This window comes from Triturus cristatus, chromosome 7 (assembly GCF_964204655.1).
Source record: "Triturus cristatus chromosome 7, aTriCri1.1, whole genome shotgun sequence".
NCBI classification, from domain to species: domain Eukaryota; kingdom Metazoa; phylum Chordata; class Amphibia; order Caudata; family Salamandridae; genus Triturus; species Triturus cristatus.
The window spans coordinates 780,260,916-780,549,273 of NC_140590.1; the positions used below are offsets into that span (position 1 = coordinate 780,260,916).

General features: G+C 45.9%; 1 protein-coding gene across 1 annotated transcript; it reads right to left on the reverse strand.

The window, feature by feature from the left end:
* Positions 1-23,707: 23,707 nt before the first annotated feature.
* On the reverse strand, positions 23,708-151,598 carry LOC146810545 (alpha-1A adrenergic receptor-like). Its single transcript, XM_085617584.1, has 2 exons — positions 150,644-151,598; positions 23,708-25,523 (listed from the first exon to the last, which is right to left on the reverse strand). Exons 1-2 carry the CDS (start codon positions 151,596-151,598, stop codon positions 25,018-25,020), a joined length of 1,461 nt encoding a protein of 486 aa, XP_085473710.1. The 3' UTR covers positions 23,708-25,017.
* Positions 151,599-288,358: the final 136,760 nt, after the last annotated feature.

Below are 288,358 nucleotides of genomic sequence, written 5' to 3' on the forward strand. Positions count from 1 at the left end.
CTTAGTAGCATTATCAGGCTTGAATATGCACTGAAGGGATTTCCACACGAACACGGAACAGAAATCCTGTAAGAATTTTTTTTATTTCTGCGCTTTGTGATCTTGTGCCACCTACTGGTGGTGCCCCAGGCAATAGACTTTCCTCAAGATACAGAAATGTTGACACTGACTAAGGGCACTAAAATGGGTGAGGCACCTCTCACATCACAATGGACAGGCACAGCCGAAGCAGTACTCCTTGCAAGAGGGCAGCCGACGCCCAGCCGTGACGTGAAGGACCTGGTATTCTGTGGTCCTAACTTTGAGATTTACATACATTTCATTGTCAGTCACTTTCACTAGATTGGGGCACATACTGGACGTGGGCTTGCCAGGTGAAGATTAATGAACTAAAACACATGCATTTCGAGAAAAACACAAGGCTTTGTACGCAGTGTTTGGAAGGCAGTCTTCAACGGTATGTATGAGACCAGGGCCAGTCTAAGGACTGTTGGGGCCCCGGGTGAAAGGGAAAATGCGAGGCCCTTCTAATTTGTATGTGACATCACAAGAAGTGACATCACAGGAAGTGACATCACAGGACTATTAATCTTATTTGGCATCACTGAGGTGATCTAGTCCTTTCATTTGAATCTTGTATTCCTGCATTTATGATGGAAAAATGAAGAGGCAATTTCCAGAATGCAAAGAAATTACAACAGGATGAGCTACTTACACGTGGTATAAAGAAGCAACTTGAGATCTTCTCTGGTGGAAGTCTGTGCTAGTGAAAGTTAGTTTTCATATGAATGCCTTTTAATGTAACAGAATAGAAAGTTTAATGATGAGATAGTTTTGAAATCAGTTGTGAGAATAAGGCAGTAGACAGCTTTAGTTTGAGGGTGCTCACAGAAGTGTGTGTATTTTTTTGCAACAGTATGCTGGTATAGTTTATTCCTATTTAGGCCTTTGTTTCATGTGCGGTTCTTGATGAGGGGGTGGGCACTGCTTGGAATTTCCGGTAGAAACTGGACAGAGAAACAATATCAGCAATTAGATTTTACCTCAAGACTACTGGAGAACAGCTCATTTTCTGAGCTAGAAACTGGAAGCTGACCCCTTACTCATTTCCGGAGAATTGGTCTTATGCTCCTGGATTCATTAAGAAGTTCTTGCATTGCATTGCTGCGGGGATGTTACTAAAGAGCTCGTGCATTGCTGCGGGGATGTTACTAAAGAGCTCGTGCATTGCTGCGGGGATGTTACTAAAGAGCTCCTGCTTTGCTGCAGGGATGTTACTAAAGAGCTCGTGCATTGCTGCGGGGATGTTACTAAAGAGCTCGTGCATTGCTGCGGGGATGTTACTAAAGAGCTCCTGCTTTGCTGCAGGGATGTTACTAAAGAGCTCGTGCATTGCTGCGGGGATGTTACTAAAGAGCTTGCGCATTGCTGCGGGGATGTTACTAAAGAGCTCCTGCTTTGCTGCAGGGATGTTACTAAAGAGCTCGTGCATTGCTGCGGGGATGTTACTAAAGAGCTCGTGCATTGCTGCGGGGATGTTACTAAAGAGCTCGTGCATTGCTGCGGGGATGTTACTAAAGAGCTTGTGCATTGCTGCGGGGATGTTACTAAAGAGCTCCTGCTTTGCTGCAGGGATGTTACTAAAGAGCTCGTGCATTGCTGCGGGGATGTTACTAAAGAGCTCGTGCATTGCTGCGGGGATGTTACTAAAGAGCTCGTGCTTTGCTGCGGGGATGTTACTAAAGAGCTCGTGCATTGCTGCGGGGATGTTACTAAAGAGCTCTTGCTTCGGTGGTAAACTATGGGGGAGGGGGTTGCTGTGACAAAACCTCTATAGGGAATGCATTATGCATGTGTCAGCAAGAGGTACTTAAACTAGGGAGTCAGATGTTGTTTATAGGTGCTTTGCAGAGAGCTGCGATGGCTGACAGAACTCACAAAGGTGTATTTCCCTGCAGCTTCCTAAGAAAGGCACTGAGGAAAAACTATTACACAGTTTATTTTGGACACGTCGCCTATTTCTACAAACACAATTTATATCTCAAGCACAGCTCATGGCACTATGAGGCTCGCTCTAGAGACTTACACTTAAAACAAAACATGCTAAAATTTACAGTTACTAGTGTTGCATTCAAGTAGCAGTTGGGTGTCACTCAAAATGTCATACAAATGATGTAGAGATGTCACACATAAACACACAGCAAATACAGAGTTCGAGCCTAGGCAGTGCATGGCTGAACTGTGAAGCATGCTGGGTGCGGCATGTGGGCTTTAATTCCGCCCCTCGCTGGTGATTCCTTCAAATGTGTGTCATTCATAAAAGCTTGCTTTTGTTTGGTTTATTGTCTTTATTTGTCCCACATTTTCCTGTCTCACTCCTCCCCTGGAGTATTGGCCTATTATGTGTATCCTTTCTCTAAAGGCTTTTTATCTTTGTGTTTGCACACTATTTTATTTTTGTGCGGGCTGCAGCATTTTGTAAAGAATATTCCATTTTGGTCTCTTTAGTTACATAACAATGTATTGTTCGCAAATGCCAATGTTTTGACAAACATATAGTACTGTGTGCACCTTTTGTAGATAAAATCCTTTTCCCCATTTTATTTAAAACAACTTTCACGTGCTAATTCAAAGCCTATTAGCCAATGACACATTATTTGTTAACATGCACTTTTTGTAGATAAAATCCTTTTTTTGTTTCATTTAAAACAACTTTCATGTGCTAATTCAAAGCCTATTAGCTGATGAAAAACATTATTTGTTAACCCTTCACATTTTGTAAACGTGGCCATATTTTGCGTAATGCTTATTTTAGTTGCAGACTCCATTTTTGTTCTCATAATATTCCTTTAGCTTTGGGTTTGTTTAACGTGTATGCAATACCCTTTTTCCAGATGCAACATTTAACTTAGTCTAAGTAGGAGTGGGGTGATAATATATTTTTTGCTTTCTGTTTGGGCACTCTTATTCATGAGGAAGCTTGACAAATGTTGCACAGGACTCAGAATTAGCTCCATTCTATATCCCTTACGTACAATAATGTCACAAAAACCCTGGTATTTGCACCTATTGGGGTAGGTCCCCTACATGGATCCGGACATTTTAAGTCCTCTAAACAGTGTAGATAGCTGCTTCTCTGGTCCCATTGGCAATTCCTCATTCTTAGTCCTCTAGATAGTGCTGCTAACTGCTTCTCTGGTCCCAGTGATAAAACCTCATTCTAAGTCATCTAGGGAGTGCTGCTAGCTGCTGCTATGTTCCCGTTGGTAATTCCTCATTCTAAGTCCTCTAGGCAGTGCTGCAGCTGTTTCTGTGGTCCCATTGGTAATTCCTAATTCTAAGTCCTCTAGGCAGTGCTGCTAACTGCTTCTCTGGCTCAGTGGTAATTCCTTATTCTAAGTCCTGCAGACAGTGCTGCTAGCTGCTTCTCTGGTCCTGTCAGTAATTCCTTATTCTAAGTCCTCTAGGCAGTGTTGCAGCTGTGTCTCTAATCACAGTGGAAATTCCTCGTTCTTAGTCCTTTAGACAGTGCTGCAGCTGTTTCTGTAGACCCATTGGTAATTCCTCATTCTAAGTCCTCTAGGCAGTGCTGCCAACTGCTTCTCTGGCTCAGTGGTAATTCCTCATTCTAAGTCCTGTAGACAGTGCTGCTAGCTGCTTCTCTGGTCCTGTCAGTAATTTCTCATTCTAAGTCCTCTATGAAGGAACTGTCAGCTGCTTCTCTGGTCTCAGTGGCAATTCTTCATTCTAAGTCCTCTAGACATTGCTGGTAGCTGCTACTCTGGTCCCATCGGTAATTGCTCAGTCTAAGTCTTTCAGACAGTGCTGCCAGCTGCTACTCTGGTCCTGTCTGTAATTCCTCATTCTTAGTCCTCTAGGCAGTGCTGCTAGCAGCCTCTCTGGTCTCTGTTCCCAGTTTCAATTCCTCATTCATAGTCCTGTAGACAGTGCTGCTAGCCGGTTTTCTGGTCATAGTGGTAATTCCTAATTCTTAACCCTTTAGAAAGTGATGCAGCTGCTTTTCTAGTCTCGCCGGTAATTCCCATATTTTAAGTCCTCTAGGCAGTGCTACAGCTGTGTCTCTGTTCCCAGTGGTAATTCCTCAATCTTAGTCCTCTAGACAGTACTGCTAGCTGCTTCTCTGGACCTGTAAGTAACTTCCACATTCTAAATCCTCTAGGAAGTGCTGCAGCTGTGTCTCTGGTCACAGTGGTAATACCTCATTCTAAGTCCTGTAGACAGTGCTGCTAGCTGCTTCTCTGGTCCTGTCAGTAATTTCTCATTCTAAGTCCTCTAGGGAGGAACTGCCAGCTGCTTCTCTGGTCTCAGTGGTAATTCTTCATTCTAAGTCCTCTAGACAGTGCTGGTAGCTGCTACTCTGGTCCCATCGGTAATTACTCAGTCTAAGTCTTTCAGACAGTGCTGCCAGCTGCTACTCTGGTCCCGTCTGTAATTCCTCATTCTTAGTCCTCTAGGCAGTGCTGCTAGCTGCTTCTCTGGTTTCATTAGCAATTCCTCATTCAAAGTCCTCTAGACAGTGCTACAGCTACTTTTCTGGTCCCTTCGGCAATTCCCATATTTAAGACCTCTAGACAGTGCTGCAGCTGCTTCTCTGGTCCCAGTGGTAATTCCCACATTTAAGTCCTCTAGGCAGTACCGTCAGCTGCTAATCTGGTCCTGTCGGTAATTCCTCATTCTTAGTCCTCTAGGCAGTACCTCTGTTCCCAGTTGCAATTCCTCATTCATAGTCCTCTAGACAGCGCTGCTAGCTGGTTTTCTAGTCATACTGGTAATTCCTCATTCTTAGTCCTCTTGGCAGTGCTGCTATCTGCGCCTCTGGCCCCGTCGGTAATTCCTTATTCTAAGTCCTCTAGGCAGTGCTGCAGCTGTGTCTCTGTTCCCAGTGGTAATTCCTCATTCTTAGTCTCTAGACTCCTGTCGTAAAAAACATTATAATTTACAACGCCAGTAGCTCTAACTTTCACAAATGTGAGACTGATTGCATTGCAAATGCTTGCTTTATTATTAACCTTCTACCTACCCACATCCTCCTTTATCCACGCCCATTCCCTCAGCCCCCTTCCATTTGTCCCTCCTGCTGGGAGATAAAGTACAGGGTACGGACAGGAGCACTGGTAAAAGTGTGCTCCTGTCCGCGCCCTGCACTTCATCGTTCTTTTCCCGCTCTCTATTTAGGGTGACTGCAGCAATGAAAGTAAAGAGCTACCACAACCCTGGAGTATTTGCTCACCTCTCGTTTTCCAGTTTCTTTTGAACACATTTCCACTACCTTTTATTTTTGAAAGTTTTGATAACCTTTGTGTGTTTCTTTTTTTTTTTATATATCATTCGGATCCAAAGTTCGACTTAAGGCCTGTGATGTTCTTCCAACACAAATCGCCTTTCTAAATTTTGCTTTCACCAATTTGCTTCCCACTGGTTTCCAGCATCAGATGGTCGCACCCTCGTTGAGATGTGATGTGATGTGATAAAAGGGCACGCGCATCGCCTGGCTGGGAGTGCACCCAGTACTTGAATTATTATCAGCCTGAAAGACAAAGGCTGCAGTGCCATGACAGGACAGTACACACCTCCTGTATAGAATGATTCACACTGCCATGAGTCCCATCGCAATGTGCTGTTGTGGGATAAGGCACACACTTCCTAAAATGAGACTGTATTTGATAGATATAGTAGATTAAACTCGGTTACACACATTACTAGCATAGATAACAAAAAACACAACTCCCTGCAGTACCAATCGATGATCAATGGGAGCACACTGCACGATCGGGGACCGAAGGACACATTGTCAGGCTTGAGAAAGACGGAAACACATTACCTGATCTGGGAGAAGTAGACGCTCGTTGAGTGGGACAGACGGATGCACGTTGCCTGCCTTGGCTTTATAGCTCGCAAAAGGGGGCACATTTATAAAGAAGTGACGCAATGCAGACAGGGCTGGCTTTAGCGATGGTGGCGCCCGGTGCGGGAATAATTTTTGGTGCCCCCACACCCCATGACCAACGCCTCGATTCTCTCACTACCACCAGGCATAAGTGCCCCTCATCTCTCCAATCATAAGTTATTACTAAACAAGCGCCACCGGCCATGACGTCGGTGCCCCCTCCACAGGTCAGCGCCCAGTGCGGCCGCACCAGTCGCACTGCCCTAAAGCCAGCCCTGAATGTAGTGTTGCGTCAAAGAGAGAGAGAAGAGCAGCACCATATCTACCAAGACGTGGCACTGGCGGTGTTTTGTCTGCTTTATGCCACTCACACACCCTCACTCCACAGTGCTACGACGTGTGTGTGAAGTCCAAAATATTATGCTTGGACACAGTTAAATTGTTTTCCAAGTTTAAATGAGTGCAGTACGGTACAGCATACATGCAAAGTTGGAAAGGTTTGGTGAAAAGAAAACTTCTCTAACATTATGCCTGCCATGAGGAGGCAAATACCTGTCTACTTTTTTAGTAAATAAGGCTTTGTATTAAAAACAGTCGATGGTTGCATGATAACGCCCATGTAGCAACCATGAAACTCTGCAAGATGCAAAGTAGCTCATAGCTCTACTTTGCTTTACTTTAAGGTTACTTTCCAGTGCCAAAAGTGTTTGCTCTGGAAAATAAATCCCACTTTTTTCACTGGGTTTGTCACTTTTGTAATGCAAACCTGGCACTAGGTATTAGTAAATCTGGGCCAAGATTTGATACTAAGTATGGATATTGAGGACACACACACACGTTGCGTAGCATGGATGTGGTATTGTAGGTCACGCTCCATTTGCTCTGTGCTGTCCGGCTTGAAGAGGCCCTGCTGGAGTGATCAGAGGGTGCTGCATGCATGTCTCAGGCGTGCATTGCCCTAAGGAAATACTTGGAACAATTTAATATTCATGAGAAAGTTCCCATGATAGCTGAACATCAAACACTTAAAAAAAAAAAAATTCTATAATTAATATTGCAGATAATCAGAGTACCCACAACTTGATGGATACAGCAGGCACAGCAGTGTATTCGAGTTGGATTATACACTAAGAATTAAGGGAACGATGTACTATTTGCAACTAGAATGTTTGCGACCAATAAAGAATTTTAAAAACTGACCTATGTACTAATAAGTTGGTTCTTAACATTTCCAAAATGCCGTGACTTCACCTTTGAACGCCATTTGAATCCAGTCCAAACAAGGCTTCAAGCCTATAGTATTACTGGAGTCAGAAGAGAAGCTAGAGTCCATCAAGAGTTGGAGCCTTCACTTTAGTAATCTCATAACAAGATTGGAGCTGATGTCAGCTTCATATTAGAAATATGCATTGGAGTTGGATCCGGAGCAGGTGCCACTGGAGTTTAAGCCAGAGCTTTTGGAACCAAGGATGCCTCAGGTGCCTGATCCAGTGTGGGGCTGGGCAAGGGTCCAACAGGGTCAGTCGATGACGAGACCAGCCCTGCCAGTGTAAGTTCAACTGCAGTTGCTTTATGGCCTCCCTAAAGGCCTCTATCTGCTGCAGGGTTCACTGTGACTCCTGGAACTTGTGATGTATTGGGACCATTTGCAGAACAGGCCCGTAATTGGACGATGGGAGCAGAGTCAGCTCCTTTGAGAACTACATAGGCAACTTCTTCCCAGAGCTGGAATGATGGGATGAGCATGAGTTCCCCTTGGACTAGACACTGTAGGCAGATATTGTGCAATTTGTGACCGACATTTGCTTTCTGCAGTTGCAGCATGGTTTGAACCCTGTGAGCCTCAAGGCAGATGCTATGTTATACTGTTTTGTAAAGCGTGCAGCTACTCAGCAGAGTGTCCTAGCGCTAGGTAGTGGGAGGCAAACCAGGCAACTGGATTAGCTGTTAAAGAACCAGGTTTTTAATTTCCTCATGAAGATATTCAGGCTGTGTGCTAGGCGAAGGTCTAGTGGGAGTTTATTCCAATAGAGTGGTCCCAGGTAGGAAAAGGATCTCCCACCTATTCGAAGGCGATTGATGCGGGGAACTCTTGCAAGGTACTCTGAGGCAGAGCGAAGGGTGCGTGCTGGAATGTATGCGCTGGTCCTCTTACTGAGATATGACGTGCCCGTCTCATGCAAGGCCTTGTGCGTTAAGACCATTGCCTTAAAGACCGCCCTCTTTTTTACTGGGAGCCAGTGAAGGCCCTCATATGAGGGGTCATGTGGGACCTAGGTGGGAGTCTGAGTAGCAGTCTCGCTACCGGGTTCTGCACCACCTGCAGTCTGTTAAGAAGATAGACTGGGAGACCGAGAAACAGAGCTTTCCCATAGTCCAGTCTTGAAGTAATCAGGGCCTGCACAACCTTTCTACCAGCAGACTCAGATAGAAGAGGTAGAAATTTTTTCAATATGCAAAGCAGGACCCAACTAGGGCTTGAATCTAAGGTTGGAAGGAGAGGGAGCTGTCAATTTTGATACATAAGTTGTTCACGCAGTTTTGTGGGGAACCAGGGTGCGGCATATTGCTCTGCCAGCAGGTTTCTACAAAATTGAGTGGGACATCTCCGAAGGTCACGATCTCCTTTTTATTCAGGTTGCACCTTAGATGGTGCAAATCCAGCCAGTGAAACACCTTTGTGACACATCGTGAGATCAGCTTCCCATCTAAGGTGCAGATTTATGAGCCCCTTGCGCCTCATTTACGCCGCCGTTGCGTCACTTTTGTGATGCAGCGGCGGCGCAAATCCTGCTCCCTGCTGCGGGGTATTTACAACGTGACGCATCTTGCAGATGCGTCACGTTGTAAAGCCCTGCGCCACATGTAGGTGTTCTGGAGCGGGGGGGGGGGCGTTCCGGCGCAGGAACGCCTCCTAAAAGTGGCTGAGTGAAATCTACAAGATTTCACTCAGTCACTCTTAAGGCCATGCTGCGTCAAAACCCTGCGCCTGCTTGAAGCAGACGTAAGGATTGACGCAGCATGTAAGGGATAGGGCACCCCCGAGCCTTGCTGGAGCTGCGTCGCGCTTGCGACGCAACTCCAGCAATGCGCCGCCTTTCCGACAGGAGATGCGTCACGCATCTGCCTATCCGAGTGCCACGGTGCGCCGCATCGTAAATGCGGCGCATCAATGGTGGCGCACGGGTGGGCAGATGCGTCGCAACTCTTCTGGCGCATCTCTGCTGATTAGCAGAGATGCGCCAGACGTCATAAATCTGCCCCTATGTCTTTACCCTTCTCACAAGCAAAAAGAAGCTGCGTGTCATCTGCATAAGAGAGGAATTTTGCTCCTAAGGACTTCACGAGAGCTGGTTAGGGCATCAGATATACATTGAACAGGGTGGGACTGAGAGCCGAGCCCTGTGGAACGCCCACAGTCAGGGGTCTGGCTTGTGAGGTGTGGGGAGACAGCCATACTTCCTGAGTCTGTCTGTCCTGGAATGATGATAGCCACTTTAAGGCCAAATGTCTGATCCCGATCACAGAAGCTTAAGGTGGGGCACGGTGTCAAAAGCCACCGTAAGGTCCAGCAGTATAAGCATGGATTTGCCCCCAGTGTCTAGAGTACTCCGAACATGCTCCACCACTTCATGAAGTGTGGTCCCCATGCTAAAGTGGGGTAGAAACCAGATAGGCTGGGGTGTAGTATTTCTTTGTCTTCCAGGTAACTGGAAAGTTGGTAATTAACTCCCTTTTTCAGGATCTTGGAGAGAGCAGGAAGAAGGGAAATGGGCCTGTAGTCTACTGCTTGCTTGGGGTCAGCTGCTGTTTCTTTTAGCAGCAGGAGCACTTTAGCCGTTTTCCATGCTAGTCGGACCACACCTGTTGCCAGCGAGCTGCTAAATATGTCGTTCACAGTGGTGTTGATGGAAGGTGCCGCCATCTTTAACGCTGTGATTGAGCAGGGGTCAAGGGGGGAGCCAGATTTTAAGCTCTTTAGTGTAGAGAGACTTGGAAAGAGAGAGAGAGACGGGGACAATGTGTCTAAGGATGGATATGTGAGAGGAGATGCAGGTTCTCTATGCATCGGGCTCTGTTTGTAGGGAGTTTGTGCACTATTTTGGAAGCTATATTGTATGGTCTTATTTTTTTAATGGAAGAAAGTATCTAGTTTTTCACACCAGTCTGCCATAGGGGTGCAAACTCTTGATGTGACAACGGGCCGAAGGAAGGAATCAATGATTTTAAAGATTTCCTTTGCTTTATTGACAGTTTACTAAATCCTAGTATCATAGAAGCTCTTTTTAGAGAGATACAGCTTCCCCTGATACTTCTTCAGTATGCACTTGTATTCAGCTTTATCATCAGGGTGATACTTGCATTTCCATGCTCTCTCGAGCTGCTTGCAAAGTTTCTTGCATGCCCTGAACTTGGCATTGAACCAAAGAGCCAACGGGTATAATCTGGCCTGCGATTTCTTTTTAATGGGGACTAGTGAGTAAACAGTCTCACAAATCCAGCTGTCTAAGTGGCGGTATCCTCTTCCACACTGCCGGTCATGACTGGAATGTTCATAGGAAGAGCATGATTAATAGCGTCCGGCTGTAACTTATGGAAAGCCCGACAGGAGGATGAGGCATTGTCTTTTGAAAGTGGCTTGTAGCTAGTCTGGGGCCACGCAAAGGGGATAAGGTAGTGGCTGTCCATGAAAGGGGCGTAGGTTTCGATACTGCCAGGTCCACATTAGAAAAGATCTGGCCAGGAGTATGTTCAGCCTGGTGTGTAGGGCCGAAGACCTGTTGTTTTAATGTCAGAGGGTTCATGATTTCTAAGAGAGCGTTGGCTTCTTGCCCTAATGCGTTATCAAAATGGACATTAAAATCTCCAAGCACCAGGAAATGGCGTATCTCATTGCACACGGTACCAGCGCACTCCCCAACGAGCGCAGACATCTACTGGCTGGGCCAGGCGGGCAGTAAAGAAGAACCCCTGCCAAAGACTGGTTGGGGGTGAGTGACAGGCAGAAACCCATTGTTTCCACCTCCTGGAGACCTTCGAGATTGAAGGATGAGTATTCATACTCTTTTTTTATACACTATTGCTGTCCCGTCTCCTCTACCTAGTACGCGGTCTTTCTTAAAAATTCTATAATTTGGGGAGAACGGCCAACGCTAGTGTGGGGTTGGCTGAAGCCGAAAGTCAAGTTTCTGTGAGAAAGAGTACATCCAAGTCTTCATCAGTTAGTAAATCAAATACTGGCTGCTCATGTTTCTGTAGGGATCTGGTGTTCAGTAAGGCAAGCCCTAAACTGTTTCTGCGCTTTTCCAACATTATCTGGGCTACGAGGGGTCCTGCAGGAGGCTGGCAAACTAACGGTCCAGGCACAGCTAGGACAGATGCAATCTTCTCATAAAGCGCCAGGAGACCAGAGGGCATAACATTTCCGAGAAGACATTTTCCCTAGTGCCCTATATGTATAAATATTTTGTGGCGTGTGAAATACTGACCAAAGTTGGAAGGGTAGCCCTGATGCATGTCAAAAGATGCAGAAAGGAAGGAACTGATGTAAGGGTGCCGTATATCCATGGCACTTTGTCATCATTTCTGGAGATTGTGAGAGGATGGCACAGAGTCTGATGGCGGCACCTATCGGCATGTGGGGGAGATTGCTCTGAAAAGATTCAGATCCAGTCTGGCTCCTGGGAGAATTCAAAAGGTGAGGAATCTCCGGTTAGAAGCATCCATCTGCAATATTTCTGATTTTCAGCACCTGAACTCAGATTGCTATATCAGTGTCTAGTTATCCAAAATTGGCTGAAATCCCTCACTGCACATCCACAATTACTTAAGAGTCATTAAGGAATACACCCAAAAGACATTACTGAGATTATGTCCAGCTTACTGGGCCCTGTCAATATGGCCTGCCTTTTAATGGCGCAGTTTGAATTGTACGTTATTCAATGTTCAGTTCTGCCCAATGTCCGCAAGTTGTACCTCAGAAATGAACACATACTTCAGGTAAATCTTTACCACAACCTCCATTTTCTGCTGGTTGGGTATTTCTCTCTCTGACCCCAACATTACGTTTGTACTACTGTGACTTTTTCACAATGACGTCATCCACAATCAGACCACAGAAATGCTCAAGGATGAGAGTAGACGCTGAACGGCATGATGGCTCACAGCATCATTTCCTGAGCTCCGAACCTACAGTGCAAAAAATGGAGTTGGGGGCTCAGGTGGTCGATGAGCAACTGTGACAGAAACTAAAATGGAGGTTGGGCTCTCCCCTGTGGATCTCCTAGCAGTTAGAGGAACCGTGATGGCAGGCTGGAGAGAGTTGTACACCTTTTCTGCTTGTATACCTTCACAATATCGCATGTGTTATATCATTGCCTCCATTACCTCGACCTAACCAGGATATCACAAGGAACGTATGGGTAAATAGATGTGGACCTAAGAATTGGAAATATATACTTGCTGTGACTAAACAGTGGTAGGCGATTTACTGGATGCAATATTGATAAACTTGATGTTATGTTGTGAAACCTCACTCGTGAGTCTAAAGCAGGAGGCAGCCATGTCCTCTCCCTTCTCCACCCCCCACCCAAAGTGATCCTCCATCTATCCGCACCAGTCTCTTTTAGTCCACAGCTAGCAGTGATATTTAAGGCTAATCAGATGAGTTCCCTCCACCTCCAGCGGTGCCCAATTGAGCCTGAAATCAGATGTTAAGTCTCAGAGTTTCTCTACACAGATGATGCCCTGGCTTCCATCGTCTTTCCAGCTAAACACGCCCCTCTAGTTTATGCTTTCATCAGTCGTTATCATGGCCTATTGTGCTATCTGGGTGGTTCTGGAGAAAGCCGTAGATGGTCTGTTAGACTTGGCATCTTTTGGCGTGTTTCCCCTGAGTTTTTGCTTTCTGACCTCCCGGTTTTGACTCTGTGTTTGCTGGTGTAGTGTTTCTGGGCACCTTTCTCACTGCTGATCAGTGGTAAAGTGCAAGTGCTCCTGTGGTAAATTGTTATGGAATGGGGTTTCCATGACTGGATATATGATTTACTTGTTAGTCCATAGTAAAGTGCACTGAGTGTGCCAGGGGCTATGAATCAAATGCTACTAGTGGACCTGCAGCACTGATTGTGCCACCTATGTGAGTAGCCCTGAAAAGGTAACTCAGACCCACCATTGCAGAGTCTACGTGCAGTTTGTAACTGCCATGTCGACTTGGCCAGTGCACACACTTGCCAGTCCCTCACCTTCCCTTTTCTTACATGTCAGCCACCCCTAAGGTAGGCCCAAGGTACCCCTGTGGGTCGGGTGCAGTGTATGTGAAAGGTAAGACATGCCGTGGTGAGTATGGCATGTCCTGATAGCAAATGATGGCCAATTTCGTTTTTCGCGATTGCAAGGCTACCTTTTCCCCATAGGACAGAATGGGGAGTGTGTTTATAACATCTTATAAACATAACTGGCCCGGGGAATTAGGTAGGAAAATAAAGTTTAGTATGCCTGAATTCAGAATCTAAAGATGCATCTTTTAGTGAAGGTGATTTTTGCATTCTGTGTTTCAAAATACCACTCTTAGAAAGTAGTTATTTACTTTCTCAGACATCCTGTGTGCCTCTGCTGGAATGTGGATTGCCTGTCTGGGTTTTGGATGACAGAAAGCTGGGGAGCAGGAGTGGCTCCAGATAGTCTTGGTGGGTCAGGAAAGGGCTGAGTAGGCCTGGGCTGCAATTGGGGAAGGGGGAGGATGTTTCCTTGCACCTCAAAGGGCCTGGTCTGCATCTGACCATGCTGTCTCCACGTCCTGCCAGGAAGTCACACGAGAGATGGCAGAACTGGTTCTGGCTGGCCACAGAGATTCTCTGCCTAAGGGATCAAAGGATTTTGGGATATAAATATTAGGGCCCTGACCACTGAACATTAAAACTCTTCTGGATCAAGAAGACTACCAAGAAGAAGAGCGTGAGAAGCCGTGAGGAGGAACTACCACTTTGCTGTGCGCTTTGCTGTGTTGGCCTGCAGTGGCTGCTTCTATCTTGGGCAGTGAAAGGACTGGACTGAACTTTCTGCAATCTACTTTTGTGAGTTTCTCCAAGGGCTTGAGGTAGAGCTTGCCCCCTGTTCAAGAAGTCTCAGGAACAGCAAATACTTCAAGCTCTTCTGCCCTCAGCACTGGGGACTGTGTGTTTTGTGCTGCAACAGAGGAAAAAGCAACTCGACGCCGTCTACGACGCCGCTGCCGACTCCGTGTCCTGAAGACACCGCAGAGGGCACCGCCGCACCGCAACCCTGGGCTCACCGACGATGCCTGCTGATGCTGCCACTGAGCCGCTGCTCGCACCGCGAACTGTGGGCACCGCACTGCCTCGCTTCACGACGACGCCGTGGCCTCCCCGACGCCGCCGCTCCATGCTGAAATTGACAGTGCTGCTTCCACCGTGGTTTGAGAGCACCGCTCTTAAAGTTACATGACGCACTGCACTCATCCTGTACTGCAGCCTTGGCCTACCGACGCCAGCGCCATCGACTCCAGACGACAGCGCTCCAGCAACGACGACGCCTCTGCTTGCATCGCGACATGCCAGCACCACGACGAGCACCGCATTCACTTCGCACCGCAACCCTGGTCTTACCGACGATGCCATCTGACGCCACCACCGAGCCGCTGCTCACACCGTGAGCTAAGGGCATCGCATGCCGAACTGCTGCACTTCGCCCCGCAGCACCCGACACCTGCCGATGCCAGCGCTACTGACTTCAACAGAGAGGAGTTCGATCTGCAATGCCTGACTTCGAGGGCCCCGACGACTCCTGCACTGACCTCCCGAACCGACGCCTGCAGACTCCGTGCTTTCGGAAGCTCAACAAGAGTTCGCCGACGCCCGGCATTTCTAAAAGGTACTGTTTGCGGGTCTTCCCGACACCGTAGCTGGCCCACGATGCCGTGGTCAGCCAGAACTGTCTGGATTTGTTTGTTCACGACGCTGTGATAGCCCTGGACGGAGCTATCGACTTTAAGGAACTGTTTTTCAAGGGCATTTTGATAACTGGAGATTTCTAAGTACTGTATTGTGGATTTTTATCATTTTTGGTCGTCTTAAGTATATAAAAATATTGGATATTTTTCTAAACTGGTGTAGTGTCCTTTTGTAGTGCTAACACTGTATTACTGTTGGTTATGTGCAAATGCTTTACACACTGCCTCTAAGATAAGCCTGACTGCTCGTGCCAAGCTACTAAGGGGGTGAGCAGGGGTTATTTTAGGAGTGTAACTCCCTTATCCTGACTAGAGTGGTGGTTTTTGCCTGGCTTTGGCACATGCCCTAGCCTACCAAAAATTCAATTTCTAACATTGGTTGTCAGCGGTGAGGATAGGACTTGCGTTTATACGTGACTTACAGTGATTGGTGTGCACTACTACCATATTGCAGACCATTAAGTACCACTTACTGGTTCTTTTTCTCTTTGGCCTATTTTTGATCTTGCCAGTTTGAACTCTGTTCTTCATCATGCCTGTTGCATCCCTGGAAATTGCCTTTGAGGAGGATAGGTTGGAATCCTACAATGTTAGGGAATTGAAATCAATTTGCAAAAACCTAAAAGTCCAAGTCAGAGGCCTCACGAGGAAGGAGGAGCTTCAAAAGGCACTGAGGGCCTGGGTAGCAGCCAGACATGCCAGTGAGCAGTCTGGTGATCTCAGTGGAGAGACAGAGGAGCCTATTCCTAGGGTGGATGTGCTTTTGGGAGGGGGGAGAACCCTCCAGGCCAGGCAGCAGTGGCCTGTCCCCAAGAGAGCTGGAGGACAAGGAGAGTTGCAGGAGAACTGGAGCAGCATAAGTTAGCCATGGAGGAGAAAAGGATGATGTTAGAGCATGAGTTCAGGATAAAGGAGCTGGATTAGAGGAGTAGAGCCAGCTCAGATGGTGGCAGCAACCCGTCAAGATAGGCAGACAGGATTGTGAACATCCCTAAGAATGTAGATAAAGAATTCAAGAAGGGGGATGACATACAAAGGTGGTTTCAGGGTTACGAGGCAGCGATACACATGAATGGGGTCCCTGAGGAGAATTGGGGAGCAGGATTGTGGCTTCTCTTCCCAGAAGAAGCAAGGTATACTTTAATAGCTTTGGGTAAGGGGTATCACCTCACCTATCCAGACACGAAGGACGCCCTTCTTAGTAAGTATGGTCCCACTCCTGAAAAGTACAGGGATCACTTCAGGTCCAGTAAGAAGTCCGATGCCAACACTTGGTTGGAATGTGTAGATATGTTTTGCAGATCACTGGATGGCTGGGTGAAGGGCAGTAATGTGACAGATTTTCAGAGGCTCTACAATTTGATTGCATGGGAGCACTTGTCTAGTCTATGTTTTGCAGATCTGCACCAGCACCTAGTTGATAGTAAGCTGACTGACCCCAGGAAGCTTAATTGGAGGCGGACCGCTGGGTAAGTAACAGGGTCCACAGGAAAGCGTATGGAGGAAACTCAGCCAAAGGTGGGCAGGGTTCCCGGCAGAAAAGTGGGGGGACAAGGGTAAAACACAGGAGTTCTATAAAGGGCCCCAAACTAACACCCAGGGTAAACGTTCCCAACCCCCAGGAGATAAGAAACAAGGGATCTTGTCAGGAAAGCCAGCTGAGATGACCCCCACAAGTGTTTTGCATGTGACCAGGTGGGTCACATGAAGGGGGACCCCAAGTGCCCTAAGGGGGCACAGCCACCCACTGGTGGGCAGTCCAATGTGTTGGCTACTGTAGCGCTTGGGGAGGAGGAGTACCCACAGGAGGGTTGGGACCCCGCAGAAATGACCTTTGTCTCACTAGGGGACAGTGAGATGGTCCCAGGAAACCCGGTGCCCCCTAACACAAAGAAATACAGCACCTGGGTGACCATCAATTGAAAAAGGGTAGAGGCCCTCAGAGATACTGGAGCCAGTGTGACCTCAGTCCGGTGTCATCTGGTCTCTGAGAAGCAGGTAGTCTCAGGGGCATTCCACCAAGTAATTGCGGTGGACAATTCAGAGCGCCAGTGTCTGGTGGCGCAAGTTCCCTTTGAGTGGGGGGATCTCAGGTACCTTGAGGGTGGTTGTGAGCCCTTCCATGCCTGTCGATTGTCTGCTAGGTAATGACCTGGAACAGTCCTTATGGAAGGATGTTGAGCTCAGGTCTCAATTGGAGATGCTTGGGTTGCCAGAGTGGGCATGCGTGTCCACTCGGTCAATGGCGGCCAGAAAGGGTGTTCAAGAGGACTTGGAGCCTGAAGCAGTGGCCCAAGTCCCTGCCAAGAGAAAGGGCGCAGGAAACCGGCCCCTGATGTTCCCATGGACCGGGAGGAGGCAGAGCTTGAGGGGGACGCCTCGGTGCCTACAGGGGAGCAGGTAGCTGAACTAGGGCACATCTCTGAGCTGACTCATTGGCAGCAAGAAGGGGGTCCCACCAGGGAGGAATTTTGCAAGGAGCAGAAAGAGTGCCCTTCTCTAGAGGTTCTGCGGCGGCAGGCTGCAGACCAGGCAGCTGGTGATCAGTCCGGCTCACATTGGATCTACTGGGAGAATGATCTCCTGTACAGTGAGCCTAAGGTCGCTGAGCCTGGGTCAGCCCGTGTGCTGGTGGTGCCCCAGCGCTATAGGACCTTCCTACTGGGTCTGGCTCATGATGTGCCTTTGGCAGGACATTTGGGGCAGGACAAGACCTTTGACAGGCTTGTCACCCACTTCTTCTGGCCCCAAATGTGAAGGCAGTCAGATGGACTTTGCAGGTCTTGCCAAACTTGCCAGGCAAGTGGTAAGAGTGGGAGGATCGTCAAATCTCCTCTCCATCCTTTTCCAGTGGTTGGAACACCCTTTGAATGGGTAGGGATAGACATTGTGGGGCCACTGGATCCCAAGACAGCCATGGGCAACAAATACATCCTGGTCTTGGTTGACCATGCCACCCGGTACCCGGAAGCAATCCCTCTCAGGACAACGATGACGCCAGTGGTGGGCCGGACGTTAATTAGAATCTTTTTCCGAGTGGGGTTCCCCAGAGAGGTGGTTTCTGACAGGGGGACCAATTTCATATCCAAGTATATGACATCCCTGTGGAAGTAGTGTGGTGTAACCTACAAGTTCACCACCCCTTACCACCCACAAGGTAATGGGTCTGGTGGAGTGATTCAACCAGACCTTGAAGGGATTAAGGGTCTAACAGAACCCATGAGGCGTAAGTGTGACGTCCTCTTGCTGTGCCTTCTCTTTGCAAGTCTCTTGGGTTGAGTCCCTTTGAGCTTTTGTATGGTCACCCTGTGAGAGGACCTCTGAGTTTGCTGAAGGAAGGCTGGGAGGCACCTCCCAGGAAAACTCCCCAGGATGTGTTCAGCTACATGCTGGCCTTCACAAACCAAACTGCCTGCTTCAGGAAACTCGCTCAGGCGAACCTAGAAGCAAGCCAGGAAGAAATGAGGAAGTAGTATGACCGGAATGCCACTCTGGTCGAATTTCTACCTCGGCAAAAGGTGTAGGTCATGGCCCCAGTGGAACTTGTGCCTTGCAGGACAAGTGGACTGGGCCATTTGAGGTGGTGGAGCGCAAAAGTGATGTCACCTACCTGGTGGATTTGCGGGCTCCAAGGAACCCTCAAGCCCCACTTCGAGAGGTACGAAGTGAGCATGCTCTTGGCGACAGATGATGGGGTGGAAAGGGAGAGTGAACCTCTCCCTGATCTCCTTTATACCAAGGAGTGCGATGGGTCAGTGGAAAGTGTGATCCTCTCCCCTACACTGACCCCAGAGGAGCAGAGCGACTGTCACCAGTTGTTGGGACAGTTTGCCCCACTGTTCTCCCTGACCCCAGGGGTTACTCACTGGTGTTACTCACTGGTGTACCCATGACGTGGACACCGGTGACAGCCCTCCTGTGAGGCACAAGCTTTACAGGTTGACTGACCGGGTCAAGGCCAGCATTAAAGAGGAGGTCTCTAAGATATTGGCGTTAGGGGTGATCGAACCTTCCAACAGTCCTTGGGCCAGCCCAGTGGTCTTGGTCCAGAAGGCTGCTGCACCCGGTGCCACTCCAGAACTGTGTTTTTTTTAGGACTACCGTGGGCTCAATGCCGTCACCGGGACTGACGCACACCCCATTCCCAGAGCTGATGAGCTCATTGATCGGTTGGGAGCTGCCAAGTTCCTCAGCACGTTTGATTTAACGTCTGGGTACTGGAAGATTGCCTTAAGCGATGGGGCCAAGGAGAGGTCAGCATTTTGAACCCCAGAAGGACATTACCAGTTCTGGGTAATGCCCTTTGGGTTGAAGAATGCCCCTGCCACCTTTCAGAGGTTGGTCAACTAGGTGTTGGCTGGGCTGGAGGATTTCCGTGCTGCCTACCTGGATGACATCGCAGTGTTCAGTTCCAGCTAGGAAGAACACTTGCAGCACCTCGGTGAAGTGTTGAAGGCGCTGTAGAGGGTAGGCCTCACGATCAAGGCCAGTAAGTGCTAGATCGGGCAGGGTTCAGTGGTGTACTTGGGACACCAGGTAGGAAGCGGCCAGGTGAGCCCCTACAACCCAAGATAGACACCATTCTGGCTTGGGAGCCCCCCAAGACCCAGACAGAGGTGAGGGCCTTCTTAGGACTCACGGGTACTACAGGAGGTTTGTTAAGGGGTATTGCCCCCTTAACAGAGCTGACTTCCAGGAAGCAGCCCAAGAAGGTGATCTGGACTGAGTCCTGCCAGGCCACTTGTGATGCGCTGAAGGCCGCAATGTGCACGGCACCTGTGCTCAAGGCACCCGACTCCTCCAAGGAATTCGTCGGGCAGACTGATGCTTCAGAGCATGGAGTGGGAGCGGTGCTCTCACAACTGAACGAAGAAGGCCTAGACCAGCCAGTAGTCTTCCTTAGCCGGTGACTACTCCCCAGGCAACAGAGGTGGAGTGCCATAGAAAGGGAAGCTTTTGCTGTGGTCTGGGCACTGAAGAGGCTGAGACAATACCTGTTTGGGACTCACTTCTGGGTTCAGACAGACCACAGGCCCCTCGGATGGTTGATGCAAATGAGGGGTGAGAATCCAAAACTGCTGAGGTGGTCCATCTCCCTACAGTGAATGGACTTTATGGTGGAACGCCGTCCTGGCACAGAACACGCCAATGAAGACGGTCTGTCCAGGTTCTTCCGCCTTAGTGAAGAGAACTGCCAGGAGGGTGGGTAGTTCTCCCTACTTTCAGCTGGAGGGGACATGTGTTAGACTTGGCATCTTTTGGCGTGTTTCCCCTGACTTTTTGCTTTCTGACATCCCGGTTTTTGCTGGCGTAGTGTTTCTGCGCACTTTTCTCACTACTGATCAGTGTTAAATTGCAAGTGCTCCTGTGGTAAATTGTGTAATGGATCGGTGTTTCCATGATTGGATATTTGATTTACTTGTTAGTTCCTAGTAAAGTGCACTGAGTGTGCCAGGGCCTGTGAATCAAATGCTACTAGTGGGCCTGCAGCACTGATTGTGGCACCCACGCGAGTAGCCCTGAAAAGGTAACTCAGACCCGCCATTGCGGAGTCAGCACGCAGTTTGTAACTGCCATGTCGACTTGGCCAGTGCACACACTTGCCAGTACCTCACCTTCCCTTTTCTTACATGTCAGCCACCCCTAAGGTAGGCCCAAGGTACCGCTGTGGGCCGGGTGCAGTGTATGTGAAAGGTAGGACATGCCCTGGTATGTCCTGATGGCGAATTACGGCCAATTTTGTTTTTCACTATTGCAAGGCCATCTGTTCCCCATAGGACAGAATGGGGAGTTTGTTTATAACATCTTAGAAACAGAACTGGCCCGGGGAATTGGGTAGGAAAATAAAGTTTAGTATGCCTGAACTATGTTTGAAAATACCACTCTTAGAAAGTAAGTATTTTCTTGCTCAGTCATCCCGTGTGCCTCTGCTGGAATGTGGATTGCCTGTCTCGGTTTTGGATGACAGAAGGCTGGGGAGCAGGAGGGGCTCCAGATAGTCTAGGTGGGTCAGGAAAGGGCTGCAATTGGGGAAGGGGGAGGAGATTTCCTTGCACCTCAAACGGCTTGATCTATCTATGACCTTGCCGTCTCCACCTCCTGCCAGGAAGTCACACCAGAGAAGGCAGAACTGGTTCTGGCTGGGCACAGACACTCTCTGCCTAAGAGATCAATGGATTTTGGGATATAAATATTGGGGCCCTGACCCCTGAACTTTAAAACTCTTTTGGATCAAGAAGACGAGCTGGAGAAGCTGTGAGGAGGAACTACCACTTTGCTGTGTGCTTTGCTGTGATGGCCTGCAGTGGCTGTTTCTGTCTTGGGCAGTGAAAGGACTGGACTGAACTTTCTGCAATCTACTTTGTGAGTTTCACCAAGGGCTTGAGGTAGAGCTTGCCCCCTGTTCAAGAAGTCTCAGGAACAGCAAAGACTTCAAGCTCTTCTGCCCTCAGCACTGGGGACAGTGTGTTTTGTGCTGCAACAGAGGAAAAAGCAACCTGTCGCCGTCTACGATGCCGCTGCCGACTCCGTGTCCTGAAGGCACCGCAGAGGGCACCGCCGCAAAGCTGCACCGCGACCCTGGTCTCACCGACGCTGCCTGCTGATGCTGCCACCGAGCCGCTGCTCGCACCATGACCTGTGGGTACCACACACCGCACCGCCTCGCTTCCCGACGATGGCTTGGCCTCCTCGACGACGCAGCTCCACGCCAAAATCAACGCCGCTGCTTGCACCGTGGTGCGGGGGCACCGCTCGTAAAGTTATACGATGCACCGCCCTCATTCCGCACCACAGCCTTGCGTACCAACGCCAGCGCCATCGACTCCAGATGCCAGCACTCCAGCAACGACGACATCGCTGCTTGCACCACGACCTGCCAACACCGCGACGAGCACCGTATTAACTTCACACCGCAACCTTGGTCTCACCGACACCGCCATCTGACGCCGCCACCGAGCCGCTGCTCGCACCGCGACCTGAGGGCACCGCACGCTGCACCGCTGCACTTTGACCCGCAGCACCCGATGCCTGCCGACGCCAGCGCTCCTGACTTCAACAGAGAGGAGTTCGATCTGCAACGCCTGTGACTTCGAGGGCCCCGACAACTCCTGCACCGACCTCCAGAACCAACGCCTGCAGACGCCGTGCTTTCAGCAGCTCAACAAGAGGTTGCTGACGCCCTGCATTTCTAAAAGGTACTGTTTGAGAGTCTTCCTGATACCGTAGCTGGCCCGCGATGCCGCGTTCAGACAGAACTGTCTAGATTTTTTTGTTCACGAAGCCGTGATAGCCCCGGATGGGGCTATCGACTTCAATTAACTGTTTTCAAGGTTATTTTGATAACTGAAGATTTCTAAGTACTGTATTGTGGATCTTTATCGTTTTTGGTCTTGTCTTAAGAATATAAAAATATTGGATATTTTTCTAAACTGGTGTGGTGTCCTTTTGTAGTGCTTACACTGTATTACTGTTGGTTATGAGCAAATGCTTTACACAATGCCTCTAAGATAAGCCTGACTGCTCATGCCAAGCTACCAAGGGGGTGAGCAGGGGTTATTTTAGGAGTGTAACTCCCTTATCCTGACTAGAGTGGTGGTTACTGCCTGGCTTTGGCACATGCCCTAGCCTACCAAAAATCCCATTTCTAACAGGGTCAAATTCATGGCGTTCAGGCCTGGGTGTGGTTCACTTTGCGGTTAATAGTTGTAGGGGAAACTTCTCTAAGGTCTGAGGCTTCTTTCGTCTTGCCACTACTCCTCATAGATCTAGGTCTCACCATCCACTTTTCAGGTGGATGGGTGCCGCGCTGTGCAAAGTGTTGGACCAAGCTTGGCTGCAAGCTTCAGCATGGAATGTTCAAATGGCAAGGCCATGCTCCTATGCACCACACAGTGACCCACTGGCACCTACTAGAGACTGAAGCCTCTCTGGTTTATGAACAGAGGAGACTCTTCAGGATTTACAAAGCAAAAAGAAAAGAAATAAAAAAACGATTAAGAAACCCGGTTAAGGCCCAGAAAAACAATAAGCTTAAAGATGTAAAATCAGTGGCTTCCCCACAATTGCATTTACCTTTCATGAAACTTCTGGATTTTCAATATTTGACCCCACTGACGCCGATTGGTAATTTCTCCCCTTTACTTGATAGGGCTTGAGGCCTGTATTCTAGTCCTATTCCTAGAGTATACATAGGTGACGTTTTCTGTGGAACCCATTCTGAGTATGTTAAGCCCTTCCAAGGTTAGGCTATGCTCATCATTATCACTGGTTTGACACAGCCATCGTTTGTCACGTGATGCCACGTGCTCTCGCCTGCGCCCGGCTCTGGGTTCTGACAGGTGGTCATCCCTTGCCATCTCAGCACCTGTGCCAAACCGCATAGTCCAGTGCTTCTGTTCTCCCTAGTGCTGTGCGCTTCAATGAACTCTCATCCATAAACGTTCCCCTTGTGTACCATGACACATTTTTAGTGTATCCCAGTGCCCATGTAATTGCTATTATTTGGCCCTTGCTGATGTATTAGCAATGTGATATTTCTTCTGCTTTATATTAGAGCAATGACACCTGGAATAAAACCACGCCTACCACTCCTCAAGGATGGTATCTATGCTGCAAGTGTGCGTGCGTGCCCGCGTGAGCGCACCACTGCCGCTGCGAAATGTGTTGTGTGACTAGAAGCGTGGTAAACATCTTTTGACTTTAAAAAAAAATAACTTTTGTCGTGTTTTTCTCATTTCTGCTAAGACCAGTGGCAAAACGTAATAACATTAACAACCTTGAAACTTTGTGAGATGTCAGGTAACAGTTGTACACAACACACTGTAAAGGAAAATGCAAAATTATAGTTTTAATGTTAGCCATTATTTTTAGTTTCTAAAGTGCTGGTATTCAGAGTACATGAAAACTTATAGAAACACTGGACGCAACAGGTGAGATCCTTTTAGGGTAAGATTGGAAACCGTAAGAATTCCCTACTGTCTTTAACGAGAAGGCGGCTTGCTGCACGCTTGTTGGCTTTACCTGCCGTGGGAGCCACGGGGCAGTGAAACTCAACCGCACTTCCATTCCCCGGGCTCTGGCAGTTGTCCATTGGCCTCCAGGGCATCGCACCAGCCGCCCCCATGCCACGGCACACCAGAGTAATGGTATCTCCCAGGGGAGACTGAGGGCAGGCCCCAATGCACGCTGTGGGCTTCTACTAAAGCACCTGTACACTCAGCTCCGTGACAGCCCACTACATCCCCAGGGCAGCTCAGCCCCCCGTCGCCCAATCACGCCTACACATTAACCCCTAAAACTGGCGAACCCAAACACAAGAGCAAGGCCCTTCACTCCCAGAACGACCCACTGACTGGCGCCATATCAGGGGCCTGCACTCTATCCTCAAGGTGGGCTCCGCCCCCTCCTGGGGAATCTGGACCTCTCCAGGACACCCACCCTCTCCATAGGGAAGACCAACAAAACTACATGTCCCATTCAGGGCACGAGGCCTGCCCCCGGGGCAGCCCAATGCCTCGGAATCAAATCCATGAACAAGAAGCCTTCAACTGACCCTTAAGAGGGGCACCTACGCTCACATGCTTTACAACAGGGGCACTGCACCTCGAGAACTGAAGTAATGTGTGAGTAGCATGCATGCCCCCAGGCGAGGAACATGCGGCACGCTAGATTCAAGGACAGGGGACCTGGGGGTGTAGTTGTAGTCACAACCCTGGTGCATGCCAGGAGGAGTCCCTTGGTGTACAGTAGGTTCTCCATGTGCTCCTCACAAGCATTTAGCACACGCCCCTTCCTTCTTTAGTCTTTGTGATGACCAGAATGCACTAGCCATGGCGTGAGACCCCCTGCAGTGCTCTGGGTTGCACCTGCATTCAATCTATTCTTTCATCTCTCACAGTGTCCTCCAAGAGTAGTCCCTGTTCTTTAGCGGCAGACCCTCAGCAGTGCCGGTGTGATCACCGTGGACCCTTGCAGGTTAGCGGCAGCAGTAGGTGCACCACCATGTGCTGCACATGTACAACCGGAAGGAGCTTAGAAGACTCCGCTCAAGGCCAGGCCTGGCTAGCCAAAGTAGCCCCCCTGCGTGTCCCCTGGAGGGCTGGCGTTGTGCTGGCTCTGAAGGGCTGGGCTGGGCTGGTTAGCAGGTAACGCCCTGGACGGCGCCGGGCGTGTGCTCCTTTGTCCTGAGTCCATTGTGCTCTGGGATGGGCTGGAAGGTGAAGATGTTGCTTGTCTGCCCTGCCCTGGGGCCCGCCAGGTGTGGGCTGTGCATGGCGCTGGTGTTCCTCCAGGGGTTCTGGAGGGGCACCGTGTCTGCTCTGGGATGAGTGACTCTGCTCAGGTAGCTTGGACTAGGTCCAGGGGTCCCGCTCGCCCTTTGGCTCCCGTTCCTCGGGGTGCTGCAGTCCTCCAGCGAGTCTCTGTGGGAGCGCTCCCAGGAGCCCCGATGCCAGAGGTGGCCTGCCACGGATCCAGACCACCTCTGCCGCCGGCACTGGCACCTCAGGATGCGGATGAAGGCTCTCTTGAATTCCTTGCTGGAGCAGGGGTAGATGATGGGGTTCAGGCAGCTGTTGAAGTATCCCAGCCAGAAGATGACCTTGAATAACGTTTCTGGTGGCTTCAGCAACGAGGATATTGACCCTGTGGAGAAAACAAGAAGCATTAGACAGCATAAAGGAACCTTTATATCAATGTGGATAAAGCGGAACATCTGGTGTGCCATAAGTACAACAAACACAACCATACTTATTTTACCATCTTTGTCTACTCATTTCATGCTCATCTTCAAACTAGTAGCTTTCATGGAGTAATTCTTACCATTCTCATCTTTTTACCCCTCTCTCATGCATTCGTTTTCTACTTCCTGACCCATCTAAATTTCATTTTGAAAAAAAATGCTTACATGTATGTCTATGTGTGAACATTCGGCAAAAGGCAGGCTTCCTCAGGTACTATGGAGAGCAGTGTATTTGAGGGATAGCTCTGCTGTCATTATCGAAACCATAAAGACTTAAGTAACCTGCGGAATAGCTCTGCTGTTACAGCTACAGCCGGGGGTGATATCCAGTAGGAGAGGATCAGAACTAGGACCCTTATTAATCATTCTGTTGCACAACGCAGCAAGTCACCTTGTTGAGCTGCATGAAAGGGAAAAGACAGGAATGCGCCGTATTTAAATTATACGGCGCATTCCTGTCCTTTCCTAGCGCTGGTGCACTTTTGGTTGCCTAGCACCAACCCGGCACCCTTGCGTCATGCTGCAAGGGTGCCTGCATTGTAAGCAGGATTTTTTTTGTGCAGGAAGGCAGCACAGATAGAGAGAGGAAAAACCGAGGAGAAATACAGATAGTTTTCCTCATTACGCCTCACCAGGGGAGGTCTAGTATTTTGACACATTCTACATCTAATGGTAACTCTGGCAATGCGCCAAAATCCATTGACGGATTCATGGGAACACCCACGCTCTGCCCATGGAACGCCTTCCTGGGGCAGAGTAACGCAAGGCAGCGATTTGTGCTGCCTTGCATTACTACAGATTTATCAAGACATACAAGGTGGGCTTGTGTGGCTTGATAAATCTCAATTAGGTTTGGCGTCACCCTTGAGCCCCCTTGAGTGGCGCAAGAGCGACACAGAACCTTGATAAATCTGGCCCTAGATTTTCAGGACATCCCCATGAAATAAATCAAACTATTTTGCGCAGATAGTGGTTATCCAGAAAATCTTATATAATATTAGAGCTACAATGGTTGAGAAATATATATATTAAAAAGGATAATACGTTTACAATCAACAATTCATGTCAATTAATCACATGAAAACATCAGTACACTGTATATCATGTTATGAATGATGTCTTTTATGTTATTATGTGAGCACCATGTTTTTGAAATTGTCTTCTCCTATCTTGTTATTGCAGTAAAGAACATATTTTTGTAATATGTTTTTGTGTTGGGTACCCCTCTATGATTTCTTTGTTTCAATTTTTTGTTCTGATGTTTTAACCCCTTCCATGCTCATGACGGAACTATTCCGTCATGAGCATCGGTTGAGCTGTGCTCATGACGGAACCGTTCCGTCATGGCCCCGCCCGCGCTCGAACCCTTCAGCACCGCGGGGGAATCCGCGCAGCGCTGAAGGGGTTAATGTGATTAATTTGCATAAATTGTTGATTGTAAACATATTATCCTTTTCGATATATATCTGTCTCGAACCATTGTAGCTCTAATATTGTTTATTTACTCCAGGTTTGGGAAATAGGGTTATAGCCTGTTTGTTGTAATCTATCCAGAAAATCTGGCATGGACCTGGCACTCCTGGACTTGCACTGGGCACTCTTGCTTTGAGGTATGCATAAGCTGAGGCGTACCTCTGCTGTAGTGGTTTGAACCAGTTAAATCTGTGTAAGTTGAACTACTGCTGTACTTTCCACGGGTGTAGACTATAAGATCAATATAATTTGAGGGCTAGTTAAACACGGTACGGCATGAGTCTGAAAGGTCTGTGCTATTTTCCAGCTATCTCTATTTTGAGGGAATGAGCCATTATGATTAGGCTTGGGTGTTGAGCTGTGCTCCGTTTGCAGAGTTTCTACACTCTGCGCGGAGCGGAGCACGCAGAGTTCCGAAAAACTCTGCTCTATGGGGCAGAGGTTTTTCCTCGCTCGTGCTCACCAACATTAAGTTGGCGAGCGTGATGTCATGCATGATTGACCTTTCACTCACCCCGACCCCACTGATGGCACTACTGGGCTACATTAAGCTACTGCCGACAGGAGTCCGGAGCTATACCACTATTGCTTCATTGTTGTCCAAGTGCCAGGTATCACTAGACTCTGGCAGCGCCACCGCCCCTACGGTGGAGGCCTGGATCCACAATTTGATATACTGTGACACCACTAGTGACATATATGCAACATTGCAGCCGCCAGCCTCTAGACCTAAAAACAAATGGCAACCACTGCTAGATTACTTGCTACTTTTCCCTACTGATATCGATGGTCCCAAGAACGATTAATGCACATCCACTGGAATTACTATAAGACTCGGCACATATGTATATCTCTGTGATGTCCCTAATATGCACCTCACTATGGCCTGCATACTCACGCCTCTCTGCCAGTGACTTGTATGTCTGTCTGTTCTTCTTATCGCCCCTTCTAATGCTCTCTTAGTGCTCTCATTTTTCTAAACTGTACTGCACAGGTGCACTTTTCTCCATATAATAACGAGCAATGGTGTGAACTGTACTTTGTATTGCAATTGATAATTTTTTCTTTTTTTCTTGATTCCCTCGTGTCACTTTTATTTCAACTTTGTATTACTTTACTGTTTAAACTTCCATAAATTAAGATTTAAAAAAAAAAAAAACTGTTGTCGAGTGCAAGCAAGCAAAATCCACTGCTAGACCACCTCCCAGCGAGATTTCTTAATGCGGGCGGTCGCGGATGGTCATGACATGGAGAAACCATCTGTTCACATTAAGGAAGCTGCGGCTCGAGTAGAAAATATGCTTGAGCGGCAGAAAGAAGCAGCGCCCTCTTACGTTGCACATGGTGCTGTTCTTGCTGATTTTCCAGCGCGGGACAAACACCCAACAAGCATTTTTCTTGTCCCTCTTTGCTACACCCACAGGAAACAGTATTTGCTAGTATTTACCAAAGAGCCCCAGTGACATTTGGCCACTGAGTGGGGAAGGAGGATATGGCAGTGGTTCTTTACCTACTGGTCAATGTAAAAACTGTCATGGAAATTGTGCTTTATATATTGTGGCAGTGTGGAAACTGCCATTTCCATAGGAGAACATACAAGTGCAATGTGTAAACAGACTTGGTAATGTGTGTTTCACATACTTTTTCAACGTGGAACCTCCGTCGGCCTAGCAATGAGGCTTTACATACCAGGGCAATGATAAAACTGGCACTGCATGGCTAGTTTAGATACTAAGACATTTAGGCAATTAGTATAGCACAGGCAATGTTTTTACTGAGGATTATGATAATTGGTACTGAAAGGTTGTTAATTACATTGACAGTCTAGAAAGCTATATGGCCGTGGCATTGTAGTTGGAGGACAGTATGGAAATTGGCATGGCAGTTGTTTATCTACATTCATTGGACATTTTTCATTTTGGGACAACATGACAATTAGAATTGCCATTTATACATACTATAATGAGGCATTGTGGAAATAGGCAAGGCACAGTGTGCTTATGTTTAAGGGGAAATGTGCACACACATGGGCAAAGCCAAAAAGTCTTGCCTATGTGAACTATTGACTTTGCCAATGTTTTAGCCACGTGGCACATCACCGCAACTACTGTGTAGCATGGCTGAATTTTTTTTATTTTAAAAATCACTATGTCACGGAGGCCAAAGAGGGAATAAGCAGATAAGCCTGCAAACACATGCACTCTTATGGAGTCCTTCAACTAAAAGAAAAATGTAGCCTAGAAGCGTGAGCAGCGGAAGGACACAACTACTTGTGGCATGCTCTAGGGGATGAATAAACATATAACAAACAGAGGATGTGAAGCCAGCATGCGCTGACCAAAGAGAAGCAAGGAAATTAGAGTGACAGTAAATCCAAACACTGGTAAGCAATGGGTGGGCTCTAAACCCACTGTAAGGTAAATACTATCTTGCATGTGGTGTCTGAGACAAGAACTAAAAATGTCATAATTGTATTATGTAACTTGATGAACAGCTTTGCTGTTTCGGGGGAATGCCTTTATTATCAGTAATGGAATAATCAGCTAACACTAGCATCTGTGAGCAACCCAAGGCATATTTGAGTATGTGTCCAGCTGACTGGCCCATTGAGCATTATATTAATAGCAGTATTCAGCTCCACCATGTCAAAAACATGGGATTTGACCTCTGCACTGTAGTAATAAAGGCCTGAATCTGTGTTTATCAGTACACTTGCTCCACATAACATGTTTTATTGAGTCAAATTTATTGTCACTGACATGGCATGAAAATGCTAGTGTTGGTTATAATACTTCAACATATGTTTAAAAAACCAGAGAAATTAAACTAAAATACCATAGTCTAAGTGCAGTTATGGTTAAAAATTAAAACCAAAAAACACTAAAATTAGTAGGTTATGGTATTAACACAGTCCATAACACTACAGTGCATGGTATAAGATGTACAATAACCCGGGTCTCAAGCTGAGTCAAAAATAACTAACAGGCCAAAGTATTTCTAACCTTACTCCGACATCTCTTTGAGAGAACCCTTCTAGGACAGGACCCATCAATCACTTAAGGTGGTGAGTTTGTCATCATTTGGGTCTGTGCATCTCAGTATGACGAACCAGTTCATGGAATAGCGATCTGGTAACGTACAGAGAAAATGCTACCAAAGAGGGCCTGTGGAACTAGCACCAGCCATTATGATGGTGCCCTGACCTGGTTCAAAACTTGTCAAAGAAGCTGCACTGAATAAATGAGTTTTCAACATATTGAATTCTTTTTCACATTCCTAATTCCAGGAAAAACGTGCAAATTTGGGAATAAACTTGCTATAGTACTCTGACATTCCTAAAAGTTTTAACACCTCATCCTTGCTTACTGGTGGTAGCCATTTTATTGAGGGCTTCCACTAATTCCTTTCTGGGTTCAATTCTTGATGCTGTATGTACTAAGTAATCAATTTCTGTATAATTATTTTTTTTCTTTCAAAGTTAAGCCACTCTTTCTCAAATTTTCTAGAACTTGTCTAACTCGTAAATCATGCTCTTCGACAAGACCACCAAAAACTAGAATGTCATCTTGGTAAATTCTTACTCCACTCATACCCTTGAGTATTACCTTCATCATCCTCCGAAAGGCTGCTGCTGCGGAAATCAATCCGAACCACATCCTGAAGAACTTAAATGTTCCGAACGCAGTAATGAACACCGTTAAATCCTGTGAGTCAGGGTGAAATCTCACCTGATTATAGGCAGAGGTAAGGTCTATGGATGGAAAATGCTTCGGGAGGAAGTGGCCGTTGCACATTCCCATTTAGACAGTTTCTTACTTGATTTCATTGTCATAGAAGTCCCACGAAGATGAGATGTAGAGAAGGCACTGTTTTCTGGAGTTGAGGTGCTGGGAATCCCATCCTCGTCGCCAATATAAAGATGTACAATACACCATAGCTTGGTTTGTAAGAAGGTTTATTCAGGATACATTTTATCTATCAGCCACCTTCATTCAGCTCCCTTTCCTTCTTAACCACCTTCTCCTTTCGAACCATAACATTCTCTGTAGAGAACTAAATACTCAACATTCTAATTACATGCAGAACAAAGAATATATAAGAAGTAAGATTCCAATTGCTAAAGGAAGGATACCACAGGGGTTGGCCACAATGTCTTTCTCTGGCTAGGCTGTATGCCCAACACTTAATGGGCTGCCTTCAGGCCTTGCACCATACCCTCCACAGTGGGCCAACCACTGCTGCTGACAGCATTTGATTGTGTGCAGCAGGAGTGGCTGCAGGCAGTGACGGCCCGTGTAGGGCGTTTTACCGGGGCGGTGACGTGGCGCAGAGGAGGGGCAGGGTGGGGGGTTGTAAAATGCGGCAAACGGCCGATTTCAGGCAAGTTACGAAAAAAATTAATAAAACGAATTTCGTTGCGCGCGCTGCATCGCAAAAGATCAACGTTGTACTGCAGCAAAGAGGTATCTAACGCCCTGTCAAAATATCCATAATATTGAAGGATAATGTTCTCGTAATGTAAGACCGTGACTGCTGGTCGGAGTATATTACATTTATTGTCCAGTGCTAAAATAAATTATGGGACACAAGGATGTTTTACTTCGCTATAAAAAAATGCCTTGCTGTAGCTTAGAAAAGTGTGCTTCAGAACAGATTATCCAATGAAGCGTGATTTTAATTCACTGTCAAAGAAGTTTTGTACCGAAAGATAATTTAAGATGCTGCCAAATGCAGGCAAAACATTATTGACTGTGCTGCACATCAGGAAAAACTGCTGCTGAATCAGTGAGCAAACTGAACACCGTATATTACATGTAAATAAAAACTAAATTATCAACTACATAGTGTTGCCTCTACAGATATGAGGTTCATAAGCTGATTATGTGCAAACGTACTACAATACACCACCGTCAGTCACTGCAGAAAATAGCAACTAGCGGCTTTTAGCATCCCAACAACGGCATCAGCAAGCAAGGGGACAAAGTTTGCTTGAGATGTCATGAAGGAACAGAATGTCTGCACACTATTCAGCTCTGCTCCAAGGTTTCCTTTTAAGCTTGGAAAATTCTTGGTCACCACGTAAACAAGGGAAGAGAAGCTGCCCGGTGGCACGAAGTCAGGCAGAGTTGGAAGCTTCACCAGGGGAGTTGCCGGGGAGAGACAAATAAACAAGCATTGGCCGCGCGCCCATGAAAGTGACACGGCCGCGCGGCCGCGAAAGTGAAAGTGATCGCTGCGAGCGATGCAAGCATTGGCTGTGCGCGCGAGCAGCCGCTAGAAGCGATATGTGGTGGGGGAGAAGCAGGAGTTGTGTGACAGATGAAAAGACAGATGGCGGCTGCGCGCATGCACGCTCGCATGCACGCAAGCTTGAGGCCACCAAAAGCCTGTGGTGGCACTTTCAAAAGCCGCTTACTAAATGTCTTGCAGGACAGCGCATGTGCAGGCTCAGGCGAGACCTACTTTCAAAAGCCGCTTACTAAATGTCTTGCAGGGCAGCGCATGTGCTGGTTCAGGCGAGACCTAAAAACAGACCCTATCGGTGTCAGGTTCAGACTGGCCAATGCCCCGGGAATTTGAACTAGTGGAAGGTTGGTGATTGGAGGCTAAAGGCAGGAGCATCTGTTGCTCGGCCATCTTCCCGGGTTTATTGCAGCATGCACAGTGAGAGCATAAAGAGAGAGAAATAGAGAGAGGAGGAAAGCAAGAGAGAGAGTAGGAAAGAGAGAGAGAGCAGGGAAATGGAAGTAAAGATGAGGGAAAGTCAGTGGAAGGAAAGAGAAAGAGAGAAAGGGGGGGAGGAAACTGAGAGTGATCAAAGAGAGAGGGAGGAGAGACAGAGAAGAGATAAGCAGAGATGGAAAGCGCGAGAGAGGGGAAGAATGGAGTAGTGCTGGTGTCCAGGCCAACTCTGATCGTTGTGGGAGGAGCCGGCAAGAGAGTGTAGGAAAAAGGGAAACTCCACATTGTAGATTAACTGATTTAAGTTTATCTAACTACTATATTCTGGTCTCTCCAATTCCCAACTTTTGAGCATCATGACAAAGGAAAGGGATTAGGAGAAAGGCAGCATCAAGCAGGCCAAGTCACATCGCACATCTCTTTGTGATGAACCATCGTGAACATAGTGCTTAGAACCTGTGTGTGTGGTGGCCCACGTTGCTATCCTTCTTATCTCTCCCACATGAGCACACCTGGAGAATGCAGCTGAAACCACATTGGCTGTAACGGAATATGCCTAGACATTCACCAGAAGGGACATTATCTGCAATGAGTAGCAACGGGAGATGCAGCAGTTATCCCAATCAGTTGTGGTCTTGGGCACAGGTGTGCCTGTTTCTGTACCACCACGAGTGACACATATTTGGTTCCAAGAACGCAGGTCCAGATTTTGTCCGTTTACAAAGTGCACGCCTAACATCAATATTGCATAAAATCTCCCCAGCCCAGGACCTCTAAGAGTATAGGAGGAAAACTGGGAGACAAATCTTCTCATTGAGTTGAAATCAAGTTAACATTATGGAGGCATACAACAGGTGCATCCTAAGTAGATACTTGTCCACTGAAATGTAGGATATGGGTCAGGGAGGCATAAGGAATGGAGCTCACAAATGCACCTTGGCGATGTGATGGAGATCAAGAAAGCTACTTATTCAAATCAGGTAACAAAGGACCTTGTGCATTAGGTGGGGTGGCTGTCGCAGCAGGGTCCAATGAGAGATTAGAAGGACTTGCTATAGTTTGAGGAGGGTAAGCGACAGCATATGACTAGACGCTGGAAGGGCATGCAGTGTTGACTCTGGAAGGGCGCACTCTGTGGTCTCCAGCTCTGGAAGGGCAGGAACCTGGCTTGTCAGACCAGAACCAGTGCTGAAGGCAGAGGATCAGAAGAGAGCCCACACCTGATGGAGCTGGTGCCAAGGCCCTGGCCTTCAGTTTGATGCTTTGGGTGTCCGAAAAATGATCGAATACCAGGAGGGATGATGAGGTGTTAAAGCTAGTACTTGGATCTGTCAGAGCTCATACCTTTGGGTAAGCTTATTCTTTGGATGCTCTTTTTGGTCTGCGTTATCTGAGATGTCATCCAAGGGAGCAAACCTGCCAGACATCCAGAAGGTGCCCATGTACTGTTGGAGTCTGGGAAGGTGGACCACTGGCACCAAGTGATACCAGAGAGTTCATGTCCTGAAGTATGGGGAAGAGGACCCAGAGTGCTGTTTTTACTCTCCAGAATATAGAGAAAAAGTGGTGTGGGACCAAGAACACATGACTCTCTGGAAGCTGAGTAGGACAGGTGACAGAGCCCGGTGGGGACCATCTTTACAGGCAAGGAGATGTAAATTTGTCTCAGTGGATAACGGGACTCTACTGTGTCTGTGCTTCTCTCTGTTCCTTCGGTAGGTGGGTGAATTATCAGGCAGTGCTGGAGACTTTGATGAAGTTGGCTTCCTCTTCGTTTTGCACTATGGCCCGTCACTCACCCAACTGGCAGTCTCCCCTTGTCATGGGCTCCTGCACCAAGTGGGAGTGGGGCTGCACCACTGGAGAGGAAGAGTAGTCAGAAGCATGCCAGGCATTGTCTGGGAGAAACTAAGCATCTAGAAGCAACAAGCATTTACAGTGCAATAGGTCTCCCAAGAGATTTTGAGCTATTGGCATTGCAAATGCCAATGCCTTTTATAATATTAAAAGGCATTGTCATTTACAATAACAATAGGTCAAACTTTGGCAAAAGCAAAACCAATTGTATTGCAGAACGCAGTGTCCCTGAAGCATGCGCCGTCCCCACCTTTAAAGTTTTTTAAAAAAATGAAACAGAGAGCGGTGTCCCTGAAGTGGGCGCCGCGCTCCACATTATAGTTAAAAACAAAAACTAAGCGTGGTTCCCTAAAGAGGGAGCCGCACTCAGCATGCAAGTTTATTAAAAAAAAAAGGTGAAAGAACTAACAGTGTTCCTGAAGCGGACGCCGCGTTCTAAAAAGTAATTTTTTAGGTCGAGCCTGAAGCAGCGCACATGTGCTGCTCTGGCGAGACGTCTTGTAAGGGGCTTCAGAAAGCTCACCACACGCTCGTGCGTGTGTTTTTGGTTTTCATAGGCTATTGGGCTTTGCGTGCGTCTTTCTAAGAAAGACAGCATGCAATTCGGCAAAGGCGGGTACATGTCCCGCCTTTGCTCCGCCCACGGCCTATTGCTTGCGGTTACCTGCACGGGCCACATCTGTTTTCCATTATCGTGCACAGATGCGTGCGCGATAATGCAAAACAGATGTCTTGCTGTGGCGCGCGCGTGCACCACTCGCGTGCTTGTTTTTATTTTTTCCATTTCAAGCACTGTCTACATCCAGGCCGAATTCCATGTACCTCACACAGGCAGGTACTGTTTGCAGCCTCAGAAGGAGTCTCGTGCACATGCTGAGTGTGGGATTTTGTTGCATGAGATGGAAAGTGTAATATGATGCACATGCACTGTCTCCGCGAGCCGCTTAAATATAAAGTATCACCACATACAGGTACAAGCTGCTACTCCTTCAGTGTTTCAGTCCCGTGATGCAAACGTTGTTTATAATTTCAGCGCGGCTGCCAGGATGTAATTGACTGGCCTCATGGCACTATGTAAATATTGATAACAACAGTGTCGGCAGGTTTTGTTGGGCATATCAGCGTTTAAACCTTCAGTGTTGTAGTCCTGTGATGCAAACGTTACCAGTGAAATAAACTCCGTAAAATAATTTAATAGTATACATTTTCAGCACAATTTTGTACACAGTTTTAGCGAGGCTGCCAGGGTTTAGGGTTTGTAATAGGATCAGCTCCAAGCTGGAGCGTCTGGATTGTAATATTTAGTGGTAAAAGCTACAGTTCGTAATTGTTGCAGCTTTCCTTTTGAAGTCTTTGCTACCTTCCGTGACGCATTGCAAGCACACCAGGAAAGATAGCTCACAGGGTTAATTTGCCCACCGTAGTTTGTGTTATTTGAAAGTACTATGCCCCACTGTTTGTTTAGCATATTAATACGCTTTCCGTGGAGCCGGCGCTTAGGCGCCTGGCAGGGTGTAGGGTCGCTAACAGGAAGAGGATGGGCTGCAAATCAGGGCATCCCCAAATGTAATATTTACTGCTAGGAGCTACATTTTGGGGTTCTAGCGGGTTTTGTTATAAGGTGTTTGCTATATTTTGTGATGCATTGCAAGCGCATATAAAAAATTAACTCAACGGTTAACATGCCCACCGCAGTCTCTGTAATGTAAAAGTACCATTCCCCAGTGTACCCTAGCTAGTGACTGGCCTTGCGGCACTATGTACAAATTGATAACAACAGTCTCTGCAGGTTGAGAGGAAAACATGGCGGCCAGCGAGCAGCGGTCGCTGGAGAGCCCTTAGAACGTCCGTGGTTTTTGAATATGGAAATCGACTGAAATCGACTGAAAGAGCCTAATTTTCTTCTGAATCAACAGAAATATGCGGTTCGCATTCTAAAAACACTGCCGTAACTGTATTTGGCTGTTTCTTCCGTGGCGTGGTGAGTGATGTGGTGAGAGGCAGCTCGATGCGAGCTGAATCGGTCATCCGGCAATACCCCGATGGAGCGGGTGTGGGGCAGAGCGGCTCTGGAGCTGCGCAGGGGAAGAGGCGCTGCGGCAAAGATTCCCTTCCAGGGGGTAGGAGGTCGAGGAGGCTTCAGTACCGAGGCAGCCACCAAGAACTTCTCCCAAAGGGATCAGTCAGCCGAGAGCGGTTTTTTAGGTCTCGCCTGACCCAGCGCATGCGCTGGTCTGGCGAGACTTATTGAGAGGGCTCCAAAAAGTGCTACCAGGCCAGCCTAGAGCTACAGTGCATGTGCGCGGGCACGCGCGCCGCGCTTTACCGCGATTACTTTCACTTTCGCGGCCGCTTTGATTGTGATCGCGATCACTTTCACTTTCGCGGCCGGTTTGCATAGCCAATAGGTTTCGCTTTTGGGACCTTATAAGTGTTTAGTTATGCAACTATTGCATGGCTAAACACTTATAAGGTCCCAGAGGCGAGACCTATTGGCTATGCCAATGCTTGTCATTAGATTGCAGGCAGAGACAGGTCTTCTGTGAGAGGAGTGAGAAACGGGCGCCTGTTCAGGTGGATTACATCGGCACTGCTTCTAATAAAGGTAGGAGAAAGGTGGTGAGTGGGAGTGCGCCTGTGGAAGGGGCTTCTAGGTACGCGCTCCAGAGCCTCGAAAAGAGGGATAACTGGCAGGTGCATGAACAGTTATACCCCGGGGAGTTTTTTGTGAAAGAAGAGTAGGGGGAGAAGGGGAAGGAGGGGGAGAAGGTAGAGAAAGACTGGGAGAGGGGTGTAAGGGTTCTGAATCCTCATACGTTACAGTTAAGAAACCGATACCCTCTGAACCCAAGACAAAGTATAAAAAGACTTCATAAAGAAACGGACACAAGAGCTTAAAGTAAAAATTACCCCATCCCTTAAAACTTATTTCAAAGTCCTACCTAAAACATTAATTCTGAGTGGAAGCACGATGGCAGGCATAAATAGTTGCCAGGAGAAAGACATTGTGGGACAGTCAGCACACTCAGAAAGCCGCCCAGATGGACTAGGAGAAATGGACTGGGGGAAGAGATGACTCTGAATAAATATCACATTCTAAATGCAATAACCCTTGATTCTGACCCTGACACAGGCAAACAGCAAACTTTAAAAAATTTAAAAAGCCTAGGTCCTAATCCGGAAGACCCTGAACGAAGTTTTAAACATCCAGAGAAGGAAGATCCACCTGTCGGAGCTCTTTTAGCAGCGCTATCGGCAGAAATTTAAAATAGATTTGAAATATCAGAGTCAAATCAGTTGGAGATAAATAAGGCCTGTGAAGTGATGGAGAGGAAGATTAATGACCTCAGCAGTAGAAGAACAACGCTGGAGGGGGAGGTTAAAGAGCTCCGGGAAACGGTTCAGGCAAATTGCGCTGAAATAGACTAATTAAAAACCGCTGAAAGAGAGAACCTAGATAGAGTAGAGAGATTGGAGAATTTCCAAAGACGAAATCATTTTAAAATCCTGAAGGTGCCGGAAGGTAGAGAAGGTGATAATATTAAAGCATATGTAGTTAAACTGATAAAGAACAAGCTACAGATGGAGGAGTAAGAAGAGGAGATAGCAACAGATATACAGCGTGTCCATAGAGACCCCTTCAGGCTTAACACCAATAGGTCTAAGCCCAGAAAAATGTTATTACATTTTCTAACATACTCACTGAGAGAGAAAATACTGTCAAAAGCCCTGGGGATTAAATCAATTGAGGTGGATGGTGTCAGATATAAGATTAGATCAGACGTTTCAGCTACCACCTCTAACAGGCAATGGGAGATGGGGCAAAGGATAGACACACTGAAGAGCTTGGGTGCCTCAGTACAGTTGAGATTTCCAGCATTCTTGAAGGTAATGTTAAATAACAAGATGCACATCTTCCATTCTGTGGACAAGCTGGACGGTTTTATCAAAAGCCTACAATCCGGGGGCTAGGTCTCTCGTTACGGGGAGTGCGATAGCCACTGAAAGGAGTGCTAAATATCACCACTCTATTAATGATTGGGCAGGGAAAATCATTCCAAACCTAAGGAAATAAATCCAACAAAATGTTAACGGCATACTCACTCATGCACAACTCTACACTTATTTTTACACGTTCGTTCTGGGGGGGACACCCACATGGCTTTGGGCCATGAAGAGTTAGGGGAGGGTTTTCCAGGGGAGGGGGGTAATTGGGGGAGCACCGGGTGGGGAGCAGTGGGAGAAAAGACAAAAAAAGATCCTCTATAGCCTCTAAAGTTTTCTCAATGCTGATTTGGTGCTTGTTTTCAGCCTTTGGGAAAGATGGGTGAGAAGAGAGAGAATATAATAAAAATCCTCTCGTGGAATGTTAACGGCCTTAGGGTACGAGGAAGACGGGAACAAATATTACAATATCTGAAAGACTGTTGAGCCCAGATTATTATTGTGCAGGAGACTCACTTGTCAGAAAAGGAGGGTCTATAACTCTTCAAGGCCCAAAAATGGATCTCTCAAGTAGTCTGCACATTTCAATCGGCTGTTACAAAAGGGGTGGCGATTAAAGTGAAGAGAGGGGCACAAACCAGTTTGGGGGCCCAGGCCTCTCATAAAGCCGGAAGGTGGTTAGTTGTCAATGCGAAGATTTTGGTTCATGGTTTTACCCTAGTGGGATATTATGGCCCAAATCAAGATGATGTCTCTCCCTTAGGTGATTTGCTGGCGGAAATAGTAAATTTTTCCGATCCGATTATCATGGCGGGAGATTTCAACGCTGTCCTAGACCATACCTTAGATAGAACCTCACATAGCAGAGCTCAGGTAAATCCAAAAATGTCAATGTTTATTGAGCAAATAATGGCCCAGCTGGGGCTCTGTGACATATGGAGACAGAAAGCAGGGCCAAGAAAAGGCTTTACATTCTACAATAAAAAATATAGACATCAGTCGAGGATAGATTACTTCCTCATTGACAGTAATTTGGCAGATTGGATTCAGAAGGTTGACCATGTGGGAGTTCATATGTCGGATCACTTGGCAGTGATTTTGCACATGAAAATATATGAAGGGGCCACTCAATCTAGATGGACCCTCGATCGCACAATCCTGCAGGAAGAAGGAGTTATAGAAACACTGAGCAGAGGGACAGAAGAGTTTTTTCATTTTAATTGGGGCTCGGCAGCGTCTGGAATAACTTGGGATGCTTATAAAGCCTTTCTAAGGGGAAGATTAGGGGCAATGGCTGCAGAAAAAAGTCGAAGTTATTATAAAGAGGTGTCAACAGTCGACGAGCAGGTTCGCTCTTTAGAAAAAGATCTGATCGACCCTAGGATAGACGATGAAGCCCGGGCAAGACTGCTACAGGAAGTGCTGGATGCAAAATCTAACTTGGCAGTAATTCTAAAGGAAAGGGTTCGGAAAAAATGAGAGGTTAGTTGACTGGCCCATTTCGAATATAGTGAGGGTTGTAGCAAGCTGTTGGCCTGGAAGGTGAAAAGAGAGCAGGTGAGAAACAGGATAGACCAGGTCAAATGTGAACACACAGGAGTCTTAATGAGTGATAATAAGGATATCGAGCATGCTTTCCACAGCTATTATAGCAGAGTATATCAAGAAGATCTAAAACCTACCCAAGATGAGGTGGAAGCATGGCTGGGGCAAGGCTCTAATAACCCTCTTACAACAGACAGGAGCTGACAGCTGAATGGGGAGATTGGAGAGAAGGAAGTAGATCTCGCATTAAGACAGGGTAAGAGGGGTAAGGTTCCTGGTCCCAATGGCCTGCCCCATGAGGTCTACAAAGCATTGGCAAGTGTTCTAAATCCTCTTTTTGTAAAAAAAATGTAATGATCACTATATAGATGGGGTGAAATGCCGGCCTCATGGAACGATGCTAACATCTCCCTAATTTTAAAGCCAGACAAGTGCCCAAAAAATTGTGACTCATATCGGCCAATATCATTGCTAAATTGCGATTATAAGATCTTCGCAAAGACATTGGCCGATAGGCTAAATGGGCCTATGGCGGAGTTGGTTCATATAGATCAAAAAGGGTTTATACGCGGTAGGTCTCTAAAAGAGTTGTCTTATTCATTGATAGGCTCGATAGACCTGGTGTCCGCTTATGAGCTCCCACTTGCGGTTATAGCTTTAGATGCCACTAAAGCTTTTGGCCGGGTTAACTGAGTTTACTTGCAGGTAGTGGCAGAGTCTTTAAACCTGGGCCGAAATTTCTGCAGAGCACTAGCAGGCATCTATAAGGTACCAAAAGCTAGAGTCCTGATTAATGGCTCTATGACAGATCCTGTTTCTATCAGTAGGGGGACGAGACAGGAATGTCCCCAATCGCCGCTCCTATTCAATTTATATATAGAGCCCCTAGCCAGGAAAATCAGGGAGGATCCAGGGATTACATCTTTCCAATATGATGGCTGGAGTAAGAAATTAGGTCTCTTTGCAGACGATATCCTCATTTATACAGCCAACCTACAAAACACATTTAGTCGTATTACAACAATGACAGCAGATTTTGGAAAAATATCGGGATATGAAATAAATAGGAGTAAGACCGAGGTCATGTCCTGCAATCTGGAAGTAGGGGAAGTAGCTAGTGGGGATGTAATGGGAGTCATGATTCCACAGGATATTACTAAATTAACCAAAGTCAACTTTCAGAAGGTCAAAAAAGAGTTTAGTGGGCTCCTAAAAATTTGAACGCATCTTCAGCTCACCTTATTGGGTCGGGTAAACGTAGTAAAAATGATGATCCTCCCAAAGTTAACTTTCTTGTTTGATACGATTCCCCTTCCTTTTGAAAGAGATTGGCTTAAAAAACTGCAAGGCCAAATCAGCAGCTTCATTTGGTCAAGCAAAGGACCCAGAATAGCCTCGAAGAAACTGAGAAGGAGGGTGGAGAAGGGGGGTCTAGCATTACCAGACTTGCTATTTTATTAATGGGCTTTTTTATTAAAAAAAGGGAGAATGTTGTTGAATACACCTACACTATCTGACATTGGGAGAATACTGGGAGTAATGTCGAGGCAAGAGTCAGGAGGTAGTTCTGGCTTAATGTTCAAATATGCAGACCCTAAGTACTTCAAAAAAGTGAGGTTAAAGATCTTGAGGGGCCTGGCAGAGACATGGTATAGGGTCAAAAAAGTATTAAAAATACCATACTTCAGCCTAATGGCTCCTATTTGGGACTCACAAGGCTCACCGGAGTGGACAAAAGATTTATTGGCTCGACCATTGAAAGAGGCAGGTTTAACAAGATGGAACTATATTATGCAAGACGGTCACCTAATAACCTGGGAAACATGTATTCATATTTTGGATCACCAAGTGTCTAGGTTTAAATATCTGCAAATGCAGAGTTGGTTCCAAGACCCAGGTACGATTATAGAAAAACCAAACGAACTCAAAGAAAGACTTTTGCACGATGCAGTACTTAAGGAGCTTGCAACAATCTACTGGTTGATGGTGGAGTTGGAGGACGGTGCTTTCACATTGCCAACGGAACTGTGGGGAAGTCTTCGTTGGAAAACAAGTGGCAAGTATCTATGTTGTTTAAAATAGTTAAACCCGCACACTTAAGAAGAAACCATCTGTTCTCCATCCACAGAGCCTATTGGACTCCTCAGAGGTTGTCAAAGTTTGGAAGAGGAGGGGATGTAGCTTGCCCTAAGTGCGGCAGTTTGAAGGAGGGCGAAGTACACATGTTTGTGGAATGTCCAGAGATTCAGTCATTCTGGAATGATGTGAGTAGGGCCCTGTCTATTATGCTGAAGATTGACATTAAGGTAAGCGTTTTGCTTGTTATCTTTGGATGTGCGGATTCCCTTGCAAAAATTACAAATAATCAGGCAAGGCTCCTTTTTTAGGTCTCGCCTGACCCAGCGCATGGTCTGGCGAGACATTCAGTAGGTGGGTTTTGAAAGTGCTACCCACATTTTTGTGCTGGCTACAAGCTTCAGTGCACGATGGCGTGCACGCGCACAGCTGCTCCCCGCATTCCCCCGTCCCTTCTCGCCCAGCCATCTGCCTTTCCTGCGCCAGCCTTCAGCACCATGCCCCTCCCCCGCTGCTTTAGCGCGTGATCGCGATCACTTTCGCTTTCAGAGAGATCGCGATGACTTTCGCTTTTACGGCCGCGCAGCGTCACTTTCACTGCCGCGCGGCCCATGCTTGTTACCTCTACTCATGTGTTCTCTTTTTCAATTCGCCCTCTTATCCTCGTTTTTCTTCTATCTTCCACTTACTATTTTGCTCTTCTCCCTTTGTTCACTCTTCTCTCCGATCCCCTTTTTCTTTCTTCTTATGTTCCGTCTTATGCCTTCCTTCCCTTTCCCTCTTCTTCTTATCACACCTCCCCACTCTATATTGTTTCTATTCTCCCACCTTGAGCAATAATTTTCACCCCAAGGAGGGTGACTGTCACCCCTTGCAGTTCTCTTTTGTGATTGCTCTTAGAGCCTCCTCTGCCTCTCTCTCTGTCTCTCTTTCTCCTGTCACTTCTCTGCTGTCTCTGCATTTCCGTCACCCCATCTCTCCCCGTTGCTCCTACACCCCTTCCCTTCTTCTACATGTATTCTGGAGCATTTACCAAACCTTTCTGCAACCAAAGCTGGGACCTTTCTTGACTAATGAAAAACAATGATTCTGAAAGATTTCTCAAAGCAATATTCAATCCCCCGCAGCGTTGGCTTCCATCAGTACTGCAATTTGTCCAACATTCTTCTGGTATTCAGCCTCGCAAACAAACAGCGGGACATGCTTGGTGCACAATGCATGCACCTATTTTCTGTTATCAGACCGATTTACAGGTCTGCATTACCCAGGCCCTAGTCAGCAGCAGACTCGACTACGGAAACGCCCTCTACGCCGGAGCCTCATCCAAGCTCATCAACAGACTACAAAGAATCCAGAACGCCTCTGCACGCCTGATCCTCGACGTCCCGCGCCGCGACCACATCCCCCCCACCTGAGGAACCTGCACTGGCTCCCCGTCGACAGAAGAATCTCCTTCAAGCTCCTGATCCACGCACACAAGGCACTCCACAAAACCGGCCCAGCCTATCTCAACAGTCGACTCTCCTTCTACGTACCCAACAGGAAACTCTGCACCGCTGACCACACCCTGGCCACGGTCCCGCGCATCTGTAGAACCACTTCCGGAAGCAGGTCCTTCTCCCACCGCGCTGCCAAGACCTGGAACACCCTCCCGCTCTACCTACGACAAAACGAAGACCTGCTGACCTTCAGGAGACAGCTCAAGACCTGGCTTTTCGACCAGTAGCAGCAGCACCCCTCCCCCCACCCCAGCGCCTTGAAACCCTTACGGGTAAGTAGTGCGCTATGCAAATTAACTGATTGATTGATTGATACATTATAAAACTCAAGTAAGTGAGATGGTGGAAGAAATGCTGCATTTCCTCTGAATCACTACAATAAATTTTCCTATTTCCAGGTGGTAGCTGGCCTCACTGTATTGTGCAATGATTTAGTAATGTCCTATTGAAATGTATTGGATAAAAAGATTTTTGAGATGGGCAACAACATCAAATACATCTGGAAGACCATACTTCATAATTACGTTATTCTTTGTGAAAATAGATCCTTTCGCTCTGAAGTAGCGTTTGGTAGCATCCATGTACCCTAGTCAATAGTTCATTCACTCTAAGTTATTCACTGAGCGCAAGCCCTCTCTGCAGGTCCACTCTTCTTAACAAGCATTTGCAATGCAGTGGGTCTCGCATTTACGCGAGTTTAAGCTATTGGCATTGTAAATGACAATGCCTTTTATTTATGTTTTAAAACCGAAAACAAAAATAAAAGGCATTGTTATTTGCAATGTCAATAGCTCAAACTCGCGTAAATGCGAGACCTATTGGCTATGCCAATGCTTGTTATTCTATGCTGTTGGCGTGTAGAGAAATCTGAAAACAGTGGATAGCTGTGTCCCCTCCCAGATTCGATGATTGGCTACGCTCTGTTAAATATGTTGCCAGTTTGGATATGAATGTTTTTAAAAAGCATGATTTTTGGTCTTCCCTAGTGGATTGGTGTGAGCAACAAAATAATGAAGTTCAATGATTATGCCTTCTCTGCCTCGTCTGGCTATCTGGTCTCCTTTTTCCCCCACCTCTTGTTTGTCTAGGGAGGTAAGGAGTGGAGGGATAGCAAGGGATTTTTTGTAAGGAAGACTGAGCTTCAAATAAACGAGGGCAGTAAAGGTCGAAGCCATTGTCTCTCTTTCTTCTCTTTCCCTGCTTCCAGCACAAAAGGGCATGGTACTCCATTCACAGGTGCAAATGCAATGGTGTATTTAGAGGCAAATGAGGATAAAAAAAAAATATTAAAACAGTCTCTGCAGGTTTTGTTGGGCGTGTCAGCGTTTCATCTTTCAGTATTTAAGTCCTGTGATGCAAACATTGTTTATAATTTCAGTGCGGCTGCCAGGATGTAATTGACTGGCCTCGTGGCACTATGTACAAATTGATAACAACAGTGTCGGCAGATTTTGTTGGCTGTGTCAGCGTTTCATCCTTCAGTGTTTAAGCCCTGTGATGAAACTCCATTTAATAGTGTCAATTATCAGCACAATTTTGTTCACAATTTCACCGCTGCGCCAGAGTTTAGGGTGGGTAATAGGATCAGGATCAGCTCCAAGTTGGAGCGTCTGGATTGTAATATTTAGTGGTAAAAGCTATCACTCAGCACCACCACAGCATCACTTAACACCACCACAGCATCACTCAGCGCCACCACAGCATCACTCAGCACCACCACAGCATCACTCAGCACCACCACAGCATCACTCAGGTCCACCACAGCATCACTCAGCGCCACCACAGCATCACTCAGCGCCACCACAGCATCACTCAGCCCCACAACAGCATCACTCAGGGCCACGACAGCATCACTCAGCGCCACCACAGAATCACTCAGCACCACAACAGCATCTCTCAGCACCACCACAGCATCACTCAGGGCCACCATAGCATCACTCAGCACCACACAATATCACTCAGCGCCACCACAGCATCACTCAGGGTCACCACAGCATCACTCAGCACCACCACAGCATCACTCAGCGCCACCAGAGCATCTCTCAGGACCACCACAGCATCATTCGGCGCCACAACAATATCACTCAGCGCCACAACAGCATCACTCAGCGTCACCACAGCATCACTCAGCGCCACCACAGCATCATGCAGAGTCACCACAGCATCACTCAGCACCACAACAATATCACTCAGCGCCACAATAGCATCACTCGGCGCCACCACAGCATCACTCAGCGCCACCACAGCATCACTCAGGGCCACCACGGCATCCCTCAGCACCACAACAGCATCACTCAGCGCAACCACAGCATCACTCAGCACCACCACAGCATCACTCAGCGTCACCACAGCATCACTCAGCGCCACCACAGCATCACTCAGGGCCACCACAGCATCACTCAGCACCACCACAGCATCACTCAGCGCCACCACAGCATCACTCAGCGTCACCACAGCATCACTCAGGGCCACCACAGCATCACTCAGGGCCACCACAGAATCACTCAGCACCACAACAGCATCACTCAGCACCACCACAGCATCACTCAGGGCCACCATAGCATCACTCAGCACCACACAATATCACTCAGCGCCACCACAGCATCACTCAGGGTCACCACAGCATCACTCAGCACCACCACAGCATCACTCAGCGCCACCAGAGCATCTCTCAGGACCACCACAGCATCACTCGGCGCCACAACAATATCACTCAGCGCCACAACAGCATCACTCAGCGTCACCACAGCATCACTCAGCGCCACCACAGCATCACGCAGAGTCACCACAGCATCACTCAGCACCACAACAATATCACTCAGCGCCACAATAGCAGCACTCGGCGCCACCACAGCATCACTCAGTGCCACCACAGCATCACTCAGGGCCACCACGGCATCCCTCAGCACCACAACAGCATCACTCAGCGCAACCACAGCATCACTCAGCGCCACCACAGCATCACTCAGCGTCACCACAGCATCACTCAGCGCCACCACAGCATCACTCAGGGCCACCACAGCATCACTCAGCACCACCACAGCATCACTCAGCGCCACCACAGCATCACTCAGGGCTACCACAGCATCACTTAGGGCCACAACAATATCACTCAGCGCCACCACAGCATCACTCAGCGCCACCACAGCATCACTCAGCGCTACCACAGCATCACTCAGCACCACCACAGCATCACTCAACGCCACCACAGCATCACTCAGGGCCACCACAACATCACTCAGGGCCACCACAACATCACTCAAGGCCACCACAGCATCACTCAGCACCACCACAGCATCATTCAGGGCCACCACAGCATCACTCAGCACCACAACAATATCACTCAGCACCACCACAGCATCACTCTGCACCACCACAGCATCACTTAGCACCACCACAGCATCACTCAGTGCCACAACAATATCACTCGCACCACCAGAGCATCACTCAGCACCACCAAAGCATCACTCAGCACCACCACAGCATCACTCAGCGCCACCACAGCATCACTCAGCGCCACCACAGCATCACTCAGCGTCACCACAGCATCACTCAGCACCACCACAGCATCCCTCAGCGCCACCACAGCGTCACTCAACGCCACCACAGTATCACTCAGCGCCACCACAGCATCACTCAGTGCCACAACAATATAAAGGAGTTCCTAATGGGCGGAAAAGAGTCAGATGCAACATACTTGACAGGCAAAGTCAAAAAGAAGGTAGCGGTTTGACCTATCGAGCAGATTGAAGTCATTCCGATGCAGTACGGACTCCATGGCAACTTGGAGAAACGCTGAAAAAGAAGGAAGCCTCGCGTAAGTCTGGTGCACTTTGGAAGCACGGACTGTCCAGGTTTATCGCCAAGCAGACAAAGATATAAAGACCTAAGCCAACACAGCCTACAGAACGCCTACAAAAGTCCTTTTCCAGCCACATTGAGAGACTATATCTCCTCGCAGTATGCGAATGTAAATACGGCATTACAAGTCCTATTTGAAAAAGCCACACCCTGATGAAGACCTTTGTACGAAAACGTGCCCCATAGAAGGTCGAAACGCGTTGGTTCCAATTATTGAGAGGCTCTACTTAGAACCGATCACACGTTGGATCCTATAATATGGACACAATAGAGCCCAATTTGTAGGGTTCCTTAATCGAGTTCTAAAAATTGGTTTGACCCCTCTGAGGCAAATAGATTATTGTACATTGAGGACAAACGACACAAAAGTCCCTGTACTCTTATAATTTTGAAAAATCGTAGGACTACTCTGTTTGTGTAATTGTTGTAATTTGTCTGCTATATATACTTTTTTTGCACAATATGTTTCGTGTCTACAATTTATACATTTGTATGTCCTGTTAATGCTGTATACACCTGTGTTTATAATGTTCACTTGATTGATGCATAAAAGTAACACGAAAGAGCTCAGTTCTAGCTTGCTTCGTGATAGGAATCTCTGTTTTGATAACTTAGTGTATAATGCAATATGTATATGATTACAATCCAGGGCTAATTAAAAAAGCTAACTGAGGTACAACGAAAAGTTGATTCATGGTGTCAGAGGTAACTGTTGTTTGTGTATTTACTAGGATTCCCACCTCTGCAACTCCTTAATCGAATCATTCCCCTGTTTTTTACCCACAATATCACTCAGCACCACCACAGCATCACTCAGCACCACATCAGTATAACTCAGCATCGCCTTTGCACTAGTACAACACCACATCATCATCACTCAGCAAGACCTGAGTATCATTCAGCATCACCTCAGCATCGTCTGCGCACCAGTCACCACCACCACCACCACTACCACCTCATCATCACTCAGCACCACCTTAGCCTTCTCTCAGAATCTGGCATCTGTTGATTCTACCCTAGCGTCTGGCCGCTGCTAGTGTTATAATACTGGTACTAGTTCCCAACCTTCACCCTCCGATTGTTTATGCCCCCTCAAAAAAAAGCTTTAACAAACAACAATTGGAATAGGCAGAAACAAGGTGCCGGCATTGCAAGAACAAAAGAAAACTGAGGTAATGTTTTATTGTAAATACTTTTTTTAATATGGTAGTTCAGTTGTACATAATGCCTTCTTAGTCATATATAAGGTAACAAAGATGCTTCTGACACTTTTTTATTATGACTTTTCAGCATACTGCACAGCAGCCACAACTCCTCTACAGCACAGCTTGAAGACAAAGGCAAAGTCAATAGCTCTGGCTAAACACTTATAAGGCCCCAAAGGCGAGATTTATTGGCTATGCCAATGCTTGTTTTAAAAAGGATTGCCATTGTGCTGTGAGTGCTGTGGGGGCAGCAACTTTTAAAGTTAAAGTGGCATGGCGCTCCATACGAAAAGCGGCCACCATTGTCCTGTGTGGGCGTGCTGCAAATAAGCATTTGCAATGCAATAGGTCTCGCATTTGCGAGAGTTTGAGCAATTGGCATTGTAAATGACAATGCCTTTCATTTATGTGTTGTTTTTCAAAACTGATAAATGAGAGTCATTGTCATATACAATGCCAATTGCTTAAAGTCTTGCAAATGCGAAACCTATTGAATTGGAAAATGCTTGCTAATATATGGTAGCTTTTTTACAACCATCTACGCAGCCCTTTATAAATACATTTCTGAGGACGCTGTCAATCCTGCATAATGGGATTTAACTGCGCTACACCCGTGTTCTTCAAGTAGTGCACTGTAGAATCAGGGAACACAAGTACAAGCACACCCTGGGGTCCCACCTTTAGGCTTTGAAGTTTTACTCAATTCATCAAACACGCACTGTGGTTTACCACATACTTAATAAATGCCGACACCCTCCTCTTTCACCCCTGTGCATGCCTGCTCTCTTTAATGCAAGCCTTGTGTCTGTCTGTAATGCAATTGGTGTTGACGTAAAGAGATCTGATACCTTCGGGTAAAGTTTGCGCTATATAAAAGTGCAAACAAATAAATAAATTAAATAAAGCCTACTTGTAGAACGTCCGTTTTTATTCTGCAATGCCACTTGCCTTCGGGTCCCTGTACTGCATAACTGCACAAGGCTGTGGGTGACCTCCGTGGCAGGAACAATGGGTTGTGGGTCAGACGTGGGGAATGTAGCCATTGTCCTGTGGCTGCACCACAGGGTAACAGTGCGAGGGCAGTAAGGCAGGCAGTCAGTAGGGCTGTCCCATGGCAGTGTAGTCCTCCATGCAGGCTGGGAATGGGGGTTGCTGTTGGGCGACGGGAAGTGATGAGGAGGTGCTGGTTCGTTGTGCAAGCTTCCTGATACACTGACCTTAAGCAGGCCAAGGTAATTTAAAAAAACACACAAAAAGGGTGCCTAGCTAAAACATGCCTATTAAAGTAAAAAAAAAAAAAAATACGGCACTGTGCTAAAACATAAAATGCGGCGCTCTAAAACACTGATCTTGGGCAGGCGCGGTTTGGCAAAGCGCTGGGGCCCTGTGACCATATAGATGTAGGGCAGTACCGTCGGCAGGCAGAATGTGGCAGGGGGGAGTCCAGTGTCACGCTGCAAAAGGGTCTGGATTCGTGCACAAAGGGGAAGCCACTGCCATCGCTGAGGGAGCTGCTAGATGACAGGCTGGCAGCACTGGTGGCGGCAGGGAGATAGCAATGGCAGGCCACACAAATATAAATAAATACACACAAAAGGGCACCGGGCGAAAAGATGAGGCGCGACGCACATTCACAGTAAAGTTTATTTTTTTAAATCACATATTAGGGCACCGTGCTAAAACATGAAGCATGGTGCCCTTGCCGCTGGGGCCCTGTGGACCATATTGATGTAGGGCAGTACCGTTGGCAGGCAGAATGTGGCAGGGGGAGTCCAGTGTCACACTGCAAAAAGGTCTGGATTCGTACACGAAGATGAAGCCACTACCATCGCTGAGGGAGCTGCTAGATGACAGGCTGGCAGCACTGGCGGCGGCAGGGAGTTAGCAATGGCAGGCCACACAAATTAAAAAAAACACACACAAAAGGGCACGGGGCTAAAAGATGAGGCGCGGCGCACATTCACAGTAAAGTTTTTTTTTTAAATCACATATTAGGGCACCGTGCTAAAACATGAAGCGTGGCGCCCTTGCATATTAAAGTTAAACAAGCATTTGCAATGCAATAGGTCTCGCAGTTATACGAGTTTGAGCTATTGGCATTATAAATGACAGTGCCTTTTATTTATGTGTTAAAAAAACCAAACTTAAATAAAAAGCATTGTCATTTACAATGCCAATAGCTCAAACTCCTATAAATGCGAGCCCTATTGCATTGCAGATGCTTGTTGTTTTAGATTGACAAAAAGCCTGGCAGCATCCAAAACAATAAAGTTTTGCAAAAGTCATGGAAAAATAAGTATTGCCAAAAGGCTGGAGGACAACGCCCGACCTATTGGCTTTGCCGGTGCTTGTTTTCAGTGTATCTAGCTTTTATTTGCTCGAGTGTCGGTTTCTGGCACGGAGAAACAGTCAACATCGTCAACATCTGTGAGTGAGGGCAAAACAAAGGGAACGTAGCACGGGCCACATGTGATTCACCTCTGGAGGTTCCAGGGCGACTGACAGGTTTCCATCCTAGCAACTGACTGACACTTTCGCCGCAGTTACTTAACGCAAATTCCCTGTTAAATTAAATAAAGAAATGATAACGTGAAAGACTCAATATCTCCCGAATGTTCTTTTTGTTATAAGACTGAGTCTGCAGTATATCACGGCTGAACCTTAAAAGGGAATAATCGCTCTTCTCGCTCTACAGCTATAATGGAAATAAACGTATAATCCACACTTTAGGGAACTGGGGGACACGTGCAATCCTTATCCTTTATCGAGTATGTCGATACGCCTGCGAACTCCCCAACTCGCTTCAGAAACAGCAGCCGCTGAAAGGGGCGGAGAAAAAAAACGCGATCGCGATCACATCAAAGCGGCCGTCCTCCTTGAAAATAGGATGTTTTGTTGCTATGTTTTCCACAGAGTTGGTTATAAACGGTCATGTGTAATTGAAAGACAGGCCCTGGCAATGTTTCAAGGACTGTGAAAGGCCCATTGACGTCAGAGACTGGGTGAACCTCTGAGAAGTATGGGGAATCATTACTGCTTGACACAGGTTTTTTTTTAAAGCACATATCACTCAACTGGCCCTAAGACTTCTGACAGTGTCTGAAGTTACGGTTCAGAATGTCACCATGCCAACACCACTAGTGAAGCCTTGATCGACCCTGTATCTAAAATCACTGTGGGTGCACCTGGCAGGATGGCGTGCAGACCTTCATCGATGTTAAATAAGGATTATAGAATTTATAGCCATATTCTAGCAGAATTCTTTAGTTGCAGAAAGTGCTGCCGGAATTGTTCCAGTCAAACTAGAATGCGTTTGTTCCAGAGGGAAACGCATCACCCAAAATCAGACACCTCTTGCAGGTCAGGGATTTGACACCGAGAAAGGATTTGAACCCGACGGTTCTTTGTCAACCCGAAGAAGGCCTTTATTAGGGAAGTACTCGGAAAACTTAACTAGGGAGCGGATGTTGCTGTGGATTCGCCCGCTCCATGCCCACGCCACGGCAAGGATGAAAACTGAGAACAATATTCGATGTAATTTGAAGCGCAGAGAAATGCAACTCGCTCCACGGAAAGGAGATAAGTGGAAGTGGGATAAGGGAGGGGGTGGCAAATGGCGTGTACATTTCGCGGGCGCTTTGATGTTCGCAGTGGCCGCGCGGCTCACTGAGAACATCAAAGCGCCAGCGAAATGTACACGTAGGCTGCCAAATGGTGCGCGCGCTGTGTGAAACTGATCGCAATCGCGATCACCGTGCGGCCTGCGAAAGTGAAAGCAAACGAGTGCTTTCAGGCCTCCAAATGGTGCGCGCGCCCGGCGAACATGCACTGTATTTGGAGGCCTGAAAGCACTCGTTTGCACTTCCAAAACTCGCTTACTATAAGTCTCGCCAGAGCAGCGCTAAAGCGCTGTCTCAGGCGAGACCTAAAAAAACCTCACAAAATAGGGCGCCCTGCTAAAACATATAGCGCGGTACCCTAGAACACAAGAATTAGCCGCGGGGCCAAAGCGAAAGTGATCGCGGGGGAAGCACGCGAGTGGTGCGCGCGCAGCAGTAATCACGCCATATGGCGCCTCTGCTCAAGCTCGCGCCTGCGCACATGCACTGCAAGCTGTGGCCGGCGGTAGCATTTTTTGAAGCCCTTACTTAAAGTCTCGCCCGACCAGTGCAAGCGCTGGGTCAGGCGAGACCTAAAAAGCAGCTGCCATTGTCCCTATTAGTCAATAAACAAAATAGTGCTCACCCACTTATAATGCAGACCATGTAACAAGCCAAGTAAAAGGTCCAGTCTATATGGGAGGTAATAAATGCAGACAAGGTGATACCAAGGAGGGACTAACAAGACTATTTACGAATTAGAAGCCAGCATTTATGAAGGACAATCCCAAGCCAATGACCATTTTGGGCGGAGAGTGGGCGGGCTTTCAGTGCATACTCCAATATAGCATACCTCACCCTAAAAATAAAAGCCAATCCCTACTCAAGGTGCAACCCGCTCAGCATCTGGCTAGGGCTGAGACCATGTCCCCTAGAACATGCACAGGGAGGGAGGAGTTCTTGACTTCTCTATGCATTGTAGTAGTGCCACCATGCCCATAAAATGAGGGAAGCTTGACCTCAGGGTGAAATGTTTGAATGGGACTTCTGTCTGTAGATAGGGCATGAGCTTAGTCCAAACTGGCTGTGAGCTCCTGGGCTTTGACCGCCGTCCCTCTGCATTGTGAAACCAGGTTTTGCCAGATCAAATTTCCAGGCAATGGGGACAAGATAGTGCCACTGATGCTTTCTTCCTCCCAGGGATGACTCACACAAATTGCTTTTGGTGAGTGATGGTGACCTCCAGGTGGGAAAGGATGGGTGTTTCATTGCCTCCTGCCTCAAGAAGGGCTCAGTGTTGCACTCAGTTTTCGAGTCTGCCATGATGCCTCTGAAAATAAAACCAGACATCTCCAGTAGAAGGGGGTCTCCTTTTCTCTGCATGTATTCTCTTTAGAGGCCGTGTCTCAGTGGTGACACTAGGCCTGGACCACATGTGTTCTCCAGACAAGAAGCACACATGCAGCTCATTATCTTCCAAATGCTTTTGCCACTATTACCCTCATTTTGGACTCTGGGGCTTCCGCACATAGGACGCCACCGAAGTATGGAGAGAAAAGAGGCAAAAAAGATTTTTTAATATTATTTTATTTATGTATTTATCTGTAAAGTACATTTCTATTGCCTTTGGTGCTAGGACAGAGAGACAGGTAGGACGGGTCACGGCCGGGCACCATCACACAGCGAAAGAAACACGGATTCGAATTGGCTTTCAGAAAAGAAGAAACCCGTCCTGGCTGCGGGAGCGCATAATGAAGGCCGAGTACACATCCTCAGGCACCCAACTCTGATGTATAGATACTCTGAGGAGCAGCCTCTGATGTTGTCACTAGGTAACAGTGAGTCAGAAATGGGGAACAGGTAGGATACAGAACACAGAGTATCAGTTTGTCAGCCTCACTCAAAACTACTCCCGGACAAGCGAAAAATGCCGCTCTTAAGTTTACAAAAAGAAAAATTGTTTAAAAAAAAAAAAAAAAGTCGAAGACTGCATAGGGTCAGGTCGCTATTTTTGATCGCTCAGTGGAAGTGAGGGCCTGGGTTGAAACGTTTTCAGGGGCTGCTGTTAATGGCGTCCAGGTCAGCCCCTGCACAAGCTCTCGCCTTCACAATCAACGACGCGTGGAGCTCCCGCCATGTCACTCAGGCGCTTCCATCCGCCTCGTGTGAAAGAAAAGCTTTCTATGTGAGACTTAATTCTGCACAGTTGTCTTTTGTTTGCGAGGACTGTTAATAAGATGGTCCGTGGTTTCGGTAAGCTCTGACTCTCGTGATAATGAAGCCCTCCCGAAGCAATATTACTGGTTGCGGCCCTGTCTACCGGCAGCTTGGACTGCTCTACTGCCTCCCGCTCAGATTTTACACCCCCGCGCCCTACCCTGACTCAGCCTTGGATGACTCTGCTGCCGCCCTGTTCTACCCTCGTCTCTCGACTTATGACCGTGACCTTCCCCTGGCACACGCTGGGGCTCCTTTCCCCTGAAAATGTTTTATTTTGGACTAGGGGCTCGTGCTGCGGAATCCCAGAGGGCCCCAGATGCAGGTGTGGGCTCCAGAAAAGCATCTGACAGGCCCGCCCTGCCCTCCCTACCTTTCCCAGCCTGCTCTCCCTCCCAGTCCCCCAGGACTCTCTTGAATACTCTCAACTCGCTCTCGTGTTCAGAGATTCACCCTCCTCCTATGTACCACTCCAAACAAGCTAAATGCCTCCCACCAGAGGCGCAACTAGAGCCAAATTTCGGGGGGGGGGGTCTCATCCCGGGCTGCCACACACGACGGGGGGAGGGTGGGGTGAAGCCCTTTGAGTCCAATGGGTGTTGCGCGCCTGCCTCCCACAGACCTCAATGTCAAATGTTCTCATCGCCATTCATTCCACTGGGTTCACCCTGCAAACCCACCGCCTTCACCGCGCTAGAAGACTCCGGTTGTCTTTTCAGTGCATCTGCATGGCGTTTCTGCTTGTTCATTCTCTTCCTCTTTTTTGATCCTGGATCGCCATCTCTCCGGGCCCCTGCTCATCTCCCACTCTTCTATGCTCTGTTCTAGTATGACCAGGGCCACTGGAATTATGCGGCAGGGGAGGGCCAAATTATGCGGCAGGTTGAGTAAATTATGCAGCAAGAAAAAGCAAATTATGCGACGTAATGTGGCACATTTTCTGACAGTATTGCTTCATTATTTGGTACTTTTTGCACTGTCTGGGCATTGGTTGCACCTCCTTAGTACCAGTTTAACACTCAATTATAGCAATAAGCAACAGAAAGGTGACCAGTCAACCTTTGCAAAAGGCCTTCTACTGCGCTGCAATACATTTCACTGCATTTCTAGTAACATTTTACCAGTCCGAGCTAGAAACACACATTTTTGTTAAAATCTGGAGATTATACAGCAGGTGATGGATTATGTGGCATATCTATACTTATTGGAAAATCGCCATTCGAATAATTTCAGTGGCCCTGAGAAGTACAACATGACACAGACACTGTCTCCTGTTAGTCTGCCCTCTCATGTGTCACCTCCCAACAAAACAAATAAATAAACAGATAAAAGACTCACCGGACTGTAGTGTCCTGCTGGACACGTTCTAGTGTTTAACCCTGTGCCTCAACCACACTTTACACCCACCCATCACAGGCGTCACCAGTCAGGTGACCCTGTCAATAAAAGGGGCGAGCGCACGTGCTCAGGGCCAGTTCTACCACGTAACAGTCAGTGTCTGTGTGGTCATTAATCAGTTATGCGGGCCTAGTGCCCGCCAACATTACACGGACCACTTCTGGTTTTACATATATGCAGTAGCTATTTTTTACTTCACAAAGCCAAGTTATTGACAAGTTTAAAACATTTTACATCGGAAATGAAACATCAATGCTGCAGTGTGGCTTGTTATTGCTGCACAGGGATTCCATGCGACAGGCGCTAGAATGTATAGTGGTCCCGGTAGATGAAGGAAGGCGCCTGGATTGCCATACACCAGGGTTCCTAATAAAGGCTTTTCTTGACTCTGTAGTGTCTTTGTTACAAGGACATAGTCACATTCATTTCACATTTTGGCAGACTATTAAATTAACTTGAAACATTTCCCTGCAAAACGCTTATTTATGCCCGCATGCGCCTAAGCTTTTTACGCCTTATGATTGTGACAATGTCCATTTCTTTCATGCCGGATACAATTGCGATTGATTGATTATCTCCATGGATCTTCAGATGGAGACAGAAGGAGATCCAGTAATGACATGGAAGAATGGAGAGAGTTTTTGACAACTATGTTTCCACCTTTGAAGAAGATGAAATATTACCTTGGAGGAAAAAGATTTTACTTCATAGTCTAGGACCTGGAGGTGTGAAGGTTTACAATCGCATTGATGAAAACCTTGACAGGAAGGCCAGAGAGATGTGTTTACCCATGGCATGGAGGACATAAACAATTCCTGTTCTCCCACTGTCTGTATAGTGATTGCTTTAATTTCTTCCACAGGAAACAAGGATCGAAACAGACTATGTTGCATCATTTAAAAAAACAACCAGTTACATGTAGGTTTGGAAATCTACACGAGAAATTTATCAGGGATAAAGTCATTATGCATTTTAGTAATCCTTATGTACAAGATAGACTATGGGTGAATTCCCCATCAGGGGTAAAGTAGGTGGTAGCTATTGTTAGACAAGCTGAACTCAGTGGAAGGTTTACCCAAGCATTTCTAAGTGGTACTGAGAGTAAAGGTATAGTGGGTTAAAAATAACAGGAAATAATTGAGAAGGATCAACTGAATCGAGGAATACAGGAGCTAGTGAAATGTCCTGCCTTCAATCAAAGATGTTCTGCTTGGAGCCATTTGCGTTGGTCGTTTCTTTAAGAGTGCAAAAACAGGAAAGATACTCGAGTGCATTGCATTGTAGAGAATTCTCTGGAACTGGCTGAAGATCTTGATGGAGATAAAAATGATACCCTTCTAGAGGATGTTTTGAGGGTTGATGGGATTAGGAAAAACTAGTTGTGAAGTGACAATAAAGGGTATTAAACTGAACATTGTTGTAGATTCTGATACTCATATATCATTATCAGGGCCACTGTAATTGTGCGGCATAAGAGGGCCAAATTAAGTGGCATGGTTGAGTAAATTATGCATCAAGAAAAGACAAATTAGACGGCCTAATGCGGGACATTTTGTGATAGTATTACTTCATTATTTATAATTTTTACACGTGTTAACACTGTCTGGGCATTTTTGGCACCTCATTAGTACAGGTTTAACACCCAAATATAGCAATATGCAACAGAAAGGTGACAAGTCAACGTCTGCTAAGGGCCTTGCACGGTTTGACAACATTTGTAGCTGCGTCTTTAGTCACTTTTGAATTCTTTTGTTAAAATCTGCAGATTATGCAGCAGATGATAGATTATGTGGCAAATGCTGCAAAGTTATAATTATGTGCAAAAAAGCTGTGGCTTCACAATCGCATAATTCCAGTGGCCCTGGTCATAATAAACACAAATATATGGTGAGATTTGTTTGTTGATGAACTGGGTGGTGACTAGAAACAGCAGATGTTAAACCTGAAAGTTTTACAGGGGAAACTATAGACATGCTTGGATTTAGGAAATTTACATTTGAGTTTAGAGGAAGAAGAGCTGAATCCTATGTAGCTGAAAAGGCTGAAAAGGGGCCATCTATTCTGGGCTGGTGGTATCATGGTGAACTGAGAATGATACTTCTATCAGCCAGTTTTTGCAGCAGCAGCAGCGGCTTCCAATCTGAGGTGGGGGGGGGGTTGGGTGGGAGAGAAAATATATATGAACGTACCTTTCCTGCCGGCCGCCGCAATCTTCTGCTCTCAAGCCGCGCTGCTCCTCTGCTCCAGTCCCAGCACTACAATTCCCATGAGCACAGGCTCCCAGACCCCATTCAATCCCAGCGCTTATCTCATGCTATTACTCCCAGTATGATAGAAGCACTGGGATTGGACGAAGCTGTCCGGTTTTGCGCTCCAGCAGGGACTCGGAGCTAGGATATCTCCAAGGAACAGCCTGGAGATATTCAAGTGCACATGTCGGTTTGGCTGCCCTAAGATGGCAGGCCAAACCGACATGCGCACTTTCAGTGCCTACCACTCCTCCTCCCCCTGCTGTGTGACACTGCAGCATGGCCCGCCCCACCCTAGACTCGGCAGACTGGAAGTAGAATTAAAATGTACAGAAGAGTATTGGTGCTCTACAAAATAAAGGATTTGGTATCACTATTTTCTTGTGACTGTCTCATGTAATACAGTTACCTTTAGTTCTTCTCCATTTTATATAACTCTCCTTCCTCTCTTCCTAGCATCTTCCCTATGACAGCAATGACTCCTCTTCCACCTCATGGTGCTTCATTACTCTCTTCCCGAGCCATAAGTGCCCCTGGTTCTTAACTCCATTCCTTCCTGCTCGAACAATGACTCCTCTCCTGGTGTTCCTGCTCCTCCCCACACACAATGTCCTACCCATGGCTGTAGTCTGCTCCTGGCGCCCCTACCCTAACCCTCACACCCCCACACCATCCCTCTTCTGGCAGCCCTTTCTCCTGGCCTCTCTTTTCTAGCAATGACTCTGCTTCCCATCTTCTCGAGGTGATGTGTCAGAGGTCCCTCGTGGAGTGAGTGGTGGCTCCCCAGCTGCACATTCCACCAGCCCGCTTGGAATGTTTCAGTTCCTGGGTCAAGCTGACGCCGTAACCTCTCTGCTGCTGCAAATCTGACAAGACAGGAGGGAGGGTTGTGTAACTGAAACTAGGAAGCTGCATGTGATTAATGGGCTCTGTTGTCTTTTCAGGATCCAAGACGGAGACTACTGATTGACAATCTGAGACACACCAATGTGTCTTTCTAATTACTGTAACAGGGCACGAGTCAGGGGTACATGCAGATACACGACATCCACCACCTCTTTTAACAGGTTGGACGCCGTTCCCCCTGCTAAGAAGTCGGGCCTCACAGAAATACGTTGAACATATCCCAGTGTAATTTTGAAACACCGGGAAACATCCATCAGCTCCTGCGGATGTATGTCGTTACAACGCACACTTTTACAACGCATGCACTTACAACGCATTTTTTACAACGCAAAATCCATTACAACGCATTGCATTACAACGCATGACACTACAACGCATTTTTAAAAACTACCTTTACAACGTATTCCATTACAACGCATACTACCTTTACAACGCATACCATTACAACGCATAATATTCAATTGCATTTAAGGTAAGTATTAGATAGTATAGGGGTAAAAATTACTTAATAAGTGTTGGATAGTATAGGGGTAAAAATTACTATTCTAACTCCAGAGGGTGCAACAGTAGGGTAAGTGTTGGATAGTATAGGGGTAAAAATTACTATTCTAACTCCAGGGGGTGCAACAGTAGGGTAAGTGTTGGATAGTATAGGGGTAAAAATTACTATTCTAACTCCAGGGGGTGCAACAGTAGGGTAAGTGTTGGATAGTATAGGGGTAAAAATTGCTATTCTAACTCCAGGGGGTGCAACAGTAGGGTAAGTGTTGGATAGTATAGGGGTAAAAATTACTATTCTAACTCCAGGGGGTGCAACAGTAGGGTAAGTGTTGGATAGTATAGGGGTAAAAATTACTATACTAACTCCAGGGGGTGCAACAGTAGGGTAAGTGTTGGATAGTATAGGGGTAACAATTACTATTCTAACTCCAGGGGGTGCAACATTAGGGTAAGTGTTGGATAGTATAGGGGTAAAAATTACTATTCTAACTCCAGGGGGTGCAACAGTAGGGTAAGTGTTGGATAGTATAGGGGTAAAAATTACTATTCTAACTCCAGGGGGTGCAACAGTAGGGTAAGTGTTGGATAGTATAGGGGTAAAAATTACTATTCTAACTCCAGGGGGTGCAACAGTAGGGTAAGTGTTGGATAGTATAGGGGTAAAAATTACTATTCTAACTCCAGGGGGTGCAACAGTAGGGTAAGTGTTGGATAGTATAGGGGTAAAAATTACTATTCTAACTCCAGGGGGTGCAACAGTAGGGTAAGTGTTGGATAGTGTAGTGTAATATTATGCGTTGTAATGGTATGCGTTGTAAAGGTAGTATGCGTTGTAATGGAATGCGTTGTAAAGGTAGTTTTTAAAAATGCGTTGTAGTGTCATGCGTTGTAATGCAATGCGTTGTAATGGATTTTGCGTTGTAAAAAATGCGTTGTAAGTGTAGTGCGTTGTAAAAGTTGCGTTGTAAAGGTTGTTCCCCGCTCCTGCACGTTGTCTGCTTTCGATTCCCAGCAGCAACGTGCAGGCTAGCTAGGGGGCTTTTTTTTCCCCACCTCCAGCTGGGCATCGATAAAGACAGAAGTTAAGGGGCCATTGGGCCTCCTTTTGATCGAGTATGGGACTGGAGGCGAGAAAACAAAAGCACACAGCTTGTTATTGCTTCACAGGTACTTAAGAGATGCATGTTTTTTACTTTTTTGTATATAAGTGCACGCACTGTAAGAATGTCTGGTGGGTTGGTCTGTCTCAGTATTTACACAAATAACAATTTAAATAGCACTATTTTATTTCTTTTATAGCACTACTTATCCCAATGCAGAGTGTCAGAGCACTTTACATAACATACACATTAACCATTCCAAATAAACCATGTAAGTGTGTAAATTAATGTACAAGATGTGTTACATGAGACAGTCAGGGTTACAAGGTGTAGGAGTCAAATACACTTCATACGAAATCTCAAGCGCAGGTGCTTACTTAAATCTGTGTCATAAGTTAAGGCAGGCCGGAGCTTGGTCCCTTGAGTCACTGTTGTGGTCAGATATTAGCCTTAATAACCCAGGTGGGTCCTATAGTCAGTTCTTCCATGAATGCGTACACCAACTATCAGCAAGCAACCTCTGGCATCTTAACCCTAGTAACATAGTCTTCAAAACAAGCATCAAGAAGCGCATCCGTATGGGGTCACATAATACCGACAAAGCCCTTTTGGCCAAACGCAAGCATGCATGGGCAGTAATCAATTCTTACCAGCTGGCTTCTCTTCCATCATACCTGCCCTGCACATACCCTCTGTACTTAAAATTGTGGTTTATGGCACTTAGATTGGGGGAATGGCACTTTCTGAAACATTTACCTCTTTGGCGTCGCACATCAGATGAGCTACATTGCAGGAGCTGCGGGGACTTGGTGGAGTCCCTGAAGCATGTTCTATGCCTCTGCCCTGAAGTGCTGACCCAGCTCAGACTAAAACTGAGGCCAGAGTGGAACAGATTGGGAGTCCGGTCCTGCAGGCAGGCAACTATCGCGGCATTAAACCCAGAGAACACAGCTTTAAACATAAGCTTTACAATCAACCAGCAAACTGCAGGTTCGGCAACAATCTTGAGGGAATGCACAGGCGACTAAAACAATAGTAAACCTATGAAGCTCTATTTCAGTACAACCTGTGTTCTCTACCCCTGCAATTCTATGGGTCGCGATCCCGACGACTCGATACTGACTATCGACAACTGATAGCTGCTTCACTGAACTATTCTTATCTCTTGGGTCTATCTGCAATTCAGCGTCTTATCTGCAGTTTTTAGCCGCAAGATTCATTCCCTTTATTGTTTTTTATGACATTATGCTGCTATCTGGTTTTAAAACATGTAGTCCTATTACACTTTGGTTATTTTAATCTCTTCGTTTTGTACACGTATGGTATATATGTCTTGCTTTTATGATTATATTTTTAATCAAATAAAGTATCACGTGACTTCATAGCTCGCTGTGGTCTACTAGAAGGATTACAATTTATTAACTGCAAGTAACAAAAGGATCTCTGTGTTCATAGCAATAATCCACTTACCTATCTATATAAAATAAAAATCTGTGATCTGCATGTTACATCATATGCTTTGCAGGACACATTTAAAAACATTTTTTTATTGCATCTTCAGTTGGCATATAACATACCCATCTCAGAGCATCACTTCCAGTGAGGTCATTTCCTGTGATGCCACATGGAATGTCACGCGTCGTGATGTCATGTGCTTTGATGGCTCACGTCATGATGTCACTTGCATACTGCCTGACTTGGTCAGTCCCCCCACTTCTGTTTTTTAGGACTTGTGCCCTGATTGTAACTCAATCGAAGAAGAACAAGGTGGGTGCTTCGGTACGAGCAGGCCGTCGTTCATTTCCTATTTTATAACAGACAGAGACATGCACAGGATGGGGTTAGGTTGAGACGTCTTGGCACGGATGTAGGTCTGACTTCCTCAGAGTGGTTTAGAGCGCATAGATGGAGGTTGCCGGCCTTGCCAATTCCGGCTGAGCCTTTTATTAGAAAGATAAAGAAACCTTCCTTTTCTTCTGAAGGAATAAGATACAAACCTGCAAGGATGCAGGGCCGAATAACTCTGGTATCTTTCTGAGGGAAGAGCGAGGAATCAGGGCCGGACTGACAATGCCGGGCACCGGGCAATCCCCCGGTAGGCTGGATGGGGTGGGGGTGGTTTTATGACGGGGGGCCGGTTTTGTTGCTGGGGCCGATTTGGGCGCTGGTGTGACCGAGCAAACAGCAAGCACACAACAACTATCTGCATAAAATGCAGCTGCTGCCTGGTGGTGCTGCACGCACCGTTCGTGACATGTCCATGGTGGATGTCATGTCTTCACCCGATTTTATTTCATTTAGGCTAGCAGCCCTGAGCATATATTATTTATTAAAAATCCACTGGGCTGCACTGCACTTCCATGCGCGTCTTCAGTCTCCGCCTTCGCGTCTACGCGGCACGTCATTCACCCTTAGGGTGGGGGTCTGGAGTCGGTGGACCTGCTGGTGATCATGCCCAAGCGCATTGGGGGTCGCGCAATAAAAAGTGCGTGTGACCGAGAGGCAGAGGAGACCTGAGACTGAGACGACGAGAGGCTGGAGCGGAGTGTGGAGGCGCTGACCCCTTAATTTTATTATTTGTAGCCTGCCCGGGCTGTGTCTGTCGGCTGCCGCTCGGCACCCGCAGGTGAGTGATGATCGGCAATGCAAATGCAATCCTTTTCCCAGCCTGATCAATTAATTTATGGGCAGGCACTGTCTCTGGATGCGTCGCGACCGGGCCGGAATTAAAAGCAAAAGCCTGGTTAGGCCCCGTCCCGGTTCCGTGACCGAAGCAGTGGTTATTATTCAACGTGACATCAACAGAAACAGTTTGAGTAACAGAGGGAAGCGTTCTGTCTACTGTCTCACTCGTGGCAGCGTTTTTAGGGCACTGGAAGTGGTTTAAATGTAACTATTAATTTTAACAGCTGTCAATGCCGAATCGTTTTATGGCTCGGCTTGTGCTTTGGAATTTTGGTCCATGCCCCCTGGCTTAATACTCCCTATAGAATTCGTGGCTTGGCCACTTCTAAGTAAACCTTCTATCAGTGACGTCCTAAAGCAAAGTGTCTAAGGCGTACGTTAGCACGACATAAAATAAGGTGTCCTAGCGGTGTCCCACAGCACAGGAGGAAAAGGGCTGCATGTACCGTGACGTCACAGAAGAACTTCCAAAACAAAGCACAGGAGGCAGAGGGCTTCATGTACCGTGACGTCACAAAGGAACATCCCAAAGTACAGGAAAGAGTTCACAGATCAGCGCCTACAGTGACATCCAAAAGCACGGGAGACAGTGCAGTGAGCTCCGTGTACTGTGAAGTCACGGGGCATGGTCTCCCATTGACAATATAAAGCACAGTAGGCAGCGTTGTCACAGAACATGAGCTACCAGCATTAGGGGCACCGCTTGAAGCATGGTGCACTGCTGTAGTGGGCAACCCCTACTTCACCCACTAGGAACGGAATAGCGTCTTTCATGCAACATACTGCCCACAGAAGTTGAAACAACATTCCAGCATAGTCTGAGCGACAAGGGACCACATTGCAACTCTCACACGTTGACAGCTGTCGCATCCCGAAAATGAGCGCACGCTTTTATCTTGGCACACCGGAAGCCTATTTACAGGGCATTTTCTCTGCCCCGATTTAACCCCCCGCCTTCCCGCTCCCACTGCCAACCACTTTCTGGACAACAAATTGTCCTTTCTTCCTGGTCTATTCCATAAGTTACAGAACGCTTCCCTCTGTTACTCAAAGATCGGGTGAATGCGCAAAGGGCTGCCATGTTATGCCTCCACCGTGATAGTGCCAAGATGCCTGTGCATTTTCAGGGAGATTTGTTTCACTTTCTAACGAGCCTCGCATTTAACAAAACATGCCCGGCTCAATAGAAGATCGTGCAGAGTTCACCAAACAAAATCTGCTTACATTTTGAATAGCTTCACAATCAGGAGAGACGCATGTTTGTGAGGCTGGACTACGGGAGGGTGGACAGCCCCACCACTTTACGACCACAAACGGACTTACATTCTGCACTGGCCCTGTGCTGACAAATAAAAACACACCTTGTTCCAAAATAGTGCTGATGGGGGTGAAAAAAGGCGCTCTTGCAAGCTATTCACTCGCTGGGAGGGTACTGTCCCAGAACATAGCCACAGGGAGCAGTGGTCGAAGTGGGCGGGATCGGCAGCCAGGCACAGCGTGCCCCATCTTCTTTAATTACATTGAGTCCGTTCCCCTACTTTCTTATTGTAAACATGCCTCCCGGAGGGCAGAAGTTGCTGAGGCCGATAGTTAAGGCTCGGCTTTTGGGGATGGGCAGAGAAGGAAAAGGACTCTGTCTTTTCCTTCTTGCCCAGAGAACACAAGGATAGTGTCCAGTTCTCCTGCCGCTGGCAGCTGCCCCCCCACCCTCTTTGTTCTCTATCTTCCCTCTCTTTCTGTCTCTCTCCTCCCCATTTAGTAAAAACCGAGACTTCAAGAAACAGGTATTACCTTCTCTTTCCTCCTTTCTTTTATTTGCTCCCCTGTGAAATGGATCCAAAAAAGAAAAAACACACTTTTGCTGGAAACGTAGGGGCAGATTTACAAGAAAGTGACGCATCTGTAGAGATGCGTCACTTTCCCTGCGCCAACATGCAATACCCTTGCGTCACCATGGATGCGCCGTATTTACAATACGGCGCACCATGGCGCAAGGATTGACAGATGCGTCAGAAATTCTGACGCATCTGTTGACGGAAAAGTCACGCATTGCTGGAGTCGTGTCGCAAGCACAACGCAACTCCAGCAATGCTTAGGGGCACCCTATACCTAACATGCTGCGTCACTCCTTACACCTGCTTCAAGCAGGCACAGGGTTTTGACGCAGCATGGACATAAAAGTGACTCAGTGAAATCTTGTAGATTTCACTCCGTCACTTTACGGGGCTTGCTGCGACAGAACACCCAACCTGCATACAATAAATCTGACGCAGGTTTAATTTGGCGCAGGGCTTCACAACGTGACGCATCTCCCTAGATGCGTCACGTTGTAAATGGGCCGCAACTTTTACGCTGCCGCTGCATCAGAAAACAACGGTGCAAAAGTGACGCAAGGGGCTTGTAAATCTGTAGTCTTTTTTGACATTTTTCTATTTCTAAGTGCAGCCTCGGGGTGGAGAGAAATAAAACATTAAAAATATGAAAAATAACTAACTAACTAAAGCAAGACAGAGTGGTTGCAAGGTGGGCAGATGGATCTATCCACACCTGAACACATTAGCGCCACTTTACAGTGTTTGCCAGTGAAGCTGTACTTTTGTTTTCTCTTTGCTCTTTGAACTACATTGTGTTTTTTCCCTGTGTGGGAAAGTGCACTATTCCTGGAGGTACTGAAGTACCTGCTGGATTGGTCAATTGGTAAACAAAATGTGGACCGCGGCTCTGTGTTCATGAATGTGGTCTTTTTAAACCATACTGCTTAGGCTTTGTGATAATATAGGCAATGGCATTGAAGTGGGTCCCTTCTGGGCCCTGTAGTCATGGCCTTAACTTTTCAGGCAAAAGAAGTATAAAAAGAAAAAGGTAACCATGTTGTTTCTGCTTACATTTCACATGCTTTACTTAATCTTGCATTCCCCATAAGCGTTTGCTTTTTCTAGAATGTTGTCAATTTTGTTTTAGGTAGCCTATTGCTCTTGTCTAGTGCGTAATTTGAATTGAGTCACACATCCAGGTGTTTATAGCGGGTCAGTGCAGTGCAAGTTTCTCTCAGTGGGGCAGTATGGTGTTCAGTGGGAGAGAGGATGTGGCACTATGGTCAGAGCTGCTGAGTTTGGAACTGGGTAACCAGGTCAGCCTTCATGACTAGTCCACCAGAACACTCCCCCTGAGGGAGCACATTCCCATGCTAGACCTTACAAGGCCCGCAAATCTTAAAAGCCCTGGTGTCTTAGCACCAGCACATGGACCCTAGCAGTGGCAAGTGTGGGTTAACCTTGAACGCCTGTCTGCCACAATTCATTCTGAAGTTGACCTCCAGTCTTGCAGGCAGGCCTATGAAGCACCACACCATAGAGTGACAGTGAATCTGTCAATGAGGTCACAGGACCCTTGAGCAGGGTGGCTCGAGGGCAGTGCGACCGCACCAGACGCTGACCAGCCGCGGTCCGTTCAGGTATCAGCGCTGGGGCAGAGGGGCCGGGTAAGGTGGAATTACGAGGGACGATGCAGAGGGAAAATTAAATAAATGATTAATTTTCCCTCTGCATCGTCCTTCGAAATTCCCCCTTAAACGCCCCCACCTCCCCACCGCTGTAACCTGCATGGACCGCGGCTGGTACTGACCTCAGTTGGGGGCATCGTGTTTGCAAGTATAATATGGTTTTAAAAGCCCTTGCTGCCTGCTTCCTGGCCTCCAACAATTTCCGGCACACCTCTGACTCTGCCCACTGACCCTATCCACGGGTTATTCCCGCCCTCAGATTCTCCGCCCATAGTTCCCCTACTTTCTTTCTCCCACTTCGACCACTGACAGGGAGGAGAATTATTATTATGTACACATAACCCTTTCGTCTCACCGCTACAACATTAGCCCGAGCTGTGAACTCTTAGTGGTGGTAGACCATGTCAGCTGTGTGCACAGGGTGGCGTTAGACCCTGTCAGCTGTGTGCAGAGTTGGGGATTGATTTGAACTCTTTCAGCAGTGAGCAGACGAAACGCTGCGGATTGTCAGCAGTGTGCAATGGTGGGGCTGTGGATTGTCAGCAGTGTGCAGTGGTGGGGCTGTGGATTGTCAGCAGTTTGCAGTGATGGGGCTGTGGATTGTCAGCAGTGTACAGACGAAGGGCTGTGGATTGTCAGCAGTGTGCAATGGTGGGGCTGTGGATTGTCAGCAGTGTGCAGAGGAAGGGCTGTGGATTGTCAGCAGTTTGCAGTGGTGGGGCTGTGGATTGTCAGCAGTGTACAGACGAAGGGCTGTGGATTGTCAGCAGTGTGCAATGTTGGGGCTGTGGATTGTCAGCAGTGTGCAGAGGAAGGGCTGTGGACTGTCAGCAGTTTGCAGTGGTGGGGCTGTGGATTGTCAGCAGTGTACAGACGAAGGGCTTTGGATTGTCCGCCCTGATATCAAAGGCTTTGAAAGTGAATCAGAGTCAGATCCGGGGGTGGTGGGGTGCTTGCAATCATCTCCTCACTGCCGCAGACATGTTAAGGCAAAGGGGCAGTGGAGACACCAGCAATAATGGCAGGGAGGGAGGAGAAGATAGAAGGGATGAAGAGATGAAGATGGGAGGAAGGGATAAGTAAAGGAGGGACAGAGAATGCGAGGAAAGACTTCTTGAAGGGAAAGATAAATGAAGCATGAGAGTGAAGGGCAAGGGGTTGTCCGGAGGGATGACAGGAGTAGGGGAAGGGAGAGAAGAAAGGAAGAATAGGCTTGGAGAGAGAAGAGCTAGAAAACTGCTTAGGACAGACGGAAGGAAGGGAGTTTGCAAGGGAATGAAAACTGACAAGTGAAGGAAACCAATGAGAAAGAGAGGGAACAATGATGGAAGAGAAGAAAAAGGGAAAGATGGCGGTAAGAGAATGAATGATTGAGGAAGGAGAAGTGAGAAGCCACAATGTGTCTCGGCTAGAAAAGCCCACAAGGCTTATATCTGAGGTACGAATCTTGGCAAAGCCAATTCAGCCATTCAGCCTTCTGAGGTCGATACATTGACTCCCTTTAAATTAGTTCATAGCAGCACGTTATTTAAAATTCTTAGAAAAGGCAAAACCTACTGCATTATGAGCTATGAGGTGGCCTGATGGGGGGGCCACCTCCATGTGCTTTGTAATGAAAAATGTGCTGTAAAATGCACTGTTTAGGTCTGTCTTTTTCCAAAATTAGCTTGGGGGGAACCCCCCAAACCCCCCTAGTAGTGGTCGGGCTCGCTCGCTGAGCTCGCTCGCTACGTGCCAGAGGGGGCTGGTTTGGCAAATTTGCCAGGGCTGGTTTCAGTTCCCAGTCCGGACCTGCGAGGAATGCGCCTGGGGATACAGGGCTGGAGCCCTCTCGCATCCTTCGGGAGAATGGGGGTCATGTTTATGTGGAAGCGGGAGGCCACCACCTCTGGTATCCTGGCTGAGATCGCGTGATAAATGCTACAGGCGGTGCCTGGCACACTCCCTCCGACATAACCCCGCATAAACAGAGGCATGCTCAAGTGGTGCAGAACCCTTTTTTTCTCATATCTGCTCTGGGACAGGTAAAGGCATGCACAACAGTGGTGCAGGATACACCCCGTTCTCTATCCTGGTTTAGAAAGTTATAGACAAGCCAACAAGGGATGCAAGGCCCATTCTCAGACAGAAACGGTTACAGACAAAGGTGCACGGACGGTTCCCGCTCCTATCACCTCCAAGAGGCTGAGACAGACCCACTAAGGGTGCATGGCTGAATCCCCATTGTGCCCCTTGGGGATGAGAAACAGAGTAACGAGTGGTGCAGGACTGAATTTGTTTCCTAATCATCGAAGAGAGTGACAACTATATTCACAAGGGTTTATTTAACATCTCACATTAGTTACATTTGAGGCCTTTACGTCATTGTTTGGAAGAGTAGCCTATGTCCTGGGTCTCTTGTTCCCAGCCTGTGGTACCCTGCCTCCTAGTGGTGGGACAGAAAACTGCCCCTTAACGTGTATCCATTCAGGGGTGTGTTGTACATGTGTCACCGTGTGACTGTGATCAGGTTCCTCTCGCACGTGCAGGTGCGCTCCCTCGCCTGTTCCTTTTTCTGCTGATCGATGTAATCTGCCATTTCCCTCTCTCGTGCTCAAAGGCCCCTCACTGAGGTCCCTGCCCCACACCTTGTTTCTCCCTGTATTTTCCGCTTCTCCTCCACCTTATCTTGGGTCGCCAACGCTGCAATGTCCTGATTTCGAGCCTTGCGTGAAGTGCCACAAGCGGGTTTAGGGAGCTCACCTATCTGGTGAATCACCATTCGGTACAAACCGACTGACACACAGTGTTTGCACCTTCACGCAGCCCCTTGGGTAAGGCTGTCACCTTTCCAAGAGAAAAACGGCAGCCACTTATCGTGGCTGCTTTTAAGAGTCTGCAAAGGCCAGGACAGGATGCTAATTAGGACTGTAAACAAAATCTTATGCATTCATTTGTAACTCTACTTTTCTGTCTTTGTTTACTTCAATTATTATTAGCCATGGATCATTAACGCAGCTCTGGAACACATTTACAAGTGCTTTCGAGTTATATTTGCTGTTGGAAGTATGTACAGATAAAGATTAAAAATACCGGCTCTAGGTGATTCTGCTAAGTTTTGCACTGGCCAGGGCCTCAAAATACCAGGGGCGTCGTACACAACTGGTCAGCTGGCAACCCTCCCCTTAGGAGCACCACACTCATCACAGTGACTCCCTCAGTCCCAGGGGGTCCCTGCAGAGACGTACTGCCAGTACTGCAGGAGTCATGCTGCCACTCTACCTGCATCCTGCCAGCTAGCCCCTGCGGGTGGCCTTGAATGCCTCCATGAGGGTGGTGCAGTGCTTGACAGCACCCACCCCGAAATGGAAACGCAAAGCCCACGCTTCGTGGTGCCTCGTGGGCTGTGTGCAGCACGTGTTCCAGCTCGCGAGTTACTGGCGGTGTACAGGCAGTGTATTGTTTTTACTTAAGGGGCTACAGGGCTGTAGTTTGCCCCAGGAGCACCCACTGAGTGTGTGCACCGACACAAATCCGGGTAGTGTGCTCTATATAACAACAAGTCTCCTATTTGAGAGGAGCTGCTGGTGTCTTTTATAGATCTTCCAAAACAAGCATTACAGTCAGTAAGTACTGGGGATGCTAGTTCAGTCATTTCACTAGTCACTCCAGACTTGCCAATAGATACGTTGCCACTGCGTGTCACACATTATTGACTCCCTCACACAGCCAACCGTTGAGCAGCTGTTAGCTTACATGGGGCTTAGAAGCCACCTATTAATTATCATTGGTTGGCTTCATTGTCACTCTCATCTGCTGGGTTCTTATTGATGGTTTGAGTATGCATCACACTGAACGCTTGAAATAGTGCCTCCTCTGGAGCATGGATGCTTTATTTGCATCCTGCTAATGTCCTTGTGCAACGCCCATTAACAAGCACAATTATTTTCTTTTTGTTTAGCACTCGCCTTGAGTGCATGTTTTTCATCTGTCTCTGTTCCTTCCTCTCTCTCCCTCTTTGCTTTACCCCGTGCCCTCTGTGTTCCTTCTGCCCCTATGCTCTCAGTGTTGCTTCGGATGCCCAACACTCTCCATGTTGCCTCTGCCCACCACTCGCCTCCATGTTGCTTTTGTCTGTCTCTTTATTTCCCTTCCGTCCATCCTCCATCTTCACTGTGTTTTCCCACACTTGCCCACTCTCTGTTTTCCATGTGGTTGCACCCTCCATTGTCCTCTCCCTCACATCCCCTGTTGCGTGTTGTCATGTTGCCTCATCACCAAATCTCTCCCCGTTGTTTTTTTTATTTGTTAAAAGGGCATTAGTGCTGACTGCATCATAGTGCCCTTTAAAAATAAAGTGCGTTAGCACTGATCATGTCATAGCATTCTTTTTTTTTTTGTAAACAAATTTTATTGGTCAAATGCACATTCAGCGGAGCTCTGTAACCCAGAGGCTTCCGTAGCATCAATGAACCAAATCCTGACTTTGACAGTCATAGCATTCTTTTAAATTACTTTTAGCCATGCTGTACAACAGCAGCCAAAAGGGCTTAAAGGCAAGACCTATTTGCTTTGCAAATGCTTGTTTTTTTGGGGTGTAGAAGAGTAGGGCATAAATGCCTCACAAGTAGTGAGCGGCACAAAGCACCGCCCCTCCGAGCCCCACCTCCTACTCTCATATGGTATAAAATGTTTAGCAGTTGGTGGGTCTGCCACTCCCTATCGATTCAGTCTTCTCTGCTTGCAGAACAAACAGACTGAACACTACAGACCCTGGGGCAACTGGGATCAGACCTACAACAAGTGATACAGCTGTGAGTGGGCTGAAGTGAAGAGTGAGGAGCAACCAAGAATGACAATGGTTCAGGTCTGGGACTGAAACCGGAACACATGAGCAACGTATCTAACAAGACAAAGTACATCTACACCAGTTTCAAAGAAGTGCCTATCCCAAACATTTTTACAAACAGCCTTGTTGAAACCAGCACCACTTAAAGGAATTATTCATGTTCTTTACATAGGACATTGAGAACTCCACCTTCCACACAAATAAGTTAGAGTTCTCCACGTTTCCCTCACACACCAGACAATTCCTTTCCCAGCAGAGCCATGGCTCACTACCTTAGAAACAATGGAATAGGAGGAATACCAAGGCTGACGAAAAGATCAAATCAAATGTGCTGGATGAGCCATGCCCAGTGGCCTGAATTGGGTAATCCTTGGTTTTGAAAACACTCCCTGAACTTCCATGCATGAACGAGAATGGATGGGGCATTGCTGAGATTTTCCATGCACAACCCTTTGCTGAGATCAGACAGCAACACGGCGGTAACTCTAATAGCATGCGGATGCCAGACATAACTTTGCTAATGTTGGGCTATCTCCAGTGCTTAATTTGAGCCTGTGGTTTCCGGTGCTCTGCACCGGCATTCAGTTGTGAACACCGGCACTTGCGGAAGTCTGCCACAATGTGGCGCTGTCTGAGATGACCACAACAATCAATGATTAATTGAGTATACATAAAAAATTACTATTACGGGCCGCCCAAGCCATTCTTATAGCTTTAGGGGCCTGCAATAGTCCGACTTGTAAGACTTGTAGGAGGAGTGCGATGGTCAGTAGTTGTGTTGTTACTATCATTGCCATCATAGCAGGGGTAATGTGTGGTGCAAGCTGCAGTGGCCTCCTGACGAGAGCCCTGGCATTTTTTTTTTACAAATTAAGCACTGGTTATCTCCTTTACTCAGAGGTAAAACTGCAGGCGCCTTAGCTGTGTCATGGTGCGCAATAATGGGGGGTGCCCTGGAAGCAGTACTGCAAAACCACCCTGTAGCTGCGATTCTCCTGCAAAAAGTCAGAGTCCAATTTCCAAAGGCATTTAGAGTATGTGAAGTAGAAATAAAGTGTACTTCTTCATGTACTACTAAATACCTTTATGAATTTGCTTGTCTACAGGTATAAAAGCAAAGAGGGATTGTTCTAACTGTATATGAATATTTCCATTTGAGATGTTTTCAGACCAATTCACAAAGGCATTTAGGAGCACAAAAGTACTAATTCACATACTCGCGGTTGCCGTGGTGAATTGGGTTTGACTGTTTTGGTGTGAGTGCACTGCACCTGTCACAATTCCCCTACAGGTAACCGTGAAGAGCCACAGTATGTTACCTCGTCCCCTTGCAGGCCCGGTGGGAGAAAGTACTACAGTTAAATTTCCTCAAAGTCTTATTATTTTAATTGTGTGGACTGGAAGGACCAGCTAGCACCACATTTTTCATATTTCTCTTTCAAAGCCAGAAAAATAATCTAAGCAATAATAAACTAACCCTGACCGGTACCATATCCAAACATCATTCACAGGCCTGCAGGAGACACATCCTGATCTCCTCTGCTGCAGGACTTCTGAGGAACAGGCATGGCTCCAGCACCCATTCAAACGTTCACACTATGCAGCTGTAGACTCTATTGTTACCATTAAGATTCTTTAGTGTGCGTGGTGAACGACACCAATATTTTTTCAAAAATATCAAGTTGCATGAATATCGTCAATACAAAAATATTGAGTAACAGAATATAGAAGGTAAGATTAATGGTTTTTATGTATATAATATTGTTTTTAAAACTACTGTTGTATGTACTAATGTTTAATTTAATACAGTTGTATTAATTATAGTTTTACATTAATGTAATCTATATTAGTTATTATATTAATTATAGTTGTCAGTGTTAGAAATATAACTGTTTTACTTTTTTTTTAGCATAGCTTGCATTTTTTAACGCAACATTGTAATTTTTACATTTAATTGCTAATGTATAATGTGGTCACAGGTTCTAGGGGTAGTAGAGGAATAGGGTTTGAAGTTATTTAAATTATAAATTCTTTTTTATTTCCAATTATATTTTATAGTAATTAAATATTTAACTGTTAAATAATTGTGAAAATTATTTAATTGATACATTGCTATTTTTAATGTGAAATTGTATTTTGTTGTAGCTTAAATACTAAGTTATAATTTAGTTTTGGAGGACTGCATATTGACTCATTATTTACACAGTATCTGAACAAGTGGAATTATCTTCTATTAAATGCATTAGCATATCTCAATTCAATACATGTTAACTGGTTTCTATGTCAAGACTGCCCTGCCGAACTGTCTAGAATCTCTGCTACTCAGCGTTTTTTGACTGGCCATAACGTTGCATCTGACAATTTCTTTCATCTATTACCATCTTTCTGGAAGAGCATTTTCCCCTGAAGTCGACCATGAACCATAGTTCTTTACCTTACTAACTTACAGTGGCGGTGTGATGTTTACTAGTGACTAAAATTGGTAATCCGCCTGCCAAAAAATGGCTACCTTCGAATAGCAGGTTATTCTGTAAAATAATCTAGCTGTCGAGCACCCAGAAGATCTAGGAGGACATCGTTTCCAGAAAATATCAACTGACTAATAAGACTATGGGAAGCTAATGATCTGAATGAGGTAAGATATTACAAAAGATTTATAGTCCAGGGCAAAATTTCAATTACGGCGGTGCATAATTTCTTAACGCTTTTGTATGTGAAATCCCTTAAAATTATGGGACATGCCATAAATGGGTAGACGCCATTCGGGTAAATAATTGCATTGGAACAACGCTAAAGGACATAACACGTGGGCCGTTTGCGGTATTCCTGTTTTTTTCCACATGATTTTTAGCATAAAGTGCTTCCTTGCATCAGTTAGGGGCGTAAATACACAACTCACGCAAACAAAAGTGCAAAATGCCAGATCTGCATTTCTCGTAATTTTTTCAAAAGTTTGTGAAAGCCTGCAAAAGGAAATTTTGCAAATTTTGCACACCTGACAATTGATAATGTACTTTGTAGTTGTGCAACCCATAGTTAACAGTTATCTACCATCATAGAAAATGGATATTTGAAGGAAGCTGCTAAAAGTAAAGAAATTAAAGACAAGAATGCATTTTGAACAATAGTGCCCATGATCTGTGGTGAAAAAGCCACTACCTCCATTGATTACAATGTTCAACTCAATAAGTAGTTAGACTACATTGATACAACATTACACGGTATCAGTTCTGTGTCTGCAATGTCATTAGGGCGTGCAGGGGAGTTAAGAAATTGTTTAGTCAACTAGGACCAAATTATAAACATAATCGACTAAGACGGTCATTTAGAGCATGCCAGGAGGCCAACTGGGTTGGCGGATGCTCTTATCTCTGCCCTTTTGGTGGAAACCACCTGCTTTACTCAGAGATCCCTGCTATGTTGGCAGGGATTATTTTGATGGAAGTGCCTCCAGAGCCTTTGCAGCATTTTCAGTAAAAGTTGAAATTTGAATGCCGCCATGCTACCATGTCTTTAAATTGAGGGGTAACACCCAATACACCCTTGAGGGCTTGGGCAAATGGAATATAATAGTAGAAGGCCAACAAGGGATTTTGTTTCAACAAAATTCAATACAATTGTGATGTACAAAGTAACTATTACATAAGTACTAGAGGGAAATTAATCCAAACGTAATTCAGTTGGATACAACAAATGATAAAAAATAATGTAAACACACACGGGGTATTTTTTAAGTGAAAGAATCACTGATTTTTATCTAGAAACAATTCATAAAAAGGAGTACACATGACAAATAAATGTATAATGTAACATGAAGGGAAAGAAAGTTCAATATTATCCACAAATCATGACATTACAAAAAATCCAATCCAATAACTATAACAGAGATATATCTCGTGTTGAGAGAGCAATCAACTGTGCAGCTATACTGTGGAAATGGACGATATAGTCGACGTTTCGGTCTGTTGAGGCGTCAGTCAGTCAGACCATCTTCAGGACAGAGGAACAGTACAAAAAGACTCTCGTAGTTTATTATGGTATTATAAAGGAGTAATCACTTCCTCTTTAAGCATGGATTATGCTTCATCCGATTTTATTTGGATAGGCGTATACCAAGTGAGGCCTGTAGCAGGACAACCAGTGGACTTCAGAATGTTGCCTATTCTGGTATTCTATGATTCAGAGGGCCAAGTGGTCCTTCTTGTGAGCGATTTTTCACTCCAGGAAATGGTTTTAGTTTCACAGAGCCGAGGAAAAGTTAGAGTGCCATCGATCGGTGGGAGCTCGGTCGATGTCCTCATGGCCGATCAGGATTATTTATTGCTTTGGTGAAAGAAACTCCTGCAGCGGGAATTTCTTTATTGCAGAACAAGAAACAGTGTCCCTGACATTGAGGGAATTGTCTCCCTGATCATAGTGGTTCTGTGCATGACCACTGTACCTGTTAAGATAGCCATGGGCAGGGAGAAAGAGCACTGGAACAATCTGAGGCCAGCAGGCCTGTGGCAGACCTGATGCTGGCAGAGGCTTTTCTATGGCAAATTAGGCCTAGGTTACATAATAGCAAACCTGGCAGTTCCCCCCCTGAATGAGATATGAAACCGCAAGTTTCACAGGGTGGGGAACCCCTGATTTATGGCGGTTTTCTCTCCCGACCAAACTTTCAATGACTCTTATTCCATTTACGGTGTTAGGCCCAGATGGTCAATGCAACTTGCTACTTAAAGCTGAACCACAGGAGTCGGCCTTCCTACTCAATTTGAGGTTTCAAGAAATTAACCTGACGGAAGAAATGCCCTGATGTTGCAGGGACTCCTATTTAAGTCATGTTCCCATGACATTAAAAATGAATAATTCTGCAAATTTTAGCTTATTGTCTATATGGACGAGGATTTGCAAAACCCCCAGCAGTCAAACAGTTTCCTTGTTCTAGTTCAGTCATTATTACCCCAGACATTGACATGATTTGTGAAAGGAATGCCTACAATGCAGCTGTGTTTATGCTGTTGTCTAAGTGATGCTTGAAAATGAACTCTGTGCCACTGCGTTATGCGTTTGTGGACTTCAGCGCTGTGAAGGAATATCTAAGATGCGGTGTTCTAGATCTCTTATTATTCTAACGAGTGAATCATTGAGGTGGTGATGCTAGAGAGGAGTGACAGGACTTTGTCCTGACCCCTATTTTTTAATCTGTATGAGGTAGATCTGGATCAGAAAGTTTAAGAAGATCCTCACCCCCCTCCAACAAATGTGGTTGCAGAGCCTTTTCAGCATATTATGCTGTCGATACATTGTTTTTATCTCGCAGCGGCCAACTTGCTGCATTAATTGCATACACTTGTTTTCAGGTAATCAAGCTGATGAAAACTCAAACAGTGACATTCGTAAACCCAGCGTTTAAAAGATGCCTTACAATGGTATCAGGAATACTCCACTTAAACAGCTTACGTTGGGTGGCACTCGGGTGTGCATAAAACCTTGAAAAACTCTTCTAGGGCTTCTTTGACTTTGATCGCACGGGTCTCCAAACCAAAGTAACCCATTCCAAGGTAGTAACGTAGGAAAGCATGAAACTAAAGATGGAAAGAATGGCTGGAGGGAAGGAGAGAAGTATGTGCTTCTGTGGGCACCCTTATCCGAGTATCTTAAAGGTCGTAGAACACTTTCGGTTTCCTCCTTGGGGGGTGCGGGAAGGACCCGTCCGTACGGACATATCCATTCCTAACAATGTCCTCTCTCAGAGTTCTACTCCTCCTTCTCCTGTCACCCCAACTAACCCTCATTACCTCTCCATATTAATTGGCAATTACTTTTCATGATGCGCCAGCATCTGACCAAATATGTCCCTTCCTGCATCATACTACCATTCAGCCAGATCCTCTATGAGTTTGTCATCTTTTCTGGTTCCAGTTTATTGCTACCTGCCTTTTGGCTTAAATAACACTCAACATAGTAAACCTATCCCTGAGCTTGCCCCTCTTGGTTTTCGGGACAGCGCTCAGTAAGTACTGCGTAGGACTACCAGCGGAGGTCTCCTCCGTTATTGGAAGCAGCTTTGACCATTCTTCCCTTCACAATCTTCATCCATCAGGACAGGGTCATGACGGATCAGAGCCGGACTGGCCTTTTCATTTCATTGTGCATTGCCTCGGTGGGCTGGAGCCACTGGAGGGTGGTTTTGAAAGCCTAGAGCAGATGCCTCTGCCATACTCCCCAGGATTAATTGCAGCAGGCACAGTGGCCTTCAAGAGAGAGATAGAGAGGGGATCAAGAGAGCAAAATGGATGGAAAGAGGGCAGGCGATCAGAGAGGGAGAAGGAGAGCGAGAGAAAGAGAATGGAAAGATGAAACGAGAGAGATTGTGTGAGGAGACAAAGGCTGTAGGGCTGGTTTGAGCATTTTTTACAAGACTGCTTATGGTTCACCAGTCTAGCCTTGCATGTCGCGCATAAACCCATTCTCACTATCTGGGCCACACGGGCCACTCTGTGAGCCTCCAGAGTAAATTCTATGCAGTTTGCTGCTATGTAGTTTAATGAGGGTCAGATATGTTTTATGCAGGTAACTGAATTGGACTAACTTGGATGTGATATTGCTGGATAGCTTTTTCACCTGCCGGCAAATCTTTCCCAATTCTTTTCCTTAATAGTCTCCGGAAAGTCAACCTCCAATCTTTTCTTTGCCTTCTGGAATCCCTCCCCTTGTCTCCCTTGAACACTGAGTAAATATTGACTAGAAAATACTCCCAAAGGTCATATCAAATTATGATGTCAGTTTTACCGACATTTCTGGCGCTTCTGGGAAGCCTGTCCACAGGGGTCGGACAGTTTGTGTCTTTTCCATATACAGGAGCTCCAATCCCGTGGGCCATGGTTTGGTTTGGGAACCATTAACCGCTTCCTTATGGAAGGTGGCAGTTTCCCCACACCCAGCAGTTTGTCCACTAAGATCAGGGCATGAATCTGATACAGATCCGCCCCGAATACATTGCTCTTGGGTCTTTCCCTTTCTTTAGCTTGTTGGTATATGCCTTGTCCCCATCAACTCCGTGTAGTCACCGGTGTGTTGATTATTTTCTAGACTGCTCATCTCCAGCGCAGTTCTGCTGCTGGCCTGGTGCCTCTGTTGCTGCTGTTCTTCAGTTCCAGAATGTAGTGTGGGCTATAAGAGTAGGTGGTGGCCCTCCCTTGAATCCTTGAGTAGCCGTGTCAGCTGGAGCTCTTTCATGATACTAAACTTATTACCTGTTAACTACAAAGATGCTGTGGGGTGTATGTTTCGGGGACCTTTTTATCTCAACATATGTTTATTGCTAATAGAAAACTTTCTGAAGTTAGTGGCTATTCCAATAATTGTTGCTGTTTCTTTGTCACCCCGGGCAGTCTTGTATCCCTCAGCATATCATCTATCTGCTCCCTGCTCGCCCCCTCGTGGTAGTCTATAGAGGCCGGATAACCAGTTTGCAGGATGGCGTGAATGCCTATTTGCGTGTCTCACCTACTCACTCTGCTTCCTGAAGCCCAGTGTAGGGGTCTGAGCCTGCTCTTTTCTAAGTCGCCAAGCTATTCGCCGCCCATCTTATCACCTTACCTGTACAATCTTCGGGCCGAATTGAGTCTTCCCGTCTACCCTATATGAAGTGTTAAGGCCTTCTATAAACTCTAAATAAGACAGACAGGACACCCGCCACTATCTGCAGGACGTCCCGCGTCAGCCAAACGCTAAACCAGGCCCTTTGTCTGTAAACCGTATTAAGACTATACATCAAGCAAGTGTTACCCAGATGGCACTAAGCTTCCTCTTAAGTGCCATCATAGTGGGTCTTTTTGTTTCATCCTGGGCTACCCCTATTTGCACATTTTATTAGGTCCCGCTCTGTTTTACTCAAATGTCTGGTACAACAGATGCTGCCCATACATTCCCACTATGTATTTTTGTAAAGGCTGCCCATTCAACTGCTAAGCTTGTGTCGGAGTTCCAATAAGCCTAAAAAAGCTTCTCTATGACCTCCCTGGCGTGACCCATAAAAGCAAGAATATTCCCTCACATTAGGGTGATGCTTACACCAAGGGTCTACAAATCCCTCCTCCTGCATTAGCGGTTCAATGGCTACCATCATGTCTGGCTTCACATTAATCTTGGGGGGAGTTGATCCCTGCTCCTATCCAGCAAGCAATTCAGTTCGCCTGCTAAAATCACAGGAGATGCAGGAAGGATGCTGTCACCGGCAGCACCTCTTGAAACAATGCCCAGTCGCCCCAAGTGGCAGCATGTAAATTGACTATGCACAGATCCCTGACATTCATTACCATACAGAGGCACCTATCATTCTTCCCCATCACAGCCATCTGCATTTGGAACACTATTTCCTGTGCTTCCTTGCTTTGTCTGTTGTGAGATGCCCCTCCTGTAGTAAGGCCACCCCCACTCCACTCTTTGTGTGTGAGGGCACTGCATCTTTTGGGAGAGATTCTATTCCCTCTTACATTATACAATAACTCTTTGTGTCACATCTGCATGGCCATCCTGCATATGCACTTGCGTCGCTTCATACCCCCCTGTGCCTCATCCCTTCACACCCTCCACTATTCTCTATCTTCTTAGGTCTGTCTGGCTTATTTGTCTATACCTGCACACTACCCACTCTAAACCTTTCACCCCACCACAACAAATGTCTAAACCAGATAACTGTGGCACTCCCTACACCCACTTGTCTTTTCTTCTTCTCAAACAACTTCTCTCCTGGTGACCAATTATACTTGACTGAAAACAACATTAACAAACTGGAGTAACTGTAGAAATATGTGTCGGCGAGCAGGGTGGGCCCTGCCAGCACCGCCAACCCTACAGAGACCTCCTTACCCAAGTCAGCTTGCACCCGGAGCATGTACCCCCGTAGCAATGATCAATACAATTGAACATACCATGCACCCCTCAATGTAGTTTCCATGTCACAGCTAGATAGAGGGGTGGCATGCCCACATTAAGAAAGTCCTGCTCTACCCTTTCCCCCTCTGTATATAACCTAATTTTCAACTAACACATTTACTTATAAATACTGGGCCAGTACCCCCTAGTGCTGTTCCATTCATTTAAGGCATCTATTCAGCTTTGTGCCCACAAGAGCGCCATACAATGCTTAATTTGTAAAATTAAAAGTGCCAGGGGCCAATATATTTCTTAATAATTTTTCAACAAGAGAGGCCCAAGGATCACTGGGGACCTGCGGTAATAACTATAACACAAAACACAATGGTCCCTAGTAACAATATTTTAGATGCAAAGAACTAAATGGCGAATAAAATGTATTCAAAGGATCTTATGAAAAACAGTTTCAAGACACATAGCGGGCTGATTGTATCCCCCTGAGTGCTGATGATGAGCCCGCCATTTTTATTGGGTTCGAAACGCAGTTAAATCTAAAAACACGGACCCTATATGATTGTTGAGAATTTGCTGTAAAGGGCCGTGCTGTTCTTGAATTTCTTGATACACCTGTTAATCGCGATGTATAACTTGAGTGTAACACCTCTAAATAGAGCACCACGCATGTTTATTCTGCTCCAATATTCACTGCGCCACTATGTGTCTTGAAATAGTTTTTCATAACCTTCTTTAATACATTTTATTCACCATTTGGTTCTTTGCATCTAAAGTATTCTTATTATGAACCAGTGTGTTTTTTGTTATCATCAATGTATTTCTAAGGCAGGTACTGCAGCTTGCACCATCTACAGTCTCTGCCAGCGCTGCCAAACACCAGTGCCAATGACACCTATTAATGTGACAATGGGGACCATACCAGGTGATCCAAAGCGGTAAGTAGTATTATTTTGTAATTTAATATTACATTGTTAAACCTTGTGGGTGGAGCGTAGATGCTGCTGTAGATAGAATGGATTGCCTGCTCCTGCCACCCCCCCCACTCACTCCCCCGGCCCCACAGCAATTGATGTTATCCTGACATCGTGTAATAAGCCTTAGACACGCATGGAGACAGTTAATGCTTATATTTTATTATGTATATGTGTATTAATATTATCTTATGACATTTAGAGCTCCTGAAATAACCCCATCCATGGCAGGTGTTTGTTTGCCTCTGCTGGTAGAGTGTGGGCATATAATTGTAGATCTAAAAAACGGATTCAGTACTTATTTTGAACTGTATTATTAATAGCTGTAATCCCAGAAATCTGTCTCAGAGTTTATTCTGTAGTGCACTGTAATATTTTTGAAACTGCCAATAAACAGACGTGTTAAATAAATGAATTACATTTTTAAACACTTTACTCATGTGTGTGTTTTTTTAATGGACTGACAGCTCCAGTATGTGGTGGACCGTCAGAAATATGTGTCAGTGTTATAAAATAAGTGCCAAGGCACCGGGCACAAATTAAGCGTTGAACATGCACTCAAGTCCACTCTCCCTTCAGTTACCACGTAGTCCCTTCTTGCCTCCACACCTGTTGCATTTTCTCTCTCATTGGCAGCTATGAACCATTCTTCAGCACCATTATTTGGCATGATTTAAGCAGAGGCTCTGTGTCACCCCCCTGCTGTGTCTTCCACGCCTCTGTACATCTCCTTCACAGACCTCGATCTTCCAGTGCAGTTGGCTGAGGTGTTTAGTAAAATCCTTTTGTCCCGCTCCTCCAGCCAGTCACAAACAGCCTCCGATTCCTCGAAGAAATGAATCTATCTCTCTGCATAACCTTCAGACTGTCAGGATATAGGAGCACGCCTTTTAATCCCAGAGCTCGAAGTTTCTGCTTCACTGACTCAATGGACGTGCAGCATCTCTTAAACTGCTGCACATAATCTGAGAAATAAGGATCTGCTGATTCTCTCAGTGGAGGGAGACAATTTTTCCAGCGTTCTGCAGATTGGTGTCTCTGTTGCTCAGGAAGCACGCAATTATCACTCTCACTGGCGTGCCCGACGGTAGTGGTCTCGCCAGTGCTGTATGTGCTATGTGCGATCTCTCCATTTAAAAAGGTTGGGATTGAGAGATTTCTTAATCCAATCCCCTTGAACAGTCTCTTTAGAAACCCTAGAAAACTTAGGGGCATATTTACAAGGGGATATCACCACCAGAACATCACTTTTAGCGACATGCTGGTGGCGATATCCCCTTCTCCTTATTTACAAAGTGCCGTCAAGTCACTTGAGGTGGCTCAACGGCGCCTTGTAAATAAGGCCCCTTTTCATGCTTCACTTAGCGTGAAATGGGCCTGCAACGGGTGTTGCAGTGGGCATTCTGCTGCATCACCCATTGCTTTTTGATGCTGCTCCATATTTACACGGCTGGGCCAGCACCAAATCTAAGACCAGAGAACACCTGGTCTTAGACTGATGATACAAGGAGAAATGTTTAAATTATACTCGTTTTTCGCTCTTTCCATGTGAGCTGCATTCTGAAGCACACATATAGAAATCGCCTTTAAAGGTTTTTATGTGTAGGAAGGTATCCCTTCCTGCACATAAACAATCGACCTTGAAGCGCAGGCACCCTTGCAACATGGCACAAGAGTGCTTGTGCTGGCGCGAGGCAGCTTTATTAGCGCCAGCACAAGAGGAAACACAGGGGTGCACCATATTTTTGTAAATACGACGCATCCCTGCATTTCAAAAACGTCGCAGCTCGGCGTTACCAATTTTGGCGTACCACATCGCTACAACATTTTGTTGTAAATATCCCCCTTAGATTATTTCATATTGATGTTCTCACAGCATCGTTTATCATCTTGAGAAAAGTATGGGCAAGGGTCGAAATTGTGCTAATCTTGCTTTGGAGTTCTGTGTAGCTCTGCCAAGGTGTGCCACCGCATCTCCGTTTTGTAGGTGAGTTTCATCACTTTCCTTAGGCCAACTCTCCGCAGATTCACATCTCCAGAGATAGTGCTTTTTTAGGTCTCGCCTGCGAACGCAGCGCGAAGCGCTGCTGTAGCAAGCGAGATCTATTGTTGCTGACTTGCCTCGGAAGTGGGACAGGAGATGTGCACGCGCAGGCTTTTGGCGGATTTGAGTTGGTGTACGCGCCTACAGCCACGCGGCGTGCACATCTCCTGTCCCCCTTCCCTCGCAAGCCAGCAAGCAGTTTCACTTTCGTCAACACGCACGTCCTAGGCAGCCTCATGCTATTTAATATTTTTTTAGGTCTCGCCGCCGCTGCCGACCCGGCTGCCTAACGCGCGCGCACACACCTCGTTGCTGACTTGCTCCACGGAGACGGCTTGTTGATCTTGGCACCGCGTGAATAACCTGGTGAGTTGATCACAAAGCAGTTGATCACAAAGCATAGTGCTGACCGTTACGTTTTTGAATGTTTGATCACCAGCCTTTGAAAACAGGGCGCAAGTTTAAAGAACTACTCTGTCTAACACGCAGTCAATACCATTTATATAACCCATGCAAAAGTTGCACACACGCGGCGGGGGTTATTCACAATTTGAGGCAAGCTGCGAGTAGAAATAATAGACGGCGTGCGAGTTACTTGTTTGGAGGGCCAGCGCGTCACAACGTGGGAGGCCTACAACGTCTTTAAATTGGAGTTCTTTTCCAACTACTTGGAGCTGTGTGGTAGGTTTCAGATATAGCACCCAGGGTATTTTGGCAGAATATTGTCTAGGGGCTGCAGACAGAACCCATCGGCTGTCTCCGACTCTCTGGGATGCTGCTCCTCCCAGCCCTCGCCTCTACGCTGCTGCCTTACCTTTGAACATCAACTGATGTGCCGTCTCTGCACGATTTTACCCCCGGGGTCGTCAGTGAAGGGCGATGTTCTTGAGTGATCGGCACACTAGGGCTTGTGCACCACAGACGAGCTACGCTGGCGTTTCTCGTGATGTACTCAGTGTCACAGCCTCGTCCTGGTGCGTCAATCCTGTGCCTTCCAGGCCGCTCACGCCCCCTCGAAAACCTCCGCATTGGGGCACTGTCAGCCCACAGACGCTCCAGTATGCCCCGATACAGATCACAATCGGGCAAGTCTCAGTAGGTCTGCTCCGATAATTACGTCCGTCCGGCGCTCTCCGCTACTTTATTTTCCGTAGCGCCCCCTCCTGCACTTTGTAGGCTGTGTTGTCAGGACTGTACCTTGCGTAGTCGGGCCGAACTTTTGCCCGATTCACTCAGTTTCTCGATCGGGTCACTCCAGACAGGCTCCAGTACAATTTCCGAAGGTCACAGAGGTATTCTCTATGGATAAATATGGGAATTTGACATCGTCCTACCAACCTCGCAGCGGATAGCACGCATTACCTGCGCAATTGAGTGTGGGTGCTTTTTAAGTTAGAACAGCGCGCGGAATTTGGCAGCGCGTTTTTTAAACCGAGTGCCCGTTTCTTATTGTAAATACATTGGTTATTTTTATTATTGGTTGTACCCGTGTTAACGATCGTTAGAGTAGCACTTACCTGCATTTTAAACTGGGACCTTCACTGCGCTTTTCGCAGGCCGTTAGCCGTCAGTCTGGGACTTTGCAGCGCCGCCATCTTGGGGGTAGTGTAGAGGACTCTGTAGAGGCGCCACTTCCGCGTGTGCTCTAGTTGGAGACACAGGAGGCGGGGCCCCTATTTAAAGCGGCCATGACAACGCGCAGCGGTGACGCGCTGCGGAAGCGCCGTCTCAGCGCCGGAGTCACGCCAGAGTCCAGCCCGTCTGTGCCCGTCCAGGCCCAGACGGGCACAGGGCAGGATACTATGGCGAAATTTAAGGCTGCGATGCGCTCTTACGAGCGCACCGAACTTATGGCTCTTCGGCATGCACTACCTAACAGCGAGGACCTTATTACGCGACGTCCCTCCCCCCCTTTCGTCAGAGAGGTAAGGAGAAATCCCTCGGCCACTAAAGGTAAAAACGACCTGGCTATAGGTCTGCTGAATTGCAGATCCCTCCCGCGTCATGCGACAGAAGTCAATCTGCTTATCCAAGACTCTGCCCTAGACGTTTTGCTGCTAACGGAAACGTGGTTGACCCCCAGCTCCGATGCTGACATCGTGGAGGCCCTTCCGCCAGGCTACCTGATTTGTCATGTCGATAGAGCAGAGGGGCGAGGGGGTGGCCTCGCCATTATTTATAGGAGTCTGTTCGTTTGCAGGGCACAGAACGGCCAACTCTCGGATTGTGAGAGCTGCCATTTTGCCCTCAGGATATCCCCGACAGTGTCCATATCGGGCCTGCTGATCTACCGCCCCCCAGGTGTAGTGGGCAATTTCGTGAGTTCCCTTGTTGAATCAGTTACGACTCTGGCCACATCGACGGCTAATTTTATGGTGTTGGGTGACCTTAATCTTCACTTCAACGAGCCCTCTGACCAAACGGCTATGGATCTCCAGAGCGTTTTAAAAGAGTGTGACCTGAACCTAATTAATTCTGGGCCTACTCACGAAAAAGGACACTTACTTGACCCGATGTTCTCGAACATTCCTCGCCTTACAGCGAAGCCCGCCCTCTCTCTCCCTTGGTCAGACCATTTTTTGGTCCCAGCTTGCTGGCAAATTGACCCACTACCTGTACGTACCAAACAGGCCTTCCTGGTGGATCGAGCCTGGTCCAGACTATCGGTGGAGAAGTGGACCTCGAAATTGGAAGACACGATCCCTCCTTGTGCGTCGGACCCAGTCACGGCCGATACCAACATTAACAACTGGCTATCTGCCTCCCTTGATACTCTGATTCCTAAAAAGAGAGTCCAAAAGAGGGAGAAACTAGTCGGTTCAGCTCCGTGGTATTCGGTAGAACTACGCACCCTTAGGAAAGGATGTAAAAGGATGGAGAGGCGATGGAGGAAGAACTGGGAAGATCATAGGAGAGAAGAATACCGTGCTGCAATGAGGGGCTACAAGTCAGCTGTACGACTTGCGAAAGCCCTCTTCTTTGAGGATCGGATTAAATCCGCTTCTAGTTCCTCCAGGGAAAGTTTCAGAGTGCTCAGAGAACTGCTCAAAGTTCCGGAGCCGGTTGCCATGCATGATAAACAAAAAAGCACGGAACTAGCGGAGTTCTTCCACACGAAAATTGAGAAGATCTTAATCTCCCTTCCCCAGCCCAGGTCATCGCAGGACGACGGTAAACGGATTGGGGGAACTCAGGACAGAGAAAGCGCTCCCGGCCTTGACACCTTCGGCCCAGTGTCAGTGAGCGACGTCACCAACACTCTATCATTGATTAAAAGTGGCTCCCCCATGGACCCGGTCCCCATGAAGTTCCTTAAGCAGGTAACAGCGGCCATTGCAGCCCCCGTGACTGACCTAATGAACGCCTCTTTCACCCAGGGTCTGGTCCCACCCACTTGGAAAATGGCAGTTGTTAGGGCTCTATTAAAAAAATCCAATTTGGATTCTTCGGTCCTCTCGAATTTTAGACCCATCTCATTGCTGCCGGGCCTCGGCAAAGTCGCTGAGCGACTGGCCAATAAGCAGCTGTCTGCCTTTTTGGAGCTGAATGGTCTCCTCCGGCCATCTCAAACTGGATTTCGCCCGGGTCAGGGCACCGACACAGCTCTAGTGGCGGTCGTGGATGAGGCCAGACGGATCCTAGACTCAGGAGGATCAGTGGCAGTGATCCTCCTGGACCTCAGCGCGGCATTTGACACCGTGAGCCACCAGCTGCTGATACAGCGGCTGGCTGAGGTCGGGGTGTCGGGGGTGGCTCTGCAGTGGTTGAGATCTTTCCTATCGGATCGAACTTACCAGGTTTGGGATGGACCGGAGAGATCTAAATCAATCCCCCTCCAGTGTGGAGTGCCACAGGGCTCCTCGTTGAGCCCTACATTATTCAATGTTTATATGGCCCCGCTGGAGGATGTAGTCTCCCCCTATGACATCAAAATCGTCAGTTATGCTGACGATACGCAGCTAGTTGTTTCTCTGTCCCATCTGGCCGACAACCCGGACATCTTGAAGTCCTGTCTGGTGGATGTCCATACTTGGATGGGAGAGTCCTCCCTCAAGCTAAACGGCTCAAAGACGGAATTACTGCTGCTGGGGAGTAAAGCCACCCTCCTTCCCCCACTCAGCTGGCCTAGTTGTATGGGTGAGCCTCCAGCCCCCAAGGAAGCAATTAAGAGCCTTGGAGTCTGGTTAGAACCGGACCTGTCACTTCGCACTCAAGCCAAGAAAACAGCAGGAGTGTGTTATGCCTTACTTAGGTCGGCTCGGAAAATCTTTCCTCTTCTTCCGTTAACATCGAGGAAGCTGTTGATTCAGGGTCTTATAACATCTAGACTTGATTATAGCAATGCTATTTTCTTGGGCGCCCCTGAATCCACTTTTAAGATCCTTCAACAGGTCCAAAACGCGGCGGCAAGGCTGCTCATGGACATCCCGAGGACGCAATCTGCGAAGCCGGCACTTAAGGCATTGCACTGGCTCCCTGTGCGGGAAAGAGTGACTTTTAAGGCACTTTGTACTGCCCATAAAATCCTCTTGGGGAAAGGCCCCCTCATCCTAAAAAACCTAGTTACAGCATACAAAGCAAGCAGAACGCTGCGTTCAGAGAGGCAACACCTCTTGCTGGTTCCTAGAGTAAAAAAGGCCCGAACAGGTGGAAGAAGATTTTCATTTAATACGGCAAAGCTTTGGAACTCGCTTCCGCTTAAACTACGCGCTGAGCCCTGTACACTGCGCTTTCGCAAAGGTCTTAAAACCTTTTTGTTTCCCGGATAATGTGTCAACGCTGTCCTTCACCTCTCATCGGATGTTTGTCTTGAAGCGCCGGGATGCCCAAGGGTAGCTGCGCGCTATATAAGATTTTAAATAATAATAATAATTTTGGCTTCAACGTGCGTGTTTGGTCGGAGCTGCTCTACTACGCAGGTCATCTTACTCAGCGGTTGGCCACGCCCCCTCTCATGCAGTCTTAATTAAAAGACAGAGATTGGTTTTGGAAGGAAAGCATTAGACTGGCTAAAGTATTTTCTGAGTGATCGCACCAGCACGGTGCAGTGAGAGTCCTTTGTCTCACCAACCATAGTCTTGGATTAGGGAGTGCCACAGGGATCTGTATTAGGTCCCACTCTTTTTAATATTTATGTGGCAACACTAGCACGAGTGATATAATCCTATGGGTTTGAGGTCATCTCCTATGCAGATGACACTCGGCTTGTCATCACTATGGGACCTAATCCAGAATCCACCAAGGAGCGGTTCTGAGACTGTATGAATGACATTGCCACATGGATGCAGCAAAACTGTCTGCAGCTTAACACAAGCAAGACCGAGATCGTTCTATGTGGTAAAGCCCACTCGGTATGGTCGGATGACTGGTGGCCGAATAGCCTGGGTGTAGTCCCAACTCCGAAGGTTGTGGGCAGAAACCTGGGCATCATGGTGGGTGAGGATCTTTCCATCAAAGAACATATTAACGACATCACTGGCGCTTGCTTTGGATAAAGCGCATGCTCAGAAAACTATCTGCGTGGCTACCACTTCAGTCAAGAGAATCCTTAGTCCAAGCTTTGATAATTAGTTGCCTCGACTATGGAAATTCGCTAATGGCTTCTATGAAACAAGCATTTGCAATGCATTAGGTCTCGCATTTACGCGAGTTTGAGCTATTGACATTGCAAATAACAATGCCTATTGGCATTGTCATTTACAATGCCAATAGCTTTAACTCGTGTAACTGCGAGACCTATTGCATTGCAAATGCTTGTTTTTTTCTAGAGCTGCCATTTGCCCTGCTGTTGCTTCCAGCACTTTAGCTTGTGAATGTCCCTCTGTCGCCTCATGGTGTGACTGAGCCTAGTGATATCAAGCAGGCCCATCATCAGCCATCCCTAAAAAGTACTGGTTGATTTTGTTGCTCTGGGATGGTTTAAATATTTAATTTGTAAAATATTAAGTGCCAGGGCCCTTCTCAGAAGACCACAGCAGCCTGCACCACCCATACCCTGGTAATGTTGCCAATGGCAGTACTAGCATAACACATAACCATTACACTTCTACAAGCATGACAATTCAGACTATTTCAGTCTATACAAAGCTAAGAGTCCTCCCACGGCTGAGGGTAACCACTATGCACCATTCTTGCCACTCCAGGAGGCAGGTCGACATCTTAGTGGACACACTAGAGGAAATGTCACCCCCCGTGTTATCTGAGCTCTCTGGTCATTATCTACTGCCTTCACTTGATCCCTCAGTGTGGGCCCCAGTGCGACGCAGCTAGGCCCCAAGCCTGCACGAGGCCCAATAATGCCTCCCCTTGTGCTCAAGGCTGTACTCCAGTAGCATATCCAACAGTTCCTCTCTTCTTGTCCTGCGGCTAAGACCTTTCACTGCTGCAGAGTCCAGGGGCCCACCAGACCGTGGAATTCAGGGGTCACCATGCTTCAGCAATAACATGCAAGGTGCGAATTGCCTCAGTGCCTCATTTCCCCCAAGCCGCCTCCAGTGCGATTCCGCCTCAGTACAGGACACTACAGATTTCTTCCTTGCCGCAGCTTCTATTGTTGCAGGAAGGCCCCTGCAAATGGTGTCCTCCTCCTTTCTGCCCGAGCCCCAACCTTACCGTGCTGCTGCTGCCATTGTGTGGTCTTTGAGGGGGCTGTCTCCCTTCTGTCCTCCAGCTGAAGTCCATAGATCACAGCAGCACCCCCACTGCATCTCACTGGTCAGACCCACTCCCACCTTGCTGCTCCTCTTGCCAGCAGACTGTTCTCTGGACTCCTTGGCTGAGTGCCACAAACCGCTCTCCTCTGTCTCTGCGGCCGCCTCCGTCCCTAGATAGGTCCATCAGCTTGACTATGGGAGCCTTCAGTTTTGGCCAGTTCTGCGCTCCTTGGCTACAGCTTTTTCAGAATCCCAGGGCATCTGTCACTGTTGTCTGATGGCACTAGGCTATTTCACTGCACGATATAGATGGATGGTTAAGGATTGTGCAGAACCGGAACAAAGTTGTACCTTAATACGTCCATTCAGCCATCTTTCTTGGCCACACCCCACCTGTTACATGTTTTATGATTTTCTTATATAAAGTTGTGGGTATAAAAAAAATGTTTGTTTTATTATTTATATGTAGTGCTGTAATAAGTTTATTAATTTTGTTAAAACTATAAATAAACTAATTTTGAAATTGAATATGAGAGGCCTTTATTTCTTGTTGGTCAGCATGAGAGAAATTTGGAGTCACAAATGGTTGGTCTCAATGAATATTGTTGTCCTGAGGAGAGGGAGAGCAGCTCTTCTTGTTCTCGTGTTTTAAGTTCTGGCTTAACAGCATAGATATCTGCAAGACCTGCTGTTACCAATTCTTTAAAATATACCTAGAGTGGATTTCAGCTCCACCCAGAGGAATCCTGCTCTCTCACCCCATTCTAATGGCTGTTTGGTGTATCATTCCACTCACTATGGGAAACTTACAGTCAATCATTACACATCCCATACTTTACCTCATAAACGCAATGAATACTGAAAAAAACAACCTTTTTTGTATTTTTGACTGCTGTAGGCTTTTTAACCACTTTATTTAAGTTTTATTGTGGTTTATAAATACAGGAGTTGAATCATACAATAGAAAAAATCCAGTTGCAGCATTGGGTAAGGAGAGGATTGCAATAATCAAGACATAAAAGAATCATCAATATCCTTATGAATATTAGAGAAGGCACAGAACAGCGTTCACAAAGAAGTGGCTAAGTGGAAGGTACCTCATCTGCCGAATTCTCATGAAATGATGGCAGTTCATGTAGCGTCAAGCGACGTAATACTCAGACACAGTCACCAGGACCACCTCAAATCCCTCGGTCCCTCTTCATGGGTGATCAATGGCAACCAGACCCACGAGACCTGGGCACTATGTTGTTAATCAATGTTGAAAGCCTTAACATTGTTTTAAGCAGAATAAAAACAAACTATCATGAAAAAAACCAAACTATCATGAATATAGCCTCATAGCCCGCTATCGAGGGGTATACCGGTTGTTAAAGGCCCTGAACCCGAGAGTGCCTATAACGAGGGTGAGGGCCTTTAACAACAGGTATAGCCCAAAGCAGAGGGCTATAAGGCTATTAGAACATTCCACCCACTAAGCGTAGAATGTTCTAAATTAAAAAGGGAGAAACAGAAAGACAAACATTGGACTGCTGGTGCCCCGGGCTTATACCAGCCATTATAAGCCCTGAGCTTCTCTTTTGTCTTCAGTGGAGCTCTCAATGGTCCAATGTTTTAATAGGATACAGACCAACTAGCAGACTGTCATCATTGTTCTAGGGGCAGGGTCTGACCCTCCTTTATGGCAAAGGTGAATGCCCAGGTGTGCTCTTTGTATTATTTAGCAGGAGGGCACTGATAACGGATTAGTGTTCATAACTAAGCTAACTATTCACTGTCTCTAAACATCATCTGGTGTGCCATGGAAATCCTCCTTTTCTCGTCATCGATCTACATATCCAGCCACTCTCCAGTCTCTGCTACATCTCTGCGTCTGCCATTCACCCATAAATTTCGTGGCCCGTGGCCCTGCCATCATTTCTGTTTGTTCCTCCATGGCCTACATGCCTAGGCTCTCTTTCACCTTGCCTGGTGACCTGACAGCACACTGTTTGTCCCGAAAGGAGAAGCCCAATTTATATAAGCCGCGTTTGTAAGGAATCTTCTTATGGTGCAAAAATGTTGGGACCTCTCTGAAGTCTTGTCTTTTCGCCAAGGCAGCAGGATACACATCTGGGAAGAGCGCATAGAGTCTTCCCTGAAAGAGAGGGTGTCTAGTTGGCAGGATGCCACAAGGATGCCTTACTTCTCAGTGGTCTCCTGTCAATGCTTCAAAAAACCATGTTTTTCCACATTGGAAAAGTAGAGAATGCACAGTGGGTTTGATAGAAGCAGACCTCTTTCTCCTCGGGTAGTTGGAGCAAGCTCCGGAAGAGGACCTGTGCATGGGCTCCGAAGTCTGAGTTATGGACATCACCATTTATGCATGGATTTGATCATTGTTCCATCAGGAATGGTTCTTAAGGTGCTCAAGTTTTTCAGAAACAGCCCTCTGTCGATTTTTAAGAGCATCGATTCATGCAGCCTGCCCATCGTGTCCGTGGGATTTCTCCACCAAGTTATTTTCTATGTGGGCCATCCTGGGTTCATTAGTCTAACGAGACTGATCCATGTTCATATCTTTCCCAAAGTCCTGCCTTATCTCCACCATATCCTTCTGCAACACTTGTAGGGGCATGTGTATGTCATGTTTGGTCACTTTGGTTTGCAACTCCAAGTTGTCAGTGTGGGCATGAATCCTGGAATACGTAGTATCTCTCACTTTTGAAGCTGCCACGTCACAGATGGCACTTTAATATACCGATATAGGTCATGTAAAGAGAATTAGTTTTGGCCTGGATCTGTAACAGCTCTACGGACCTACTCTAATGCTGTGATTATAACTGTGTACCACTCGAGATCAGTGCCCGCTGCTGTATCCTCACACTTTTATAAAGGCAAGAGGTCTTGGCGGATGCCACTCCACCCACTGAGGCCCTAAGCTCCTGTCTTCGATCTCAGCAGGTAGCAGACTCGCCACCCTGTGCCCATCCACTCAGCATATGGCGGGTTAGTTCTGTGGACCTACTGTGGTCACGAATAAAGGTGGGATGGTTACTGGTGCTAATCACCTAAGAAGGAATAGGACAACCTGTTTTTCACAGTAATTATGCTTTATTGTGCCACACTTCTTTAACTCTATACATTCTTTAGATATCTGTTTCACGTAGTGAATTAATCCTACCTTTTTCTGGATACATGCAATACATGACATTCTACTCAGTCAAGATGGATGCCATACTGAGACAGGAAAGGTTGGGTTATTCCTTTTCAACATAGTGGATGTAATTTCATGACATCTCGCATGACTTAAATAGAATCGAACTTGACAGCCACGTTTAAGTGTACATAGAAATGCAAGGATGAAAAATCAATACTTCCCGTTCGTTGGTTGCTTTTTGCTTCAAAGTTGGAACTTTGCTGAACAGGTTTCTAGACCAATAAGAATGTATTCCAGACAATTCGAAACCATCCTTCTCTCGGAGACATATCAAATTACCCCCACAAGCATCCAGATCAAAATATTCTATCCCAAGCTTCCCAAAAAGTCAGATTCCACCCACGGGTTGAGGCTACTGATAATCTATTCATGGAATCAGGACCAATGAGTATCAATACCATGTGACAATCTTTCGCATGCAAACATTCCATAAAAAGTTACCTCAGGGCTTTAGACCAACTAATTCACTTCAGTCCACTGGACCAATGCGACAACAATCCAGGAATCAAGCAAATTCAATCCAGCGCCTCCAGACAAAGGAGTTAATACAGCCTTCAGACCAATAAGAATGAATCATTTCAAGATCAAGGGTAACATCGATCCGAAGCCTCTAGACCACGGCAAGTCCATCTCAGGCCTACACAACAGGGAGATCCATTCTACGCTTCTGGCCTAAGGTCACAGGCGTTTGTTGAGAGAGGAATATTTTCTTTACAAGCACCACCTCATTCCACCGCACAGCCCAGCGCAAGAAATGATCCAGTTAAGGTATCAGCTAGGGATGCTGCACAATTATGATTCTGTCTCCCAAATTATTCATGAACGTGGAACTAGTTCTCAGCTGCTGCGCGTACATTTGACAGAGAGCCAGCCTCGCGCCCAGCATGTCTCCTTCCCCGCCACATTCATCCAGACTTCAAGGAAACCAGAGTGGAAGTGTCTTTAGGGTGATTCAACAAACTGATTATAAGGGAATCAGACTGAGTTTCCTTTATTAGCAAGAAGCAGGCTAAAGAAGACTGTTCATTAGTAACATGAGGTATAGCCTGCATCCCTTGCACAGAGCTGTGTACCCGAGGGATACCCTTCCTCCTAAGGTATGACTGAAACCCTGCATTTTAAGGGTCCACGTGCTGTCTGAGGCCTGTGGTTCTTGGTGAGAGCTGTGCCGCCTGATATGCCAACCTGTAGACTGTGTGGCATGAGGGATAATCCTGCTGAATGAGACCTCACTGATCACTATGTAAACTGAGGGCTATCCCTGCTATGTTAGCTGCTAGTGAGAGTGCTGCAGTCAGTCTAGCTGTGCGGCCTGCTGTATTCTCGCGAGTGGTGCTCCCCTCAGCATAGCTCTACCCTTTAGGCATTACTGTGCCGTATGTAACGTGGTAGGAGTCTGGTGTCGGAAGCATCACTGTATCCGAATGGATAGCTTTGTCCTTTAAGGTTTTACTGAGAGCTATGCAAACTGAAGGACTGGTGCGTGTAACCCCATCGACAATTCATTTCAGAGGTCAGTAAGAGGGGGCGCTGTACCGTTCTCTCAGGCATTATTGAGAGCCAGTGCTTGAAATGAAAACACAGAAGTGCGAGTACTCACTGTCTCGGAGTACCTATATACTCCTTAGAAGTGCCATTCACCCTCCAATTAAAGGTACTGAGCCACTGCTGAGAAGTGCCGGTACACCCCCTTTCAAATCGAAGACGTTCAGGTGCCCAGTGCCCGACGGTCCCAGCAGATTTAAGTCACTGGTGAGAGGTGTGTAACACCGCTGTCAGTCGAAGGCCACTAACAGCGTGTTTAGCATGCACTCTTCATGGAGTAGAAACAGGAAAGGAAAAATGTGCCTAAGACGCTCTACATCCTTTTCAGGTCTGGGATTTGAATGTGCATGATCAAACAGTGCTATTGCTTACAATATACATAGTGGGCGCTTTGGGTCTGCCCCTTTTAACCCTTGGCTTTTTTTGACCTGTCCCTTTAAGCCACTGGCTTGAGACGTTGTCAGTCACGTCTTGGCTCAGTCCAGTGGAGTATTAATCTCTGATGCTATTCGCTGTTTGAGTGCATCCTTCCACCTCCGTTACAGCGCTTGCGTGGAACTGCGTCAGAACTACTTTACAACTGCAGCCCTGTATGTCTGCTCCCGCTGCCCCACTCCCATATGGCCTGCTCTAATGTGCTTTCCGGTGACTACGTCAGTGCATTAAACTAGATGTGAATATGAACTGCACCAATTACATGATAATATCATATTATAAGTTGGAATTGCTTTATTTTTGCTAATTGATTGTGTGTGAACCTACCCCCAAGGAACACGAGAGCCCTTTATAGAAAACAGCTGGACTACAACAGTAGCATTGTAAGCAGCTGGGGCTGCATTAGGCACAGCACTGCATGCAGGCGGGCAACTAGAGCCAAATTTCGGGGGGGGGGGGGCTGAAAAAGATTTCGGGGGGGGCTAAGTCTTCCAGCCATAGGCAGAGTGGCTGTAAGAAGGGGTGAAAACACAACAAAAGCCTCATCAACGAGTAAATGGTCTTTTAAAGACCTGTGAAGTACTCGGGTCAGGCTGCAATTAGACAGACGCCAGCCCGCGAGGCTGTTTCATCCGGGCTGACACACATGAGGGAGGGGGGGCTGAAGCCCGGTGAGCCCAATGGGTGTTGCGCGCCTGCATGTATGGGGGTGGGGGTCCATCGGAAACTGGTTTATAGAACCTAGGGTTAGATGGGGGGGATAGCAGGGACAGTACTAGAGCCCAGCTATTTTTGAAATCACACATATGTGCACTTCCCAATATTGCACATATTAACAATTTGAAGCCCAGGCTACTAAGTGATTTTCCAAGAATTACACAATTTTTGGACAAGTGACAAAACCGTATGCTCTGTACCGAATGTTACACACATAATTCACAAAAAAAGATACCAGGAGACACACCTAAAAGATACACGGTCTCACATTGAAAGAGGGTGGATGGTATGTAATGACAGTCCTATCTGGGCTTAAAGGTTGTTTGCCCTCATCCACCAAAGTGGCATGCTTCATAACAAGGCCCTGATTCATCGTGGATTCCAGAAGGTTGACAAGCTGTGGTCTCCAACGAGCTCATTAAAGGCGAATGACAGTTTGTCTGCCTCCCGGACAGTGAGGTACATGGGACCGCAGAAGGAAAAGGTGTATAGGAAATGGTAAACTGAACAAATCGTTCATTTCGGCATCTCTACTCTATGAGTAAAAACGATTTGCTTAAAAGACTGCTTAATGCAAACCATTAGTCAAACTTCACCATGTTTCTGCCTCACAGTCTAAGACCCTATCCAGGTGTGGGACATTCATCAGGACTAGGTCCAAGCCAACTATTCTAGCCCCCCACCAGTTAGGTATTGATTGTCTTTTTATGTGTGGAAGAAGAGAAGCGGCATAAAGCGAAGGATACACCTTGCCAGGTAGGGTGCAGATTCCGCTACAATGACCGATGCACAAGTCATTTGGTGGGAAGATCATGCACAGAGTGATTAGTGTCCTTTAGAGGGTGTAGTGATGGCTTCACAAAAGGGTGGCTCCAATAAAGGATAACCATGTCCTTCTTAGTGCATTTGTTGACTGTATGCTGCTGTCCGTGGACCTTTGTCTCAAAGACCCTGGAGATGCCTGGTGGACTGGAGGACAATACACCCCTTTCCAACCAAGCCCACATCTGCCAGGTAACAATACCTCAGATGCTCTTCCCTCTGACCAGTGCTCATTGTCGACAAGTTATCAGAAGGCCTTGACTGAGGGAGGCTTTTGCTAGTACAATTTCATTGACAATTAGGTGCCAACCGTTTGCCACATAAGTAGAGCAGAGAGCCCAGGAATATAGATTCTGCCCCAACTGGAAAAGAGTTTGAGTTCCGAAGGAAGCTAAGGCTTTGATTAACCTTGGCTTTCCACATGAGCCCCCAAAGCGGTATAAATACTGGCAACCCTCCATCCAGTAGCGGTACTTAGTCAGGACTTCAGAAAGTGAATCTGTGCACCAGCGAGGAGATGTTTCCTAGAGACAGGATACTATTTGCTGCTATACCTTTCCAGCCCAGGAGTTGGCCTCTTGCCTGAAGAAGCATTGCTGCTGTTGCCATACCTTGGAAGAATAGGAAGCTGTGCTGCCCAATGCGTGAAGAGAAGCAGACCCCTGAGCAGAAAGCTAGGCTCAGGTGAGTGTGAGGTCTGGTAGTCATTTTAAGGGTGTCAGTCATTAATGGCCTAACTGACCACAACTTATCCAAGAGAATCTGTATGAGTCCGAGGTCAAGAACTTGCAGGGACTCAATCTAGGACTGCACATGTGGTGGGCCTACACTTTCCCCCTTTTTTTCCCCACGCAAAGGTGTTTTATTCATAATCCAAGGCCTTTGGTGCCTAGAGGACAGGGTTCACTTTCTGGTATTTATATCAGCAACCAATACCTCCCATTCTGTTTCTAAGATGTTAAGGGCCCAGGGTCTTCTAGTTATGTTTACGTCCTAGCTGGGTTTCCCTGGGAGCATTTATCAGTTTGTGGCAGTTCTGTTTAGTTGTGTTCAAAGAGGTTTTTCAACCCAGCTTTGTAGTAGCTGCCTTCATCAGAACAGCGCCTCTTGTTCTAATGTGTATGCTACAGCACTTTTAGTTTTTTACTATTTGCTGGTCCAAGGCAGACAGGAATTAACATGTCTTTAAGAGTTGTCCAGCAAACTGCTGATCACTTCTGGTGGCGTTTGGTGACCATTTGTTGACATCGCATCCACTGATGATGCACTGTTCACTGATTTATTAGGTTAGACATATGGGGCCCGATTCACAGAACTAACTTAAGACAAAATCCTAAACTTACCACCATTTTGGTATTCACAGAAGGCACTTACTCATTTCGGTATTCACAGAAGTTAGGAGTCCTAACTTTAGGACTCCTAAATGCCTTCTGTGAATACTGAAAGTCCTAAAATTAGGATTTTTCTCAGTTTAGGAGTAGAACTGGATGAACCAAAATCAATTAAAACTTTACTCCGTAAAAACAGAGATCGTTATCCCCAACAACAAACTTCTGTACTGGACTCCTGCCCACTGGCCCCCGGAGCAAGGCTCTGTACCTATTCCTAAGAACACGATAAAGAGTCTAGGTACACAAATTGACTTAGATCTTTCCATGAGCTCGCAGATAAGTTCGGTCACTTCTGACAGTTTTTTCCAATTACGCAAATTCTGAAAAATTGGTAGGATTTTCAGCAGAGAGGCCAGCATTCAAATTATTGTTGCTAAGATCTTGTCAAAAATTGACTATGCAAATGCAATTTATCTAGGCCTTCCATGCAGTCAGAAATACCGACTGCAGCTGATACAAAATGAAGCAGCTAGAATCATCTACCAACAAAGCAGACAATGTCATGTCAGGCCACTGATGAAGGAGCTCCCCTGGCTTCCAGTGGATTAGCGATCCATGTTTAAAACAAGCTGCATCCTGATCAAAGCTATCCATGGCACAGGCCCCAAGTATATATCCTCTAGGATTCACAAATACTACCCTCAGCGTACCCTAAGATCTATGCATCTGAATCTATTGGTGGTCCCTAGATTCAGACGCAAACGGACAGGAAGGTCGTGTTACTCAATACAGAGTCCTCAATTCTGGAACTTTCTGCCCATCACTATGAGACAAGAAACAGACTACATGCGCTTTAGGAAAAAGCTGAAAACATGTTGACAAAATAATAGGCAATATAACCACATAACAGTTATAATTTTCCTGTTATTAACCCCTTTTTATCTTACCAGCTAGGAGTAGGAATAAATTGTTAACTCACTAGTTAGGCATTTTTAACTAACACCAACACCACTCTCCCAACACTGCACAACACATAGTTTCACACAAAAAAGTGCTCCTACGTAAATCTCGCAAGTCGTAGCATGCCCCAAGCAGTAGATGCTTGGGATGGCCCCAATGATGAAGCATGTCACCAAGGGGCAACCGTGGGTGAGTGAGGGGACTCTAGAAAAGCAGTTTTCTTTTCTAAATTGTTGAGGCTCACCAACTTGGTGAACCCACTGTCTGTTGACTTAGGCTAGTTTCTCATGATCCATTATCTATGGATCAATTGAGTGTCCTTTGACATACAACAGCTCTGAGCCTTGTCATACAAAGGGAGCTACTGATTGCAGGCCTTTAAGTGAGATGGAAAAAGTGGTGTTGTAGAGTCTATAAAGATTGTATGGCCTATGTAATTAAGGGTGTGGCTGAAACATATAACCTAAATTCCTGTGACTCCCACAATGTGCCACCTGACTGATATTTTGGTTCCTCTATGAACTTTCTGTTATTGCATACAGTACACATAACACCACCCAGATCCATTTGCTTTGTCAATGGCTATTAGCTGTTTAAGAAAAATGGGAACAACAATGATTTTGTTGTAAATATTTAATAATGAAAATGTTTAAATTCTGAAATTATGGAACGGTGAATTAAATATTACTGAGGCCCGTGGAAGGAGTAGTGGTCTTCAGAGTGTCTCAATCAATCCTGTTATGTCACTCTACGTTAGATATGTGCGCCCATTTTCTCTCCACACATCATCCACCTGCATATCTTACGCCTCATCTCTTTCCTCTTCAGCACCCTCTTTTCATTCTCTCAATGCCCTTCCTCATATCTCTTTCACATCACCACTGCCACAACACACCCGCTCACCTGTAAGCACTGCATTAGCTGGCACATGCATCAAGCAAAATACCCCTCGCAAAAATAGCAATTTGGTAAAATAGCCGGTAACCATACGCAAAACAACACTTTCCAATGCATCAACCCCAATTGCGAAAATCCCTGAAAATCGCAAAAAATTCTCCCGCTAAATTAGCGATTATCAAAATAGCGATTATATAATAGCGAAAACCCAAACTGCTCCTGCCAATAGCGAGTAGCTAATAACGAATCGCAAACCAATGCATCAAAACTTGCTAATAGTTATTTTCCCCATAATCGCAATTTAGCAAGAGCAGAATAAGGGGAATCTCAACCAAGAGGTAAAGTTGAGGAATACAAAAAAAAAAAATTGCATCACAGGTGCAACCAATCTGGAACCCTTTAAAAATGCTCCAGGAGACCCCGTAAGCCATTCACAATGGCGGCCCTCTACGTGCTAGCAAGGAGGATGAGGATAAATGCAGCAGCCCAGCGCAGGCGGAGGATACAGGAGAGGGTATTCCGAGTGCGCCTAACATTGCTGGACCAAAATGCGGAAGAAATATATAATAAGTATCGTCTGAATCGTGCAATGATAATGCGCCTCATAGCAGATTTGGATCCCCTACTGCAGCACCAGACCCGTAGGACCAATGCCATTCTGGCACACGTCCAGGTCCTTTGTAGCCTGCACCTACTGGCGTCAGGCAGTTTCTAGGGGGTCGTAGCGGTAGCCGGAGGGGTATCACAAAGCGCACTCTCACGCTTCTTCCGGAAATTCCTTGAGGCCATGCTGACAATGATCCATACCCACATCACCTTCCCCACAACCCCACAGGAGTTGAATCAGACCAAACTGGAGCACTACCAGGTGGCCCAATTCCCACATGTCATTGAATGCATTGACTGCCGCATATCCCCATCTGTCACCCATCAGCCAACAAGTACATCTTCCGAAACAGGAAGTCATACCACTCCATCAATGTCCAAGTCATGTGCAATGCTATAATAACGGACATCGTAGCCCAATTTCCTGGAAGCACACATGATTAGAATATATTCCGCCACAGTGGCATCCACAGGCGTCTGATCGGCGGTGAATTTGGAGAGGGACACCTACTTGGTACATACATATACCTACGTGTGACATCATTATACCAAAGGTGATTGCAATACTGTGGCTAACCCTTTGCCTCCCACCCTGTAGGTGACAGGGCATATGCCTTGCGCGAATACATCCTGACCCCTTACCTCAACCCAGCCACACCACAGGAACGCGGCACACATTAGCACAAGGAATGTGGTTGAAAGGACATTTGGAATACTAAAAAGTCGCTTTAGGATCCTTCACAAGACTGGTGGTGCTCTACAGTACGACCCCGAAACCTGCTGCAGGAGTGTTGCAGTATGTGCCATGCTGCACAACATTGCCACAAGAGGCATACCAATCGAGATGGATGAGAATGACAATGATGGTGACGACCAACCACACGCACAACACCGACAGGCACATGTGGCAAACACAGCCAAAGGTCAGAGGAGACGTGCACACATCACACAACATCATTTCTGAGGTAGGTGAAAATGAGCCATCACAAGATGTTGCGGATTGAGAATGTTTTATTAACATGTGCACATGTAAGACAAAAGAATAATGTTTAGAACATTTTGACGGTGATTGCATAGGATGAATAAGTCCAAATAAAGGTTTCCAACAGCACTGGAGGGCAATCACAAGCTTGAAAGGTCCAATGGTTACACCACCATTGCCTGATTGGTGGATATACAGGGCTAGCGCCTCTTGCCACGTACCCCCAGCCTCCTGTCGCATGACTTTGCAACATCAGCCTGATGTGTGCTAGCGGAAGTGGAGCTGCGCGAACTGCGCCTCCTGCTTGTGCTCACTGGCACAGACACACTACTCAGGCTCGATGCCTCCTCACTACCCTCCTCCTCTTCCAAGTTGCTGGCAATCACAGTCCCAGAGTGGAGGTATTCCACAGCAGTGGTCACTTGGGCTAAGGCCTTTGCAACGTCCCCACAGAAATGGCCCAGATCAATCTGTAAGGACACGGAGCGCCGTGCCAATATTGCAGTGGTGTTGCTCAGCTTGGTTATGGCCCTGGTATTGGCTGAGGTACGTACCAAACTCTGCCAATACCACCTACGCCAAGAGCGTTGTCCTGCAAGAACTGAACGGGTGAGCTCCTGTAGGTTGTGGTTTGTCTGTCGGTTTCCCTCCGCAACAACTGTAGTGAGGTCACGCACACAGTCCGACATAGTTCTAATGTTTTTGGCCAGCTTTGAGATCTGCATGTTGATGGCGCCCATGTGTTTCCCCTGCAGGCGCTGCACACGAAGCATCAGCGACTCCATGCCGCCAATATAGATTTGGAGCCAGTTCTACCACGGACGCAATGCGGGTCCTGGGCCTGCGCCGGCGTCCTAGTCGGAGCTGTTCTGGTGTTGGAGCTGGTGAAGGGACCCGTGGCTGGCTTGGGACTGTTGTGGGTGCTGGAGTTGGCTCTGGTTCCATTTGTGGCAGTGCGGGTACGTGTGCCCTGCGTTTCGGTGGTGGGGGTGGTGTACATTCAGGCTCCACAGGGGTCTCTACATCCGTCTCTGCAGGTGTCTCAGAGATGATGAGCCGGTCACTGTCCTCGGAGTCCACCTGAGCTGCATCTGTGTGTGAAACAGTGCAGTGTTAGTACTGTTTGTTCCAAAATATGATTTGCACATGGCCTACTTCGTACATATTAAATCACTGATCTAAACTAACTGTCTGACGTGAGGTTTTGTTATGTTTAATTGGGCATTGATGACTATCCATGGCCACTTTGCGCACATGACTACAACTCCCATGATGCTTCTTGTGTATGAGGGAATATGTGGAATGGACTTTTCACTGCACACTGTGATTTGCCTGGGGGATGTGCATGGATGTACAGTCCGCCTAGTATTAGCACTTGCATGCATCTTACCTGGTTGTGTACTCGCTGTGCAGCAGGTGTCCAATTGGCTGACTCCCACGACTGCATCGCGCTCTATGTTCCCCTCAACGAGGTCCTCCAGGGCTGTGTTGGCTGGTGCTGTAGATGGTCCCCCTCCCGTGCCAGCTGCTTCCTTCACCCTTTCGACAATGCGCTCCTTAGCATGCTTCCTGAGGTCATACCACCTCTTCTTCAGGTCTTCTATGCTGCGGTGGGTGACTCCAACAGCATTCACTCTCTCCTTGATGCACAGCCATATTTTGTGCTTCTCAGCCTCTGGCACCTTCAGGGACAACTTGCCAAAAAGTTTGTCGTGGCTGCTGCTCACCCTCTCTCTCAGGTGTTCAAGTTCCCTGTCCGAGAACGTCATCTTCCTCTTCCTTTGTGTGGCACTGGTCACAGCAGCATTTTTCTCCATCCTGGCTAGGTGTACAGTAGCAGGATTCAGAAGGTGATGTGTCTCTGCTCAGCTTCAGTACTCTGCCTCCTCCTCCTCTGAGCTCCTCAGGGCACTGTATGAAGCATGGACTTAATGACTTCCTGGTTGAGATGTCATCAGCCTGCTTCTTACGCGCCCGGCAGTTTGCAAATTCGCTAATACCGAAATCGCAAAATGCGTAATCGCAAATACAGAAATCGCTATTTGCTAGTTTGTGGGTTGGCGACTCGCAATCATGTTTTCGGTATTATTTTAGCAATTTTTAAGGGATCGCTAATATTTACCGATCGGGTACATGCATCTCATTTTGCGATTTGTTAATTGCGATTCCTTATTTTTCGCTAATAAGGACCCGCATTTGCGATTTTTGATGCATGTGCACCTTTATTTTTACTTTAGCCTTGCTAATAATTTGACAACTGTGTACCTCATTTACACATATTTGCAAAGAATTGCAATTGCAACTGGAATACATGACCATTGCTCTCTGTGGAGAGGCCAATGGTTGAATGGCCATGTTTTTAAAACATATTTTTGACCCACTGTCAGACTGTGTGAGACACACGCACTGCCTTCAGCCTCAACTCCACAGCTCTCAACCGTATTATACATACATCTGGAGGCACCTCAGTTAGTTCTAAGTATGCACTATACAAGAGTAATATGCTACATGAAAAAATACAGAAACACAAAATCCTGGAAATAGTTAACACTTTTAGAGAAGATTAAGTAAAACGTGAAATAGACACAGGAACTAAATCGCTGACATGGCTTACTTTAATGTTTTCCACATTCATTGTTCAGGAATCGATCAGTGTTTTTGCAATTAAAATTAAGTACATACATATAAGACCCGACAGGGACCCGTTCAATGTCCATTTTTAATTACTTCAAGGTCTGAGCCCTGGGGGGACCCAGCCAACTTAAAGCCCTGGCTGATTGCCCTTTCGGGGCGCTGCACCAAGCTGCAATGTTGGGAGATCTCACTCGCCCCCTACATGTGCTACACGTGTGTCTCAGTGTTCCCACACTGTGCTGGGACACAGTAAGATTTGGGCTACTGTATTTCTGGGACTCAGCCCGCCCCTTGGGATCCTGTTCAGTAATAAGCGGTGCATTTGCGTTCCGGTGGGATCCTCCTATAATCTAGACTAGGACCCAGGAGAAGCGGCCTTGTGGGCACGTGCATGTTCAGCTGCCCGCAAGTGTTTGCCAGTATGGCTAGCTACTCACATCCCTTGCAGCTCCTTCCGCACTATTTGCTGTGACCCTTGCTAGCCCGGCTCTGCCACATCTGCATTAGACTCAGGAGGAAAGTCTTGCCATTCTCCCGACTTTGTTCGCGTGGTTGAAGTGGGCAGGATATATTGGGAACGACGTTCTAATTTTCCGATTATGACTGCTTTTTACTACCTAACTGGGGTAAAAGCCCAATTTCCTTTATCTGATTAAGCCTCACAGCACTCTTGGTATACCACTGACAGGAGCACCAGGCAGGAAGATCTTTTTAGCTTCTACAGTGGGTCACAAGCATTATGAGAACGCCAGCTTGCATATCTCTGGATGACTTGGTTTATTTTTGCATCACTGCGTTTCCCACACACAAGGACATTTCTGGGTCTCCTGGTGTGGGTTCCAGCAGTATCAGAGCATCATATGGGGCCATCTCTGGAGCTCGGACAGGATGTTTCTATCAATGTCTCAGCGAGGGATATACCTAGGTGTGGTAACATTTTGGAAGCTGCTTGCTCTGCTTCCCCTCTCATTCTCGTCCACACCTTGCCATCCATGCCATAATTTGAGCGACTTTGATGTACCTGGGCAGGTTCTCGTGCATCCAGTGGAGGATGGGAGGGGGTGGGGCTTCTTTTTTCTGAGCCAACTCCAGAGGATCCTCCTATCCAGCTCCACAAGCACCCACACATTAGTGGTTAGCTCTGTAATCACTGCAGAACCTGATTACCCAGATGCACTGTATATAGTTGTCGAAAATACCAACCCGGAAGCCCACAAGCATTCGAGGCATAATTGTGGACCAGGAACAAGTGATCTAGTGTTACTCTCTTTAAAATGAATGCACTCGTTTCTAGTAAGATCAAGGAACCGCTTCAAAGTACTACACCTTACACAAATGCTTGACAGGCAGTGCTCCCCCACTGAAGAGAAAACATCCATACATCCATACACCCTTAACACAAACTCTTCCAATATAAAGCTGTGTCAGCTGAGGAATGACCACCCCAAAATGCAGATAGATGTGCTGACGCCTAGCCAACCAAAACTTGCATAAACGTGTGCTGACGGCTGGCCACTCCATCATTTATATGTATGTTTGCTAAAGGCTGGCCACCCAAACATGCAGGTACTAATGCTGGAGACTAGCCACCCTAACATGCTGAAATGTGTGCTGCTAGATGGCCATTTCGACATGTAGATACGTATGCTGATCGCTTGCTAACCCGGCATGTAGTTTACATGCGCTGACGGGAGGCGGCTTGCAAGTCCAGCATGCAGATACGTGTGCTGATGGCTGCCCACCTCGACATACAGATACACCGGTGGTGTTGGCAAGACTAGTGCCCTGTTAAAACCATGCAAGTTCGCATTGTTTACATTTTTGTAAATTAGAATGTTTTTCTTTAAATTTAACGCCCCATGCAAATCGGTCATCTCGCCTAAATGGATGGACCTAGAAGACGTGTTCCTCTCCAGAATCCTCTTCTTCAATAAGGCCAGGAAATTCTTCTCCCAGCCCCAAATTTGGCAACTCATGCGGAGGTATTAAGCACATACGGCCTGGACAAACTCTCGCCTAAATAGGCTCCTTGCAAATCGCTTAAGCATTAAAGTAAATAAATAGAATAGAAGTAAACGCATTCATCTTAGATTCTCAAAACTGTCAAACTAATCCAATTCCCACAGGAAAGTTCCATCAGCCTTCTGAAAATAGGGTGTCTTCCCAGCCTGGAATGTGCCCTGGATCCGAAAGAGCTTTCCCGCACCCCGCGCACTCAGAAGCCGCATTCCTGTCGTTCCCGCGTCCTCCAGGAACCATTTTGGCTGCAGAAAGTTCCAGTCGTGGTTAATTAAACAGAGGCTGGGTGATGCTGATGTGGATTTGAAAGGGATTAACTGTTTTTTCTTGTTATAACACTTTGAACTGCCTTGTGTAAGTGCCTCAGACATGTTACAGCAGTTAACGCTTCAAATATTTCCTGTCTAAACACACAAGTGGTATAATCCTTTCACAGATTTCACGGCTATTAGGAAAAGTCTAAAAGCATTAGGAGTTGAGAGTGTGCCTTGACTTTTCTGCCTCCGGGCGCCCCAAAAAACCTGCAACATTTGCTCAGCTTCTAGGGACTTTAACATCCTGTCCTGCTTCAAAATTAAAACGTCCGGCCCTGTGTTTTCCCCTGTGAACTCGATATTGGTGCGCCCACCGGAGACACTATGGGGCAGATTCACTATTTTTTAATGTAGTGCACTGCAACAGCCACAAATGCTGAGCTACCTGAAGAGGAGAGAGAGGAGAGCGCCCTATTTACTAAAATAAGGCATCCTCCTCCCCTCTCACTAGCGCCAGCGCTGAAATCAGCTGACGTGCGCCACGGAGACACCTTTGCGCCATGGTGCAAGTTTAAACTCAGCTGGTTGGAGCAATAAACAAATGATCCAAGCCGGTGGAGGGCAAGCACTTTTTTGTGGAAGCACACAACTTCTGCCCAATCAAAACATGTACCCCCTGTCTCCCAACATGGGGCGGAGCTAAAACTCTCTGAAGTGATGCTCACATAATTACCTGGCGACAGCTGTGCTGTCAATCTAGACCATAAAAAGTGTCCCACATTAGCAAATGGGTGAGTTTTCAACTTGTAAAGACATGTTGTACACAGATTCGGACTGCCTATAAGCCAGTCTGGCAGTGCCAGAAGGGCTGGTCTGACAGGTCAGTGTGCAGGTCTTTTTTGTCTCTTTGTGAGCCTGTTTCATGGCCTAGTGGAGCAGCTTTTACTGTTCATTTCCCTGATATCACTACATATGTTGCCTGCAGCAAGTACAAATGCATACAGTTTCTTAAACCTTGCAAACACCAATATAGCATGTCTTTACACGTTCAAAAGCTCCCCGATTTGACAATGGGGGACACTTTTTTAGCTATCTGATTTGGTAACGGGCCACTTCTATTTTCTTTCCCTGTTCAATCCTGATTGTTCCGATCCTTTCCAATGCACGTCCAACGCTGCTGAGGCAGTGACAAACTGAGACACAATGGGGAGCGGCACGGACAGACACCCTGCCTTAAAATGTCTTACATTGCTACAAAACCGTTCACCTCTAACCTGGCCCAAAGTTTTACTTATGAAGGTCTAGTTGTAGAGTATCCAAACAGCCACAGGGCACTTAATTAGATAGTCCTTTCATGACCATTCCGTAAAAGTATATTATTCACCAACAAGCTCAACACAGAGGAATGGTCCTTGAAGGTCAAACTAGCTGTCTGTGCTCCCAGTCCACACAAAGGGAAATTGACAACCAACAACATCTCAGTTGACATTACAGCTTTAAGAGACCAAAGAACTCCTCTCAAGAGCAGTCTCAGCACCATTGTGACTTCATCCTTCACCTTCCAAAAACTAGGCCACTTTCTCGTCAAAAATGTTCACCTGAGGCGCTCCACCACTGGAGTGTGTGAGTGTGACTCAAGGTATCATCAGATTCTGTTACCTTCATGGCTTTGTCACAGATCTCTTCATACAAGATCCATCTTGTATGAATACCACCCAAGAATCACACTTATCTTTGACTCCATGTGCATTTTTCCCATCAGAGGACATCGTTGACAGACACTTCACTTGTTTATTCTCGAAGTCTGGTACATTCTCTAACCAGATTGGATAACCAAATAGTTATTTTAGTAAGTATGAGGCAAACAACAAGCAAACACCCCTGAGCTCTTACCAATAACATCTATTTACAACAAGACTGAGCCAAGCAAATGAGAATTGTAATTGTAATCATGGTAGTTTCTTTGCTTAAACTACTCCCCCATAGGTTTGCCTGCTTTCGCCTTTTTATTACTTCTCGATGACAACCCTTAATCTTCGGTCCAATTAAACACTTCTCCATCCTCAATAATGTTCTTAATGCTCTTGTTTTCTACGAAACCTGATAATGGACTTGCCGTAACATGCAGCAAGCCCAATGAAGGAGCAAAGTTTATGTTTATCCTCTGATGCTTCCCTAATGTCTTGCATCAAATCACACCTTGACCTCACTATGGGGCATATTTACAAGCCCCTATTGCCGCCACAATGTCACTTTTAGTGAAGTTGTGGTGGCGATAGGGCCTTTGCCTTATTTACAAGGCAGCGTTAAGCCACTTAATGTGGCTTAACGCTGCCTTGTAAATAAGGCACCCTTTCACGCTGTACTTATAATGAAAGGGGAGGGCAGTGGGTGTTGCGGTGGGCGTTCCACCGCAACACCCATTTATTTTGACGCTGCCCCCTATTTACAAGGTTGGCGTAAATAGGAGGCAGCGCCAAAATTAAGTCCAGAGAAAATCTGGTCTTAAACAAGTGAAATGAGTTAAAATGCTTTATTTCGCCTCGTTTTTGCTGTTTCCATGTGTGCTGCGTTGAGCAGTACACATAGAAACAGCAAATTACCATTGATTGTTTGTGTGCAGGAAGGGGACACTTCCTGCACATAAACAGTATACAAAAAAAAGAAGTTTTGCAGCTTCTGTTTGTGCTGCATTAAGCAGCACATCTAAACGTAATTTAAAGATTGTTTATATACAGGAAGGTCTTCCCCTCAACACAGACATCCTTGAACTATGGTGCAAGGGTGCCTTCGTTGACGCTAGGCTGCTAAGTTTAGTGCCACCGCAGGGGGAAACACAGGGCTGCACCATATTCTTGTGAATATGGTGCAGCCCTGCGTTTCTGAAGTGGCAGAGTGCGACGTTAAGCCAGGAAGGCTACCGCCGCACTCTGTGACTTTGTTGTAAATATGCCCCCCATGTGCTCTAAAATCAAGGAACCGCAGAAACACACCAGGTGGGAGACAAAGGGGCATGCTTGGGATCACAAGTCAACCAGCAGAGGCACAGAGGGGGCCGTATGTCCACACAATCATACAAGGGGGACAAATGTATGCCGGATTCAACTACCAGTGGTACAAAGAGGTTAACCTATCACCAGGATCTCACCAGCTGTGTGATCACAGTGGCAGCATGGTCCAGAAGCCAGCAGAAACGGTGGCAGCATGGATCCACAAGACAGCCAAGGATGCAATACAGATTAATACCATGACTGCAGGAGCCAGACATTTGAGGGAAACAGTTGACAGTAGGCACTCTCAAATGATACATGCATGAGCCAGCCAGCACTCGGCTCTTAGACCACTGATTTTCAATCTAAATATGGCCCCACCTAGCAGATTGACTCTTTTAGTTTTAACTTCTATGCTTATGCAGATTACACTCAGCTGATCCTTATGCTGGACAGAGATACAAAAGCTAAATGCCTCAAATTCACGTCTAGTCTCAAGGAGGTAGCTAGCTCAATGACAACTCTCTAGTAGTCAACAGTGATAAGGCATGGTCTTTGTTTTTGGATATGACAACATATGGACAACAGACTGGTAGACTGCCTCTTTTCGGCCAATGCCTTCTCCTGTTGAACATGCCAGAAACCTGGGAATCGTGGTCAATTCCAAACGCAAATTTGAAAAACATACAAAAACACTTTGGACTTCCTGTTTCTGTCTTCTGTCAGTTATCAGGAAGATCCTTCCTTTCCTCCCAGCAACTTCCAGGAAAGATTTGGTCCAAATCCTTGTAATATCAATGCTGGAAAATTGAATATCTTTATTGGTGAAACTACCCGCTCACTTTGTACATAAAGTACAGCTAGTGCAAACTGCAGCAGCCTGTACTATCCTAGGACTAAAAAGAAGTGCATCCATCTCACTGTGCCAGCTGCATTGGCTATCTACTGCACAGAGATGCCTTTTGAAAGCACTCTGTCTTAGTCACAAAACATTGTACTGCACAATATCTGTTTTATACATGGCCAACACGTTCTCCTGGTACTCTGCTGTGTGTTCTCTATGATCAAAGTAAAAACATTTGATAAATGTGCTGAAATACAAAACAGCAAGACAGGGATGTCGATCTCTGTCCGTATCGACGAGGAAAACATGGAATGACATTCCTAACTCTTTTCTTGCCCAAGCAAATTCGGAACGTTTCAGAAAAGGGCTTAAAATTTCACCTGCTTCCTAAATACCATCTCTTCCTGGTGGTTCCCCATTTCTCTCCTTCTTGGTAGAGTGGTTTAAGAAGTGCCTGGACGCCTCTTTCTGAGGATTTGAGCACTAATTAAATGCACTGTTTATTATTTCATTCATTCACTGGGCAACAGATTTCAGAAATGCAGCAGAAACGAGCTAGAAAAAGGATAAGGAGGTCACTTTGCCCAGAAGCTCATCAGGGAGGACGAAGCATGGCAGCACAACATGACTACCGATGGATAAGGGGACAACATGGCGAAGGGCGAGGCAGAAATGAGACACACGGGCATTATGACCACTTGAGCCAGACAACTGTGGTATTACAGTGGCATCATCTACAATTATGCTGATGATATGCAACTACTTTTTGAGTTTGATGACTCCCCTATGTCTTAGGAAAACTTTCAAAAGACCATGCTTTTTATCCACGATTCGATGAACAGTAACCAATCTAAACTCAACCCGTACAAAACCGAAATCGTCATTGGGAAAAGGAAAGCTGACTATTGGAAAGCCTTGTTTTGGCCATCTGACATGGGGGATTCCCACTCCCTAAGAAATATGTCAACAGCCATGTAATTCTCGTTGATGGCGACTAATCGATGAAACCCCAGTTACATCAGTGGGGTGGAGTTTCATCGATAACTCACCATCGATGAAAACTCCAGTTAGATGCAGTAGTCTTGTCCTGTTCTCTACTGCTCTGCAGGATAAAAAAAATCCTCCATGTTTCTTACCTTTGATGCTCGTATCCAGGTTATCACTGACCTTTGTCATATCATGGCTGGACTATTCCAACTCCCTCTATTTTGGACTTCCCAAGACCCTTCTTCATAGACTCCAAGTGGCCCAGAATCTGGCAGCTTGCTGAATATTTCATCAGTCTAAGCATTGCCATATACCCCTCTATTGAGCGATCCCCACTGGCTACCTATCGAGCAAACAATTGTCTTGAAAGTGGAGTGTTTCATCTTTAAAACTCTTGATGAAAAGAGTCTTGCTTTTTTAACCTCTCGACTCCTGAAATATACACTCAATAGGACTTTACGTTCCTCTTCCAAGAATTTATTGTTTGTACATGATTTTAAAAGAAAAATAATTAATGGTTCCAGATTTTCCGTCTTGGCCCCCCACATCTAGAACGCCTGTTCTCTTGAGATGTGGAAGGCCCCAAATTAAACAAAATGTAGACAAGCTTTCAAGAACTGGCTTTTCCGGCAAGTATATAACTAAAGCATCTCTTTTTTCAGTGGTCTGTTTTGTTTATGTCTCCTCTGTCCTAGCACCATGAACCGTTTGGTGTACCCGCGCTTAACAAATTACTGAAACGCAACATAACTGTTAGCGATGGCAAAAAAAGGGGTCCCCTGAGGATACAAGGAGAAGCATCCCACTGCTGGGAGGCTTCACAGGCCATCCGCAATTGGACAAGTGGGAAACATGGGCAGCCACAAGCGATAGGATAAAGTTCCTGTCAGTGACGAGGTAAAGGTAGCTGCAAAAGTTTGTGTGCCAACCAACGAAAGGTTTAAAGGGACAGCATGGACACAGAAGCCCATCAGCAGTCGGAAAGGGCAACGTGCCATATGAAACTGTAGTTATTGGGTTATGGGAGAAGCATATACGTTTTTTCCATACCTGTCACGAGCACAGAGAGAGCACTATGGCAGGCAGAGAAAGCGTGACAAAAATTTGGCAACTTGCAAGCAGGAGTAGATTACTGGCAGTGCATAATCCGAGTCACACGAGACCGGCCCCCGCCATTTTAAACCCGCAGAGAAATCAGGATTTTGGATGCAGGAAGCGGGAGGCGGGAGACCACCCTTGAAAAAGGTAGTCTCTGGCCTGAATTGGGTGGGCTGGCATGTATGCACACTAGTCAGACCGAGATCCCAGTTAAGAGGACCATAATCGGGCAGCCAGCACGCATTCACGGCGGGCCCCCCTTCCTTCGAGCGCCACCCAGACCCAGTGAGCGAGGCCCGGATTCTTGCTGCCGTGCAAACTCGGTTGCAGCCTTTCCTAGAGAAAAATCCTGAACATTTGTTAATATTTTAAAATTGTGCAAAGTCCCAAGCATGGTGCTTAGAAAGGACTCTTTTTAAACTCGTCCGTATTCCTTTTTAACTTGGCTTTTCTGTCTTCGTTTACTTTACTCATCGGTCAGGAATAGTCAATAAGGTCCGATACATTTTAACGAGCTCTCTTCTCATATTTGCTGTTTTAAGTGTGCAATGGTGTGTGTGTGTGTGGGGGGGGGGGGGGGTAGGAATACCAGCTTCAAGTGATGTTCCTAAGTTTTGTGCCAGCCGGGACACTGGCCGTGCCAATAAAAATCCGTCGGGGTGGCAAACCCAAGTTATGCCCTGACCCTTCCCACGCACCCAGGGATTCCTCCACATCAGGCGAGGCTATGGCTTCGAGGGGTCTGAACCGGTTGCAATCGAGGCCCATATTCATGGCGCCTGGAGGCTGCCAATCGGTAGGAGGGCCAGCCTTTGCCCCACACTGGAGGTGAAGAGGGGGACATAAATCACCCATGGAAGGGAACAGAAAGATTTATAGAGGGGCCAGAAGATAATAGGCGATGTAGTGAGATGAGGAGAATGGCTCTCATCAGCCAGGTGTGGTGGGATCAGGTGAGTGTGTTCTGCCTGCCTGGAGTACTGAGATGAGGAGACTGCCTCCTGCTCTGCCTGCTGCGGGCAGCTGCTCGCCTCAGCAGGGTCAGCAGTGTTTGCTAAGATGTGTGATGTGCAAGTCTCACTTTGAATCCTGGTGAAGACGTTGCAATGGTTTAACCTTCCAAGGTCGGTAGAACGGGTACCAATTACGAATGAGTGATAATAATTTAGTGAGACAGATTATTGTTTTGGCGCATGCAAGGCCCTTCCTTTGTCAGAGTTCCGCATATAAAGGCAGGCGCTGTGGGGTTCGCAGAGAGGTCACATGCTGCATTGCATTAAACATGTAGGAGGTGTGGGGCTGTGGGCCATGTGCAGGTCTTGAGCAGCCCCTCAATGATGTGCATAACATGGCGCAGCAGGCACATAGCTAGAACGGGCCGGTACCTCGGGCCATGTGCTCAGGAATGTGGACACCCCAAACATATATCCTAGGAGTAGTAAAGAGCACCGCGTCAAAGGCAGTCACAAAAAGGGAACAGGTACTGGGAACACCAGTGCTTAATTTGTAAAAAACGTAGTGCCGGGGCTCTCGACAGGAGGACACTAGAGCTTGCACCATCCGTTGCCCCTGGCAGCACTGCCAACGACAGTACCAACACACTACTAAACATCACACTCTTAAAAGTGTGACAATTCATACTATTACAGGCCCCCAAAGCTATAAGAATGGCTTTTGAGGCAAATACTAATAATTGGAAATTGAAATTGAAATAATAAACAGTTGTTGTTGTTTTGCTCGTACCTAAATTGGCAGACACCACTACCATGTGGCAGACATAAGCCCTGGTGCTGGCAATTAAGTTCCGGTACTGAGCACCGGAAAGCATCGGCTCAAATTAAGCACTTGGGAACGCTGACCTCGGATGTGCATTCTCAGAGAGGCGGACATGTTCTGTGAGTCTGTAGAAAGCAGGGGCGGCTCAGTACTTGGGCGTCTCCACAAATGAGTAACAGCAGTGTGGTAGGTGAGCTCACCACTGCCATCGAACAAGGACTCAGGGGTCTGGGCCCGGCTCACGCTTCCCTAAAGCCAGGTCTGATCTGGAAACTCAGGTTTGTGTCTGTTTTTATTTGACTTCATTTCTTTCTGTTGAGATTTGTGTCTGCTTAAAAATGGTGACTCACTTGTTATTAGTGGGTGACTAAAATATCACTGTGGACTCTGAAATGAGAACAATTAATCTTCACAAGTTGAAGCTCGGTGGATTCCTGTGCTAGGAGTCTGCATTTGGGAGTTCTGGGTACTTTGGGTAAAGTTTATTTGTTCGCTGGTGCCACACCTTTTCGGACAACAGAGCTAGAGTGGGTGAGGGGTGCCAAGAAGGGACACACGTGATAAAGTGCCCACCCCCAGAACCGTTTTATGGCCACAGTGTAGCAGTGTTGGCTGCAGCAGCACCCCTATGATTTATCAGGTCGCAGATGCGGTAATTCGTGGCAGCTCTAGGCCTTACAAAAAGTACCCAGAGGAGCTCTCGCTCTACAGCAAACACTCCCTCTACAACCTGCATTTTTTTAGCACTGTTTATTTAGCTGTAAACGCCCCATTTAATGCCCTATGGGACAGACCCCAACTGTTTCCTCCAGTTCCATTTTGAGTCTTTCAGTTATAAATAGCGGTGGCTCTTCCGCTAAGGCGGAGGAGCGTCGTCCCACAGGAAAAATAAAATAATAATAACACAATGTTATTATCATTGTATTTTTCCCGTACTGGCCACGTTGTGTTTTGTTTAAGGGGGGGGGGGGAGCTGGGCTGTCAGCCTGCAGGGAGAGGAGTGGTATGTGCATTTAAGTGCGCATGATGGTTTGGCCGGCTGTCTTGGGTCGGCCATTCAGAAATGCTCACTTAGCATGTTCTCCACCGGCTGTAATACACAGCCTGGGTAGAGAACATGCACAGGCTCCCACTCCCTGTTTGAGCACCGAATCACAATGCTTAGACCAATCACAACACTACTACTAGCGGTGTCGCGATTGGCTAGGGGATTTTGGGAGCCTGTGTGCTTCCAGTTCCTGCGTCGACGACGACAGAAGAAGAAAGGAGGAGAGGCGCTGGCCAGGTAAGTGGAATTTTCTTTTTTTTTTCAAAACAGCCCCCTGCCTGCCCCACTACCACTGCCTGTATCACCCACCACTGGATATATCTGAGTCGCGTCTAATTACTTCTTGGGCCAGCACCGTGTGCAGCAGCAGAGAGTGTCATCCAGACTCACAAATGAAGCTTCGTGGCCCATCCTAAGCTATAGTCCATACCACATAAATAATAATGCGAAGTCAGTAAGTGTTCTTTCCTGCACCTCCAATACTTTAGTTGACGGAGAGGGGATGCAAGGTGTACTGTTCAGACATGTTTCCCATACTGCTGCATTTTCGATCCCGTCGGGGTTAAGGAGGAGCTGCTTGGAGAGTTAAAAGGTGGTCATTCGGGTCAGTGTCCTGTTAAATCCCTGGGGTGTGGATTGTATCTCAAGACTCCATTGAGAAGCGAGCTGCCCTCCGTACAGCGCTTCAGCGCCTCGTCATGTTTAGTAAGCGCGATATTCATTTATAATACAGTATTCTTAATTTACTGTCAAAAACAAGTGGTCTGTTTCTTAACAATTACTTTAAAAACCTCTAACGTATTCTACATCAGTGAAGCAGTCCCTGTTTACCTTTTATATTCTAATTATCTTGCATTCCTGAAGAGTATTTGTTTTTTTCAGATTTGTTTCTTTAATTTTTCCATGCAACTTTTGACTCTGGAATAGAGCGTACAGTCGTCATGGTGAGTCAAGGGGGTGCATTAGAGTTCATGACGGGGCAACATTTAATGACTTTGGACTTGATGAAGGCAATGTGAGGTTTCCATTGTGCCTGCCAGTGGGTCACAAAGGTGTTCAGACAACATGCATCCAATCCTTGGGCTCTCAGCAGAGGGTTAAGAGTGACAGTTCAATACTTGCCAGTTTTACTTAGGATTCTATAGGTGACTGTGTGGAGCAGGCATGCAGCTGCTGAAATAATAACAAAAGGAAAAGAAAATGCTGTGTTTACAGGCGAGGAGAAACAAGTGACTGTGTGCATTTTTCTGGTTGTGAGAGGGCACTGGGATCAGGGGCGGCTGGTGACATTTGAAAGTGGTGCGGCGTAAAATGATTGGCATACTGCACCGTAGCGAGCGAGCGTAGCAAGCTAGCCCGAACAACCTAAGGTGGGTTCGGGGTGGCTCTCCTCCTGAGAAAATTTCAAAAAAAGAGAGGAAAAATGGTGCATTTTCAAGCAAATTTGAGAAAGCAGGAAGGTTAATAAAGCAATTGTGAAAGTGCAGTTATTACATTGATAAAGCGATGTCATGTAACATAGGTAGCTGCTTATTTAGTATAACCACAGAACTATTTGCAGGTACGCAGATTATGTGTATCTGCAAATAGTTTACATAACTGGCTTTTTGCATCATATTAAGCTAACAAATGACAATGCAAAACCAAATGTAATTAGATCTATGAGCTGTATTTCAAAGAATTAAGCCACAGTGGGTAGAGAGGAGGTAACAGCACACTACACATCTGCAGCGTACCTATTGTTTTCCGTTCGTTCAGCAGGCTGGATTAGTGTTTACAACATACATTGCAATGTACACGGCTCCTTTGTTCCTCACCTTGGTGCATGCTGTAGAAATGCCACTACATATATACTTTTACATACATTCAGCCGTTCAGTTACATACGTGCACACATTTACTTTCAGTACATTATATATTTGTGCTCTATTTTTTTTTAACCTCTTATTGGTTGAAGGTACAACGCACAAAGCACCCCTTGCTGAAAAATGAATGTGGAGAGATATATTCAGTAGAATGTATATAACAAATACATTCCTGCAAGGTAAGAAATAATGTGCATCGGTGCCTCGCTGAAGAGCCTCACTAATACTCATCGACGAAATTAACACCAAAATACTTGTAAAGTACACCACACAACTACTGCCCGAAGGAGGCACATTCAGTGCTAGTGCTCACTGGTGGCGCCCACCATGGAAAGCAGACACTGTTCACTAGTGAACATTATATTGAGTGTTCCTGCCAAGACTCGAACCAGTTCCCGAGTTCCAAAGTCAGGCCACTCTAGCCGTAAGGCCACTGCTCATTCAGTCTTCAACTTGGTTTCAAATCACTAGTGCTTGGTGAAGACATGGCTGCCTGGAATGTCAAGTTTATGTGTTAAAGATGTGTTTTTAGAAGTTATTCTCATTAGTATTTGACAGTCTGTCAAACATAGCATTACTGTGACAGCAAGCTTACGATCGTTTAGTGACACAAATACACATGACAGAATATTTCTAAACACTTTAACTTGGGCCTCCCTCTGTCCCCGCTTATCGCCGTAGTTTGCGTTACATGTGCTTTTGAGGACAAACTTGATAGGTCTGTCCCTGGTCTCATGAGCAAGAATGTTAGTAGCTCTTATTACAGAGAGGTTGGAGACCCCCGCCCTACATAAACACCTCAGGTACAAGTGGTGAGATGTTTGCAGGTATCAGGATCGGTGCATTAAGGATCACACCCTTTCTTTAATTTTCGGCAAATCAAACCTGCTGGAGTTTTTCATGGGGAAATGGCCTTGTATTTACGAGGACATGCAGAATTTGGTGCGTTAAGCAACAATATCCTTATTTTCTTCCCCCAAAACTCTAAAAAGGCGACAGTGATCACATGCAACAAATTATGAATACCTCAGACTTTTATCAGATTGAATAATAACTATGTGACATCCGATAAAGGCCTGCTCGTAATAAAACTCAACAACATAAAGATTGTAGGATATTTTTTATGTGCTGACATGAGAATACACTGACAGGGGCAGAAAACGCTCTGGGGAAACTCAGGGAAGGCGCAGTGCAACACTCACAGACACAGTATGACACAAAACAGAACTGGGGATACTCCGAGAGGACATGGGGTGGGGGGGGGCGTCATGAGAAGAAAACACTGGAGAGAATGGAGAGAAATACAGGATGTCGCCAAGTTCCCGATTATGTGCCAGGTGTAGCGGCATTTCTGGATGAAATACACACCACCCCATCACAATAGGCCTCGAGTTTGTGCATCCAGATTTTCCAGATGAGGGCCACAGGTCATATTTTACCGGTTAGAAAATCCCTCTGGAAAATCATGTGGATTTGGACGTCTGCGGAGCCAGGCCTGGTGTTGTGTGTAGATTTAGATTCCATATATAGGTTTCCCGATTTATGCCCTTATATAGGTACAATTCATATTGCCCTTATTTAGGCACAAAAAATCCTGCCCTTATTTAGGCATTGTCCATGCTAACCAAATACAGGCATGGCCTCCTACATCCGTCAATCCACGTCACAACGAGTTAATGGAAAACCAGACTCTTAAGCCTTTTGGAATTTCCCTTGCTCGGATATTGATTTCTCCAAGAACTCATTTATTATGCATGAACATCTATTCCTTAGGGGTTCATTCATGACGTTCTGATGCCCGACTTTTACATCAATACAGGCATTCCTAAACACCTTCAAGGTATAAATATACCTGCACTTGCCCTGGCAAACCACGGTTCCGGTACGGTCCAGTTCAACTGCCTTCTTGCGGTTCGCCACGACAAGTTCGGAAGGAGATCGAGTTCCCGCCTGATGCACTGACCAGACGCTGTCATCCTCCTCACAGAGAATCCAGCTCCAGTGTTTCTGACTCCCCTTGCGGGGTGTTAGATATCGAGTCCCGGAAAGAGATTCCAACCTCACACATTCTAAGGTATGGAGCAGACTAGAACTTAGAGAAACTTTTGGCAACTCTTGGCAAAACTAAAACTATAGTTAGCTATACTTTACAAAACAGCACCTACTTCTTACCTCGTACTACACTTAGGTTAGGTACACTGGGGTAGAACTATTTAGAAGCATCAGATGAGTATTCACATTTTAGCCTGTGTTATTTATGTATATATTTTATGAATATATGTCATAGCTACAAACCATGCTATTGCAGTATTATTTTATTTTACTGCTAACCCTGTACATATTGTACTTCGCATCTTATCATACGATTGTAGCAGTTCATGTCTCTTGCATGAGAAATAAGACTGTTCAATAAACCCAATTTTATTGAAACACCCGTCTCTCTATTTCTGTGCAACTCTATAGAAACAAAGCATGCACGATTGACTGAGTGAAACTGTTATCTATTGTTTCCACGGTTCTGAGATTGTTCCGACTCTAAGGTAAACAAAGTTGGTATGTTTATGCGGTTGTCAGAAACTAATCCCTTCTTGTATATTCAAGAAGTTTCTAGTGACCTCTGAGTTAGCTGGCACACACAAGTAATTAAGTTTAATGTACTCAATAGAGACATACTGACCTCAGTCCTATGTCAAAACTTTAGTATATATTATTCCAATGCGCAGAGCCTATTAGGGATATAGGAACTACACTACACTGGTTGCTGGGTCCCACCTTGACACCTTCCTAAAGCATGATGAGGGAGAATGGACTGCCCCCCTGGCAACTTCTACCGAAAGATCCCATTCATACCTGATATACTATTTGCGTGGAGAAGAAGATCTGCCACGTCTTCAGCACTGACGGAGCTCTTCGCGCTACATCAACCCTGCACTCATTGTGGAATGAGTTTCTCAAAGGAGTGAGTGATCCTGCCATGTTCCACCCGACCACCACCCACACCCAGCCGAGCTGCGGGGGGACTCCGACTCTGAGTCTGTGTCTGTCACTCTCGGACTGATTACGTTGTTGTACTTGTGTCATAATGTCACAAGTACAACAACATAATCAGTCCGAGAGTGACAAACACAGACTCCGAGTCGGAGTCCGCCGCACGGCTCGGCTGGGTGTGGTTGGTCGGGTGGAGTTGGACCCTGTTTCTTTTCTTTTAGAGCGATTGGTGAATCCCGCTGGCCCTGGGCCCTGCGCCGCGGTCGCGGGCCTGCACACCTATTTGTTTAGCCCTAGGACAGGTCATATAGTTACTTTCTAAGTAAGTTTCTACTCTAGTCTTACTTCAAGACTGGCGTCGGTGATCAATTCAGGATCTCACGCAGGAATCAATCAAATCAAATGGAAATCAAATGAATAGCACCGCACGACGAGGTCTGTGGTGGTGTGTTGACTCGTGTCGTGTGGCACTGGCGCGGTGACGCTGTGCGGTCATGTCACGATGGCCAATTGCCAAATCCAATCACAGTGTGGCACAGCGCCCAGTTCCACCCACCCACGCGCGGCACCCAATGCAGCAAATGCCTGCCCTCAGGCTTAGGCTGTGCGGTGTCTCTGCCAATCTAGACGCTGCATTAGCAGCACCAGGATTGGCTAGTGCACCGTGACAGCTCGCCCATTTGGAGACCGGGGGCTGCTGCATTCAACCAACCGTCGGCCTCTCGGTCCCAACTCCCCCCTCTAGTATGGTAGTAGGGTGACTGTCAGGGTGGCTGTAGTGCGCATGTTCGGGCTGGTCATAAAAATGACCAGCCCAAAATCGAGCATGCGCACTATTGCAGCAGCACTTACTAAGCGCAGCTGTCACTCTCAACCCTTGCTGCCCAGTCAACCCTGCCCCCCCACCCCCTTCAGCTGTCGACTGCCAGTGCCGCGAGCGGAGCGGAGCGAGCGGCGAGTGTTATTTAATTTAACTTCTTCTGTTGATTGAATGGGGCCATGCGGCTGGTGGTGGGGCAACGCCCCAATGGACGCACCGCGCCTGACTGTGATGGGCTGGTGAAGCCAGGATGCAGGAGGGTAGAGTAAAAAGACAGTTCTAAAGATAGAGATAATGTGAAAGATGGAAGCTGTCATAAAGGAAACAAGCATTTGCAATGCAATAGGTCTCGCATTTACGAGAGTTTAAGCTATTGTCATTTGCAATGGCAATAGCTCAAACTCTCCTAAATGCAAGCCCTATTTCACTTCAAAGAAACAGCCGCCATTGTCCGGGGCTGCTTGAAAGTGAAAGTGCGCATGCTGAGGGAAGCACGTTGTGCCTGCAGTAGGAAAAACCCATTAAAGAAAAGAGTGCTTACAGACTAAATAAGACATACCGTGTCGCAACAGAAGTAAAAGGGTCAGCCCCCATGGGAGGATACAAATGCAGACAAGGCGGTACTAAGGAGGGACTAACAAGCCTAATAACGACTCGCAAGCCACCATTTACGAAGGACAATGACACAAGCCAATGACAAATATGGGCGGAGAGTGGGTGGGACTCCAAAGCCATACTCCAATACTGCATGCCTCACAACAGCACATACGCTACCCAGGCTCGACCTAAAAACATACATAACACTGCCACCTTTCATAAGGAGTTGTCTGGATATTGTAAGAATAGAGGTGGGCGCATAACCTGCCAGCAGACGCCACCAAGAATAACAAGTATAAGAATTATGGAAACTTTAAATAGTTAAAAAAATTGTTCCCAAACAAAATAAAATCAGGGGAGAATCACCAAAAATCCCTGTAAGATGTGAAAGCAAACAGTGCAAATACACCCCTCGGGCGCTTGAGTAAAGTAATATGATTATACTCCAGAAGATTTAATAAAGAGCAGGTAAACACAAAAAATGGAAAAGTTCTAAAATACACCCTGCGATGTGGATCAGTTTCACAGTGCACTGGTTCACCAATGCACACAGTTCCTCATGAGCTACCGACTCTTAGAGCTTTTCTGAAAGTATAGTGTAGCCTCAAAATAGCCCACAGAGTGTTATGGCACACACACTTTACCAGTCCTGGATTCCTTTGCACAGATCACTGTTTACAGACTGTCAAACTGGTTCCACTGAACCGCGACTACAACTCCCAGAATGCACGGACAACGGGAAGGGGTGGGGAGAGAAGGCACACACAACAGGAGGGAGGTCGGACGGGGGAAGGCGGCACGGGCAAAAGGAGGGGGGGGGGGGGGGTTCGAGAAGGCACCAAAGTTTGCCGTGCTTGCAATAGGAGAACTTCATTAAAGAAAATAGTGCTCAAAGTCTAAATAACACGTACCGTGTAACAACCGAAGTAATGGGGCCAGCCACCATGAAAGGTGACGAATGAAGAGGAGGCGGTACATAGGAGGGACTAACAAGTCTATTGACTATTCAAAAGTATATATGGTGAGTGGCTCACTGAACTACAACGGGGGAAAATGCCACATGCACAACAAACATACTCACTGGTGCTTATTTTATGCTGATTTTTGTCGGTCGTGGGAAATGGAACTACTTTTTGGGGGATCAGTTCTTATTTGTAATCATCAGACTTAGAGAGGAAGGAGTGAAAAGTTGAAATTGTGGCAGGGGAAAGAGAAACATAAGAAAACGGAGATAATTCGAGGAATCAGGACCGAAAAGATCCTGCAAGAATGAGATAAAAAGTCTGAAATTGCAGGGTGGTGGAAAAAGAGGCTGTATTGGCATCCTGAAGCACAGGTAGCATGCTCCTAAGAACTTGTTTTTTACAAATTGTACTTTAAATGAAACAGTCGGATTGACAAACAGGGAAAGCTCATAAGAAATTTAACAATCTCTTATGGTATATCATTACCCAGGTTTCTTCTTCAAACTACCCAAAGTACTCATAATTGTGTGTAGTGTCAACATGCAAATCATTGTTATGTGTCATTGAAGCAGAGTCAATCTGCACATATGGGAAATATTAAAGGTATCTTTTTGTATATGCAAGGGCAAAAGGAACACTCTACAGACAGCATAAATGCCTATCATCCGAATCCCATTAAATGTGTGCCACTAGCTCTGCCTCCTAGCCACGCTTCCTGGCCCCACCCTCGCCCCCTCACCCTCATTTGGTGAGTGCCTGCACTTTTTATCCTCATTAAAGAACTGCCTGAGAGCATAGGGATAAATGTGCCCGCCTGCGATGGAATAAAGTGGACGGCATGGCAGAGGAATCAGCCAGGGATGGAAATGAGGGGGCAACAGAACTATATCGCTCAGGCAGCAGTAAAAGAAAGGGGTGGCATCGGTTCAGGACCCAACAAGCAGTGGGTCAAAGGATACAGCATGTACCACACGCTGATTACAGATGGGCGAAGGGGGGCAGCAAGGTCCAAGGGCGAAATGGCCAACCTGGCTAGGTGAACCCGAGCCATGTAGTAAAGGCGGCAGTTTAAGTGCTGGTTCTTACAAATGATGGGATAAAGATGGCAGCACGCATGTAGGAGCATTCCAGCAACAGGACAGAGTGAGCAGCATGCTGCATGAGCCCTTGAGCAATGGGACTTTGGGAGCATTTAAACCATCGCTGAATGCACCAGTCACCTGAGGGTTAAAAAGGGAAGCGGTGCAACATATCACCTCAGATGCCTATGAGTAATGAGATTCAGGGGCAGGATGGCCACATAACCCAAGCATTTGAATAAAGGGGCAGCTTGACCATGCCAGTCAACCGCCAGAGAAATACAGGATGTTGCATGCATGCCTAAGCCATCTCAAGGTGAAATGGAAGGGACAGCATGGCTATAATCAGCAGTAGGATAATGAGGGTAGCAAGGCTGAATGAGATCACTAGCAGCTTAATAAAGAGGGTAGCGATATAAACAAGCGTTTGGCAACACCAATAGGTCCTCCATTGACTGCCAGCCTTTTGGCTTTGTCAATGCTTTTTTTTTGTTTTAAATGGTTCTTGTGAAACTTTACTGTTGGGGAATTTGCCGATTCCTTGCCAATATAAAGAAAAATAGATCAAAGCAAAAATATTGTTTGCTCTTCAAAAATCTCACATTGCCAATTAGTAGTCTCTTCCACTGAAGGAAACTCATTTGTGTGAGGATGTGTTTCATATGAAAGCGCAGAATTCCGTCACTTACAGTGAAGTTAGGCAATGGCTGAAGTGGGCTGACTCATTGCCCCACCATGCTGTAGGGGGCAGTAGAAAAATGTGTATGCTACAACAGCAAACCAATGGAAGATGAGGGCTGGCTGGAAGCCCCTATAAGGATCGAGGCAGACAGGTGAGAGCAAAAAGGGCCCAATGGAGCCTGTTAGCAATAGTTTAAAGGTGTGAACATGGCCTGAGGGGCCCACCAATAACTAAAGGGGAGGTTGGCCCTGTAGCTACCGTCTTGAGTGTAAAGGAGTAGCTTGGAAACAGCAGCCAATATTGTGTTTAAGATGGAAGGAGTGTAGCATGGCCACGCAAGGGATAAAGGGGTTCATTTGGCTGCTGCTCCGAGGCAGCAATTTGATTAATAGGAGAACAAGGAAATATGAGCCAAGCATCAACAGGAAAATGGTAGCAAATTAGCAGTGTAGCTCTCAAATATGAAATAAAGCTTTTGAATAAAGATGGTATCATTGTAAATGCGTTGCCATGGCTAATGGGTCTCTCCTGTGGGCCTGTTGGTTTTGGCAATGGTGTTTAGCCATGCTGCATGGACAAAGAATTAAAAAGAAACTTTTGTAGTGGCCAGCCGCATCATTTTGTGGTCATGCACACCACACACACACACACGCCTTTAAAATAACAAAGTCATTAGGTCTCGCCTAGCTATTGCGTTTACGCAATCGCTATGCAAGACTCTAGTAAGAGGGGCATTTCAAAGTGCTCCCAAAAGTGGATTGCATGGCGAGCACGCGCACAATCACGTGCATCGTGCCGCCATGCAATCCGTTTGGGGAAGCGCTTCAGCCCACTGGCGCCCTCGGCATCATACTTCAAAGGGTCCGCTCCCCCGCCTGGAATGCGCTCCCACGCCAAGCGCGCGCGCCACGCTCCGCCGCGTCTCGCTGTGACAAATTTGCTTTCACTTTCGCTCGCATCCGGAGCACTTTAGAAGCCGGGCGTGTCTTGTTTTCTTCGTAATACGCATTTATTCTCTACCTGGCTCCCCTCCTTTTCCTAGGCCTCTGTCTCTCTTACGACCCCATTCCCTTTCGCTTATGTCTGTATTTACTGCTCTCTCTCTCTTCGCTTATGTCTGTATTTACTGCTCTCTCTCTCTCTTCGCTTATGTCTGAATTTACTGCTCTTTGTCTCTCCCGCTCTCCCCATTCTATCCTGCTCTCTCTCACAAGCCTTCCATCATTTCCTATCTCTAACCTGTGGCCCCCGTCTACCTCGCGCCCTCTCCCCTCTTTGTGCCCGCTCCCTTTCTCGCGTCGCCACCTCTTCCATCATTGTACCTCGCTGTCCCTGTCTAACCTGCAGTCCCCGTCTACCTCCCGCCCACTCCCCTCTTTGTGCCCGCTCCGTCGCCACCTCTTCCATCATTGTACCTCGCTGTCCCTGTCTTTCCCGCGCCCCCTCCCTTCCAGATATCTGTGTCGCTGTGTCTCCTTCCCTGTCAGGCCTCTTCTTTCCTCCCGGTGTCTGACATTTGAGGGTCGCTAATAAGCGCTTCCGCAGTCCGCACTGATCCCTCGGAGGCTGCCGGGGGTATGGGATCCTTTCCCTGCAAATAATTAATTTAGCTACGTGTTGCGTAAGAGCCTAAAAGGCTTTCTGCTGCTACCCGGCGGCCATTAACATTATATCAGGGCCGGTGCTGTTGCTATAGTGCAGTTTCATTAAAAATGTGATCGGTAGCTTTAAACATGCAGCTTTCCATGCAGAATTATGCCAAGTAATTCTTGGTCTGCAAACTCGTAATTGCGTACAGAGATTCCCGTTGGTACTGGAAATTCAGAACGCCTGGAACGGCTGCATATAGTTCCTCAATACTTTGCCCATTTCTACTAGTTGTGTTTCATCAGCTTTTAAGAGTAGCGTTCGGGCCACTCCTCCCCCCTCCCCCCCCCTCTTATCTAGTCTCCTTCTAGGCCACTTTTTCCATTTTGCTTGGACATTTGATCCTCGTCCTTTGGCTGCCTCTTTCTCTTCTTAATAATTATACTATAATATAATACTTGGATTTGTATAGCGCCGCTAATAACCTGTGAGGGTCTGTAGGTGCTGTCCGTAGGAAGGGGGAAGTGATTTGCCCAGAATCACAGGATGTTGAGCACACGACGAGACTTAAACCTGGATCTCTCAGCGCCCAAGTCGGCTGCACTGGCCGTTAAGCCACACCCTCCCCCTTCTGAACGTAGCATTTGGACCACTTCTTTGTCATTGACTCGACTCTGGAACACGTCCAGGGCCGGACTGGTAATTTAAAACAGCCTTGTGAAAAAGTATAAACTTAGACCCCATGTGCACCAAGTGAGTAACCCCCAGCACATTGCTCAGTAGGATTTTATGTAGGATAATTTTGGAAAAGTGAAACCAAAAGGTGCATGTTAACTGCTCAATTTTTCAATTATATTTGCCACTTTTACTAACTGCTCCGAAAGGGATTCAAATAAAGATTCCAGTACATTAGTGTTTACCACAGTACCGCGAAGCGCTATTTCTACACAGCTTCTAATCATGCATGCCATGTGCCTGGTGAGAAAAAGGACCTATTTGTTGGTACAGTTATGAGAGGTTTTCTTTTAATGCTTCAATTCAAAAGTCTTTGAAGCTCATCTAACAAGCATTGAAAATGCAACAGGTCTCGCATTTACACGAGGAAGCTATTGGCATTGTAAATGACAATGCCTTTTATTTTATGTTTTAAAACCCAAAACATAAATAAAAGGCATTGTCATTTACAATGCCAATAGCTCAAACTCCCATTAATGCAAGATCTATTGCATTGCAAATGCTTGTTTTTAGGTTGCAGCCTACCAGACAGCGCAGCTCGAAAGATAACTTGGGGGGGGGGGGTTCTGAAAGGTGACCTGGGATTGCATTCTGCCAGTTGATTGGCATTGGCTTTGTAACTCGCATTTACTTGCTTTCCATTTGCTGGCTTAGGCTGTCCAGGTTCACTTTGAGCCTCCCGATGCCAAAACCTTATTTACCAGTATCCTTTCACGAGCTCCCTTTCTGTAAACAGGGCTGTAAATCTAGTTCTTATCTTGCCACGTTTGCTGTGCATTCAAAGACAGAGGTCAAATGTCAAGCCTTGTTCCCCAGAGAGATGGTGTTTACTTTGCTTTTGGCTGACTTCAAAGTGAGAGCATATTTAGGCAAGAGGAATGCTAATTACTCTTCACATGGGGCCCACAATGCTGTCCCTGCTTGTTAAATTGTGTCTGCTTGGGTTTTAACCTACAAATTACACATATATGTGCTTCTGTAACAAGAACTACTCCACATAATTCCTCATTTAAGAGCACCCCACACACCCCTCTGTCTCCAGTAAGTAGCCTTTGCACATGCACTCCCCTGGGAGTACTTTCCATGGATGCAGCAGGTGCAGTGGCACCAAGGCACAGAGGAATCAGGGACATATTGAACACAGACTATTGCCTCATTTAATGTTTTTAAACAGGAACCAAGGGGCCTGTTTCCTTCCTGGAACTGGAGGCTTCGTACACTATCCACCCCACTGCACACTTCCACACATTGTGTACTTGGCTCCGTTGTTAACTACAAAGTATGCTGATAGCGCTTTAGTGAAACCTCATCTACCTGTCACCAGTCTTCACTGCCCAGCCACTCCTAATACCCCCCCTCGTCCCCTGTCCGAGATTGCACTTACTGGACACTAGCTTCCGCCTGTGCAGCAGGTGCAGTGCACAGTGCCCTACCTCGCAAACCTATTCGATCCATTGCTTTTTTCTACATAGTCACCTCCCGCCATTAGCCTTTACCCCCCCCCCCCCCACACACATTTCCAGGGTCGTAGCTTGTTAGTGCAGCAGGTGCAGTGGCTCCAGGACAATAGACTCTCTCCTGTGTGCTTTTAATCATGATCCGCACAAGTTGTGATGTTTTGCACCCTGCTACATGTAAACAACCAGGAGCCCACTTATTCTCTAAGCCACCCCCATGTGCCTCCCGCTTCTTGTTCCACTTTAAAGCTCCACAGCCTCCCTTCATTTCATTTTACTCCTTTTGCTGTCATTGCCTCTACTTATATTGTCTCATCACTCAGAGGCTGACTGTCTTCCTGGAGTTTACTTTCAGCATTTGCGGAATTCTGCTCTGTACACTCCATCACTCATGCCCTTCCAGCCTGTTAAAATATAAACTATGCTTGTTTAAGCCTTGTGCTTTACTTACAAACCCACATAAGCGAGGTATCTCTTGCCTCCACCCACACACACCTCCAGGTCTCCCTTTCCCATCCTTGCCCTACACAACTACACTTACCGGGTGGTAACTTTATGATGTGCAGCAGGTGCAGTGCCACCGTACTCCAAAAATAAAACCAACACAGATGAATGCTTTATTTCACTTCTCTCTCAGAAACACAGCTGCCCATGTCCTGACTTGCACTGCAGCCAATGACACGCTGGCCATGACGCTGCACTTTTTCATTAACTATGTAGTGGTTGCTGGTATTCTCACCTGAAAATTATGAGGACATATCCTGAAACAACAGCAACCCCCAATACTGATCTTGTATGGCACCTCTCCCGTCCCTGCCCTTTGCATCTACACTTCCACTGGAGTACTTCCATTCATGCAGAAGGTGCAGTGGCACCAGGACACGGTGGCTTCAGGGACCAATTGACCACACGTTAATGCTTCATTTTAGATTTTAAAAGCACCCAAGGAGCCTACTTCCTTCCTGACACTGAGGTCATCACACACTGTCTACCCCACTGCTCACTTCCGCACATCTTCTACTTGGCTCCACTGTTTACTACAAAGTGCCCTCTCCCAGGCCTGTGCTATAATAAGACCACACGCAGCTGCCACCCTTCTGCGCTGCACTCCTCCCCCACACACCTCTCCGTCCTTTCCCGTTCGTAGCCAGTGCAGCTGCACCTCCTGGCCCATTGCTTCCTTTTGTGCAGCAAGTGCAGTGCTCCAGACAAACTTATTAACCTCACACTTCTGCTTCTTTTCACCCATCCTCATATTCCTCTCCGGTCCCTAGAGTTTGCCCCCCATCTCCAAGGGCGCAGCCTCCACTGGTGCAGCAGGTGCAGTGGTGCCACACCTTTCTTCCTCACATATGTCTTCAATAACTAACCATCACTAACCATGCTTGTTGTACTTTTTTCACCTGTGGTACTTGAAAACAACCAAAACTGCTGTCCTTCTGAAAGACCACGCCCTCTCCATCTTCCTTTTCCACTTCAGACCTTCAGAACCTACCTTCACGTGCTTTTTGTCCATTAGCTGCCGCCACATTCAATTACACTTTAACAACATTAACACACTGCTTATGTTCCTTGTTGAAATCTGTTCTACACCCATTACACTCCATCCTTCGTGTCCTTCCAGTCCGTCCAAGAATACAAGCTTTGCTCTTTCACACACAGTGTCCTCTTCACACAAAACCAACTACTGAGATATGCTGTTCTTTCCAGTCCCTACCCCACACTACTACACCTACTGGGCTGGAAGTTCATCATCATGTGCAGCAGGTGCAGTAGCACCATATCCCAAAAATACAATACTTTACGAACAAACATTAGCAAAGCCAACAGCTCAGCGCTCACGTAATCGGACTGAGATCTATTGGCTTTGCCAATGCTTGTTTTTTGAAGTTACTGATCAAAGTTGGATTGCCAACTAATAAGAACAAACTGCACAAAGTTTTTTTTTAAAGCAGGTGGAGCAAGAAATGGTGCGCAAGAAATAAGGGGTGAGGGGTGGAAGCAAAACTGGGGTGGACGCAACACAGGAGCGCGGGTGGGGGATGGAAGCAATGGGGAAGGCACAGGTGGAGGATCCAACACAGAGGGTGTGGGTGGGGGATGGAAGCAATGGGGAAGGCACAGGTGGAGGATCCAACACAGGAGCGCGGGTGGGGGATGGAAGCAATGGGGAAGGCACAGGTGGAGGATGCAACACAGGAGTTCGGTGGTGGACGGAAGCAATGGGGAAGGCACAGGTGGAGGATCCAACACAGAGGGTGTGGGTGGGGGATGGAAGCAATGGGGAAGGCACAGGTGGAGGATGCAACACAGGAGCGCGGGTGGGGGACGGAAGCAATGGGGAAGGCACAGGTGGAGGATGCAGCACAGGAGTTCGGTGGGGGACGGAAGCAATGGGGAAGGCACAGGTGGAGGATGCAACACAGGAGCGCGGGTGGGGGACGGAAGCAATGGGGAAGGCATAGGTGGAGGATGCAACACAGGAGCGCGGTGGGGGACGGAAGCAATGGGAAAGGCACAGGTGGAGGATGCAACACAGGAGCGCGGGTGGGGGACGGAAGCAATGGGGAAGGCACAGGTGGAGGATGAAACACAGGAGCGCGGGTGGGGGACAGAAGCAATGGGGAAGGCACAGGTGGAGGAGGCAACACAGGAGCACGGGTGGGGGACGGAAGCAATGGGGAAGGCACAGGTGGAGGATGCAACACAGAGGGTGCAGGTGGGGGACGGAAGCAATGGGAAAGGCACAGGTGGAGGATGCAACACAGGAGCGCGGGTGGGGGATGGAAGCAATGGGGAAGGCACAGGTGGAGGATGCAACACAGGAGCGCGGGTGGGGGATGGAAGCAATGGGGAAGGCACAGGTGGAGGATGCAACACAGGAGCGCGGGTGGGGGACGGAAGCAATGGGGAAGGCACAGGTGGAGGATGCAACACAGGAGTTCGGTGGGGGACGGAAGCAATGGGGAAGGCACAGGTGGAGGATGCAACACAGGAGCGCGGGTGGGGGACGGAAGCAATGGGGAAGGCATAGGTGGGGATGCAACACAGGAGCGTGGTGGGGGACGGAAGCAATGGGGAAGGCACAGGTGGAGGATGCAACACAGGAGCACGGGTGGGGGACGGAAGCAATGGGGAAGGCACAGGTGGAGGATGAAACACAGGAGCGCGGGTGGGGTACAGAAGCAATGGGGAAGGCACAGGTGGAGGAGGCAACACAGGAGCGCGGGTGGGGGACGGAAGCAATGGGAAAGGCACAGGTGAAGGATGCAACACAGAGGGTGCAGGTGGGGGACGGAAGCAATGGGAAAGGCAAAGGTGGAGGATGCAACACAGGAGCGCGGGTGGGGGACGGAAGCAATGGGGAAGGCACAGGTGGAGGATGCAACACAGGAGCGCGGTGGTGGACGGAAGCAATGGGAAAGGCACAGGTGGAGGATGCAACACAGGAGCGCGGGTGGGGACGGAAGCAATGGGGAAGGCACAGGTGGAGGATGAAACACAGGAGCGCGGGTGGGGGACAGAAGCAATGGGGAAGGCACAGGTGGAGGAGGCAACACAGGAGCGCGGGTGGGGGACGGAAGCAATGGGGAAGGCACAGGTGGAGGATGCAACACAGAGGGTGCAGGTGGGGGACGGAAGCAATGGGAAAGGCACAGGTGGAGGATGCAACACAGGAGCGCGGGTGGGGGACGGAAGCAATGGGGAAGGCACAGGTGGAGGATCCAACACAGAGGGTGTGGGTGGGGGATGGAAGCAATGGGGAAGGCACAGGTGGAGGATGCAACACAGGAGCGCGGGTGGGGGACGGAAGCAATGGGGAAGGCACAGGTGGAGGATGCAACACAGGAGTTCGGTGGGGGACGGAAGCAATGGGGAAGGCACAGGTGGAGGATGCAACACAGGAGCGCGGGTGGGGGACGGAAGCAATGGGGAAGGCATAGGTGGGGATGCAACACAGGAGCGCGGTGGGGGACGGAAGCAATGGGGAAGGCACAGGTGGAGGATGCAACACAGGAGCACGGGTGGGGGACGGAAGCAATGGGGAAGGCACAGGTGGAGCATGAAACACAGGAGCGCGGGTGGGGGACAGAAGCAATGGGGAAGGCACAGGCGGAGGAGGCAACACAGGAGCGCGGGTGGGGGACGGAAGCAATGGGGAAGGCACAGGTGAAGGATGCAACACAGAGGGTGCAGGTGGGGGACGGAAGCAATGGGAAAGGCAAAGGTGGAGGATGCAACACAGGAGCGCGGGTGGGGGATGGAAGCAATGGGGAAGGCACAGGTGGAGGATGCAACACAGGAGCGCGGATGGGGGATGGAAGCAATGGGGAAGGCACAGGTTGAGGATGCAACACAGAGGGTGCAGGTGGGGGGTGGAAGCAATGGGGAAGGCACAGGTGGAGGATGCAACACAGGAGCGCGGGTGGGGGACGGAAGCAATGGGGAAGGCACAGGTGGAGGATGCAACACAGGAGCGCGGATGGGGGATGGAAGCAATGGGTAGAAGGCACAGGTTGAGGATGCAACACAGAGGGTGCAGGTGGGGGGTGGAAGCAATAGGGAAGGCACAGGTGGAGGATGCAACACAGGAGCGCGGGTGGGGGACGGAAGCAATGGGGAAGGCACAGGTGGAGGATGCAACACAGGAGCGCGGGTGGGGGACGGAAGCAATGGGGAAGGCACAGGTGGAGGATGCAACACAGGAGCGCGGATGGGGGATGGAAGCAATGGGGAAGGCACAGGTTGAGGATGCAACACAGAGGGTGCAGGTGGGGGGTGGAAGCAATGGGGAAGGCACAGGTGGAGGATGCAACACAGGAGCGCGGGTGGGGGACGGAAGCAATGGGGAAGGCACAGGTGGAGGATGCAACACAGGAGCGCGGATGGGGATGGAAGCAATGGGTAGAAGGCACAGGTTGAGGATGCAACACAGAGGGTGCAGGTGGGGGGTGGAAGCAATGGGGAAGGCACAGGTGGAGGATGCAACACAGGAGCGCGGGTGGGGACGGAAGCAATGGGGAAGGCACAGGTGGAGGATGCAACACAGGGGCGCGGGTGGGGGACAGAAGCAATGGGGAAGGCACAGGTGGAGGATGCAACACAGGAGCACGGGTGGGGGACGGAAGCAATGGGGAAGGCACAGGTGGAGGATGCAACACAGGAGCGCAGGTGGGGGACGGAAGCAATGGGGAAGGCACAGGTGGAGGATGCAACACAGGAGCGCGGATGGGGGATGGAAGCAATGGGGAAGGCACAGGTTGAGGATGCAACACAGAGGGTGCAGGTGGGGGGTGGAAGCAATGGGGAAGGCACAGGTGGAGGATGCAACACAGGAGCGCGGGTGGGGGACGGAAGCAATGGGGAAGGCACAGGTGGAGGATGCAACACAGGAGCGCGGATGGGGGATGGAAGCAATGGGTAGAAGGCACAGGTTGAGGATGCAACACAGAGGCTGCAGGTGGGGGGTGGAAGCAATGGGGAAGGCACAGGTGGAGGATGCAACACAGGAGCGCGGGTGGGGACGGAAGCAATGGGGAAGGCACAGGTGGAGGATGCAACACAGGAGCGCGGGTGGGGGACGGAAGCAATGGGGAAGGCACAGGTGGAGGATGCAACACAGGAGCGCGGATGGGGGATGGAAGCAATGGGTAGAAGGCACAGGTTGAGGATGCAACACAGAGGGTGCAGGTGGGGGGTGGAAGCAATGGGGAAGGCACAGGTGGAGGATGCAACACAGGAGCGCGGGTGGGGACGGAAGCAATGGGGAAGGCACAGGTGGAGGATGCAACACAGGAGCGCGGGTGGGGGACGGAAGCAATGGGGAAGGCACAGGTGGAGGATGCAACACAGGAGCGCGGGTGGGGGATGGAAGCAATGGGGAAGGCACAGGTGGAGGATGCAACACAGGAGCGCGGATGGGGGATGGAAGCAATGGGTAGAAGGCACAGGTTGAGGATGCAACACAGAGGGTGCAGGTGGGGGGTGGAAGCAATGGGGAAGGCACAGGTGGAGGATGCAACACAGGAGCGCGGGTGGGGGACGGAAGCAATGGGGAGGGCACAGGTGGAGGATGCAACACAGAGGGTGCGGGTGGGCAGAAGTAGATGACTGAGAAGGCACAGCAAAGCTGTGTGATGCAGCAAACGAGTGAAAGAGAGCAATGTAGAGCGGGCGGGGAGAAGCACATAGACCAGAAGCAACTGTGTTTGTCAGAGTACACACGGTGAGTGCAACACGAGGGGGGTTGGGAGAAGCTCAAGGCCGACAGACAGCAACACTTAGCACAGGGACGCAGAAGTACTCTTTATGTTCTTGATAAACCCACGGTATGTTTAGCAACAGACAGCGCATGCACTGAGTCCTTTGGTCATAGTATAAATGGGGCAGCATTGCCGGAGTAGCCCAAAAGAGATGGGATAAAGGAGCAACATTGCTGCACGAGCCCAAAAGAGACAAGTTAAATGGTCTGACTGCAGCAACCAATATTGGGCTAGAGATAGAAAGGATGTAGTTTGGCCACGCGCCCTACAGTGGGGATCAAGAGGGAGGTGCAGCAGTCAGAATCAGGCAGCAATCAGGTTGGGGGGCCATCAAGGTTACATCAGCCAGGCCTAGGTGGGATAAAGGTTATTAAATATGTAAGTATTTAATGAAAATGAGATTTCGATGCTAGGGGACAAAAGAGCACATTGCTTCCTTGGTACTGAAGGACATTCACTTACCACTATGAGGGTGGTACTTCCAAGCGGGAAAGGTGAGACCACCTAGCAGGACACAACAAAAGGTCTGAAAATGGCCTTTGGGGAGTGTTCAAGCAGGCAAAATGATATTTTGCCTGGAGGATTAAAAATTCTTCTACTATTCCTGCTTATGTGATTATTTTATGACTATATGTATGCATGTATGTTTGTAAGTATGATATTTGTAAAGGGTGAACCAAGCCGAAAAGGCAGCAGTGTGCTTTACAGGGTCAAAGACAAGCATACAGTCAAATAGGGATAGGAGAGGCAGTTGGCTATTAGATTGTTACGGCATTGTGATGTGGTGTTCTGTAAAGAGATGTGTCTTCAATTCATTCCTAAATTGGAGCAGGGTTAGGGCAGTCCTTATGGATACAGAGATGGTGTTCCATATTCTGGGTGAATAGATGGAAAAAGCCTACTGCCTAATTCTTTTCTTTGTACCCTTCGTAGTTGCCAGTTTGATGGTGGCCTGGCTTTGGGTGTGCGGAGAGCCACCAGAGATGGTAAGCTATATTATAGATGGTGTACTGTTATGATGGCTTTGTAGATGATGCAGCTAGTTTTGAAGATGTGGGGTCTGGCAAGGCGAGCCAACATAGTTCCATCAGAATAGGGGTGATGTCATCGGGGAACAACCTTTACAACGCAACTTTTACAACGCACTACCTTTACAACGCATTTTTTACAACGCATAATCCATTACAACGCATGACATTACAACGCATACCATTACAACGCATTTTTAAAAACTACCTTTACAACGCATTCCATTACAACGCATACTACCATTACAACGCATACCATTACAACGCATAATATTACACTACACTATCCAACACTTACCCTACTGTTGCACCCCCTGGAGTTAGAATAGTAATTTTTACCCCTATACTATCCAACACTTACCCTACTGATGCACCCCCTGGAGTTAGAATAGTAATTTTTACCCCTATACTATCCAACACTTACCCTACTGATGCACCCCCTGGAGTTAGAATAGTAATTTTTACCCCTATACTATCCAACACTTACCCTACTGATGCACCCCCTGGAGTTAGAATAGTAATTTTTACCCCTATACTATCCAACACTTACCCTACTGATGCACCCCCTGGAGTTAGAATAGTAATTTTTACCCCTATACTATCCAACACTTACCCTACTGATGCACCCCCTGGAGTTAGAATAGTAATTTTTACCCCTATACTATCCAACACTTACCCTACTGATGCACCCCCTGGAGTTAGAATAGTAATTTTTACCCCTATACTATCCAACACTTACCCTACTGATGCACCCCCTGGAGTTAGAATAGTAATTTTTACCCCTATACTATCCAACACTTACCCTACTGATGCACCCCCTGGAGTTAGAATAGTAATTTTTACCCCTATACTATCCAACACTTACCCTACTGTTGCACCCCCTGGAGTTAGAATAGTAATTTTTACCCCTACACTATCCAACACTTACCCTACTGTTGCACCCCCTGGAGTTAGAATAGTAATTTTTACCCCTATACTATCCAACACTTACCCTACTGATGCACCCCCTGGAGTTAGAATAGTAATTTTTACCCCTATACTATCCAACACTTAACCTACTGTTGCACCCCCTGGAGTTAGATTAGTAATTTTTACCCCTATACTATCAAATACTTACCTTAAATGTAATTTAATATTATGCATTGTAATGGTATGCGTTGTAAAGGTAGTATGCGTTGTAATGGTAATGCGTTGTAAAGGTATTTTTTTAAAATGCGTTGTAGTGTCCTGCGTTGTAATGTCATGCGTTGTAATGGATTATGCGTTGTAAAAAATGCGTTGTAAGTGCATGCGTTGTAAAAGTGTGCGTTGTAACGTCATACATCCGATGTCATCATATTTCATCTGGCCCTAAATAACACGTACTCCAGCGTATAAGTTTAACTCTAATTGGGCTAATGTGGAGTTTGGGGGCCATGAAAGGGGGCATCACCACCATCCAGATGTGAGAGTACAAACGTTTGAACAGCAGTTCTGAAGTTGCTTTCTAGAAGAAACTGTTTCATTTTCTTTAGAAGAGAGAGATGGTACCAGGCTGTCTTTGTTTTTTGGCAGTGTGTTACTTGAGGGTAAGATTGGTGTCCAAGGTGAATCCAAGTGACCTGGAGTTTGGTGAAAGTTGACGTTCAAAGCTGTCAAGGTTCATGTCACTGAGCCAGGTTTGTACTATTTCTTGCTTGTTGTTCTTGGCAAATAAAAGGAATTCTGTATAGACTGGCACTGGACATCCAGGTCTGGATGAGGTGCAGACAGTATTTAAGGCGTTGGATGTCTGAAGTAGGGGAGACTTTCAGGGAGGGTTGTGTGTCGTCAGTATATTGGTGAATCTTGATACTGTAATCTGTGAGTAGAGTAGAGCACACAGAGGCTCCATCTATAGGGTGAAGATGGCAGGAGACAGTATGGAACTCTAGGGGGCTCCAGAAGTGATAGGGATCTTTTGGAATTTGGATGTGCCCATCTGAACAAACTGAGGTATTAGATTAATTTATATTGCCTTTTTCAGAATTGAATGTGAATCACCTGGGTTTTATTCAATTTGTTTGGGAACATGTGCCGTAAAATGCAGTATTTAGTCCAATTATTTTCTACATAATCCGGAGTGGGGCATATACACCTAGGTGAGTTTTAGTCTTTCCCAATTTGCACTTAGGCTACTTGCTGCCAGGTCTTTATTCCGCACCAATGTGAAAAGATCACCAGCTGACATGGATCATGGCAGCCTCTGAAACCTTCAACCCACTGCGTTCACAGTTACCTGTTGTCTCCTTTGCTTGGTACTGGAGGTATATATACCTATTTTTAGTGAGTTGTGTGGTAGACACATGTTGTAAGTTCTTACTACAAATACTCACTTTTTTAGTTTTGAATAATGTCTATCTTGGGATGAAAAAGTACATTGTAAAGTGATACTATCCGTGTTTTGTTGTTAATCCCTTTTCCTCAGGCATTTATAACATGTTGTACATTTGGAACAGACCTTGACTAGTGAAAATCTACTGATGGTTTGTGGCTGGATTTTGATGCAGCACCGGAATGGTTGATTCATACATATTTTAAATAAGGTCATTAGTGAAATCATATTCTTTCTGAGATTTTTATTAGATATTGATGGCAACTGAGTGTTTGACTGCAAAGGTTTGCATGTGCTATAGAAATACAATTAAGATAACCTGTGTTCAGACAGTAGAGAGGAGACATTTTCTTTCTTCCACTAGGTCCCATGACACCTTGCTGCGCCCCTGTGTGTTTTTATATCATAACACCCTCCCGCAGAATCTTGGGTACAGGCTGGTGGTCACGCCCATACATCTCAGGCTTCTAAACATTGCATAGAGGCCTTTCTCAGAAACTCGCAGGGCTCCTACCTCCTGAAAGATTCATTTTCCCTTGCACCTTCCTATCACATGTTTACTATTAGAATGTGCACACCCCCACCAGTAATACTGCGCTCTTAGGTTGAGCCCTATGCAGCGCATGCACTGTCTCTTGAGACATGCTGTAATCTACTCTGTGGCTTACATCCTGCCCATGCATTTTCCTTCCTCAGTTTGATCGTCCTTCAAAAAGGCTTCCTGGTTACTGGTCAATCCTTCTTTGTCCCACCTTTTTGGCATTTGTATTCTCCCACGGAGCAGCGCCTTAACTGCCCGTCCTATTATGCATTTATATTTATGTGTTTATTTTCCTTGACTCTTCTTTTTCTTCCAGTTGCTCCGCTTCAAGCTCAGTTGCGGTATGTTGCTTGTTCCCCAGCGCGGCATTGTCTCTATCCAGAGTTTGTTTATTTTATTTTAAAATGTGGTGCAAACACACACGTTTTATTGTCCTGAAGATAAATTCATAATTTCTTTTAGTTGCTCCACTTCAAGCTCCGTTGCGGCATATTTGATTTTGCCCCTGCGCAGCACTGTCTGTAATCAGAGTTTGTTTAAAAATGTGTTGTAAATACACTTTTTTATTGTGCTTAAGATAAATACATAAAAGCTAAGCACAATGCATTTTAAACATGCACACACGTTTTATTATTAGTAGAAAACAAATATTTCAATAAGTCTTCAGGAAGAGCGTGTGCACTTTAAAAAAATAAGCAAATAGGTTTCTAAAGCAGGCACACGTGTTTTCCAAATTGTTTTAACAAAGCTTTGTTTTCTAGTAATAATGTAGAGTGTGTGTGTTTCAAATGTTTTTAATTAATTTAATTGTTGAAATAAGCATTGTGTTTGACTTTTCCTTTCTGTATTTATCTTAGGCGCGATAACAAGCTTGCATACGCTACTCTATCCATATAAAAGAAAGCTTTTCAAAATGCTTTGAAAACGCACCCTTATCATTAAAGGCTTCCTTCTCCTTTATCCTCTGTAATTTCCACCCGGCCATGGCTTGGTGAGTCTGCTCTTCTTGGCTATTCTTTGCAGTGTGACTTTTACCTCCAAGCAAGTCGAGCCCTCGTACACTGCCCTTTATTATCATCACTTGAGATCGGGAGGAAAACAGTTTAACATCTTCTTCTAAAGCTTGGTGCCAGCGATGCTTCTTCAGGGTGGAAGCAAAAATATTATACGGCACATCCCTGGTGCCCAAAAACGCGGTAGGCTGTACTGCATGATTTTCAAGCCACACCGTATTCATTTCTTAATATAGCGCAGTATACCCAAGTGCAGCTCCAACAGGGTGACCAGGCGCCACAGATTTTTGCCAAGTCAGAATTGGACGTTGGTAATTTAATAATGCATTTTCATATGTAACACTTCATGCCCCGCTTATTCCGTTTCTAGGTGCTATAATTAACAGGTGATACTATTGCAATTTTTTTTATATATCTTTATTGATCTTTTGGACAGACAAACACCATGAATAGCGACATGTGCCATATCCATGTGCATACAATGCCAATTGTTCACACTCCAAATTACTATTGCCCAATTTATTGGTTCTCAGTTTACCAACCGCGGAAGGACAGACTGCTCAGTTGGCCTTTTTCAGCACGCGGACTTGTGGCTCCAAATCAATACACGTCAGCAGCAATTGTTTTGTTACATTTCAAAACTGGCAGTGGAGCAGGAAACGGTCTGACATGGAAGCCTTAACAAAAAAAGTATCGATCTTTGAGCTGTGATTTAATGGATGTGGGGGAGTGGGGTAGGAGTGGTGACAGGGTGCAGCCTCTAGACCACAAATCACTTTGTTGTTTCCATTGCAAGGTAAGATCAGGTCAATTGCTTGCATTCACATATGTTTGCTCACAGTCGGACAGAGCACAACTGCCGACTGTAATGTTCCAATTCAATGTAAAATGCTTCACAATTCATGCTGCCGTCTAATGTGGCTATCCTGAAAAACCAACATGGATTCAGTCAAGTTGGATGTAAGACAAATACTCCAGGCATAGGCAAGCCATGTCTTTATTCCCATCCTCCATCTGTGCTCTACCTTTAATCACACTTAAGTCTCTTACTCGCGTCGACCTGATAAATGCAATCAAACTAATCCTTGCCCATCATAATCCATAGTTTAGATGAGGATAACACCCCAGCATCATCACGATTGGGCAGGATGGCATGTGTGCATTCAGCTCATGCTAGGAAAATGTCACGTGGCCCATGATCCTCATAAACTTAGTGGAAAAAAAACGAAAGAAGATCTTTCTCTGGGCTTACATTCAACTCTGAGTTCAAGGTCCTATCAGGGAAAATTAGAGCTTCTGTAATCAAATTGTGTGTCACGATAATAAACACTTTACCAAGAAAATCTGAAGATAAAACAGGGAACTATTCTGACTATTGCAGGGTTGTGGTTTTCCAACTATTCCAGGTAAAAATGTAAGCCAACATAAGAACCCTGCTACAAATCATCATGGGCCCGATTAACAAAGTAATCTGAGACAAAATTCTAACTTTACGACTTTCTGTAATCACAAAAGGCATTTAGGAGTAGTAAAGTTAGGAATCCTAACGTTACTACTCCTAAATGCCTTTTGTGAATACCGAAAGTCGTGATTTTGTCTCAGATTACTTTTGTGAATCGGGCCCCATGCTTTCAAAACTGATACCATCGTCAAATAAGGAATGCCTTGTTCTAAAGTGAAATGCAGCCGGACACTGCACAACCAGAAAGTCCTGGCCAATACTTGAGGATCAGGAATGTATTCCCTGCCTTTCCCTGTCACTGTAACCATCTTAAAACTTCTAGGGGCATCAAGTACACTCTTTTCATAGGGCATCAAGCCCAGAAGCACTGGAGCATCAAGTCACCTTGGGGGACATACAACCCTATCCAATGTGGCATCGATCCTAACTGGTTTGAGAAATGAACCCCACCTTTTCAAGTGCAATCAGCCCAGAACCACTTCGAAATCAAGCCCACCTCTGGAACCAAACCCATGTTCTCTGGGGCATGAAGCCCACCTCCTCTCCGGCAACACGGGTACTTTCTCCAAGGCATCAAATCCTCTGTGGCATCAAGCCTGAGCTCTCTCTTGTATAAAGCCCTAGTTCTTTGGGACAGCAAGCCCATCTTCTACTAGGCATAGAGCCCACCTCAAAAACACATTCCGTACATCAGGGGCCACACCCTTTTCTGTAATAAGAGCTACTTATGTTCAATGAAAACCATCCAGAGCTCGTAATATTATTAGATTTGCAATAATAATGTCCACATCAGACAAGATTACATTAGTCGCAAGCTATGCAAGATTACCAGCAGGTTTGCCAGCAGTTCAATGCATCAAGCAGTGTTGCACAAAGCAATGTAAAAAAGGCTTTGTCAATTTGGAATGCATTTACATGGAGAATACATAGCAGCCCTAGCTGCATTGCCTCTGGCAGTAAGGTAACACATTAGTAATAAATCTTCAATGTCACACAGTTTGTCACAATATCAGCTTTAAATATATTATTCTCAAGATAGGTTTGAAAATATACACGTTTTCGTCTCAAATACACACACTTCAACTTTGGTATACATATATGAATTCACCCAAGCAAAAGCTTCAAATGTAGTATACCGGAGAGCTACTTACAGATCGGTGGGGAGCTACCAGTAGCTCACGAGCTACTCATTTGAGAACCCTGCTCTACAGCATCAAACATACCTCCTACAGGGCATCAATCCCACCTTCTCTGGGGCATCAAGACAACATCATCCCACATCTTCTGGGACAAACGGCCCACCTCCTTTGAGGCATCAGGGCCACATACTGTGGAGCACCCTGCCTATCTCCTCAGGGGCATCAAGTCCACATCCTCTGCGGCATCAGGCCTACCTCCTCCAGCTGTCAAGTTGACTTCCACTGATAGAGCAAACCCAGCCTCTTGGGACATCTAGCCCTCCTCCTCGGGGGTATCGACACAGCTTCTTATGGGCCAGCTTCTTTTCCAGCTTTTGTGGTGAGAGAAAGTGCTGTCACGTTCGCTTTGATTCTGAGTCCATTAATGTTTGCATGGCCTGTACACATGCCACAAACCACATTTTCTCTAATGACTAAACATCCTACAATCTAAACGACATATAATAAATAAGCATTATACATTACAAACTACCTCTAATGAATAAACATCTCACATTCCAAACTACCTCTAACGAATAAACTTCCCACAATTAACACAACCTTTAAACAATAAACATCCAAAACAAACTACTTCTGATGAATAAACATCTCACAATTCAATCAAATGCGAATAAATAAGCAGCCCACAATCCAAACATCTAATGAATAAACATTCCACAACCAACGCTACCTCTAATCAATAAACATCCAAAAAGAAATTACCTTCGATGAATAAACGTCTCACAATCCAAAAATTATCAATAAATAAGCAGCCCCCAATCCAAACCTCAAGCGAATAAACATCCCCAATCCACACTAAATCTAACGAATACACATCATGCTATCGATGCCTCTTCTAATGGATAACAAAAAATGATCCAAACTCTCTCTAATGAACCATCCTTAGATCTGACTAAATTCACAGCCATTACATCTTTCCTCTGATGGGCAAACTACCCAGAAAGCTTGTGTCTCCCTTGCTCCAGAGGTGTGTGGTAACCCAGCCTCTGCTTGACCCCCAGCACCAAGAGTTTGTGGAAAACTAGAAGATGCTAAACTTTATCTGCAGTAGCAGGTAAAACCCCAGAAGGAGCTTGTCCATGAGCTGTAGAAAGCCAGCTGGTACTCCAAGAGCTGTGGAAGCCGAGTCGCTGCTCAACTTTAACAAAAGCAGCATGTGGAAACCCACCCACTGCCTGACCCCAACTTCTAGAGAGCTGTGGAGACCCAGTGCTGCATAACCCCGGCTCCAAGAGCTGTGGAAACCCAGCTGCTGCATTGCCCCCAACTCAAAGAGCTGTGGAAACCCAACCTCTAGTTGACCACAGGTCCATGAGCTGTGGACATCGAGCTCCCATGCCATGTGACCCCTGACTTCAAAAGCTGTAGAAACCTAATTACTGTTTATCAGTCAGTCAAACTTAAAGCCAGATATAGCACTGAGCCCACCCTCCTCAAACGTAGGGATGACTTGTTATGCAATAGGCACTGTTACCATCTTCACATGACGCCATATGCATCTTTCTACGGCTTTTACTGAGTACTACAAATCCAGGTGGACATGTTTTAAAAATGGCCTGCCTGGAAGTAAATTAATTATTTGCTGTATTAGTCAATAACTATTTTAACAACAAAACAAAAAAAATATTTAATATTACAACTTTAAAGGGCAGATACTACAGAAATTTCGAGTTAAGAAAACGTTGATGACCTTTAGTAAATTAAAAGACACATTAACAGTAATCTGTTAAGAGCTGGGCCCTTGCTGCAGAAAATAAGTATTAGTCACTAATGGTAAACCTGTTGACCAATTTAGTACACACCCTTCATATTACAGTCAACTTGGCATAATTAGATTATAGCAAATACTTTCACAGCTGATTCTAAAAATCTAAACAAATATGGGCAAAAATGATCAGCAACGCCTGAGGCACATGATTCTGAGGCAGCTTTTACTGTTAGTAAAATGCAGAATGTAATAAAATACAGCAAGGCGCTGTGACTGAAGGTAAAGAGCCCTCGGAAACGCAAACTAAGTATGACAACAATGGCATGTCTCAGGGGATTCGCCAAAAGTCTGTCCCTTTATTAGCTCTTATGATGTGTGCTTGCTGTAGTCAATACTTTTACTTGTTACAAAGAAAACCTGGCGTAGTTGCTGTGTACTTTAGGGCTCCGCGTAGAGTACAAATAATGCTGTGGTTGTGGGTGGGTGAATGTATCCAGCAGACAGAGCATCTTTTGGGCTTGTATCAGAGTACAAATAATGCTGTGGTTGTGGGTGGGTGAATGTATCCAGCAGACAGAGCATCTTTTGGGCTTGTAGCCTTATTCTTGTCACCAATGGAATTGTTGAAGGGACTGCTTCTTTAGTTTGTGCTAACTTCATTGGTCATGAGATCTATGTATCAGCCCATACCTCGCTCAGTCTATTTATGAATCAATTTCTTTGGGAAACTATTAGCCCAGTGGACCCGACAATTACTTAGATTCGTATGATTCCATAAGACAGCAGCTAGTGAGCCGTGCCCACTGAATTTTAAATGCTGAAAATGAACAGCTGCTGTATCCATAAATGAAGCTCCTGCAGACTGGTCCAACCCCAAACATAAAAACACCTGTGAAGGTTCCCTATAATGACTCAAACACTGGAAACCCTTGCAGGTGATTAGCGCGCTATACAATCAACATAACATAACAATAGTGCAATTGCTCTGTTCAATGGTATTCAGGTTCATATTAATGGAGCCATTAAACACAGCCACTCCATATGTTAAGATTGACGTCACTTTACTTGAGAAGGTCACTCATGAATGGTTTAGTGGTATGTTTAAGGCATATACATAGCTGATGGACCAGAGATTGTAGGATTTTCAATAGCACTGTCCATTTTATCACGGCGGTCAGGATTAACCTCACTAGTTAGGCTGCTTGTTGGATCCTACTGATTTACTTCCAGTTTATCAGCTAACTTTTTTATGGCTCTGACCGAACGTCTAAACTTTTGTCTTTTGAACAATTACTGCGGATGCTTATTTGCATTGAAACGAGCCAATCAGGGTCTGATATCAGCACCAAATTATCAACATACAACACTAGCGACAGATTCCTTGGCCCCAGCCTTCGAGGAAAACCCACAGTTTGCTGTAAGATGTTGGGTAAGGTAAGTACATACAGATTGCACAGTGTTTGGGCCAACACACGTCGCTCCTTTGAACCGCTCACGGTGGAGATGCTGTTGTACTGCCTGTCACCTCGACCAAAGTAGACGCTTACCTATGTTTTAGAGTGGGAAGTCCACTTATTAGTGTTTGAGACACATGGTCAAAAGCTGCAAAAGTGACCCCATAACCGTAGAACAAATTCTGACCCTTTGACTAGATACTTTCTGGCCAGAGTAAATGTGAATGTGGTTGTATTTGTAAAGCGCACTGCTACCCAATTAGGGTCTCCTGGCGCTGTAACTCATACCGCTGTGGAACCCTTACTGGCTTTTCCCTGTGAAATGTCCACTCCTGGGCACCCCCAAGGTGAAGCCAGGCATCCCAGCACTGTTGGGGCCGTTGTGGAGATTAAGCAAGCTATTGCCCAGAGTTGGACCCATGATTAGAATAGGCACCGAGGCGAGAATTAACAGGTCCGAGGAATTGAGCCCAAGACCCGCCAAGGCGGGAATTGAACCCTGGTCACGGGCGGACCTCTGCATCAGGGTTTGCCGCTCTAACCATTGAGCCACACTTCTCCACAAGAGTGTCTAATGCTGCCCTTCAGTGATTTAACTCAAGTATCACACCTTCTCTGGTTGGTTTCCTTGATAACCTGTTACTCTCGCAGCCTGCCTTCTGCTTGTGTCCAAGATTCCAGTCTTATGCACTTTTTTTCCCATATTTATCTTTAGTTCTTTCTTATGCCATTCGCCATTCAGGATTTCGTTTCTGCCCTCATTTCTCTGCTCTCCCTGGTCAGTAGTCAAAGTATAATGAAACTGACCAATATCAAAACTTGACAACTTCACAACGTACCTACATTGGACACGGTTTTTCCTCATCATTTCCTCTCTATCAGAACCAGCTAGGAACCTTGGCACCCTTTTAGATCTCAAACTGGCGCTCTCTCGTCCAGATGAGGGGAGCTTTAACAGTTTTGTCCGTGTCAAGGACTAAAGCAGTGTGGCGGTGAGCCTCCAGGTCGTTGATAAGTACAGAAGATAGGTGAACTGATTTTCCACTTCTAAAGAACTATACTAGTTTGCACCATTGGTTTAACCAGACATTTCTGAGTTTTGTAGTCTTTTGACTTTTTGTGCAGTGACATAGAAGTCAAATGTGAGAAACTATTAACATCTCCTGAACAGACTTCAGACCATGCAGAACTCCACAGGCTTCCCAGCCACAAACGCAGCCAATTCAAACTCCTCACCCACACCTACAAAGCCCTAGACAGCGCAGGACCTGGTTACCTCAATAGCAATATACACTTTCACAACCCATTGAAACACCTATGCTTAGTCTCCCCACACCCCACCCGTCTGCATTCACAAATGCAGAACAGGAGGTCGTTCATTCACTTACAAAGGACCCAAAACATGAAATACCCTCCCTCGACACATCAGAACCTCCTCCTCGCTACTTGAGTTTCGGCAGAAGCTTAAGACCTGGCTGTTCGAATAGTGGACGGGTGTCACACGCCTAAACCCCTGCTCAAGCGCCTAGATACCCTCGCGGGTGATTAGAGCGCTTTATAAATTAACATTACATAAAATAACATGCAGGCAGTCAGGGAGTGTTTTAAAAAATATGTCTGCTTTCATTCCTAAAACAGCCAGGACTACAGCGGCTGGAGACCAGGCCCGATCTCTTGAAGCCCCATCCTTGGGATGTGATTGTTGGTTAAGTGTTCTGCTAGAATTCTTGAAGTCGTTGGACTGTGAATGTCACAGTGTAGCTGATGAGGCGTGTGACATTAGATATGAATTAATAATGCTCGCCTTCGGCCTTGACATAAAATCCGGGAGACCACGAAGCCGCATCTGATTGCTCGCCACCCACTTCCTCTAGCTGCACACACTAAGTTGAAAATCTTGACACTCTTCCATAAACGTACCCAAGGGAAGGGCCCGCCATCTCAGAGCGGAACCCCACTCCATGCCCATTTTATCGCTAAGTTCATCTATCCTTGGAATCTTGAATTTTCCAAAAAACAAATGGCGCTCTCTGTCAAGGAAGGGGCAGGCACGTGCATTCCTTGTCACTGCTGACATCAGGATGACCTTATCTTCAGAAAACAACTCAAGACATTCCTTTGTCAACCCAGGAGTCCACGGACATTCCCCAACAAGGCTTAACACACCCTTTGACATGCCAGTTTACATCACTGGGCTACACCCTGCCCCGCACTTAAACCTTCCACAGTTTGTTATTTGCTTGTGAAGGTTAGCATTAGGGTGAGAAGTGTAAAGTATAGAAAGTGAACGAGGTTCTTACACAACGGTTTACTCTCTGCTCCTGCAAGCGGTACTGGAACAATTTTCAGAGTGAGGGTGCTGCCATCAATGTTACATCACTGAAGCCATAGTTAATATTAAAAACTCCATGCGTCTTACAAAGAACAAGTGTAGCAAACAAGCCACACTCATTCGGGTGAGTGGTAAGGGTATAATATGTAGCCAGTGATGGGTTTTGGAGCACAGAGTCACAAATAAATTACCAAAGCATTATGTGGTAGCACACTGTCATTTAGAGACACACTTTTCATTGAAATGGGCACTAAATTTGCACCATTAAATTTGCACAGGTGACAGTTTTACTGAGAAGTCCATATAATGCACAAACGATAATGTGTGGAAAATGTGTTTCCGCAAATATGCATAATTTGCACATCACCAAGTAAAGTGTCTTGATTTGTTTTGATTCTATTAAAATCTTTGCCTCCATCACACCTAGGAATTAAAAAATTGCTTAATTTATGCTTTCCTTGCTGCTGATATATTTTGAAATATTTGTAGGGTTCATTTCAAGATATTTTAAATTTGGTGAGGTTATAAAAAAAATGGAATCACAAATTCTTTCTTTTCCCTGCACCTCAGCAAGATTGTCACCTAGATCAATTTACAAAATCTTCTCAATTAGCAGTCAAAGAACCACTCACTTTGCAGTCAGAGAAGGTAAATCTCCACGTTCAAAGAAAAAGAAGCAATTTGTCAGAAGACAGAGTGACTTTTGACCTGTCTTTAAAGGCCAGCAAATATGAAGAGATAAAAACAAAATGTAAAGGCACTTTTGTTGCTTGTTCACCTTCTGAACTCCAGCATGTTTATTTTGCGGGTGCTGCAGCAATCCCCGCAACCCTACTTCCAGTGCCTATGCCTCCTGCCATACCAGGCCCTGAAACAAAGGGATAGCAAGGGAAGCACCAGGGCTAACAAAGAGCAAGCCACAACCACGAGTAGAAGTGCTGCTACTAACATCACTGCTGGACTCTGCCCTTCACTGGATCACCACAACCAATTGCACTGAGTAAATGAGCAGTCATTTATTTATTCCCTCACCCACTCATTACTCGCTAGCCCACTTACTAAGTCATTCACCCAGTCACTCATTCACTCGCCTGCCCACCCACCCAATCATTCATTTGCTCACTTACTCACTGCTTGCTTCACCACTCACCCATTCACTTGGTCACTCATGCATTCACTCACTTGCCTGCCCACCCACCCATTCTTTTAGTCACTCATTCACTCACTATGCTTGCCCACTCACCCAGTCATTCAATTGGTCACTCATTCACTCGGGTGCCCACTCACGAGGTCAATCACTCACTCACGCATTTATTCATTCACTCACTTGCCTGTTCCTCCTTTCAGTCACTCACTTGCTCAACGAACACCCTCATTCAAGTTTACTGATTCACTCGCCTGCTGCTCTTTAAAGTCACAGAACATGTGGCGTACATGTGCAGCACGCTGAATGGCTGTGACTGTTATTTCAATGTGTGTTTGTTTTGTGGGTGGTAAAAGAATGGCTTTACCATCCCATCTCAACAGCGATAGCTGGTCCCTCTTCAAGCACTCTGGGTTTAACCTACCAGTGGTTACGCAGGTTGGGGGATATGTATTATGCGAGGCTGGGGTGGGGGGGTGGGAGCATCATAGCTACCCCCAGCAGAGCTTTAACCAATGTGGTTTAAATCATATTTTCATCACCCCCAACTCTGAAAACAGTTCAGTCCCTCCGGGCGTCACAGACCACCACTGTCTGCTACTCTTAGCGTCTACAGTAGATGTGCAGATCATAGAAAGGGCACTAGGGCAGGCACCCCACACTTACATGTCGCGTTGGATGTTGTAGTCTGAGGGGCCCCTACACTGAGCGCAGCGCTGAACTCACCTTGAACGTTGGGTGTTGCATTCGGGGTGGGGGCACCCCTACTCTGAGCGCCGAGATCACTTTGTGAGTTGCATTTGAGGCACCCATACCCTGACCGCTCAGGGAGCTCTACTCTTGTTTAAGATCAGACGATGAATACATGTAATAGCGCTGAGAAAGCAAGGGTAGCGCTGGAGACCGTGCCATGCCGGGTAGGGGCGGGAATATTAGCAGAATAGACGGATCTGGGGGTTCACTCTGCCATCAAAGGCTGCGATTCTGGGAGGGCTGAGTCTATCTCATTTTATTGTGCAGCAATCATCTATGCATTCATTCAAACCTGCCCGGTACAGTTCGTCCGCACTGCTAGCTCTTGTCTACCCGTTCGAGAGGCGGGGGGCAGACCCACTTGAGTGGCGCTTCGAACACGGGAAGAATCACGCAGAGGCGTCTAACTCGGACTGAAAGCTCGCCGACCTACGCTCACCTGTCAGCACATTCATTCGTTCTCTCTAGGAAAATTCGTTCGTTGTAAATGCATCTGAGAGACAGTGAAGCTCGCGAAATCGTTCTTATGGCTTGCCCGAGTCGAGGAAAGTTCTGTACAAGAAGAGGGATAGTTCTGCAGTCTAAAACCCTGACTGTGGAAGGGAAGTGGTCACTTGCAGGACAGTTCCCTTGTTTGGCACATCCTACGTGAAAATACAGAAATACATATCTCCTGGAATAATACAGATAAAATAATGCAGCTTGCCAAAAAAGCCATCGGTATACCTCACAAAAACATTAAATATTGGCATATTAACAATTCCTAATTCACAGCCGCAGGCAGGCACTTCATGCTTGTTAATGAAGTGCATTAAATTGCTATTCTAACTCCTGTCTTGGCAATGGGTAAGTGCTTGGCAGTGGGCCATCGAACCTTTTCCAGGTATATGCTACTGCACTATTATTATTTTTGCGATCCCCATTTTTTTACTCTGAATTATAGAAGCGGCTATGTTCAGTCGCCTCCGTGCATGGGGGTGGAGGTGGGTTCAGCTCATTATGGATAGACCGTGGCCTGATCAATCATGTTGGTACAGCGAAGGGAAGTCTAACTGGAATGTAGTAAGACGAAGCGCCTAATAAGGAGAAGTGCCATAGATGGAAGTGTGAGTGATGAAGCCTAAAATGTCTAATCTCTTATCAGATTTTCTTTAAATAACCTAAGAAACCACTTACCCAGTGGCAGAATTATGAAGAAAGGTAGCCAGCACAGTACGAACATTCCGACCACAATCCCCAGCGTCTTGGCCGCCTTCTTCTCCCTGGAGAACTTGAGAAGCTTGAGTGACAGGGAGCTGCGTGGACTTTGGCCCTTGGACCTGCTGCTGAACGAGTCATTCCCCTGGATGCTCCTGTGATGGATACGCAAGGTCAGCTCCATGGAGTCCGAGCACTCCTTCATCACTCCCGCCTCCAGGTTCTTGGTGGTCCTCTTGGCCACGATGTAGACCCTGCAGTACATGACAAGGAGGACGCTCAGTGGAATGTAGAAGGACCCTAGTGAGGAAATGACAGCATAGGAGGGTTCCTGGGTGATGCGGCACACCTTATCATCTGGGGGGGCCTGCTCCTTCCAGCCCAGCGGAGGTCCAATGGAGATGACGATGGATAGAATCCAAACACCCAGCAAGGCCAGGATGGCCTTCTTCTTCGTCATCATGGCCGGGTACTGTAGGGAGTACCGCACTCCAATGTATCGATCGATGGAGATGACACACAGGCTCAGGATGGAAGCTGTGCAGCAGAGGACGTCTACTGCTGCCCAGATGTTGCAAAACACCCGCCCCAGCACCCAGTAGCCGATGACATCCAGTGCTGCAGAAAAGGGTAGGACTGTGAAGCTCAACAGCAGGTCAGCAATGGCGAGGTTGACGATGAAGTAGTTGGTTGGAGTTCGAAGGTGCCTATGGCAGACGACGGACAGGATGACCAAGATGTTACCTACAATGGCGAAGACAATGAAAGCTCCCAAAATGAGGCCCACCGTGGTGGCCCTGGCGAGATCCAGCACTGGCAAGGTCTGGTTGTGGTCCGGAGAGAGCGAGATGTTCCTGATGTCACCGCTATTGGGGAGCTCCCAGCCCTCCTCAGGCCCTGTGGTCGACAAGTTCTCACCAGGTGAAGAATACATTTTACTTTGAGTCGCCCATAGCAAGTTCGGATTTGTGGAAAGGGGCCAGTGCGAAATGTCTCTCAAGGATCAGTTGTTCTCGGCATGTTTGTGTACAGACCATCGCCATTTAACGTAGAGTTCATTGCCTGCCCCCCGCGCCAGCTAACGCCATAAAGAGAGATTCCATTCAGGGGCAAGGAAAAAAAATCATTGACTGCCAACAAAAAGAGAGGATCTCTAAACTGGTCCCCAAAAAGAGCCTGGGTCATCTTGCCATGTTCCAATCAAGGATGTCAGCAGGATTGTACGTATCGAGCGTTGATGAGTGGACGACGCACGCAGCTTCACGTGCACAGAGCACGCACGCTTCCTTCCCGCGCACAGGAGAGTGCGAACACAGGAGAGTGCGACTGCAGCCCGCGCTGCGCTGTTTGTTTCACTCCGTCTGAATAACCATTTCAACGTGGTTAGAGTCTATTTCAGTTGAGGTCAGAGGTCAGAGCAGTCAGAAGTCGTTGGACGCCTGGGCCCGTTGCCTGGGTGGTTGTCTGGCACTTGTCAGAGCTGTGTTTGTCCCCTCCTTTGTGCGACCTGTAGGACAGTCTGTACTGTTGGGACACGCGGCTCCCTCTGCGCCTTGGAGTTTGGAGAGAGCTGCGAGAGGGGCTGCTGGGCCTCCTGGGCTCGTGGTGACATCACAGATGGCGACCCGCAGAATGAGCATTAGAGGGCGCTGTTGGCTATTGTAACCTCATCCACCGAGTCTAACTGGAAGCCCTCGGTGCTGAAATATTCATACAGTGGACGTTTTGCCAGGTGTATTGGAAATCCATGGCTGTTTCGCTGTGCGCATTTTTTATGCGTTTTTAATCTTAAACTTGAATTCACAGAGGTGAGCGCGCCAACAAATTAAAAGAGAGAAAAGAGGCATGGGGTCCTAAGAGCCCGAAAACAAGGTGAGCCATAAACATTTTGGCATTCAAATAAATACTGCTGCAAACATCATATAGAAATATGATAAAGTCTCTTCAAAATTAAAAAAACTGTATTTCTTTAATATGTGGATGTATTTCATCTTAGGGTGAAAATGCAACACAAAAAGATGATGGACGGAATGTTGAACATTGTCAAACATTCTGCATTCTGTCCATCAACTGTTGTTTTTGCTTTTGTATTTCATCTTAATTCACCAGATTATGACACTACATCGAGAGGCATTTATTAAAAGTTATAGTGGTAGTTTTTAAACATAAAAGTTGAAACATTCATGCCTCTCCCCTCCCCGCAATGATGGTGCCATTAGTAACCTAAGAGGCAAGTCAGCTGTCACGTGCGCCCTAAGCGTGGCCTTTACTATATTATACATGGAGCAACATTGTTATCTGTTAAATCAAATACAAGAGAAGGTTTTTACAGCGCAAATCCTGCACTCGCGTATTTCAAGGGACTCTCATGACCTCCTCGTCCTGTCTTCCCGTCCCATTCCTTAACAGTGAGCAGCTAGTCTGCTCCACAGAAACCTACTACCTAGCAGAGCTTTTCGCACTTCCCCCAATATGGCGCCACCATCAGGTGATGATAAAGGGGGAAGTGTGTCACAGTACATCCTGTTCTTTATTTTCTACCTTCGCAGTTTACTTTGTTTCCTAGCAGTGCTGTTGGGGTAAGTTTTTCTATCCTTTTGTTAGTGTGTTGGGACGGCCTGCTTTAGGGGCCGCCTTTTTTCTGTGATTTTTGTGCATTTGTATATGTACTTTTCCTGGGGAAACTGCTACTGACGCGGTCTGCTCTAGCGGGCGCTTGTGCTGGTTTTCCGCCGCTCTCACCTGTGTTGCTCGGCCTGCTTTAGTGGCCGTTTCTATGCCGGTCCCGCTGTGCCCTGCTTTAGCGGGCGGGGATTGTTCGGCGGTGTTTCCTGCGGCGTGCTGAGTCTGCGAGTCTTTTCGGCTTCCCTGGGCATTTTTTGGGGTGGTGAGCCTCTTTTTCAGCGTCTGCCCCCTTTTCCTAGTCCCGCTTGAGGTTGGGACCTCGGGACTTCCTTGCTTTAAATGCGGGTCCTTTTTTCTTGGTTCCCGTCCTCTGTGAGTGCCTGTTTTGGTCCTCTGTATTTCGTGTGGTGTGTATCCTTTGGTGCATTGCTGCCATGGACCAGAGTGCCTCTTCTTCTGCTCCTCCTATGGATGCCCTGCAACTCCTTATTAATGAGGCGGTTGCTGCTGCCTTCTGGGCTCGGGAGGCTGCTGGCCCTCCTGCCAAGGTGCCTCGTGGGTCTGTCACTCCACCTGATGCTCCTGCTGACGATTTGGGCCCTGAGGAGGAGGAATGTGTGTGTGGGCGCTTTGTTCAGGGTGCAGAGCTCTCTTACTTGTTCGACCATGTGCGTGATAATTTGGGGTTCGCTCCTCCTGTGTCTTATGTCCTGGAGGATTACTTTTTTACACAGTATCACCAGCCGACTCCTGAGTCCTTCCCCTTGGATAGGGCTGTGCGCAAGGTGCTGGATCATGAGTGGAAGGAGGTGGATAAGTCCGCCTTGCCTCGCTTTTTGTCTAAGCTTTATCCTTTGGAGGGGATTGCTGTTGAATTTACCCAGTCCGTCAAAGTGGAAAATTTGATAGATGGTCTTTTCTCGCAGGGTTTGGTTCTGTCTGATGATGCCCTTCCTTCTGACGCTGTGGATAAACTTGTTGAATGGGCGGTGAAGCGTTCCTACGCTGCTTCCAACTTTTCTGTCAGGGTAACGGCCTATTCCAATTACATGGTCCAGTCCCTACTCAATGATTTCCAGGCCCTGGCTGGCTGGCTGGCTCTCTCTTGCCCTCATGGAGTTGCAGGTGCGCTATTTGTCTGACATTTCTTTTGACAATTTAAGTGCCGCTGCAGCTGCTTCTGGTGCTTCGATTGCTGCTCGGTGTCATATCTGGATGCGTTCCTGGAAGGCTGAGTCTTCTCAGAAGGCAGTCCTGCTAAGATTGCCCTTTGTGGGGTCCAAGGTGTTCAGGCCCCAGCTGGAGGACATGGTCAAGCAGTCAGCGGAGAACCGCAAGCTTGTGGCTCCTGTCTGCCCTCCTTCTCGGGGGCGTGGGTTTGGCTACCGCCGTGCCTTTGGGCCTTCTGCTCGGGGTACTTCGCAGCCCTTTCGTGGCAGGGGTCGTGGCCGGGGGGCCCCTGGAGGTGCCAGGTCCCGGGCCCCTGCTGGTGGTGCTGCCCGCGCCTTCTGCTGCATAATGACTGTCTGCCTTTTCCGGTTTGGGGTCGCCTTTGCTTTTTTCTGCACCAGTGGTTGCCCGTTCGGATGCCTGGGCGGTGCAGACTGTGTCCGAGGGTTATCGGATCGAGTTCTCCTCTCCTCCCCCTCCGGTCTTCCAGATGAACCCCCTGCCCCGTCATCCTCTGCGGGTCGAGGCCTTGCTGGAGGGTGTGTGCCTTCTGTTGGAGAAGGTGGCTATCGTGGAGGTTCCTCCTCTGGAAAGGGGCAAGGGTTGTTATTTGATCCTCTTCCTGGTCTTCAAGAAGGATACGTCAGATCTGCGCCCTGTCTTGGATCTCAAGAGGGTAAATCTCTTCATACCCAGACGTACGTTCAAGATGGTGACTTTGCAGTCCATCCTGCATCTGGTGCTTCTTGGGAGCTTCCTTGCGTCCCTGGACCTGATGGATGCGTATCTGCACGTCCCTATCCATCCTGTGGCTGAGCAGTGTCTCCAGTTTGCTGTTACTTCCCTGCACGTCCAGTTCCGGGTGCTTCCTTTCTGCCTTTCATCGGTGCCAAGGGTTTTCACGAAGCTCATGGCCCCTCCGGTGGGTATTCTCCATTCCAGCGGTCTTCAGGTTTATCCCTATCTCGATGATTGATTGATTGTTTCTCCTTCTTTTTCTCAGGCTCTGTCGGATGAGGACCAGGTGTGTCATCTTCTGGGGTCCTATGGGTTCCTCATCTATCACCCGAAGTCCTTCCTGCTGCCCTCCCAGACTCTGAAGTTCTTGGGGGCTCTATTCCACATGGATCTGGGGATGGTGTTCCTCTCCCAGGAGAGAATGTAGTCTTTGTTCCATCATCTTTCTTGGGTTCTGTCCCAGTCCCAGGTGTCTGCCCGGCTCTGGTTGCGGAGTCAGGGGGAGATGGCTTCCACTCTGCATCTCCTCCCTTGGGCCCGGCTGCATTTTTATCCCCACCTGCATCATGTCCTGGCCCACTAAAAATCCTGCCGCTCTGGACTATGATTCCCTGATACCCGTCACTCCGGGGCTTCAGGCTGCTCTCCAGTTGTGGTTGTGCCCTCAGTCTCTTTCCCAGGGGTTCGACCTTCTTCCTCCTCCGTCTGTGATTGTGTTGTCCACCGATGCCAGTGCCGTGAGTTGGGGTGCTGTCCTGGGTGCTTCCAAAGCTCAGGGTCAGTGGTCCCGATTCGAGTCTCTCCGGTCCTCGAACTGGAAGAAGTTGCAGGCAGTTTGGTTGGCTCTTCTGTGGTTTGCTCTTCTCCTTCTGGGCCGTGCTGTCTCAGTTCAGACCGACAACCAGGTTGTTCGGGCTTATGTCAATCATCAGGGGGGCATGTGCCGGTCTCTGTTTCTCCTTTCCAGGGTAATCGGTCTTTGGGCCGATCGGAATCTCTTGTCTCTGACAGCTGTCTAACTTCCGGGGAAGGAGAAGGGGCCGGCGGACTCTTTGAGCAGGGTGTTTCCTTCCTTTGTGACTATGTATCTGTTCCCGGCTCTGTTCGATCTGATTGTCCTCAGGGTTCCGCCTTCCATGGCTGGATCTTCTTGCCTCGGAGGACTCGGCCCTTCTTCCTCCGTTTTGCAGCCTCGTTCCCTCCCGGATGGCCTGGGTGATCAATGCTTTCTCTGTTCCGTGGTCGCTGGGGCTCCTGTTTGCCTTCCCTCCGTTTGCTTTGATTCCCCGGGTCCTCCGGAAGATTCGATGTGACCGGGCGGAGGTTCTTCTGGTGGTGCCAGAGGGGTCCCGGCAGCCTTGGTTTCCCCTGCTTCTGACCTTGTCTGTATGCCCCCATTGGCAGTTTCCCATGTGTCCCTCCCCGCTGCGGGCTCCTTTTCTCAGGGTAACACACAAGATGATGGACGGAATGTTGCACATTGGCAAAACATTCACCCCCAGTCACAGATCTGGGTTTAATCCATTGTTATTTGCTCAACACGCCACCCCAGTTCAGACATGGCCATATACAAATCAGTCTTGACCCTGTGCCTCATGGGAACAGTCCAGCCCGAACTGCGAAGCCATGTCTTCCCTGGACCGGAATCAAGCATCCTAGGACCGGTTTTTGGCTATCAGCCGTCATCAGCCAGGATAGCTTGACTCCAGTGGCGTAGTGAGCATGGGACCCACGTCTGGGCATACCCTTCCCACATAGGGCGAACAGCAAAACACACAAGCTGATGGACGGAATGGGGCTCGCTGTCTCTTCGCTCTGAGCGCAGCGGGCTGCCATTCTTGAATTTCGGGGTCCCTCTGTGTCTTCTGACTCCCCTTTGGTGGTTTGTCTTTTGGGAGTTTTTTGATTCAGTGGCCTGTCTCTCACTCTCCTGTGCTGGGCTGGGATCTTCCTCTGGTTCTCCAGGCCTTGACGGGGCCCCCTTTCGAACCTTTGGTCTCGGTGAACCTTAAGCTCCTTTCTGCTAAGGTTCTTTTTCTGGTGGCTATTACTTCTGGGCGGTGGGTTGGTGAGCTTGGTGCTTTGATGGCTTTGCCCCCTTTATTGCGTTTCTGCTCTGACAAGGTCATTCTCCGTCCCAGTCAGTTTTTGTCCTCTTTCCACTGTCAGGACGATATGGTTCTCCCTGTTTTTATTCCGGACCCTGTCTCCCCGGAGGAGTTGGTCCTTCATTCTTTGGATGTGCTGAGAGCTCTCCGCATCTGTTTGGAGCGGACCTGTAGTTTCCAGAAGGTTGATTCCTTGTTTGTCACCTACGGCCTCTCTGGGAAGGGTCTTCGTCCTTCCTTATCCACCTTGACTCGTTGGGTCAAGGGTGCTGTTGTTTCGGCCTACGAGTCCGCCCACTGTCCTCTCTCTTCTTCAGTTCAGGGTCAGTTGACCAGGGGTGTCTCCTCCTCCTGGGCCATGTTCAAGGGGGCTTCCTTGCGGGATATTTGTAATGCTGCCATATGGGCTTCTCCCTATACTTTTGTTTCCCATTATCGTCTTCAGTTGTGGATGGCGGCCTCAGCTGCCTTTGGCGCTCATGTTTTGTCTGCTGTACATGGTTTATGATTTGTACTGCTTTGTTTTGATTAAATGGACCTGTTCACCGCATTTTCTGGTCTGTTTTCTTACAATCACCGTGTGCTTGGGTATGGGCTCACTGTAAAGGAATGGGACGGGAAGACAGGACGAGGAAGTAATGCCTGGTTACTCCGAGTCCTGGTCTTCCCGTCTCATTCCTGAGCCCTTCCCTCCCTCCCTGGTTTTTGTCTTTTGTGATTGTTTTCCTTTCTGGATTTTCTTTGGTATTCTCAGGATGTACTGTGACGCACTTCCCCCTTTATCGTCACCTGATGGTGGCGCCATATTGGGGGAAGTGCGAAAAGCTCTGCTAGGTAGTAGGTTTCTGTGGAGCAGACTAGCTGCTCACTGTTAAGGAATGGGACAGGAAGACCAGGACTCGGATAATGAATATTACCGGTGAGTAACCGGGCATTTGCAAGCAATAATGAAGAAGAAAGAGGGAGGCATGGTGAAATAAAGTATTTGCCTAAGAGCACACAATTTAGTGAAGAAGAGAAGCCAGAATTGATCCCGGGTTTTCTGGTTTCACTCGGGCATTAAATGGGAGTTTCTTTCACACAACTGTTATACATAAAAAGTGAATGCTTTGTTTTTCAGGTTGGAGTGTGGATTGCAAACAGAAGCCACACCTCAGCTCATATTGCGCTGAAAGGTCCAAGAGGACTTTGATATAAGCCAGGGATCTGACTAAAGCCTGGCTCGAGCCTTCCATGGTTCGCCAACCTCTGTCTAGATGTGTATAATGCTTGCTTCAAGGTGAAGGGCTTCTTAGGGCAGTGGGCTGTAGCTTTTGGCAGAGGTATAGTTCACTATATTTTTTAGTGAAGTGTGATGTGTTGTTTGTGGTACTGAAGTTTCCTGAATATAGAACTCTGGCAAAATCCCCGAGCTCCTTTAGAGACCTCTCTGCAGAGACTAAGTTTTTACATGTCGGGCACACAGCTTTCTTTTTCAGAGCCAGTCCCAGGGCAGCAATGACAGCACAGTGTAATTGTGGTATACACAGGACCAAAGGGTGAAGAGACCACTCTGTGTGATCAAATAAGTCATATCTTCTCTAGCCCTCACTCCAAGACCCTCTTCCCACTAGTTCTACCTCTGTCATAACCTCATCTCTCCTTTGTCTTTTTTCATTCTCCTCCGTCTTTGTCTGGGTCCCTCTCTCATCCGCATCTAATTCAGTCTCCTCTTGCTTCTAATTCCTTCTCTGCTAGTCTCCAAGGGACTAGCCAGAACATTTAAATACACCTACTCCGACCCATACCTTTAACGGCACTACAAATACTACCCTCCATATAAAAGATCTTTCCCCTTCCATCACTCCCTTCAACCATCTATCCACCCAACCATCCATTCACCTTTTCTTCCATCCAGTAATTGTTCCATTCGTCAATGCTTTCACCCTTCCATTCATGTATCCATCCATCTTGGGAGTTTTTGGGTAGCACACCAAAACATACAGTTATATGTTGCAAGGCAACAACATTTCAAAGAGTTTAAAAATTATGCTTCTAGGATATTGCTTTGCACATTACAAGGTAATCCTTACGTTTCACTACATCATAGGTCCATGTTTCATAATACAGCCAACTTGTTTTGGCAAATATGACTTTCTCAAGGCTCCCTTTACAAGCATGTCAGTATCTTTGCCATGTAGACATGATTAAAACATGAAAAACAAAACTATTCTTTGTGGTTTATCTGTCAACTAGTTGCATTTTTTAAGAAGTATTGTCAAAGCCAATAGGTCTCGCCTTTAGGCTTTGCCAGGGCTCACTTACTGGCTGTGCCAGTGCTTTCTGACAATGCTGTTCAGCATTGGTAAAAACAAAAAATGCAATTATGTATTTGTATGGCGACCATTTATTAAAAAATAATTATCCTAAGATCTCAAAGCCCTTGGTGCTAAAAAAAATAATAATACTAAAAGGATATTGAAAGTGTGAGTTCAGAAAGGAAATTGTAGCTGTCGGCCCTCCTAAAAACTTTGTAAAAAATGTGAAGGAATATAGAACAGCCAGAGAGGAATGGAGGAGATGGAAGTTGGTGGGAGCAAGTAAATGCCATTGATGTGCACAGTGCTAAGTTAGTAATCAGTTGCAGGTATTTTTTTAAATTAAAAAAGTGGAGGAGGGAGAACAACCTGGAAAGCACATAGGGATGGGAGCGATAAGTGGGAAGCAGCATACGGTAGAGAGAGGGCAAGAAAACACTTGCATTCTTATAGAGTGCTAAAAGCAAAAGAAAGTAGCTTACCTTTTTAAAGGTTCTTATAGAATTAAGCAGGTCAGTGGAACATTAGCAAATATTTTTTTGTTGTTGCAGTTTTGTATAGCGCGAACTCTGTTAAATGGTAGCGGCAGTTTCAGTCGATAACCTTTCAAGTATTGCCCGGCGGTAATCGCCTCTCATACCATTCGATAATTTACCAATGAAAGAGGCAGGCGCCGGAGACTGGAAGGCAGGAAACAAAGTTTTTATTCCGTCGGAGCAGAACACATCAGATCAGACAGCAAGGTATCGTCACGAGGTGCTCTAACTGCATCTCTGAGGCCTGGCCTCTTATACACAGGTTTATGACTTTATTGCAGGTTTATCATACATGGCACATTCTTGAGATCACTTTGATGCATGAAAGAACGTCTTCAGAATCCTTGGCTCAGATCCAATCCCACGCATAGCTACAATAGAAGTTCCCACCCCACCCGCAGTAGGAGATGGCTATCACACAGCAGGATATTCCGCCAATTCCCGGGGGTGTGTGTGACCGGTCGGGTCTCAGGGGGTGGGGGGCCTTGATCTACTGTAATCCCTTTGATGTGGGGCGTTTCCCTTACAGTAGGGACAATAAACTGCATCCGCAGGGCTAGGTGATGGCCTGGGATCGGTTCGGACAATGGGGCGCAGAGGAAGGGGGTTATCAAAGAGATGCATGACCATGTATGGGATGTCGGTCAGGCGTGGGATGCGGTTTCATGGCAGGGTCGCGCAGAAGGAGAGGGTTTATGGCCCGTGTATGAGAGAGCGGGGGTGGCCGGCGCGCGGGGGATGCTTGCAGCGCCAGGGGGACGCGCTGGCGATCGGCAATGAGCAGGGAGAGACCAGGGTGCCTAAAATGGCTGCCGTGAGCTTTCCTGTGTGTCGCGCTGGGGAGAGACAAGATGGCGCAGATAATGTTCAGTTTGCAAGCTAAATTTCCACAACTCGACCTGAAGGTTTTAGGGCCCAATACACGAGCACCAGTTACGTTACATTACACACGGTCACATTCATTTTCTTTTTAAGGCATGGGAAAATTACGTGATGTGATCAGAATCAAAAGGATGTTATGCCGAGACTAATAGCACTGAAAGCGTTTTAAAGAAAGCAAGCTTTGAAAAGCTGTGTTTGTTTATAAGCTAAACCCTTTGTCCTGAGGGGTCTTATCAGTAGAGACCAACCGTGTAACAACACAACAGCTCTTGATTAAAGTGCGGCTTTGTGCATCGTGCAGTGTGTGTGGGTGAGAATTAGGTAATCTTCTGAGTGCCCCGTTTCTGATCCTTTGTGTTGTAAGACCCTAACATAGATGGCCAGAGTAGAGATGGCAGTGAGGAGAAAAAGTCCATGCTCAGATCACACCATTAACAAGAGCAAACAAAATCTTCATTGCCTTTATTGCTATCGACAAGCAAAGGGAACCCCGAGGCTGCAATGCCCAGATGGGAGGAGGGGCCATGACGCGCTGTAACAGTAGGAAGAGTGAACACGCGTGAACGCGGTGTGATGGCCAATAAAAAGGTTCCCTTAGTGAAATCGCCCGGGGGGAGGGATTACGTTTTATATTCATCAATACTAATTGAAACTCTGTGTAAAATACAATTCCAAAGATGATAGCTGTTTTTTCATTTAAAAGTACTAAACCGTCATAAACATCATTACTCACTCCAAATCGAAAGACAGGGTAGCAGCTGTGCAAAAGGAGAGCCTTCCCATGCTGCCAACTGCAAAAAAACAGTGCGGGTTGCGTGATGGGTATTAGAGTGGCCGCAGGCAAGCAAGAAAAGGTGTGGGACCATTCAATGAAAAAAAAAGGAATGCGCAAAAGAAACAATAAATAAATCCAAAAGTAAGCGGGCATGTAACAGGGGCCACCAAAGTGAAAACACACCCTAAGGCAGGAAAAAGAGCAACTTTTCACCAATAGGAAGTAAGCAATTTAGAAAGACATACGAAGGAACAAATGGAAAGTGGTGGGTGTGCTCTAAGCCCATAGAGGAGATACAGCATGCCTCGCAGAGCAGCGCATGTGCGCTGCAAGGCTCGAGCTAAAATCCAGCCGGCTCACCCACTAAGGTGCCCCAAACAACCAAGAAGCAAGGGCAGACGTGCAAATTATGTACACGTTTACACCAAGGAGTGGTAACCTATTGAGGAAAAGGTATGTCCATGAATTGAAAAGTAGATAAGTGTGACTAGGCCTAACATGGAGAGAGTGGAGGGAGGTTTAGGAATTTGTTACAAGATGTGATAGAACATTCCAACTTACTAGAGAACTGTAACAGTTAGCAGGTAGAAAACCCCCTAGATTCTGGAAGTACAACAGGTATGCCGGAACAGGACAATTAAGTATAGTCTATTTAAGAAAATAAGTAGCACAAGAACTAAATTTATTTAGAAGCCTAGTTTAAGTCCAGGATACATTAAACAATAATTTACAATGCAGTAGGTCTCGCAGTGACATTATTTTGAGCTATTGGCATTGTAAATGACATTGTTTTTTTATTTTTGTACTTTCTAAAAAACAAAGAAAATGCTCTAATGCAAAATGGCAATAGCTATCTTTTTTGTAACTGCGAAATCTATTGTATTGTATTTGTACTAGTGTGAGTTATTGGTATTGTAAATGGTACTGGTCCTTTCGCTAAGAGGAAGGGTACACAAGCATTTGCAATGTAATAGGTTTCGTACTTGCGAAATTTTGAGCTATTAGCATTGTAAATTGCAATGTCTTTTATTTATTTGTTTAAAAACCTGCAATAATAAAAGACATTGTCATTTACTATACTAATATGTTAAAGTTTCGAAAATGTGAGACCTATTGCTATGCCAATGCTTGTTTTCCAATGGCGAGACCTAAAAATGGGTATGTTCGCCAAGCATATATCTTTTGCGTTTTTGCACTTTGCTACGCAGCAAGGTGCATTAGTCAAAGCTATTTCGGTTTCTAGATTTTTTGTATTTGATAATGGAGTCTTTTTTTAGTTTCAACCCCCATTTCCAGAGGAACAGAACAACCTGTAAAGAGTCTGCTGAACACAATTCCCGGCAATAAATAGCAAGTGAAGGAGGCTGTCGAAGACAGAAACCGTCGCAGGGATGTGCTGAGAAAGGCTAAACCTGAAAAGGCACAATTAGTCGTGACCTGCCCAGCGCCAGAATGAGCATGGGGTCTACAGAAAGGAAGACTGGTCATAGAGAGGACAAAAGGAGAGCAGGCCTGCAAAGGAGAGACTGGGCATGCAGGAGAGAATGGACTGCCAGTTGAAGAGAACCAGGTGACAGGGCCTGCACAAGAGTTAAACTCCATCTGCATAAAGGGGTATGAGGCTTGCAAAAGGGGGAGGATGAACCCGAAAAAGGACACGGTGAGAGAGGGCAGAGAGGCTACAAAAAGATACTTGAACTGTGAAAAGGGCACAGAGAGACATGCATGACTTTGCATGAGGAAGAACAAGAGTGGAACCATGCCACAGGGGAAGGGGAGGGCAAATAACAAAATGCTGGTCCTGGCATACTAAAGAAGAATTTTAAAATAAAGGCCATCCATGCTATATAGATGGCACGAGTGACATAAGTCTGGCATGGACACATGTTATGTATTTTTTGGCTGAGGGGGCACCTGTGAAAAAGTGCTGGCGCTGGCAGGGTAAGTTTGCACCTTCTGCACATTTTGAAAACAAATATAGTCAACTTATAGAGAGCACCCAGTTTCATTGGCCTGGTTCTCTTGTTAGGACTCTTACCGGAGGACGCCGCTTGCTGTTTCCTTTGCCCTGTGGTCTTGGGCTTGCTGCTGCGGACCTGCGCCTGCTGCCATTTCGACATCTCGCCGCACCCGCTTCGCGGGTGCCGCTTCGCGGGTGCCGCTTCGTGCAGCTGGTGGTGACGCTGCGAGGTGGCTAGCCGATTCAAAAAAGGGGAGGAGCATCGCGCTGCAGGGACTCATTCTCCCAGGAGTCCCTGCACGGCCCCTGACACCTGGCCTGCGCACCCTGTGAGCCCCGCCCCCAGACCGCCATATCCTATATTTATTTGGACCTACTCCACGCTTCGCGGGACGCGCCGGGAGAAGCCCGGGACAAGGGCGGGACCGTCTGTGGCCGTCAGGGGCCGGGTAGGGCCATCCCCCTAAGTCGCCCAGGCTAGGAACAGGGACGTGGCCCTTCCTATCAGGTGGCTTTTGCTCGCCTCTGTGAGACGCACTCAGGTTACCCCTTTACCCCTCCAGGTAGCGTGTTGATGTAATTTCGGCCCAGTTGACCATCCCTAAATGCCGATGGCAACTCGCTCGAATAAATTGAGAAGAGGGGGGGGTGACTATGTGAGCGGCACCATGAATCAATTTATAACGCGTGCCTTTTCTATTGTAGAGAAGGAGATTGTCCGGACGGAGCGTAAACTCTCTCGGGAATCTCTTACCAACAAACGCTCATCCCTGGGCAACCTGGCACTAGCTCCATCTCCCGTCCATGTTCCCGTTTCCCTGATTGTTGACCCTTCACCTCATGATGAGCAACGAGTTAATAGAATTAGGGCAAGCCTGGATCGGCTATCTCTAATTGCTCAGGGTGGTGCTAATTTAACTGAACCAGATAGCCCTCCAACACTTCAGCTACCCTGTCCCGTAATCACAACTTCTCCTGTGTCTCAGGCCCCTAATATTCCCTCCCCTCAGCCTGATTGCCAAGTACAGGTAGAGGGGGGAGCTGCCCCAGTCAAAAGAAAACGTGTTGCCAGCCCTCGTAGGGGGAATTTGATCAAACCCCACAATAAGCTAAGGAAGAAAAATCCTCATAAGGGGGTTGTATTGGGGAAGAGCTCAGGGTTGGGGTTAGATCCCTTAAAAAACCAGCAGGCAGTAGCAGGGGCGGATAATCTCCCTCAACAGTCGATTATAGAATTAAATCTGGCCTCACACTTAGGTGCGCCCTCGGAGAGCCTCTTGCTCCCTAAGTTTGAGTGTTTAGTGAATTCTCTGATACTTCCGGTCATAGAGAAGTTAAAGAAACTGTCAGAGCGGGTGGATGCCTTTGAACAGACTGTCCTCGACAACTTTTTTTCGGTAAAATCTTTGATTAAATTCAACTCCAAAATTAGAGAGGATGGGCAATCCTCTCACTTGTTACCTGGGCCCCCTGCAAGGAGTCCGGGTCCAACACCAGTTATAGCGGGGAAAACACAGGTTGTAACCAGGGAAAGCATGCTGTGTAAACCTACTTTACACCCGGGGGGGGGGGGGGAGGTACCAGGGACCCCAACTATGGTTAATAAATCACAGCCCATTGGTAACCTAAAAAATCCCACTAAATCTGCTATGAAGATCACAGATCATTCAAAAATGGGTGCAGTAGCCTTGGTCAAGAACACCAATACTTCTTGTAGTGCTACTGTTGGTGGCCCCTGTCTAGCACCCTCAACCTCTTCTACCACCCCAGTATCTAAAGTGCAGGAAACAGGGAAGAAGGGGACTTTAACTGCACCATATCCTAGCCTTCCCCCTGGTTGTCAACCATTTGTGGTGGTCCTTACTGGGGTCCCCCCTTTAAATTCAGGTAGTCAAGAGTCGTACACTGAGCTAAAAAATAAAACAATGTTCTGGCTCAGAGAAAATAGACCTCTACCTGGCGATATTGATGGTTGGGTTATTCATGTGAGACGGGTTGGTTGGGTGGGCAACAGGCCAAAGAACCAAAATGGAGACTGCATCCTAGTTAACTTTAGAGATCCGAGAGCAGCTAGGGTTATTTGTAGCCAGGAGTCTGACCGCGCCGTATCTGCCATTAGTACTTGCGATCTCGGCTACTTTTATCGGCCGCCACCATTGTACTGGCCGGGTAGGCAGATAACCAGGGAGGGCAGGGGCAGTTGGTACCCCCGTTATGATACTCTCGATCCCAGTCTCATGTCTCAGAACGTCGGCTCTTGCCCATACTTATCGTGGCAGGACGGCTGACATGATGATCATGGAGCGGCTAATCCGGGTTCTCCGGGGGCCGCTGGGGCTACATACAGTGACTTGAGCGTATCAGTATGCATTGAGCCTCTTTGTGTTAGCGACCTTTCCTCTCCTCCCTCCTTGGCCCCTTTGCATAGCTGCCAGAATGGGATCGCTCCTATTGGATCCAGCACTGATGCAAACGGAATTGAGTCGGCAGCAATTGATGTTGGAAGTAACCTCATTTCCCCTAGGCCGACCCATAACCCCCCCCTACTTCATGTAGTGCAAGCCCCCAGCATTGAGAACCTTAAGGTGATCAGCTGGAACGTGGCGGGCATAAGCCGTAACCTAGAGCTGACTGATTGGAACTCTTTCATTGAGTCCTTTGATATTTGTGCATTCCAGGAGACCTGGTCTGTAGAACCCCGACACAAAGTGGGCTATATGACCTTTTGTGTTGCCGCAAGTATATCCACTGCGGGAAGGGGGCGATCGTCAGGTGGGCTACTCATCTGGGTGAGACTTCTTTCGGATTTGCACGTGAGGCAGCACAAGACTAATTCCCCTGATTTAATGAGATTGTCTGTGAGGGGGTCTCGTAGTGGCAGCCCTCTGGAGATCTTTAACATCTACACTAGAGGCCCAAAAGGAGGTTAGCCTTCCCCGACCCTAGTGGCCTTGGAGGACGGGCTCAGGGAGTGCAACCCAAACTCATACACTCTAGTCATGGGGGATTTTAACTGCACGTACGAGCCACTTGCAAGGGACGATATCCTAGACACCCTAGGTGAGGACACCCGAAGAGGTATTCCGCCCCTCAATATAAGCCCAATTAAGAGATGGTCTCAACGTGCAATACAACTGAATGCACTCACACTGGAGTTTGGCCTAAGGGCGACCAATGGGAGATCCATTTCTGATCAGAACGGGGCACACACATACAATAGGGTCGGACATACATCTAGGATAGATTACATCCTCTTAGATTTTCGTCTTTGGTCCCATTTGGTAGACATGGAGGTTGTTGCATCCACGTATAGCGACCACAACCCACTTTCCTTGAGCCTAACCCCCTTATGGTGCAAGAACATCAGCCGTGTAACCCCCCCTGTTATAAGGTTGACTGGAGAAGTCTGCCCTTCGAATTGCGGGAGGCGGTTAAAATGGGACAAGTTTGTCCTCGACGAGGAGAAGGTCACGGACATAAGGGTAATCATGTCAAACATCATACCAAGGCTATCAGCCGCTACACTGAATGCTGTTGAGGTTTCCTCCCTATTTAGTAATACCACTAGATCTATAGGGGATTTTTTTGCCATCCCCATGCGAGCGGATGGCGATCGGAGGGTGCCGCGCCCAAAGGGGAATTCTGGCTGGTACTCCGCCCCCTGTCGGAAAGCAAAGCGAGAATTAATTATGGCAGTGAAGAAAGGGGATAGAGGGTCGGTGGCGGCTGCGCGGAAGAAGTACAGGTCAGCTCAACAGGTCGCTAAGAGAGACTGGGAGGACAAGTTCTGGAGTGACCTGAAATCCGCAAGTGCAGAGAAAAATCCTAGGGGTTTTTGGAACCTAATTAGAGCTAAACACAGGCCCATAGATTCACTCATCACCTGTAACATTCCTGAGGAGTCCTGGTTTGAGCACTTTTCTTCCCTCTATACTGTAAACATGGAGGATGAACTAGACCCTTTTTTCCCACCCATTTCTGGTTGTCACGATCCAGGGGTGGATGCCCTTTTTACAGCTAGGGAGGTTGAACACTCTATCAAATCCCTTGTCCCGTTGAAAGCTGCAGGGCCGGATGGTTTGCCTGGGGACCTGTTCCGCCTTAATCCGGGAGAGTGGGGGGCTCTTATTGCTTCCTTGCTTAATGCATCTAGGCAAGGAGCTCCACTCCCAGAGTCGTGGATGGGTGCAGAGGTCGTCCCAATCTTCAAGAAAGGGTCTCGAGATGACCCATCTAACTATCGCCCCATAAGCTTGATAGACTCGTCCCAAAAAGTGGCAGGGAAAGTAATTCTGAGTAGGGTTCTCCAATGGGCAGAAAAGAATAAAATACTGTCTGACTTCCAAGCAGGCTTCAGGGCTGGTACCGGGACCATCGAACAGTCATTTCGACTGTTGATGATTTACTGGAAGGTGGTAGTGATAGGCAAAGGCAGTCTGTATTTGGCATTTATTGACCTGCGGACTGCCTTTGACCTAGTACCCCGGGAGCGCCTGTGGCGGGTCTTGGCAAAACTAGGCATGCCCTCGTACCTACTGTGTCTAATAATAAAACTCCATGAGAACAACTTTGCGCAGGTGAGGTGGGGAACCCAGGGACAAAGGACTGCTCGCATTAAAGTTAGCAGAGGTGTGCGCCAGGGGTGCGTTCTCGCTCCCACCCTCTTTTCAATTTATATAAATGGAGTCGTGGATCATCTCCTTAAAATCCCAGCTGATACACCATCCTTGGCAGGGAGGAAGATCCCAACCCTACTTTTTGCCGATGATACCCTGCTAATTTCCAAGACCCCGGTTGGCTTACAGAGTCTCTTGGATGGTTTTGATTTGCGAGCTAACAGGTTTAAAGATCAATACTGACAAAACCAAGTTCCTTGTTTTGAACCCTCCCAAAAAACTTGGACGGCCCCCAGTGCTTAACTTGGCTCCTTTGGAAAGGGTCAAGGAATTTGATTACCTGGGCACACGCCTCCTTGATACCATGAAGTGGGACAGTCACCTTCACAAGATGACCTTAAGTCACAAAAGGGTGGTGGGGGCTCTTCTGAAGGAGCAGAAGGCATCCTCTATGAAACCTTTTTTTTTTTTTTTTTTTGTGAAAAACAAAAACCTTTATTGAGATATAGTAAATAGACATAGCAGACTGCCGTAGGCTCCTTATACAATGGGTTGCTCCAGAGAGCACGTCTGTTCCGGTCCCGCAGCTCTCACACAGCCATTTAGCCGACATCCCGGAGGACCGGCGGCATTGCAATTCTACATAAAACAGTCCGGGCTGAATCACTTCCAACGCGTGTAATACGTATTCACCCCCAACCTGCACTGTGGTTTAACCGTCCCACTTGTCCAACCTGCCGGTAGTCTGCTCAAGCCCCGAAAATTTCGTAAACCATATCTCAACACCCAACCCCCCACCCCGTTCGCCACCATGCCACTGTCTTCTCCTGTTTCATGTCTACTCATGCACGCTGTCTCAAACCAAGGTGCCGAACTCCGACCAGACATCACACCCCATGCCTCCAGGCCAGGCCAACCCTGCGGTTCCAGTTTCCGCCTCGCAAGCACACTGCGAAAAAGCACACGCCACATACAGGGGACACCCCGACCCTCCTCCCGCAAACCGGCCGCCCTCCCAAACGTTACACTAACATCATAGCCCATCTCGCCACTATTGAGCCCTAATCCGGTGGCACACCCTCCACTGCCCCACTGCACACCCCTGGGGCTTCATGCTGTGTCTCCCCCTGACCAACCTCCTCAGAGTCTCCAGCTGCCATGTGAGTTCTATACAGCGCCCAGAAGTTCTTGGGGCGACTCCTAGGGGGCAACAGTTCGCTATACGTTTCCGCCTGCGTGCTACAGTACAGCATATCCCTGACCCATTGTTTCTTAGTGGGAAGAGGCCCTCTCATCCAGCAGGCTGCCACGACTCGTCTCGCGATCAGCAACGCCATGTCCGTCAGACGCCTCAGCGCCCGCGGAAGAGGCCTGGAGTAGCCCAACAACGCCAGGGCTGGATCAGGGGGGATCTCTTTTTCCAAGATCTGGCTCAACTCGCGGAACACCGCCGTCCAAAACCGGGCCACACCTGGGCAAAGCCAGGCCATGTGTAGGAAATCAGCCACGAGAGCATGGCAACGCTCGCACTCCGCCGTGGGGCGCAACCCATATCTATGTAGTCTTTCAGGGGTGTAGTAGACCCGCTGCAAGAACTTAAAGTGTATTAATCGGTGTCGACCGTTCAAAGAGACCTTTTTAGTACTGGAGCAGCAGTACCTCCACATCTCATCCGAAATGTCAATTTCGAGATCCGTCTGCCAGGCTCGCCGCGCTGCAGAACACTGGTGCTCCCTGTGTTGATCCCCAAGCTTTTTGAGTATCGAGACCATCTTAGACGGCGCCGCAGTTTTAATGACATAGGAAAGCTCTGGGATTTCGGGAGGCTCCGCCGCAGTCGGCCCCAGAAGAGCCAGCAGCGCGCCCCGAACGTGCGGGACGTCTGGTTCGGCGTGTATCCATGCATGCAAATGGGACGCCTGCGCCACTCTGTAGTAGCTCTCCAGGTCCGGAGCTCCAAGTCCCCCCATCTCGTATGGCAACGTCAGCACTTTTCACTGGACTCTCGGTTGTCTACCACCCCAAGCCAGTCGGACCAGGGTCTGAGTCAGCTGTGCAAAGAAAGACCTGGGTAGCACTATAGGGATGTTGGTAAAGAGGAACATAAATCGCGGTAGGATGATCATTTTCATGATGGCTATCCTGCCCATCAGCGATAGAGGTAGCCTGTTCCACTCTTCCACCTCGTCCACGAGTTTGGAATAAGCCACCCCATAGTTTTCCCTCAGCAAGACCTCCGGGTCCCTGTGCAGCCGAATGCCCAGGTAGCGGATTGAGTCCGTTGTCCACTGCAAAGGGTATTCCATAGGGAACGGCAATGTAGCCGGGGTCAGCGGAAATGCCAGCGATTTGTTCCAGTTGACTTTGAGGCCCGACAGCGCCCCAAACCGGACCACCTCCCGCAAGATAGAAGCGAGATTCTCCTCCGGGTCTCTGATGTACAGCAGCGTGTCGTCCGCGTAGGTAGAAATACCAATCTTATAAGAGGGAAAGTTGATTCCCTCGAATCTGTGGTATTCTCTTATTGCGCACGCTAAGGGTTCCGCCACCAGCGCGTAAAGAAGTGGGGAGAGAGGACAACCCTGCCTGGTCCCTCTAGTGATTGCAAACGGCTCCGTGACACGATCTCCGAGGCGCAGCCGGGCAGTGGGTCTAAAATACAAAGCCCCGATCATCTGCAAAAAAGGCTCTCCCAGCCCAAGCTTCCTCAGCACCCGCACCATGAACGGCCATTCCACTGAGTCAAACGCTTTCTCCATATCCAGGAAGAGCGCTATGGCCTTACTCTCTGGGCGCACATGTTGCATGACTCCAAGGACCGTGCGGATATTGTACGTGAGATTCCTGGATGGAACAAAGCCCGCCTGCTCCGGCGCCACGAGCTCCGGCACCAGAAGCGCCAAACGCGTGGCCAGCACCTTAGCATATAGCTTGGCATCGACATTGATCAGTGAGAGTGGCCTGTAGGATCCGCACTGGTTGGGAGGCTTCCCGGGTTTTAGAATTGTAACAAGCAGGGCCTCTCGCATCGTGTCGGGCATACTGCCTTCAAGACATATGTCGTCGAAAAGAGCCATAAGGTGCGGGAGGAGCTGGTCCTGGAAGGCCTTATAAAAGGCCACCGTCAGCCCGTCTGCCCCCGGGGCAGTGCCTGCCCGCATACTTCCCAAAGCCTCCAAGATCTCGTCTTTTTGTATGGGCAGCGCCAAGAATTCCCGCCGCGGGTTGGACAAAAACGGCATTTTAAGGTAACTGAGATAGTCGTCTATCTCCTCTTCCATGTGAGAGGACTGAGATTTATACAGTCCAGCATAATAGGCCCTGAATTCTTCTATGATCCCCGTCTCATCGGTAATCACATCGCCCGAAGCAGTGACGAGCTCATCAATGACCAGGGGCCGCCTAGAGTTACGCAGTATCCCCGCTAGTAAGGATCCCGGGCGCTCACCCTCCCCGTAAGTGCGAGCTGTGGCGTACTTCCCCATATGTTGCACCTCTCGGTCCGCTTCACTGTTGAACTCAGTGACCAGGTGCTGCAGCCTCGTGGCCACCTCAGGGTCCGCCGAAGCCCCCTGAGTCTCCTCCAGTTGAGCTATCTGCGTCTCCAGGGCCCCAAGCCGCCGCCGGATGGATTTAAGCACTCCCGAATGCTTAGTCATTGCTACACCTCGAATGTAAGCCTTGAACGAGTCCCACACTGTTTGGAAACTCTGGACAGAGCCTGCGTTTAACTCAAAGAACGAGTCTATTTCGTCCGCTAGTTCCCCACGGAACACGTCGTCCAACAGTGAATACGGCGGCAGCCGCCACGTGAACGGTGGTACTCGCCTGTGCGGGGTAGTCAGGGCTAGCAGTAGAGGGGAGTGGTCCGACAAGGTGCGCGGCAAAACCTCGCAGTCCTTAACGCACGCGAGCAGTGACCGGGACACCAACCAATAGTCTATTCTGGTATGCACATCGTGGAATGCCGAGTAATGCGTGTAGCCCCCTTTACCCGGGTGGCGATGCGGCCAGACGTCTAGCATGCCGAGCCTGATCAACCCCACCTGCATATGTAGGGCGGCGGACGCCGGGCGGCGGGCTGGCCCCGAGGAGCGGTCTAACTCCGGATTGAACGTGAAGTTAAAGTCGCCACCCCATACCATGCCAGTGGGCGCGTGCAGCCTACATTGTGCCGCCAGTGCGTCGAAGAAGTCAGGGGAGTCATAATTAGGGCCGTATACATTGACCACAATCAAGTCGTGGCCCTTACCCACGCACCTCGCTATTAAGTAGCGCCCGCCCGGGTCGGAGGTCAGCGACGTCAACCGCAGTTTCGATCGTGGGTTTACCCAAGTAACTACCCCTCTGGAGTGTGATGTAAAGCCTGCTGCCACGCTGGTGCCCACTAGGCCCTTCGCCGCTAACAGTTTACTTGTAAGAGGGAGGTGAGTCTCCTGAAGCAGTGCCAGGTCAATGTGATGTCGGTGGAGATAGTTTAAAACTTTTCTGAGTTTGCGATAATCATTCAGCCCCCGGACATTCCACGTCAGCGCTCTAAGAGCCTCCCCACCAGTGTCACCCATCCGTTCATCCGTTCCAGTCATCCCGGTAAAACATACAACAACCACCTCTGCACATAGGCCAGATGGGGGTCCCCGCCCACCACTCAGGTCCAGACAGTCTGAAACAGCCACACACCTGTAAGTCAAATAGCTTGCCACGCAAAAGACAGTGCATATCACAGATACCCATGGCAGAACGTCCCCCTAACTTCCCAGCCCACCACCCACAGCCGACCGCCCCCAACCTGGCCAGACAGATCCCCCGTCCCTCCCCCCTCCCTATCCCACAACAAGCATACAAAACCATCCCGGAACCAGCCCCCGTAGGGGCCAAGAGAGCTATCAGCACTGGGGCAGGGGCCTCCGATGAGCAGCTACTCTAAACTCTCGAGAGTCCACCATGTGGCCGTGCCCCCGCCTCTAAACCCCCAGTCTCAGTGCAGCTCGAGCTAATATCGCCTCCCCTCCATTAGGTACGGGGGGGTACCCCTCCATTCCCATCAGTGGCAAGCCTCCCCGCCTATCTGAACCTGCACAGCACCCTCCAAACACCCCCAGTTAGTCATCTAGGCCATAGCCCATTTATCTCGCAGATCGGCCCGTGCGGTGCGCTCCAGGCGCCACACCAGCCAAAGTCTCGCAGTTCTTAGAGCCGCAGGGCTATCCCGCCCTTGATCAAACTGTGAAAGAGGACCAGCCCCCCGCCCCCCCACCGACTCTAGGGCTTCGACACCCGGGCATCCCCCAACACAACAGAATGTTCTCACCCAGCCGCAGCCTCAGAGTCCTCCAGGGCGTTCGTCGTCTCCTGCACGACAATAAAGTTCCAGCCGCTGCAGCACCACCAGGGAAGCGGCAGCCTCTGCGACAGGGCAACGTCCCCCCGCCATGAGACAGAGTGTATCAAGCGGCCACTGCCAGTGATCTAGTCCTGGTCCCCCAGGTCGGAGACCTCCGCCCGGGCAGCCGCGCCGTCCTGCAGTCCACGCCGCTGCTCCCTCGACCACTCTTTCAGGGATCGCTGCAGCTCCCTCGGGTCCGCGAAGAAGTGCGATTGCCCCTGCCTGTTGATTCGGAGCCGCGCCGGGTATAACATTGCATAGTCCGGCCCAAGTCGCGGAGCTGTTTTTTGTAGGGTGCAAACTGCCTGCGTTCCTCCTGAACCTTCGCCGTGAAGTCGGGATAGATGGAGATATCCATCCCTTCATATTGCAACTTCCCCTTTTCCCTCGCCACACGCAGGGCCGTGTCTCTATCTCTATAATTCAGCAGTTTTGCTATTATAGGTCTTGCAGGCGCCCCGGGCTTGGGGCGAGGGCCCAGCGAGCGATGGGCTCTCTCAACAACAAACATTGGGGAGAACACGTCCTCTCCAAGCAGTGCCCGCAGCAGCTTTTCCACGAAGAGTTCCATTCGACCTGTGTGCGTCGATTCCGCCACACCGGTGATGCGGACATTCGATCTCCTCGAACGGGCCTCCAAATCTTCGGACTTATCCTGAATGACCTGCAGAAGCTTACTGAATTGCCGGCGGTCCGAGTCCCATGCTGTCTGCGTCTCCTCCACCTGTGTTATCCTCTGCTCGGACGCATCCAGCCTCTCAGCGTTCTTATCCACTCGTTCCGACATGCGGTCCATGCGGTATGTGAGCACATCAAGCTTAGTGTCTATCGCGGCCAGACTGCCCTGCAGCCCCTTTTCCATTGCCGCCAGTGTTGCTTTGATGTCGGCGCACATGGAGCTCTCCGCAGCCGCCCCATCCGGAGGCCGCACCGGCGGAGCCTCGACTGGCCCCTTCGGCTTGCGGGGGTCAAAAGACAGTTTGGGCTGTGACTTATCGCTTTTGCCCATGGCTGCGCCGAGGGTCAGCAGCCGGCTCGTGGCCGCCTCTCCGAGGCAAAGTCCCGGTCCTAGGGGGGCCGCGCTGCAGGCCACCTCCACCACCACTCGATGTCTGGGGCGCCGACCACCCCGTGCCACAGTCCCGTTCTCCGGTTTCTCCCCGGTCACAGCTGCCGGCCCGGCAGCGGAGTCGAAGAGCCGCGCGCGCCGCTTCCAGTGTCCGGTCGCCTCCTCAGGGCCGAGTGTGAGTGGGGCACTCCCTGCCCGTGTCGGGTATTCCACGCTCCTCCAAATGTGCCGTTGCTATCCAGGACAGGGAGGGTGCCCCCCAGGGCCGCAGCCGGATAACACCAGCAACGATGGCCGCACCCCAGAGGACCACGGCAGCGAACCTCACCCCTCCGCGCGACAGCCCCAGCGGCCCCTCCAGCACACACGGCCAAGCCTCATCGCCAGTTACGAAGTCTAGTAGTCCGGGCCGCCGCCGTCACTCACCGGATCCTCCACGGTACAAGCATCGGGCTGCCGCCAAACAATGGGTATCAAGGGAAGGCGCCACCGCAACAGGATACAGATCTGGCCAGTAAGAACGGCAATCCCTCCGCAGCCCCCGCGGGCTCGGATCAGCGCCCGCAGCGCAGGGGGGGCAGGGTGGGGAGCGCGCAAACCCCCAGGCAGTCCACAAGTGCCCGCAGCTCCCTGGCACCCCGGCGCAGCTCCAGTGTGTGTCCCTGCTGCCTCCCGTCTCACGGGTGCCTCTCAGCCTGCGCCGTTCCCCAGTGCTTCCAGCGGGGGGGGGCGATTCTGAGGTGCCTCGGGGGGGGCCTCCGGGCCCGCGCTCCAGGGGTGCCTGAGGTCCAACGCGGCGTGGGCAGCCGCTCCCGCCAGAGGGCCCACTCAGCAAGCCAGCCAGGGGAGAAGGGGGGAGGGGGGTGACACCGCAACTGCCCCTCCGTGCCCGATGCAGGTCAGCAACCCTCCGCTCATGCGTCTCCGCCGGTTCCCGGGGACTCGGCAGTTGGACCAGGACGGTCGGGTCCACCTCCTGCTAGGCAGCCGCACGTCGGCTGACGCACTACGGGGAGAGCCACAGGACAGCCCGGGGATCGCGGCCCAGACCGCCCCCCCGCTCCTCGCCCGCCGGTATCGGCACACCAGGGCTCGATCGCCGCCGCCGGGCCCCCGGGGCGACACAACCCAGTGCCAGAGGGGACCCCCCACACCAGTGCTCGGTTCAATGCCGCTGTTCAGGATCCTGTGATCGGATAGTTAGGGGCTTAGAGCGGGAGCTCCGCGTTCACACGTCCGCCATAGCCGCCGGCTAGCTCCGCCCCCCTCCTCTATGAAACCTATCGCCCCGGTGCTCGACATTTATGCTGCTAGAGCTGTTAGTGCGGCACTCTATGGAGCAGAGCTATGGGGCGCTCAGAATATGAGCCAGTTGGTGTGCTCAGAGAATAACTTTCTGAGGGACTTGATGTCCCTTCCTAAGAGTACTCCCACTCTCCCCCTTTTGTTGGACATGGGGTGTCGTCCAAGGCTAGGCTGCGTCCTCTTTTGCTGTGGGCTCGCCTGTGGAGGGTCCCGGAACTGGCCAGTTATGCCGAGGGGCTAAAGGAGATTTTAGGCTTGTCTGGATAAAATAAGGTGGTTAAGGGACGTGAAAAGCTTGCTGACTGATCTTGGTCTTGAGGGGGCTTGGCATTCTCGGTCTGCCCCTCCCAAATCAGTCTTGAAGAACTTATACTGGTCTTGGGTAACAAGTAAAAGAAATACCGATCTTAGCCTGTGCCATGCCTCCAGGGATTTTTTGCTTGTAAAGGATGTGGCAGTTCGGGAACTTTACTTGGACCTCATTACAATTCCCAGGGATAGAGCTCTGTTTTTTAAGTTCAGAATTGGTGTGTTACCGGTGAGATCATGGACCGCCCGGTGGAAACCTCTGGCCCAAACTATACCTTATTGTCCTTTTTGCCCACTGAAGATAGAATCGATCCCCCATTTTCTGTTTGTATGCCCTGCCTATAAAGCGCCCCGCTCCAGGTGGCTAAAGCCACTGTGCAGGGGGTTGGGTACTCGACAATGCAGCGTGGCCCTGCAAATTTTGAGTTCAGATACTCGGCCGCTGTATGTTTGTGGCTTAGCCAAATACTTAAGCTGGGCGTGGCTTATTAGGACAAAATGGCTTTTACTAATTGTTTAATTATGGTCTTTGTGACTTGACCTTTTTAGCCAATTATTGTTCATGTTTTTATAGATTTTAATTAACTCTGTTGTGTTTTTATTTCTGTAATACTTTTAAAGATATTTTTATATCGAAATAAAGCCACTTTGACTTTGACTTTGAAGTAAATGTTGAATATTTAATGAGTGAACTTTCAGGGTCTGTTTGTGTTTTTAGCAAATGTATGTGAACATTGTGCTTCAAAATGCACTACTTGGCTCAATTCCTTCAACATTTTTGGGGAGCAGGGGGAGAACCTCTCTCCTCCTCAAACCCTTCCTGGAAAGGGTTGGGCACACTGGCTACCACTTAGGGCAAGTATCATCATGGTTAAAGGTCATGTGACATCACTTAGTAGGATATTTTAGGGTCAAAGGTCACACCATGTCACTTCTTGTGATGTAATTAGGTTCAAAGGGTGTTTGTATGTCATTTCCATTACCCTGGCATACTGGTGAATTGACATCCATACAGAGGGTGTAGGTGGGAGGTGGGGGCACCATTTTGCGTTTTCCCATTGATGTATCGAGTCTCGCCGTCATACAATAGCAACCCTAAGCCTGTATAATGTTCTTTTTTTGCTTCTTAGGTAATTTGCAAACATTTAATAAGAGCACGTCAGTGCTTGTGCCATTGTCTGGTCTTGATTACACATCACCATAGACTTGTTTTGTTTTTGATTTTAGGAGAAATACATTTTTTTTTCAGAACAAGAACTGTATTAAATCAGACAATCTGCCATAATATACAGGCACAAATACACACCTACACACACACACACACACGCACGCACGCACGCACACACACACACACACACACACATATGTACACTGAAAAAGCAAATGTTAAAGTGACATCATAGTTAGGAATTGTAATAATACCTTACTTCACATAAAAAAACTAGAAATTCACTAAAAAACACGAAGGTCAAAGGAACATTATTATAGTTAGGTAAAAATGTCAGTTAAAACATAACAGTTTAAACTAGCACAATCACTGAAATTCACCAGCTATCTCAAATAACTATAACTCATGCCCTAAATTACCTATCACTCGCTCTTCGGCCACGCACAGTGTTGTCATCAATGATGTCAATTCAGATGTTGCAGTTATTTTATCAATGATGTCACTGAACATGTAATGAGGGATATAATATGTGGGGTAAATGGCAGTGCATAGCAGGGGCCCAATTTATAGTTATTTTAGGGCACAAATTTTAGTTATTTGAGATAACTATTACTGTTGAATTTTAGCACACTCCTTGGATCAAGATCGAGCTTTCTGCCAAATTTGGTGTCATTCTGTTAGGCCGTTTTGGCTGCAGCTGTGTCTAATTTCCGTATGGAAATTTGCATGGGTAAAACTTGTTTTGGACCCCCCCACCCTTTCTTTGGCCCCACTTGACATATCACCAGCAAAACGTTCGAGGAAGAAGCTGTGGTGGATGAGTCTTTTTTGTGTAATGTTTTGTGATGATTTGGCAAACAGCACCAAACATATTAACAAACCAAAAAATCAATTTCCTATGGAGACGGGGTCCTATCAATAACTACACAGTGATGACCTTATGCCCATAGTGGGATATATATATATATATATATATATATATATTCACTGAAAAAACCATAGGTTTCACACACGTTATAGTTAGGAATTAGCATTTAAAAAACCTTGCAAATTCACTGAAAAAACCATAGGTTTCACACATGTTATAGTTAGCGGAAATTTTACTGATAAAAAACCAATGAAATTCCCCCGTTATAGTTAGTGCAGGCAACTATAACTCACGCGACCGCAATCCTCTGCTGATGCTAATACTGTATTTAGACACTTATTTGCCCATGTCTTCTTCCATACATTTTTAGCTATACATATATTACAAATATTTTTTTTTCATAAAGACACATATGTCATCAGCAGAAGATTGCGGTCGCGTGAGTTATAGTTGCCTGCACTAACTATAACGGGGGAATTTCATTGGTTTTTTATCAGTAAAATTTCCGCTAACTATAACATGTGTGAAACCTATGGTTTTTTCAGTGAATTTGCAAGGTTTTTTAAATGCTAATTCCTAACTATAACGTGTGTGAAACCTATGGTTTTTTCAGTGAATTTGTACGGTTTTTTAAATGCTAAGTTACTTTACGCCATTCGTGGCGTGCGCGCCCACTTAATGCAGTTCGTTCCGTGCGCGCACAGTAAGCACGCGGTGCGCTTCACGCACCGCGCGCCCACTTTACGCAGTTAGTGCCGTGCACGCACGGTGGGCACGCGGTGCGCTATGCGCACCGCGTGCCCACGTTACGCTAGATGGGCCATGTACGCACGATGCGCTTCGCGCACCGTGCGCACATGGAGGACATATGATGCACTTCGTTTTGAAAGGTAATATTTTAATTTTTCGTAATTTTTATAAGCCATGCACAAATGGTGCCCTTCGGGCACCATTTGCACACGGGGTGGACAGAGTGTGGATAAATTTTTTTTTTTTTTTTTTTTTTTTTTAAATATTATAGTTTTTCTCTTCTCTTATAAGCCATGCACAATTGATGGCCTTCGTCGCCACCAATTGCACACGGGGTGGGGAGAGTGTGGATAATTTTTTTTTTATATAATTTTTTACCGTACGCGTAAGCGGCGAAATTAGCGAAAAAAAAAAAATCCGTTTTTGGCCTTGGGGGATCTTTGGAGACCCCCCCACCTTGGCTATGTGTGTGGGAGCTGTCTAAACAGCCCCTTTACATGTTTTTGTGCTTTGTATTTTCATCATCACTCTCAGTGCGAGAGAGAAAATGGCGGCCGCCGCTTCCTGGTTTCGGCCGATTCGAATGTTTACTAAGATCTAAGAGCCAATCAGAATCGCGCTCGCGCACGCCACCGTACGCGTACGGTAAGCGTACCGTAAGCGCACCGTAAGGTGGCTCAGATATATATATTGATTTAAAGGCTATTTTCTCAGAATCTACTGAACAGATTTACACCAAACCTACAAAAGGCACTTCCTTGACCTGAGGACTACCTCTCTGCCAAATTTCAAGTAATTCTGTTCAGCCGTTCGGGCTGTAGCCCTGTCTAAAGGTCCTATGGAAAAATGCATGGGAAAAACGCGTTTTGGGACCCCCCTTTTATCTCAGCCCCCGCTTGACGAATCCCCCCGAGACTTTCAGGGTAGGAGCGGAGCGTAGCGCCCCACCTATTTTGAAAAATTCGCGAGGATTCGTCGACCGGTGCCAAAGTTATTCCAAATAGAATGTTGCGGATTTCCTATGGAAACAGGGTCCTAACTATAACTACCTACTGGCGACCGCCAGTAGGTAATATATATATATATATATATATATATATATATATATATATATATATATATGTCGATCCAATAGTAAATAAACAAAGCACACTCAGAGTCACGGGTATTTTCAAAGTGGCAGTAGTTTATTCTTCGCCTTTTTTTTTTTTTTTTATTTTTTTTATTTTCAAAGTGGCAGTAGTTTAATCTTCGCTACGCGTTTCGACACACAGAGTGTCTTGATCACACGAATATACGAACATGTCAAGGTGATTTAAATAAAGTTCATTAAAGTGAATTCACACGAAACATGGTAATAGAAATGGGACTCTCCCTTAGTTAGTCGCTTGAGATGTCATAGTGCGGCAGACATATTGGAACGTCCAAAATCAACATTTTTATGCGCAAATTAAAGTCATACCTTGTTTTTTAAGCGTCGTTTTTTAAGCGAAATTGCTCAATAGACACCAAAGAGTTACTTGCATATATAGTTAAGATATACATGAGATACGCATGTATGTACATATTTACAGTATTTACATTTGCTAATAAGTGCATTGCTGTACATTTCTATCATTTGCGTGTTGTGTCCTATTCCAGGGCTACCTAGCCGTTATTAATCTAGTAATCCTTTTGCTTGACAGTATTTAATCGCTACAATGTGGCACATGTTCTCGTTTTGCCACGGTGTCGCTACAATGTGGCACATGTTCTCGTTTTGCCACGGTGTCTCATTTAAATGCAAAGTATTCAGTCGCTCTAGTGGCTTGATAAACAAAGGGTCTATTGTTCACATATTTGGGCGGTCTAGTGCCAAGGCAGACTATATGTTAAAACGTAAACTTGATTTGGCAATAATCAAATATTAATTGCAACATCGTATGAGCTAAGAGTACATTTAAAGGTTACTGTCCTGACTCAATCCATGACAACGTGAAAAGTGAAAAATAAAAAAATAAAATAAAAAACACAAAAAACCAAAGCACAACACCATAACCAATTCTATTTCCAAAATGGATAGAAATTCATAAAATTCTCTTATCTGTGTGCAGTGCGGTCCCGAGCCCGGGGAAGAAAAGGTTAGGGAACCCGTGAAAAGTCAAATACGTAGTGGGCCCCTTCCTTTCCTCCTGTAAAAGACACAAAATAAGAGATATATAGCCATTACATTCTCGAAGAGAAACCAGGGGACATATGTATCCAAGAAAGAGAAGACATGAAGAAACAAAAACAGCATGCTCATAAAACTTCTCACAATACAATTTTGATACTAGATGATTGTTTTTCAATCTCTATGGAGGTGAGAGGCTAGTTCCTCATCTAGATTATGCCCTCCGGGGAATCTAGTCTCCAACTCAAGTATCCATTTAGACTCCTGTTGTCTCAGTTTAAGGTCTCTATTGCCACCCCGTGGATTTGAAACTATTTGTTCGATGGCAAAGTACCGTAACAAGGAGTTATTGGATTGATGAAACTCCAAAAAGTGCCTAGCAATTGGGTATTGAACATTAACATTAGTGATTGCACGGAGATGTTCCATCACACGTTTTTTCACCATGCAAATTGTACTCCCTACATACCTGCGTTTGCAGGGACATTCTAGTACATAAACAATACAATTGCTACTGCATGTTAGAAACTGGTTGATTTTCCACTTTTTCTTTCTCCCCGGGATGTCAAATTCTTTTACAGAGTGACTAAACTTGCAGGCTCTGCAGTGCCCGCAAGGGAAGAATCCTTTAAGGTCATGGAAATGATGGCGAAGATTAAACTACTGCCACTTTGAAAATACCCGTGACTCTGAGTGTGCTTTGTTTATTTACTATTGGATCGACATTGATTTGCCGGTTTTTCTGGTTTTCCGGCACCTAAGCACCACATGACAACGGGCTCGGATCCGAAACAAACCCGCTGGGAGAAAGGAATATATATATATATATATATATATATATATATATATATATATATATATATATATATATATATATATATATATATATATATATATATATATATCCTTTTCTTCCAACACGGCTCCAGTAAACGAGAACCAAGGGATGGACACAGACCCAAAGTAAGTGCTTGCAGTGTTTTATTGTCCAGAAGTCGTCGATACGCGTTTCGGCTCGGGAGAGCCTTGTTCACTCGACATGGTAACATAAAGTGCACACATTTAAAGTGACAGTGCATACATGCGTCATACCCCACGTGGTCAGACTATGGATAGACATAGAAGAGATACACATAATGCTCTCAAATTATCAATCAGCTTGGGGTAAAATCTTCAATCATGTGCAAAGTAGCAGTGTAAAATTCAAAATACATTGAAAAATTCAAAACAAAAACCTATTGTTGGAATTGAGCAGAACATCATGGTGATAAATGAACCAAGTTCTACCCCAACAAATGGAAATGGCCGGCATGTAATATATAGAATTTATAGTGTATAGGAGATAGCTTGTACATCCACAATAGTAAATGTAAACAATCTCAGCCTCAAAAATTTGTGTAAAATACGGAATAGCAAGCCTGGGCTGGGAGTGAATCCCGGTAGACATGAAAAAGCTTAGAGCTTTGAACCTGTGACAAGTAGCGTAACAACAATCTGTATGAAATATACTCGAATAAAGTTTCTAAGCATGGGTGAAGTTCCCATCATAATCGTATGAAGGAAATACCCTGGATTAGAACCCACAGATAAAAAAGGGGGGCATGGCATCACCATAATATATGTCAGTCTCAGAGACAGAGCAACTAGTAAAGGACCCACATGAATATTAACCACTATACAATACAATCTTAAATGTATAGTGAAAATAAGGACATAATATGTCCGTATGGTTGGAGACACTGAAGGTGCTTGTCATGTGTATCATGGCAAACATAAACCTGTAAAATATCAAGATACATCACCACTCGTAATAATGTGGAAGATGTATAAGTGTGCAAAATAGCAAAAGTGCGTATATAAATATATAAATATATAAATATAGGCAATATAAATATATAGATATAAAACCATATGCATTAAGAACAAATAGAAACTTGAAACTTAATAAGGATAAAACAGGTTAAAATTCTACCGTAAAATCAGTAAAAATACAGTGTCAGTAACCTATAAGACATAATAAAGATAGAATATCACGTCAATAAATGAGAGACATGAATGTGGCTAGCATGTGAGGTTGCTGATAACAGATGGGATGCCATGGACCAGGTATTCTATAGGCATGTGTACAGATCTTCAGTCACATTCAAGCCATTCGGGTGCTTAGTGTCGAGTTGTAATATGTATCTTGTCTCGAGTTTTCTGAGTTTATATTCGCGGTCTCCACCTCTTCTACTGGGAGGTACGGCATCGATTACAAAGTAATTGAGACCTTTGTTGTTAGATTGATGGAATTTCTTAAAATGTCTGGCCACATATATACATATATATATATATATATATATATATTACCTACTGGCGGTCGCCAGTAGGTAGTTATAGTTAGGACCCTGTTTCCATAGGAAATCCGCAACATTCTATTTGGAATAACTTTGGCGCCGGTCGACGAATCCTCGCGAAATTTTCAAAATAGGTGGGGCGCTACGCTCCGCTCCTACCCTGAAAGTCTCGGGGGGATTCGTCAAGCAGGGGCCGAGAAAAAAGGGGGGTCCCAAAACGCGTTTTCCCCATGCATTTTTCCATAGGACCTTTAGACACAGCTACAGCCCGAACGGCTGAACAGAATTACTTGAAATTTGGCAGAGAGGTAGCCATAAGGTCAAGGAAGTGCCTTTTGCAGGTCTGGTGTAAATCTGTTCAGTATTTCCTGAGAAAATAGCATTTAAAAGCATATATATATGTGGGCGGAGCCTAACCACACATCTCATCCTGAGATCTGATTGGCTGTCAGCACTTCATCCAAGAAGTGTTGGCAGCCATCTTGGGACCAATATACATGATAGCACCTCATTAAAAAGCATTGCAGTTAATAGAAGGTTTTAAGACTTTAGTTACATTATAAATCATTTGTTGATGGTACCATACTCATTTTAGGAATTGTGGTATGTTCTAAGGTGATTTCACCATGTGAAAAAGCCTTCTGCTGGGATATCATGATTGAGAGAAAAATATTTTCTCATGCTTTTACCACAGAGGTTTGGAAGGTGATCTATAGGCTAAACTGAGAGCTTATTTTCTGTAAATTCACATTATCTTTCTCAGTCATGTGAGAATGAAGTCTGACATTCTCAGTAAAACATGTACATCCAACAAGGGCAGAGACTGTCAGTTGATTCCTTTGTGTTCTACTGCAGCTTCCCAGAGTGTTCCAAAGAACTACTAGAGCGCTAACAGTCCTACTTATGATAAACGTATGGCACACCTGAAGCCATCTTGCTTGGATTAAAGTGGTAACTCTTAAAACATTTAATTTAAAAAGGAACAAAATGAGGGGGTTCATTTTTCCATAAAAAGTAAGATTAGTGCTGCAGAAAGAAAAATTAGGGCACATTTTGAGTGACTTCTCAAATCCTCTTCTATTTCATTAAAAAATTCTGACATGCAGACTGAAACATGCACTTTCAATACCAGCAGCAGTTTTCCCTGGTGAGCAGTAGCTTTACTACAGTGATCTAATGAGCAAAAAGAGTGCTAACATTCTGAATTTATGGCAAATGTGTGACACATCTGAATGCCTTCTTGATGGAATCAAAGTAAAAAACTGAAAGTATTTCCTACTGAGGAGACTGCAGTAAATGAGGAAATTAGGAAACTTCATAACAAATAAGTCTCCCAAGATGGCCACCAGAGACAAAAGAGCCCAAATGTAGCCCAAATATCACCCAGATGTAGCCCAAGTATAGCCCAATGACAGAATGTCCCAGAATGTTCTTAAAAACAACTAGAGCGCTTACTGTCTTCATTATGACAAAAGTATGGCACACCTGAAGCCATCTTGATTGGAATAAACTGGTAAAACTTAAAACATTTAATTTAAAAAGGAACACAATGAGGAGGTTCATTTTGCCATAGAAATTATGATTAATGCTGAAGAAAGAAAATGAGGGCACATTTTGAGTGACTTCTCAAATCCTCTTCTATTTCATTAAAAAATTCTGACATGCAGACTGAAACATGCACTTTTAATACCAGGAGCAGACTTCCATGGTGCAGTAGTTTTACTACAGTGATCTAATGAGCAACTAGAGTGCTAACATTCAGAATTTATGGCAAATGTGTGACATATCTGAATACCTTCATGATGGAATCAAAGTAAAAAACTGAAAGCATTTCCTACTGAGGAGACTGCAGTACATGAGGAAATTAGGAAACTTCATAACAAATAAATCTCCCAAGATGGCCACCGGAGACAAAAGAGCCCAAATGTAGCCCAAAATCACCCAGATGTAGCCCAAATATAGCCCAATGACAGAAGTGTGCAAAACACTTATTATTTTGTGTTTTTGCAGTGTTATATAGTGCAGACTTGTCAGGTATTGGAGTGCTTTACATGAGCATTGGTTACATCACACAAGAACAAATTCATTTTGGTTGTAGACATGGGGAGACTAAGTGATTTGACCAGAATCACAGAATGTCGAGCTGAAGCAGAAACTTCAACCTGGTTCCCCAGTTGCAAAGTCTGCAGTTCTGGAAGTAACACCACATCCTCTCCCCTAAGTGCAACATTTAATCAAGTGGTCAACTGGATAAAAAAACATAAAGATAACAAATAATTTAAAAGTGCTTTGTCGCTATTTGAAAACTCAGAAAATATGTCCTTATTTTAGTCTTTTAGAGCACTAACCATAATTTTGATGCCAATAAGACCCTCTCATATATGTAATTTCTAAAGGAAATGCTCTAGGTATTACAGTTTTGATTACATCAAGATGATGTCAGGCGTTCCACACTTTTGTAATAAATATAGAATGTTAGCAATCTAGTTCTTCATTAGGATACTGTTGAGAGGCAGAGGCCAGGGGCACGGACTCTGAAAATTGAAGGCAGGTAGGAGGGTGCAAAGGCAACAATTTAACCACACTGAGCAGGCAGGAAGGGCCGTGGAAGCACAACAGACTATGGTGGGCAGTGGAAAGGGGGGCAGGGGCAACAAACCAACAATACAGGACTTGCAAGAGAGGCTGTTGGAGGGAAGATCTATTACGGGTCAAGGAAGCTAGGGGCGGTCCCCAGATCCCCGGGAGCCACCACAGAACTGAGCAGGAGAGTGAGTCAGGGACAAAAGGGGCACCTTAATTTGAGCCGGGGTGCCTAGGAACGCTTGCTCCAAAAATGAAGAAAACAGACATATGAGACATGGAATTGGAGGCAGAATACAATGGCAGTTTAATGAGAAGATGCAACTTCAAAGAAACCGCAGAATAGAGACATAAAGTACAAAATACAGAATCCAGATAATCATACAGCTGTCATAATATTCTCTGTATCTCAATTAATGTACTGACAAAGAGAGAGAGAAAACACATCTATAAATGCATCATGAGAAACAAGTTACACCAAGGAAAATGTTACCTAGGAACACTCACGTTTACTCTTAGAGCAAGCATTCCTGCAATTACAATACAAAATCTTTTAAATGCAAAAGTAAAGAGAACAATGGTTAAACATAACATGACATTTCATATAGGTAAAATAGAATAAGATACTTCAAGCAAAGCAGAGCAAGACATTTTAAGCAAAGGAAGACAAGAGCTCCCAGCTCTTGGGGAAAACCTGCACTGCCTGTTAACCTACATACAGACGGCGAGGTAGTCCGTCGATATCTGTGGGTGCTCCCTTTTTATATCATTTTGTGGGCTCCTTTGCACGCTACATCTACCTACGTATGCTACCCAAATGCTTCGTCTGCAGATTTTACCAGACATTTCGTCATTTACCCACTTAATGCTTACAATGGACTGGGTGAAAAGGTCAGTCTCTCAGGCCAATCGCTTATCGTAAGTTCCATAGAGCAAGCAGAAAATAATGGGTATTGTACGGGAATTCAATATATTCATGTATAAAATCTCCTCAGTTCTCCTAACTTGACGCTCTGCGGTTGCCACTTCCTTAAAAGCGGGAAACCTGCCCAGGAAGCAAGTACCAGTCCAGGATGCAGCCTACTGTATGTCGACAGCTTCAGGGGGATGTTGAACTTTGATACCGAGCACGGAGCACTCGGGTAGGGTGGGGGCTACTAGTTTGGATCAGAAGGCCTCGCAGACCTGCCTTCAGACTGCTATACACTAAAATTGCAGAGCTATGGTCAATTTAACAAAGAGGCCTACATATTGAACAGAAGGGCCTACACAGGGGTTTTATGCTGGCTGAGTGGTAAGGATGTCTCAGGATTATTATATAGCAACACAGGACCCGCTGGTCAATTTAATACGGCCTACAAATGCAGCTGGCAGGGCAAGGACAAGGGTCTCATACTTCAGGTGTGGACAGAACGGGCCAGGGGCCCCCTGTGATACAAAATCTACCCTCCTTCAAGGCTGTGGCAATGTAATAGACCATTGTGGGCAGAAGGAAGAGGCAATGGTAGTACAACCATACATGCCAACAGACCCGATTCAGCCAGGAAACGTCCAATGTTTTTAAGCTCAAATGGGCTTTATTTGATCTGTCTCCTGTCTACAATATCCTCTTTTTCAATGTAACTCAAAGGGGAAAATCAATACCCCAGTTTTTTTTCAAAATCTCCCTCTTACCAAGTTCAAAATGTTCGCAAGTATGGTACATTGGATCATGGAAGGAAATGGGATAGGGACATGGACTTGGATAACAGAGGACAGGAGGGACATGGAGAGGTGCACCAAACTGACCCTGCAGGGCAGGCATCAGGGTTTGCAGCAGCACAATACACCACACAGGGCATGCAGGACGGGAGTGCAGCACAACAATCCATAGAAAGCAAGAGGGAGGGGACAGGACCATGCACATGGACAACAGAGAACAGAGGGGCAAGAGGCAATGGTAGCTAGCTGACCATAATGGACAGACAGGAGAGAAAGCTGCAGCATAACAGACCATAAAGGGCAGGAGGGACGGATCAGGGGCATTACAATGGAACAGACAAGCCAGGAGGGAGGGAGTAGGGCTGGGGGCAAGGGGGCAGGGCAGGAGCAGCAAGATAGCCATGGAGGTCAGGCAGGATGGGCACTAGAAGCAAGACACACCATGAAGAGCAACAGTGAGACTGTGATGGCATACACACAGACCATGGAGGGAAGGTGGGAGGGGGTCAGGGGCAGCTAACTGACCACACAGGGAAGGTGGGAGGGGCCATGGCAGCACAGAAGACCATGCATGGCAAGTGGGAGGGTTAGTGGCAGCACAATGGCTATGATGGGCAAGAAGGAGGGTGGAGGGGCATGCACAAAGGACCATGGAGGATAGAAGGGAGGGTCAGGACCTGGGCACAGACAAGAAAGTTCAGGGGAAGTGACCTCACAACAGACCACACGGGGCAGGCAGGAGGAGCAGTTGCAGCACAACAGACCAGGGAGGGCAGAAGGGTGTGGCAGTACAATGGACCATGTAGGACAGGAGGAAGAGGATAGGGGCATGGCATGTGGACAGGCAGGGTGGAGGTGTCAGGGACAGGTTACAGTCATCTGACAATGCTAGGCAGGTGGGAGGGGAGTGGCAGCTCAACAGAACACTCAGAGTAGATAGGAGTGGCAGGTCCATGGGACATGGTGGGCAAAAAGGATGGAGCAGGGGCATGCACAAAGACATCGGAGGGCAGGGGGAAGGAGAATAGGGGCAGCAAGCTAAGCACAGAGTTTAAGCAGGAGGTCAATGATGGGGCATAGAATTGGGCAATGGAGGGCAGGAGGAGTGGACTGGTACACCATACTAAATTGAGGGCAGTGGCAGCACATCAGACCATGCATGGCAGGAGGGAGGAGGCTAGTCCATGGATTCACACAACAGAGGATAGGGAGGAAGGGGATGGGGCAGCAAGCTAACTGTTCAGAGAAGGCGGGTATTAGGAACTTTATTGTTTTTAAAACATTGTGTCTGTGCGAACTACTTAAAATATGAACAAGTATGCAGCATAATCTCACTTTTATTCAGGAAGAAGAGGACGTTTGTGACTGTGACTCCGGGCTCACTTGGCAGAAACACCCCCTGACCCTCCACCCCCTATCGCAAAATGTAATGCCCGTGAAAAGGGTAGGTGAACACAGTGTTATATAGAACATAGTCCTGAGAGCACGATTGAAAATGAAAACTAGATATAGTGTATGGTATAAACTATGCACCAAAAAGTGTGATATAAGATGAACCGGGCGTGAAATATAATATGCAATACATTGTGCGCAATGACAGATTCATTGGAGAGTGCGAGATAGCACAGGCACTAGCGCGTGCTATGCGATATGCGCCTTGGAGTGTAATATGCACAGGGCAGTGTTGTGTAACCTAACTAGTCTCTAAAGTTGTAATATAAAATATGTGCTGGGGAGTGTAACGTTGCATATGCACTGTGACAAAGATATGGATCCCAGATTGTAATATGTATGGCATAGCACTGTGCGTTATAACATAGGCATCGAGAAAGGCACGTTAGATGGGGCAATATAACCCGTGCGAAGACAAGTGTGGCATGACATATTCACGGGGTGGTGTTACAGTGCACATGGGCTAGAGAGTGTCATAGCATATGCACTAGCTAGTGGAATACAACACAGAGGTGTGTGGCACTCGGCAGGCAATGGTGGGTGTAACACAGCATTGGGCTCTGTCAGGAGCACGCTGTGACTCTCAAGTGATGTTCGTCCCCTTTCCAGAGAGTAAAATAAAAAGTATTACACATCCGGCAGTGGATGTGTGTTTTATTAACCGTGAGGGGGGTTTCTTGCATAGTTTTGGTCGAATTTTTGTCGAATCCCCTTTGAATGGCTTGGTGTGCATGTGTATTAAATGTGCCCGTCAATAGCTACCCATGTTTGTATAAATAAACGACAAGGGTGTCTACCAGGATTAGGCACGGTAGGGCATCAGACATGTCAGAGCTTCACTAGTGGTGTAAATACATTCCACGTGGATTCATTGCATGCATAGTCGCCTTTTAATGAATATCACGCAAATCGTCATGGTGATAGGTACGTACGGTTTGTCCAGCATGTCCTAGGTGTGTCTATAAATATATATTTTTTAAAAATAATAAAAAACAGTGGCCGGCCCTGGGGATTGGGGTCAAAAAAATATAATTAGGAGACTGGCCCTGGGGATGGGGTCATCAGGGCCAATAAATTAGAATAAGAAGGGGAACCAAACAGCCCCCCTTCTTAAAAAACTAAAATAAATAAAAGACTGGCATCGTGCCGGAGGCCATGCCCCCTCCGTGCAGCACTCTGCAAACGCGCCCCCAACAGGCATCCCCAGTATGCGCCAGGGAGCTGCGCTGCAGCCAGGTGTTCTGAGGCCAAGCCCCTTTTTACACCTCTCTGCAACGCAGCTCTGTGGCGCTTACTGGAGGTACCTAGTGGTCTAGTTTGACCCTAGGGACCCTTAGGATTCAGGGGGACTTAATCTCTCAACTCAGAACAGCCACAGGGCGCGTTTACACAGTGGTGAAGGGAGAGGACGGGGCCTGAGGTGACGTGTGCAAACACGCACTATGGCACGTTTTAAATTGGGGATATAATTTCCCTTCAATACTGAGGGCCCCTGGGGGCTAACTAGCCCACCAAGTGCTTCCAGTAAGCGCCACTGAGCTGCATTGCAGAGAGGTGGTCCAGGCCGTGCCACTTTTTACACCTCTCTGCAACGCAGCTCTGTGGCACTTACTGGAGGTACCTAGTGGGCTAGTTGGACCCTAGGGACCCTCAGGATTCAAATGAACTTAATCTCCCAACTAAAAATGGACACAGGGCGTGTTTACACAGTGGTGAAGGGAGGGGACGGGGCCTGAGTTAACGTGTGCAAAAACGCCCTGTGGCCTGTTTTAAGAGGTAGTTTTAATCCCCATGCCCTATTATACACTAGGGGCTTACAGAGGAGGTCATGCTAATCACAGGGGGACCCCAACGCATAATGTTCCCTAGTGTATGTAGGTGTTTTCACTGTATTCTAAGTGTCTTTTAACATAGCACTGGCTCTAGGACTGGTTAGTCAGACTCAGTTACCACCAGTATCCGTCTGAAAAAGTTGAGGGTACAGGATGATTTTGCAACAAGGCTTCTTTCTGCTCTTCTTTTTGTTCTTTCTGCACGTTATCCTTCTTCCTGCACTTATCTTCGTATTTGAGGACTTCTGTTGCTTCTTTCTGCACTTCTTTTGTTTCTTTCTGTGCATTTTTTCTTCTTTCTTCACATGTCCTATCTCTGTAGGCATAGTTAGAAATTAGCATTTAAAAAACCTTTGAAATTCACAGAAAAAACCATAGGTTTCAGGCACGTTATAGTTAGGAATTAGCATTTAAAAAACCTCAGAAATTCACTGAAAAAACCATAGGTTTCAGGGGTGTTATAGTTAGCTGGACTTTTCACTTGTACAAAACCATTGAAATTCCCCCGTTATAGTTAGTTCAGCTAACTATAACTCGCGCACCCGCAATGCACTGCTGATGACGTCACATATTACATCACTCATGACATGGTCAGTGACATCACTCATGACATCACTGATGACATCTCAAATGACATCACTGATGACATCACTGATGACATCATCCTTGTGATAGAGTGGCAGACCTCCTCTCACCCTAATATAACCTTTGATACACACATTCAAAAATAGAGACTAAAATTTTCAAAACAATGGACATACCAATACCAGTTACAACAACCTCTTCAGTAATTCTAAGATCCACATACACATCCACTCATTCACCAACAGTCCTATACAGTCACTCATACATGTTCTCACTCATCATATGTACTCATACACCTATACATCCTGTTACACAATGCCACTCATCCATAGAGTTACTCACACACATAGTCACTCATGCTAATAAAGAATCAAACATACATTTACTTGCATATACAGTTATACACACACCACCATACTTACTTCTACGGAAACTTACACATACTTAGTCTTTTAAACAATCACTTATAGAAACACATACTTATTCATACAGGAACTCTTTCAATCTCTCACTCTCACATATACTCACATATATACACCAATAGTCACATATACTAGTTTAAAACATATGTAGTTACTCATAAAGACACTATTGAGACAGTCATTCACTCACTAACACACCCATACACACACTCATCCACCCATACAGTCCTGCACACATGCTGTGTTCAACACATACAAACAGTGAGTCACTCATTCATGCACCTATGCACTACGTAATACCCCCCACCGAACCATGCAGACACTCAGACTGATACTCAAAAAACCAACTAATAACCTATATAGACACCCATGTAGCTACTCACCAACCCATGCAGCCACTTATACACAAAGTGAGAGACTGATACAGATATTTACATATTTAAACATTACTCACTAAGCCATGTATTCACTATGATACACTTAATCAGTCAGTTACACAATCAATTTTTCAAAAACAAATCATCCATTTAGACACTTATATACCCATTTATTCTTCCATCGACCTTGAGATATACATATATAAAACATATTTAATTTTCAGAAAAACACACATTCACTGGATGATGTCATCAGTGATGTCATCAGTGATGTCATTTGAGATGTCATCAGTGATGTCATGAGTGATGTCACTGACCATGTCATGAGTGATGTAATATGTGACGTCATCAGCAGTGCATTGCGGGCGCGCGAGTTATAGTTAGCTGAACTAACTATAACGGGGCAATTTCAATGGTTTTGTACAAGTGAAAAGTCCAGCTAACTATAACACCCCTGAAACCTATGGTTTTTTCAGTGAATATATATATATATATATTACCTACTGGCGGTCGCCAGTAGGTAGTTATAGTTAGGACCACGTTTCCATAGGAAATCCGCAACATTCTATATTGAATAACTTTGGCGCCGGTCGACGAATCCTCGCAAATTTTTCAAAATAGGTGAGGCGCTACGCTCCGCTCCTACCCTGAAAGTCTCGGGGGGATTCGTCAAGCGGGGGCTGAGATAAAAGGGGGGTCCCGTGCATTTTTCCATAGGACCTTTAGACAGGGCTACAGCCCGAACGGCTGAACAGAATTACTAGAAATTTGGCAGAGAGGTAGTCCTCAGGTCAAGGAAGTGCCTTTTGTAGGTTTGGTGTAAATCTGTTCAGTAGATTCTGAGAAAATAGCCTTTAAATCAATATATATATCTGAGCCAGCTTACGGTGCGCTTACGGTACGCTTACCGTACGCGTACGGTGGCGTGCGCGAGCGCGATTCTGATTGGCTCTTAGATCTTAGTAAACATTCGAATCGGCCGAAACCAGGAAGCGGCGGCCGCCATTTTCTCTCTCGCACTGAGAGTGATTTCTAAAATATAAAGCCCAAAAACATGTAAAGGGGCTGTTTAGACAGCTCCCACACACATAGCCATGTTGAGTGAGTCCCCAAAGATCCCCCAAGGCCAAAAACGGAATTTTTATTTTTTCGGTAACTTCGCCGATTACGCTTACCGTACGCTTACGGTAAAAAATTAAAAAAAAATAATAATTATCCACACTCTCTCCACCCCGTGTGCAATTGGTTCCCGCAGGGCACCCATTGTGCATGGCTTATTAGATATGAGATAAACTAAAATATTTTTAAAAAAAATAATAAAAAAAAAAATTATCCACACTCTCTATAAAATATACAAAAAATTAAAATATTACCTTTCAAAACGAAGTGCATCATATGTCCTCCATGTGCGCACGGTGCGCGAAGCGCATCGTGCGCACATGGCCCATCTAGCGTAACGTGGGCACGCTGTGCGCGTAGCGCACCGCGTGCCCACCGTGCGTGCACGGCACTAACTGTGTAAAGTGGGCGCGCGGTGCGTGAAGCGCACCGCGTGCTCACTGTGCGCACGGTGCGCGAAGCGCACCGTGTGCGCACGGAACGAACTGCGTTAAGTGGGCGCGCACGCCACGAATGGCGTAAAGTAACTTAGCATTTAAAAAAACGTACAAATTCACTGAAAAAACCATAGGTTTCACACACGTTATAGTTAGGAATTAGCATTTAAAAAACCTTGCAAATTCACTGAAAAAACCATAGGTTTCACACATGTTATAGTTAGCGGAAATTTTACTGATAAAAAACCAATGAAATTCCCCGGTTATAGTTAGTGCAGGCAACTATAACTCACGCGACCGCAATCTTCTGCTGATGACATATGTGTCTTTATGAAAAAAAAATATTTGTAATATATGTATAGCTAAAAATGTATGGAAGAAGACATGGGCAAATAAGTGTCTAAATACAGTATTAGCATCAGCAGAGGATTGCGGTCGCGTGAGTTATAGTTGCCTGCACTAACTATAACCGGGGAATTTCATTGGTTTTTTATCAGTAAAATTTCCGCTAACTATAACATGTGTGAAACCTATGGTTTTTTCAGTGAATATATATATATATATATACTCTTTCCTGTAGCAGTTGAAGGATCCTCAAGGCTGTTGGAAGTAGTCTTTCTGATATATATATGTATGTATATATATCATCCTTCTTCCCACATCGGGTTGCCCCTCGCACTCACGAGTCAGGAAGCAGTTATGCAGTGATGCAATTTAGTTTTTATTCCGAATTATTCTATTCAGCATGCCAGTTCAGTTAACTCTACGCGTTTCGGTCTCCACTGAGACCTTGTTCACGAGACTGATCGCAGGAACTGCCATTTTTTTCAAATTATAAAGCACACCCAATACTCATTACATCATTTCCTGCAACCGCTGCTAAGCATCATGGTTATGGTAGTCTTTGTGTATTTTTCGTGTTATTCTCATAATGCATCGTACCTATATCTGACCATATCCATAGTTTTTAACAAATATCATGTATATATGTATGGTATTCAACCTATCAATTGATTGCCAAATTTTTACAATTAGTTGCTTTCATTCAAATCACTGTGCTATAATTCCCCAATTTTATCGTTCATTAGGGTCTTTGTGCATTCCAGCCCTCCAGTGGGCCTCTCCCTAACCTTAAATTAGTTACATATTGATCTCATTCCCAATATCTGCTTGTAACGATCCTACCATCTTGAATTCATACACGGTGAAGTTTATGGTCAGTTTAAAATTTAGTATGCATTATTTCAACTTCTACCATACAAAAACTCAAGCAATTCTACCATAGATTGTTCGGAAATGTGTGTTGGCAAGTTAGTTATAAAGTTATCTATACTATATACGAGGCATTTTAGTTTCAGCTCTACAGTAGTATTGCATGATTGTTCTTTTTTATTTGGTTTTTTTGATAATGGAGCTTTATCCCAGACAGTTCATAGGTGATAATGGAGCTCCTCATCCTGGTTTAGACCATTCGGCATTAATGTTCGAAAGTTCAGAATGTACCGCGATTCCTTCTGTCTAAGAGTTCTTTCTTTGTCACCACCTCTTGGGTGTATTGGCACTGTTTCCAACGCATAAAATTTTAGTTTTTTCCAGTCTTCACCATGTTCCTTCTCCATGTGTTTTGCTACGGCGTTGCTTCTGTCCGTATTGATTGTGGCCCGCACATGTTCTAAAATGTGTTTTTTTAATTCACACTTGGTGCTGCCTATATAGTTCATTGCACATGGGCATTCAATTATGTATATTGCGTACTGACTTTTGCAGTTAATCAGCTGTTGGATTTTCCACATCCGGTTGTTTGTCATCATTACTTCCTTCTTATTTTGAGCGATTGAACATACCTTGCAGCTAGTACATTTAAAAAAAACCTTCGGTTTCAACCAAGTCTCTGGCTTTTTTTGTTCTTGAAAATGACTGTGAACTAATTGATCCCGTAGGTTTTTCGCTCGTCTGTAGGTAATGTTTGGATGATCCCCCACTATTTTTGATACCGTGGGGTCCATGTGTAAAACATGCCAGTGTTTACGCAATATTTTCATCAGTTGTTGGTTTTCTGTGCTGTATGTTGTTATGAGCCTTATTTTGTTGTCTTGTTCTTTTTCATGGTTTGATTTCTCTTTTATTAAATCAATTCTTGGTACATGTTGTGACCGTTGCAGTGCCTCATGGATGGTTTTAGAGTTGTATTTTCTTTTGGTGAATCTTTGTATTGCTTGACCGCGATGTTGTTTCCATTCTTCCTCTTGAGAGCATATTCTTTTAATTCTGAGGAATTCCCCATATGGGATGTTTTTAATCAAGCTAGTTTGGTGAAAGCTTTCAGCATGTAACACCGCATTCGTAGCTGTATCTTTACGATGCAAGGTGGTATGAACTGTATCATTGGCAATGTAAATCTCAGTATCTAGAAATACAACCAGTTCATCACTGATATCATATGTGAAGTTTAGATTGAACTCAGATTTATTTAGTATTTCAAAAAACTCAGCGAATTCTTCCTTGGTTCCATCCCATATTATGAGCAAATCGTCAATATATCTCAACCATATTATGGTTTTGTTGACATATTGATCATTTTCACTCCTCCAGGCCCATATTTCTTCCCACAGTCCCATGGTGAGGCAGGCATAGCTAGGACTAAATGAAAAACCCATCGCCGTGCCTTTCACCTGGCGGTAGATCTCTTCCCCAAACATGAATGTGTTGTGTTCCAAACAGATCTTGATCATTTCCAGCAACATTCTATTATGATCTGCAAACTGGATGTTTCTCTCTTGTAGGAAATGTTCACATGCTCTAATGCCAATATCGTTACAAATGTTGGAATACAACGATACCACATCCATGGTGATTAGATTGTATGTTGTTTGCCAGGGTGTTTCCTGCAGGTGTCTCAATAGATCCCCTGTGTCTTGTAAGTATGATGTTAAGTTTTTGACATAGGGTAACAAAAATACGTCCAAGAAATTGGCCATGGGTTCCAGTAGTGCCCCTTTTGCCGATATTATCGGTCTCCCTGGTGGTTTGGTGGGTTTTTTGTGGATCTTCGGTAAGAAGTATATCATCGCCAATAGAATAAAATTTTTTTTTTTTTTTGATGCAATGAGGCTTGATCCGGATCGCTCAGCAGCGGGTGCGGGTGTTGGGCCAAGCCAAAGGCCAAGTTAATTTTTTGAATCAAAAGACACTCGCACTCTAGAACCTTGAAAAGATTTATTTGACAGAGCCCTATCTGTCACCACCAACGCGTTTCAGCCTTGACGGCCTTGTTCACGGTAGGTGTAATCACTTCCTGTTACAATTTAAACAAGTTTCCTGTTGTGCAGGGTTTTGGAAAACTCCCATAGGATTCTGGGATTTGTAGTGCTATATTTTTTAACAAATCAAAGTACAACAAAACACCTGGTGACATTTGGAAAACAACTCATTACGTTGATTTCAGGATGACGGCACATAACTCTCGTGATTATTGACATGTATTATGGTATAAGTGACCAGATGCAATAATAGTCTAAACTTCAATGAATGAGTGATTGACTGGTATTAGTGACCAACCTGATTATACAGGCATTAATCATGTCCAGTTTCAGAGTTCATTGGGTTAGTGCTCATTACGAGAAATCTGATTTTGGCAGGTTTGAACAAATTTGGAAACAGGCATGTCATCACTCACATTCAGATTTGAGGTCCAAAGTCAATGCTAAGTTCATATTCATAGGATTAAGTCCTGTGATGTGTTCTTGAGACAAATACGATTATGATCTGGTGTTATTTGAATGATTTCAGAGATGTACATAAAGTTCCTCATCCAGATTCATCCCTTTCGGGTTCTTCGTTCGAAGTCTGATAATGTACTTTGATTCCAGTTGTCGCAGTTTTCTTTGTCGGTCACCCATCCTTTCACTGGTTTCAATTGTATCAATTGCGAAATATGACATATTTTTCCAATTTCCTTCTTGGCATGTTAACATATGTTTAGCGGTAGCATAGGTCAAGTCTTTGTTTTTCACCGCTCTTATGTGTTCTAAGATGCGTTTTTTTAGCATGCAGATGGTGCTGCCTATGTACAACATGCCGCAATTACATTGAATTACATAGATTACGAATTTGGTTGTGCAGGTAATTTTGTGATTGATATAGATGATTTTGCCTTCTGGATCCTTGATTGTTTTGGTGTTTGTTCCAATTTTGCAGGCTTTGCAACTGTTGCACTTCCTAAAGCCATTTTGTTGTTTAGCGAGCCAATTTTTTTCATCGTTTCTTTTAGTTTGAAAGTGACTCTGGGTGGTGAGATCTTTGATAGAAGGTACCTTTTTGTATGAGATGGATGGTTGTATACCAATTATTTCTGCTAGATCATGATCTTGTTGTAAAACTGGCCAGTATTTTTGGATAATTTGTCTGATTTTATAAGATTCTTTACTGTATGTCATTATTAATCGTGGTGCTGTTTGTTTGATGATCATATTTTCATTATCAGAGTGCGGGTGTTTTTTTTGCAAGGATGTCGGTCCGATTCATGGATTTGACTTTAACCATACTCTTATCGAGATCTCTCGTTTTGTATCCTCGTTTTTGTAGTCTCATGGCACACTTGAGTATTTCTTTGTTTGCAACCTCATCTCTTGAGCAGTTTCGCTTCATGCGAATAAATTCACCATAGGGGATGCTTCTCAATAAAGCTTTCGGATGGAAGCTTTCAGCATGCAGGATACTATTTGTGGCAGTTTCTTTCCTAAAAAGTGTGGTTTCAATTTGGCCGTTCTCGATATAGACTGATATATCAAGAAAATCAATTTTGTGTTGGCTGGTATTACAAGTGAAGGAAAGTCCAATATCATTATTGTTCAAAGTGTTGAAGTATTGTGTGAATTCATCTTTACTCCCGTTCCAAATTAGGAACAGATCGTCGATGAAGCGTGTCCACAGTATGATTTTATCCAGGGCCCCATTGTTTTGTTGGCCCCAGGCTATTTCCTTCTCCCACCAACCCATTGTTAGGTTCGCGTAATTTGGCGAGAAGGAAATGCCCATGGCACAGCCACAACGTTGATGATATAGTACGTGATTGAAAAGAAAAATTTTATTCTTTAGACAAATTTCAATCATGGTTAACAACATTGCCGAATGTTCCAGTTCATGTATGCTCTTTTGTTTCAGAAAATAGGCACAGGCTCTCAATCCAATGGTGTGTTCAATTGAAGTGTACAGGGACACTACATCTATAGTGACCATGAGGTATTCTGGATTCCATGATGTGTTAGCAAGAATCCGTATGAAGTCGCTACTGTCTTGGATGTAGGAAGGAAGGGTTTTGACTAAGGGTGCCAAATAGCAATCTATGTATGACGAGATATTTTCATACAGCGAGTTGCAGGATGATACAATTGGTCTGCCTGGTGGCCTTATTAATGTCTTGTGAATCTTTGGCAGGAAATATATAGTAGGAATGGTTGGATTTTCTTTAAATAGGAATTTTCTCTCCTCTGTATTGATTAAGTTGTGTTCATGCCAACCATCAAGATGTTTTCTTATGTTCTCAATCATCCTATACATTGGGTTGTTTGTCAACTTGGTGTATTTTTGAACGTCATTTAATTGGCGATATGCTTCTTCCATATAGTCACTTGTGTTAAGAATCACGATGTTGCCGCCCTTATCTGCGGGCTTGATGATGATTTTTGGATTTTTCGCCAAGCTTTATTTAGGATCCGTTGTTCAATGTCTGTCAGGACATAATCCGATAGATTGATTGTTAGATTGTTCATGTTTGATTCCTCTTCGTGCGGTTCCTGAGTGTATATACTCTTTTTTCGTTTGGATCTGCGAGTTTTCCTGAGGCTTCTGAAAACTTTATATTGCCTCTTCCAGACCCTCTACCTCGTCCTCTGCCCCTTCCTCGCCCCCTGGTTCGGGATAGATTTTGGTCCAGGTTGACGAGGCGCATTTCCTCTAAAAAAGTAGTATTGGTAGGTACGTTTGTGCTGGAGGTGGTTTCATTTTCGCTGCCACTTACATCTGATTCCGTTTCTATCTCACCCAAAGATTGTGCAGGTTTCTTGGTTTGATTGATTTTAAGTATATCAAATTAGCTGAACTAACCATAACAACCGAATTTCTCTGGTTTTGTACGAGTGAAATGTCCAACTAACTATAACGTCCCTGAAACCTGTGGTTTTTCCAGTGAATTTCTTAGGTTATTTAAATGCTAATTTCTAACTATAACGTCCCTGAAACCTGTGTTTTTTTCAGTGACTTTCTAAGGTTTTTTAAATGGTAATTTCTAACTATAACGTGTTTGAAACCTATGGTATTTTTCAGTGAAAATATATATATATATATATATATATATATATATCAAACACAGTTCTCACGTTCTGGAGCCCCCGACCCTACAGGGGGGCCTCAGGACAACGGGCACGGAGCAGCCCATCAAACACCACCGTGTAACACAAGAAACTGAGGCCCAATACTAGTAACGTAGTTTAATTCAGTGTTCAGCAGCGTCAGCTTTCAAATCCCAACGTTTCGGCACAATAGCCTTGCTCACGGGTGAAAGACAAACGCAGAAGTGCGCTTGTGCATGCTTTAAAAGGGCAAAGTCACATGACTATGAGTAAAAACTTCAATTCCCACAGTGCATTGTATAGTCTTTTCAAAATGATATGCTGGAAGTTCTCAAATACAGTACCAGTGTGCGTGATTCTTACTCGGTACAAGCACTGAAGACAGTGTGGAATCTCCTTTTGGAAAACAGTCAGGTGAGTTGCCATACTGCCGCGATGTTCCCACTTTCAATGTGACCTGAACAAACACGTTTAACAGCACGATCAAGGCAGAATATCCATCTGCCCGAATCCCTTCCTCACGCTTGTCCATTTTCGCTTCATTAGCTTCTCCTCAGTAGGCTGGACGCGGAGTGGGTCATGCTCCTCCTTTAAACATCAAACACAGTTCTCACGTTCTGGAGCCCCCGACCCTACAGGGCGGCCTCAGGACAACGGGCACGGAGCAGCCCATCAAACACCACCGTGTAACACAAGAAACTGAGGCCCAATACTGGTAACGTAGTTTAATTCAGTGTTCAGCAGCGTCAGCTTTCAAATCCCAACGTTTCGGCACAATAGCCTTGCTCACGGGTGAAAGACAAACGCAGAAGTGCGCTTGTGCATGCTTTAAAAGGGCAAAGTCACATGACTATGAGTAAAAACTTCAATTCCCACAGTGCATTGTATAGTCTTTTCAAAATGATATGCTGGAAGTTCTCAAATACAGTACCAGTGTGCGTGATTCTTACTCGGTACAAGCACTGAAGACAGTGTAGAATCTCCTTTTGGAAAACAGTCAGGTGAGTTGCCATACTGCCGCGATGTTCCCACTTTCAATGTGACCTGAACAAACACGTTTAACAGCACGATCAAGGCAGAATGTCCATCTGCCCGAATCCCTTCCTCACGCTTGTCCATTTTCGCTTCATTAGCTTCTCCTCAGTAGGCTGGACGCGGAGTGGGTCATGCTCCTCCTTTAAACATCAAACACAGTTCTCACGTTCTGGAGCCCCCGACCCTACAGGGCGGCCTCAGGACAACGGGCACGGAGCAGCCCATCAAACACCACCGTGTAACACAAGAAACTGAGGCCCAATACTGGTAACGTAGTTTAATTCAGTGTTCAGCAGCGTCAGCTTTCAAATCCCAACGTTTCGGCACAATAGCCTTGCTCACGGGTGAAATACAAACACAGAAGTGCGCTTGTGCATGCTTTAAAAGGGCAAAGTCACATGACTATGAGTAAAAACTTCAATTCCCACAGTGCATTGTATAGTCTTTTCAAAATGATATGCTGGAAGTTCTCAAATACAGTACCAGTGTGCGTGATTCTTACTCGGTACAAGCACTGAAGACAGTGTGGAATCTCCTTTTGGAAAACAGTCAGGTGAGTTGCCATACTGCCGCGATGTTCCCACTTTCAATATATATATCCTCATTACCGTGTTGTGATTTTCGGCAATCCTCCAGACATCAACAAAACTAGGTACACGGACCTCGGTAAAGTGCCAATTATACTTTATTGCCAAAAGCAACAGCCATAACGTTTCGGCTCCTCCGAGCCTTGCTCACATGACAACGTAACCTACATTGAGCGTAGCTTTTAAAGTGACAGTGCCAGTTCACTCAAAATCACGTGGGGAACACATTCATAGAGATTGAAGAAAAACTGCATCATGCATCTAGGGCTCAAAGGTATCGAGTCATCGAGTAACCCACAGTTTTGCATAAATGAAATAGATATATCATACTGTTATTAGGTCACAATTGGTGTACATTCTATACATATAAATATAAATGTAAAGTGCACTGTATGTTATTCAATCAAAGCATAAATGCCTAATTCAAAAAGACTTTTTTTGAAAGAATAATTCAACACATAGAAGTCTAATAATAGCTCGACTAACTGTTGATCAATATCAGAGTCGGGATGTATATGCTAAATGCCTTATAATCAACTGTCCGTTCCTCATCATGAATAAAAAAAGTGTTAAAGTGCATAATAAAAAGTGAAACATAGTATCTCTTAGATTAACACATGTCGCATGAGATTAGGTATTTCAGAAATCAAATTGTGCGATCCTGCGTTAATAATACATATAAATGGAAACAGAGTAAGGCTAAACAGAATAAGGGGGTATTTTTTTTAAAAGAAGCTATCCTCAGTTTTTTTGATTTGTTTTTATGATCACAATATCCCATGGATTGGAGGCCAACATATATTATTTATTATATTATTATTCGAAGGATGGATCACGGGTTATGCCATATATATAGGTGTTTTGTTTATGTGGGTGTATGTATGTATACACACACACAATTAGGTGCTTCTCTTATGACTTGTTTTTGTGATGTTTGTTTTATTGATTTGTGCATGTAGTGAAACTTCAGTGAATTGCGATTTGAAACTGAACTTTATTTGCCATCCAGTTCCACCTCCACTTTCCAGTTGACGACCAGTGTCCACTTCCAATGCAAATAGTCTAATAACAGCCATTCTAACTCTGTAACAAGAAGGATTCCATAATAAACAATCCAAAATGGAATCTGATTGTTAAAGGTGACACAACTCTTTAGTGCAGCCGTGAGATCCGAAAGAGATTCAGAATTGCTAGCCACATGCCACCTCATAAGCCTTGTCACCCACATAGTGTCTCCTTCTCCACTACTTTGCTGACCTAGCAAGGTACATATGGATTTGTAATCTGCCAAAGTTAGTATACTCGTATTTGAGTAATGCGCTCTGCATGACCCACTCTGGGGAGTTACTCCGTTTGATACACGGGTATATTCACTAGGTAAAACGCACCTGCTCTCACTTATCGAACAAGCTTCTCTTCTACACTGCGCCATAGAAAATCTATAGTAATGTTAGCAGGTTCAGCTGCTTTCCAGTCTCCCAATCAATAGGCTGGTGTAGTTCCACATTATACAATAATGGATGAAGTATTTATAACGCTGAGCAGGAATCAGATAATTGTTCCAAGAGCACTTCACAGCATTTTTGGAATACTTTGTATTTTTGTCCTTCTTGATCTTCTTCTGCAGCTACCCAGTTTACTTGGCCCGTCCTTCATGCCTCAGCTCCAGCTGTAGAGGTGATGTCTTTCTGGCTGTTTTCCTGTTTGGACTGATTTTCCAAAACTTCACTTCTAAACTCAAGTTGTTTCCACTTGGGTCTCGGTGGTTTCTTCTTTGATGACCTTGCATTCGTCCGGTGAGAATTCATGCTAAGATTCAACCATTATTTCATCAATAACTGCCTCAGGGGCAGTCAACATGGCTTTTGAAGTGATGCCCATATCTCCTGCACCAGTGGTTCCCCTACTTCCTTGTACTAAACCAAATCCTAAAACATCAGATTATTTGGGTGTCACCACTGATGGGAGAGGTTCAGATGGTTCACGCGGCACTAGAGTGAACTCAGCAACAGCATTACTGTCGATGACTGTAACAGGCTCTTTGCTGCAGCAGTAGTGTCAGTGACTGTAACAGGCTCTTTGCTACAGTAATGTCAGTGACTGTAACAGGCTCTTCGATGCAGCAGTACTGTCGATGACTGTAATAGGCTTTTCACTGCAGCGGTAGTGTCAGTGACTGTAACAGACCCTTCGCTACAGTGATAGTGTCAGTGACTGTTACAGGCACTTCGGTGCAGAAGTAGTGACAACGACTGTAACAGACCTTTCGCTGCAGCAATAGTGTCAATGATTGTAACAGGCCCTTCGATGCAGAAGTAGTGTCAGTAACTAGCAGGCTCTTTGCTGCAGCAGTAGTGTCAGTGACTGTATCAGGCTCTTCGCTGCAGCAGTAGTGTCAGTGACTGTAACAGGCACTTTGCTGCAGCAGTAGTGTCAGTGACTGTAACAGGCTCTTCGCTGCAGCAGTAGTGTCAGTGACTGTAACAGGCCGTTCACTACAGCAGTAGTGCCAATGACTGTAACAGACCTTTCGCTGCAGCAATAGTGTCAATGACTGTAACAGGCCCTTCGATGCAGCAGTAGTGTCAGTGACTGTAACAGGCTTTATTGCTGCAACAGTAGTGTCAGTGACTGTAACAGGCTTTATTGATGAAGCAGTAGTGTCAATTACTGTAACAGGCTCTTTGCTGCAGCAGTAGTGTCAGTGACTGTAACAGGCTCTTCGCTGCAGCAGTAGTGTCAGTGACTGTAACAGACCATTCACTACAGCAGTAGTGCCAATGACTGTAACATACTCTTCACTGCAGCAGTAGTGTTAATGACTGCAACAGGCACTTCACTGCAGCAGTAGTGTCAATGACTGTAAAATACTCTTCACTGCAGCAGTAGTGTCAGTGACTGTAACAGGCAGTTCACTGCAGCAGTAGTGTCAGTGACTGTAACAGACCTTTCGCTGCAGCAATAGTGTCAATTATTGTAACAGGCCCTTCGATGCAGCAGTAGTGCCAATGACTGTAACATACTCTTCACTGCAGCACTAGTGTTAATGACTGTAACAGGCTCTTCGCTGCAGCAGTGTGTCAATGACTGTAACATACTCTTCACTGCAGCAGTAGTGTCAGTGACTGTAACATGCTCTTCGCTGCAGCAGTAGTGTTAATGACTGTGACAGGCTCTTCGCTGCAGCAGTGTGTCAATGACTGTAACATACTCTTCACTGCAGCAGTAGTATCAGTGACTGTAACATACTCTTCACTGCATCAGTAGTGTCAGTGACTGTAACATACTCTTAACTGCAGCAGTAGTGTCAGTGACTGTAACATACTCTTCAGTGCAGCAGTAGTGTTATTGACTGTAACAGGCTCTTCGCTGCAGCAGTAGTGTTAATGACTGTAACAGGCTCTTCGCTGCAGCAGTGTATCAATGACTGTAACATACTCTTCACTGCAGCAGTAGTGTCAGTGACTGTAACATACTCTTCACGGCAGCAGTAGTGTCAGTGACTGTAACATACTCTTCACTGCAGCAGTAGTGTTAATGACTGTAACAGGCTCTTCGCTGCAGCAGTGTGTCAATGACTGTAACATACTCTTCACTGCAGCAGTAGTGTCAGTGACTGTAACATACTCTTCACTGCAGCAGTAGTGTTAATGACTGTAACAGGCTCTTCGCTGCAGCAGTAGTGTTAATGACTGTAACAGGCTCTTCGCTGCAGCAGTAGTGTTAATGACTGTAACAGGCTCTTTGCTGCAGTGGTAGTGTCAATGACTGTAACAGGCTCTTCGCTGCAGCAGTAGTGTCAATGACTGTAACATACTCTTCACTGCAGCAGTAGTGTTAATGACTGTAACAGGCTCTTCGCTGCAGCAGTAGTGTCAATGACTGTAACATACTCTTCACTGCAACAGTAGTGTTAATGACTGTAACAGGCTCTTCGCTGCAGCAGTAGTGTCAATGACTGTAACATACTCTTCACTGCAGCAGTAGTGTCAGTGACTGTAACGTACTCTTCACTGCAGCAGTAGTGTCAGTAACTGTAACATACAGTGACTGTAACATACTCTTCACTGCAACAGTAGTGTTAATGACTGTAACAGGCTCTTCGCTGCAGCAGTAGTGTCAATGACTGTAACATACTCTTCACTGCAGCAGTAGTGTCAGTGACTGTAACATACTCTTCACTGCAGCAGTAGTGTCAGTGACTGTAACATACTCTTCACTGCAGCAGTAGTGTTAATGACTGTAACAGACTCTTCGCTGCAGCAGTAGTGTTAATGACTGTAACAGACTCTTTGCTGCAGCAGTAGTGTCAATGACTGTAACAGGCTCTTCGCTGCAGCAGTAGTGTCAGTGTCTGTAACATATTCTTCACTGCAGCAGTGTGTCAATGACTGTAACAGGCTCTTCGCTGCAGCAGTAGTGTTTATGACTGTACCAGGCTCTTCGCTGCAGCAGTAGTGTTAATGACTGTAACAGGCTCTTCACTGCAGCAGTAGTGTCAGTGATTGTAACATACTCTTCACTGCAGCAGTAGTGTCAGTGACTGTAACATACTCTTCACTGCAGCAGTAGTGTTAATGACTGTAACAGGCGCTTCGCTGCAGCAATAGTGTTAATGACTGTAACAGGCTCTTCGCTGCAGCAGTAGTGTCAGTGACTGTAACATACTCTTCACTGCAGCAGTAGTGTCAGTGACTGTAACATACTCTTCACTGCAGCAGTAGTGTTAATGACTGTAACAGGCTCTTCGCTGCAGCAGTAGTGTTAATGACTGTAACAGGCTCTTTGCTGCAGCAGTAGTGTCAATGACTGTAACAGGCTCTTCGCTGCAGCAGTAGTGTCAATGACTGTAACATACTCTTCACTGCAGCAGTAGTGTTAATGACTGTAACGGGCTCGTCGCTGCAGCAGTAGTGTCAATGACTGTAACATACTCTTCACTGCAGCAGTAGTGTTAATGACTGTAACAGGCTCTGCGCTGCAGCAGTGTATCAATGACTGTAACATACTCTTCACTGCAGCAGTAGTGTCAGTGACTGTAACATACTCTTCACTGCAGCAGTAGTGTTAATGACTGTAACAGGCTCTTCGCTGCAGCAGTGTGTCAATGACTGTAACATACTCTTCACTGCAGCAGTGTGTCAGTGACTGTAACATACTCTTCACTGCAGCAGTAGTGTCAGTGACTGTAACATATTCTTCACTGCAGCAGTGTGTCAATGACTGTAACAGGCTCTTCGCTGCAGCAGTAGTGTTAATGACTGTACCAGGCTCTTCGCTGCAGCAGTAGTGTTAATGACTGTAACAGGCTCTTCACTGCAGCAGTAGTGTCAGTGACTGTAACATATTCTTCACTGCAGCAGTAGTGTCAGTGACTGTAACATACTCTTCACTGCAGCAGTAGTGTTAATGGCTGTAACAGGCTCTTCGCTGCAGCAGTAGTGTTAATGACTGTAACAGGCTCTTCGCTGCAGCAGTGTGTCAATGACTGTAACATACTCTTCACTGCAGCAGTAGTGTCAGTGACTGTAACATACTCTTCACTGCAGCAGTAGTGTTAATGACTGTAACAGGCTCTTCGCTGCAGCAGTAGTGTTAATGACTGTAACAGGCTCTTCACTGCAGCAGTAGTGTCAATGACTGTAACATGCTCTTCACTGCAGCAGTAGTGTCAGTGATTGTAACATACTCTTCACTGCAGCAGTAGTGTCAGTGACTGTAACATACTCTTCGCTGCAGCAGTAGTGTTAATGACTGTAACAGGCTCTTCGCTGCAGCAATAGTGTTAATGACTGTAACAGGCTCTTCGCTGCAGCAGTAGTGTCAATGACTGTAACATACTCTTCACTGCAGCAGTAGTGTCAGTGACTGTAACATACTCTTCACTGCAGCAGTAGTGTCAGTGACTGTAACTACTCTTCACTGCAGCAGTAGTGTTAATGACTGTAACAGGCTCTTCGCTGCAGCAGTAGTGTCAGTGACTGTAACATAATCTTCACTGCAGCAGTAGTGTCAGTGACTGTAACATACTCTTCACTGCAGCAGTAGTGTTAATGACTGTAACAGGCTCTTCGCTGCAGCAGTGTGTCAATGACTGTAACATACTATTTACTGCAGCAGTGTGTCAATGACTGTAACAGGCTCTTCGCTGCAGCAGTAGTGTCAGTGACTGTAACATACTCTTCACTGCAGCAGTAGTGTCAGTGACTGTAACATAATCTTCACTGCAGCAGTAGTGTCAGTGACTGTAACATAGTCTTCACTGCAGCAGTAGTGTCAGTGACTGTAACAGGCTCTTCGCTGCAGCAGTATTGTCCGTGACTGTAACAGGCACTTCACTGCAGCAGTAGTGTCAATGACTGTAACATACTTTTCACTGCAGCAGTAGTGTCAGTGACTGTAACAGGCAGTTCACTGCAGCAGTCGTGTCAATGACTGTAACAGGCTCTTTGCTGCAGCAGTAGTGTCAGTGACTGTAACAGGCTCTTTGCTGCAGCAGTAGTGTCAGTGACTGTAACAGGCCGTTCATTACAGCAGTAGTGCCAATGATTGTAACATACTCTTCACTGTAGCAGTAGTATTAATGACTGTAACAGGCTCTTCGCTGCAGCAGTAGTGTCAATGACTGTAACATACTCTTCACTGCAGCAGTAGTGTCAGTGACTGTAACAGGCACTTCGGGGCAGCAGTAGTGTCAATGACTGTAACAGGCTCTCTGCAGCTGTAGTGTCAATGATTGTAGCAGTAGTGTCAGAAAGAGGTCTGAGTGGTGTAAGCGCTCGCTGTTGACATCTGGGGTGGCCTGCAGATCACTATTTGAAATCCCAGCAAGACCAACTCAGCCTTCCACGGTCAGGAAGTCACGCAGCATTAAACGAGCTCCTCACACCAGCTGGCGGTTACAGGGCTTTGAACTGTGCTATGGAGTGGTTCACAAAACCTATTTCCATCCAGTTAATAGGTGTTTACTCTGGGTGAAATGACTCTCGCTCTTGATGGATCAGGGTTTTGTGACACTGATTGGATGAATGAATGGGGCTACATGTAGTAAGGTAAGACTAGGCCTGAAATTGCCCCTGTTTGAAATAACCAGGGAGTTCTTTTGCCCCTATATTATAATATTGTGTGTCTGTCACTTTGGCAAGGAGACTAACCATCTACACTGACTCAGTCAATCACAGGAGCAGCACTCCATGGTTTCATACTGTACGCCCATGTGGTGGCATTCATCACAGTGACTCCTAGGCTAGGAGTCTAGGAGGAAAGTTAGCTGAATTACTCCAGTGACTCTTTCGACCAGCGCCATTTCTGTCTTAACATCGCAAAGTCCAAATAGTGGTTTTAGGTAAAAATGCTACTAAGTGTTCATACCTGGATAATCACTTTTAAAAATAATATATGTACATTTGTATATCACGCAGTATGATTAGGAGTAGTCAAGAAAGACATAAAAATAAAAAACTCTCCAGGCCAAGAGTGGTGTTGGAAACGGAGCGGGTGTGCTCGAAGAAAGGTCACTTGCGGGGTCAATCCGTGGCTTCAGGGATTACCTCTGCGCCTGGATTATGTGGACCATCGTTTTCATTTCTCAATAAATGTAAATCTCTAAAATATCCTTTCGAAAATGGGGCGCATTTAGACCAGGCGCATTATTTCTGCAGTGGGTGCAATCATATTTTGGTCACGTACTTTAATGAACTATTCAGACCAATTCTTTACCTTTTCTTGTGCACGCGGGTCTTTTTAGCAGTATACCTGTTTTTGTGTTAGTCTTTGCGTAGGGCAATACTTTTCAATTATTCTATCATACGAAAAATGTAATTTAAAATACAAGTGTTTGCATAATGGCACTTTCATGTAATTTTACCAATTGTATTAGTTTGCTTGCAAAACATAAATTTTTAATTGAGAAAACTGATGAATATATCGCTTACGTACTTTACAAGCAAGTTTTAGGAATGAGGTAAAAGTTTGAATAAGCCTGACCAGTATCATGGTAACTACAAGGGAGGGGCAAGCCACCCATAAGGCAAGGATGCTGTTTTAGAAACAAAGGATTAGTAATAACGTCCTCCGAATTCGAAATTTGTAAATAATGCATAATTACAAGGGTCCGTGATATTTCTGAGGGTCCCACAGGGGCGCTGCTTGCTTAATGCCAGGGCTGTCTAATACTGAGGATGCCCAGTCCCCCTCAGCCTTCCTTCCAGCAGCCTGCACTCCGTGTCTCTTTTTCATCCCTGCTTTCTGTCTTCGTCACTGTTTTCCTATCTTTATTTCCTCCTTTTCTGCCCATATTCCGCATTTTCTACTTTTCTTTCTTGCTGGGTCTCAGTCCGGCCCTCCTTAAAACCGCATGTCGGTGCCCACCACCCGTACTAATAAAGTACTGCGTGTTCCTGGCCAGACTGCGCATCTCAACAGGTAAAAAATAAAATTCAACCAACAGACTGCAACAGCATGCGCTCTCAAACACTTCCAATTAAAGGCAGCTGGAAAGGAAGGCATGTTCACTTTGGACTAAGATTTTGAGACAAAAAAAGGGGGGGGGTGTTTTTAACTTGTCACAGCCCAGAGCCCATATGAAGCGCCTGGTAGAGCGCAGAAGGCAATGAGTATATGTGCATTGAAGCTTAGAGGGGGCAAATATGTGCACTTACAGGAAAAAACTATCAATATGAAATACGAAGCGTTCTCCAGTCATGCGCCCAGGACCTGGAACATTGTCCTAGCACGTGCCCTCTGCCCCATTGTTTCTGCCCTTTAAGAAGGAAGTGGAACCACACGTTCACACGCAGAGCCACACCCACCGCCCGTAATCACACAAAGTTGAAGCCCACCGCCTCCGCTAATGAAATGCCTACCCTACGAGCTTACCCTCCCTCAACATTCCTTAATATGCATGATCCAGGCGTGTGCCCTTTTACCTCCCCCACAGTCTTGTTGCTACCCAGTCACTTTTGAGAAATATAAATACCATTAACCCATATGGGCTCCCCTGCTTCTAAGCAACCAATCTGCCTGGAAGAGCATTAAATGACAAAACAAATATGCTGTTATAAATCCACTTCCAACAGAAGCCCAGGCTAAATAACAAAATGACCCTGAAACAGTGGATGGAAGATTCAAGACCTTTGACCTCTACAGACTGCAAGGACGGTCGGGGAAAAGTGCTCCCCCTAGGTCAGTGATCCAGAGCCCACTCATATGCAGAGCATGTGAAGATGACATGTCCAATTTCAGCAGGAAACATATATGTTTTATGCAATCTAATTGGCTCAAACTGTAATACTCACCAATCGGTCTGGTATTAACTAACAATTGCCGGTGTTAGATTCTGCCAGTCCCCTGCCTCACCTAGCATTTTTTCAGTGGATGGAGCGGGTACCAGGACCAGTCACCACCAGCAAATAGAAGCAGACAGATGAACATCATGATATGTTTGTGAACAGATGATTGATGGATTGATTCAACATGTTTGTATAGCACCCATTTGCCAGGGAGCCCCTTTGTGCTGATGTTTTCCACTGCCTAACCAAACAATCTAGTCTCCAGTTTCCCTATGAACTCTTGTAGTGAGGTAAAGCATTTTAGGTCGAGAGGTAAGCTCTTCCACTGGCAGGAACCATGCACAGTGAAAGGTCGACCACCCCATGATGTAAAATTAAGCCAAGGAAATTGTAGTAACTTTTCTGCTACATAATTCCTAGTATATGATAAATCTTAGCTCAGAGGTGGAATGATGCTAGTTGGTGAAGACATCTGTAGACCAAGCAAAAGATCTTAAATCTAATTCAGTCAACGATTGACAGCAACGCAGGGTCACATGATCTTTTTTTGTGAATGCCAAAGGCAGTATGAACAGAGTTAGTTTGAACTTCCTGCAGTTTTTCCAAGAGATTTTTAGGAAGTCCCACATACAGGACATTGTAATATACCAGTATCACATCCACTGATACCAAGTCGCGGTTCTTGAAAGAGAAGATGGGGCAGTGGTTTAAGCTTCTTGATGTGGCAGAACAGCTTCAAGCTAAAATGTTCAATTGGGATCTCATGGACCCTTCTGCATCTCACAGAGTGTCAGATTCTCAACTTAGAAGGGTTGAATAGGAGTTCAAAGATGTTAGGGATCCCACATGAGAGAATTAGCACTCTCACCTTATTGCCAAATACGGTGATTTGTGTCTAGTGTCTAGTCATGGCATGCCCTGAAGAAAGTTCACAGGTCTGCATCGGTCTGATCATCATAGGACCGCATGATCAAGACCAGGATATTGTCAACACAGAGCTGTAGAAGGTCCTTGCCAGATCGGATAAAGGACGTATGTAAACATTAAACAGTTCTTTACTTCTCTGCACCTTCCCTCTTTAATGCCTTTCCTTTTAGTTCCCTCGCTCTTTCCTCCATCTTTCTAACTCTTCCATCTTTTTCCTCTGGGTTCCCAATTTTAATCATAATTGTTTCTTTTATATATTTTTTTTACATTTCCCCCCCGATTTGATTCAATTTCTAAAAGTTTCTTTTATTTGTTCATTTATGTAGCACGAGTTGATCAGGACCATGGTCATGAGTTTGATGGAGCTCAAGATGAGGGCAGAAACCCAAGAACATGTACTGCTACCAGAGATGCTGCTGCCAGGTCCACTGATGTCGCCCCAGTATGACTGCACAGACCTTAAGTTTGAGCTGCGGCTTGTTGGCCACGCTAGTTGCAACATCGTCCTGCCCAGTTTGGACCTCATGCTGCAGAAGAAGATATTTCTGATTATTTAATATACTTGGCTTAAGATCATGAGTATTTTGTATTAAAACGAAAATACTGAACTTTACAAAACTGTATTTTCCTGTGCTTGACCAAAGCAGGCCCAAACCAGCCCAGAGTCCATCTTGAATCTCAACTCAGCCATGATGTGTGTTTCCATTGTTTCTCACATCGCACATAGCAAAATGTGCACTAATGAAAGGCTCTGTGCCGACATGCTGTCCTCCAAGAACTCCGGGTGAAGCCTTCCTTACAATTTGTAATTGGTCAAGGTCTTTTCCTTCATGTGTCTCTGTAAAGCCCATTCATGAATATGCTTGTCATTGTTTGTGTGTCACTAGATTTGTACTGTCATTTCTATTGACATACAGTCAATAGGCATTAATTATTATTTTATTTGCTTCGATATTGCTGTATATTGTCCTGTTTGATTGGCTGATTCCTTCAACATTTAGTTCATTTTATGCTGACTACATGACTTTTAGTGAGCCAGTCTGCTCTACCTTAACTCTTTCAGAGCGGAGCCTTGTCAATCTGTCCCTTGCTTACGACTTAGAATGTTTTTACTCTGAAACTTGATTTCATGGCAGACTCTTTGCTGCATCTTATCGAGCTTATGCTAATTCCCTTTTTTTGATTCATCATGCATTTGGACTAACCACTATTTTGCCTTTTTTACTGCATCCTAAGTTTTTAATAAATCTTCATGGTTTCTAACTTTTACTGGTCTTGCAATAACTTATTAAAGTATCCGAAACATGGGGTAACGAGGCACCCAACGCAGATTTCGCAGTGGCTGTTCCCACTGGTTATTCACTTTTCAGACTTGACAGGGCTTTAAAGAAAGGCGGAGGCCTCGCCCTGAAATATCACAGTGGCCTGAATACTAACTGCACCGCCGCCTCTTCCACTGACTGTGAAGCATTCTTTTTTAGCCTAGGTTGCCATAAGTTTCAAAGGTATACTTTTTTATTGCCCACCTGGCACCAAAAACAACTCTGTAAACAAATTTCAGTCACTATTTGAGTATAGCCTTCAGTGCGACAAATTTTCTATTTTAGGTGATTTCAATTTTCATCTGGAAGCTAAAGAGGATAGAGACACTGAAGCCCTCCTGGAAATTTCAATGTATTTAGGACTTAATCAACTCATTAAGGAAGCTACACACACAGCACACAGCTGGACATACCCTGGACCCCCACATCACAGTTAAAAAGGTTCTTCCGCCTTGCTGGTCTGACCACTATGTCATTACCTTCAAACTTAATACCTCATATAAACTATACGACCAGTCCAAGCCAGTTGAGTCTACTACTCGTAGAGCCTGGAACAAGGGAGACACTGACACTTTACCCCAACTCCTGGCACATAATCCACCTATCCTCCCTCCAGATGCTGAGCTAGCATCCAAGCACTATTCGGACTGGCTAAACTCCACTTTTCTTAATCTAGGTCCTCCAAATCTTCCCGCTCCAATAGGAAGGAACCCTCTGCACCATGGGTTGCCGAAGCCCTCAGACTGGAACAGCAAGCCTGCCACCATTTTCCAAACTTTTGGCACCACTCGCAAAGCAGGAAAAAGAAGGTTAGCAGAACTGTCAGGTAATAGTTAGGTTCCCCGGGTGGAAGCTCTCCATCGCAACTGAAATGAAAATGGTAGTCCTGGAGAGGGAAATCACGCGATGGTGCTCCACTGTCGAGAAAAAAGGTTTGAAAAAAAGATTGCGGACTGAAATAGCTGAGGCACCAACGAGAAGCAAGACCCCGACTTCCTGGAAATCACCCCTCTCACTCTCTTTCTCTCTTCTCCGTACCTCTCTCTCTCCCTCTCACTCTCTTTCTCTCTTCTCCGTACCTCTCTCTCCCTCTCACTCTCTTTCTCTCTTCTCTGTACCTCTCTCTCTCCCTCTCTCTCTCTTTCTCTCTCTCTCTCCCTCTCTCTCTCCCTCTCTCTCGCTTGTGGTCGTATTTTCTTTCTCTGTGTTTTGACTGCTACCTCCATGCCACAATGACTCCTGACAGTGCTGCTCCTATACAGCAGCACGTGTAAGAAAGACATCAGTGCTTGGTAGGATTGGATAATGTCAAGGTAAGCAGTAAAGAAGGGGCTAGAGGAATTCAGTGAACCTATCCATGTGATACCTGTCTTGTAGGAATGTCCCAACCATCTTATGGGCACGCCATTCACTTTGGCCTACGTCCTCTCTCCTTAGGTGCCAGTGCTGCTTACCTAGGCCATCTTTGGCAGTCTCCATTTACACCACTGGCCAGAATCTCCCCGCTGCAGCAGTCACCCTGAGAGCGCTCACCGCCGTCCTTGCTGTAGATACCAGTGGCTCTAGAATCATTGCCCTCCCCTCCAAGTCCCAGGTGTTTCATATATGATCAGAATTTTCATCCACTGACAGCGCCTCTGTTGAGCCTTCAGATTGGCACCAGACGCCTGAATCAACGATATTGAAATGTTGCCAGAGATCACTTCGTTGCTCTTAAAGACACAATGCAGGAGTACCCTTTCTTTGGTAGGTTTCTCAAGTTCAACGGAGTAAGTCACCTTCCAGGTCTTGTTAAAGTTCCACAAGAGTGTCCTCTTCAGTCAACGCATGAAGCCGATCTCACACCAGTGCTCTCCTGACTCGCCTTCAAGGATTCCTCCTCTTGCACAATAGTAACATCAGCTTCTATAAGCGTGTAGTTCCTGTAGTGCCACCCAGAGCTTAGCATGCTGTGTTGTGGTGATGGAAAAAGATCCCTCAAAGCTGCGCTCCAACATATACAATATCAAATTCCATGTAGGTACAAACTCTAACTTGGTTTGATATTGGTACAGATGCTCTCCCAGGAAGGTGTGATTGGAGACGTGCAAGCAGTGAGCTAAGACAATTAAGCCCTTCATTATTGGTGGAATCTTTAAAGAGACGACTCCTCACAAGGTGGATTAAGTCCATCAGCTCTCAGTAGTGTATTGCAGCCTTGCATTTAACACAGGCACTGGTGCCTGCGTTGGCAACGTGTCCACTGTTTCTGCACAGCATTGCTTGATGATTTCAGGTGGTGCTTTGCGTTGCAGCATTATCTGAAGGAAATGGTTGCAAGTGTGAAGTGACAAACAGGAAGTCATGCTTTCTGCACCCGTCCACATGTCTATGGTCAGGTGTACTTGCAGCCCTTCTGATTGGTACAGTCCTACTTGTGGCTGTGCAACCCTGCTCATAGTGTATGGTAGATCTCTTTGGAGCAAAACATCAAAGTGGGATCTTGTATTTTGGAAGCCAGAATTTCAACAAAGGGTAATAGTGGTTCAACATGTTATCCCCTTTGCTGCTTTGCATTCAGTGGGCATGTAATGGCATGTCTCCTATGCTGAACGCTGTGGAATTTGAGGATCTCAAAAGCGTGATCTGTCGCCTGAATACTCAGGCCCAGCAGAGCACTGCTGCTTTCACATGTGCATTCAGGCTCAATAAGCTGTATTTCTCATCGCTCACAGTGCACCCACTGTTTTGTTGTGCAGAGACTCCCCACTAGTTACCATTGTGATATAATCCACGTCTGGCATACTGCTTGAAGCTGATTGGTGGGAACTCGTCATTGATGCTGTCAGCTCCCATGCATTCTCAAACTGCATGTTAGCTACTGTTTACGCCTGGCGGGTGTGATCCTTGCATCTAGATATCCTAGCATCATTATATATATATATATATCTCAAATCCAATGTATGGCAATGCCCTATGTTGTGTGCAGTTCAAAGTCGTTCTACATCAGTGACATTGGATGATCCAAAGTGCAGCACAGTGATGGAAGCTGCTGGTGTTTTGTACAGTGGATTGGAAACGCCTTGCACTAGTTTGAGATACACAACCTTGCATGATCCTGTTGCTGATCATGGTGGTGGTGGAATATGTGGCGAGTAACTTCTGTGCACTGCACTTTGGTGGTCTTGCACACCCTGATCATCAGCGTTAAAGCAGCCGCTGCTGGTGTTAGTGTCTGTGGCACCGCACTCTATCTGGAACTGTGGGAGAGCTTCTGGTGGCGGCGTAGGGGGATATATCCGTCCTTGAGTACCCTGCCCTTGTCTGTTGTTTACGCAGGTGCTCAGGGTTAACACCTTTGACTACTTTGTTTATGCCAGATCACGAGTAGTCCTCAACGCTTGTCCAGGATCACCACAGCTGAAAACTCTGGAGAAAGGTCAGTATTTATTCGGAGCTTGAGGGTGCACCTGAGAGAGCGAGGCATAATCTCAGCGCAACTACGCACACATTACGTGGGGCCACAGGTCTTCACCTGCAAGGGTGGACGGAGAACCAAAAACAGCACTGACCAAAGAATTCCCATCAGCTGCACATTGGACTGAGCGAGTGAGCACGCTTGACACTCTCCAGGGGACTGTCTAGGGTTCTCCCCAAGGACAACTTTGAAACATTTAGTTCAAACTGTGTATTTTAAGCACTATTTGCAAATATATTGGCAAAAAGTCAAAGGTTTTACAAGCAGTTCTAAAAAGGAATTAATGAGAGATCCCAGGCACTTGAGTCTGCCGCAGGGGTCCTGTTTCTCAATATCTGCGAATCATTCAAGAATTGGTGTGAACATTGTGGACCCAAACAAAACTCCACGGCATGGAAACATGTTCCTGCCACAGATGAAGCAGCGCCCCTGTGACACACGGCTCTCCACTCCAGCAAGTCTCTTCCACAGTGTACCCCTACATAGTGACCGATATTGACATTCCAACACGGTACAAAAGTGTCAATCAATGTTGCCCTGTGATGCCATACAGGGTGTACCCCTGTCTTAATACAGAGAAACCATAGAGCTCTCACGATGCTCTTTTTCTTGTTTTTTCATGAGACACTGAGAACACACTAATGAAACATTCAGAGAACACATCTCCTCTAACCTACAACAGGCACATACGTTTAGACTGTTAAAACACCCATAAAGCTCTCAAAATGCACCAGTGGTGTACTTAAACACCCACCGCTTTAAACTGAGCGAGCAAGCAAAGCCTCTGGCTCACCACAAATCAGAGTTTATAAAAAAAAAAAAACAATGCAGATTGGACATTTTTAGCACAATTTTCTCATAAATTGGATAAAACATTGTCATGCTCCACTATACAAGTCTGGCCTTCCCCAGAGGTGGTGTGGGTTCTCTCTGCCCAAGAAAGCCTTCACCTGCCAAACATTTTCAGAATGTGTAAAGTATTTTCTTCTACATTTCACTTATTTCCCTTTCCACGTAGATTTCCTCTCATACGTTATGACAGAAACTCTGCTTGGAAGAGGCTTGTAGTGCCCCCTTCGAAGGATATTTGGTGCCCGGGCAAGCAATAGTTTGATGCCCCCTTTCTAGAGAACCTTAAATTTCTTATGCATTTTCAGCTGATTCGAGCGCTTGGGAAGTTAGATACTATTGACACATTCATTAAACTTTCATCAACGGGGCAACTAAAGCTAACAACTCAAACTGCCCACAGTCCACCAGCCGAATAGTACTGAAAGCCATTTCTTTGACGTGCTTGGATCTTAGACATATATTTTTTAGTGTCTGACAACAACAATCTTTTCTGCGTAATTCAGTGTCAGTTTAGCACTTGCCATTGTAGGAAAGATACAGTAAGGGGAACTTGGTAGACGTTGCCTCAAATAGGTGCATGTACATAGTGCTTGAAATTGTATCTTTAATTGCTGAATATTTGTAATCACAAATAAATTCCCCTTTCCCCGGTGGCATTCATGCTGTAACAGTGAAAGCGCCGCACAGCAGACTTTCTGCACTTCATTTGAGGAAATCCAGTAATTGTCTCATGACTTGCCTTGGCTTGTCCCTCCTCTCTTTCCATTCTATTCAGACAGCCTCGTCCAGCTAAGCTAAGTAAAGGAAATCCGAGGGGGCGGGAGAAGGGCAGCGAGCAGTGAGTCGTGAGAGAGCGGAACTAAAGAGAGAAGGCAGGCAGCGACAGATGGGTGGAAAAAGAGGTACACGAAGCAAGGAGATGCAAAGCGTAAATAGAGGAACGGCATGTAGCCATAAACAAAGACAGACAGAGAAACAGGTAGTTTGAGAGAAGAGAGGTAACTGTGGTAACGGAGCCACCCGGCCCGTTCCAGCACACTGAGCACGCACCCACGCACCCGGAGGGCGGGCACGCCCGAAGGTATAAATAAACGGGCGCGAGACCGCTCGTGGTCTTCGGCCCACTCCAGTGACCCTGATTGTTGTGTCCCTTCTTTGTTTGAGTGGTCCCCCATGCCCCTAGGCCTACCCTGTCCCTCTGGACACTACATTGGCGACGAGGGCGGAGCCTACCCGCGCCTCGCCCCTCCTGCGCACCTGCTGTCTTGCCTGGCGGTGTCCGGCGCTCTCCGCGGAGGTGGAACGAAGCGGACCTCGTCGAGCGCGCCCTCGCGCTGAGAGTCCTGACCCGTGCGCACTGCAGGTGTGCTCATATCGGAGGGGAGGAGTCGGCCCTCGTGAGCCCTGCCAGCGTCTGACATTGAAGAGCTCGTCGTAGCTCTGGCTGGGAAGGCCCCGAGGGAGACGTGCAGCAAGAGGCGTCCTCAGGGGTGCCTGCAGGGGAAGATCGTGCCAATAAAGCTCAAACAAAAAAAAAAAAAGATACAGGTGGTCTCGCCCACGCGCAGCACCAGCCAGGCAACTTGTCTGTGTCACGGAGCACAGCCGTTGGTCTCGCCTCCGCGCAGCAACAGGCAGGTGGCCTGCATCGGCCTGAAAAGGGGAAGGAGTGTGACGGTGGTCTCGCCTGGACAGCAGACCTGCAGCCACGGCCTGGGAGTTGAAAGTGAGGAGCGATGAGCATGTCCACCCCAGCCACCAGCGGAGGTGGTGCAGCGCAGCCGCCACAGCCAGCGGCCGCCGCGCATCCCGCGGGCGCCGCGCCTGGACACAGTGCGGTAGCCCCGTTGCCGCCGTTCAGCGAACTGTCGGACCCCTCCACGGCGGCGGTGCGGTGGCGCTCATGGATCGGACGGCTGGAGCACTACTTTGTCGGGGTGCGGGAGACGGACAATACGGTCAAGAGGTCTCTCCTCATGTGCTACGGTGGCGAAGAACTGTACGACCTCTTCGAGACCCTACCGGATAGGGGGAACGCCAACGACTATGCGGGCGCCATAAGGGCCCTGAACCGCCATTTTGATCCCCAAACCAATCCCGACTTTGAGTGGTTTAAGCTCCGCCGGGCGCGACAAGAGGAAACCGAAAGCATCGACGTCTTCTATGCCCGCATCCGAAAACTCTCGCTGTCCTGCGAGCTACCGGACCAGAGAGCAGAGATTCGGGCTCAGCTCATACAGGGTTGCAGGTCGGTCCCGTTGCGGCGCCTTATCCTACGGCAGCCAGGCATCTCCCTAGATGACATCCTGATCCTGGGCCGGTCTCACGAGCTGTCCAACGCTCGGGCGGACGAGATGGAGGCTGCCCTCAACCGGCCAGCTACGGCCCCGAGACCGCCGGCAGTCAAGGAAGAGAGGGTGGATGTGCTGCAGAAGCGACCGAACCAGCAGCGAGGAGCCGCGAGGGCTCCGCAGGGCAGCGCCTGTGGCAACTGCGGCCTAGGTCACCCGCCTGGCGGCCGGTGCGTCGCAAAGGGACAAACATGTCTGAAGTGCGGACGGGCGAACCATTTCGCAAAGGTCTGCAGAGGCGGCAGAAGGGGGCACGGCGGTGCTTCCGGCCCGCGTGGAGCTGCGGCGCGCGTGCACCAACTGACGGCGGAGGAATCCGCCGCCCTGCGCGAAAACACCAAGACAGAGTTCGATGAAGAGGTGGAGGAAGAGGAGGTATTCTTCGTTTCATTCGTGGGCCGGGAAGGCACGAGGAGAAGACCGCCGCCCATGTGTGACATCACGGTGGCCGGGTCCCCGGTGAGCGCTCTCATCGACACGGGGGCGTCGGTGAACGTCATGGACAGCTGCCAGTATGAGAGGCTGTCGCCACGACCACCCCTGAGGCCCTCCAAAGCCCAAATCTTCACATATGACAGTGACAAGCCACTGTCCCTGCGAGGGGTGATCGACGTTGAGGTCGTCAGTGATGGCAGGAAGCTGGCCACGACGTTCCACGTGGCGGAAGGCAAGAGGGGCACCCTGCTGAGCTGTCACACCGCCGAAGATCTGGCGCTGGTGTTCTTCGCGAATCAGGTGCATGACCTGCATGCAAGGGAGATGTTGAAGGACTTTCCAATGCTGTTTCGAGGTCTAGGGTGCCTACGCGGGAAACAGTTCAAACTGCACGTGGACCCGACGGTCCGGCCCATGGCGCTGCGTCACAGGAGAATACCATTCCTCCTGCGACCACGGGTGGAGGAGGAGTTGAAGAAGTTGGAGGACCTAGGGGTAATCGAGAAGGTATCGGGTCCCACCCCATGGGTGTCCCCCCTAGTTGTGGCGCCCAAACCCAAGCAGCCAGGCGCCATCCGTTTGTGTGTGGATATGCGCCTCCCGAACAAGGCAGTCAAGCGCGAAAGACACCTCACGCCCACCATGGACGATATCGTGGCCGACCTCAACGGCGCGCAGTGGTTCACGAAACTGGATCTCAACGCGGGGTACCATCAGCTCGAACTCCACCCAGACAGCCGCAACATCACCACCTTCTCCACCCACGTTGGCCTGCGGAGATACAAGCGGTTGAGTTTCGGGATTTCGTCAGCGGCCGAAGTGTTCCAAAATGCCATAAGGGAGACTCTCTTGGGTCTCCAGGGAGTCATCAATTTGAGTGACGACATTTTGGTGTTCTCAAAGACTCTGGAAGAACACCATCGGCATCTGCGAGACACGCTGCAGCGGCTGGCGGATATCGGCCTCACCCTGCACGAGGCCAAGTGCTCCTTCTACCAGGAGTCGGTCGAGTTCTTCGGCTACATCTTCTCGAGGGAAGGCCTGAGAGTGGATCCGAAGAAAGCGGAGGCGATCCGAGCTGCCCCGAGGCCCACCTCCGCCACCGAGGTCAGGAGTTTTCTAGGGATGGCAACCTACTGTGGACGTTTTATTCCCAACCTGGCGTCCCTGTCGGAGCCGCTCCGGCTTCTCACGAAGAGTGGTCAGCCCTGGACCTGGGCGGCGAAGGAAGATCTGGCGTTCCAAGCGGTCAAGGACACGCTGATCGACGACAAGGTCATGGCATACTTCAGACCCCACCGGCGGACAGAGGTGGTGGTGGACGCGAGCCCCGTTGGGCTGGGCCCAGTCCTGATGCAGGAAACGGAGGCAAAGGAATGGGTCCCGACCGCATACGCCAGCAGGGCCTTGACGGCCACGGAGATGCGGTATGCGCAGATTGAGCGGGAGGCGCTGGCCATCAAGTGGGCCTGTCAGCATTTTCATCTCTACCTATATGGTCACGACTTCCGGGTGGTCACCGACCACAAGCCCCTTGTCCCGCTTTTCGCCGGCACGGCGTGGCTAGGGCCCCCGAGGATCGAGAGATGGGCAGTCCAATTGCAAGCTTACCGATTTGAGGTAGTGTTCCGACCCGGGGCCAACAACCCGGCGGACTTCCTGTCCCGGCACCCGGAGCCGGCGCGCCCTGATCAGTCAGATGAGCGAGGCACGGAAGAGTTCGTCCGATTGGTGTCGCAAGCGGCATGCCCGGTGGCACTCACGCTGGAAGACATCGGAAAAGCCACGGAGCTGGACGATTGCCTCGTAAAGGTGAAGCGCACGCTGGCAACCCACCACTGGCGGAACTTCCTGGACGGGGTGCAGGCCCTCACTGAAGATGAGAGAGTCTATCGGCAGCAAATGTGGAACGCGCAGAGTGAACTCAGCGAGGGGCCGCATGGCGTGGTCTTGAGAGGAGCAACACTCGTCATTCCGAAGAGTCTCCAAGGAGAGGTGGTTAGGTTGGCGCATCAAGGGCATCAAGGCGTCTCCAAGACCAAGGCCAGGCTGCGGAGCAAGGTGTGGTTCCCTCGGATGGATGCATTGGTTGAGGAAGTCATCCGCAACTGTCACTCGTGTAACATCACCGGGGGCGAGCCGGCACCTCATCCGGTGATTAAGGAGGACCCATGTCTGGAAACCTGGTCCAAGTTGAGTGTGGACTTTGGATCTTTCCCGGATGGGCGACACACCTTAGTGGTGGTGGATTCGCACTCCAAGTTCCCGGTGGTGGAAGTGGTTTCCTCCACAGCATTCAACCAGGTGCGAGCGGCGCTGGACCGCATATTTGCCATGATGGGCCTACCTGAGGAAGTCCGGTCGGACAATGGGCCACCATTCCAGGGACGAGAGTTCCAGGACTACTTAGCAGCTCGAGGGGTCAGGCACAGGAAGATCACCCCGCAGTGGCCCCAGGCGAATGGAGAGGTGGAACGATTTATGCGCACGATGAACCGGGCTCTGAGGATCGGAGTCGAGCAAGGGGAAGACGCGGATCAATGCCTCTCGCAGTTCCTAAGTGCATACCGCCGGACACCTCACTGTACGACTCGGTGTGCGCCAGCGCACCTTCTGTTCAAGAAGGCCCCCAGAGACAATATCCCGGCGAGTCACGTGTGGCAGCCTCGGCCGCTAGACCAAGAGGCGGCTCAAGGGAGAAGGCGGACCTCCAACGAGAAGGCCAGTAGGACGAGGAGAGCCCAGGCGAGGAGTCTCCAGGTGGGAGACGGGGTCATCCTGAAAGACCGGTACCCGAATTGGAAGTATCGCACCCCGTTTGAACCGGAAGTGTGGGAGGTGACCGGGGTGCAGGGCACCATGGTGTCAGCCCGGAGAGGAACACGGACGGTGACTCGAAATGCGTCTTGGTTCAAAAGAATCACCTCCGTCTCCCCTGAGACTGACCCGCCGGAGGAGGAGCTCGAGGCCCGAGAAGGGTGCAGTTCACCAGGAGGGCAGGCGAGCACATCGCAGAGCGCACCCCCACCGCCCGGCGCGGGAGACCGAGAGGACGGGCCCTCCGAAGAGGCAAGGGCACCCAGTGGCAGAGGAGCTTGTGGAACCGGCCAAGGAGACGGTCCCCGGAGCCAGCCGTATGGCCTTCGGCCAAACCCAGCCCCAAGTAAGAGACTCAGAGACTTTGCGTGGTGTGCGCAAGAGCAGAACTGTTCCGTGATAAATGATCTCTGTATCTAAAAGATTGGAGGGATGTGGTAACGGAGCCACCCGGCCCGTTCCAGCACGCTGAGCACGCACCCACGCACCCGGAGGGCGGGCACGCCCGAAGGTATAAATAAACGGGCGCGAGACCGCTCGTGGTCTTCGGCCCACTCCAGTGACCCTGACTGTTGTGTCCCTTCTTTGTTTGAGTGGTCCCCCATGCCCCTAGGCCTACCCTGTCCCTCTGGACACTACAGTAACTAGAAAGGTAAGGCTTTTGAATGAGGGTTGGAATGTAGAGACCGCTAGATATAAGGAAACTGGATTGGAGAGAGACGGAGAAGGGCACAGGAGTGAGGCAGAGAGAGATGGGAGTTAGAGAGGAATAGAGGCAAAGAGAGATGCATGTAGATAAGTAAAGAAGTGAGGGTTAAATAGTGAGCGAAGTCCTGAAAGATACAAGTTAGAGGGTAGGATAGAGAGTGGAAGAAGATGTGATTGAGGTACAGAACGAAAGGTCAGGTAAAGAGAGATTGGAACAGTTGGGGGTGAAGGGAAGAAAAAGAGGAGGACTAGAGGGAAAAGTGAGGCAGAGGTACAAAGATGTTGTAGATAAAGAGGGGATATCTCTTATTGATGTAGAGGTAGCGAGAGAGGGTGAGATACAGAGAGAAGTGAGGTAGATATAGAGGTGAGATCTTGAGAGACAGGTGAGGTAGAGAGGGTGATTTGAAAAACAGAATGAGAGACAGAGAGCTGAGCAAGAGAGAAGGTGCAATGACAGAGATGAAGTGGCAAATGTAGAGAACGTGAGACAGAGATATGAGGACGCGGTACCAGTGGTAGAAAGAGATGGGCAGTGGAGAGGTGGGGGAGCAAATGAACAGCAAGGTGAATTGATGGGTTAGGTAGTTGAGGGAGAGGTAGGTTAGTTAGAGGTAAGCATGTTAGTGATCATGTAACGTAAAGAAATAAGGCTGTGACAGAGGTGACCAAGACAGTGGTGAGTTGAATAGAGAGGTAGGGTTGCAATAGACATGGAGACCAGAAAGGTTAAGTGGACACAGAGGTGAAGAAGATGAAACAGAGTTACAGAGATGAAGAAATATGAGGTGAGAGGGACGAGAGACGTAAAGAGACAGGTAATGAGGTAGAGCTGCAGAGGGAGATATAGTTATAATCATGGTCGTGATAGAGAGAGGTGAGGTAGACAGGTAAGGTAGAGGAAGTTGGGAAAGAGAGGAGTAGAGATGGGAAGAAAGTCAGTGGGAAAGAGAGAGGAGTGAGTTAGAAGCAGTGAAGTAAGGAGAGAGATGTGAGGCAGAGAAAGAGGTAAAGGGTACATCGAGTAGTGAGCTAGAGAGAAGGACTGGGCTTTAATTATTGATGAATTAGAGAGAAATGAGGTAAACGAAGATACAGATATAAATCAAAGCAAATCAAAGAAGCTTTATTTGAGCATTAAATAATGATCATTAAAACATGTACAATTCATAGTTCAACATCATAATTAATTAACCCCAACCATGCCGGTATTAGGGAGCAAAGGATTCAGCATATTATTTAGAAAACATCATAATAAAAAAAATAGATAAACTTTACATTAAAAGAGGACCCCGCTGCACTCATTCAGAGGTGCATGGACTTCATCACACAGAAGGCTTTTTCTTTTACAAAAGCACATATGCAATAGTATATCTCAGGTGTACTCAAAAATTGTAAATACAATAGCTCGGGGATGCACCTGGACAGGCCCGGACCCCTCAGGACTTAGGCTAGGCAGATGGAGGTGAGATAAATAGCATATTAAAGGAAGGTAGACAGAGAAGCAGGGAGATAGGTAAAAAGAGAGGTGAGGTAGAGTAAGGAAGGTAATTAGAGAGACTGGTGATCTATGAGTAGGGTGAGAGAGACAGTCAGATGTAGTCAGAAGGAGGGAGAAAGGTTGAGACAGAGAAAGAGGCAGAAGTAAAAAATAAATAGACAGATGACTTTAACATGGGCGAGAACTTGAAAGGTGGTGGCCCTCAGCAGTTACCGAGTGGTGGCCCTCGGCAGTTACCCAGTTTGCCCATGTCTTAAATATATGTAGAAGCTGGTTAGAAAAATGAAAAGTTACAGATCTCTGAGTCTCATGCTATAAGCAACATTATTGGAAATGGTGTAAATATATATACAGCACAACTACCTTTAAAGTTACAGAGGCTTTACCGGTCCAGAAGCTGACAGATTACCACAGTATTACATGCTCAGGCTCCATAAAGCAGAAGTGATAATGGCATAAATAGCTTTATCATTATGACACAATGCCAAAAAACAAAATGATGTAATTGCCACAGCAGTTGGTGCACACTGGCACCAAGGAAACAACATCAGCAAAATATCTCCTGAACTCAGTTCAATTATAACTCAAATATATTTTGAAATGCTTTTTTTTCCCCTCCAAATATCAGCTCATCAGTTTGTGAAAGTGCATGCATTTAACTATTAAAATGATGCATTAAATAAATACATTTAATTTCCACAGACATGGTTGCAATTTATAGATACAAATACATTTAGTGTATCAGCTTTTCATTTTTAGCAAATATACTTTTGGTTCTCAAATATACCCTTCTCATGTTTATAAGTAACATTTATTACTGTCAGGCATGGACAGAATCTGCCCTAGATACCTAGGGGCAGATGTATGTTCCCTGGCGCATCCCTGCAAATCAGCATGGATGCGCCAGGGAAGATGCGTCACGAAAGTTTACCCTTGCCACAATAGATGCGCCTCATTTACAATGCAGCGCATCGTGGCGCAAGGATAAACAGATGCGTGACGCATCTGATGGCGGAAGGTTGGCGCATTGCTGGAGTTGCGTCGCAAGCGCGACGCAGCTCCAGCAAGGCTCGGGGTTGCCCTATTGTTACAATGCTGCGTCAATCCTTATGCCTGCTTCAAGCAGGCGCAGGGTTTTGACGCAGCATGGCCGGAAAAGTGACTGAGTGAAATCTTGTAGATTTCACTCAGCTACTTTTCGGAGGCGTTCCTGCGCCGGAACGCCCCCCCCCTGTGCAGGTACGCCCACATGTGGCGCAGGCCTTACAACGTGACGCATCTCCCTAGATACGTCACGTTGTAAACGGGGCGCAACATGGCGCAGGGTTTACGCCGCCGCTGCGTCACAAAAGTGACGCAAATGCAGCGTAAAAGTGGCGCAAGTCCGTTATAAATCTGCCCCTAAGTACTACCACCAAAAGCCAGGAATATCTATCACATGCTAGTGGTATCCACCATTATTGCAGTGATTGCCACAAATGTGTCCACAAGCCAACAACAGGAATGTGAGTATCAGTATTTGCCAGAGATGTCCACTCTCCTATTAAGGATGCTCACAATATGCTAAGGACATAATTTATTATTGCAGGGGTGGGAACCATCAAAACATGCCATTATGACTACTATTATTCCAGTTTTCACATTATGCCAAGGGTGGTCTCCTTATTGCTCAGGATGACAGCATGATGCCATAAATAAGGAGCATTGCCTGGCACTACCATGCTGAGAATGCCTACAATATGTCAAGAATAAATACTACCATGCAGGAGCAGCACTATGCCAGGACTGGGCTCCATAAAACGTAGGATGCCAACAATATGCAAAGGGAGGCCAGCATTATGCAAGAGGTAAGCACAATCATGCTAAGGATGCCCTTAATATGCCAAGACTGCCCACATTTCACCTAGAAGTGATCCTTTTCATGCCAGAGATAACTTATTTGTTTGATGAGGGAGGCAGCAGAGGCCACTATTTACATAGAACTATCCTAGTGTTAACGCATCCTCCATTTCCTTCTTTTTCTTAGTAAACAAACACTTTATTCCTATAATTTTTCTCTTTCATTTTTGTTTTATCCAAACCTCAATCTCGCTACTGTAAGCATATTGATTGTTCATGTTCATATCTTAAAGTTACATTCCGGGTTACTAAATGGAATATTTAAGGGCTAGATAACCCTATTAAAAGACAACACATGTTATCTCATTTAGCCAAATTAAAAACTGACATTGCAATGCTGCAGGAATCACATCCTTCTGAATCTGAAGCTTCCAAGTTGAAGAAATGCTGATGGGTCATGTCTTCCATTCTCCTGCTTTAAGTAAGAAGAATGGGGTTCTAATTCTTTGCCATAAGAAATTGCATGTTTCAGTTGTTCATCAAGAATCTGATACAGAAGGTCGGCGGGTTGTTGTTAAACTCCTTGCTGATAAGATACCTTTAGTTATTTTTAATGCATATGGTCCAGTCTCTGTCAATAAGGTTTTCTGGACAGGAATCTCTGAGAAAGTGTTTTTATATGATGATGACTTTATTATATTCGGTGGTGATTGTAACCAAATTCATGACCCCATATTGGACAGGCACTCAACAGTTAAATTTGTTCCATCTAAAATGCACTCACACGTTACTTTCACAATACGAAGTAAATCGTTAGTTGATATATGGCGACTCTGCCATCCAGACCTCCGGGAGTACAGTTTTTACTCAGCTCCACAGCATTCACAATCCCGTATTGATTATCTTTTCCTGAGCAAATCTTTAGCTCACCATCCCCTTCAAGCTGAGATAGGATCAATTTTAATAACAGATCTCGCTCCAGTACATGTGGATTTAGACCTTCTCCCTTTCTCTCCACGCTCAGGTAGATGGCGCTTGAACAACGTACCAACAGGGGCCAATGGAGGAACCAACGGGGTGGCCCACCACCTTTTCCATTTCAACCTCAATGGTGGACACCGGGACCCTATAGTTTCCCCCCTGTGCCTCCACAAGGTCATATGTTTCCGTTTCAACCGCAACCCCAGCTGTATTCCAACCAGTCTTTTTTAGACTTTGGCCGAAACAGGTCAAGAGGAAAACGCCGGAACCAGAGATCTCAGGTTCACTGGGCGGACAATCCACCAGCACGGTCCACCAGGAGCATGACAGAGTCACGAAACGACGTAGTGATCAATCTGAGTGGTCGAACCATCAATGAGGATGAACAGGCTCTCCTCAACAAAGGTTTAGGGTTCGTCCCTACCTTCCATGGTGATTTTTTTCAGATTAGACAAGAACTTGCGCAGTTTTTTCGCAAGATCCGTCTTCAATTCTTTTTCCGTGATAAACATCTGGAACATACGGATGAGGTCGAAACGAACACTGGGCTTAGGAACAAATCAACGTTTAATCCTCTGCCTAATCAGTTTCCACCGCAGGTCCTCACATTTGAGCAAGCTGTAATCAGCCAAGTCTCCAAATTTCGTACTAAGGAGGCCAGACAATTTCAAAACCTGAATAAGAGAGAGCGGCGGGCCATGCAGTCCCTAGCTACAGATGAGACGATCACTATCAAACCAGCGGATAAAGGCGGGGCCATAGTGATAATGGACTCTTCTGCGTATCGCGCGGAATGCTTGAGACAGTTGGGTAACACTCAGTTTTATAAACCCCTACGGGAAGACCCTACCACTAGATTGGAACAGGAGATCAAAATCGTGGTAGAGGAGGCAGTAACAAATGGTTGGATTACTGAGCAGGAGTCAGGTTTTCTTATTCAAAGCCATCCTGTTATTCCATACTTTTATGTTTTACCGAAGGTACATAAAGCACAGAGGCCACCTCCGGGACGTCCCATCATCTCGGGTTTGGGGTCTCTGTTGGAACCGCTGTCCACTTTTGTGGATCATTTTTCACATCCACTTGTTTTGGACATGCCAACCTACCTCAAAGACACCAAAGATGTTCTCAATCTTATTGAAACAATTGACTTCAACGTGGATAGCGATTTCCTTGTCTCTTTTGACGTGGAATCGCTTTACACCTGCATTCCACAAGATGAGACTTTAGCCAAGATTGAGGACTTGCTCATGGAGCATGCCCCTGATTCCATCACTCCTGTGCCCTTCATTATGAATTGTGCCCGTATCGCCATGAAGGAGAATTTTTTCAGATTTGAGGAACAGCTTTTCTTACAAGTGTCCGGTACATCTATGGGCAGTGTGTTCGCTCCGAGCTTAGCGAACCTCTATGTCCATAGTTTTGAACAGGAACACATTTTGTGCCCTCTCAACCCATATAGACATCACATACGTTGTTGGAGACGGTACATCGATGATGTTTTTGTCATTTGGACAGGGTCGTTGTCTTCCATCACTGACTTTAGAGCTTGGTTAAACACCCGTTATGCTTTTCTGAGGTTCACCTGTGAGTTCAGCAGAGTGAGTTTGCCTTTTCTTGATGTTTTGATCTTTCCGGCTGACGGTGGCCTTCGCACCGAATTGTATAGGAAACCGATGGCAAGAAACTCACTTTTGCTATATGACAGTTTCCATCCTAAAGCCTTGCGCCAAAACCCGCCCTTTGGGCAGTTTTTGCGAACTAGGAGGAACTGCTCTACGACGGACAAGTACTACGAACATGCTAGAGCACTGTCAAATCAGCTAGTGACCAGACACTACCCCAAAAAGTTGGTAAAACAGTCTCTGAAACGTGCAGCGAACAATAACAGGGCTGCATTACTTGAACTGAGCAGTCCTAAAGAAACGACGAACAGACTGACTTGTGTCAATACATTCTGTAGCTTTTCGAATCAGATCAAGAAAAGCATTTTGGCAAACTGGAAGATACTCAATATCGGGACGAACCCTTTACCTCGTCCCCTGTTTGCTTTCAGACGCAGTACCAACATCAGAGATAGGCTTGTACATACCCGCCCACTTGAGAACAGGAAACATCTTCAAGACACATTGTGGGACTTGCCGAGAGTACGTGGGCACTTCCCCTGTGGCAACTGTGCTGCATGCGCACACACTGCAAACACCACCGAGATTGATATTGGGACTTTGAAACCTTGGATTCTGGCTGGTCATACAAACTGTAACAGCAATAATCTAATTTACCTTATCACGTGCCCCTGCTTACTCCGGTATGTTGGTATGACGACACGTAAGGTGAAGACACGCATACTGGAACACAAGAGCACTATTCGCTGCAAGACAATTTCCACAAAATTGACCCAACATTTTGTGACGGCTGGACATAGTCCCCAAGATTTGAAGTGGACTGTGTTAGAACGCCCTTTTATTCCCACTCACTTGACAGATATTGCTTCTTTTCTGTTCAAGAAAGAACAACGATGGGTTTATAAATTGGACACTGATAAGTCTGGTCTGAATTATGACATTCCCTGGGTGTCACTTTAACACTACTGATGTGTCTCAGGTTCAGGTGCCAATTCCTCCGGGTGAAGTCCCCTGCCATTTTGGTATTACTTTCTGTTTGTAGTGCCTTGGTTTGTTGGCCCTTGAGCTGCAATTAAGTTTTGGACTGTAGTGCACCTCGGGGTGAACATCCCTGTTATCTTTACTTGTGTGGTTCAGTGACTACATTCACCCACTATGTTGTTATACTGTGTTGTGTTTTTTTTCTGCGTCACCCACTGTGGGTCTGCTCAATACACCTAGTCACTGACAAGGGTTTATTTCAACACCCCTACCTCTCTTGAGGGTATATTATTGCTTCTATACTCCGTGGTTCTACACGGAGCGCCCACATATCTATCATATGGGCTCATATCCTTTTTCTTTTACCCAGAAATTCATTTTTGTACATAGCGCTTTTGCGTGTATAATCTTTGAGTCACACAATGCACGCCCTCAGGTTTGAATATTGCCTGTGTTACCAGTCTTCACCCTTCAATCAGCCGCGATGTCAATCTCCTCTTAGACTCGGAGGTTGACGTATGTGTCCTCACCATTGCAGGGTATTTATTTATTTCATAACATTGTGGACACGTGTGGGTAGCCAGGTCGCGACACGGCCCCTCTGTTATAGGAACCATACCAGCACTTTTATTCCATTTCACGACCTAGCAGGACTTTCTTTGGGCCTGCGCAATAGAACACCGTTACCGTTATCTTGAACAAACGGTGTTTTGACTCCGCGCATGCGCTGTATCACATTCTGTACTGGGCATGCGCGACAATTACACACTACTATCTCCACCTGAGTGCGATTAGGATGTTACGATACTGGCTATTTAAGAGCGCGGTCGTGTACTTACAGTTACCTCCGGCAGCAGGCTCTCCCGGTCTAGCGGCACCGACGGATAGGTGAGTGTTTTCTAGCATTGTTGATGCCTATCAGCGCGGCAGTTTTAACGAATTATGCTGTCTTTTGAGACTTGGATGCTGAGTGTTAGACGTTCCAGTTTGTCCTGCACACAGGTTGTGGTTAGCTCCACTTCTGTTTAGTGAGATTGATGGGTAGTAGGCTAAGTGTTTAGTATCTTTTGAGCTCCTACTTAAATCCCATAAACATGTGTAGAGGGTGTTATTATATGGGTTCACCCCGCTTCTTTCTTCATGATTTATAGCTCCCCATACTAATGGTAATCTTTTTATGATCGATATGCTAAGCGTCTGACCACCATACGATCATCCTCTGAGATTTTGATGACTCTTATCGCACCCCACAATATCATGAAACCCCGTTTTTTTGTAGAGCGTGCTGCCTTCCTGAGCGGTTGCCAGGCGAGAGGTGAGATCCTGTACCCAGCCTTTGCGGGTAAGGTATCTCTGTCTTTTGTTTATGTATATGCAGATCTTGTTTTTCAGTAAACTTTTCATACTGTCATGACACATATTACTTTCTCCTGACATGTGGCATCTTCTTTTCATTCTAGGTGCATGCAGGTTCAGATATAGGCCGATGATATTGCATTGGCCCGATATCCTTTTTGGTATAGTTTATTCACTTTATTCACGTGCAGTAGCGTTTTCCTAATAGGTCCTGACGAAAGCCCGATCCACCTTTGGTCTTCGTGGGCTGAAACATGTTGACCATCTAAAACCCACACCATAGCAGTTCTAAATCCTTACTGCAGGTGTACTGCTTTTTAAATCCTGACAGTAGGCACCTTTTGATTAAAGTTGGCTTTGGTGCCTCTTAGCCAGTTTTAGCTCATCACCGTTTTTCACATATTCACTAACTTTATTTTTTGCGCTGCACCCTTGCTCACACTTTCTTGCTCATCATATTTGGACTTAGTCAGTCCTAAATACTAGAGATAAAACATCCCTGAGCTCCTCCCTCTCAGTGAGGGGGTTGTAGCCCCCAAGGGAACTAGGTTTTTCCCTTGGGAGGAGAGTCCCTATGATGAAGCATGTCACCATTGGTGAGTGAGGGATTTCGTCCTTAAAGGGATCTGCCCTTATACATATTGAATCCATTACCTTTTCACCAGTCAGGTTTACTACCACATAGGTTTAAATAATACTTAGAGGTAGTCCATAGACCCTAGGATTTCTGTGTTTTGTTAATAGTTGCTTGGGGATATAATCCTTTAGTGGTCTTTAAAATTTTCCCTAGGACTCCCTTGTTCAAATTGTGTGTTTATTGGCGCTTGAACAACGCCTTACTCTTAGATCCTAAATGTATCCTACAATTTAATTTCTTTATCTCCAAATTTTTCGCTATCAACTCAATCTCAGACTCCTCCTTCGTAATGATTTGGGACTCCTTCAAGGCTGCCGCCAGAGGTATTATAATAAACTTCATCTCACAAAAGAAAAAATCTCTAGATGCCCATTCTACCCAACTACTTAATAAAATCTGACAGCTAGAATATACTTACTATTACTCCAATGATGAGTCTTCTTTGAAAAACCTTATTGACGCCAAACTCACTTTTAATAGGTTATCTACTGATGCTTGTTCTTCCTATTTATTGAAAAGTAGTGCTCGCTACTATAAGGGCCAGAATAAAATGGGGAAACTGCTGGCTAATTATTTAAAAGTAAGAAGTGACAGAATTAGAATAGAATCTTTACAGGGCCCTGCGGGGATGCCTCTTTTTAAAGCCAATGATATTCTAAATGAATTTGTTTCTTTTTATAAAAATGTATACTCCCCACAAATGCAGCCAAAGCAGTCGGATCTCTCCACTTATTTTCAGTCCATTCCTTCTCCTCCTTCCCATCACATTGATTTTTTTTTTTCTTCACAACAAAATGTTATTGTCGACAGACACAACAGCCCTGGAGAAACCAGGGTTACTGATAGCACAATAAACATAGTAGTAATAGTGATGTCAACATTTACAGTAGCCAAATATAGCAACTTGGAATGTAAGGATATCTGGGTTAAAACTAAAACAATAAACACCAGTGCCATAGTTCTAATATTTAGACTGATATAAAAAGCCTGCAGCCGCCCTAGTTGAATACAAGCATAGTTATAATCTGGTTTGTCGCTCATCATGTGATCATCATGTCAGGTCCTCTTTATGTAATGCAGGGGGATGAGCTCCAAATAAAGACCCTATAGTCTGCCCACCTTTTCTATATCTTTGGGTGTTTCTGGGGGCACCCCCTAGCCTTGACAATTGGTATTTCCAGTCCCATGCACAAGTCGAGACCCCGTTTCCAAGCCTCCACAGATGGCGGGGAGGCATCCTTCCATGTCCTGGCAATGTCTTGCTTCACCAACTTAAGTACAAGGAATAACAGATGGTGTTTATACCTATTGCCCCCATGATATGAAGCATAGCCAAGCGGGATGATTGTGGAATGTTCCAACCCAAAACTTCTGAGAGACAGGTTATCACCCCATGCCAAATCCTTGACAGCACCATGCATTGCCAAACCGTATGTAGGAGAGTGCCCTCTGCTGCTTCGCAGCACAGACAAAAAGGGGAATCAAACAGTCCTGCCTGCCAGAGCCTATGACTGGTGAAGTATACCCGGTGGAGATATTTGAATTGGATAAGGCGGAGGCGTGCTGCTATGGCTGCACCGCATTGGGATTCTTGTGCCTTAACCCAGTCATTGTCGTCAATAGGTCCAATATCCGCTTTCTAGGCATCCCGTGTTTTGTTGAGTGAGGTGGGGCCATTGGTCACTAATGTGTGATATATTGCTGACATTTTATGTTCACCCATTTTTCCCATAAAGACCTTGGCCTCTATGAGGTTGAAGACGGGTATAGTGTCTTGACGTGCTATGTAGGGGGAAAATGCCTGATGAAATTGAAGGTATCTGTAGAATTGCGAACGGGGCATGTCAAATTCAGTTTGAGGCTCCTGAAAGGATTTCAGGGTCTGAACATGCAGAACCTCCCCAATCGTTGAGATACCAGTGGCCTCCCAGACCGCAAATCCCTGCAACCCAGACAGTTGTGGTAATTGGCCGTTGTGCCAAAGAGGAGTCTCCTTAGTCAATTTACCCCACCATCCCATCCTACACAGTGCTTGGCGCCATGTCACAAACACCGTCCTAGTAGCGGGTGGTAGCGTTTTAAGCATCAGACCTGAGTATAGGATCGTATGTAGTGATTTAGTGTCCATTAACCAGCGCTCAACCGCGTAAGCTGGATCGCTTCTGTCACCTTACCACCAGTCGTTTAAGATAAGAAGGTGTGATGCAGCATGCTATGCTTGAACATCTGGAGTCGCAATACCCCCGCAATATGTGGACTGGAAACAAGTTCTTAGAGCCACACGTGCGGAAGCCCCACCCCAGAGGAACTAACCAAGGATAGCATTTAACTGTCTGAACCAGGTGGGTAGTATTGGGTAAAGGTGATTTTCAAATTGGTTAAGATGGTAAGGTGGCGAGGTAAGAAACCATCTTAAAGATGGCAGATCTACCAAATTGGGATAGCGGCAAGTGGGACCAGGAGCACACTTGCTCCTTGAACTGCGTCCACAATGGGGCCAGATTCTGGTCCCATGAGATGGATTGAGAGGCCGACAGGAACCCCCCGAGATATTTAAACCTGTCTGGAACCACCATCACCTCACACGTCAAATCACCCAATTGATCTCCCTCCGTAGAGGCCATAGGAAGGATTTAGGAGCATTCATGTAAAGACCAGCGGTCTCGCCGAAGATTTGCATTATCCTGAGTTGCCGCGGGCCTGATCTATTGGGTTGTGTTATGAAAAATAATACATCATCTGCATATGCGGTCTGAAACTTCCCACGACCACTCAAAGCCATGAACCTGGGCATCAAGTCTTATCCAAGCCAGAAGCGGCTCCATGGCTAGTGTGAAAAGATAGGGGGACAGGGGACATCCCTGTTGGGTTCCCCTCCCAATGGGGAATGACTGCGAAGTCCAGTCCGCGATACGGACAGATGCTCTAATGTCGGTGTAAAGGAGGTGGATATATTTAAGGAGCCGGGGGTCAATGTTTAGGCGATTCAGGAGTGCGAAAAGTTAGGTCTAGCTGAGGGAGTCAAAGGCCTGATCAATATCAGCAAGGAGAAGGGCTGCTGGTTCATCCAGCCGGTCCATTGAGGTGATCGCGTTATGTGCGCAGCGCATATTGTGGCGAGTGGCGCGAACAGGCATAAAACCAGCTTGGTCAGAGTGAATTAGCTCTGCAAAATGTGGGGCTATGCGGTTAGCGATGACTTTTGCTAGGAGTTTCACCTCAATATTAAGCAAAGAAATCGATCGATATGAGGAATGTAATTCTGGGGGCCGACCAGGTTTTAAAAAGATGACTATTTCTGTGTGGCGCCAGTTGGGTGGGAGGCGTCCCCCATCAGCAGCACCGTTAAGCGCTGCTAAATACGGAGAAGTCAGTTGAGATTGGTACTTTTTTTAGAACTCTCAGGGGAATCCACTCGGACCCTGCGCTTTGCCCGTGCACATGTCGGTCAGGGTGCTTTGAATCTCCTTGGTTGTTAACGGGGCATATAAGTCTTCCCACACCGAATCTGGCAGAGACCTGGAAGGCAAGTCGGCTAGGAAACAATGAATAGTGTCTTCCGGAAGGGTCTCCTGTGGAGAATACAAGACAGTAAAATATTCAGCAAAGCTAGCCGCAATTTTTGCAGGGTCAGTGAGTGCATCTCCCGCGAGGCCGAGTATGACAGGAATATATGTGGGCCTAAGTGTCTGTTGACAAAGGCGATGTAGGAGAGCGTTGGACTTATCACCCCACTGATATATCCGACTACGGGTAGCGAGCCAGTAAGTTTTAGCCTCATCCAGCAACTCACTGGCATGTGTCCATCACATTGATTTTGATTCATTAGAAACTTATATTTCTTTAGCAGAAATCACTCATGAAGTTTCAGTGTTACGTCGAGGGAAGGCTCCTGGGCCTGATGGCTTTAATGTTGAATTTTATTATCATTTTGCAAAACTCCTCTTACTCAATCTTTTACCTCTATTTAATTTATTTACTTATAAAGGTGTATCTCAAGGCACATTCCAACAATCCATGATTTGTTTAATTCCAAAGGAGAATAAAGATCACTCTCTTTGTAAGAACTATCATTGCATCTCTTTAGTTAATACAGACTATAAGATATTTGCCAAGATTCAGGCATTGCGCATTGACCCCATCCTGCCTGATCTGATAGGTCCTGAACAATCTGGCTTTGTTAAGAGACGATTAGCCTCTGACACTTAATTAGATCACCCTATTGTTGCTATTGCTTTGGACGCAGAGACAGCTTTCGACGGGATTGGATGGGACTTTATGTTCTTTGCATTAAGATGGATTGGTTTTTCACCTAAATTGGTTGCTTTAGTCTCCCAGTTATATCCAGGTCCTAAAGCCTCAATTTTTGTTAATGGTAGAACCTCAGATTATTTTCCCTTGCTTGGAGGGGCACGGCAAGGGTGTCCTATATCACCTCTATTGTTTGTCATTGCGTTGGAACTTTTTCTAACCAAAATCAGGCAGGATGCTCGTATTTCAGGTTTCCAAGTTGGTTCTCATCAGGTTAAAATGTCAGTCTATGCTGATGACATTCTTTTATATTGCTCTAACCCTATAATCTCTCTCCCCCTTTTCTTCAACAAGCCCATACATTTTCTCAGCTATTGGAATATCGGCTTGTGAAGTTTTACCTTTAAATGTTTTTCTCCGACAATTCCTGAGACATTAAAACGAAACTTCGATCACCACACTATTACACGTTGGCATCCGCTCTTTCTCTCCTGATGGGGCTGAATGGATTCGATTAAAAGGATGCTCATCCCACTGATATTATATATTAATTCCATGATTCCGGTTCACATTCCTGGGTATTATTTTAAGAAAATTGATTCTCTCTTAACAACATTTCAATGGAAAAACAAACCACGTTGCATAGCTTTGTCTTCTTTAAAAAAGGAAAAACCTAACGGAGGTCTTATGTTTCTCGATTTCAAAACATATCATTCTGCCTTTTCTCTAAAACAAGCTGCCTGGTGCCTCTCTTCAGAACTCCACACGCATCCTCCCATGTGGGTATAAAAAGAGAAATCTCTTATTTCCCCCTTTGATTTTCAGGAACACCTTGCTTTGCTATTAATTTCTCATTATTACGTTCTCCTATCGTTTCTCACCCAAGTAAACTTTTGACTCCTCTCCTACCATCCATCACTTAATTCTTATCAACGGCAACCCATTTGGCATAATAAATCAATACAAATTAAGAATCGTACCATATATTGGAAACATTGATGTTCTAAGGGCTTGCGATAGATATCTCAACTTCTATTTGACGATCAACCCCTATCATTTACTGCTCTTCAAGCACAATTTTCATTATCAGCTACCTTTAGATCGAAATATGATCTTCTATGTCCCGCCCTCAATCAATATCTTCTTGCATTACCGTGTACTTCCAATCCTCCTGCAAAATGCACTTTCCTTTGACCATTATTAGATACTTCCCCTTCTACATCCACTATATACAAGACCTTACAATTACCCCCGGACAAACTCAAATCCAAGACTGAACTGGCCTTGGAAAAAGATTTATCACAATGCTGGCCAACTGAAACATGAGACAAGTTATGGTTTAAGCTTTACAAAACCTCATGTGCTGCTAATACCACACAAACCCTTTATTTTGTTTACCAAAGGGTGTTATTTTCTCCAATAACTTTAGCGTCTTTCTCATCAAATATGCCTTCCACTTGTTGGTCCTGTCCGTGCTCTGGTGCCGATTTAAAACACATGTTAATTTTTTGAGTGCCCCCCTGCCCCCCATCCATCAGTTTTGGCAGTTGGTTTGGTTCCAAATTAGGAAGATTTTTAAAGTTAATGTCCCCTTTTCTCTAACCATTATATACCTAGGCTCCTTGTCACCCCAATGGCCGCAGTCACCTTCGAGTTTTAAGCTGTTAGATCTATTGTTAGCTGTTGCTTATCATTAAATACCCTCAAATTGGAAACAAGCTGATAAAGTCACTTTTAGAGCTTGGTGGAATGCTGTATATTTCCATCATAGATTAGACATTAATTATGTTTCCCCTATATCTCTAGCGATTAAAAGAGACCTCTTATGGCTTCCATTAACTACATACTTATCTTTATATGTCAGATGATGTACGGAAGCCGCCTTAAATCCCCCAGTTATCTCTTTTTCAGATGATTAGTAGATTTCTGTACTCTTTTATTTTTTACTATGCTATTTAGTTTTACTTATTGTTCTGCTTACAGTGTTAAATAATTTATTATTTATGTTTTTTATTCTTATTATAAGGTATTATATATTGTTCTTTTCCCCTTTCCCTTCCCTTTATTCTCTATATAGTGTGTATTTTTTCTTTATATACAGCTTGATAGTTATAACCTTCATATATTCATGTTTCCCTAAAATCATTATGTTAAATAGGACTTGTTGTATTCATTGCTTTGGTGTTCTTTTTTTTTTGTTCTTCTCAATAAAATTAAACAAAAAGAAATAAAAAAAGAAGCATCCTCTACATTTCACAAGGGGGACCATTTTAGAAAATTGGTGATAGAGGGTGTATTGGAATAACTTGCAGACAGACAGTAGCATTACCAGTACCATCTTAACGCATCAGCATGCTGACCAGTTGTCCAGGGGCCCCACGCACATAGGGGCCCCATACAGACCAGAATTTAACACACATTTTCTGTTAAACATTTGTAGTCCTGTGAGTGGTTGTGTAGGCAGGGTTCAGTGCACTGCTTTGCCCAGGGGCTTATGATGTTTATATGATGGCCCATAATGCCCCTGCACATGGTGTCTGTAAAGCTACATGACCTAGAGCATGGGTACTCACAAACTTTCTCTCGGGGGCCAAATTTACAGTGTGGTTTCTGGCTGAGGGCCGCACCGGTGGGGGCGGGGCCAGTGGGGGAGGGGGGCGGGGCTAGAGCAAAAAAAAACTATGACCATGAGGTTGAACACAGGCCACTGCAGCGGACGCCTTCATCCACTGAGCCACCAGACCCGGTATGCACATCTATCTATCTCTCACTCTGTCTCTCTATCTATCTATCTATCTATCTATCTATCTATCTATCTATCTATCTATCTATCTATCTATCTATCTATCTATCTATCTATCTATCTATCTATCTCTCACTCTGTCTCCCGCCCTCTCTCTCGATCTATCTATCTATCTCTCACTCTGTCTCCCGCCCTCTCTATCTATCTATCTATCTCTCACTCTGTCTCCCGCCCTCTCTATCTATCTCTCCGTCCATCACTCTGTTTGTCTCCCTTTCTCTCTGTCTCTCTCTCCGTCCATCACTCTGTTTGTCTCCCTTTCTCTCTCTCTCTCTCCGTCCATCACTCTTTGTCTCCCTTTCTCTCTGTCTCTCTCTCCGTCCATCACTCTGTTTGTCTCCCTTTCTCTCTGTCTCCCTCCCTGTTTGTCTCCCTCTCGCTCCCTTTGTCTCCCTCCCTGTTTGTCTCCCTCTCGCTCCCTTTGTCTCCCTCCCTGTTTGTCTCCCTCTCGCTCCCTCTGTCTCACTCACTGTTTGTCTCCCTTTCACTCTGTCCCCTCCCTCTCTCTCTCTCCCTCTGTCTCCCTCCCTCTCCCTCTCTCCCTCTGTCTCCCTCCCTCTCCCTCTCTCCCTCTGTCTCCCTCCCTCCCTATCCCTCCCTCTGTCTCAGTCTCCCTCCCTCTGTCTCCGTCTCCCTCCCTCTGTCTCCGTCTCCCTCCCTCTGTCTCCGTCTCCCTCCCTCTGTCTCCCTCCCTCCCTCTGTCTCCGTCTCCCTCCCTCCCTTTGTCCTCCCTTCCTCCCTCTGTCTCCCTGCCTCTCCCTCCCTCTCTCGGTCTCCCTCTCTCCCTCCCTTCCTCTCCGTCTCCCTCCCTCTCTCTCCCTCCCTCTGTCTCACTCACTATTTGTCTCCCTTTCTTTCTGTCCCCCTCCCTCCCTCTCTCTCTCCCTTTCCCTCCCTCTCTCCGTCTCCCTCCCTCTCTCTATTGCTCTCTTTCCCTCTGTCTCCCTCACTCGGTCTCCCTCCCTCCCTCCTCCGTTCTCCCTCCCTCTCCCTCCCTCTCCCTCCCTCCCTCCCCCTCTGTCTCCCTCTCTCTCTCCCTGTCTTCCCCCCTCTCCCTGTCTTCCTCCTCTCCCTGTCTTCCTCCTCTCCCTGTCTTCCTCCTCTCCCTGTCTTCCTCCTCTCCCTGTCTTCCTCCTCTCCCTCCCTCTTCCTCCCGCTGTCACCTCACCCCCTGCTCTCACTCCCTGCTGCCCTCCATCACCTCACCCTGCTGTCCTCTGTCACCTCACCCCTCGCTGACAGCTTCCAGGGAACGCACACGGTCGCCGCACCCAAGTACTTCACAGGTCTTTTAAAGGCCATTTACTTGTTAATGAGGCTTTGTTGTATTTCACCTCTTCTTCGCGCCCCTGCATCTCCACTCATTCAGAGGGGAGACGCAGGGGCGCTAAGAAGAGGTGAAATACAACAAAGCCTCATTAACAAGTAAATGGCCTTTAAAAGAATCGCCCGGCCTCACAGCTCCGCGCTGCTGTAACCGGCGGTGTTCGCTGACAAGCACAGGGCACAGGCACTATGTCTGCAAGGTCCGCGGGCCGCCAAGGAAGGCTTGCCGGGCCGCTGACGGCCCGGGGGCCGTACTATGAGTACCCGTGACCTAGAGCATACTACTCAAAATGCAGCGTGACTCCGCACTGAATCCCTCCTGAATTCTGTTGTTCTTCAGTTGATTCAGTAAAATGTCAGTGACGCAGCTGTATGTAGGCAGAAAATGAGGCCCCCACATAGAGGCATAACCCTCACCAGAGGTGCTGTATGAGAAGCTGGCTTGTGAATCAATGAACATAGTCAGGAGAGAGACACTGCTCAATAGGGCACACGAGCACCACGCATCACAATTGAGGCCTTTTTTTTTTCTTCAAATAAGCCTTCGCATCCAGTTGTGCTGAGGCTCCTGCGGTGCTCCTGTGTCCGGTCGTCTTCCCATGCACAGAGATGCGTTGCACATGAAACTAGTAAAACTAGTATGTGGCATGTGATGGTGGCCAGTTGCTAAGCTTCATTCCTTGAATGGGAACTTCCCATTAGATCAATAACCGTTGGAAACAACATAGCAGATAACTCCAACCCACGCTTAAATTATTCAAACTGAAAAAGGCCAGTGCAATTCAAATAACTGAGAGGCAGATTGCCACCGGCCCGAGAGGCTGAGACCAGCTTCTGCGTCCTTGAGGGGTTGCCTGGCTGCTCGACTGCCCAAAGTGCTTCCCTCACAGGTTACACTCCTTCTCAAGACTGTCGACAGCACTATCGGTGTACTCCATTTCAAACATCCAGTCATCCTTTTGTCCTAAAATGGAAGCAGGTTGTTAATTTTTGACAAAGTCTTCCAGTCTGAATTACACCTAGAAATAAAAATATGTGCCCCTTTCAGGATTAAAATATGCTCTTCTTCTTCCCCCTCCTCCATAGGGCTTCCTAGATTGTCGGCAGCCTTCCTGTCCACTCTGTTCTGCATGAATGGAGCACTTTTCTCAGAGCACCAATCACAGATTACAAAATTCTCCAGCTTGGTTGCTGTTCTGGTTGAACTGAAAGAACAGCGTTGTGTTGACATTGGAGGTATGTCTTTGGCTACCTGTGAAACATTGAGTTATTTAAAAAGCTGCTTCCGTAGTTTAACAGGCCTTTCCATGCTCACGAAAAACCCAGAGAGCTCCTTATTCAGCAAACTTTACTGAAGGGTACCCCTCGAAGCATGAGACAGCCTGGACTGGGCGCTGTGTCTTCTCTCTTTGAGCCCCACAAATGTGGTATCTCCATAGGCTGGATAGGAGAGGTGGTACATGATGTTCACTACTATCCATAAGTGACACTACTTACCAGCTCAGCTTCCATAATGCCCTGAACACCTGATTTTTATCTTTTGACTGATTAGCACCAAGAGGGCAAATGGTGATGCTTTTTTGAAAAGCAATTTTCAGAACATAAATTTGGTGCCTAACTTTTTGAGTACTCGTTTTAAAGACAGAAAATACATGTATCCTTTGTTGGCAAGGCATATTCTGTACATATTTGTTCTATTCAGTGGTTCTTAGAATCCACAGAGTGGGGTTTTCTTATTCTGAGTAACTCACAGTTATTTAAAGTTAAAACATATTTTTTTTTCAGGGTAAAAATAAAGCAATGCAAACATATTGTGCATTTTACGAAAAGAAGGACCAAAGAATACAGAGTTTGTAGAACATCCTGTCTCATTATCCCTGCAGGGACTGTTAGTGTCCCATCAGATAATTGTAGAGCTTTTGTTAGATCGCCCCAAGGTGAACATTCTCCTTGTCTTGGAACAGATGTATTCCACCTTTAAGAGATGCGATCACAGATGCTTTCTGGACATAAGAGAAGGCCAGAATTTACCCTCTTCAAGTGCTCAGCCATAACTATGAATACCAGATTAAACCAAGTTAGTAACACTTACACAATTCACACTTTTCTTTGTACAGAAACAAGAATTACCACACCCAGAAAACTTTTATGTATTTAGTTCGGGGTTTTCTAAATAATTAGGTATAATTATTTTATTACCTCTGAGCCAGGGATGTAGCTTAGTCACTGAGATTCGGGGGTGTGAACCTCAAATTTCCCAACTAAAAAATCACTGCGCTGGAGGGTGGAAGAGTGATACTGACTAATTTTCAGTATAGACTATTTCGATGAAGAACAGAGTCAGTACTGATTTGCAATAGGTGGGCCTCTGTTTAGGGTGGCACAATGAGCGAACACCGAAGCGTTGGAATGTAATGCCTAGCGATTGCCACTGGTTAGAATATTTGCAAACATTCATTATGTCACCTTTGGGTGTTTGATCGCCAGTAGTCAGCCTAAAAACCTGAGACTGGCACAGCTTTCCAAGCCTACTACTGCCAATGTTTGTGAATTCCAAAAAGTAGTAAGTTTGCACCCATTTAAGGTGTTCTTATATGGGTACAGATTTACAATTTTTTGGTAAACCACTCACTAAGAACGACGAGAAAAACTGACATTGACATAGCAGACTCGACTCAGGGCCCCCAGACCCAACTACCAAACCAAGAATGTATTTGAGAGGTGTCATGACCCAAACATCACTCTGAAGTTATGCCCCTGCCTGCCCCACCTGGGAATGGTAGATGTCCCTGTGAACACAATGGCCTGGAGTCCTTAGCCCTAGGATCACTTATTTTAAATGTATTTTCATTGTAGGCACTCTTCGTCATCTAAGATACAAGAAGACTTGATGCTAGACTTGTCAAATCGGTGCAAATAGGCGGGGCCCCATGGTCCAAGTCCTTAGCTTTTTCAGATAATTTATCAAGTGACCAACTGCCCCATGTACTAAGCCCGAATCGCAAATAAAGGTGAGCACACCAGCAAATGAATAGGGCAAGCTGAAGCAGAGTCTAACCAACAGTCAGGCTTGCCTTTAAGAGTCAGTGCACGAGCCAAGCCATGAAAACATTTGGAATGTATGTTGTGCAACAAACCGGGGGTGTGACTCCCTCGGGTGCGGCAGGTGCAATGGCACTGGGGCCCAGAGGCCTGAAGGGTCCACTAAACCTTGATTATTGCTGTATTTCGTAGTTTAGTGGCCATGGGCCCATTTCCTTCCTTGCACTGTGCCTATGACACATTGGCTATGCCCCTGCAACAAACATAATGTAAAAATATGATACAGTAGTGTCAACATTTTTAAAAAAGCGTATTCCTTTAACATGCGGGAGCGTTTCACCGTAAAACATCCAGGATTTGTAAAGCACAGAAAATGAGCAGTGAGGGTCTCTAGGTGCTGAATTGTGGGCATCGGGAGATTAAGTGATTTGCCCTGAATCACAGGATGTTGCGCTGATGCAGAGACTTGGACCTCGTCCCCTAGTTCCAAAGACAGCAGGTCATTACACCACACCCTCTCCATCAGATGATATCACTGCATAAAAATACATTTATTAAAATTGACAGTTCATTAATGGCATTGCCATTTGGGGGTGAGTCATTAATGTTTGTAAGTTCATTTTTAAAAACTAATAGGCAAGTCAGTAATCATGTAAACCCTAAAAGTGGCCTTGATTCTTATCATAAATGGATCACACATCATAAATTCCAGTATTTAAATTTTCTCTCATTTGTGATAATAAATGAAAAGAAACTGTGAAATAAAATGTCTGCCTAGACTCACACAATTTGAAACAAGCAGGGAAGTGGGTATTGATTACAGGTTATCTGGTTTCACATTTTGAGTTTCAGTCCCAAGGGGCCAGATGTATCACAGCCAGTGGCGGTTCCTCGAGGGAGTGCTGCGGGGCGGGGGGCGGAGGGCGGGGCGGGGGAGGGGCAGGGTGGGTGGTAGTAAACTCCGGAATTGGACCGAATGGAGTTGAGTAAAGAAAAAAAGAAATAAAACGAATTGCATTGCCCGCTGCATCGCCGATTTGCCTAATTCCCGAGTTTATTACCCCCACCCTGCCCATCCCCCACCCCGCCCACCGCCCCGCAGCACTCCCTTGAGGAGCCGCCACTGGTGACAGCATTGTTTTGCCCTTGCCTCACATAAGGTGACACAAGTGCTACACAATCCTTAAGTCAGATTTACCAAGCCACACAAGGGCACTGCACTGTACGTGGCCCTGCGTGGCTTGTGAATCCAGAAAACCGCAAGACAGAGCATGTCGCTGCCTTGCGTTACTCTGCTCTGCGAAGGCCTTACATGGGTGGTGCATGGATGGTTCCACGCATCCACCAATGTATTTTGGCTCTTTCCTAGATTTACCAAGACTTGTAAACCCTGGGAATGTGTCAAAATTGTACGCCTTCCTGATAGAGGTGCAACAAGAAGTAAGATCTTTATTTTGCTTCATTGTTTGCTCTCTCTAAGTGTGCTGTTTTCTGCAAAAAAAGGGGATAACGGCTCCAAGGATTGTATTGTTTAGGAAGGTGTACCTTCCTGCATAAAAGCAATCTTTCCTGCAATGCAGGCACCCTTGCACCATGACACAAAGGTGCCTGCGTTGGCGCTAGGCAGCCACAATTGCGCCAGCACAGAGAGAGAGCAGGAATGCGCTATATCGTGATTGATATGGCACATTCCTGCCTTCTCCATTTAACGCAGTGCAGCAAGTTGTCTTGGTCTATTGTGCTGCGTCAAATTTTGATAAAACTGGACCCAGATGTGTACCTCTGTGATCTTTCCCTCCCTCCTGTTTTTTCTTCAAAGGTCACTGTTTTCAGTTTTTTTGTTGGATCAAGAGGATAAAAACCGACACTGATATAGCTGACCAGACTCCAGGCCCTCAGACCCAACTACCAAGCCAGAAATGCATTTATTTGAGGGGTGTCACACCCCAAACACCCTTGTCCGATCAGATTTTTTAGTCATGTTAGGTGTTCTTTGGTTGCAACACCTCAGTCTCCGAGGGGTTCAGTTGAAAGTTGAAATGGCCATATATATTCCTGTATAGCAGCTCCTGGCAATGTTACGTGCCCAGGATATGTGATCTAATGCCCAAAAATGCTTAAGTCTAATTCACCCCTCTTTATTTCTTGGTCAAACGAAGTCCATCATGTCTTTTCTTCGAAAATGTCTGTCACTTCCTTCTTATTAAATGGGGGGGGGGGGGGTGATTCTGTTCTTCAAAGCACTCTGCAATATTTTACTTTATAGGTATCTTTAGATGAAATAAATCTGTGCTAAGCCTAAACATGGGATTTCAGAGTTTTATTGATGTGAGGAATGTTCAGAATCAGAGCATCCTCATCCCTCCTTAGCAGAACGATGCCTGCAAGGGTGGGCAGATGTGCTCAAAACAGCCAAAGCTACTGAGGAGCCGTTAATGGCAAGTTCGATCATTTTGTGCAGATGGCATGTGTGTTATTGATAATCAGACACAGGACCAGAGATGCCATTATTATGAAGATACTGATTGCTAGATTCAATACTAAATGTTATGAATGCTTTAAAAAGCCTGTGCCAATAAATGCAGCATCAGGGATTACCTAGATTGCACATGTATTGACATTCAAACTCAGCATCAAAGGAATCATTAGTATCCAGGGTTTTATCATTACTCATGAGGCCAGAGGTGGGAAGAATACCCTGGTATGGGTAATCATATACAAGACTGTGTGTGAGTATTGCTAAGTATTGCTTGTTACATCCAGCAACCGAGGGTCACTTGCCAAGAGCTCATTGATTAATGGAACGATTAGTCCTCTTTGTGAGTTCTTTGTGGTCTTGATGTCCAGGAAACTTTCTCACACACCGAGTAAATGGATAGTGTCTCGCGTGCTTGGAACAAGTTGGAGCTTGTTACAGATTCCGGTCAGGATTAAAAGTCTGGCGATCTTTCAGGTTCAGGGCACAATTTGCATGTCCTTCTGCTGAGTTTTATTTCTAGATTCAAGGCTTCCAAGAGAAGAGATTCTGACAGGGATCTCAATTGTACTGTCATTTTACCACCTTGCGATGCATTACAGATCAAAGTACCTGTGAATTTTTAAAGGCGATTGAAAACTAAAAACAAAGTGTACTTTTGTTACATTTGCCTCGGATTGTTATGAGTGTTCACTGTAGCTGTTTAGGAAATGGCACAGCGTGGGACTTTTTCAGGAGTACAAGGGCAATCAGGGGTCAATGGGCTACATTTGTAACAATGAGAGCCTTCTACCACTTCTGTCCTGGGGCTTTAGCTTACTGTTGAACCCATAACTGAGCATCCAGGACCCCATTTTAGCACTTGACTCAAGGTAGTAAAGTTCAGCGGTCCCAGGTTTGCTCAGGAAGGTGCTGTGGGACAGAAACTCAGAACACTAAGAGACACATAATAGTTATTAACTTAGTACATAAAAGGTATAGGGAAAAATACTGTAAGCAGTTAACAAGATTGTGGTCACAATGTGGCAGAAACAGCTGGGATTAGTGGATGCCGTTACCACTAATAATATAGTGTATAGTGCTAGAGCCCTAAGGCCCTCACGAGGAAAAGGGGTGGATCCAACTTTTCTGGAATCCTCTGGATTCCCTGAATGTACCCCAGAGAAAATACGGCTCGGGCAATGGTAGCACAAATAGTTCCAAAGCCACAGTTCTCCCGCAATGTTGCTCCCTTGCACGCTAGCCTAGGCAGGTTGGGACTGCTTCAGTGGGCTGCAGGCAAAAGCTGTGTAGGTGCTGGCTTTTTAGCTGGAGCTAAAAGGAGCGGTCATGCTAACTTGGCCCCGACTTGGATGACACGTTTGCTGTCTCTGGAATCCATGTTGTGTGCACAGATGCACACTACTGCACACAGATGAGGGGGCAGTTGGACTCTGCAGTCTGTGAACAGGGCCGAGTGGATCTTCTCTTGGGACTCTACTTCCAGCGCCAACACAAAATCAACACCGAAATAAAGTGAAGAGCCCACCCGGGGACACAGCGGTGATCCAAAAAAGGTTGAAGTAACTATTGTGTGCGATATGCAGTCTGGATGTAGAACCAAACTTCCCATGGTGCTTGACTTCGCCTGTTCTGACTGCTGGAATGCAGTTGCTTTTGTCTAGTTGCTGATCAGTCACAGACATTTTTCCCTTCCTTGGGGAAAATGCAGGTGTTTGGAATTAGTCAGACCAAGAGGGCTGGCAGGCTCTCTGCTGACCCCATGCGTCTGTGTCATCCTCAAGCCAGGGACTGATTTTCAACACTCCATGGAAATGGAAACAAAACAAGAGAAGAGGGAGAGCAATCAGATGCTGGCCACTGGAGGAGGAGAGCAATGAAAAGGTAAAGACACAGGATTACAAATGTTAGCATTGGTGATATGACATTTTGGAGTACAAAGTCATACTCACAACGTGGATTGTGTTGTTGAATGTGCACTCAAGTGCAAATACAAGATTAAAAAGTAAGACGTTCGCAAGCACAACCACTGGAGGAATGCAAGGGGGAGGGGAAAAACACAAAGATGTATGGCAGCAGAAATCCGGGTATGAACTTGAACAAGAACGAGATAAAGCCATCAACACATAAAATTGCTAGGCACAGACGGAATGGAAGTACCTCCTCTTATACTGTCACAACCATCCTTGCTCTGGAACAGGAAGTTAATGTTCCTTTTAGGTGCCCTTTCCAGGTTGCTCTCCAGACACAGCCTTTTGGGGGAGTGTTGCTCCACACAGAAGGGGAGTTTCCAACCCCGAACAACAGAGGCACAAACCAGTTTGAGCTTTCTGACTTGGCTGTCATTTGCCACATTGAAGGAAGTTCAGTGGAAAGACAAAAGGCTGATCTCACCTAAAGGGTGACTTTCACCTTGAACAACAGTGACTGCAGTCCCACCCTTCACCACCACTATCTTCCAGATAGTGGTGCTACAGGAAGACTAATCAGCAGCCCCACTGATCAAAAAACACAAATCAAATTACTAAAGGAGCATTGTCTCATCTCTCCCCACTCCATTGTCTAGGTGTCCTCCAGTAGTAGCTGCTCCATTATGGCGGAGGAGCGTCGCCCCGCCTGCTGCGAGTGCAGTAGGCACACATATCAATAAAATGGTAATAAATAATAGTTTATTAATGTTTCTCAGGCTCGTGCTGTTACAGCGCGATGGCAGGGGGCGGGGCTGATGTGTGCAATTGCACTATTATTGCAGCCCCCTGCCAGCGCGCAGGTCAGATTGGCCGGCTGCCTACAGACAACCAATCGGACCTGCACACTTCAGAGCCTGGAATCACAAGGCTGAGAAACAGCCAAGGGATTGCAGCCGCAGACCCCCAGCCTCAAATGAGCGCTGGGCTAGCCTGCTCCAACCAATCCTGGAGCTGCGGTGAATCATTATGATTAGCACAACGCACTTTGTAACCCTTAAAAGCAGCTATCATTCTGCTGTATAACACGGCATATAACTACTAGCATTTTATAGAGATTTAAGATCATTTTCTGTGAGAGAGCACAACACACTTTAAATTGGGTTTAATTTTGTGCAATATCATCCATTCTCCATTAGGATAAGTTTTGATTAAATGCATAAATACGCTTTATCAAGTTCTTTGGCTATCTCCAACCCATGTAATATAGTTGACAATAACCAGTACTTGAACAAGACTTAAATGTAAGGGTCTTTGAAGATAGCATATGGCACTTTAAACTTGTTTTTTGTATATTGGCACTGTGCAATAATGATTGATCAATATTATGAACTTTACAATTACTTTTCATATATATGAATTTGAGTGGTGGAATGAGCATAATGCACTTTGGGAACTTTAAAAGCTGCTATTATCATGCTGAACGACATGACATAAAATTACCAGCACTTTATATAGATTCAAGAAAATAATTGACTGTGAGATAGCAAAAAGCAATTCAAATTGGGTTCAATATTGCTCAATATTCCCTTTCTCTATTTGAACAATCTGCAATTATAGGATTAAGAACGATTGCACTTTAAAATTGCTGAAGGGTATTTGCAAAAATGAAAGATTATAGATAAAGAAATGACTGTCCTTATATGAAAGCATTATGCACTTTATATATTAATTTAAAATGCCTCATTTAGAAATTGGATTCCCATAACCCTAGAAAAGGCATCATGCACTTTTTGTTTTCCATAGAAATCTAAATTTTAAAGCAAAGGAACCTCGATTCGAGGAGGCACTCCGAATTAACATGCAAGACATGGGACCAACTATTGGGAAGATTAACGGAAGGCATCACACACCTACTAAAGGTACATACTGAACTGCAAATCCCAGCATGCCACACCAGTGGAAACGCACCTGATACCAATGAGGGACGTAATAAAGTTCGTGCTGGAAGCAGCGCCTCTCCGTTTTACCTGTGCCTGCATATAACATTGCCTGTGACCAAGGAGCGTCCCTGCTCCGAAACGCGTAAGGATTAATAAAGAAAAATTAACTTTGAATGCAAGCGAAGCCGCCTTGCCTTACTGGTCTGATTCGGAGTGCCTCCTCGAATCGAGGTTCCTTTGCTTTAAAATAAATAATGCGGCAGTTCCGGCCGTGAAGAGGCACCACCCTCTGTGTGTGAGGGGCCACGGAGACACAGAACTGAGTCAAGTCTCCGCTTGGGGAATCAGATGGCGCATCAATGGGCAGATCTTACAATTCAAAGGCCCACTGGAGGGCGAAGAACAAGTTGTTAATTAACATGCAAGACATGGGACCAACTATTGGGAAGATTAACGGAAGGCATCACACACCTACTAAAGGTACATACTGAACTGCAAATCCCAGCATGCCACACCAGTGGAAACGCACCTGATACCAATGAGGGACGTAATAAAGTTCGTGCTGGAAGCAGCGCCTCTCCGTTTTACCTGTGCCTGCATATAACATTGCCTGTGACCAAGGAGCGTCTCTGCTCCGAAACGCGTAAGGATTAATAAAGAAAAATTAACTTTGAATGCAAGCGAAGCCGCCTTGCCTTACTGGTCTGATTCGGAGTGCCTCCTCGAATCGAGGTTCCTTTGCTTTAAAATAAATAATGCGGCAGTTCCGGCCGTGAAGAGGCACCACCCTCTGTGTGTGAGGGGCCACGGAGACACAGAACTGAGTCAAGTCTCCGCTTGGGGAATCAGATGGCGCATCAATGGGCAGATCTTACAATTCAAAGACCCACTGGAGGGCGAAGAACAAGTTGTTAATTAACATGCAAGACATGGGACCAACTATTGGGAAGATTAACGGAAGGCATCACACACCTACTAAAGGTACATACTGAACTGCAAATCCCAGCATGCCACACCAGTGGAAACGCACCTGATACCAATGAGGGACGTAATAAAGTTCGTGCTGGAAGCAGCGCCTCTCCGTTTTACCTGTGCCTGCATATAACATTGCCTGTGACCAAGGAGCGTCTCTGCTCCGAAACGCGTAAGGATTAATAAAGAAAAATTAACTTTGAATGCAAGCGAAGCCGCCTTGCCTTAGTGGTCTGATTCGGAGTGCCTCCTCGAATCGAGGTTCCTTTGCTTTAAAATAAATAATGCGGCAGTTCCGGCCGTGAAGAGGCACCACCCTCTGTGTGTGAGGGGCCACGGAGACACAGAACTGAGTCAAGTCTCCGCTTGGGGAATCAGATGGCGCATCAATGGGCAGATCTTACAATTCAAAGGCCCACTGGAGGGCGAAGAACAAGTTGTTAATTAACATGCAAGACATGGGACCAACTATTGGGAAGATTAACGGAAGGCATCACACACCTACTAAAGGTACATACTGAACTGCAAATCCCAGCATGCCACACCAGTGGAAACGCACCTGATACCAATGAGGGACGTAATAAAGTTCGTGCTGGAAGCAGCGCCTCTCCGTTTTACCTGTGCCTGCATCTAACATTGCCTGTGACCAAGGAGCGTCTCTGCTCCGAAACACGTAAGGATTAATAAAGAAAAATTAACTTTGAATGCAAGCGAAGCCGCCTTGCCTTACTGGTCTGATTCGGAGTGCCTCCTCGAATCGAGGTTCCTTTGCTTTAAAATATATATATATATATATATATATATATATATATATATATATATATATATATATATATATATATATATATATATATATATATATATGTATGTATATATATAGGCAGCCACAATTGCGCCAGCACAGGGAGAGAGCAGGAATGCGCTATATCGTGATTGATATGGCACATTCCTGCCTTCTCCATTTAACGCAGTGCAGCAAGTTGTCTTGGTCTATTGTGCTGCGTCAAATTTTGATAAAACTGGACCCAGATGTGTACCTCTGTGATCTTTCCCTCCCTCCTGTTTTTTCTTCAAAGGTCACTGTTTTCAGTTTTTTTGTTGGATCAAAAGGATAAAAACCGACACTGATATAGCTGACCAGACTCCAGGCCCTGAGACCCAACTACCAAGCCAGAAATGCATTTATTTGAGGGGTGTCACACCCCAAACACCCTTGTCGGATCAGATTTTGTAGTCATGTTAGGTGTTCTTTGGTTGCATATATATATATATATATATATATATATATATATATATATATATATATATATATATATATATATATATATTTCTCGGCCCCCGCTTGGGGAAAATGCGTTTTGGGACCCCCCTTTTTTCTCGGCCCCTGCTTGACGAATCCCCCCGAGACTTTCAGGGTAGGAGCTGAGCGAGCGCCCCATTAGTTTTGAAAATTTCGCAAGGATTCGTCAACCGGCGCCAAAGTTATTCAAAATAGAATTTTCAGATTTCCTATGGAAACACGGTCCTAACTATAACTATCTACTGGCGACCGCCAGTAGATAGTATACATATGTATATATATTTATTTATATATATATATATATATATATATATATATAAAGTTTCCTGCTACGATAAGCAAAAACACGCTCTCAGAAAGGTACAGCTAGTGGGAGTTTATTCACAAGATAACGCTACGCGTTTCAGCACAGAAGTGCCTTGATCACACGTTAACCACAAACCAATCAGGAACATCTTATGTACAAACACCAATGATCACCATGTATCATCAACATAGTGGAAGGACACTGATATTCAAGAAAATGCGTCGGCCATTATTGACTAGTTCTTTTGCGTTAAATCTCTATTACGTCATAGAAATTTAGAAATCAAAACAGTGAATTCAATCAATATATATGAGAAACCTGAACTCCATCTCATATTGAGTGCATAGGAATAACTTATTATTAAGCGCCTATGTCGTAGCATCACATATATACAAAAAAGCAAATTGCACTCGGTCTAGTGCCCGAAAAGAGTCAATTTAAATTTTGATAAGTGATCAGGCTAAATCTCATGGTATCTAGGGTATCCATCCTCCAATGAGGTGATCAAATTAGGTTCTACTAAGGATGTTCCAACAAGGTAAATAGAGTGCATCTAGATCCAAGGATCAAGAAAAATAAAGGGGGGTTTGAAAATAACAAAAGTGAAGGTGTGTTTCTTAACTTATCGTGGTGAGGTGACAGTCTTCTATTCAGTTCAGACATGTGAAGGTCAGTGCAGTGCTCAAATTTTCTAAGGAGTGACGTGCCCCCGGCTGACTCCTAGAAAAAGGTAACAAGAACAAGTGATTAATATAGATTAAAAACATCATCATTAATCAGTTTGCAAGAACACTCAGATTACATGTTGAACATCAGGACACAATAAGAATACAATGGACCAATTTAGAAGGCAGCTATGTACAATTACTCAGTGTGCAGATGGGTTGCAAGTTCCTCGTCCAAATTGTGTCCCCCAGGGAATTTAGTTTCCAATTCTAAAATCCATTTGGATTCTCTTTTTCTGAGGGCAAGTTCGCGATTCCCACCCCGCTTACCAACATTGACCTGTTCAATTGCATAGTATCTTAAGAGGTCATTGTTTGATTGGTGTGCGGTTTGGAAATGTCTTGCAATGGGATATTTGGGGTCTTTGTTATTAATAGCCCTCAAATGTTCCTGAACTCTTTTCTTAGCCATGCACGAAGTACTGCCCACATATTTCTTGTGACATGGACATTCCAAAATATAGATCACATAAGTGGAACTACAAGTTAAAAATTGTTTGATTCTCAGTCATGTGAGAAGGAAGTCTGACATTCTCAGTAAAACATGTACATCCAACAAGGGCAGAGACTGTCAGTTGATTCCTTTGTGTTCTACTGCAGCTTCCCAGAGTGTTCTAAAGAACAACTAGAGCACTAACAGTCCTACTTATGACAAACGTATGGCACACCTGAAGCCATCTTGATTGGAATAAAGTAGTAACACTTAAAACATTTAATTTACAAAGGAACAAAATGAGGGGGTTCATTTTGCCATATAAATTATGATTAGTGCTGAAGAAAGAAAAATTAGGGCACATTTTGAGTGACTTCTCAAATCCTCTTCTATTTCATTAAAACATTCTGACATGCAGACTGAAACATGCACTTTCAATACCAGCAGCAGACTTCCCTGGTGAGCAGTAGCTTTACTACAGTGATCTAATAAGCAACTAGAGTGCTAACATTCTGAATTTATGGCAAATGTGTGACACATCTAAATGCCTTCTTGATGGAATCAAAGTAAAAAACTGAAAGTATTTCCTACTGAGGAGAATGTAGTAAATGAGGAAATTAGGAAACATAATAACAAATAAGTCTCCCAAAATGGCCACCAGAGACAAAAGAGCCCATATGTAGCCCAAATATCACCCAGATGTAGCCCAAGTATAGCCCAATGACAGAATGTCCCAGAGTGTTCTAACGAACAACTAGAGCGCTAACAGTCTTACTTATGACAAAAGTATGGCACACCGGAAGCCATCTTGATTGGAATAAAGTGGTAACACTTAAAACATTTAATATACAAAGGAACAAAATGAGGGGGTTCATTTTGCCATAGAAATTATGATTAGTGCTGCAGAAAGAAAAATTAGGGCACATTTTGACTTCTCAAATCCTCTTCTATTTCATAAAAAAAGTCTGACATGCAGTCTGAAACATGCACTTTCAATACCAGCAGGAGACTTCCCTGGTGAGCAGTAGCTTTACTACAGTGATCTAATAAGCAACTAGAGTTCTAACATTCTGAATTTGTGGCAAATGTGTGACACATCTAAATGCCTTCTGTCAAATTTTGATAAAACTGGACCCAGATGTGTACCTCTGTGATCTTTCCCTCCCTCCTGTTTTTTCTTCAAAGGTCACTGTTTACAGTTTTTTTGTTTGATCAAGAAGATAAAAACCGACACTGATATAGCTGACCAGACTCCAGGCCCTCAGACCCAACTACCAAGCCAGAAATGCATTTATTTGAGGGGTGTCACACCCCAAACACCCTTGTCCGATCAGATTTTTTAGTCATGTTAGGTGTTCTTTGGTTGCAACACCTTAGTCTCCGAGGGGTTCAGTTGAAAGTTGAAATGGCCATATATATTCCTGTATAGCAGCTCCTGGCAATGTTACGTGCCCAGGATATGTGATCTAATGCCCAAAAATGCTTAAGTCTAATTCACCCCTCTTTATTTCTTGGTCAAACGAAGTCCATCATGTCTTTTCTTTGAAAATGTCTGTCACTTCCTTCTTATTAAATGGGGGAGGGGGGTTGTGATTCTGTTCTTCAAAGCACTCTGCAATATTTTACTTTATAGGTATCTTTAGATGAAATAAATCTGTGCTAAGCCTAAACATGGGATTTCAGAGTTTTATTGATGTGAGGAATGTTCAGAATCAGAGCATCCTCATACCTCCTTAGCAGAAAGATGCCTGCAAGGGTGGGCAGATATGCTCAAAACAGCCAAAGCTACTGAGGAGCCGTTAATGGCAAGTTCGATCATTTTGTGCAGATGGCATGTGTGTTATTGATAATCAAACACAGGACCAGAGATGCCATTATTATGAAGATACTGATTCAATACAAAATGTTATGAATGCTTTAAAAAGCCTGTGCCAATAAATGCAGCATCAGGGATAACCTAGATTGCACATGTATTGACATTCAAACTCAGCATCAAAGGAATCATTAGTATCCAGGGTTTTATCATTACTCATGAGGCCAGAGGTGGGAAGAATACCCTGGTATGGGTAATCATATACAAGACTGTGTGTGAGTATTGCTAAGTATTGCTTGTTACATCCAGCAACCGAGTGTCACTTGCCAAGAGCTCATTGATTAATGGAACGATTAGTCCTCTTTGTGAGTTCTTTGTGGTCTTGATGTCCAGGAAACTTTCTCACACACCGAGTAAATGGATAGTGTCTCGCGTGCTTGGAACAAGTTGGAGCTTGTTACAGATTCCGGTCAGGATTAAAAGTCTGGCGATCTTTCAGGTTCAGGGCACAATTTGCATGTCCTTCTGCTGAGTTTTATTTCTAGATTCAAGGCTTCCAAGAGAAGAGATTCTGACAGGGATCTCAATTGTACTGTCATTTTACCACCTTGCGATGCATTACAGATCAAAGTACCTGTGAATTTTTAAAGGCGATTGAAAACTAAAAACAAAGTGTACTTTTGTTACATTTGCCTCGGATTGTTATGAGTGTTCACTGTAGCTGTTTAGGAAATGGCACAGCGTGGGACTTTTTCAGGAGTACAAGGGCAATCAGGGGTCAATGGACTAAACTTTTAACAATGAGAGCCTTCTACCACTACTCTCCTGTGGCTTTAGCTTACTGTTGAACCCATAACTGAGCACCCAGGACCCCCTTTTAGCACTTGACTCAAGGTAGAGAACTGGAGCGGTCCCAGGTTGGCGCAGGAAGGTGCTGTGGGACAGAAACTCAGAACGCTAAGAGACACATAATAGTTATTAACATAGTACATAAAAGGTAGAGGGAAATATACTGTAAGCAGTTAACAAGATTGTGGTCACAATGTGGCAGAAACAGCTGGGATTAGTGGATGCTGTTACCACTAATAATATAGCGTATAGTGCTAGAGCCCTAAGGCCCTCACGAGGAAAAGTCGTGGATCCAACTTTTCTGGAACCCTCTGGATTCCCTGAATATACCCCAGAGAAAATATGGGTGGGGCAATGGTAGCACAAATAGTCCCAAAGCCACAGTTCTCCCGCAATGTTGCTCCCTTGCACGCTATCCTAGTTTTAGTCCATGGCAGGTTGGGACTGCTTCAGTGGGCTGCAGGCAAAAGCTGTGTAGGGGCTGGCTAGCCGGAGCTAAAAGGAGCGGTCATGCTAACTTGGCCCCGACCTGGATGACATGTTTGCTGTCTCTGGAATCCATGTTGTGTGCACAGATGCACACTTCTGCACACAGGTGAGGGGGCAGTTGGACTCTGCAGTCTGTGAACAGGGTCGAGTGGATCTTCTCTTGGAAATCTACTTCCAGCGCCAACACAAAATCAACACCAAAATAAAGTGAAGAGCCCACCCGGGGACACAGCGGTGATCCAAAAAAGGTTGAAGTAACTACTGTGTGCGATATGCAGTCTGGATGTAGAACCAAACTTCCCATGGTGCTTGACTTCGCCTGTTCTGACTGCTGGAATGCAGTTGCTTTTGTCTAGTTGCTGATCAGTCACAGACATTTTTCCCTTCCTTGGGGAAAATGCAGGTGTTTGGAATTAGTCAGACCAAGAGGGCTGGCAGGCTCTCTGCTGACCCCATGCGTCTGTGTCATCCTCAAGCCAGGGACTGATTTTCAACACTCCATGGAAATGGAAACAAAACAAGAGAAGAGGGAGAGCAATCAGATGCTGACCACTGGAGGAGGAGAGCAATAAAAAGGTAAAGACACAGGATTACGAATGTTAGCATTGGTGATATGACATTTTGGAGTACAAAGTCATACTCACAACGTGGATTGTGTTGTTGAATGTGCACTCAAGTGCAAATACAAGATTAAAAAGTAAGACGTCCACAAGCACAACCACTGGAGGAATGCAAGGGGGAGGGGGAAAACACAAAGATGTATGGCAGCAGAAATCCGGGTATGAACTTGAACAAGAACGAGATAAAGCCATCAACACATAAAATTGCTAGGCACAGACGGAATGGAAGTACCTCCTCTTATACTGTCACAACCATCCTTGCTCTGAAACAGGAAGTTAATGTTCCTTTTAGGTGCCCTTTCCAGGTTGCTCTCCAGACACAACCTTTTGGGGGAGTGTTGCTTCACACAGAAGGGGAGTTTCCAACCCCGAACAACAGAGGCACAAACCAGTTTGAGCTTTCTGACTTGGCTGTCATTTGCCACATTGAAGAGGGTTCAGTGGAAAGACAAAATGCTGATCTCACCTAAAGGGTGACTTTCACCTTGAACAACAGTGACTGCAGTCCCACCCTTCACCACCACTATCTTCCAGATAGTGGTGCTACAGGAAGACTAATCAGCAACCCCACTGATCAAAAAACACAAATCAAATTACTAAAGGAGCATTGTCTCATCTCTCCCCACTCCATTGTCTAGGTCTCCTCCAGTAGTAGCTGCTCCATTATGGCGGAGGAGCGTCGCCCCGCCTGCTGCGAGTGCAGTAGGCACACATATCAATAAAATGGTAATAAATAATAGTTTATTAATGTTTCTCAGGCTCGTGCTGTTACAGCGCAATGGCAGGGGGCGGGGCTGATGTGTGCAATTGCACTATTAATGCAGCCCCCTGCCAGCGCATAGTTCAGATTGGCCGGCTGCCTGCAGCCAACCAATCGGACCTGCACACTTCAGAGCCTGGAATCACAAGGCTGAGAAACAGCCAAGGGATTGCAGCCGCAGACCCCCAGCCTCAAATGAGCGCTGGGCTAGCCCGCTCCAACCAATCCTGGAGCTGCGGTGAATCATTATGATTAGCACAACGCACTTTGTAAACCTTAAAAGCAGCTATCATTCTGCTGTATAACACGGCATATAACTACTAGCATTTTATAGAGATTTAAGATCATTTTCTGTGAGAGAGCACAACACACTTTAAATTGGGTTTAATTTTGTGCAATATCATCCATTCTCCATTAGGATAAGTTTTGATTAAATGCATAAATACGCTTTATCAAGTTCTTTGGCTATCTCCAACCCATGTAATATAGTTGACAATAACCAGTACTTGAACAAGACTTAAATGTAAGGGTCTTTGAAGATAGCATATGGCACTTTAAACTTGTTTTTTGTATATTGGCACTGTGCAATAATGATTGATCAATATTATGAACTTTACAATTACTTTTCATATATATGAATTTGAGTAGTGGAATGAGCATAATGCACTTTGGGAACTTTAAAAGCTGCTATTATCATGCTGAACGACATGACATAAAATTACCAGCACTTTATATAGATTCAAGAAAATAATTGACTGTGAGATAGCAAAAAGCAATTCAAATTGGGTTCAATATTGCGCAATATTACCTTTCTCTATTTGAACTATCTGCAATTATAGGATTAAGAACGATTGCACTTTAAAATTGCTGAAGGGTATTTGCAAAAATGAAAGATTATAGATAAAGAAATGACTGTCCTTATATGAAAGCATTATGCACTTTATATATTCATTTAAAATGCCTCATTTAGAAATTGGATTCCCATAACCCTAGAAAAGGCATCATGCACTTTTTGTTTTCCATAGAAATCTAAATAGAATTTAGAGCAAGTGTTCAGACTGTATGAACATAATAATCATATTTCTTTGATTTGTAAACAAATGTGTTTAATGTACTTGGCTTGGACTACATAGTTTGACCCTTTTGGAAATATATTTTGATGATGCAGTAAATGAATTGAACATCACTTTTTAGATAATTGGACAACATGTGGGAGGGATTTATATGACTGGTACTTTACCATCTTTTTCACTTCTCCCTCAAAAAAATAAGCAGCTGTTTTTTAAGAATGTAATTACAATTTTTGTGCGTTAAAATGAGTGGATAGATACTCTATATGTAACTAAAACCTACTTGTATATATACGAGAAAAGATCTTGTCTCATATTTGTAAATAAAGTTTTATTGAGGTGTAGGTAGGAGCATCTGCTCCTTTAAATGGACGCATTGCACATACATCTCTTTGGCCCTGTTTAGGGCTACGGCTGAAACGCGTAGGCGATTTCACACTGCTGCTACACATGGTGGAATTAATAAATACATCAATTCAAAATAACTGTTTGGAGGTGCCGTGTCCTGTTTTTTGAGCGCAAAATGGAAATATTTTAAACAGACTGATATGCGTATATATATATATATATATATATATATATATATATATATATATATATATATATATATATATATATATATATTCACTTAAAAAAACATAGGTTTCACACACGTTATAGTTAGGAATTAGCATTTAAAAAACCTTGCAAATTCACTTAAAAAACCATAGGTTTCACACATGTTATAGTTAGGTGGACATTTCACTCGTAAAAAAACAATGAAGTTCCCCCGTTATAGTTAGTTCAGATAACTATAACTCGCGCGACCGCCACTCTATCACAAGGATGATGTCATCAGTGATGTCATGAGTGATGCCACTGACCATGTCATGAGTGATATAACGTCATGAGCAGTGGATTGCGGGCGCGCGAGTTATAGTGGAGAAAACTCGCGGGGTCCCAAAACGCGTTTTCCCCATGCATTTTCCCATAGGACCTGTTGACGCAGCTACAGCCCGAAGTGTTGAACGGAATTACACCAAATTTGGCAAAGAGGTAGTCCTCAGTTCTCATTTCAGACTCGTGCCTTTTGCTTAAATGGTGTAAATCCGTTCAGTAGTTCCTGAGAAAATCAAAAGTAAAATCACATATATATCTGGGCGGAGCCTAACCACACATCTCATCGTGAGATCTGATTGGCTGTCAGCACTTCATCCAAGAAGTGTTGGCAGCCATCTTGGGACCAATATACATGATAGCACCTCATTAAAAAGCATTGCAGTTAATAGAAGATTTTAAGACTTTAGTTACATTATAAATCATTTGTTGATGGTACCATACTCATTTTAGGAATTGTGGTGTGTTCTAAGGTGATTTTACCATGTGCAAAAGCCTTCTGCTGTGATATCATGAATCATGTTTGAGAAAAAACTATTTTCTCATGCTTTTCCCACAGAGTTTTGGAAGGTGATCTATAAGCTAAACTGTGAGCATATTTTCTGTAAATTCACATTGTCTTTCTCAGTCATGTGAGAATGAAGTCTGACATTCTCAGTAAAACATGTACATCCAACCAGGGCAGAGACTGTCAGTTGATTCCTTTGTGTTCTAGCCAAACACCCTTGTCGGATCAGATTTTGTAGTCATGTTAGGTGTTCTTTGGTTGCATATATATATATATATATATATATTACCTACTGGCGGTCGCCAGTAGGTAGTTATAGTTAGGACCACGTTTCCATAGGAAAACCTCAACATTCTATTTTGAATAACTTTGGCGCCGGTTGACGAATCCTCGCGAATTTCTCAAAATAGGTGGGGCGCTACGCTCCGCTCCTACCCTGAAAGTTTCGGGGGGATCCGTCAAGCGGGGGCTGAGATAAAAGGGGGGTCCCAAAACGCGTTTTTCCCATGCATTTTTCCATAGGACCTTTAGAACGAGCTACAGCCCGAACGGCTGAACAGAATTACTCAAAATTTGGCAGAGAGGTAGTCCCTAGGTCAAGGAAGTGCCTTTTGTAGGTTTGGTGTAAATCTGTTCAGTAGATTCTGAGAAAATAGCCTTTAAATCAATATATATATCTGAGCCCGCTTACGGTACGCTTACCGTACGCTTACGGTAAGCGTACGGTGGCGTGCGCGAGCGCGATTCTGATTGGCTCTTAGATCTTAGTAAACATTCGAATCGGTCGAAACCAGGAAGCGGCGGCCGCCATTTTGTGTATTTCACTCTGAAAAAAAAGAGTGAAAACAAGGAAAGGGGGCAATGAGGAGAGTTACAGACCCCCAAACATTTGTAAGGGGGTCAAAGAAGGACAGAAAAGTACAAAAAAAACATTTATTGATTTTAAAAAAAATCACGGGGTACGCGTATGGTAAGCTTACGGTAAGCGTACGGTAAAAAAAAAATAAAAAAAAAAAAATGAAAAGCAGATTTAAGAGTTTAGATATTAGGGAGCTCTAAAAAGAGCTGTTGTGTTTATGAAGTCATTTTTTAAGTGGTACCTACAAGTAAGTACCGATGCAGAGTCTAAGGTTCAAGAGGAAGACTCTGTTCCCTTCATCATTGAAGTGCACACCATCTCCTCTATAAATGTCTTGCATGTCGTAACGCAAGTTGTTGTGGAAAATGGCACCCATACCATAGTCACGGAGGAAAGCAGAAACAGATTTGTTGACGTGCTTTCTTGCTTTGTCAATCTGTGGACAGAAATGATTGGACCAGTTCCATTTTTGCCTTTGGCATATGTTGGAAAACACAAAGGCAGTTTTAGGGAAAAGTGTAAACAGTTGTGCAAAGGTGTCCTTCATAAGCATTTCCAGACCTACCCCAGTCAAAGTGCCTAGGTCATTGCCACCACAGTGCACTATTATGAGGTCAGGGTGTTGGATTTGAATGAAGGATTTCACCAATGGCATCAATTGGTGCCACTTTAACCCTCTCTGACCAATCCATTTAATGTCTACATTTGGCAAAGCAAGGTCTCTCACCATACCTGTTTTCTCTGCAAACTTTTCACTCCAGAAGACATAGCTGTGCCCTACAATCCACACTGTGAACATCTTCAAAGGAGAACTGGATGCACTCAGGAGGTGTCTTTCAGTAGAATGGCAATATGAAAAGAAAGACAGTTTGGAAATGGAGGCATACATATTTTTTTCAAAACAAAAAGAACTGATTGGCTGTTTCATACCATTCTAGAATAAAAACTAGGCTGTATGTGTAAATTAATAGAAGCATGTTTTGTATTGGTAAAAAAAAATGTGTAACCAAAGAACAGTACTATGGATTTGCTGTTAGGTTAGAAAAGTCAAGCACTCTTGCTCTGTGGAATTGAAACATTGTTTGGCGAACTTCTGACCTAACTCAACACAGCAGTGTTCCATGAGCTGTTGCTATGGTAGCAGGCAGAAGTCAAGTTGGGGGAAGGGTACTAGGCAGAAGTCAAGTTGGGGGAAGGGTACTTTTGGAAAAGGGTTGGTTTTCAACCAATAGAAATGTGTGATTTCATTTGAAAAAAAGGGGGAAGCACTGAGATTTGAAACTTACAAGTATATGTGTGGAAAAATAGAGGGAAAGTTTGCCATTATCTGGTTCTGCTGAGAGGAGAGAGGTGAACACAACAGAGATCCTGGCTCTGATAATCTGCTGTTTGAGTGTCACATTTCTTTCACAACTAACTAATTTTAAAGGTGAGTTTACAGTTTGAGAGGGGATGTATGTGGTAACTTAAGAAAAGAATAATAGAAATGGAAATTGTTTTTGTTGTAGTTACACATGGTGGTTTCATAATGTGTCAGTCTGTAAAAGTGATTTTCACTTGCCCCGAAAAAAAAAAGAGCAGTAAGTGTGCTTTCAAATTGGCAAAGAAATTTCGTTTTGGGACTAATGTGAAAACATGACTCTGTGTGCAGAGAGGAATTATAGGCAGAGATTTATTGCGTATTGCTCTGGTGATTTCACAGTTACATTAGATGGAAAGGGAGAGCGAATTTTTGGGGGAAGAAGCAGAGTCTTAGCACACACCCATGTGCTTGCCATGTATAGTCATGCACAGTATTTACAAGCGAGTGGGGTTTTCAGGTTTCAGTCTGTAATGCAAATACATTCAGCATCACTAAGGCTGGTTGCCCTTGCTGGAGTGTAGGCAGTCAAAAAAACAAATGAATAAATATTTTTTCAGTGAGTATGGTAAGTCAATAATAATAATTGTAGTCTCTCAAGGACAATGTAATGTGATAAATGATTTTTAGTTTTTTTAAAAAAAAAATAAAAAAAAAGTACGCGCACCGTACGCGTACGGTAAAAAATAAATAAAAAAAAGTTTTTAAAAACATATGTAAAAAAAAGATGAAAGATAAGGTTGGCTCTTAAAAGAACCGTTGTGTTCATGCAGGGACAGAGGAAAGGAAGCATGGGAAAATTATTCAAAGCGACAAATGTGCTGATCTATTTTGTTGTTCACTAGGGAAACACTGGTCTCCCTATGGCAAATTAGATCTTTACAAAATGTGCAATGAATATCAACCTTCCGAAATCGTGGGTTCATTTCCAGAGGGCCAGCAAAAGGAGATTCTCCCCCCACAGATGAAGGGCTCACCTGACCTGCAGAAGAAGGAGTCAGCCCTGCAGATGATGGTTCAGGCTGAGCTACTGTGGATGTACTGGCTCGTCTTTCTGAAGAGTTACCTCCAAAAAGATGACCATGTGTCCTTCTGTGTACATCCTGGAGGTGTCTCTTCATGGTGTGATTCCCAAAGGAATACTTCCTGTTAGGATTACCTCTAGAAAGTACACGCTTACACAGCTTACAAGTCACTAAGGGTGCATTTACCTTTTGCTGGCCTACAGGAAAAGTAAAATAATCCCATACATAAGAGGGCTTTTGTTTCCTCGATCTCTGCCTCAAGACAGTGCTGCTAGTGCTAGCCTCACTCTCAGAAGAGCTCTGCTGTTCTGCCATCGTATCCCAAAGACAAACCAGCTCCTTCTCCCAAGGGATCACAAGCAGAAATGAGGGGAATGGGTGTGGTGTAGGAGAGTTCTAGAACTGAAAGTAGTTTCAACCAATCAAAAGTTGTGTTTCATGATCACATGACCTACCGTACGCTTACGGTACGCTTACGGTACGCTTACGGCAAAAGTGCGCATGCGCGTAAAAAAGACACGCGCTTGCGCGCATGCGCATAACAGTCACTCCCGGCACTTCCGCGTAACGTGCGCGTGTAGCGTACACGCGTACGCGTCCCACGCGGAGTACGCGCGGCTACGCAAATTGCGTAACTATACGCAAGCAGCGTAGGAAAATTACGGACGTTGCGTAAACCGTACGCTTACCGTGAGCTTACGGTACGCGTACTAAAAAAAATAAAAAAATAAAAAGAAATTAGCATTTAAAAAACCTTGCAAATTCACTGAAAAAACCATGGGTTTCACACACGTTATAGTTAGGAATTAGCATTTAAAAAACCTTAGAAATTCAGTGAAAAAACCATAGGTTTCACACATGTTATAGTTAGCTGGACATTTTACTCGTAAAAAACCAATGAAATTGCCCCGTTATAGTTAGTTCAGCTAACTATAACTCGCGCGCCCGCAATGCACTGCTGATGACGTCACATATTACATCACTCATGACATGGTCAGTGACATCACTCATGACATCACTGATGACATCTCAAATGACATCACTGATGACATCACTGATGACATCATCCTTGTGATAGAGTGGTAGACCTCCTCTCACCCTAATATAACCTTTGACACACACATTCAAAAATAGAGACTAAAATTTTCAAAACAATGGACATACCAATACCAGTTACAACAACCTCTTCAGTAATTCTAAGATCCACATACACATCCACTCATTCACCAACAGTCCAATACAGTCACTCATACATGTACTCACTCATCATATGTACTCATACACCTATACATCCTGTTACACAATGCCACTCATGCATAGAGTTACTCACACACATAGTCACTCGTGCTAATAAAGAAACAAACATACATTTACTTGCATATACAGTTATACACACACCACCATACTTACTTCTACGGAAACTTACACATACTTAGTCTTTTAAACAATCACTTATAGAAACACATACTTATTCATACAGGAACTCTTCCAATCTCTCACCCTTGCATATACTCACATATATACACCAATAGTCACATATACTAGTTTTAAACATATGTAGTTACTCATAAAGACACTATTGAGACAGTCATTCACTCACTAACACACCCATACACACACTCATCCACCCATGCAGTCCTGCACACATGCTGTCTTCAACACACACAAACAGTGAGTCACTCATTCATGCACCTATGCACTACGTAATACCCCCCACCGAACCATGCAGACACTCAGACTGATACTCAAAAAACCAACTAATAACCTATATAGTCACCCATGTAGCTACTCACCAACCCATGCAGCCACTTATACACAAAGTGAGAGACTGATACAGATATTTAAATATTTAAACATTACTCACTAAGCCATGTATTCACTATGATACGCTTAATCAGTCAGTTAAACAATCAATTTTTCAAAAACAAATCATCCATTTAGACACTTATATACCCATTTATTCTTCCATCGACCTTGAGATATACATATATAAAACATATTTAATTTTCAGAAAAACACACATTCACTGGATGATGTCATCAGTGATGTCATCAGTGATGTCATTTGAGATGTCATCAGTGATGTCATGAGTGATGTCACTGACCATGTCATGAGTGATGTAATATGTGACGTCATCAGCAGTGCATTGCGGGCGCGCGAGTTATAGTTAGCTGAACTAACTATAACGGGGCAATTTCATTGGTTTTTTACGAGTAAAATGTCCAGCTAACTATAACATGTGTGAAACCTATGGTTTTTTCACTGAATTTCTAAGGTTTTTTAAATGCTAATTCCTAACTATAACGTGTGTGAAACCCATGGTTTTTTCAGTGAATATATATATATATATATATTTCTCGGCCCCCGCTTGGGGAAAACGCGTTTTGGGACCCCCCTTTTTTCTCGGCCCCTGCTTGACGAATCCCCCCGAGACTTTCAGGGTAGGAGCTGAGCGGAGCGCCCCATTAGTTTTGAAAATTTCGCAAGGATTCGTCAACCGGCGCCAAAGTTATTCAAAATAGAATTTTCAGATTTCCTATGGAAACACGGTCCTAACTATAACTATCTACTGGCGACCGCCAGTAGATAGTATACATATGTATATATATTTATTTATATATATATATATATATATATATATATATATATATATATAAAGTTTCCTGCTACGATAAGCAAAAACACGCTGTCAGAAAGGTACAGCTAGTGGGAGTTTATTCACAAGATAACGCTACGCGTTTCAGCACAGAAGTGCCTTGATCACACGTTAACCACAAACCAATCAGGAACATCTTATGTACAAACACCAATGATCACCATGTATCATCAACATAGTGGAAGGACACTGATATTCAAGAAAATGCGTCGGCCATTATTGACTAGTTCTTTTGCGTTAAATCTCTATTACGTCATAGAAATTTAGAAATCAAAACAGTGAATTCAATCAATATATATGAGAAACCTGAACTCTATCTCATATTGAGTGCATAGGAATAACTTATTATTAAGCGCCTATGTCGTAGCATCACATATATACAAAAAAGCAAATTGCACTCGGTCTAGTGCCCGAAAAGAGTCAATTTAAATTTTGATAAGTGATCAGGCTAAATCTCATGGTATCTAGGGTATCCATCCTCCAATGAGGTGATCAAATTAGGTTCTACTAAGGATGTTCCAACAAGGTAAATAGAGTGCATCTAGATCCAAGGATCAAGAAAAATAAAGGGGGGTTTGAAAATAACAAAAGTGAAGGTGTGTTTCTTAACTTATCGTGGTGAGGTGACAGTCTTCTATTCAGTTCAGACATGTGAAGGTCAGTGCAGTGCTCAAATTTTCTAAGGAGTGACGTGCCCCCGGCTGACTCCTAGAAAAAGGTAACAAGAACAAGTGATTAAAATAGATTAAAAACATCATCATTAATCAGTTTGCAAGAACACTCAGATTACATGTTGAACATCAGGACACAATAAGAATACAATGGACCAATTTAGAAGGCAGCTATGTACAATTACTCAGTGTGCAGATGGGTTGCAAGTTCCTCGTCCAAATTGTGTCCCCCAGGGAATTTAGTTTCCAATTCTAAAATCCATTTGGATTCTCTTTTTCTGAGGGCAAGTTCGCGATTCCCACCCCGCTTACCAACATTGACCTGTTCAATTGCATAGTATCTTAAGAGGTCATTGTTTGATTGGTGTGCGGTTTGGAAATGTCTTGCAATGGGATATTTGGGGTCTTTGTTATTAATAGCCCTCAAATGTTCCTGAACTCTTTTCTTAGCCATGCACGAAGTACTGCCCACATATTTCTTGTGACATGGACATTCCAAAATATAGATCACATAAGTGGAACTACAAGTTAAAAATTGTTTGATTCTCAGTCATGTGAGAAGGAAGTCTGACATTCTCAGTAAAACATGTACATCCAACAAGGGCAGAGACTGTCAGTTGATTCCTTTGTGTTCTACTGCAGCTTCCCAGAGTGTTCTAAAGAACAACTAGAGCACTAACAGTCCTACTATGACAAACGTATGGCACACCTGAAGCCATCTTGATTGGAATAAAGTAGTAACACTTAAAACATTTAATTTACAAAGGAACAAAATGAGGGGGTTCATTTTGCCATATAAATTATGATTAGTGCTGAAGAAAGAAAAATTAGGGCACATTTTGAGTGACTTCTCAAATCCTCTTCTATTTCATTAAAACATTCTGACATGCAGACTGAAACATGCACTTTCAATACCAGCAGCAGACTTCCCTGGTGAGCAGTAGCTTTACTACAGTGATCTAATAAGCAACTAGAGTGCTAACATTCTGAATTTATGGCAAATGTGTGACACATCTAAATGCCTTCTTGATGGAATCAAAGTAAAAAACTGAAAGTATTTCCTACTGAGGAGAATGTAGTAAATGAGGAAATTAGGAAACATAATAACAAATAAGTCTCCCAAAATGGCCACCAGAGACAAAAGAGCCCATATGTAGCCCAAATATCACCCAGATGTAGCCCAAGTATAGCCCAATGACAGAATGTCCCAGAGTGTTCTAACGAACAACTAGAGCGCTAACAGTCTTACTTATGACAAAAGTATGGCACACCTGAAGCCATCTTGATTGGAATAAAGTGGTAACACTTAAAACATTTAATATACAAAGGAACAAAATGAGGGGGTTCATTTTGCCATAGAAATTATGATTAGTGCTGCAGAAAGAAAAATTAGGGCACATTTTGACTTCTCAAATCCTCTTCTATTTCATAAAAAAAGTCTGACATGCAGTCTGAAACATGCACTTTCAATACCAGCAGGAGACTTCCCTGGTGAGCAGTAGCTTTACTACAGTGATCTAATAAGCAACTAGAGTTCTAACATTCTGAATTTGTGGCAAATGTGTGACACATCTAAATGCCTTCTGTCAAATTTTGATAAAACTGGACCCAGATGTGTACCTCTGTGATCTTTCCCTCCCTCCTGTTTTTTCTTCAAAGGTCACTGTTTACAGTTGTTTTGTTTGATCAAGAAGATAAAAACCGACACTGATATAGCTGACCAGACTCCAGGCCCTCAGACCCAACTACCAAGCCAGAAATGCATTTATTTGAGGGGTGTCACACCCCAAACACCCTTGTCCGATCAGATTTTTTAGTCATGTTAGGTGTTCTTTGGTTGCAACACCTTAGTCTCCGAGGGGTTCAGTTGAAAGTTGAAATGGCCATATATATTCCTGTATAGCAGCTCCTGGCAATGTTACGTGCCCAGGATATGTGATCTAATGCCCAAAAATGCTTAAGTCTAATTCACCCCTCTTTATTTCTTGGTCAAACGAAGTCCATCATGTCTTTTCTTTGAAAATGTCTGTCACTTCCTTCTTATTAAATGGGGGAGGGGGGTTGTGATTCTGTTCTTCAAAGCACTCTGCAATATTTTACTTTATAGGTATCTTTAGATGAAATAAATCTGTGCTAAGCCTAAACATGGGATTTCAGAGTTTTATTGATGTGAGGAATGTTCAGAATCAGAGCATCCTCATACCTCCTTAGCAGAAAGATGCCTGCAAGGGTGGGCAGATGTGCTCAAAACAGCCAAAGCTACTGAGGAGCCGTTAATGGCAAGTTCGATCATTTTGTGCAGATGGCATGTGTGTTATTGATAATCAAACACAGGACCAGAGATGCCATTATTATGAAGATACTGATTCAATACTAAATGTTATGAATGCTTTAAAAAGCCTGTGCCAATAAATGCAGCATCAGGGATAACCTAGATTGCACATGTATTGACATTCAAACTCAGCATCAAAGGAATCATTAGTATCCAGGGTTTTATCATTACTCATGAGGCCAGAGGTGGGAAGAATACCCTGGTATGGGTAATCATATACAAGACTGTGTGTGAGTATTGCTAAGTATTGCTTGTTACATCCAGCAACCGAGTGTCACTTGCCAAGAGCTCATTGATTAATGGAACGATTAGTCCTCTTTGTGAGTTCTTTGTGGTCTTGATGTCCAGGAAACTTTCTCACACACCGAGTAAATGGATAGTGTCTCGCGTGCTTGGAACAAGTTGGAGCTTGTTACAGATTCCGGTCAGGATTAAAAGTCTGGCGATCTTTCAGGTTCAGGGCACAATTTGCATGTCCTTCTGCTGAGTTTTATTTCTAGATTCAAGGCTTCCAAGAGAAGAGATTCTGACAGGGATCTCAATTGTACTGTCATTTTACCACCTTGCGATGCATTACAGATCAAAGTACCTGTGAATTTTTAAAGGCGATTGAAAACTAAAAACAAAGTGTACTTTTGTTACATTTGCCTCGGATTGTTATGAGTGTTCACTGTAGCTGTTTAGGAAATGGCACAGCGTGGGACTTTTTCAGGAGTACAAGGGCAATCAGGGGTCAATGGACTAAACTTTTAACAATGAGAGCCTTCTACCACTACTCTCCTGTGGCTTTAGCTTACTGTTGAACCCATAACTGAGCACCCAGGACCCCCTTTTAGCACTTGACTCAAGGTAGAGAACTGGAGCGGTCCCAGGTTGGCGCAGGAAGGTGCTGTGGGACAGAAACTCAGAACGCTAAGAGACACATAATAGTTATTAACATAGTACATAAAAGGTAGAGGGAAAAATACTGTAAGCAGTTAACAAGATTGTGGTCACAATGTGGCAGAAACAGCTGGGATTAGTGGATGCTGTTACCACTAATAATATAGCGTATAGTGCTAGAGCCCTAAGGCCCTCACGAGGAAAAGTCGTGAATCCAACTTTTCTGGAACCCTCTGGATTCCCTGAATATACCCCAGAGAAAATATGGGTGGGGCAATGGTAGCACAAATAGTCCCAAAGCCACAGTTCTCCCGCAATGTTGCTCCCTTGCACGCTATCCTAGTTTTAGTCCATGGCAGGTTGGGACTGCTTCAGTGGGCTGCTGGCAAAAGCTGTGTAGGGGCTGGCTAGCCGGAGCTAAAAGGAGCGGTCATGCTAACTTGGCCCCGACCTGGATGACATGTTTGCTGTCTCTGGAATCCATGTTGTGTGCACAGATGCACACTTCTGCACACAGGTGAGGGGGCAGTTGGACTCTGCAGTCTGTGAACAGGGTCGAGTGGATCTTCTCTTGGAAATCTACTTCCAGCGCCAACACAAAATCAACACCAAAATAAAGTGAAGAGCCCACCCGGGGACACAGCGGTGATCCAAAAAAGGTTGAAGTAACTACTGTGTGCGATATGCAGTCTGGATGTAGAACCAAACTTCCCATGGTGCTTGACTTCGCCTGTTCTGACTGCTGGAATGCAGTTGCTTTTGTCTAGTTGCTGATCAGTCACAGACATTTTTCCCTTCCTTGGGGAAAATGCAGGTGTTTGGAATTAGTCAGACCAAGAGGGCTGGCAGGCTCTCTGCTGACCCCATGCGTCTGTGTCATCCTCAAGCCAGGGACTGATTTTCAACACTCCATGGAAATGGAAACAAAACAAGAGAAGAGGGAGAGCAATCAGATGCTGACCACTGGAGGAGGAGAGCAATAAAAAGGTAAAGACACAGGATTACAAATGTTAGCAATGGTGATATGACATTTTGGAGTACAAAGTCATACTCACAACGTGGATTGTGTTGTTGAATGTGCACTCAAGTGCAAATACAAGATTAAAAAGTAAGACGTCCACAAGCACAACCACTGGAGGAATGCAAGGGGGAGGGGGAAAACACAAAGATGTATAGCAGCAGAAAGCCGGGTATGAACTTGAACAAGAACGAGATAAAGCCATCAACACATAAAATTGCTAGGCACAGACGGAATGGAAGTACCTCCTCTTATACTGTCACAACCATCCTTGCTCTGAAACAGGAAGTTAATGTTCCTTTTAGGTGCCCTTTCCAGGTTGCTCTCCAGACACAGCCTTTTGGGGGAGTGTTGCTTCACACAGAAGGGGAGTTTCCAACCCCGAACAACAGAGGCACAAACCAGTTTGAGCTTTCTGACTTGGCTGTCATTTGCCACATTGAAGAGGGTTCAGTGGAAAGACAAAATGCTGATCTCACCTAAAGGGTGACTTTCACCTTGAACAACAGTGACTGCAGTCCCACCCTTCACCACCACTATCTTCCAGATAGTGGTGCTACAGGAAGACTAATCAGCAACCCCACTGATCAAAAAACACAAATCAAATTACTAAAGGAGCATTGTCTCATCTCTCCCTACTCAATTGTCTAGGTCTCCTCCAGCAGCAGCTGCTCCATTATGGCGGAGGAGCGTCGCCCCGCCTGCTGCGAGTGCAGTAGGCACACATATCAATAAAATGGTAATAAATAATAGTTTATTAATGTTTCTCAGGCTCGTGCTGTTACAGCGCAATGGCAGGGGGCGGGGCTGATGTGTGCAATTGCACTATTAATGCAGCCCCCTGCCAGCGCATAGTTCAGATTGGCCGGCTGCCTGCAGCCAACCAATCGGACCTGCACACTTCAGAGCCTGGAATCACAAGGCTGAGAAACAGCCAAGGGATTGCAGCCGCAGACCCCCAGCCTCAAATGAGCGCTGGGCTAGCCCGCTCCAACCAATCCTGGAGCTGCGGTGAATCATTATGATTAGCACAACGCACTTTGTAAACCTTAAAAGCAGCTATCATTCTGCTGTATAACACGGCATATAACTACTAGCATTTTATAGAGATTTAAGATCATTTTCTGTGAGAGAGCACAACACACTTTAAATTGGGTTTAATTTTGTGCAATATCATCCATTCTCCATTAGGATAAGTTTTGATTAAATGCATAAATACGCTTTATCAAGTTCTTTGGCTATCTCCAACCCATGTAATATAGTTGACAATAACCAGTACTTGAACAAGACTTAAATGTAAGGGTCTTTGAAGATAGCATATGGCACTTTAAACTTGTTTTTTGTATATTGGCACTGTGCAATAATGATTGATCAATATTATGAACTTTACAATTACTTTTCATATATATGAATTTGAGTAGTGGAATGAGCATAATGCACTTTGGGAACTTTAAAAGCTGCTATTATCATGCTGAACGACATGACATAAAATTACCAGCACTTTATATAGATTCAAGAAAATAATTGACTGTGAGATAGCAAAAAGCAATTCAAATTGGGTTCAATATTGCGCAATATTACCTTTCTCTATTTGAACTATCTGCAATTATAGGATTAAGAACGATTGCACTTTAAAATTGCTGAAGGGTATTTGCAAAAATGAAAGATTATAGATAAAGAAATGACTGTCCTTATATGAAAGCATTATGCACTTTATATATTCATTTAAAATGCCTCATTTAGAAATTGGATTCCCATAACCCTAGAAAAGGCATCATGCACTTTTTGTTTTCCATAGAAATCTAAATAGAATTTAGAGCAAGTGTTCAGACTGTATGAACATAATAATCATATTTCTTTGATTTGTAAACAAATGTGTTTAATGTACTTGGCTTGGACTACATAGTTTGACCCTTTTGGAAATATATTTTGATGATGCAGTAAATGAATTGAACATCACTTTTTAGATAATTGGACAACATGTGGGAGGGATTTATATGACTGGTACTTTACCATCTTTTTGACTTCTCCCTCAAAAAAATAAGCAGCTGTTTTTTAAGAATGTAATTACAATTTTTGTGCGTTAAAATGAGTGGATAGATACTCTATATGTAACTGAAACCTACTTGTATATATACGAGAAAAGATCTTGTCTCATATTTGTAAATAAAGTTTTATTGAGGTGTAGGTAGGAGCATCTGCTCCTTTAAATGGACGCATTGCACATACATCTCTTTGGCCCTGTTTAGGGCTACGGCTGAAACGCGTAGGCGATTTCACACTGCTGCTACACATGGTGGAATTAATAAATAAATCAATTCAAAATAACTGTTTGGAGGTGCCGTGTCCTGTTTTTTGAGCGCAAAATGGAAATATTTTAAACAGACTGATATGCGTATATATATATATATATATATATATATATATTCACTTAAAAAAACATAGGTTTCACACACGTTATAGTTAGGAATTAGCATTTAAAAAACCTTGCAAATTCACTTAAAAAACCATAGGTTTCACACATGTTATAGTTAGGTGGACATTTCACTCGTAAAAAAACAATGAAGTTCCCCCGTTATAGTTAGTTCAGATAACTATAACTCGCGCGACCGCCACTCTATCACAAGGATGATGTCATCAGTGATGTCATGAGTGATGCCACTGACCATGTCATGAGTGATATAACGTCATGAGCAGTGGATTGCGGGCGCGCGAGTTATAGTTATCTGAACTAACTATAACGGGGGAATTTCATTGTTTTTTTACGAGTGAATTGTCCACCTAACTATAACATGTGTGAAACCTATGGTTTTTTAAGTGAATTTGCAAGGTTTTTTAAATGCTAATTCCTAACTATAATGTGTTTGAAACCTATGGTTTTTTAAGTGAATTTGTACGTTTTTTTAAATGCTAAGTTATGTATGTATTATTATTATTATTTTTTAAGGTTTTCCACCGTGAGCGAACCGTGCGCGCACCCCGCGATTTAAAAAAAAAAAAAAAGTTTTTTTCACCCTTCGGGGTCCTTCAGGGACCCCCTGACAAAGGCTAGGTGGTCAGGAACTCTCTACCCTGCCCCCTTTTCACGTTCGCCACCTCTCTTTTTCAGTGTCGCACCCAAAACAAACAAAATGGCGGCCGACACTTCCTGATTTCGACCGATTCGAACGTTGACTGACATGTAACCACCAATCAGAATTACGCTCGCGCACGTAGATATTTATGTACTTTTAACTGCAATTTTGTCAGGAACTACAGTACAGATTGACTCCATATATGCAAAAGGCACATGCCTGACCTGAGGACTACCTCTCTGCCAATTTTCAAGTAATTCTGTTCAGCCGTTCGGGCTGTACCTTCGACTAAAGGTCCTATGGGAAAATGCATGGAGAAAACGTGTTTTGGGACCCCCCTTTTTTTCGGCCCCCGGTTAACCACACATCTCATCGTGAGATCTGATTGGCTGTCAGCACTTCATCCAAGAAGTGTTGGCAGCCATCTTGGGACCAATATACATGATAGCACCTCATTAAAAAGCATTGCAGTTAATAGAAGGTTTTAAGACTTTAGTTACATTATAAATCATTTGTTGATGGTACCATACTCATTTTAGGAATTGTGGTGTGTTCTAAGGTGATTTTACCATGTGCAAAAGCCTTCTGCTGTGATATCATGAATCATGTTTGAGAAAAAACTATTTTCTCATGCTTTTCCCACAGAGGTTTGGAAGGTGATCTATAAGCTAAACTGTGAGCATATTTTCTGTAAATTCACATTATCTTTCTCAGTCATGTGAGAATGAAGTCTGACATTCTCAGTAAAACATGTACATCCAACCAGGGCAGAGACTGTCAGTTGATTCCTTTGTGTTCTACTGCAGCTTCCCAGAATGTTCTAAAGAACAACTAGAGCGCTAACAGTCCTACTTATGACAAACGTATGGCACACCTGAAGCCATCTTGGTTGGAATAAAGTGGTAACTCTTAAAACATTTAATTTAAAAAGGAACAAAATGAGGGGGTTCATTTTGCCATAGAAATTATGATTAGTGCTGAAAAAAGAAAAATTAGGGCACATTTTGAGTGATTTCTCAAATCCTCTTCTATTTGATGAAAATATTCTGATATGCAGACTGAAGCATGCACTTTTAATACCAGCAGAAGACTTCTGTGGTGAGCAGTAGCTTTACTACAGTGATCTAATGAGCAACTAGAGTGCTAACATTCAGAATTTATGGCAAATGGTTGACATATCTGTATACCTTCTTGATGGAATCAAAGTAAAAAACTGATGGCATTTCCTACTGAGGAGACTGCAGTAAATGAGGAAATTAGGAAACTTCATAACAAATAAGTCTCCCAAAATGGCCACCAGAGACAAAAGAGCCCAAATGTAGCACAAATATCACCCAGATGTAGCCCACATGTAGCCCAATGACAGAAGTGTGCAAAACACTTATTTTTTGTGTATTTGCAGTTTTATATAGTGCAGACTTGTCAAGTATAGGAGTGCTTTACATGAGCATTGGTTACATCACACCAGATCAAATTCATTTTGGTTGTAGACATGGCGAGATTAAGTGATTTGACCAGAATCACAGAATGTTGAGCTGAAGTAGAAACTCCAACGTGGTTCCCCAGTTGCAAAGTCTGCAGCTCTGGAAGTAACACCACATCCTCTTCCCTAGGTGCAACATTTAATCAAGTGGTCAACTGGATAAAAAAACATAAAGATTACAAATAATTTAAAAGTTCTTTGTCGCTATTTGAAAACTCAGAAAATATGTCCTCATTTTAGTGTTTTATAGCACTAACCATAATTTTGATGCAAATAAGACCCTCTCATATATGTAATTTCTAAAGGAAATACTCTAGGTCTTACAGTTTTGATTACATCAAGATGACGTCAGGCGTTCCACCCTTTTGTAATAAATATAGAATGTTAGCAATCTAGTTGTTCATTGGGATACTGTTGAGAGGCAGAGGCCAGGGGCACGGACTCTGAAAATTGAAGGCAAGTAGGAGAGTGCAGAGGCAACAATTTGACCGCACTGGGCAGGAAGGAAGGGCAGTGGCAGCACAACAGACTATGGAGGGCAGTGGAAAGAGGGGCAAACAAACCAACAATACAGGACTGGCAAGAGAGTCTGTGGCAATATAATAGACCATTGTGGGCAGAAGGAAGAGGCAGTGGTAGTACAACCATACATGCCAACAGACCCGTTTCAGCCAGGAAACGTCCAATGTTTTTAATCTCAAATGGGCTTTATTTGATCTGTCTCCTGTCTACAATCTCCTCTTTTTCAATGTAACTCAAAGGGGAAAATCAATACCCCAGTTTTTTTTCAAAATCTCCCTCTTAACAAGTTCAAAATGTTCGCAAGTATGGTACATTGGATCATGGTAGGCAGGAGGAATTGGGGTAGGGACATGGACTTGGATAACAGAGGACAGGAGGGACATGGAGAGGTGCACCAAACTGACCCTACAGGGCAGGCATCAGGGTTTGCAGCAGCACAATACACCCCACCGCGCATGCGGGATGGGAGTGCAGCACAACAATCTATAGAAAGCAATAGGGAGGGGACAGGACCATGCACATGGACAACAGAGAACAGAGGCAATGGTAGCTAGCTGACCATAATTGACAGACAGGAGAGAAAGCTGCAGCATAACAGACCATAAAGGGCAGGAGGGACGGATCAGGGGCATTACAATGGAACAGACAAGCCAGGAGGGAGGGAATAGGGGTCTGCACATGGAAACAGAGGACTGGGGGCAAGGGGGCAGGGCAGGAGCAGCAAGATGACCATGGAGATCAGGCAGGATGGGCACTAGAAACAAGACACACCATGGAGAGCAACAATGAGACTATGATGTCATACACACAGACCATGGAGGGAAGGTGGGATGGGGTCAGGGGCAGCTAGCTGACCACACAGGGAAGGTGGAAGGGGCCATGGCAGCACAGAAGACCATGCATGGCAAGCGGGAGGGTTAGTGGCAGCTCAATGGCTATGATGGGCAAGAAGGAGGGTGCAGGGGCATGCACAAAGGACCATGGAGGATAGAAGGGAGGGTCAGGACCTGGGCACAGACAAGAGAGTTCAGGGGAAGAGGCCTCACAACAGACCACGCGGGGCAGGCAGGAGGAGCAGTTGCAGCATAACAGACCAGGGAGGGCAGAAGGGTGTGGCAGTAAAATGGACCATGGAGGACAGGAGGAAGGGGATAGGGGCATGGCATATGGACAGGCAGGGTGGAGGTGGCAGGGACAGGTTACAGTCATCTGACAATGTAGGCAGGTGGGAGGGGAGTGGCAGCTCAACAGAACACTCAGAGTAGATAGGAGTGGCAGGTCCATGGAACATGGTGGGCAAAAAGGATGGAGCAGGGGCATGCACAAATACATCGGAGGGCAGGGGGAAGGAGAATAGGGGCAGCAAGCTAAGCACAGAGGCTAAGCAGGAGGTCAATGATGGGCCATAGAATTGGACAATGAAGGGCAGGAGGAGTGGACTGGTACATCATGCTAAATGGAGGTCAGTGGCAGCACATCAGACCATGCATGGCAGGAGGGAGGAGGCTAGTCCATGGATTCAGACAACAGAGGATAGGGAGGAGGTGGATGGGGCAGCAAGCTAACTGTTCAGAGAAGGTGGGTATTAGGAACTTTATTGTTTTTAAAATGTGTGTCTGTGTGAACTACTTAAAATATGAACAAGTATGCAGCATAATCTCACTTTTATTCAGGAAGAAGAGAATGTTTGTGACTGTGACTCTGGGCTCACTTGGCAGAAACACCCCCTGACCCTCCACCCCCATCACAAAATGTAATGCCCGTGAAAAGGGTAGGTGGATGCAGTGTTATATAACATAGTCCTGAGAGCACGATTGAAAATGAAAACTAGATATAGTATATGGTATAAACTATGCACCAAAAAGTGTGATATAAGATGAACCGGGCGTGAACTATAATATGCAATACATTGTGCGCAATGACAGATTCATTGGAGAGCGCGAGATAGCACAGGCACTAGCATGTGCTATGCGATATGCGCCTTGGAGTGTAATATGCACAGGGCAGTGTTGTGTAACCTAACTAGTCTCTAAAGTTGTAATATAAATTATGTGCTGGGGAGTGTAACGTTGCATATGCACTGTGACAAAGATATGGATCCCAGATTGTAATATGTATGGCATAGCGCTGTGCGTTATAACATAGGCATCGAGGAAGGCACGTTAGATGGGGCAATATAACCCGTGCGAAGGCAAGTGTGGCATGACATATTCACGGGGTGGTGTTACAGTGCACATGGGCTAGAGAGTGTCATAGCATACGCACTAGCTGGTGGAATACAACACAGAGGTGTGAGGCACTCGGCGGGCACTGGTGGGTGTAACACAGCATTGGGCTCATCCAGGAGCACGCTGTGACTCTCAAGTGAGGTTCATCTCCTTTCCAGAGAGTAAAATAAAAAGTATTACACATCCGGCGGTGGATGTGTATTTTATTAACCGTGAGGGGGGTTTCTTGCATAGTTTGGTCGAATTTTTGCCGAATCCCCTTTGAGTGGCTTGGTGTGCGTGTATATCAAATGTGCCCGTCAATAGCTACCCATGTTTGTATAAATAAACGACAAGGGTGTCTACTTGGAGAGTACCCACCGGCGGGGGCGTCGGGATTAGGCACGGTAGGGCGTCAGACACGTCAGAGCTTCACTAGCGGTGTAAATACATTCCATATGGATTCATTCTATGCATAGTCGCCTTTTAATGAATATCACGCAAATCGTCATGGTGATAGGTACGTACGGTTTGTCCAGCATGTCCTAGGTGTTTCTATAAATATATATTTTTTTAAAATATTACAAAACAAAGGCCGGCCCCGGGGGATGGGGTCCCTGGGGCCATAAGTGGCCTGAGGAGGGGGGCAACGCAGCCCCCTCCTAAAGAATAACAAAAAAAAAAAAGGCCATGACCCGGGGGTTGGGGTCCCCGGGGCCGATTAAGGCCTTGGGAGGGCCTAATTTATTTTTTTCAACAAAACAAATTAGGGTGCGGGCCCTGAGGGATGGGGTCCCCAGGGCCAGTAAATAAAAAAAAGAAGGGGGGCCACACAGCCCTCCTTCTTAAAAAAAATGAAAAATAAATAAAAGACCGGCATCGCGTCGGAGGCCACGCCCCCTCCTTGCAGCACTCTGCAAACGCGCCCCCTGGCCAGTTGTAAGTTGGGGAATTAATTCCCCTTCAATACTGAGGGTCCCTGAGGGCCAACTAGCCCAACAGGTATCTCCAGTATGCACCAGGGAGCTGCGTTGCAGACAGGTGTTCTGAGGCCACACCCCTTTTTACACCTCTATGCAACGCAGCTCTGTGGCGCTAGTTTGACCCTAGGGACCCTTAGGATTCAAGGGTACTTAATCTATCAACTTAGAACGGCCACAGGGCGCCTTTACACAGTGGTGAAGGGAGGGGACGGGGCCTGAGGTGACGTGTGCAAACACGCCCTGTGGCGCGTTTTAAGTTGGGGAAATAATTCCCTTTCAATCCTGAGGCACCCTGGGGGCCAACTAGCCCACCAGGTGTATCCAGTAAGCGCCACTGCTCTGCGTTGCAGAGAGGTGGTGCAGGCCGTGCCCCTTTTTACACCTCTCTGCAATGGCGCTTACTGGACGTACCTAGTGGGCTATTTTGCCCCTAGGGATTCTCAGGATTCAAGGGGACTTAATCTCCCAACTTAAAAAAGGGCCACAGGGCGTGTTTACACAGTGGGGAAGGGAGGGGACGGGCCTGAGGTGACGTGTGTAAACACGCCCTATGGCGCGTTTTAAGTTGGGGAAATAATTCCCCTTCAATCCTGAGGGCCCATGGGGGCTAACTAGCCCACCAGGTGCTTCCAGTAAGCGCCACTGAGCTGCGTTGCAGAGAGGTGGTCCAGGCCGTGCCACTTTTTACACCTCTCTGCAACGCAGCTCTGTGGTGCTTACTGGAGGTACCTAGTGGGCTAGTTGGACCCTACGGACCATCAGGATTCAAGGATTCATTTCTTTTTTTTCTTTCTGTGCGTTTTTTCTTCTTTCTTCACATGTCCTATCTCTGTAGGCATAGTTAGAAATTAGCATTTAAAAAACCTTTGAATTTCACTGAAAAAAACATAGGTTTCAGGCACGTTATAGTTAGGAATTAGCATTTAAAAAACCTTAGAAATTCACTGCAAAAACCATAGGTTTCAGGGGCGTTATAGTTAGCTGGACTTTTCACTCGTACAAAACCATTGAAATTCCCCCATAATAGTTAGTTCAGCTAACTATAACTCGCGCGCCCGCAATGCACTGCTGATGACGTCACATATTACATCACTCATGACATGGTCAGTGACATCACTCATGACATCACTGATGACATCTCAAATGACATCACTGATGACATCATCCTGTGATAGAGTGGCAGACCTCCTCTCCCCCTAATATAACCTTTGATACACACATTCAAAAATAGAAACACATTTTTCAAAACAATGGACATACCAATATCAGTTACAACAACCTATTCAGTAATTCTAAGATCCACATACACATCCACTCATTCACCAACAGTCCTATACAGTCACTCATACATGTACTCACTCATCATATGTACTCATACACCTATACATCCTGTTACACAACGCCACTCATCCATAGAGTTACTCACACACAGTCACTCATGCTAATAAAGAATCAAACATCCATTTACTTGCATATACAGTTATACACACACCACCACACTTACTTCTACAGAAACTTACACATACCTAGGGCCTTATGTAGGTGGGCTGGCATTTACCACTTCATAAATACCGAATCATACCGATTCGGTATTTATGAAGTGGTAAATGCTATGTAGGTAATTGGTCGGTAAATATTACCGATTCTGAAAAATTCGGTAATTACCGAATCGGTATTTACCGATTCGGTAATGAGGCATACCTTCCCATTGATGGGAAAGTATGCCTCATTACCGAATCGGTAAATACCGATTCGGTAATGGGGGAGCACATGCAAGGGTGGCAGGGTGTCACATTGACACCCTGTTGCACCCCTGATTCGGCCATGTGTGCACATGTGGCACACATACATGCCCTGAGGGCATGTGTGTCTGCCACATTGCACACATCTACGGGCAAAATATTGCATTTACACACATATTCGTCATTTACCACCAACTATTAGTTGGTGGTAAATAACGAATCCCCACACACACCACACAGTCCCCCTACATCTCATTTCTATATTCGGAATTTACCGAATCGGTAAAATTACCGAATCGGTAATTTTACCGAATCGGTAATTTTACCGATTCGCTAAATTCCGAATACAGAAATTCTCCCCCTACATCTCAAAAGCCAAAATACCGGTCGGTAACGATATAATTACCGAAAATCGGCCGTTACCGACCGGTATTTGGCTACCTACATGAGGCCCCTAGTCTTTTAAACAATCGCTTATAGAAACACATACTTATTTATACAGGAACTCTTTCAATCTCTCACTCTCACATATACTCACTTATATGCACCAATACTCACATATACTAGTTTAAAACATATGTAGTTACTCATAAATACACTATTGAGACAGTCATTCACTCACTAACACACCCATGCACACACTCATCCACCCATACCGTCCTGCACACATGCTGTCTTCAACACATACAAACAGTGAGTCACTCATTCATGCACCTATGCACTACGTAATATCCCCCACCGAACCATACAGACACTCAGACACTGATACTGATACTCAAAAAACCAACTAATAACCTATATAGACACTCATGTAGCTACTCACCAACCCATGCAGCCACTTATACACAAAGTGAGAGACTGATACAGATATTTACATATTTAAACAGTACTCACTAAGCCATGTATTCACTAAGATACACTTAATCAGTCAGTTATACAATCAATTTTTCAAAAACAAATCATCCATTTAGACACTTATATACCCATTTATTCTTCCATCGACCTTGAGATATACATATATAAAACATATGTAATTTTCAGAAAAACACACATTCACTGGATGATGTCATCAGTGATGTCATCAGTGATGTCATTTGAGATGTCATCTGTGATGTCATGAGTGATGTCACTGACCATGTCATGAGTGATGTAATATGTGATGTCATCAGCAGTGCATTGTGGGCACGCGAGTTATAGTTAGCTGAACTAACTATAACGGGGGAATTTCAATGGTTTTGTACGAGTGAAAAGTCCAGCTAACTATAACGCCCCTGAAACCTATGGTTTTTTCAGTGAATATATATATATATATATATATATATATATATATATATATATATATATATATATATATATATATATATATATATATATATTATCTACTGGCGGTCGCCAGTAGATAGTTATAGTTAGGACCGTGTTTCCATAGGAAATCCGCAACATTCTATTTGGAATAACTTTGGCGCCGGTTGACGAATCCTCGCAAGTTTCAAAATAGATGGGGCGCTCCGCTCCTACCCTGAAAGTCTCGGGGTGATTCGTCAAGCGGGGGCCGAGAAAAAAGGGGGGTCCCAAAACACGTTTTCCCCATGCATTTTTCCATAGGGACCTTTAGTCCAAGGTACAGCCCGAACGGCTGAACAGAATTACTTGAAATTTGGCAGAGGGGTAGTCCTCGGGTCAGGGAAGTGCCTTTTGCAGGTCTGGTGTCAATCTGTTCAGTAGTTCCTGAGAAAATCAAAAGTAAAATCATATATATATGTGGGCGGAGCCTAACCACACATCTCATCCTGAGATCTGATTGGCTGTCAGCACTTCATCCAAGAAGTGTTGGCAGCCATCTTGGGACCAATATACATGATAGCACCTCATTAAAAAGCATTGCAGTTAATAGAAGGTTTTAAGACTTTAGTTACATGATAAATCATTTGTTGATGGTACCATACTTATTTTAGGAATTGTATGTTCTAAGGTGATTTCACCATGTGAAAAAGCCTTCTGCTGGGATATCACGATTGAGAGAAAAATATTTTCTCATGCTTTTCCCACAGAGGTTTGGAAGGTGATCTATAAGCTAAACTGAGAGCATATTTTCTGTAAATTCACATTATCTTTCTCAGTCATGTGAGAATGAAGTCTGACATTCTCAGTAAAACATGTACATCCAACAAGGGCAGAGACTGTCAGTTGATTCCTTTGTGTTCTACTGCAGCTTCCCAGAGTGTTCCAAAGAACAACTAGAGCGCTAACAGTCCTACTTATGATAAACGTATGGCACACCTGAAGCCATCTTGCTTGGATTAAAGTGGTAACTCTTAAAACATTTAATTTAAAAAGGAACAAAATGAGGGGGGTTCATTTTTCCATAAAAATTATGATTAGTGCTGCAGAAAGAAAAATTAGGGCACATTTTCAGTGACTTCTCAAATCCTCTTCTATTTCATTAAAAAATTCTGACATGCAGACTGAAACATGCACTTTCAATACCAGCAGCAGTTTTCCCTGGTGAGCAGTAGCTTTACTACAGTGATTTAATGAGCAAAAAGAGTGCTAACATTCTGAATTTATGGCAAATGTGTGACACATCTGAATCCCTTCTTGATGGAATCAAAGTAAAAAACTGAAAGTATTTCCTAAAGTCTCCCAAGATGGCCACCAGCCCAAATGTAGCCCAAATATCACCCAGATGTAGCCCAAGTATAGCCCAATGACAGAATGTCCCAGAGTGTTCTTAAAAACAACTAGAGCGCCTACTGTCTTTATTATGACAAAAGTATGGCACACCTGAAGCCATCTTGATTGGAATAAATTGGTAACACTTAAAACATTTAATTTAAAAAGGAACTCAATGAGGGGGTTCATTTTGCCATAGAAATTATGATTAATGCTGAAGAAAGAAAATGAGGGCACATTTTGAGTGACTTCTCAAATCCTCTTGTATTTCATTAAAAAATTCTGACATGCAGACTGAAACATGCACTTTTAATACCAGGAACAGACTTCCATGGTGAACAGTAGTTTTACTACAGTAATCTAATGAGCAACTAGAGTGCTAACATTCAGAATTTATGGCAAATGTGTGACATATCTGAATACCTTCATGATGGAATCAAAGTAAAAAACTGAAAGCATTTCCTTCTGAGGAGACTGCAGTACATGAGGAAATTAGGAAACTTTATAACAAATAAATCTCCCAAAATGGCCACCGGAGACAAAAGAGCCCAAATGTAGCCCAAAATCACCCAGATGTAGCCCAAATATAGCCCAATGACTTAAGTGTGCAAAACACTTATTATTTTGTGTTTTTGCAGTGTTATATAGTGCAGACTTGTCAGGTATTGGAGCGCTTTACATGAGCTTTGGTTACATCACACAAGAACAAATTCATTTTGGTTGTAGACATGGGGAGACTAAGTGATTTGACCAGAATCACAGAATGTCGAGCTGAAGCAGAAACTCCAACCTGGTCCCCAGTTGCAAAGTCTGCAGTTCTGGAAGTAACACCACATCCTCTCCCCTAAGTGCAACATTTAATCAAGTGGTCAACTGGATAAAAAACATAAAGATAACAAATAATTTAAAAGTGCTTTGTCGCTATTTGAAAACTCAGAGAATATGTCCTTATTTTAGTCTTTTAGAGCACTAACCATAATTTTGATGCCAATAAGACCCTCTCATATATGTAATTTCTAAAGGAAATGCTCTAGGTATTACAGTTTTGATTACATCAAGATGACGTCAGGCGTTCCACACTTTTGTAATAAATATAGAATGTTAGTAATCTAGTTGTTCATTAGGATACTGTTGAGAGGCAGAGGCCAGGGGCACGGACTCTGAAAATTGAAGGCAGGTAGGAGGGTGCAAAGGCAACAATTTAACCACACTGAGCAGGCAGGAAGGGCCGTGGCAGCACAACAGACTATGGAGGGCAGTGGAAAGGGGGGCAGGGGCAACAAACCAACAATACAGGACTTGCAAGAGAGGCTGTGGCAATGTAATAGACCATTGTGGGCAGAAGGAAGAGGCAATGGTAGTACAACCATACATGCCAACAGACCCGATTCAGCCAGGAAACGTCCAATGTTTTTAAGCTCAAATGGGCTTTATTTGATCTGTCTCCTGTCTACAATCTCCTCTTTTTCAATGTAACTCAAAGGGGAAAATCAATACCCCAGCTTTTTTTCAAAATCTCCCTCTTACCAAGTTCAAAATGTTCGCAAGTATGGTACATTGGATCATGGATGGAAATGGGGTAGGGACATGGACTTGGATAACAGAGGACAGGAGGGACATGGAGAGGTGCACCAAACTGACCCTGCAAGGCAGGCATCAGGGTTTGCAGCAGCACAATACACCACACAGGGCATGCGGGACGGGAGTGCAGCACAACAATCCATAGAAAGCAAGAGGGAGGGGACAGGACCATGCACATGGACAACAGAGAACAGAGGGGCAAGAGGCAATGGTAGCTAGCTGACCATAATGGACAGACAGGAGAGAAAGCTGCAGCATAACAGACCATAAAGGGCAGGAGGGACGGATCAGGGGCATTACAATGGAACAGACAAGCCAGGAGGGAGGGAGTTGGGGTCTGCACATGTAAACAGAGGGCTGGGGGCAAGGGGGCAGGGCAGGAGCAGCAAGATAGCCATGGAGGTCAGGCAGGATGGGCACTAGAAGCAAGACACTCCATGAAGAGCAACAGTGAGACTGTGATGGCATACACACAGACCATGGAGGGAAGGTGGGAGGGGGTCAGGGGCAGCTAACTGACAACACAGGGAAGGTGGGAGGGGCCATTGCAGCACAGAAGACCATGCATGGCAAGTGGGAGGGTTAGTGGCAGCACAATGGCTATGATGGGCAAGAAGGAGGGTGCAGGGGCATGCACAAAGGACGATGGAGGATAGAAGGGAGGGTCAGGACCTGTGCACAGACAAGAAAGTTCAGGGGAAGGGGCCTCACAACAGACCGCACGGGGCAGGCAGGAGGAGCAGTTGCAGCACAACAGACCAGGGAGGGCAGAAGGGTGTGGCAGTACAATGGACCATGTGGACAGGAGGAAGAGGATAGGGGCATGGCATGTGGACAGGCAGGGTGGAGGTGGCAGGGACAGGTTACAGTCATCTGACAATGCTAGGCAGGTGGGAGGAGAGTGGCAGCTCAACAGAACACTCAGAGTAGATAGGAGTGGCAGGTCCATGGAACATGGTGGGCAAAAAGGATGGAGAAGGGGCATGCACAAAGACATCGGAGGGCAGGGGGAAGGAGAATAGGGGCAGCAAGCTAAGCACAGAGTTTAAGCAGGAGTTCAATGATGGGACATAGAATTGGGCAATGGAGGGCAGGAGGAGTGGACTGGTACATCATACTAAATTGAGGGCAGTGGCAGCACATCAGACCATGCATGGCAGGAGGGAGGAGGGATGGGTCAGCAAGCTAACTGTTCAGAGAAGGCGGGTATTAGGAACTTTATTGTTTTTAAAACGTGTGTCTGTGCGAACTACTTAAAATATGAACAAGTATGCAGCATAATCTCACTTTTATTCAGGAAGAAGAGGACGTTTGTGACTCTGGGCTCACTTGGCAGAAGCACACCCTGACCCTCCACCCCCTATCGCAAAATGTAATGCCCGTGAAAAGGGTAGGTGAACACAGTGTTATATAGAACATAGTCCTGAGAGCACGATTGAAAATGAAAACTAGATATAGTGTATGGTATAAACTATGCATCAAAAAGTGTGATATAAGATGAACTGGGCGTGAAATATAATATGCAATACATTGTGCGCAATGACAGA

What these genes read in the sequence shown, in the direction of transcription:
- LOC146810545 (XM_085617584.1), bottom strand. Translation starts at nt 151,598, where the DNA reads ATGTATTCTTCACCTGGTGAGAACTTGTCGACCACAGGGCCTGAGGAG. An exon ending in CTTCATAATTCTGCCACTGG is followed by an intron (nt 25,524 to 150,643) that starts GTAAGTGGTTTC and finishes TTTTCTCCACAG; the next exon opens with GGTCAATATCCTCGTTGCTG.